The sequence below is a fragment of the Perognathus longimembris genome, chromosome 3, assembly GCF_023159225.1.
Source record: "Perognathus longimembris pacificus isolate PPM17 chromosome 3, ASM2315922v1, whole genome shotgun sequence".
In the NCBI taxonomy this organism is placed as follows: domain Eukaryota; kingdom Metazoa; phylum Chordata; class Mammalia; order Rodentia; family Heteromyidae; genus Perognathus; species Perognathus longimembris.
Window position 1 is genome coordinate 46376837 of NC_063163.1, and position 288358 is coordinate 46665194.

The 288358-nt window shown below is 41.6% G+C and overlaps 6 protein-coding genes, 1 non-coding gene and 1 pseudogene across 10 annotated transcripts; 3 read left to right on the forward strand and 5 right to left on the reverse strand.

Moving 5' to 3' along the window:
* Positions 1-22977: 22977 nt before the first annotated feature.
* On the reverse strand, positions 22978-69081 carry LOC125347594 (copper-transporting ATPase 2-like). Its single transcript, XM_048340596.1, has 21 exons — positions 68848-69081; positions 57728-58958; positions 52918-53178; positions 49703-49866; positions 47477-47638; positions 45624-45700; positions 44354-44528; positions 42716-42949; positions 41968-42059; positions 40134-40261; positions 39882-40036; positions 39565-39699; positions 36057-36251; positions 34099-34281; positions 32172-32340; positions 29974-30117; positions 28301-28443; positions 26836-27039; positions 26639-26756; positions 25062-25164; positions 22978-23257 (listed from the first exon to the last, which is right to left on the reverse strand). The coding sequence occupies exons 1-21, from the start codon at positions 69079-69081 to the stop codon at positions 22978-22980; spliced, it is 4587 nt and encodes a 1528-aa protein (XP_048196553.1).
* A 19604-nt stretch (positions 69082-88685) lies between these two features.
* Nek5 (NIMA related kinase 5) lies at positions 88686-148642 on the reverse strand. Its single transcript, XM_048341442.1, has 24 exons — positions 148599-148642; positions 146525-146656; positions 145080-145176; positions 139044-139141; positions 135197-135280; positions 135031-135101; positions 133467-133553; positions 128779-128833; positions 125790-125990; positions 125636-125717; positions 122632-122765; positions 120010-120191; positions 118441-118507; positions 115728-115844; positions 114573-114659; positions 113261-113353; positions 109960-110040; positions 109658-109726; positions 107089-107221; positions 105554-105578; positions 105402-105502; positions 100800-100934; positions 98170-98278; positions 88686-89924 (listed from the first exon to the last, which is right to left on the reverse strand). Exons 2-24 carry the CDS (start codon positions 146639-146641, stop codon positions 89702-89704), a joined length of 2448 nt encoding a protein of 815 aa, XP_048197399.1. The 5' UTR covers positions 146642-146656; positions 148599-148642; the 3' UTR covers positions 88686-89701.
* Positions 148643-153915: 5273 nt separating this feature from the next.
* On the reverse strand, positions 153916-174307 carry Nek3 (NIMA related kinase 3). 3 transcript variants are annotated; one of them, XM_048341445.1, is made up of 16 exons: positions 174255-174307; positions 172778-172950; positions 171397-171490; positions 171209-171306; positions 170269-170352; positions 168216-168283; positions 168040-168126; positions 166880-166934; positions 165411-165611; positions 163771-163837; positions 161316-161365; positions 158753-158855; positions 158081-158230; positions 156973-157107; positions 154913-155036; positions 153916-154313 (listed from the first exon to the last, which is right to left on the reverse strand). In XM_048341445.1, exons 2-16 carry the CDS (start codon positions 172940-172942, stop codon positions 154229-154231), a joined length of 1566 nt encoding a protein of 521 aa, XP_048197402.1. In that variant the 5' UTR covers positions 172943-172950; positions 174255-174307; the 3' UTR covers positions 153916-154228. The 3 variants fall into 3 exon arrangements, with proteins under 3 accessions (XP_048197402.1, XP_048197401.1, XP_048197400.1); XM_048341444.1 differs by lacking the exon at positions 174255-174307 and having other exon boundaries at positions 161316-161362; positions 172778-172987; XM_048341443.1 differs by lacking the exon at positions 174255-174307 and having other exon boundaries at positions 172778-172987.
* A 3209-nt stretch (positions 174308-177516) lies between these two features.
* Positions 177517-195711, reverse strand: Ckap2 (cytoskeleton associated protein 2). Its single transcript, XM_048341447.1, has 9 exons — positions 195568-195711; positions 194219-194300; positions 191023-191101; positions 190040-190908; positions 189187-189388; positions 187409-187579; positions 184573-184642; positions 179791-180040; positions 177517-178965 (listed from the first exon to the last, which is right to left on the reverse strand). Exons 1-9 carry the CDS (start codon positions 195635-195637, stop codon positions 178698-178700), a joined length of 2061 nt encoding a protein of 686 aa, XP_048197404.1. The 5' UTR covers positions 195638-195711; the 3' UTR covers positions 177517-178697.
* Positions 191205-191282, reverse strand: LOC125349778. Its single transcript, XR_007210590.1, has one exon. It is a non-coding gene; the product is annotated as a small Cajal body-specific RNA 18 (non-coding RNA).
* Positions 195712-199166: 3455 nt separating the features above from the next.
* Positions 199167-229472, forward strand: Vps36 (vacuolar protein sorting 36 homolog). Its single transcript, XM_048341450.1, has 14 exons — positions 199167-199319; positions 208201-208269; positions 209321-209391; positions 212263-212377; positions 213956-214045; positions 214601-214687; positions 220835-220867; positions 220974-221051; positions 221966-222100; positions 223666-223731; positions 225558-225622; positions 226289-226373; positions 227270-227346; positions 227429-229472. Exons 1-14 carry the CDS (start codon positions 199224-199226, stop codon positions 227520-227522), a joined length of 1161 nt encoding a protein of 386 aa, XP_048197407.1. The 5' UTR covers positions 199167-199223; the 3' UTR covers positions 227523-229472.
* A 4813-nt stretch (positions 229473-234285) lies between these two features.
* On the forward strand, positions 234286-261738 carry Thsd1 (thrombospondin type 1 domain containing 1). 2 transcript variants are annotated; one of them, XM_048341448.1, is made up of 5 exons: positions 234286-234446; positions 238151-238290; positions 242752-243717; positions 256546-256707; positions 259943-261736. In XM_048341448.1, the coding sequence occupies exons 2-5, from the start codon at positions 238233-238235 to the stop codon at positions 261340-261342; spliced, it is 2586 nt and encodes an 861-aa protein (XP_048197405.1). In that variant the 5' UTR covers positions 234286-234446; positions 238151-238232; the 3' UTR covers positions 261343-261736. The 2 variants fall into 2 exon arrangements, with proteins under 2 accessions (XP_048197405.1, XP_048197406.1); XM_048341449.1 differs by lacking the exon at positions 256546-256707 and having other exon boundaries at positions 259943-261738.
* Positions 261739-280604: 18866 nt separating this feature from the next.
* LOC125347885 lies at positions 280605-280881 on the forward strand (annotated as a pseudogene).
* Positions 280882-288358: the final 7477 nt, after the last annotated feature.

A 288358-nucleotide genomic window follows, 5' to 3' on the forward strand; every position in this document is an offset into this window, starting at 1 on the left:
AGCTTCTTTTGATGAAGGCTAGCCCTCCACTACTGCCACAGTGCCACTTCTGGCTTTTTCTGTTTATGTGGTACTGAAGAATTGAACTCAGAGCTTCATGCATGCTAAGCAAGCACTCTACCACTAGTCCACGTTCCCAGCCCTTCTTTTTGTTTTGTTTGTTTATCTGTCTTTGGGAGGGTAAAGAGGGCCACAGAAATGTTGAGACAAAGCATAAACATGCAGCAGTGGTACTCACTGTGTGGGAAGTAAACTATGCAACTTGTGGGTGATGGGGAAGAGAAATTGAGAGACAGTGAGGGAAGGGGTTACATTGTTCAAAACAAAATGTCCTTATTACCCTCAGGCCTCATTGTGCAACGGTAGCGCATCTGACTCCAAAATGTCCTCATTACCTGACATATAACTGTAACTCCTCTGTATATCACCTTTATAATAACAATAGAAATGCTCAAAAAAGGAGGAAGAGATGTTTGGATAACAAAATCACCCCTATGGAAAGTGTCTTGGCAGATGGGAGGTTTGGCCTCAGGAAGTAGCTCTCTGTCTCCCTCTGTCATCATTACTACTTTCCTTGCCTCATTACCACAGAACTACACCCTCAACCCAACTGCCTCATTTATCAGCCTGTCCAGCTCACCCCCAAGGCCAGGAAACAGACAGCTAGGGACAATGCCAACTCCTTTAGCCTGTAGAAATAACTCCATCCTAACCCAGCTCACCTATGTCACCCATTTCCTCCCATGGAACCCACATGAAAGATCTCTGTCCAGGTTTTGCCCTTGGTGCCCAGGCCTCCAGATTGACCTTGGGACTTCCTCCTCTGGCCCATTGTGAGATAGAAGGAAGACCCTCCCGGCTGACAGGAGGCATAGCAAGTCACCTTCTGGAGAACGTTTTGCTAATTGAAATACCCACACATCACTTCCCACCTTATCACTTCCTTGTTTTCATGTTTGTCACTTCCCAGAGTAAAGCCTGTCAGGAAGCTTAATAGATAAAATACAGATTTTCTTAGGGGCCTTTTTATTTTTATTACTGTTTTGGAGATATTTATGGTATGTACTCCTCCTAGTTGAGGTAGGTCCAGCTTTTCAGATAAATGTCTCCAGGAGAGGGCTGAGTGGCTTCCCTCCTAGGAAGACCCATTCATCCCATGTCCAACTGGAGCAGCTGGCCTCCTTCCCAGAAGACCCAAGGCATTGAGAAGCTGAATGCTGGCCCCCAGGGGGCGCCCCTGCCCATCCAGCTACTCATGCCACCCTTTAATCCCTTTCTGAGACACTGTGATTCCAGAGCAGACAAGATTCACCAAAAGGACTATAAAGGAGAGATCCCAGGAGCCCACAGGGAGACTATGGTTTCAGGGCCTACTTCTTACTCTCTTACACTGAGAAGTCTTTACTCTACCTCCTCTTCCTCCTCCACTTTATCATCTCATCGCCTTTCTCCTCTTCCTCATCTGGGAAGCAGGTAGATAAGACTTCACATGTCATAAGGTGATCTTTCCAACAGTAATGGGGCCCCACAAGGGAGAGGACCACAATGTAATGGGGCCCGAGGTGGGAGGAATCCCCCATCCCTGCAAGTCCACCACTCAGAGACAGTCTCAAGTAAAAAGATGGATTTATTGGGGAAGTAAAAAGAATACTGATCAGCCTGGGCCATGGCCCAGACTCGGGAGCCGGGACCGCAAATGTAAAAAGTAGGCTGGCTGGCCAGGGCCAAAGCGCAGACTCAGGAGCTGTTACCATGTGCCCTTGGCCATGCTCGGAGTCGGGTTATAAAGGCAAACACCATATGGTCAAGCCTGCCACACTCAGGTGGCCCATGAGGTTACAACACTTACAGAGCATGCCAGGACACAAGCAGGTGGCCAATGGAGTTACAATCTGCCCCACAGCAACTGTTTGAACCAACCTATCATTCTAGTTAGAATTGGCGCTTGGATTTGGCGGGGCTCACAGGATGCAGGCGGATACACCTACTCATGGGAGGGCACAAGTTTAACCTTGAGTGTTCCACTACTCAGGTGGTCAAGCAGTTTACACAATCTTATCACAGTGTAGGGGAACTTCCCTGGATATGGCGGGGGAGATCTTAGTGAAGATGGAGTTGGCTTCTGCTCTCTTTAACTAATCTGAGATTGAGTCAATCTGACACCCCTCAACCGCCAATGATGGCTCTGGCCAGATCTGACCTCCATATTACAGTCAGGTCATTACCACTGATGTTGAAGCTGAAAACACACACACACACACACACACACACACACAAATACACACACACAGAGAAAGAGAGAGAGAAGGGGAAAGAGAGAGAGAGAGAATTGAAGGAAAAGACAGAAGAAGGGTAAGAAGTTGAGAGCTTTCTTACAGGAGCCAAACTGGTTGAAAGCAAAGTAAGAAGGAGTTCCACCAGAGAGAGAATTATGAGCAGAAAAAGGGGATACATGAGAGAGAAGTGGAAGGCTTATTTATTTATTAAAACAGGTGCTCACTAAGCCTAGGCTGGCCTGGAACGCATGATCTCCCTTTTGCTTATTAGGTTCTGGGACTGTGGGTTGTGCCACTTCCCTCACCTTATGCATGCTCTTTGTACCACTGTCTGGGGCTACTAAGCACACAGGCCCCGGCAGCATGGCCAGCATGGCCTCCCACAGGCCTCGAGTGCCTGGGCCACAGTCCAGGCTCCCAGTGCCCCCTCCACAGAGCTGCCCTCCCGCAGGCGCATTTCTGGGAAAGAAACAAAAAGATATTTTAGTAAAAGCTATGAGGAGATAGTAAAGAGGATTTCCATATACCAAACTATGTGTGCTTTAAAAAAAAACAAACCCGTGTTTTGCACATCATTACTTTCTCCAAATTTATCCTGTCAATATCTCCTATTTACTTCCCCAAGACCTTTCCAAGAAGCCTCTCCATCCTTCTCTGTGCTGTGCTCTGTGTGTGTGTGTGTGTGTGTGTGTGTGCGTGTGTGTGTGTGTGTGTGTGTGTCTGTCCTGGGTCTTAAACTCAGAGTCTGGGCATTCTTCCTTAGCTTTTTGATTCAAGATTAGTGCTCTACCACTTGAGCTATATTTCCACTTCTGAATTTTTTTTTTTTTTGGCTGATTAATTGGAGATGAGTCTCATGGACTTTTCTCCCTGGCTTCGCTTTGAACCATGATTCTCAGATCTCAGTCTCCTGAGTAGTTAGGATTATAGGGGTGAGCCACTGGCCCCTGGCTCTCTGTGCCCTTGATTGTGGGTCTCCCCTAGAGAAGCCTGCTTTCCCGCCCTCACCCTGGTGTATAAGCAACTGAAGGACAAGGACAGTATCTACAGTGTCATATAGCTCACACTTATTCCATGCTCCTTGAATGGACAAATGAGTATTAGAACAAATGAAGCCGAGAAAAAGTTGGGAATGCATCATGTCAAACTGATGGATATGACATTTAGAAGGGCTCTCAGAACTACAGAATTCACTCTTGTGAGCCAGGATATGTGGACATTTGGTGTCCAGTAAACAAGAGGAATCCAAGGAAGGGTATTCCTGTGTCCTCTCCTCCTCTGCTGGACACCAAATTAAATGTGTTTTTTTTTTTTGCATTCCAAGAGCTGTATGTGCTCATCCTGTGTGGAGCTCATGTTGCATACAGAATATAGCTATAGTCATGGGGTTTAGGATAAAAGCTCCTCCCTGGCATGGGTAGCTCTTGACTAAAATCCTAGCTACTCAGAAGGCTGAGATCTGATGATCACAGTTTGGAGCAAGTCCTGGCAAGAAAGTACATGAGACTCTTACCTCCAGTTAACCACCAAACAGCCAGAAGAGGAGCTGTGGCTCCTGTGGTAGAGAGCCAACCTTGATTGAAAAAACTCAGGGACAGTGCCCCAGCACTGAGTTCAAGCCATAGGACCAGTGCATGTGGGAATGGGCATACACACACACACACACACACACACACACACACACACACACACACACACACACACACAGAGCTCCTCCCTCTGCTCTTAGATTTCTACCTTCTCTCCAAGGAAGTGGTCAGGAGCTTCAATCCATTGCAAAAAAAAAAAAAAAAAAAAAAAAAAAACCATTCTAATGAGACACACTGTATCCTAAACAAATTACACAGGCACAAAGAGAACCAGTTTACTCTTATGTATGTCATTTTGAAATTTACCAGTAGGTTTAAAAAAAAACTGCTGGCACCAAAGGAATGGGAAGGGTGCTCCAAAGGGGGGCAATTGAGTACAATGAACCTCTTGGAATGACTGTAATTATATTGTCTCCCGCTGTCTAAGCAGTGACAGCATGTGCTTAGTGAGTTCTTCCCTGGGGAACAGGTACCATGGTCCTCTTACTTTATTTTTTCTTCCTGGATTTGCAACTGCTTTCAGCTTAAATATAACCCAAACCATGGGACCCTACAGATCTGGGGGCAGGACCTGTTAAGTCTGCAGCCATTAGGATGCATGTCTTTCTGCAGATGCTAATGACCAGGAGGCCCCCAGAGGACCAGGAAACATGACCTGCCCTGGGTCTGCAGGATAAATACCTGAAGGTACTCCAAAGAAACACTGCCATCTGTGCTCTAAGTACTACAAAATCACTGCAGCATGTTATCCTGGGCTGGCCTGCAATGATTGGTGAGTACAGCCAGGATTTGGGGGTAGGTTTGGGAGGAATGGAGCAGGGAGAGAAGGCCAGACGCTGGCTGTCAGCCTGATGCACAGCTGCAAACACTGAGAGACAGACAGGCAAAGCTGACATCTGTCAGGGATCAATTAACTTTCATCAACCCTGAGCCTCTGCTCCACTCTCAGTGGGTTTGAGTTGTTCCCAATCCCTGCATTCTAATGCAGTGTTTTCCACAAACACGTGGTGGAATGGAAGCAGGAGGACAGGAGGGAAGTAGGACAGAAGAAGCAGTTGCTGGAGTCTCAAGGTCAGCTTAGCCCTGCAACAATGACCATTCTCATGGGGTTGTGGACCAAGGTCAACCACATACCAGCTAGTACCATGTAACTCTTTCTTCTTTCTCTCTTTTCCTTTTTCTTTCTTTCTCTTTCTTTCTTTCTCTCTTTTTTTCTTCCTTCCTCCCTTCCTTTTTCCTTCCTTCCTTCCTCCCTTCCTTCCTTCCCTCCTTCCTTCCTTCCTTTTATTTCCTTTGCTCCTTTGTTCCTTCGTTCCTTCCTTTTTGGCTGGGGCTTAAACTCAAGGGCCTTTCACTTGCTCAATTGGTGCCCTACCACTTGAATCATGCCAGAAGCTGATTCTTTCTCTGATTATTTTGGAGATGGAGTCTCAACTCCATCTTTACTGCTCAGGCTGGCTTTGAATTACAATTCTCCAGATCTCAGCCTCCTGAGTAGCTACAATTACACATATAAACAAGCAGATACCTGATGTATAACTTGTTTTGTAACACGTTTATTCTAGGAGGTGAACCATACGAAGCCCTTTTATTGCGTTCACAAACCAATGTTCAGTAACACTAAGAAGAGCATGATGGAGAAGGCTAGGCAAGCCAAGGTCAGCGAGGATGCTGTGCTATCCCAGGCCAACCCCAGGATAGGGCCCCAGGGCCTCTGGGAAAGGATGTACAACACTGTCACCACACATACAGGGCTGGCATGGACATTCCTCTTGGGAATCCAGGGCTGGCCCCTTTGATTCCCCAGTGACACTACCTGTCACTGGATAAGGGGAAGGCCAGAGCCATGAGTTTACTGACAGATTCTCCCACCTGAGGAAGTCTCGTGACCAACCTGAATGGCAATGTTCTGTCTATAAAATGGAAGCATGCCCACTTGTGGTGGATGGGGACTTAGGGATGGTCTATAGAACCTCTTCATTGGTAGGAAGAGCCCCATAAAAAAATAGGGTAAGAAACAAGGCACTAGTGGCTCACATCTCTAATACTAGCTACTTAAGAGGCTGAGAGCTGAAGATCAGTGTTCCAAGCCAGACCCTGTGAGACTGTTATCTCCAAGTAACCACCAAAAATCCAGAAACAAAACTGTGGCTCAAGTGGCAGAGTGCTAGCCTTGAGAAAAAAAAAAAATCAGGGACAGTACCCAGAACCTGAGTTCAAGCCCCAAGACTGGCACCAAAAAAAAAAAAATAACAAAGCAAACAAACAAAAAAAAACTTCGTCAAAATTTAAAATGTGATAAAGAGAAAATTGCATAGGAAAAAGGTCTTTAAACTTTTTCTCAATGCACATGTCTCCAGGATTGAAGTGGAGGATAGGAGGGTTGTTAGTGAGATAGAGCTCATTCATCAGGAAACAATTACAACAACCTAGCTGCATTGTTCACAGGACCCTGTCACTCAGGGGGTGGTGCACCCAGTACAGATGCACTGCACCCGGGCTGGGAATATGGCCTATTGGTAAAGTGCTTGCCTCGTATACATGAAGGCCTGGGTTCGATTCCTCAGCACCACATATATAGAAAAAAGCCGAAAGTGAAGCTTTGGCTCAAGAGGTAGAGTACTAGCCTTGAGCAAAAAGAAGCCAGGGACAGTGCTCAGGCCCTGAGTTCAAGCTCCAGGACTGGCAAAAACAAAACAAAACAGATGCACTGCACCTGGCTGGCCAGCCACATCTGCCAAATCAGCCTGCACCACTCCACCCTCCACAGTAAAGGTGTGTGCCAGAGCTGGAGAGCCCTCCCCTGTCGGGACCCCTTTCACCCTCGCACGTATCCCGCCCCGTCCCGCTGGGCTGAAAGCTGGAGTGTGGCCCAATGTGCAAACCTAGGCGGTGTGTAGTCTCAAGACGCCCCCCCTCCCTTCACACACTTAAAGAATGACACGGGAGTCACACGGGCTGTCTCAGGGTAAGCTTCTGGAACTTCCACTGATTTTACTCAGGGGAGGGGTTTATATAATAGTAATGGCGGCAGGAAGGGGAGGGACTAACTGCATACTAGCGATAGGCTGATAAGCTGCCCATCATAGTGATGTCACAGAACTTCCTCTATGGGCGGTCATCACATCCCATAGGACCGCCCCTTGGGCCTGGCCCGGCGCCATTATGATATCCACATGTGGCTGAGGCAGAAGGCGGGACTGGTTTGCTACTTCTTCCAGTTCTGGACCCAGAAGGGGGTAGGAGTGGCTAACAGCCATGCAGCCCCAGGTCGGGAGAAGAGGCAGGCCTCTCCGGACTGCCCCTTAAAGGTATAGCCAGAGCCCAACACTCCCCCGCTCCCCACCATGAGGCCAACTTTGGGATTCTAGCTCTGAATCCTTTCTAGACAACTTAGTCATGGCTTCTTTGGTTATCCACCTATTTTCTTAGGAAAAGATTGCTGCATTGCTCATCAACAAACCATTTATTATGTATAGTCAACTACTTGCAATTTTATACCTCTTTACAGGACATACTCAGGAACTTTTTGGTTCCATATTTTCCAGGAAATGGGCTAATAACACTCAACTTATTTTATTTAGCCCAATTCAAAATACATTGGTAGATTTTAATGTCTTTAAAGTTTTATGCTGGGAAGGTGATGTATAGAAGGATTACAGTTACATAAGTCAGGTAATGAGTACATTTCATTTTGTAATTAATTGTCAAAGTGATGTACAGAGGGGTTATAGTTTTGTATGTAAGGAAGTCAGTACATTTCTTATCAAACTTGTTACCTCCCACCTCATTTTTCTCTAACCTTACCCCCTCCTTAGTTCCGTCCCGGCCCCCAGAGTTGTACAATTGGTTTAGAGCATGTTGTCTTGTAAGTATTGCTATTGCATTAGTTCACCTTTTACCCTCTGTCTCTCCATTTTGATGTTCCCTTTCCCTTCTCTAGTTCCAATAAACATACATACAATGCCCAGAAACCAGTAACAGTGACATCATGGGCAAAACCCTGGGGAAGAAAGATAAAAGAAAAAGGTATAATTTCACATGGTACATTGAAAATAACAACAACAATGATGAACCACTTATTTCCATAACTTGAAGTTCATTTTGTTTAGCATCATCTTATGTGTTCACAGATATGTAGCTATTGAGCTATTGTGATCTTCTGCTAGGTTTATCCTAGATGTTTACTAATTATTTCCAGTGAGGGAAACCATAGAGTCTATGTTTCTTTGGGTCTGGCTCACTTCACTTAGTATGATGTTTTTCCAAGTCTTTCCATTTCCTTGTGAATGGGGCAAAGCCATTCTTTCTGATAGAAGCATAGAATACCATTGTGTATATGTACCACATTTTCTTTATCCATTCATCTACTGAGGGGCATCTGGGTTGGTTCCATATTTTAGTGATATGGCCAAGAGACACATGAAGAAGTGCTCAACATCACTGGCCATAAAAGAAATGCAAGTCAAAACAACGATGAGATTCCACCTCACCCCAGTAAGAATTGCCATTATCAAGACAACTAATAACAACAGATGCTGGCAGGGATATGGCCAAAAGGGAACTCCTACACTGTTGGTGGTAGTGTAAACTTGTTCAACCACTCTGGAAAGCAGTGTGGAGATTCCTGAAACAACTAAACATAGATCTCCCCTATGACCCAGCAGCCCCACATTTGGGCACCTACCCAAAGGATTACAGTCAAGACCACACTAAAGCTACCAGCACAAACTATGTCCATCACAACACAATTTACTATCACTAAAATATGGAACCAACCTACATATCTTTTTGAACAGTGTTGCCTCTTCCCTCATGTTCTCCCAATTTTTCCCTCCCGACCCCTCTCCCCCCAAGTTGTATAGTTCATTTTCAATGTAGTGTCTAGCGCATATCACTGATGCATTTGTTCACCCTTTGTCGCAGCATTTCTGTGCTCCTTATACCCTCCCCCAAACAGATAAACTTACATACAGAACTCAAAAACAGCAACAAAGGAGAAAAAGCAAAACAAAAAAAAATTAAAATAACAAAAAATCCCTTGTTTCCAGTTTTTGGAATTCATTTCAATAAACATCTTTTTATATGATCATATGCAATTGAGCCTTTGTGACACTTTGCTACGCATAACCTCCTTTGGTCTCTGTGTGAATGTTTATCTAGGCTGAGAGGAGAAGTGATAGGGCTTTAAGCTTATTTAATTTGGGGTTTGCTCTTAAAGAAAAAATGAACATGAAACAACACATACAAATTTAGATATAAAAGAGGTAGTTTAGAATACAAAAGAGTTCGCAATAAATTACTACAAACCCCACAAACAACAAATAATCCAGAAAAAAATAATTTTTTTAATTGTCTAAGGCATTTCTATTATACTTTTACCCTATATTTTGGAGCTCTGATTATCCCTTCCTAGATCAGTTTTATGCAAAACAATTCAGCATTTCCTCTAGCACAGTTGTGGAAATGGAAATGTTTTCATTAATGACAGAACAGCCAGTTCATGTGTAGACCTAGTGGTTATATTTAGTACTGCTATTGATTTGTGTCCTAAAAGTAGAGTATCTGCTATTAAAGTGTGTTTCTTGCAATTGCCATTAGCCAAGAAAACAGTGCTTGGTATGCTTATAATTACATAGGTTGCATTTAGTGTGTTCCTGATAGGAGCGACTCTCTTATCAACTCTGTTAGCAATGTTACATGTCTGCTAATGGGGAGAGTTCCCCCACAGAGAAGCCTCCAGCTCCCTGCACTTTCAAACTGGTCTCCACTATCCATATGCCCTATGATAATGGAGCTGCAACATGAGATCAGTTGGAAAGGCAGCAGTGCCCATTGTCCTGGGAGTCCTGACTGAGTTAATTGGAGGCCAGTATATATGATGAAAAATTACATAAACATTGCATTTGATACAAAGAGAGTATATGCCCAACTCGACATCTCCAATCCCCCAAACCACTATGGTTATCTGATATAACCTGACACAAAGGAACATGGTCCATGCTGGTAGAGACATCAAAGCAGTAAGGGAAAGTCATCCTAACCAATTAGAAAAATGATAACAGTACAAAACTTACAAAGCATGTGACTGTGAGAACACACTGCCAGTGACGGTGATGTCCCAGGGCCTGGCAAGGGCTCGTTGAGCAGAGGGCCTGGAGGGCAAAGCTTCTTTAGCTTTTTGGTGAACCACTCTATAATCTTGTCTCTCCTCCATGAAGGAGCTGAAGGAACAGCATTCTAAGTGCTATAGGCACACAAAAGGGCTTATAGAAACATAAGATGGTACCTAATGGATACTTAAAGTTTAATTAATGGTATTAATTAATAAAGTTTAATTAATGGTACTTATTTTGTTAGTACTAGGGTTTGAACTCAGGGCCTCATGCTTACTAGGCAGGCACTCTATCACTGAGCCATGACTCCAGAGAAGTATGATCAATGATGTTTCTCCATGTTAAACACATTTACATGGAGCCAGGGCTTATCCTGGACAAAGCACTTTGGGCTCCACAAGAAACAAGCGCAGTTCCTCATCCCTAGATGTGCATCCAGAGTGGGCTGAATCCCTGGGGTACCAATGACCACGAGTCTCTAGGGGAAACGTTTGGTTAGGTGCCCAAGGCATCTTTAAGTCTGATCTTTTGTGTGTGTGTATCAGTAATGGGGTTTGCATTCAAGGCCTGGGCACTGTCCAGTAGCTTTTTCTTCACTCAAGGCTAGCACTCTTACACTTACACTCTTACACTTGAGCTCTGCTTCCAGCTTTTTGTTAGCTAACTGGAGATAAGAGTCTTACGGACTTTCCTGCCCAAGCTAGCACTGAACCTCAATCCTCAGTTCTCAGCCTTCTGAGTAGTTAGGATTATAGGTGTGAACCACCAGCTCCTGGTTGCATCATGTCTAGCTGATCCTCAAGTTCTAGGAAACTGAATGACTCAGCCAGGTGATTCAAACTGAAGTCTATCTCATTTCAAACCCAGCTTTTATTCACTCTATCATGCTGAGCAGGACAAGTATGCGCCACTTAACACATACAGGCTTTACGCCTGGATTACACACATATTGCCTATGTGACGATACATATATTCTGCTGTTATGATTGTTTGCTCTCTCCTAGTTTTTCCCTCCCGTCCCCACTCACAAGATGTATAGTTCATTTTCAACATAGTATTACTGCTGCATTTGAGGGAAGCACTCTTGCCACTAGGCCATATTCCCAGTCCTACTGCTGCATTTGTTCCCTCTTTTAAAAAAGAGCATGAATGTGCAGGTACCGGTGGCACATGCCTGTAATCCTAGCTACTCAGGAGGGGCTGAGATATGAGGGGAAAGAAAGGGCATGATGGTGATTTATGCATCCCAGCACACCCCCTCCCAGTCCCCTAATGCAATTCCCCATGTTTTGTAACATTCTTCCCAAAGGGGGTAAATGTTACTGGAACTCAGTGGGGCAACCATTCTTTCTCCTTCTGAAATTCTTTTGTGAAGCCTCAACATCTGTGGCCTTCTTCTTTCTAAACCAATGCCAGCAAGTGGGGACAGGCAAAAAGCAAAGTTCATCAATCTCTGATACTAGGTTGGGATCAACTGGAGTAAAAGGAAAATGTGTGCCAGAAAGGATATTCAGAGAAGGAAGGAGAGGGAAATGTGTTACAAGGTTAGGACCTTCAGAGACCTCAAGTCATGAGTCCTAATCCTCTTTCCACCCCTGCCTGCTTTGCCCAGGAACCTGATACACCTGAGCCAACCCAGGCAGCCATTTCCTGTGAGATGCTAGAGGAACCTACAGTCTCCTGGGCACTAGTATCTCCAGAGACCCCTGTAGAATAAGGCTCGCAGGGCTTCCGGGCTGTGAGGAAAGGCTCTATAGTAAGAACTATTCCATTTGCTAAGTGTGTGTGTCAGAGGAGTTACCTAACATGTCCACTTGCCTGTGCTGTCAACCACAAGGCTTCCTGGAGGTGAGGAAAGTGCCTGGCCTGTACCAGGTATTGGATAAACCACACTATCCATCACACTCTCGTGCAGTGCCTGGTCTCTTTGTCCACAAAGAGTCTCAAGTTCTACCAACTCAGTACCTTCTAATAATTTCACCCAATTTCCTGCCACCTCTAGGTGTGTGATGACTTCATTTTTGTTTGTGGAGAAGTAGCTCCATTGTACTTTTTCTTGTTCACTCTGCCCTTTTGGTGACTTGCCCTATCCATTGTGCTTCCATCCTTAGATGTGTCAACTGAGCCTCCAAATATTGATGTCTTTGCATCCTAAAAATAATGCCCTTGTCCTGGCCACGTGCAAATGCCATCTCCCTTCTTCTTTTATAACCATCAAATCTCTCAAAGTGATGCACTGCAATTCTCTCAAAAGTCCCCCCCCCCCACTACCCCAGGACCTCTTGTTGCTGTTTTAGCCATGTCTCAGGGCTGACACTTTTTCCTGTTCCATGTGGCCTCAGATGGGCTCTGTCTGGAACTTTCATGGCAGCTCTTGGTCCTCTGCTCTCAATTCATCTGCAACACTGTAAGCTCTGACATTTCTTTCCTTAAAAATCTTTATCTGGCTGGGCACTAATAGCTCACGCCTATAATCCTAGCTACTCAGGAGGCTGAGATCAGAGGAGTGTGATGCAAAGGCAGCCCAGCAGGTAAGTCCATGGGACTCCTATAGCTCCAATTAACTAGCAAAAGCAAAACCAAAAACTGGAAGAAGAGCTGTGACCCAAGTGGTAGAGCCCAAACCTTGCACAGAAAAGCTAAAGAACAGCTCTCAGACCCTGAGTTCAAGTCCTCATACTGGCCTGCAAGTGCATGTATACACACACACACACACACACACACACACACACACACTCCTGTAACAATGTATATGTGTCCACTGGGTGATCTAGTATGCTCATTCTGATCATTGCCACGTATTTTCTCATGTGACACACCACAGTTATCTATCCATTTTCCTAATGACAGACCTCTTGGCTGCTTCCTGGACAAACAGTGCTTCGATGACCATCCTTCAAAGGGTCTCCTTGTGTGCACCAGTGTGAGCATGTCACTCTCCTCCATAGAGCTCTTACCAATGGCCCTTGGACACTTACAGCCTGTGTTTGCTTTTTTGAACCTTCTGCTTGGTTCCACGCAGAGAACATTCCTTTTCTCTATGCTATTTGCACACCGTGCCCAGCTCTAGTGGATTAATAGGAAGGAAAGAGGAAGGAATAGCTTTTATCACCAGGGTCAGGATCAAAAGACCAGGTGGCAAGTGGGATTGTTCTGTGGAAATCCAGGTATAAAGTTAGAATTGAGGAATGCATGAGGCATTTTAATAGTGACTTACCTGCCAGAGACAAAAAATGTACTCCCAAGGTGCTTTTTACTGCTGCTGGTATTTCGCATTAGGCCTGAAGCAGGTGCTTGGTAAAAGCCAGTCAGGCAAATTAGTATAGTTTTTCAGATGAAGGGAAATGACTTGTCTTTTGTCAGCTGATATGACACAGATAAAAGACAAGACTTTCATTCCTCCTTGGCTCCAGGTTGTTTGGCTTGGTTGCCTTTGATTGGAATTCTGATACTTGGCAAGCCACCATTCTGCCATGCCAGGATGTAGAGAAAGATGGACAGACATATGAAATGGGAGCGAGGATGGGACAGGAAGGAGTGGTTTAGAGTTCTGATTGTTTACAGATACGATCTGGAACTAGGAAGGAGGCAAATGTTATCACCTGTGATCAGTAAAGTCTCAAAAGGCTGGGAGATGAGCCGTGGTGACTCATTTGCTACTCACTGCAGAGAAGACATTAGAATGCGTATCCAGGCAAGTTTGCCTCTTTCCTTTTTCTTCCTTTCTTTGCTATGTGCTGGTTCTGGGGCTTGAACTCAGGGCCTAGGCACTGCCCCTTAACATTTTCCCTCCTCAAGAAGTGGAGCCACACCCCTACTTCTTGCGTTTTTATTGGTTCATTGGAGATGAGTCTCACAGACTGCTCAGGCCAGCTTTGAACTATGATCCTCAGATCTCAGCCTCCTGTAGCTAGGATTCCTGGCATGAGCCACCAGCACCCAGAATGTTTGCCTCTTGATCATCAACTTGGTTCTCTGGTGAATTGAGACTCCATCCCCAGAATCATCTGGGCTGGAAATTATGTCCTCAAAACTCCTGGACTCTAGGAGGCACCTGAGAGCTTCTAGGAAACCAGGACCCGATGATGATGATGCAAGAGCATGAAAGAGCCTCATGTTCCCAGCCTGGAAAGTTTGTGCCTCTGATACTTTCGTGTTTAAGTTTAGCATCATTCCTGAGAGTCTGCTTCTAGGTAAGGAGTCAGCAGGCTGGGTGCCCTGGTCCCCAGGCTGCGCCTTTCTTAGGCTCACTGCCTGGCACCACTCTAGAGCTTTGCCCTTCCTTGCACATCCACACAAGCACACATGAGCCAGCAACAGCTCTCCGCACACCAGGCCAGGAACAGAGCTTTGGGAAGCTCACTTTCCCAGGGCAATGTAGCATGGAGAACAACATTCTCTCCTACTTCCAAGTCATCAGAATTTAAGGCACTTTCTCCAACCAATACATCATCCTTTCTTTTCACCTACTAAGCTGTGGGTGGGGGTGGGGGTGGAGGATCCAAAGCATTTTGTTTCTAGACTCAACCCAACATGTGCTTTCTAGTTCACTCTTCCTCACCAAAACCCCTCCTTTGTGTGTGTGTGTGTGTGTGTGTGTGTGTGTGTGTGAGTGTTTGTGTGTGTGTGTGTGTGTGTTATAAGCAGGGATGTCTTTGCCTGATCCTGCATACTTTTCACTCTCATTCCTACATCTGGGCTGTGTTCAGAGAACAAGATTTGTGTGGTTATTCTCCGGTCCCCTGTCACTCCTCTCTCCAGGCAATGCTGTCTCCACAGGATGGAGATGAACCAGCCAGAGGGGCAGGGTGGGTAGCATACCAGCTGACCCCATACAGACCAGCCAACCACAAGAGCTGTCACTTGAGAAAAGAGGTGCAGAGCTGAATGTTGAGAGTCCAGGTATTGCCCTTTCTGGGAAGATTCACTGGATAGCAACTTCCTAGTGCTGGCATCGCTGGCTACAATAAAGAAAGCCACCACCATCATTCAGTCAGGACAAAACCCAGTACCCCCAAAGCCTTGCTCTGCTCACTTCCCAGTCACCAAGGGATCCCTCAGGAGATCCATTTTGCAGGGCAATGGAGATGATTCACTAATTCTTCTATACTATCACAGTGAGGGCATGATGGGAGAAAGCAATTGCTTTACAGGTGAAATCATTCTCCCATAGGCCCTGGGGCAAGAGGAATGGATGGCAGATGAGACCAAACCAAATCAGGGGCCTCCATCATTAACTGTGTGTGCAGAGTAGGGAGCAAGTACACACAGGGCAAAGGGAGATCCTAAAAAGGGACAAGAGAGCTAGAGCAAGTGACAGCAAAGGCGCAGGTAGCATGAAAACATCATCTAAAAATCTGAACTAGGGGTGATTAGAGCACACCTATAATCCTAACACCCAGGAGGTTGAGGCAGGAGGATCCAGAGTTTGAGGCCATAGTGAGACCTCCATCTTAACTGCCCTCCCCACAAATCAGCTAGAGCTGGGTGGAGCTTCAAGTGTCTATTATGTTTTGTATTTTCCAGGAAATCTCTAAAGACCCCAAGTCAGTGTGTCCAAAGAGAGAGGTTGCAGTAGGAGCATCTTTTATATACCCAGAATAAGAAATGTTAACATTTAGATTTTAAGCTCATGTGGGTTTTAGCCTTAGTTCTGATTATCAAATAGAAAGGAGAAAAGATTTTCAAACACCTTCATTCACCGCCGCCAAAAAAATAAAAAATCCCCTCATATATCCCCTAGTGAACTAAAGGCAGATTATTCTGTGACTTAAACTCACAGGATGTCATGGCCTACTCATTCCTGTGACAGAAATACCAGATCATGTGATGGAAATATATTTAGCCCCTAAAGCTGGGTCATCAGCAATAGCATAGCAAGATTGTTTTATTTTAACAAAAAACCAGTACAATCTTTGAGAAACCATACCTGAAGACATAATTCTCTCTTGGAGTAAGGGAAAGGCATCAAAAAAGGTCAGTGGCAATGATCCGGTTTCTGACTATAATGCCAGGTGAGTTGGATGAAACAAGGTCTTCCCTGCAAAATGAAGGCTGGAACAGTACATTTAAAAGAAGTCACTTTTGTCAGGTGCCAGTTGCTCACACCTGTAATCCTAGCTACTCAGGAGGCTAAGAGGTGAAGATCATGGTTCAAAGCCAGCCAGGCAGAAAAGTTCATGAGTGTCTTACCTCCAGTTAACCAGTAAAATGCCAGAAGTGGAGGTGTGGCTTAAGTGGGAAAGCTTTAACCCTGTGTGGAAAATGCCAAGTAAGAGTGCCATGCCCTGAGTTCAAGGCTCAATACCAGCATATGCATACATGTACGTGCTCTCTCTCTTTCATACACACACGCACGCGCGCGCACATATACACACATACAGAGTCATTTTCTTCAGTGGCATTTCATGTTGACTTGCACCCTTTGCCCTTGTCTTCTCAATTCCCACCATTCAGTCAATAAATACCAAGCACTCACATCCTCTTTCAGGACACTCCAGATCTCCCCTAACCAACTTCACCCAGGTCCCTTCTTGGGACATCACAGCAGCCTCAGTCTAACAAAGACTGCCTTTCACAAGGGGTCTACTGGGTGCCACGCATTGCGCTAGGCACTTTACACAAGTAAATCCAAAGAACCTTCCCATGCCAATGAAGGAGCTCCATTTTTATACTGATTTGAAATCTGAGTAAGGCAGTGACTTCCTCAACGGGAAAAACCAAATTTTTTCACTGTTGTTTTGTTTTGTCATACTGTGGTTTTGAACTCAGGGTCTCATGCTTGCTAGGCAGATACTTTACCATTTGAGTTGTGACAAATTATAAGGGGTGTGTGTGTGTGTGTGTGTGTGTGTGTGTGTGTGTGTGTGTGTATTACTGGGGTTTGAACTCAGTAGAGCCGGGTTTTGAACTCAGATCTATCCAATTCCAGGAACAGTGATTCTAACGTTCTGTGCATTTCATGGATTCTCATTGGAATGTCCTTCTTTGAAAGCAGAGTATGTCATGCTATAGGTCACACAACAGGACCCTGGTGAAACAAGACAACCAGGGGTCCAGACTGAGGTAGAGCAGCAAATGGACCAAGGCTGTTCTTAGGTGAATTTCTACCAACAGTTCATACCATCTGAGGACCCCACTTTGGGGGTTAGGGAAGGCTTTGTGGTCCAGCCGCCTCAGCATGTATTGGCCCTAGGTTCAAGCTACAGAACATGGGGTGAAAAATAAACCTTTAAATAGCACCACCTCCTCCTCCAGCTCAGCCACAGAATATACAAAGACAGCCTTTACCTCCTCAGGGGAAAGAAAAAAGACTGGGTTGTTTTGTCTTCCTAGAATACATGGTTCCTAACACCAGCAGCTAACCCCTGCTGAGCACTGAGGATGTGGCAGGCACAATTGAGTGGCTTTATCCAGATGACCTTATCAAATGCTCACAGCAAGGGTGAGACAGGAACTATTATTATCCCCATTTCTAGAGATGAGACACAGAAGTGCTCAATCACACTTGGCTATTTTTCAAATGCCAAAAGTAAGATGATCTGAAGAAAACAGGACCACATACTGTGGCTTGTTGAGAGGATCTGAGACCATCAGCCACTTGGTATGTGGTGAAGGTTTCTTCACTGTCCTAAGTCAGGACAGTGAAAAGAGCAGTTGTCAGCTAACACATGAGCAAGGAGAGGTTCAGATAAGCCCTCCTTGGGGACAAGTAGGCCTGGTGGCCTCAGGAAGGATCCGTCTTCAGGCCACTGGCGAACCAGCCCTGGAAATGACATTGCTTATGTCTGGGGTTGGGGTTTAGTCCTAGGATTCAAAGCAAACATGAGAATGTTAGAACTTGGGAATTTGGAGCCATCCAAAACATGGTTAAAATTCTTTTCGAACTTTACAATGAACCAAATTTGCAAGGACCTACGAGGAGACTCAGATACACATGAGGATAGATGAGGGCAGTGACTATGGAGTCATTTTGTACTCAGAATCCTGGCTGCAAGAGCAGATACTGAATATATTGCAGGTCAGAAGCACCCAGGTGCCAGATATTAGCTCAAGCTGCTTGCTTGCTCCCTCCCTCCTCCATGTTTTCATTAGGATGACACTTACTTCATTTTCCAAATGCTTACAAAGAAATGCTAAGGAGACTCTGGACTCCTGCTGCACACTGGGATGTTGGTTTGGTCAGAGAGACATCTGGTGGTGTTGGAGATAAGTGCATGAAGACAATCCTCACCTAAGGAAAGTATGGATTCACCTTGGAGGGAAGGTTTTCTCCACAGGGAGCACAATAGATGGTAGGCTCTGGGGCCAGAGCAAAGAGGATTTGAATACACCAGTTGTCTTCAAGAGAGCCAGCTCAACCACCCTGATGCCTGGTTTCCCATCAGTGAAAATGGGAAGTGATGGTAAGTGCTCTTAAAGTCATGTTGAGGACTAGAGACACAACACTGGGGACAGAATCTGTAGTGCACCAGGGCCTGCTGGTATCTGTTTTTGCCTGACACTCCTGAGACCCAGATCAGCGACCCGGAAGGTCATTCCTGAGGCCCTCTGAATCACCTCTGAGGTCAATGGCTACAGTTTGGTCTAGAGGGTGAATAAGAAGCAGTAAGGCATTGGGTGCTGGTGGCTAATACCTGTAATCCTAGTTACTCAGGAGGCTGAGGATCCTGGGTCAAAGCCAGGCCAGGCAGGAAAGTTAGTGAGACTCTTATCTCCAACTGACCACCAGAGAACCTGAAGTGGAGCTATGTCTCAAAGTAGTGGAGCGTTAGCCTTGAAGCAGAAGAGCTCAGGGAACAGTGCCCAGGCCTTGAGTTCAAGCTCCACAACTGCCAAAGCTCAATCAATCAAATCAACAACAAAAACAAGTAGTAAGGCTTTGCTTTCTCAGTATCCTGATGCAATCCACTCACAAAGGACACTCATTCACAGAAATCATTCATCAAGTTTTCCTCCATATGCCTGGGTGAATTATGCCAGCCTTTCCTGCCTACTTTCTACATTTTACATAGTTTGTTTGGCACAGGGCCTCAAACCCAGAGCTTCACGCATGCCAGGCAAATGTTCTACCACTGAGCACACCCTCAGTCCGTTATATTTATGTTAAGAGATGTAATATTTATTTCCGTTTTGGAGAAAGAAAAAAAAATGTCGAATTTCCATCAATTCTTGTTTGCATTTTAGTCCTTGGATGATGTTACATTTCTGTGTTTTCATCATTTTGAATAGAATAAAGGAGATGCTAGGATTTCCCAGGATTACTTAACATTTCCACATTCTGTCCTGCAATTTCGGCACTTATTGTCCTCACACAAAGGAGAAGGGCAGACAAGTAGACATCTCCCTCTGCAATGAGTGCTTATGACCCTACCCAATGTGAGAGTGAAAATGAAGAAAGAGGAGTGGCCTTTCCCTGCCAGCCCACAACACTCCCCAGCACCAAATTAGCTTTCCCACATGTTCACAGCAAGGAAAGGAAAAGGAGGGATAGAGAATGGGCAGAGGCCACTGTTTACCGGATTTCTTGATGTACTTGCTCTCATGGAAGATGTGACCAAAGGGAGGGTTGTGCTACAATTTATTTGTTTTGGGGGGTGATGATGGGGATAGGACCCAGGGCCTTGAACATGCTAGGCAAGCACTTTACCATGAAGCTAAACTTCCAGTCCACTGAAATGACCTTTTAAAAGCATCCTCCCAACCCTCTGTAATCAAGTAATCGTTTATCTAATTAAATTATGTGATGGGCTGACTTTGGTTTCAGCTTTCGATTTCCTTAAAATGAATGAAGGTCACCTTTATTAATTTTGATTCCTTAATAAAATAGAATAATTTAGAAATCAACTTTGTGAAATGTCAATTTCCAAATACAATTATAAAAACAACTAGAGCAGTTATTTACTTATTAAAAAGCTAGTCCTAATTCTTCACTGTCCTTTTTTAGTGTGTATGTTGGTAGTGGAGTATGAATTTAGGGCATCTTTTTACCCAAAGCTGGCACTCTACCACTTGGGCCACACATTTACTTCTGACATCTTTGCTGGTTATTTGGAGAAAAGCGTTTGTCTACCTGGATTAACTTTTAACCCCAATCCTCAGATCTCAGCCTCCTGAGTAGCTAGGATTATAGGTGTACCCCAATAGCACCCAGCCTTCACTAAGCTCTGACTGACTGAGAATATATCAGGGCTGCACAGATGCTATGATTTGGACTGGTGATAAGGAATCCTGTCAGGAAAGTTTTGTCTTTAAAGTTGAGTTCTTCCTAAAGTAGTGCTCCCTCTCTAGAATGAGAAAAATAAGTAACAATAGAACATTCTAACCCTGGACTGCATGAAAGGCTTCAAGGCATGTGAGGCCACAAAACACACCTGCACATAGGAGTATCCAGCTCTGCTGTCTAACTGAGCCCAAGGTAATTCAACGGAGGAATGCGGATGTCAGGATGTAGATATTGGTGATCAGGTTCTCAAAATTTGGTAAGGACTATGTCATCGGCATACTTTCAGAAAACACTGCATTTGCCCACTCTTACAAGTGTCCTTGTTTGGGAGACAAATTATCCTGCCATCTTCATTTAGGTGTGAGTTCACTTTTGGCCTCCTAGAGGCCCTAAAGCCTATAGAACTTTCCCAGCAGAGCCCCGTGTTCCAGATTTTCCTATTTACCTATCCCACTCTTTAAGGGTCAAAGCACCTAAAACACATCCTTCTGATTACTTGTGTGGAGATAAGTGATCTAGAGAAGTACATGAGGGTATAGAGTGTTGGCTTGGCACAGTGGGGCGGCCACTTGGACAGGGACTGCCTCTCAGCTCTCCCACATGCCACTGAGGCCGGCCATCTGCAGCATCAGGAGGGCTCAGCCAGTGGTAGGCGGGGTCATATCAACATGGCTCTGGCCATCTTCCTCCAACGGCATTCCATATCCTCCAACGGCATTGGCCAAGCCAGATCCTGGCAGAAGTTTTCAGTGGAGACAGGCCACATGGGCTGGACAGCTGCACACACAGACACCGTCAGCCACAGGCAGACTTGAGGATAAATAAAATGAAACTTTATTCTTCCAGTTCATGGAAAGTCTTTTGAAGTAGGAACTACTATCTGACAAAAAACATTCCTGACACTCTAGGAAACTGAAATGGAATACTAAAATTGAAAGACACAAGGTACAAAGACAAATGACTACCAAAGCAATACTTGCAAAACTGTTTGGTGTAAATGAACTGAACAACTCTTGTGGGGGAAAGGGAAAGGTTGAGGTGGGAGGGGAATGAGGGAGGAGGTAACAAACAGTACAAGAAATGTATCCAATGCCTAACATATAAAACTGTAACCTCTCTGTACATCAGTTTGGAAATAAAAAATAAATAAAACAAACAAACAAAAAAGTGATGCTATGGCCCTAGGAGTTTAAAAACATTTACAATTAGCTTCTGTACAAAATGATTAGGCTAGATTCAAAACAAGAATAAAAAAGGGTGGAATGGGGAGAGAGCGTATGAAGTGGCTGGTAGAGAAAGGCAGGAAAACTGACAAGAATAAAAACAAGAAAACGCTGAACTTGGATTTTAGAAGCTAAAACCCAGCACAAACTATATTATGTGTAAAAAATGGAAGTAACTACCATAGTGAAGATGAAAAGATCTGGTGCTACGATGTACTCTAAGTTGATACAACTAATACACCACCTGGAAGATTTGCTCTTCCAGGAGTGAAGACCTTTATGTAGTCAATCTTGTCAGGTAAACTGACACTTAAGGCAGCAGCCGAGCGCAGAAAAGCCTTCAGAGCTACCAACCGAACATGCATTGGCTGTGTGATTCTGGGCACCAAACTCAGCATCTCTGAGCCTGTTCCTTATTTCTGAAATGTATACAATAGTAGCAACCTTGCTATTTGTGGGGAAAGGGTGGGGCTACAGGAAACTAGCAAATAAGTGAACACAATAAATAACTAAAATTATTTTGTGTGTGAGGTCGGGGTTTTAACTTAGGGTTAAATGATTCTGGTCTGCTCCCAGGGTTCCATCACTCATAACCCACTTAGTTTAAAACACGGCATGTCTGCCTTCTGATGACAGTCAATCATGAAGCCACAGACTTTCCCTAGAGAACTGTGGCCACTCTTCCCTGAGATGCCCACTTAATATGCAGAAGGATCTAGAAGAACTAGATCCTCCTCTGATGAGCCAGTTCCCTCCAGGCACACAATGTCAGGGCACCTGTGATTGGCAGGCTCTGCTGAATTGCACTAAGTGACAAGGAGGTTATTACAGGCACACCCCTCCCACGGGACACCTGCCTCAGGAACACGCAGGATACTGTGGGTCGTGAGCTGCAGCAGGAACACTCATGACCCTCTGAGTCACCAGAATTGAAACTCCACAGGAAGCTGCAGCGTGTGTGACCGCAGTGGCTCTTAGCTGTAAAGAACTTTCCTCAGCATGCAGGGGGGTGTGGCAGGTCTTATCCCAGGTGCTGGCTAGAGAGCAGACTGGAGCTACCAGTGCAAGGCATTTGGAGGCGTCCAAGGAGGGAGCCCTGCTCTGAGGATGGACAGGAACATGTCCACTGTCAAGGATGCTAAATATGCAGGACAGAAAAGGGAGACACGATGCCAGCAAGTACGCTTGAGGTAAACTGTAGTCTCAGACCCATGCAGCTCATGGGTGTTGTCAAAATGAGCTCCATAGTGAGGTGGAGGGGAGGCCTCTGGAGGGGCCCAGCTAGGTTCTGGTCCAGATTGCTCCTCATTTCACAGGTAGAAATCCCTGCAAGCTGTGCAAAGATCACTGACTGGCTCTCCTTTTCTCTAGTCCCAGAGAGGTGTGGATTTGCCCATGATGGTGGCACAGTAATGACAGGGGGTTCTTGGCACGGCCAAATGCCACAATAGGTGCTGGCAGGACATCCAGCAAATGGGAATCCCAACGCTCTGGTCCCCTTTAACCATCCTACTGTTGCCTGTAGGGGCGGTGCCAACCCAGTGAAGCCTACAACATCCCTTGGGAGGAGCCTGGCACCTGGCTTTCAGATGCATTGCACCTGTTCCCGCTGTCTTCTGTGGCAGTGCCATGCCTAGATGGCCTGTCAGACGTCAGGGAGGACAGAGACACCTGGCTGATGTAGCTGACTTGATCCCACGCCGTGGCCTTGGGGGAGTCCCGCCGTCGGTCATCCATGCCCACGTGCACGCTGACCTGAGATGCACTCAGGGGCTTCATGCGGCCGTGGGCCTGCGCCTCGTACCGCTCCACGTCAGGCTTCCTATAGCTGGAAGGCACGAGAATCTCAGCTCTCCAAACATAAGGCTCTTTTTTTCCTCCCTTATAAGTATGTTGACAGCTTTGCATGAAAGACAGTGCCATGCAGAATCAAAAACCTTACAGATTTTCAAGGTGAAGAACCTAAACCCAAGCTGAGCACTGGTGGCTCAATATTACAGAATGCTCCATGATTAGTATGTAATCCCAGCTACTCAGGAGGCTGAGATATGAGGATCATGGTTTGAAGCCAGCCTAAGCAGAAAAGTCCATGGGACTCTTATCTCCAACAAACCACCAAAAAGCACAACTGGAGCTGTGGGTTAGGTAGTAGAATGCTAATCTTGAGGGGGGAAAAAAAAAGCTCAGAGATAGTACCTAGCCTGTGTTCAAGACTAGAACCAGTATAACCCTGCCACCTGCCCCCGCAAAAAAAGCCCACAAAACTCCAGTATCTAGGTAAATTTCATCTGATCCAAAACTTCCTACACAGGATAGCAGGCTGCCATTTGTTAAGTTACTGCTAACTAGCTAAATGAATATCTCTCCCCCACTTTCACTGCAGTGCAGGCCCAAGGACAGAATCCAGGGCTTGAGCATGCTAGGCAAGCACTCTGTTAGTAAGTTATATATCCCTAGCCCCTGGACATCTCATTTTTGTTGTTTTTTTTTTTCTTTTTATGTGTCTGTGCCAGTCCTGGGGCTTGGCCTCAGTGCCAAGTGTTGTCACTGAGCTTCTTTAAGCCTAGCATTCAACACTTGAGTCACAGCTCCATTTCCAGATTTGGGGTGGGTAATTGGAGATAAGAATCTTATGGACTTTCCTGACCTGGGCTGGCTTCAAGCCATGATCCTCAAATCTCAGCCTCCTGAATAGCTAAGATCACAGGCTTGAGCCACTAGCACCCAGCTTGAAAGTCTGATTTATTTGTTCATTCATTCATTTATTTCTTGCCAGGCCTGGGGCTGGAACTCAGGGCCTGAGCACTGTCATTAAGCTTCTTTTGTACCACCTCTGCCTTTTTCTGTTTATGTGGTATTGAGCAATCGAACCCAGGGCTTCATGCATGCTAGGCAAGCACTCTACCACGAAGCCACATTACCAGCCCAAGTATCTTTTTAAAAAGAAAAAGTGGGGCTAGGATGTAGCTCAGTGGCAAAATGCTTGCCTAGCAAGTGCAATGTCCTGGATTCAATCCCCAGTCCAAAAGAAAGAAAGAAAGAAAGAAAGAAAGAAAGAAAGAAAGAAAGAAGAAAGAAAGAAAGAAAGAAAGAAAGAAAGAAAGAAAGAAAGAGAAAGAAAGAAGAAAGAAAGAAAAGAAAAGAAAGAAAGAAAGAAGGAAAGAAAGAAAAAAGAAAGAAAGAAAGAAGGAAAGAAAGAAAGAAAGAAAGGAAAGAGGAAAGAAAGAAAGAAGGGAGGAAGGGAGGGAGGGAGGGAAGGAAGGAAGGAAGGAAGGAAGGAAGGAAAGGAAGGAAGGAAGGAAGGAAGGAAGGAAACCACAACCAGTTTTTTTTAAAGGAAAAGTGATAACACATAGGGATTCTTTGTCTACAAGATATCCACATGAGCAGTCCAATAAGTGATGACTATGTAGGTGTTCAATTGCTTGCTGTGGTACTGACAATAGAACAGAAATCCACTTGGACTGCCTCTTTGGTATTGGCCTTGGATACGTGATCTAGGATGGAGACTGCACGAGTGTCTCAGATACAAAGTGCACACAGGCCAAAGTAGAGAGAAAAAGCCCTGTGGAGTGCTTGCATAAGGTGAAAAGGCTGCAGAGCACTCTGTCACTGTCCCGCCCAGAACTCACCATTTGAGCAGCAGGGAGGAGAGCACCACAGACACAGAGGAGGCCGCCATGGCTGCCGAGCCCATCCATGGCTGCAGCACAATGCCAATGGGCATGAAGACTCCTGTCAAAGGGAGGAGATACACTCACCTGGCAGCCCAGGGAGAATCAGGACTCCACCTCAATTGCTCCTTTGAGCTGTTTCTCAGCGGGTTCCCCCTTAGGCACTCAGAAGAATCCCAGCAGCTTCTGGGACAAGACCTTCCTAGGAAGCTGGCAGGGACCCAGGTCTGCTCAAAACTGTGTACAGATGGCATCCCCTGATTCAGAGATGGGGAGGCACCATGACAGGGAAGAGGGAGAGCAGCAGAGGTGCAGGAGCCAGTGTCCTGGAGACTCAGTCTCACAGAGGATAAACTGTGTTGATGGTCACAGCCTGTATCCAGACTCTTTTCTATAGATCATATAGGGGCTTCTTAAAAAGGAAATGGGGGCCAGGTCCCAGACAGAACCGGAACCTTGGGCTGGGTACAGAGGTACAGACACAGAAGGGAGGGTTCCTCAGTTGGCTGTTGGCACAGGACACCAGTTTGACTCTCCAAGATAGACCTTAACAACCTTGAGACGAAATCATCAATCAGACACAAAGGGGAACTGAGATAGGAAAGTCATGTGTAAGAGCTTCAGGTCTCATCTAGACACGAATGGCTCACAGCTGTAATCCTATCTACTTAGGAGAGACTAAGATCTGAAGACCCCAGGTTGAAGTCAGTTCAAGTAGGAAAGTCCATGAGACTCACATCCAATTAACCAGAAAAAAGCTGGAAGTGGAGCTGTAACTCAAGTGGTAGAACACTGGTCTTGAGTGAAAAAGCTAAGGAACAGCACCCAGACCCTGAGTGCAAGCCATAGTATTAGAGAGAAAGAGAAAAATAATGAAAAAATAACTTCAGGTCTCTTCAGCCCATGCAAAAGCACTGTCTTGCTTGGTTTCCTTTTTTTTTTTTTCTAGTACTAGCGTTTGAACTCAGGACTTCACACTTGTTCAACTTTCCTGCACATCTAGTGCTCTACACTTGAGTTATGCCTCAAGTGACTTGAGCTGGCTTTTTGCTAGTTATTTTGGAGATGTTTTTGAGCCATTATCTTTTTTACCTCAGTCTCCTGACTAGCTGGGATTAAAGGCATGAGCCACAAGTGGCTGGCTAGGATTTGTTCTTAAGACAAGTTCTGAGAGATAATCATTGTGTCTAGCATATATCTGTAATAGTCCCTAAAGCTAAATACTGGTTATTTTTCAGATGGCTATGTTTTAATAAGTTGCTCCAACAACAAGGCCACTCTAAATAAATGGACAATCGTCTTGACCAGCTTTTTAGTTCAGGCCAAAGTGAACCAGGCTTTGGGGGCCTCCAAGAATTTTCTCATTAGCTATTCTAGATGTATAAAGCAGGATTGAACACCAACCTTTCCACATGCATCTGACAAGCCAGCGAGTACAGCAGGAAACTAGGTGGTTCTGTAAGAATCTCGCAGAGGATCTGGCCACAGAGGAGCCAAAGGTGGCGCTCAGAGCAAGGGAGACCTGCCTCACCTACCTGCAGCAACGGGAATCCCGACCATGTTATAAATCAGTGCCAGCACCAGATTGACTCGGATCCTCCGGACAGTCCTCTTGGAGAGGTGGATGCTGGCTACCACATCCAGCAGGTCATTCTGAAGGAGAGGGGCACACTGAGTAGGGCGCCTTCCCTCCGCCCTCCCCATTCTCATGACTGGAAGCAGCAGAGCTCACTCTGATAAGGACGACATCAGCTGCTTCGATGGCAACATCCGTGCCAGTCCCAATGGCAATGCCCACGTCTGCCTGAGCCAGAGCTGGGGAGTCGTTCACCCCATCTCCCACCATGGCAACTTTCTTCCCTTTGTTCTGGAGCTCCTGGACCTTGGCCACCTTGTGAGAAGGCAGCACCTCAGCAAAGACTTTGTTGATGCCAACCTAAAAGGAAGGAAATCAATACCCAGGTTGGGAAAAAGCTATCAAACAACAGAGTAGCAGAAAGCCCATGATCCCTTATCCTTTTTCCTTCAGTCCCCAAGTCATCTGTCATGTTGTCAATCAGACCTGCAGACTGGAGAGTGCAGGGCAAGTGAATCCTGCTCCACCTCAACATGGCTTAAATCTATCCACCACCACCCCACCCTCCGACTGTCCCCAGAACAATCCCCTGGAGGCTTCTTCAGCTGCGTGTTCAGAAGAGCAACCATCTGGTCAACATACTGTCCTACTTCAGCCCTCTGATGGATGCTTCCCACCTCCACATGCCTAAGCTGTTAAGGTCCACCTTCCATGAGCCCCTGGGTCTGGCTTTTGCCTACTGGTCCACACTTGGCACTGCACTGTCCAGCAATCTGCAGACACTAGGAAGCACTGTGCCATTCTACATCCCCAACAGAGGAAAAACTCAGTTTTCTTTCCAATCTTCCATCTCTACTATCACTGGCTCTTCATCTCTTCTGACTCTGGCTCAAGCAGACTCCATGCTTGAGGAAGGTGCTCCTTGCTAACCGCACTTCTGCAAAAGGCTTGAGCACTTAGTGCTGGGTCACTGATCCAACTTTCTCACAAGACTGTAGGCTGGTCAAAGGCAGACCCCTCTTCACTCCTCTGTGTAGCCCCAGTGGCTGACATTGTGCTTCATAATTGCTCAATGAATGAAGAAGCTGTACTCCAGGAGGAGTGGAGAAGATAATCAGCAAGCTCCTCATTAGCAAGATAAGATTAATGGACCAGGTGGTACTGCAGTTTCCCTTATGAGAAGCAATGAACTTTCACAAGCACACAGCCATGTACATTTGAATGGACATGGGGTATGGTGAAAGTATCATTTTTGAAGTTCATACTACAGTTATTGCTGTGGGTAGCTGAGAGTGTCCAGTCGCTACCTAGCAGTAGTGTCCTCATGGCCAACTCTGAACCAAAGGACACAGGAGAATGGTCCAAAATTAAGTCATTCATCCAAGAACAGAAATGAGCCCTCAAAACTCCCTTATCATAAAGTTTACATAGTTTTAATTTTAGTTCTCAAGCCAAGGTCTTCTTAGGAAATGCTTAGAGAACATTGGAATTGCTTTTCCCAGGGAAGTAGAGAAGGGGAAAGAGCAGATGTCAGGCTTAGCACAGATACACTGGTGCTTATTTCTTTTCTGCTTTTGTGAGCTTAACACAGTTGATAATTTCAAAAAGAAGATGCCTGTACCTGGGTGGCAATGGCTCTGGCTGTCTTCCGATTATCTCCTGTGATGAGAACCACGTCCACACCCATGCTTTTCAGGGTGTGCACGGCCAGGGCAGCCTCTGATTTGACAGCATCTGCAATGGCGATCATCCCACAGAGCACACCTGGAGCAAACACACCGCACACAATCAACAACAGTGTGAGACTAAATGGCCCTCGACAAGCATGACATCAGAACTCATAAGGCTGTCATCATATAAGGTTACATGCAAAAAACAAAGCACCAAAGTATAACATATTATGACATGACGTATTTGGGCACGCACACCTTTCTTTCTTCCTTCCTTCCTTCCTTCCTTCCTTCCTTCCTTCCTTCCTTCCTTCCTTCCTTCCTTCCTTCCTTCCTTTTCTTCTTTCATCTTCCCATACGTACATGACTGTTAAGAATATCAGAATACTCACAGTAGCTTAATGAGGGTAGGAATATGGGTGATGAGTGATCTCATTTTCTTCTTCTTTATACCCCTTGGAATTTCCCACAGGTTATATATATTGCTTTGCAAAGTGCTTGTTGTATAATAACTCAATATACTTTTGCTATTAAAATATGAGCAAAATAGGGCTAGGGATATGGCCTAGTGGCAAGAGAGTTGCCTCCTATACATGAGGGCCTAGGTTCGATTCCCCAGCACCACATATACAGAAAACGGCCAGAAGTGGCGCTGTGGCTCAAGTGGCAGAGTGCTAGCCTTGAGCAAAAGGAAGCCAGGGACAGTGCTCAGGCCCTGAGTCCAAGGCCCAGGACTGGCCAAAAAAAAAAAAAAAAAAAAAAAAGCAAAATAACAAATTTAACAGAGGTTAAAGTAATAGACATCCAACAAAGACATCTTTCCTCTCTCATTTTTTTCCTCCTGATAAGGTTAAACACAGAAGCAGGAGAGCTGTGGGGAGATGTGCCAATGGGAAGAGAGTAACAGGTTTATAACAGGGCACAGAGCCTGTACTTGTGCAGATTTTGGCTTGAAGACCTATAGGGACTGGGGTGGGGGAGAGGTTTATGATGACTTAGGAGAATGGAAAAAACAGGGGATTGGAGAGGAAGAATAATCTGGCTGAAGTACGCAGAACATAATGTTGTAAATGTTTTCTTATTTGTGTGTAGTTTTATTTCTATTAGCAGAAACTAACATGAAGTGAACAATCCCATCTATGAAGCACACAACCCCAGATGTACTGGATGTTAAGACAAGTGGGGTCCTAAGATGCTCTGAGTCCACCCATGGGTGTGTTCAGACAGTGGACAGCAGCAGAAGCCTCATTATTTAAAGGTTGGGAAGAAGGTTCCTACCTAGTCTGTAGTGATGACTGTGGATGATATGAACTGGCAGCTTGAACAGAAGCAAAGATGATGATAAATGCAGTTTAGAATTTCAATAGCAGAAGACAAACACAAGAGTAGACCTGGATCTGGGTCAAGATGGAGATGGTGAGAAAGAAAGGCCCTACGATAGGAATGAAGTGAAAAGACAAGACAATCTTCTGAAAAAGAGATTTACATGAACAGAGTTAGAAACTTAGCTAAAAAAAAAAGGAAGAAAAAGAAAAGGAGGACCAAGAAAGATGGAAAATAAAGAGGAGGCCTCTTTGCCTGAACTGTGCTCTTGTGGGAGTAGAAGGCTTGGGCAGAAAGCTACCGTCAATAGCCACTAGGATGGCCGTCTGTCCTTTCATCTCATGACCCATCATGGCATCACTGATGTCACTGGAGATGGTTAAGCCATTGCGCCTCATCCATTCGCGGTTTCCAATCAGCACAGAGAAGGTCTGGGGAACTGCATCTATTCAAAAGAGACTTGTTATTCCTGAACAGCGCAGCTTCATGGTGAACGGACAAGAGGGAACCCTTTTAGCAGCACTGAAACTGCTCTGAGACTCTACAACCTGGTAAGCCCTATTGCAATGCCACCCTTTAGGAACTGCCAGGGGAAATTCCATTAATGCGTAGAAGACTTAGGTGTCAATCAAAATGGAGCATTAGTAATACATGGTATGTGCATAAAAATGAGGTAAAAGTACATACTAAACATCAAGTACTGTCCTTATATTCCTTTAGTATTATCTGCTGATTCTTTTTCTACATGGATTAAAGGCAGATAGGTTTCAGACCAGAACAAACCAAGCACTTTCTAGATTCTTTACTGTTTGGTTTAAATGACACAAGGAGGACCAGCAAATAATCAAGATAAATCTGTTTTATCATGTTTTAAAATAATGCCCCCAGAAAGAGTGGATGAGTATTTTATCTGAAACATTCTAATAACTGTGCCGCTACCTAAGGCACGGCTGCATGAAGCAGCTCCTAGGTGCTCTAATGAAATGGTCACCCTAGGGTTTTAATTGCTAGAAAGTGGCAGGTAAAGCTGGTGGCTCACACCTATAATCTTAGCTACTTACAAGAGCTGAGGAGACTCTGTTTTTTGTTTTTGTTTTTTTTCTATTTCTTTATTGTCAAAGTGATGTACAGAGGAGTTAACAGTTTCATACGTAAGGCAGTGAGTACATTTCTTATCCAACTTGTTACGTCCTCCTCATTTATTTCCCCATGTTCCCTTGCCCCCCCTGAGACTCTAATCTCTAATTAAACACCAAAATGCCAGAAGTGGAGCTGTGGCACAAATGGAGAGTGCCAACCTTAAGCAAAAAAGAAAGAAACAGCTCAGGGACAGTGCCCAGGCTCTGAGTTCAAGCTCCAGGACAAGCACCCCCTTGTTCCCCACCTCCTCCCCCCCAAAAAAGGAGAACAAGAAAAGAAAGTGGCAGTTGTTTCCTAACAATATCCCCTAAATCAAGATTTAACTATCAACATACTTAAAAAAAAAACACTAGGCAAGGGGGTTTTAGGTCCTGGGCGCTCCACGTCAGCTTGAAGTGACAGTTGACAACTGATCTTAGAGTAAGAAAAGCAGCTGCCACTCTGAGGAGTGTCCCTTCTTGGTTTGGGCAGCCCATTTCAACTGATTCTCTGACTTTCTGTCAGAGCTGTAAATGCTATACATCCCATTAGAATTTCCTATATGGGAAAGAAAGAAGAAGAACAAAGGTAGACTTCATCTATCTACTTTTGTAGTTTATGAGAAGCCAAACTAATTTGGGGTAACAAAGTGAAGACCCAAAAATATAGATCAGTGAGGCAACACTATGATCTATATCATAATCAACTTGACTTGCTTTATTTATTTATTTTGGCCATTCCAAGGGCTTGAACTTACAGCTTGAGTGCTGTTCCTGTACTTGTTTGTGTTTAAGGTTAGTGTTCCACCACATGAGCCACAGAGCCACTTCTGGTTTTTTCTGAGTAGTTTATTGGAGATAAGAGTCTCACAGACTTTTCTGCCAGAGCTGGCTTCAAATCGCAGTCCTCAGATCTCAGGCTCCCAAGTAGCTAGGATTATAGGCATAAGCCACCGGTGCTTTGCAACCTGCCATAATTTTATGTATTTGATTTTAAATGCATCAAGTTGGGAATGGTGGCATATCCCTACAGTCACAGCTACCCAGGAGGCTGAGGTAGGAGGATCACTTGAATTCATAAGTCCACTTGAACCCTGTCCAACACAAGGGCAGCCTAGACAACATAGCATGCCCATCTCAAAACAACACACACACACACACTAGAAATTCAGACTTATTAAAGCATGCAAGAGAGAACCTATGGGCTTTCTGGGGAAGGAAGGCACAGAAAGCCCAGCCATGAGCCATCTATCTCCATAGCAGGGGAAATCCCAGCCAGTGGGGCCTGGCACAGGCTTCTGTGGTTTGGCTCGCCTCCACTTTGACCCAGCTGGTCCCAGCCACCTACAGAACCATCCTCAGAGACAAAGGCCAAGAGTACCTTTTCCTGCAGGAAGGCTGCCCTCTCCCTTCAGATGACCTTCTGGTTCACTCAGCTGGCGCTCACTGTGGGCCAGGATGCCTTCCACGTTGCTGACTTTGCAGCCGATCCCACAGCCTGGCACTGCCTGGAAGTCTGTGCAGTAGCCCAAGGTCTCTGTTCCAAGTTCCTGTGATAGCAGAGGGGCAGCAGAGGGAGCAGTGGCCAGACAGTGGCAGACCAGAGACCAGGTGAGGGCAAGGAAGAAGGATCAAAGTGGAATAGAAGGTAAGGGTTAGTACTCTTCTCTCCCTGAATACAATTCTTACAGTTATCACGTGAGACCAGGCTGCCCAGTCTAAATCCTCCCTCGAGTGGATGCCTCATGACAGTGGACAGGCTGAAGACGAGCAAGAAGAAACACAATTCACTCCAGACTCCACAAATGAAAGAAAGGTATCTCTATGGTATAAAGAATGTACCTATAATCATAGAAAATGACATTTATCGAAATGAACTCCAAGATACGGAAACAAGGGGTTTCTTTGTTATTTTGCTCTCTTTCCCCTCCATGGGTGCTGTTTTTTATTTCTGTACCTGTTGTCTTGTATGTAAGTCTGTATGGGGGAGTATAAAGGGGAGCACAGAAATGGTGGAACAAAGGGCAAACAAATGCATCAGTGACACTCACTAGACACTATAAAATTGAACTATACAATTTGTGGTGGGGGATGGGAGAGAGAAACTGGGAGAACATGGGGGAAGAGAGGTGACACTGTTCAAAAAGAAATGCTCTCATGACCTAACTTGCGTAACTGTACCCCCTCTATACATCACTTTTACAATAACAACAAAAAAGAATTCATAGGAACAATGGAAGAAGTAATGGTGGTCTGGAAGCTATTAGGGTATAACGCCCCAGAGCCAGGTAGGAGGGCAGAGGAGGGGAGAGGAAGGCAGTGGGACAGGAAATAAGGGCAGCCAGGGGTGCCCTTTCTCTTGACCATCAGAAGCTTCGGTGTGATATGTTGGGTGCTGACCCCATGAAATATGAAATGGGGCTTCTGGAACACACCCTGCCTAGAAGAGTTGTCAAAGCCGCTTCACAGTATCCTCCTCACCCCTCGACTGTGATGGTACCAGGACCTGATGGCACAGCTTGTGACATCAGATTGTAATGTGCACAATCATTAGTGCAGTGTTCTGGCACATTCTGTTGCTTCTGTATTCAACTGTTCTGAGGGGGAGAATAAATATAATGCTGCCCTGTGATCTATAACAAGAATCCTTGGGCATTCCGCTCATCTCTTCTGGCTCCTCCCTTGCTGCCCATTCTGTGTGTGTGCCCCCTCCACTCAGCTCCCAAAGGATGAAGCTTTTATATCACCTGTCTCCTCTGTCTCAACTTTCAGTTCTAAGAGGACAGAGGACACATCTCAATCATTTCATCCTGAGGGGCCGGGGATATGGCCTAGTGGCAAGAGTGCCTGCCTCATATACATGAGGCCCTGGGTTCGATTCCCCAGCACCACATATACAGAAAATGGCCAGAAGTGGCGCTGTGGCTCAAGTGGCAGAGTGCTAGCCTTGAGCAAAAAGAAGCCAGGGACAGTGCTCAGGCCCTGAGTCCAAGCCCCAGGACCGGCCAAAAAAAAACCAAAACAAAAAAAACAAAAAACAAAAAACAAAACAAAACAAAAAAACAACAATCAATCATTTCATCCTGACCCACTGCCACACATGCTCAGCCAATGACTATGACATTGAACTGCCTTTGTGCCGACCTGGAACTGTGACAGGGTCAATCCTGAGCTTTGACAACCAAAAGCAAGGCCTCTGCCAGGAAGCTAGGAAAGAGAGCAGGAGTGTGGCAAGGAGAGGAGGAGGATGCTGAGGGAAGGCCAAGGGCAAGGAGAGGGACAGTGGGACAATGTTAGGGTGTACATACTTCTTTGCAGTATTTGGTGACTGCCACGCCCAAGGGATGTTCACTGCTGGCCTCTGCAGTGCCCACCACAGCCAGAACCTTCCTGAGGGGCAGTGTAGCCACATCTGAGAGCAACAGGAATCGCATGACTCTGGGGATCCCATGAGTAATGGTGCCAGTTTTGTCAAACATCACAGTGTTTATCTGCCAAAAACCAGCCACATCTCAGCAAACAAAACAGATGTAAAGAGCTTTCACAGTGCCCATGATTATGAGGCAAAAACTATACCCAATCTGGCAGGCAGGGAGCAACCCGCATTATCATTCCTTAACCTGGTATTCTAGGGGTAATACTTGCTACTGTGAAGAAACTGTGTCCTATCTGCCCCATGAAGATGGCCGCATTGTGGCTCACATGTGAGCAGATGGAGCTGACAAAAACCCTTGGCTGTATTGGCAATGGTGTAGCACGGTTTCCAGGATGATACTTGTCCAGACTTTCTTCACAAGAAGGTCAAGTGTGAGGCTCAGGGGTCTTCCTATTCTTTCTCCTGTTGTCCAACCAGCCCAGCACTATTTATTGTCAATTGTCTAGCTTCAAGAGCCTACCTAGAATAAAGCCCTCATGCTCCAAGTTCCAGAGAAAAAGAGATTCTTCCAGTTATCACAACTGGAAACCTATTGCACAGCACTGATGGCAGCTTTGTGCTAGTCCCCTCCTCACATTTGTGCTCAGACAGTCTGAAGGAAACATTCTATGGCATCTGCACTTCTGCAGCTGAGCCGAGCCCCCAGAGTGAAGAGTGCAGTCCCTGGACCACATAAGTCCCTCAGTCCTATTCAAGGATGGCACGTTGTTCTGCTCACAGCATGACCCAGAAGCTTAGTTCTCAGCAAGGAGCAAGTGACAGATGCAGTGTTTGAATTCCAGTGCTCAGGGATGGCCTCTGTCTTCAGCAATGTCAAAGGTTCTCTAATGATCTCTGCCTCCTTCAAGCCATCCCCACTGCAGCTGGAGAAACCTACTCAGTATGGAGCCCCGTGGCTATAGGAGAGTATGCTACCCTGCCATGGCTCCCCTCCTCAGAGTGGAGGTTAGAATCCTTCACCAAACCTTGATCTTCATAAACGGGTCCCTTCCCCAACACATGCATGAACACACACACACACACACACACACACACACACACACACACACACACACACACTTCATGTTCTCTTTGATTTTCTCCTTGTTCATTTATTTATTCAATATGCCAGTCCTGGGCTGGAGGCTAGGGACACAACAGAGACAAAAGCTTCTTTCCTGATCTTATAAAGAATAGTGGGGACAATGTCCCCACAGTGGAGCAGCATGACCTCCCCAGAGCTTCTCCATCTACTGTTCCACTGCGGGGACATTCTCCCCACTATCCTTTGTGTGGCTAGCTCTTGTTCAACGCTCAAGTCTCAGATTCTACCTTTTCTGACCACTTTTACCATATCATGGCCCCTTAATGTCCCCAGTCATCCAGCAGTCTCACAGTGCTGGACCTGTCATTTACCTATCAGTCCCCATCTCTCCCACCCCACTGTAAGTTCTTTGGAAGCTAGGAAGCATGAGTTTTCCAGCCACTGACTGGCCCTCATATGGAAGTGGTGGGCAAACACTAAACAAATACTAGATGTGAAACCAGAGGCTGAGATAGTGGGCAAAGATGGGGCCTCGCTATGTAAACCAGACTGCAGACACACATGTTCTTCCTGCATCAACCTCCTGACTGCTTGGAGTACAGGCATATGACATCATACCCAGCAAAAAGAGAGATTCTTCATGTATTCTTCATGTATGTTGCCACTCACTATTCCAACTGAAAGCTTGCAGGACTCTGATACAGATCTCACAATGGGGCAAATAAGAAAGAGCAAATAGATCATATTTTCATTAGGACTCTAAAACATACTAGCCAAGACCCCCAACAAGAGTGGGGAGGACCCACCTTGTGTGCCATCTCTAGAGGCTTGCCTCCCTTGATGAGAATCCCATACCGGGCAGCCACTCCAGTGCCTACCATGACTGCCGTGGGTGTAGCCAGCCCCAGGGAGCATGGGCAGGCAATGCACAGCACGGTGATTGATGTCTGGAAGGCAAATCGGATGATCACCTCAGTCTGTGAGATATGCTTGTTGGGGTTCTAAAGAGGAAAAGGACATGTAGGAGAGAGTTCAGTGAGGAACCTCCAGGAATTCTTACCTTTAAAGAGCTTTTCAATGGACCACTGGGATCTGAGCGAGCATAGCAAGCTGCTTTTAGGAGGCACAGCCATATTCTGTACTGCTTCAGCATTACAGAATTAGTTCCCCTCACTGTGGCACAGCCTAGTTTCTCGACCTGATCCTGCAGGCTTCCTCTAACTCTCAGAACACTAGTAGAGAGTCAGGTAACAATTCCTGCCTTGCTTTCAAGTTGGGTCATGAAGATCATATCATAACTCTGGTGCTAACTTTGCTTCTCTGTGTCTGTTTCTCTTCATATAAAATGGAGATGTTAACGCTCAGCTCACAGGTTATTATAAGAATTGAATGAGAGCCAGGCACTGGTGGCTCACAACTATAGTCATAAATACTAAGGAGGCTGCCATTTGAGCATCAAGATTTGGAAGCTAGAACACACAGACAAATCTGTGATACTCATATATATATATGGATCAAGTAGTAAAGTGAGTAGGAAAGCTAAGGGCAGTACCCAGGCCCTGAGTTCAAGCCCCAGTAACATCATACACATATTTAAAAACTCCTGAATTAGGCAATATATGTAAACACTAATGTATACATATACAAACTATAACACCAGGCGTATGACAGGCATCTAGGAAATAACAACTATTATTTTATCATTACTTTGCCATCATAATTATGAAAGCTTAAAAAATTATGAGTCTCAAAAGCACATTATAAAAAAGCATGGAAAAACTACAATGAAACTCTTTTGTACAATTAATATATGCTAATTTGAAACAAAAGGCTTCTAACACATTTTTCTTAAAATCATAATCACAGGTGGACAATGGTGGCTCATGCCTGTAATCCTAGCTTCTCAGGAGGCTGAGATCTGAGGATCACAGTTCAAAGCCAGCTTGGGCAGGAAAGTCCATGAGATTCTTATCTGCAATTAACTACCAGAAGACAAGAAGTGGCATATTGGCTCAAAGTGGTAGAGCACTAGCCTTGAGATGAAGAGCTCAGGGACAGCGCTCAGGCCCAGAGATCAAGCCCCATGGCTGACAAAAAAAGAGAAGAAGATAATCACACAAATGGGTAAAGATAAAGGGCATTTATGACTGTGTCTCATTTTTGCAATGATAGAAACAGGAAACAACCAAGAAGGAATTTGTTAAATCAGCTGTAGACACAATCTTGGATTGCTGATGATTGTTAGCATCATTGATATAGGAAGAGACCAGAAACACGTCAGTTTACAAGGGCAAGCACTGTGATTTGATTCCTGCTAAATTTCCACCTGTATCTGCACCTAGCCTTCTAATAATATTCAAAGGATGTTCATCAAAGTCAAAAGATGGCTATTTTGAGGGATGGGGCATGGAGTCATCTTATCTTTTTCTCTGTGTTTTTCATTAGTGTTTTCTTTGTAAACCCCAAACAAACAAAATCTGGGTCACCTCTGCAGATCTGGTTTGGTTTGGATTTGTTTTTTGAGATAGGGTCTCACTATGTGGCCAACGCTGGCCCAGAACTAGAAATTCTTTGGCTTCTGCCTCTTGATCTTAGTGTGTTTTTCAAAGTGGATGTGGTAGCTACAGAGTATAATTAACACACTGCACTTACTTCATTAGAGTAAAATGAGTGTTTGCTAAATTGAGAAGATAAACCATAATCTCTTTACCTTCTACTTTGTCCTTTGGCACAATTAATATATACTATATCCTAACCTTTGATTTTCTAAGACAGGATTTCAAAATAAGGATCATTTACTTTCTACAGTCGTACTGATCAGAATACCACCTGGCATTCTGATGACTCTGGGTGGATTACTAGAAAATAACTTGAACCTTTCCCAACAAATGACATTGATACAGCTCAGTGATGACAGCATTGGAAAGGAGCATGCAGAACCTCATTTGTCAGCAACCTCCCTGATTTTGCAGAGAAAAACAAAAGAAGCCAAAATAAGATGGAAAAGCATGGAACAGTAGCAAGCCATATATTCCAACTTGTATAGGATTGAGCTGCCCACTGTCACATGTCAATAAACTGTTCTTCCACAAAGCACAATTTTGAGGCAGTTAGGTAAGTAGCCACCAGAAAATTCTAGAAATACATCCACAGGTTACTCTTTGTGTTGTTCAACTGAAGGCCTTGTGCTTGGTAGGTTAGGTAAGTACTCTCCAGCTAGAACCATGCCTCCAGGCCCACAGGGTACTCCTATAAAAGCCATATTCACATTCACAGTTTCTTACTCGGTGGCTCTAAGGTAAAATGAGCATTAGGATGAATGAAGTAAGAGATTCTACTCATGAGGCAGTTACCTAGTACTGCCTCTGTGGGGCAAGAGCTTTTCACATGCATCAAGTCTTCTCAATTCAGCACTGAAGCCATCTTTGTTTTGGGGACCTGTCCTGTGCCTCCCAGAACTTAGAGCAGCATTCTGGTTAGTGCCCTGTTCATGAAAATCACAAATGTCTTCTGATATTAGATGACCCTGAGGATCACCAATGTACGCAGTTCTAGTTTCTCAAGTAGATAATTTTTTTTTAAGATTTACTGAACTGCACATATTCTTTTTGTGAAGTTTGATGACATAGCATTTCCTAAGATAATGTTCTTCATTTTTTAAAATGAAAATGTATAGTTTGGCCAGTGCCACTGGTTGATGCCTGTAATCCTAGCTACTCGGGAGACTGATATTTGAGGATTAAAGTTTGAAGCCAGCCAGGAAAGAAAAGTCCATGAGACTCTTACCTCCCATTTCCAACCAAAATTGTGGAAAGTGACACTATAGCTCAAGTGGTAGAGTGATACCTTTAAGCAAAATTTTTTAAAAGCCCAGGGATAGTAGCAAGTCCATGAGTTCAAGTCAAGGACTGACACCAAAAAAAGTACAGCTCACTGTTTCACATATAATGTTGAATAAGTATTTAATTATTATTATGCTTGGTCTATAGTAACATTAACACTGAAAAGTATTATTGCTTTGGAAAGTAAAACATGTCATAATTTCAAAAATGGTGTAGGACGTTACACCTGAGAGACAGCTGATGACTCTGAAAATCTGAGCAGAAAGCAAAAGATAACTTTAGTAAAAATCTGGATGAGAAGAGAAGCAGAGTATCCCACCCAGACTTATATATTCCTTTCAATAAGTGAAGGAGGCAAGTAAAATGAAATGGATAAAATTAATGCCCAATGATCTAAGACACAAAAGAAAGAATTGATGGCACTAGATAACTTCAGATAAAACAACCACACTGCCCCAGGCATTCAACTTACAGGGAAGTATTTCTGAACAACACCGAAATCGACAAAACCGATTATGATCCATACCACCAACGTCAAAGTTGAAATGATGATGATAAATGGGACAAAATATCCACTAAAGCGGTCAGCCAGTTGCTGAATGGGTGCCTATGAAGACAAAACATCAAGATCATGGGAAATTAGGAGGGTGAAGACATAAAGCACCTCACACATGGATAAGGGGCTGGGCCCCAGCTCTCTCATCACCTCATTTACTGGCCAGTGCTATTCAATACTGAAGTTAACTTCTCAAATGAGGGACTACACTGTGTGGTACGTTTCATCATTACCTTGGACATCTGAGCCTCTTCTACCAACTTCACAATCTGAGCCAATGTGGTTTCATTGCCCACATGGGTGGCTCTAATGAGCACAGAGCCATGTGCATTTATAGACCCAGCAATCACCACGCTTCCAGGGTTCTTGGTGACAGGCATAGCCTCTCCTAGAAGTGGAGAAGAGACAATGGTCACTTGGTCAGCCCTATTCAGCTTCACATAGCCTAATGACTGCTGAAGAAAACATGGAACAAGCCACCTAACCTGTGATGAGGGACTCATCAGCCATGGTATTGCCTTCCAGAACTTTCCCATCCACTGGGAACTTGCCCCCAGGCACAACCTTGATGATGTCACCTCGATGCACCAGCTCCATGGGCACTTGCTCCTCTCTGCAACAGATGCTACCCAGGTCATACACAGCAACTCCCAGAAACTCCCCTCCTGTGTGTCACCAGGTCAGCTTCTAGACCATGGAACAAGACACATTATACAGCTGCCCTCTGTATCTGAGGGTTCTACACCCACAGAGGCAAGCCAACTTCACACCAAAAAAATTAAAGTGAAGGGCTGGGTTAGATAGCTCAGTGGTGAGTGCTAGTCTGGCATGCATCAAGCCCAGGACACATCACCATCAACAACAACACATACTTAAACTCAGGATAAAAACCTACATCTGTTCTACAGTTATTCTTATCATTACTCTTTGAACAACAAAATATAGCAATTATTTACATAGCATTTACATTGCAGTAGGTATTGTAAGTTACCTAGTCATGATTTGCAGTACATAAGAATATATAGACTACATGCAAGTATGACTCCATTTTACATCTGGGACATGGGCGTGGGGAGGTTTTAGTCTCTGTACAGGTCCAAGAATCAGTCTCTATTGACCCCAAAGGATGACTATTGCATTTGCTTTACTCAGAGCAACAAATGCAGGCAGAACTGAGTCTCCCTGGCTTGTTGAGGAATGCAAATTGTATCCTAAGGGGATAAAAGAAGAACCACTGTCAGCCTTTCTACCACTGAGAAATACAGGTACGTGTGTACCTCCAGAAAGGTCCTACTTGAGGTGACATCCAGAAGCAGACAAGCTGGAAGCAGAAGGCTGATAGAGAGGGAGGTGAACAGCATAGGGCAATGGAGATAGTAGCAGCTCTGGAGATAGAGAAGTGAAGATCAAGAGGCTGGAGGTCAGGTGTGTGTGGGCAAGGGAAGTGAAGGAGCAGGAAGAGGTCCACTGGGAGCTGTGTGGTGACAGAGAGGCCAGGGGATGACAGGCAGGCTGGGAGCCCTCTGGTTCTCCCCGTATGTGGATCCTGAGATCTGTAGGGAAGTTTAAGAATGGACTCCACACAGCTGGTACTGGAAGATATGGAGAGATGACATGTCCCAGTGAGCCGGGAACAGAATACAGTCCAGCACTGTAACACTGAGGTCAGCCTCATTGAAGGGGAAGCAAGGAGGAATCCCACACAAAAGACAAAGAAGCAGCAGCAGCAAACGATTTCAGACAGCCATGTAGTCAGACCTATAAGTGCTCCACCTCCCAAGAAAAGACAGGTGTCCTGGCAGAAGGACAGAGGGACAGAGTGGCCTGAGCCTTTAAAAGGAAGCATCTGGTACAGAACACTTGGACAGTCTGCATGGTGGGAGAAGGACCTATCTCCACAGCAGACTAGGGATATTTGCCAACATGCCTGGCTTCTAGCAGTAAGGATACTAATAATTATCTTTGGCATAAGATAGTCTTACAAAGAAGATAAACACTACTTCTATTTTGTACTTTTTTAGATTGATGCCCTCTATATCTGGATCTTCCACATCTTACAAGGAAGATTGTCCCCAGTTCTTGGGGAGTCCTCCTCATCAAACACCAAGCTTCTTCTCCTGACTCCAGTAATACCAGCTGTCTATACCTCTCGCTCACCACTTAGCATCCTCCTTCAGGCCTTTCCTGCAGTATGTTGTGGATTGAGAGTGTCCTCACCCACCCTTGCAAGATTCAAAGCAATGTCTCCACACAGTGGGTTCCTGCTGCACCCATGGGAACATAAACCAATCTCTAGCTCTGCTGATAAGCACAACTTACCTGATGATTAAGTTGTCCTCGCCAAGGGTCACAACTGTGGCTTCTGTGGCTTGGAGAGACATGAGTTTGGCAAGGGCTTCTGAAGTTTTGCTCTAAGAAATACGCAAAGTATAACAAGAGAGCTACTGTTGGAGCCTAAGCTGATACCCACAAACATGCTCAAAAGTGCCAGTGTGGAAGACCAGACCTGGAAAGAAACCAACACAGCCATACCACACAACCAAGGCTCTGTGGGAACGGGTGTGACCAGGCAGCTATGCTGTCACTCGCACACTGAGTGTGCAAAGCCTGAGCTACCAATGCAGGTGCTGCAATTCCATTTCAGTTGGGTAACAACTGAGTCTCTCTTGTAGCCTCAACAGAATTTATTCCAGGGCCTGAGTCCTGCTTTTATATAGGCTCCATTACAATGTTAGGCACAGTGCAGGCCTGAAAAATGATCTGCCCCTGAGGCAGAGGTGTCGGCCCAACACAAATGAGTCTGCTCTCAGGACTAAGAGACCTTGAAGGTCAGAGTTCTTTCCATTGCACAATACACCTGTTCAAAAGTTTCATAATTAACCAGATTAGCTGGGATTTCAGAAGTAGCAACCAATTTGGAGCTTAGTGACCATACCACCTAAATACATGGAGGTTTCAGATTGCTTTAATTCTAAATCAGGTAAAATGAGTTATTCTCCATGAAGGGCTCAGATTGACTGAGGTTTGTATTACTGAAGGATCCATTTGGTTCTTACACATTACATACCTTTGCCATGTGTTCCAGCCAGCGGCCCAGGGCGATGAACAGGAAGAGCAAGGGAGGAGTGTCAAAGAAGGTCACAGGGCTCTTCTCAGCTTTCTCTGCAACTGCAACCACCAGGATGATGAGGGAGTAGACGTAGGCGATGGTTGTGGCCAGTACGATGAGTACATCCATGTTGGCTGACTTGTGTCTCAGAGCTCTGTAGGCCTGAACATAGAAGTACCACCCACCGAAGAACTAGAAGCCAAGCACAGTGAAAACTTGTCAATTAGCAAGAGGCAGATTTCCTCACACATATCCCCTCTGGATAGCAAACATATTAGGTTCCTGTGTAAATCATAAATTACTTTGGCCATAACGACTTGATATTGAGAAAACTTTATTTTCTATTTTGAGACAGTGTTTGATTATATAGTCCAGGCTTGCTTTGAACATGAGACCTCCTGCCTCGGGCTCCCTATGAAAACTTACTTTATGATTTAGAGGACTAATGGCCATAGAAATGTGCAATGGAGGGTATAAAAAGACTTCTAAAATTCAGAAAACATGACATAAATGTTCACTGATAAGAGAATGGTAAACATGGTAAAAAGAATAATAGTTCATTTATACTACAACTAAATCTAATACAGTCCTGAAATGAGATTAATGCAATCTCAAAAGAGAAGGCATTGTATCTGTGAATCACTGGCACAGACTAAATGAAAAAGCCAATATACATTAGTATTCTCACATGATCCTGTCTCCATTAACAAACACAAGTTTATGTCAGGTTAACAAATATGCATTCATGCACACACAAGTGTGTGTCTGCCCAACAAAAATGGAACCAGGAAAGATGCATGCTTCCTTTCTAATTGTGCACGGAAACACTAGGGAACAGGATTGGGCCAATATTTTGCAATGGATAGAACTGGTTACAGTAAGTGTAAAGCACATTTGCAATTGATAGAAAGAAAAACCAACTTCAGACTGAAAATGCTGGCCCCCAACTAATCCTAATATTCCAACATTAACTTAAGGGGTTTAGTTTTATATTCCAAGATATACTCAGAGTTTGCTTCAGAAACATGTTTGGGGTCTTAACCTCACCACTGCAGCAGATGTCTTTACCAAGCTGGTGTCTGTTAAATGCTTAATTTACTAAAGATAAGAGCCAAATCTTTGCTGTACAAGATAGAACATTTAAGAAAAGGATGAGCTACAGGGGCATCTGGCTACTGCTGCTAATGTTAAAGGTAACTTAAACAGGAAACACATTTTGGACATGGGGCCTGGAGATGTAGCTCATGGCATAGCACTTGCCTGGTATGTATGAGATCCTGGGATCTATTGTCAGCACCATTAGAAAGGGAAGAAGGCAGTGGAGCAAAGGGAAGAAGTTAGGGACATAAGGCTTTACCAGTCTTGCAAGGAAGGGGTTGATATCCTAGGGAGCTTTGAATCCTGCAATCAAGTGTGAAAACAGACAGCAAAACCAAGCTCCACATCACCTGCTAGTCACAAGTTAGAAATGTAAGCAGCATCTGTCTGGAGGTGGGGCAGGAAGGCTGCCAACTAAATGACTGTGATCAGCAGAAGAGTTCAGAAATGAGCCATGCATAGAGGGCAGAGCTTTTCACCGGCTTTCTAAATACATACCTGGACAAAAGTACACAAGACGAAGAAGACAAGGTTGAGAATGGAAAGTCCTGGGATGATGTTGTGGTCCAGGGCCATGGCTTCATGAGGATCCTTGCTGGGTATTAACATATAGATCATTAAGCCCATGACGGGGATGCCAAACACCAGGCTGCACAGGAAAGACTTCTTCCATCTAGAAGGAAAACACAACCACATGGATGATTACGAGACACTAGGCACCAGGAGTCAGGCAGGTCCCATCCTGAGGGCTTCATTTAAGGATTGGCTTTGTCACATATCTAAGGCAAAAAGCCAAGGGATAAAACAAAAGTAAGGCTCTCTACCACACTGCCATCCGAGGGACAGTCTAAAGGTCCACACATCATTGTAAGGATGGTCAGGAAACACTGAGGCCTAGCCCTGCCTTCACTAGCTGATGTGTGACCTCCGATCTTTAGGAGAGGCAACTGGGGCCCAGAAATGGAGAATCCAGCCCTAAAGAGGTCAGGCCTTCATCTATAGCTGCTTACTACTCATTTTTCAAAAACTACTTTTACAGACCCCTAAGAACAACCAGATCAAAGCAGTATTTATTAGTATAAGCTAACTTGTGGTATCTTTATATTTGAGTTTTTGAGACAGAGTCTCATTATGTAGCCCAGACTGGTCATGAACTTGTAATCTTCTGCCTTAGCCTCCTAAGTGTTGGCATTACAGAAGTTGACCATATGTCAATGGTCATGTTCGACTTTCAAACAAATATTTAAGACTGAGTGAGAATAGAGAGGCTATTGAGCACGCAAGTCTGAAATCTCATGTTAGCTGTAGCACCCATGACATTCCAACCATACAACTGCCATGCAAATAAAGTCTGAGAATACAATAGGAGAAAAAAAGCGAAACTTTCCTCCCTTGATTCTTCCCTTTCAATTTAAACACTGTGCATTTATTAGCTGTTTAGAATTAAATGAAACCTAAAAGAACTCCACTCCACACACATACACTAGCTGCATTTGAATTCTCACTAACTTTCATGCAATGACTGCCACACTGGGCAATCCAGTCCCAGCACGCTGCTATCCACAGACAACACTGTTTCAGAGGGGTGACACACAGAGTAAAGGCAGCTGATACAGGCAGAAGGAACCATGGGAAACCAGGGGCAGCAGGGGCATGGATAAGCATGAAAGTATTTGCATAAGATAAGCCACACAGTTTGCATAACATAAGCCACAGGGAAGATGGACACTTAGAGGAGTATTGCACTTCATCTGTTTGTTCTACCTACTGCTTTATTTCCAGCTTGTGGTCCAAGTGATGGGCGTTGGGCCTTCTCTGTACCAGGGAAGCATGAAAGCCAATTTCCTTGTGATTAAAAGAAGGGTGGGGGAAAAGGATGTTATACTTGTTAAAGCATGCAGCAGCAGCAACAACCAGTTCCAGCTCTGCAAATAGGAAGTGCATTTCAAAGCACCACCAGAGACTCTAGTGGCTCTCCTCTCACAAACCCTTAACCCACTCTGGCCAATAAGCTCAACACCATCTATGCTGTGAGACTATATTCCAGCCCAAAGAGATGGAGCCCAGTGGTAACTCCTGTCCCTACAGTCAATTAAGATAACAGGTCCTGGTAAGTTAACTTTGCCAAGCCCCAAAGCTGATCTGGTTGACTCCTAATTTTTAAGTTAAGAAATCCCATATCTTTGTAATCTGTTTCTTTCATCCACATGGGAGGAAAGCAAAGGTCAGAGAAAGCAAAGGTCAAAGAAGTTACCTATTTTGTCCAAAAGAGCAGTGTTATTGAGAAGAACTAAGTCCCTGGTGCTCTATCTAAATAAACACAGGGAAAATTCTCAGCAGGAAAGTCTCCTTAGCACAATACAGAATCAACAGGGGCCCCAGAATGCTGGGCCTGGGGTTTTCACATAGAAATGGAAGTAATGATGGGAGGAAAAAAACAACCAAGACATGTAAGAATCTTTCACCAACTAATTATAGCAGGAAAGGCTACCTGCAGGATATAAGGATGGAGGCCAGGCAATATGCTGATAATCTCATGTAAGGTCAGAGGGCAAGGGTGGTGGTTTGAGGGTGGGGGCTTCACCAAGGTACAAGCTGGGTAGAGTCTGCTGAGGGTATTAGAAACCAGAAATGATAATAGACACATCTGCTGCACTCCCCTTCGCTCCCTGCCTGGCCTCTGTTTCCCATTTACCACATGAGTGTGTGTCTCAGCCTCACCCATGCCCTGACTCCTGCTCTTGGAACCACTGCATCTGGGTAGGAGTGCCATTCTGTACCTGAGAGCCAGGCACCTCTGTCTTTGCTGATGAAGCAGCTATGTGGCCAGCTTCTGTGGGGAAGGAACATCACAACAGCACTGCCCTGTTTAGAGCTAGGTTCAGCAACAAACAGGCAGTAGCTCTCTTTAAGCCCACATACACTGTGGTGAGAAAATGAGGAAGAGCATGGCATGAAGCCTGATGTAGGATATTTTATTTCCTAAGGAGTTATTCTCACTAAGCCTCAATTAGCCATACCATACCATTAGCTATTACAAATTAACCTTGTTTAGCTTGATTGGCTTAACCCACTTCAATCACCACTTCAATCACTCTTTCATGGTGTGCTGCCACCTTGACCTTAAAAAGGGACACAGGTCTTATGAACAAACTGAGAGAAGAAGGAGGTAGGGCAGGCATTATATTGTAATACCAGAGAAAAAATGAGCAAGCTTTTCTAAAGAAACAGGCCTAGTAGAGAGGTGAACAGGGAGATCATTCTGTCCAATGCTAATATCCCTTCTGTATATAGATAGCTAGCAAAGGCATAAACGATCTTTGTAAATTGGCAGTGGCCAAGTTAGCCCTGCATACCAGGTATCCTGATGAAACAGATGCTTCTCAGCAAACATCTGAAACTAAAAACAATAAATGTCTGCTCGCCTCATCCTTTTCTTACTCATTGGCTAATATACTCCCTCAGAGTACTGGGTACTTAACTTACCTCCTCGGGTTAATTCCAAACGACTAACTTTTGTCACTGATTCAACTTAAGTGATCCTTGGTTTTGTTTTTCTGTTTAATGATATGTTCTCATTTTCCCACAAAGATAATGATCATTGTTTCATGAATGAATTACCTCAATGAGTTTTACAATATCCCGTGGACCGGTGATTTCAGGATCAAACTTCACATGGGCTTTGCTAGTGGCCAGGGCCACGGAGGCATAGGTAATGCCATTTGTCCTGGTGAGCTTGGATTCTATGTTGTGGACACAGGAAGCGCAGGTCATTCCTGTGATCTGAAAGATAGGACAGGAGCCACAGGCTCATGACTGAGAGGAGCCCTTCAGAGTCATATCAGGCAGAGTTGAGTGATAGCCACAATCCTTCCTCCTCTAAAACACATCCCCAGAGACTGTTCTGACCCACTGTGGTCTGCAACATGAAGCAGCTCTTCAGAGACTAGATGATTGAACATCTCTGCAATAAGAGGGCCAGAATTCTAACTGCAGTCTACATCACCTCTGCCACACCATTCTGTGTAGACTGATAGAAGGCAAAGGGCTTACAAAGGGCTTGTATTTGTGACCCATCTGCCACTCCTGGAATACAAGCTAGTCAAATCCAGAGATTCCCTCACTCGAGATGCACACTCAGTATTCCCCAGAATACTAACTAAATACAGAAGGTATTTAGCTCAATGATAGAGGGTTTGCATAGCATGTGTAGATGCCCTGGGATTGGCCCTGCAACAAATCAATCAATACAGAAGTTCACATACAATGTCTATGACAATGTAGTGACAATATAACTATTGCTACATAGTTTTCAAAAAGAAAATTCTCATCTTTGTCAAAAGTAATTTTTGCTTTTGATAACCAGGCTTGAACTCCAAGATTAAAAGCCCAGAACTGGTGCTCTACCACTTGAATCATACCTTCAATCCAGCCTTTTTGCTAATTGCAGATAGAATCTTGTAGATTTTTCTGCCCAGGCTGGCTTTGAACTGAATATCCAGATCTCAGCCTTCTGAGTGGACAGGATTATAGGCATGAGACACTGGTGCTCAGCTTTCAATAATATCCTTGATTTGGGTTTTCCATATGATAATCTGAGTAGGCCAAGGTGTTCATGTGTAGCCCTGGAGGTTAGCGAGGACCCTAACCTCTCCTGCAGGACAACATCCATACCTCAGCAAGTATGAACTCTGCCCCATCAGAGGGTTTGTTCACTGAGAATCTCATTTGCCAGGAGCTGAATGTGCCATTTATGTCCTCAGTACTTTTTTTTTTTTTTTTTGCCAGTCCTAGGCTTTGGACTCAGGACCTGAGCACTGTCCCTGGCTTCTCTTTGCTCAAGGCTAGCACTCTGCCACTTGAGCCACAGCGCCACTTCTGGCCATTTTCTATATATGTGGTACTGGGGAATCGAACCCAGGGCTTCATGTATACAAGTCAAGCACTCTTGCCACTAGGCCATATTCCCAGCCTGTCCTCAGTACTTTTTCCTAAAAAAAAAAAATATATATATATATATATTATATATATTCACCATTAATGGTAGTAACTAAATACATCAAGAAGCAAGGGACCCGTTTACCTCAGTAAAACAACATTGCTCAATTCTTTGGGGGTTTCTTCTAAGCCTTTCTTTGTTGATACAAAAACAAGTTTGTACAGAAGTGCTTTCAACAAAGCATACTATAAATATCAGGATTACCCATTGTTTTCAATGACTTGTTGACTACAAGTTGAAATAGAGGCAAAGAACAGCCACTCCTCCCAAACACAGTTGGGAGCAAGCATACCTTAGGCGTTCACTTCAGACTGAATGCTTTAGTTTACTTTGGCCACTAATTAATTATCTTTTGAACCCATATGCTTTCAAGCCCTCTCTATTTCTGTGTGGTTTGTGTGACAGAGGACAGAACTCAGGAGCTTGTACATGTTAAACTAGTGCTCTACACTGAGCCACAACTCTAATCTAGCCATCATTCAATGGCTCTAGCTACCTCCACGAACTTGCCTATTGTGTCTAGAAACATCTACAGACAGCTGAGATTCTCTTCAGGCATCAAGGATAGTGATCTCACTCAACCTTCCGCAGTTCCGCCATGCTTAGCAGAGCCCCCTCCCCACTTCTCTGTTCCCTACCTCCTGTGCCTTGACATTTCTTCCTCCTGATCCTGAGTGTATTTTGTAAGAGGGCCTGCTAGGACTCTAACACAAGTGACTTTCCTTTACAAAACAAACAAGGCAAAACACCAAAAAAACAAAAAACCCAAACCCAGCAACCACCAGAAAATATCCTAGATGGGAAAACTCAGTCATAAGAACGACTGCTGTCACAGCCTTCATACTTACAATCATCTCGATGTCACCATCGGAACTGATGTTGTCCTCCATGACTGTGGCATTAAAGCCCAGGTCCTGGATGAGCTGAGCTACTGTGGGTGGCTGGATGACCTCCGGATTGTACTTGACCTCTGCCTTTCCCGACATCAAGGCAACCAATACAGAGACAATACCTGGAACCATCAGGTCATGTCTGTGACGACATGGTCAACATAGTCTAACACATAAAACGTCTCTCCAGAGCTTCTACAGCCATAGCTCTCACACCTTGTTGTACAGGAGGATCATCTGGAGAACTTGGAACAGCCTTGATATCTGAACAGCTTTGATATCTATGCCAGATATCAAAGAAAGCAAAGAAGGGTCTCTCACAATAGGCACCAGACATGTTTTTAAAAGCCATGTTTTAAAAGAAAGCTGGATGAAAGTGGCTTATGCCTAGAATGCTAGCTACTTAGGAGACAAGGTCTACAACTATGTTACCTCTGTTATGGAAAGGATGTGCTTTGCTTTTTCTCTCCTAACACTGGCATATAAGAAATAAATATTTCTTCATTTCTAATATTAGTTTTTGAACAATGGAAAAGTAACCCCAAGTAAGGCCCAGAGGACCATGGTTTAAAGCCAGGCAAGGCAGAAAAGTCTAAGAAACTCCACCTTCAATAATCAGCAAAAGGCCAGCCTAGAAGTGTAGCTCAAGTGATAGAATACTACCCATAAGCAGCCAAGCTAAGTGAGTACAGGGCCCTGAGTTCAAGGTTTGCTGCTTGAAGAGGAAAAAAAGTCTTCTTGGTCAAGTTGAGATCCCCCATACTAGGATAAAATGCTCCTCAAACATGTATAGGGGCCAGGCATGGTGGGTCATGTCGGTAATTCCAGTTACTTGAAAAAGTGGTGATATGTTTATCATACCAGCTATGAGGGAGGACTGGTAGAAGAATGTCCATCTAAGGCTAGTCTCAGGCAGAAATGCAAGACCCTATCTAAAATATTATTAAAGTAAAACAAGTAAGTTGGAGGCCCTGAATTAACACCTCAGAATAACCAAGAAAAGGGGAGGAGGGCCATTTGAGTCATCTGTGGGTCTTGCTAGCATAGATTGTGACTCAGTGCCCTTGAAATGGGGTCTGAGATTCTGCATGTCTACGCCAATAATGCCAAAGCTCTGGTAATACCCATGTCTATACACAATCAAAGTGAGGGACAAGGTCTACAACTATGTTACCTCTGCTATGGAAAGGATGTGGGTTTTTTTTCTCTCCTAACACTAGCATATAAGAAATAAATATTTCTTCATTTCTAATATTAGGTTTTGAACAATGGAAAATTAACCCCAAGTAAGGTATGGCTGGCTCATTCCGGTATTTCTAGCTACTCAGGAAGCTTGATTGAGATTTGAAGGTTGCAGTTCAAAGCCAGCCCAAGCAGGAAAGTCTGTGAGACCCTTATTTTCAGTTAACCTCCAAAAGCCATAAATGGAGCTGTGGTTCATGTGGTAGAGTGCAAAAAAGCTCAGGGACAGTGCTAAGGCCCTGAGTTCAACCTCAGGAATGGCATTAAAAAAAGAAAAGTAACCCTAGAAACCATCTTTTTTTTTTTTTTTTTTTTTTGGCTGGTCCTGGGCCTTGGACTCAGGGCCTGAGCACTGTCCCTGGCTTCTTTTTGCTCAAGGCTAGCACTCTGCCACTTGAGCCACAGCGCCACTTCTGGCCATTTTCTGTATACGTGGTGCTGGGGAATCGAACCTAGGGCTTCATGTATGGGAGGCAAGCACTCTTGCCACTAGGCCATATCCCCAGCCCCACCTAGAAACCATTTTACTAGCAATTCTGTGTGGTCAGTTTGAGGGATAAAAAGAGCCACATATAAGTAGATAAAAGGAATGAGGTGCATTTGAAAATCTAGTATAAGGGATCAAAATGAAAAGCTGAAGTCAGGAACAGAAACACAGGCTATGAAATTCTAGACTTCATGAGTAGCAGCCAGTCCACGAGGACAAGACCTCCTGTAACACTGAGATCTGAGACCAGAAAGCTTTAAGTATAATGAACAGGAAGCTAAAAAACATGGCAGCCTAACTGAGGGTTAAGAGCAGAGGAATCGGAACAGAAAGCTCCACAGATCCACTGGGTAAATGAGAGTTATGATTAAAGCATTTACAAACATGCAAGGAGGATAGGACAGGATTTTAGCTATATTTCTGAGCTTGAGACAATATTAGAAATGTAGTTAGGTGGACAAAACAGTCATTTCTATAAAACTGTATGGCTTGTGGGGACAATAGGACAGATAAAATATGTGAAACTGGAACTTGGACACAAAATGCAAATTATTCATTCATTGTATAAAGGATTAATGAGATGAGGATAGGGAATGTTGAATACTAGGACAAGGTAGTTGAGAAGAATAACCATAGAATGTACCATGAGTTTTAAATTAGATTTTCCATGGAAAACTTACTCACAGTCTTTACTTATGCAACTTATTCAACTTAATAAAACGTGTGTGTGTGTGTGTGTGTGTGTGTGTGTATGTGTCTGTGTCTGCGTCTGTGGTGGTAGTCCTGGGGCTTGTACTCAGGGCCTGGATGGTGTCCCTGAGCTTCTTTTGCTCAAGGCTAGACTCTACCAGTTGAGCCACAGCTCAATTTATTGCAGATAGAATCTCATGGGCTTTCCTGCCCGCGCTGGCGTCAAATGGCAATCCTCATATCTCAGCCTTCTGAATAGCTAGGATTACAGGCATGAGTCACTGATGCCTAGCCCAAATGACTTAAAATAACAGAACACCAACTGCCAAGAATACTGGACAAACATCTCTACTATCTTCTCTGTGTGTGTGTATGTGTGTATGTATGTGTGTGTGTGTGCACTGCATGCATACATGCATGTGCATGTGTTCATGTTCCTGTCCTAGGGCTTGAGCACAGGGCCTGAGCACTGTCCTTTAGCTTTCTCACTCAAGGCTGGCACTTTGCCACTTGAGTCATGGTTCTATTTCTGGTTTTTGGTGGTTAATTGGAGGTAAGAGTCTCATTTGCTTTCCTGCCTGGGCTAGCTTGGAACTACCATCCTCAGGTCTCAGTTTCCTGAGTACCTAGGATTACACACCAGTGCCCTATACTACCTTATGATGAACTTGCCAGATTTTTAGAACTACTAAGAAACAGTCAATACTGCCTACATACAGCATTCCCAAGTTCAGTGTGGGTGAAGATCTCTTACCCGCTTCTTTTTGAAGATTCCTTTCTATGTTGGACACACAGGATGCGCAGGTCATGCCTTTGATTTGTAAAAAGCACTTCTGTGGGGCTGCTGCCATGGTGGGTGGTGGGGTGTCTAATGAGCAGCCAGGACTGCTGTTTTGAGAAAACTCCCTGGTCTGGGGAGCCACTTCTGGCACAGGCACAGGTGTGCTGCTTGTCATTGGCAGCATGGAATTCCCAACCCTGTGATTTCCAGAAAGATGGGTGGTAGCATCACTCTCTATAACAAAATGGCAGAAATCATTCAGATTAGAAGAATGTAGTAATTTTGTTTTTCAAAATAGGAAAATTCAAGTATGAAGTTACTGGAGAGGTGACCAGAGACAAAGAGGCATAATTACAGATCCAGGAAAGCACATCAATTCTTCAAAGGTAACTGTTCTGAGTAGGTAAACATTGTAATTAGATGATGATGGTGGTAATAGTGGTAGTGATGGTGATGGTGATGATAATGGTAATGACTTACTAGGTACTCTGCAAAGCACTTTACATATATAACCTTCGCCAATCTTTAATACAGCTTTGTATGTTAAATACCATTATCCCTATATATAGATGAAGAAATGAATCACGAGAAATTAATGTATCGCAAAGTAATAAAGTGAGTTTAAGTAGGCTTGCTTAACTCCAGGCTTGGAACTGTGGCTAGTACTTCCTTATTAGTAGAGGTCTGACTCCCTCTCCATGAGAACTACACCTTTGGGCTGGGAATATGGCCTAGTGGTAAAGTGCTCGTCTCATTTACATAAAGCCCTGGGTTTGATTCCTCAACACCACATATATAGAAAAAGCCAGAAGTGGTGCTGTGGCTCAAGTGTCAGAGTGCTAGCCTTGAGCAAAAAGAAGCCAGGACAGTGCTCAGGCCCTAAGCTCAAGCCCCAGGACTGGTAACAAAAATAAAACCAAACAGAGAACTACACCTTTATTGAAATATTTGTCTTTGTCCTGTTGTTTACACAAGTTCTCTATGTAGTCAAGACATGATTACTTTGTCAATTATATGCATTGCTAATATCTCCTCCCTGTCTTGTGGTTTGTGTTATCACCTTTGTAATAGTGTCTGTTGGTAAATAACATATCCTGATTATTAATAAAATCCAAATTTAATCTTTCTTTTTGAGATACTTTTTTTTTTGTCTTTTCTTTTTTGGTATTGGGGATTGAACCCAGGAAGTTGCCACTGAGCTATATCCCAGCCCAATCTTTCTTTTTAATAGTACTTTTTAGGGAGTTGAGAATATGGCCTAGTGGCAAGAGTGCCTGCCTCATATACATGAAGCCCACAGTTCAATTCCCCAACACCACATATATAGAAAACGGACAGAAGTGGCACTGTGGCTCAAGTGTCAGAGTGCTAGCCTTGAGCAAAAAGAAGCCAGGGACAGTACTCAGGCCATGAGTCCAAGGCCCAGGACTGGCAATAAATAAATAAATAAATAAATAAATAAATAAATAAATAAATAGTGCGTTTTATGCTTTCTTAATAGATGTCTATCTCAACATCACAAAAGTATTTATGACCTTTACTTCTAGAAGATCTAGTGTTTTTACAGACTTTCCTATTCAAGTCTCTGATACACTTAAACTATTTTTTGTGTAAGTAACAGTTATGACCCAACAATTATGATCCAAATCCATTGACTGAAAAGACCATCTTTTTCAAGTACCAGTGGTATCTTTGCCATAAATCAGCTGATCTTTTTTGTCTATCTTTGTGCTAATACCACAGTATTTTTTGTCAAGTCTTAACTTTCTTAGAATAAATAAAATGCACAAAGAGTACTACTCTGCATCTTGAATTATATCAGACTAACTACCCTACTGTTACTGTAACAAATTACCACAAACTTAGTGGCTTGAAGAGCACATATACAGAACTCCTGGCAGTACTGCCTTTTGAGCAGCTAAAAGGCAGCTTGCATTTTCAGGTTCATATAGCACACCCCTATCTTCAAAGGTAGAAATCCCACATCTTCCTTCCATCTTTTAGCATCCAGGAAAGGTACCCCAGTTTTAGTAACTGATGGGATATGACTGGGCCCACTGGGAAATTTTTTGTAAAACCACAGATGAACAATACAGAAAGGTGGCAATGACTTTTACTGCCAACATGGTGACTAACATTTTCCATGATTCCTAACATTTTCTTAATGAACTTTACATATTAACTGAAAACTACATGTAATCATTTGAGGATATTTTACAGTGTGTGTGTGTGTGTGTGTGTGTGTGTGTGTGTGTGTGTGTGTACACTAGTACTGGAGCTTATTTTCAGAGCCTCATATTTTCATTGGGCTTTGCCTTTTGTGCCTGAGCTGGCTTTGAACCTTGATAATCTGGTTTCAACCTTCTGAGTACCTAGGACTACAGGCATGAGCCACTAGCATCTGGGTAGTCATAAAGGATGCTCACCAGTATCCTAATGGCTTATCCTGAATTAAAGTTGCCAGGTAAAATACAGGGCAGTCAAATTTAGATTTCAGATGGACAACAAATAATCTTCAGGGCAAGTTTATATGCAATGCTCTATATTAATATTAAAGAAAGCATTCACTGTTTACATCAAATTCAAATCCAACTGGGTATTCTACATTTTTATTTGCTAAATTTGAAACCCTAAGTACCTTTTGGGTCTCAATAAATACAGTTCTCCACATTCTGCCCAACAAAAATTACTTCTTTTCTTTCTAGGTTTACTCAGCCAATTAATTTAATATGTAGTTCAATGTCATGTCCTTGTTTGCTGCCAAAAGGCTGAGGGTGCTGTTGTTGAAAGACTATACTTGAGACCAAATAGCAGGTACCAACTCTGCGATATTTCTTCTTCTGAGTTCAAAATCTACTGTTCTTATTTTCAAAATAAAAAAAAAAGACTTCTTCCCAAAAGGTAATGGGGGGGGGGGGCACTAAAACAACTCCTTCCTAAAACTTGGTACCAAGGACAAAGAATGTGGCCACGCCCCTCCACATGGCTAACCTATTCCCTCCAATGGTGGGTATGCTGTCTTCAGAGGGTAAGAGGAAAGTATCACAAGACAGCAAACTTTTTCAAGGACACCAACTCTATGTCAGTGGCCATCAGAAACAGGACATGGAAAACCAAAGTGCTGCCAGCCCTCGGCACTGCCAGATAGGCTTTGTCTGGGTACCATAGCACAGCAGTTGTCCCTCTTTGGGCTGTTTCCCCAGCAGCAAGGACTTCTAACCAAAGGCTTAGGCTGCCTCCTTCTTGACCATTCTACAGATTCAAGGGACACACAGGGCCTAGATCTGAAAGCTAAATGGATAAAACACAACCATCCACAGTTTTCCTTCATCAAGTGAGCCCCTCTAGCTATAGTACCAATTATTTGGGAGACTGAGGCAGGAGCTTCACTTGAGCACAGATGTTTGAGGTCAGTTTATGCAACATGATGAGATCCTGTCTCAAAAAAGAAAGTACTCTTCCCCTCTTCATCTTTAGCCTCTGTCCCCTCTCTACCTCTGCCTAACCTAAGCTACTGATGGCCTCTACCACACAGCCGGACTCTCATTTTCTCATGAAGGCTGGTGCCCCCAGTGTCTTCTCCCTAGTTCACCCTGAGACATACTTCCCACCTTTGACTTGGAAGCCCTTCTCCTCCAGTCTCTCACTGGAGAATTCCCCTCCCCAGCTTCCACACTCAATTCTGAATCTCTAGCCCCACAGTCCACATCTGGGAGGGCTCATCCAGGTTTCTGCATCTCCTCCAGAGACTCTGCCATCATGTACAGCCCTCCTGCTGACCACAGGCTTGGTAGTTCTAATCTCTGACTTCTTGCCACTGAGACCAGAACTGAGACCTGCCTCCTGTCCTCTGCTTAGGTCACTCTGCATTCCCCTAGAGCTTCTAGGCCAGGCCACTGTCCAGACTGCACAAGTTTTCTCTACTTTTTGTTCCACCCCTTCCCTCCCTTTACCTCTCACTTCACAGTGTTCTGGAAAAACCAAGCCTGGCTCATGCAGGACTTGACCTGCTGCACAACAATGGTTTTTTCCTCTCTGCTTTGCATCACAACAACAAAAGCTCTTAAGACAGAATGTCTTCTCCATTCACAATCCTATAACTAGCACAGGTCTTGGTTCAGGGCAGGCAGAAAGGGTTCAGATGATGTTGTATCACAGGACTCTCAAGGAAAATGGAAAAGAGAACACAAGCCAGTGAATCAAGAGGAAAGAGCAGGCTGGCTGCTTCCTGGGAAATTCTGCCTGGTGGCATGCCATCACGGAAAGGAGGTCTCCGCTTGTGACACTATTCCTCCCAGCCTTCTTCCCTTACAGCCACAAAGGGGACAAAAGAAGTCATTCTTAAAACCTACCTTTAACCCTCCCTTTGAAGAGAATGGTCTCCCAGTACTGAGACTGCGTTTCTGGTGCATTAATTATTTTTTTTTGTGTAGCAGAACTATCATCAGAGAAAATAATAATGGTCACTTTGGCAAGAGAGGGACTTGGTGTTACCAGTGCTCTAATTCAGAACACAGAATCAGAATTCTCTCTCACAAAGCAGCCCAAATGCAAGGACTTTAGTACGTAAGTGTCAGCTACCTGAGAAGCAGCAGTCAGAAATTCCATTTCCTCTACCCTGATGATTTTAACAAGTGAGGACAGGTTACAGAGCTTTGTTACCTGTCACCATGTAAGGCACAAGCAGGGCTCACCTGTGCAACCACCCAGGTACTCTGTTATAATAACAAACACCAAGAGACAACCCCAGGACATGCTTCCAACATGAATATCACCTACATACCAGCCATCACTGATGCTTCAAATCCCATGTCTTCTACAGCAGCTCGGAGTTCTTCTGGATTTATTATCGAAGGATCATAAAGAATAGTTCCACTTCCTTCATCCAGAGAGACGGATATTTGCTGCACCCCTTCCCGCTGAGAAACCATGCCTTCGATGGACTGTACACAGGACATACAGGTCATTCCGGTGATGGCGAGCACCACGGTACTACATGCGCCTTGCACCTGGTTTCTCTGCAGGTTGTCAGGAGAAGAAAAACTGGAAAGCCTTCTCTCTGGCTCACCCCCTTCTGCTCCATTTGGAAGAGAAACTTGGAAGTTCCCAGGTGGAAGTGCCTCAATGGACCTCTTCAGGGACAAGGGGGTGATCTGAGAAGGGTCATACTGTATTTGGGCACTTTTGTTCTCCAAGGACACTTGGATATTTTGAACCCCTGAGAGTTGGCCTATATTTCCTTCAATATTCAAAACACAAGATTTACAGTGCATTCCATTGATTCCAAGTTGGAGAGTGGCCACATGGCTTCCTTGGTCTCCCAAGGCCTCAGAGTTATGGAAATTCTGCTTAGCAAGAGCTGACAGCCACTTTGGGTTAGTGCTTTCTAGCAGGCCAATATCAATCAGTCCCAGGCTTAAGGGAACCATTTTGTTCGTGATAGCAGCTTCAAATCCCATGTCACTGACATGGTCCCTGAGGTCTTCGGGTTGGATGAGATAAGGCTGGTAAGTGATGACTGCCTCTTGGTTGCCAAGGGAGACCTTAACTCTCACTACTCCTTGCAGTTTCCCGATCTTACTTTCAATGGAGCTGACACAGGACTGGCAGGTCATGCCCTCTACTCGGAGCTTGACCACTGCCTCCTGGGCTGGAGAGGACCTGGAGGGCCAGGAGGCAGCCTTTCTTTCTGTAACACTGACCTCGAAGCCCATGTCCCTGATGTGATGGCAAATCTGTTGCAGGCTCATGACAACTGGCACATATGTCACTGATGCACACCCTTGTTCTAGCAAAACCTTAATGCTCACGATGCCTTTCAGACTAGAAATCCTGCTCTCAATGGACTTGACACATGACCGGCAAGTCATGCCCAGAATGCTGATCGTGCTGGTCGTGATCAGAGATGAGCCAGTGCCATCCAAACTCCCTTCATAGCCAACATTGTCAAAGGCAAAATTCTGCTTCATTCCTTGCTCCCAGGGACGAGCAGGTGAAGAAAGTTTAGGCAAGATCTAAAAGGAAAAGAAAAAACATTACTGATCCTTCTGATATTTCCTATACGATCTGATCCGGTCTTCACTTAGCACAGAGAAAGTGGAAAAAAATACCTTTGGTATTAAAACTTCTCAAGGGCAGAGAACATAAAATAGAGAGGAAAAGAAAATGTGAGACATTATTTAGCAAATGAATGGGCTCCTGTGGCTTCTCTTTAGCTTTGACATCCTATGATTCTGAGACTAGAAAGCTGTCTGCCAGCTCATGCCATGCTTTCCTGGCTAGAAGAAAGGGGAGGTTGCTGGAGTAAAGAGGAAAGCAAGATGCAACTTGGTGCTGCCTTGTGACAGAGGCAGACAGCAATGACCCACAATGGGACGCCACAAGAAACCTGGAGAGCCTCAGAGATCCAGTTGATAGATACCTGCATCCCCACAGATCTCTGTCCTTCCAACTCAAATTTTGAAGGTCCCGCTGAAATACATATTCCAGAACAAGTATTTAAGGTAACACCTTAAATATGCTTAGCTTTATAGCAGCCTGTGGTTTTCTTAACAAAAGTCAAATGTATTTCATAACCATTGGTCACAGGCCTCCCAGGACCTGAAGAGCTGGAATTTGCAAGTGGACTACATACCTATGAAGATATGAAGTAAACTGAGGCAAAATGAACACTAGTGGCTAACTCAGAAGGGCAGGAGTAAGAACAGGAATTGAGTCTTGGCTCCCACTGTCACTGCCCTGGGTATTCAGGAATCTTGTTATTACCTAAAACAAGCATGTCACCAAATCAAATGGTCCTATGTATGTGTTAATCTTGGTATTTACAGAAACTAGGGTGTCACATTTGCTAGGCATATGCCATCTTGAGCTATATCAGGCCTATACCTATCTTCTCAATCTACCACATTACAAGCAATATTTCCTGATTTCTACACAGAATGATGTAGCTGCAAAAATTCCACTAACAAGATAAAAGCTTTCCTTCCACAGGATCCCAATCTTCCATTCTCTTAGACAGTTTTTACGTCAGTACAAAAGATTATATGTGAGCCAGCCAACAATGTCTCAGGCTTGTAATCCTTGCTTCTCCAGAGGCTGAGATCTGAGGACTGAGATTCAAAACCAGGTATGGCAGACAAATTTGAACCATTCTCATCCCCAACTAACCAGCAAAAATCTGGAACTGGAGATGTAGGAAAGTGCCAACCATGAAGAAAAGAGACAAGCAAAAGTGAAAGGCCCTTGGAAGTGGTGGTATGGCTCAAAGTGGTAGAGCACTAGCCTTGAATAAAAGCTCAGGGATAGCGCCCAGGCCCTAAGTTCAAGCCCCATAACTGACAACAATAACAAAAAAGTGCAAGGCCCTGAGTTCAAGCCGCAGTACAAGTACACACACACACACACACACACACACACACACACACACACACACAAAGATCATTTAAAAAGTTAAATTTAACATGAGCACAAAGGAGATTCAGAACAGGAGCTTGCTTACAGTTGGTATTAAGCAAATACTTATTGAAATGGACTGAAGCCTCCAAAACTCAAGCCCTAGGAAAGTTGTTTTCTTTTTTTTCTTGCCAGTCCTGGGGCTTGAACTCAGCGCCTGGTAACTGTCCATGAGCTTCTTTTGCTCAAGACTAGCACTCTACCACTTGAGCCATAGCACCACCTCTGGCTTTTAATGTTGATGTGGTAACTGAGGAATTGAACCCAGGGCTTCATGTATATTAGGCAAGCACTCTACCACTAAGCCGCATTCCCAGCCCCAGGAAACCCTTTTGTATGCAGATTATCTCAGATGCTTGTTACAGTAACAAAAAAGCTGACTAACACAGATTTTTTTTTGTCCTTTGCATAATGTAGCCCCTAGTATGACCATAACACTGAATTTTGATCCAATTGGGAGCTTTCTAAGCATGTTTTATATTCAATATTTTTTCTCCTACCAACTGCCACTTGCAATTATTTGAGTAAAATGGCATTCCATACCAGGCTCCTTTCAGTCTGACCCAAAAATTCTTCAAGGGTCCCCCCTACTGCCATTCCCTAACCCTTCCCCTCTAATATAATCATTTATAGGCTCAGTACCTGTTACTTGGGCCTAGAACTCCTTTCTTTCTCAAACTCTCCATTCTATGCAGTGTTCATCTCTTCTCTGAAGATTTCCCAACTGTCTCATTGGCTCCATTTCAAGAGTTAGGCAACCTTCTTTTATTATTATTTTTTTTTTGGCCAGTCCTGGGGCGTGGACTCAGGGCCTGAGCACTGTCCCTGGCTTCTCTTTGCTCAAGGCTAGCACTCTGCCACTTGAGCCACAGCGCCACTTCTGGCCATTTTCTGTATATGTGGTGCAGGGCCTCATGTATACAAGGCAAGCACTCTTGCCACTAGGCCATATCCCCAGCCCTTAGGCAACCTTCTGTTATGTCTTTGTACTAAGAACATTTTTCTATGGACTTTTCTCTTCCTGTCTTTATTTGTCTGTCTCTTTACCAGACTGTTGCTCTTACATACTCATCCTTAGACTCTTTGCCTCGGTAGAGTTCCTAGCTAATCAAACTCAGTATATGTAATTAACCTAATGAGGGAATAAATGTGTATGACATTTAAAAAAATAACATTTTGCTGGGTGCTGAACTCTCATGCATATAATCCTAGGTACTCAGGGGGCTGAGATTTGAGGATCACAGTTCAAAGCTGGGCCAGGTAGGGAAGTCCATGAAATGCTCATTTCCAATTAACCAGCAAAAAGTCAGAAGTCAGAGTTGTGGTTCAAGTGGTAAAACATTAGCCTAGAGCACACATGCGTGTATGCGCACACACATGCACACACAAACACAAACTAATTTTACTGGGCTGGGAATATGGCCTAGTGGCAAGAGAGCCTGCCTCGTATACATGAAGCCCTGGGTTCAATTCCCCATTACCACATATATGGAAAACGGCCAGAAGTGGCGCTGTGGCTCAAGTGGCAGAGTGCTAGCCTTGAGCAAAAGGAAGCCAGGGACAGTGCTCAGGCCGAGTCCAAGGCCCAGGACTGGCAAAACAAAACAAAACAAAACTAATTTTACTGAAAATGTACCAACAGTGAAGGGGAAACTAAATCTATCTAATGGCATTCATTTTCATAGAATATCTTGATAAAAAAGTACCTTCTGATAAGACAAAACCTTAACTACCTAGTTAACTACCTACTCTGTTGGAAAAAGAAATCACTAATGATTTACTACCCAACTTCTATATCTTGGCTGTAGCTCCGTTTCTAACTTACTAAACCCTAGGACATAGTGCTGTTGCCTCTTAATCTCTGAATTGTCAGTTTTGTTTTCCTGCCAAGAGGATTTGCAGAAGTGTTAGAGGCTATTTGTCTGTGACAAACAATACTGACTTTTCTAGACAATCAGGAAGGACAGGCAGTTATGGGAGACAACACTTTGCAAACAACACATTATTATTAAACCCTTGACGATCTGCTGCCTTTGGATCAATCTCTTAACAGTTATGGTGTATCTGAGTCTCTTTAATGCATAGATGTGTTGTGCATATGCTTTGAACTCAGTTATTTAATTAAGACAGTCCTTAATTAAGGAAAAGCCCTCATACTGAGTTTATATAAAATGAACACAGGTTTAGATTTAAGAGCTCATCAAATAATCTCAAGGTTGGCCAGCAGCCCAAGATGGCAACTGTGTTTGCAGGGAAAGATAGCTAATGTCCTAGTTTGGTATTTTTCTGCAGTCCAAACATCTGAATAAGGAAAATCCTTTGCTAGTCTTTGAATCTTTACTACACTATTAGTATAACAGACATTGGCACTAGAAGTAGGATGGGAAACAGGAGATCCCAGAGGGAAATCCAACAACGATGGTTCTTTATATGTCTGGTACTCAAGTCTTGGCTTCATCCCTTTTAGTACCTGTCACCTCAGAAAACCTACATCAGAATATCAATACTCTGCTTAAGTCAAGAAGGCAGGATGATGTGGAACACACAGTAGTCCCTGGCCATCCTGAGCAGGTTATGTGAGTCACAGCCTTGCTCAGCCTTACCTCAGAGATAATAATTCTGAGGGTCATGGATTCCAGAAGGAGGGGAAAAGGTAAGAAGGAGAGGGAATGGGTAGGGAGGGAAGTGAAGGAAAGAGTAAGGGGAAAGGGAAAGTCAGGGCAGGGAATAAAGAAGGAGAGAAAAAGAAAAGATCTTACTCAAACCACCTTGACCAGACAGGTGGATGCCCATTGCTAAAACCCCCAGTGAGGTACAATCAATGTGTTAAACCTCTAGGTATACAAAGATACAAGGACACATAGCTATGTGTTCACTCCTACAATTAAGGTTATCTTTAGGTGAATCATAAAACTCTGCTTTGTAATATATCTGTAGGTATTTTCTAATGTTTAACTCTTTTTTTTTTTTTTTGGCCAGTCCTGGGCCTTGGACTCAGGGCCTGAGCACTGTCCCTGGCTTCCTTTTGCTCAAGGCTAGCACTCTGCCACTTGAGCCACAGCGCCGCTTCTGGCCGTTTTCTGTATATGTGGTGCTGGGGAATCGAACCTAGGGCCTCGTGTATCCGAGGCAGGCACTCTTGCCACTAGGCTATATCCCCAGCCCTAATGTTTAACTCTTAAATAAGCAAAATAAGTACTACTCTGTGTGTGTATATGTTGTGTGAGTATGTGTCTGTGTGTGTATATGTTGTGTGTGTGTTGTGCAAGGCCTCACACAAAACTAGGCAAGTGCTCTACCACTGAGCTATACCATACTTCCTAAGGGTTACTTTTACAATATTAATATGCTTTTACAGTTTAATATTGTTTCACAAAGGTCCAAAAAGATCTTGCAATGAGGAGTATTTAAATTTACTGCTTCAAAATTTCAGGCTTGCTGTGTCAGGCACACTTGTAACCCTAGCATTCAAGAGGCTGAGTGAAGTAGGGCAATTGTGAGTTTGAGGTCAGCACGGGCTACCTAGCATGACCGTGTCTCAAAAAACAAAAACACAGACCTTCATTGCAATATCTATGATGACCCACTACAGCAACACCATCTGAACAAGGCAGAATATTAACACTTATTGAGAGAGCAGATGCAGCCTGTGTGACAACCCTTGCTGAAAACACTAAATGAGAAAAACCAATGGCAAATCAAATGAACAAGCCTGAATACATACAGGCATACAGCATGTGTTCTTTTCAACACACAGCAAAATAGAATCCCGGACTTTCAGTGGACTTGTCTCCAAGGGGCAGTTCTTGTTATCTCAGAATGCTTGCTGCCAGTCTCCTGCCACTGCTCTGAACTCTTTAAACTTTTATCAGCCTACAGCACTTTCTGCTTCAAAATCTTCTTTGATAATCTCTAAACAAAGAGTGTTTGCTCCTCTCAAACAAGGAAGTTTTACAAGGCCAGTCGCTATCAAGCATTGGAAATAGCCTGGAAGTTTTGTTTTGTTTTTAATTCAGATGAAATAGACTAATTCAAAACCACAGAGTCCTAACCCCTTGTGTCATTCCCCAAAATCATGATAGTAAGATCATGGTGTGACAGATGTAAATGGTACGTAATCATCCGCACTGGTTAGGAGACATGTCAACAATAATTATGCGAGTTTGATTCAGATAAATGTATCATTCAGGATTATTCTTTTTTGATAGATTACAAATATATGATTGTCAGATCTGATAAAACAGTGCAGCTAGTATTTATTTTTTTATATAATAATTGCAGTAGAATAGTAAAGGATTGTAGTGCTTTCTACCTAGATCCACAAGTTACTTTCTAGAAATGGTAAAGTATGGTAAAGCATTTGCCTAGTATGTACAAGGCCCTGGGCTTAATCCTAGGACCACAAAAAAATAAAAAACAAAAATAGCATGGTTAATTAAAACGCTAAGTCCAGAACCTGACAGTTACACATAAAGCAAATATATTCCTCTACCGGACTTAGCTATATAGAAATCTAATACTTCTAACAATACTTCTATATAAATACATTATGGGCATTTGTTACTAAGATATCCTTGGAAAAAGAGATATGATTGGCTAAAGGCAGCCATTTTTTTAAATTAATAAAACACAAATTTTAATGAGATACCATGTTTTACCCACTGCCTTATAGAAAATTTTCAAGTTTGATGATAACTTTTCAAGTTCGGTACTTTCCTTTTTGGAAAGCAATTACAAAATGTCTATCAAAATATTAAATACTCATTACCTTTACCTCAGAGCATTCCCACTGAAATTATATAACCATTATATTGATAAAAAATTACATGAGAATGTTCATTGCTACATTTCAAATGATGAAAATTTGAAACTATCTGAAGATTCTTCTATAAAGAAGTGGCAATAGACTATCCAACAGAGAATTATGTAGTAATTTTTTAAATAAATGAATTTACATGAAAAGATACTCACATCGGATCAAAAAGGGTAGAGAACAGAGACAGATTTTAGGGGTGTACACATATGATCCCAGCACTCCAGAGGCTAAGGCAGGAGGATCATGAGTTTGAAGCCAACCTGGGCTCTAAATATGGTCTTATTTTTCTAAGGAAGGAAAAATAAACAAACTTATATACTGTGTTACTCATCTTTTTATCCAATCATACTGTTAGTAAATAAAACAAAAGAATCTGCACCTGTAATCCTAGCTATCTGGGATTCTGAGGTCATGAGGACCATGATTTGAGGCCAGCCAGGGCAAAAAGCTCAACAGACCCTATCTTATCAAGTAAAGAGCTGGGCGTGGTTCAAGCTTGGCATCCCAGGTATGCAGGAAACATAAGTAGGAGGATCACAATTCAGGCTGGAAAAGCTAAAAACAAAATCCTATTAAAAAAATAAGTAATGCGGGGGGCTGGGGATATGGCCTAGTGTCAAGAGTGCCTGCTTCATATACATGAGGCCCTGGGTTCGATTCCCCAGCACCACATATACAGAAAATGGCCAGAAGTGGCGCTGTGACTCAAGTGGCAGAGTGCTAGCCTTGAGGAAAAAGAAACCAGGGACAGTGCTCAGGCCTTGAGTCCAAGCCCCAGGACTGGCCAAAAAAAAAAAATAAAAAAAAAAAAATAAGTAATGCGGGCTGGGGATAAGGCCTAGTAGCAAGAGAGCTTGCCTCATATACATGAGGCCCTGGGTTCAATTCCCCAGCACCACACATACAGAAAACGACCAGAAGTGGCGCTGTGGCTCAAGTGGCAGAGTGCTAGCCTTGAGCAAAAGGAAGCCAGGGACAGTGCTCAGGCCCTGAGTTCAAGGCCCAGGACTGGCCAAAATAAATAAATAAATAAATAAATAAATAAATAATGCAAAAAAGAACTGGAAACTAGGCTCTAGGGGTAGACTACCTACCTGCAAAATACAAGCCCTGAGTTCAAACTCCAGTACTGACCAAAGAAAAGGCACCTAATCATATGTTTTCTAGAAAAGAAAATTAAATGCTAGTGATGCTTCCTGTTATTAATTTTCTTGCCTATGAAGAAACTACAGGAGTTTCGGAATTTTCCACTTTGCCATACCAAAAAACTTGGTGCTTTTTTTTTCCATGCTGAGGGAGGAGGTCAAACACAAAGCCTCCAAAACACATTTTTAAGATTTTAAAATAAATACCTCAAAGCATAATTACATTCTGGTTGCAGGCCTAAAAGCACAATGCAGAATCTTTTAAATAAAAAAAAAGTTTCTATCATCAATATCCAATTACTGTAAATTTAACATTTAAACTTCTTGCATAGTACCTTTCAAAAAATCCTTTTCACAAATTTCCTTTATTTAAATTTTTTAAAATCAATTATAAGGCTTGACCTCAGCTTCTTTGCTCAAGTCCAGCACTCCACCACTTTGAGCCACAGTGCCATTTCCAGTTTTCTGGTGGTTAACCAGAGATAAGAGTCTCAAGGACTATTCTGCTCAGGCTGGCTTTGAACAATAATCCTCAGATATCAGCCTCCTGAGTAACTAGGATTACAGGTATGAGCCACCAGTGTCTTAAAAACAAACAACAACAACAAAATACCAATGAACATCAGAGAAAATCTTATAGAAGGCAAAGTACTTATGAAAACGCTGCCTCCAACTAGAGGAATGTCTTCAAAACTACTTTTAAATGTCTTTTGTTTTGTTTTTGTGCTACTAGAATTTCAACTCAGGGTCTCAAGTTTGCTAGGCAGGCCCTCTAGAGCTAAATCATGCCTCCAGCCCTGATTTTTGATGGTTATTTTTGAGGTTAGGGTCTTGTTTCCTGTCAGTGTATATGCCTAGGGGCAATCCAACTGTTAAGCTTTCCTGTAACTGGGATATCAAATATGTACTGTTATTTCTTTTGAAATAACAGGCTCTCTCTTTTTGAGAAAACAGCTCTCTTTTGAGACAGGGTCTCTAGAGCTATTCTGACCAGGGCTGGCCCTCAAACCATGATTCTCCCAGTCTTAACCTTCCAAGTAGCTAGTGCCATGCTAGTAGCATATGCCATTGGCATCTAACAAAATTACTTTTTTACATCTGACTATGTAAGTGGCTGGGAATATGGCCTAGTGGTAGAGCACTCGCTTAGTGTACATGAAGCCCTGGGTTCCATTCCTCAGCAACACATATATAGATAAAAGCCAGAGGTGGCACTGTGGCTCAAGTGGTGCTAGCCTTGAGCAAAAAAAAGCCAGGGACAGTGCTCAGGACCTGAATCCATGCCCCAGGACTGGCAACAAAAACAAAACAAAACAAATAAACATCTGACCATGTAAGGGAAAAGATACCACCCAGACCACTAACCAGTGCCACTGGGAAATATTACTAAAAGACACCCTTTATACAAAACATCATACTGCCCTACTTTTGAATGCAAGTAACCTTTTGTTGAATAAAAGTTACATTTATTTGCTTAAGAAAGTCAGCTTTGTGTTATACCAACATTTTCAAAGTATTAACAAACAAGAAACCAACATAAAAGAAATCAACGCAAGATGAGTGCTGGTAGCTTACACCTGTAATCCTGAATCTGTCTGAAGATCATGGTGCAGAGCCAACCAGACAGGAAAGTCCAGGAGACTCTTATCTCCAATTAATTACTCAAAACAACAACAACAACAACAACAACACACACACACACACACACACACACACACACACACACACAAAACAGCTGGAAGTGGAGCTCTGGCTCAAGTGGTAGAGTGCTAGCCTTAAGCAAAAAGAAGCTCAAGGACAGTGCCCAGGCCTTGAGTTCAAGCCTCAGGACTGGCACAAAACATAAAATAAATTAAAGCAGAGACTGAGAATATTGTTCAATGGTAGAACACCTGTCCGGCATGTTCCAGGTCATTGGTTTGATCCCCAGCATCACAAAAACATAATATAAATCTAAAAAGGGGCCCAGCACCCATGTAATCTTAGCTACTCAGATGGCTGAGATCTGAAAACTCAGTTCAAAGCCAGCCAGGGCAGGAAAGTCCATGAGACTCTTATCTCCAATTAACTACCCAAAGGCTGAAAGTGAGTTTGTGGCTAAAGTAGAAGAGTGATGGCTTTGAGCACAAAAGCTCAGAGACAGCATCTGGGTCCTGAGTTCAAGCCCCAGAATAGACACCAAAATTAATTAATTAATATACTTTAATTAATTAAATAAAAGAGGAGTCTCATTTCTGTCCAACTTGCATATCAGAAAATTTGTGCTCCACTGGTTTACAAAATATCCTGAAAATATGAAGCCGCAAGACCTAAACATCACCCCTCCCCCCTACCTTATAGAATTAATCACCCTGACTCCTGGATAGTGTGATAAATGTACTCACCCAGATCTTTCCCCAGTCCCTCACATGGAGACCCACAGAAGCCTCCCCTGTTATATACTGGTCTCAGCCCTTGGTGGCTTCTCAGTCCCTCTGCAATTGCACTGACCTGCTGGGAATTCATTTCCTGGGATCCATTCAAGACTCTCAGTGGAAATTCTCCCTCTTTTGGCTGGGGAGAGCTCTTCTCTGAAGACACTGGTATGGCCAAGCCCCTGACCCCAGATTTCCTCTGGAAGGACCACTGCTTGTAGACAGACAGCAGAGTCACCTGTGGATCATTCAGAGTTGCCAGGAAGGTTGGCTCGAGGCTCCGGGGCCCCTTGTCTTCAGCTTTCTCCATCACCACGTCCATGGTCACGATCACAGTCACAGTCACGCCTTCCCTCCCCACTAAGGCACTTGAAACTTCAGCAGACTCTGGTTGTGCTAGCAGGAAATACTTTGAAAGTATCCTCCTTGATAAGGTGCCCTGTGCAAGTGAGCTGGTGAGTCTTCAATCTGGCAGGCAGCTCCAGGAACTTAGACAGACTGCACACCACTGTGTACCTATTTGCTTTGTTTATCTACACTGACCCACCAATCGCAGCCTCTCACTCAGCACATTACAGGCAGCACTGTGGCCCTCTGCACACGGCCCGGCCCCGCCTGTGTCCAAACATGTGTCCATGAACCTAGCACCTAATCATCTCCCAGAACTCCACATCTCTCCTTTGGGTCCTGGACACTGCTAGAAATTTGGCTAAGAGGCAAGGCAGATAGGCTTCTTTCCTTTGATTACCAAACTGCAAGGGTGTTCTTGGAATGACTTCAGCGGGCTCCTCCATAGCTCCGATGCTGGCTGGGTGCAGAGTACTGGGTAAGAGAAGTATTTCCTAGGCAACATGACTTGCATTTCCAAGAAGGTGTAAGAAAGCTCCAGTTTCCCACTGCTTTGTTTTCCCCTGGCCCAACGGCTTGACTTCAGGAAGGGCTGACTGCACAAACTTACTTCTAACAAGGCTCATTCGTCTTTTATACATGGCACAAGGGCCAGGAACTAATCCACAATTCAGGCTTCTCAGGCTACCTGCTGTTCCAGGGGAGGATTAGTCTGAGGAGACACACAACAGTGGGTAATCCAGGCAGTTGCCTGCTCTGTCAGGCAGAACAGCCTCCCTCTGACCCCCACCCCATCCTTTCAGCCATTCAGACCTCATCTCCGGCCCCCCCACCCTCCAGGGGAGGAACAGCTCCTCCAGCCACTAATGCTGGCAGCACCTACTGCTGCCAGTGTGTGTGTGAGTCAAGTTGGGGGTAGAACAGTCCCTCTGTGCCCCTCTAATGCTCCCCTAAACCAAATGTACTACTTCAGGCTCACTGGGACAAGTGTCCAATGGGGACATTTAGAATCCATGCCCTCTGCTCAGGGCATCAGGGGCACTGTGAATTCTCCTGCCTTATGAATTTCCCACAATGACCCACCTTACCATTAAAATAGTTGTCATTACCCCCAAAAACTTGGGAGCTAGAGCTCAGCCATTTGGGTAGGGGTACAGCTCAGTGGTGGAGCACCTGCTCAGCATGCTCTATGCTCTGAGTTCCATCCCAACATAGAAATTAAAAAAAAAAAAGTGGTAGGATAGATAGGCAGGAGACAGGGAAATTAAATTATTTTTAATGGCTATAAAAAAGGCTAGATTAGAAGTTGAAAGCAGGCTGGGAATGTGGCTTAGTGGTAGCCTAGCAGGCCTAGTGCTTGTCTAGTATGCATGAAGCCCTAGGTTTGATGCCTTAGTACCAAGTACCACCTAAACAGAAAAAGCCAGAAGTGGTGCCGTGGCTCAAGTGTTAGAGGGCTAGCCTTGTGCAAAAGAAGCTCAGGAACAGTGTCTAGGCCCAGAGTTCACTGAAAAACGCACACACACACACACACACACACACACATACACACACACACAAAACAGTTAAGCCTCTCTCTGTTTAAATAACTAGAGAGATCTAGAAGGTCTACTTTTGACTTCTCTCTCTTTTTTTTTTTTGGTCTTTTAAAAATTGTTATTATAAAGATGATATACAGAGATGTTATATATCATTAGTAAATGTTTGGGGTTTGCCATGGAAAGCCTTCATGCATTTACCAGTGACAACTCATAAACAAGAGGTCTGCTCTCTTTAATGAAAGGAAGTCCCACCACTGGTCCACTCACAAAGCCCTTCAAGACTCCATTGATCTTTTTGCACATGGAGGCAGAATGGCCGCACACACTCTAGATTCTATCTTCAATCACATATTTTAAAAATGATAGCATTTTTTAAATTGAAAATCCTCACCGGTAGTATCTGCCTTCTGCTGCCTTTCAAAATGTGAGTTACTGAGCTGGGTGCCAGTGGTGGCTCATGCCTATAGTCCTGGCTACTCAGGAGGCTGAGATATAGTTCAAAAGAGTTCAAAGATATCCTGGGCAGGAAAGTCCTTAGGACTCTTATCTCCAATTAGCCACCAAAGAATGGGAACTAGAACTATGGCTCAAATGATACAGCAGCAGCCCTGTGTGAAAAAGCTAAGGGACAGATAGCTCATGCCTGTGATCTTAGCTATTCAGGAGGCTGAGATCTAAGGATTGTAATATTTAGGTCAGATCTGGCCAGCGCCATCTTTGGCTGTTGAGGGGTGTCCGATTGACTCTATCTCAGTCAAAGAGAGCAGAAGCTGCAACCAACTTCACTAAGCACTCCCCTGCCCCTGAGCCTCAGGGTTGGGAGCGTGCCCTGTCTGCTCTGAATCCAGGGAAGTTCCCCTTCACTAAGATGAGATTGTGTAAACTGCTTGACCACCAGAGGTGTGGAAGGTTCAAGGAATGTTCAAGGTTAAACCTGTGCCCTCCCATGAGTAGGCGTATCCACCTGCATCATGTGAGCCCCACCAAATCCATGCACCAATTCTAACTAAAATGAAAGGTTGGTTCAAACAGTTACTATGAGACAGACTGTAACTCCATTGGCCAACTGAGTGTGGCAGGTTTGACTATGTGATGTTTGCCTTTATAACCAAGTCTGTGGGGGCTAGGGATATGGCCTAGTGGCAAGAGAGCTTGCCTCGTATACATGAGGCCCCCGGGTTCGATTCCCCAGCACCACATATACAGAAAACAGCCAGAAGTGGCGCTGTGACTCAAGTGGCAGAGTGCTAGCCTTGAGCAAAAGGAAGCCAGGGACAGTGCTCAGGCCCTGAGTCCAAGGCTCAGGACTGGCCAAAAAAAATAAATAAATAACCAAGTCTGTGCTGCGACCTTGGCTGGTCTGTTCACTTTTTACTTCCCCAATAAATCCATCCTTTTATCATCTTTTTGCTGGAGACTGAGTGGTGGACTCTAGGAGGAACCAGAAATACCCTCCCCTTGGTGGGGAGGGGTGACTCCATTACAAGGAACATGTTTCAAAAACAACAAAGTCCATGAGACTGTTATTTCCAATTAACCACCAAAAAAGAAAAAAAGCTGGAAGTAGAGCTGTGGCTCAAGTGGTAGAGCTCTAGCTTTGAACAAAAAAAGATCAAGGACAGCATCCAGGCCTTGAGTTCAAGCCGAGAACAACAAAAACAAAAAAAGCTAAGGAGCAGTATGTAGGCCATGACTTCCATCCCAGTACTGGCATAAAAAATATAAAAATTTTATCAAAAAAAAATAAAAAAACTTTTAAAATATGAGTTATTCAACATTTTAAACTTGTCCGTGGGGGCTGGGGATATGGCCTAGTGGCTAGAGTGCCTGCCTCATATTCATGAGGCCCTGGGTTCAATTCCCCAGCACCACATATACAGAAAATGGCCAGAAGTGGCGCTGTGGCTCAAGTGGCAGAGTGCTAGCCTTGAGCAAAAAGAAGCCAGGGACAGGGCTCAGGCCCTGAGTCCAAGCCCCAGGACTGGCCAAAAAAATAAATAAATAAATAAATAATAATAATAAATAAAAAATAATAAAAAATAAACTTGTCTGTGGTGATATGGGATGAATATAGATGCTTCCGCACTTTAGCAATGAAATCGGCTCAACCTGACTGCAGCCATCTTGAATCATAACCACAACCATTGTCCCTGACTGTCTAACACTGGCCAATTGTCCAGAAATAGTTCTCCCTCCGGCCCCCAATACTACAAACAGAAAATTAAGAGACAAAACCATTAGTGTGGTATGTGAAGCATTTCAACTGACCCCTGTTTGAGGAATGTGCTAACTTTTCTGATATCACCATGAGAAAAACCAGGTATAGTCCAACTTGAATGAAGTAACTTTTGTCCGTGTGTGTGCGCGCGCGCATGCACGTGTGTATGTGTGTGTGTGATACCTGGGGTTGAACCAAGACCTTCACATATGTAGGCAGGCACTCATCCACTGACCTAGCCCCCCCCCCCCCCGCACCAGCTCCTATCTTAAAAGAATCCTTATTCTCATTCAAAATGCAGGGACCCACTGGTTTTGCTCCCACACATAACTACACTTTTGTAACTCTTCAATGAATTGCACACTGTTCAATCCTGGGTTTGTCTTCCAGGTTCACTAGTTTTTGTTGTTGTTGTTGTTTTTAATATCAATGGCTAACAAGAAAACGTATACTTACATCTTACATCCCAATGTTTTTACCATCATGATCTATGGAAAATTTAAATGCTTTTCTGTCTAAACTACTTCTCCTGGTGGTTGCTCTGACATGGAACACAGCCAGAATAGTGTACTAGGGCCAGGTGAGAAAGGACAGGAAGGCTGAACGTTGTCCTGTAGATAGTGGAGAATCATCAGGATTCTCTCTCTCTCTCCCTCTCCCTCCATCTCTTCCATCCTTCCCTTTCTCAGGGCTGGGGTTAGAACCCAGGGCTTTAGGCCTGCTCAAAAAGTGTTCCACCATTAAGCTGTATACCCCAGACCCATCAGGAGTCTTCAAGTAGAGGACCTACAGCATTATAATGTATTTGTGATCCAGAAATACAGTTCCAGCTGGAAGGAGAATGAAGACTCAGAAGGTCGGGGGGGGGGGGGCATTATAGTGTTTATAGGTGGCAGAAGAAATAATTAGCCATGTGGATTAAACAAATGAAGAGGCCTGTCTGGCTCTGTGCCCAGTGGATCACAGCAAGCAATACAAATGGGACCTGAAGATGATAGTGACATATCTGATTTGACAGACTGGGCACATGGTGACAAGAGAACCAAGATGAGAAGGAACAATGGGAAGAAAGCAGGTCTGGAGATGAAAACAGTAAATTGTCTTTGTACATAAGGAATCTAAGAGATCTGCAGGATAGCCATGTGCTATTTTCCTGGTCTTCATTCTTGAACCTTGCCCCTTAAATCTAACCTAGTCTTCATATCTCCACAACTCCCACCTAATCCTCCTGCTCCTTTAGACTGACTGGATAGAATCAATGGTACTAGAGCATTAAATGAGGACCTGGAAGCTGTCCTGAGTTCTTTTGCTCAAGGCTAGCACTCTACCACTTGAGCCACAGCTCTACTTCTGGCTATTTGTGGTTATTTGGAGATAAGAGTCTCAGAATTTTCCTGCCTGAGCTTGCTTCAAACTGTGATCCTCAGATCTCAGCCTCATGAGTAGCTACAACTACAGTCATGAGACACCAGCACCCAGCATTTTGCTAAGCAGTTCATCCTTGCCTTCTTCTACTCTCATTTCGTGAACTCCCAGTCTTTTCCATGTGTTCTTGTTTGTTTTTGTAGCTTTCCTCAGTTCATCAAGGCCTAGCAGGTGCTCAGCCCATGGAACACAGGGTCTTGCCCACAGATTTAATCAAGGTTTTGGCATGCTAAAAGTGAGAAAGACAATCCCTAAAGTGAGTATGTAACAAATGGTAAAGTTTGTATGTAATCAAATTGGCTATAATAAATAGGGTCAGAATTGGGGCTTCGGTGTAAAACTATGTTTTTATCTGTCGCATTTGTTATGAGTTTTTATGGTATTGCGGGCACAATACCAATCTATCCCTACCTATTCTCAGTCAGAATCAGACTAAGCAAGGAGAACCACGATTGGTTCTCGAGTTACCTATCAGAAGGGGGGAAATGAAGTGCCAGACTTTGAAGTCAGGCCCCACTTTATCACGCGAACCCCACTTTACCACGTGAACCTGAAAATAAGCAGGCCCTGTGAGCAAACCCAGGACAAGCTTATTAGGGCGAGCCGGTCGAGAACTCTTAACGACTGGGAATGCTTAATTCTAACCGCCCCTAGAATACCTCGAGCCCTGAGCCAATCAGATTTGTACCCGTAATCTGGCTTGCTTAAACACCTGATTGCTGTAACTTTGTCTTTTGCCTTTATAAGCTCTGTATAATCGCAGCTCGATGCTGCCTCCTAACCTCCGCTGTGTCGGTGGGTAGGACGAGGCCCGGGCCACGGCCCCGCTTGAATAAAGTCTTGCCTTGCTATTGCATTTCGGAACGTCTGAGTCTCAGTGGTCTTCTTGGTGGTGGTCTTGCGACTTGGCACAACACATCCTTGCCTTCTTCTACTCTCATTTCGTGAACTCCCAGTCTTTTCCGTTTTCTTGTTTGTTTTTGTAGCCTTCCTCAGTTCATCAAGGCCTAGCAGGTGCTCAGCCAATGGAACACAAGGGTCTTGCCCACAGATTTAATCCAGTGAACAGTTGCCAAATGTTAGCATGTCTATTTAAACAACTACGTTTAACTATCTTTAAATAAATGAGTTGAGTCACATAGATTAGAACATGTTTTCTACCCAGAAATTCTGCTTCTCTGTCCCCGTCAGGCCAATGCAAGGGGAAAATCCATTATTCCCTCACACATACCTTCTAGAAGGCAGGTCTTCAAGTGTCTCCTTGCACTATATTATTTTGCTTCTCGTAAGTACAAAGTTCACAAGCCATTTTCCCAAATAAAATTCATCTTGTTTGCCTCCTACCCACCTTTCCAATCTTTGTGAATCATTCTTGCACAAAAAAAAGAAAGAAAATTGCTTTGGTGTCCTAAACAATTCTTTTGCAATCTGAGAAGCCTGCGCCCAAAGGCAGATGGGCAGCTCAGGTTTCTAAGAACCTCCAGGACAAAGTGCCCTGCTTGGAGGAGGGGCATCTGACGAACACATTTCAGTGTTCACAAAGATTATCTACATAACCCAGCTCCAGGTTCAAGGTGGGCTGAGCTTCCCAGAAAGCCCCTAGGGCAGGTCAGGCCAGCCCTTCCCAGATAGTAGGAGTCAGGATCCAGTGACAGGACAGGATGGCAGAAGCTGACACTAAGCTGCATGCTGGAAGCTTCCCACACAGTACATGCAGCCAAATGTTAAATGTGTGCAGAGCAGAAGATTCAACCAGGGCCTAAGACACACTCTGCATTAAGAGATAAGAGCAACAGTGTGTAACATTAAAAACTGTGAAAAACCATTTAAGCCCTAGGTGCCCAGGTTGGGTTCACCAAAGCCCCCTCGGTTCATACCACTGCCTAAAGAAGCTGGTGATTTCCCAGACCAATACTGTAGCTCAGCAAGGCTTGGAAGACAGAAACAAAGCACTGGCAAGCTCACTGAAGAGAGTATTCTCAAAGGCAAAGAGGATGTTTCAGTTTCACAATTTATTATGTGCATGCACCTTCAATTTCTTGGTTGCCCTCATCACCTGGTGCCCACATGAAAAACTCCACCACTGTATTCTTTCTTTAAGTTCCAATGCTCTCCCTTCCCATGGTTATCTGTTCACAGCTGACAAATAATGAGTTAAAACAATGAGCAAGCAGCTGACTAGGCACCAGTTCTTACTTCTAGCCTACAGAGGTCTCTTGGTACCACTTGGTAATCCAACTACTCTCTGCATTCCTCCCTCCCTGGACACTCAAGCTATATCTCGGCCCTGCTCCAGTGGACTCTAGTACCAGCCCTTGCCCCACTCCCAGCCCAGGACCCAATTCCTGATGCACTGAAACAGAAGCAGCTAAAGCCTGGGACCATTCCTCTGTGCCCAGGGCAATCCGTCTTTGCCTCCGCCATTGGCCACTTCATGTCCCACCGTCCTGGGTTTCCTCTTACCCTGCCCTAACAGCTTCTATTTAGTGTCTCTCCCTAGAGCTTCCTACTGTCCAAACCTGTAAGTGCTACAGTGGCCTGGCTAAACCCTTGCAATCTCCTCCTTCTGAACCCACTTCCTAGGGATATCATCCAGGCCTATGGAGACACTACCTTTCTTAGTCTTATGAGGCTGCTGTAACAATGCACCTTAGAGGAGGTGATGGGAATTAGAAACAACTTGCCACTAGGCCTCACTATAATAAGCCTGAGGGGGATTTCCCTCATCTCAGATGGACCTAAGTTTCAGGCTCCAGTGACACACTCCCAGGTGAACCAATCAGCAACAGTCTCAACTTTCTCCAACAGCCTCAGCCTTCTCCTTTGTTCATGCCCTTTAAACTCCATGGCCTGCACTAGTAGCTTTCTCTCTCTCTCCCTCTTTTCCTTCCCTCCCTCATCTCTGGACCATAGCTAGAATGCTGAGAGGCCCTCTTAGGATTTCTCTAATAAAACCTGCCTTTCATAAAGGTCATGATATTCCCAAAATTCGAGACCCCCCCAAAGACTACCGAGAAGCCAATTCCAATGCAAAAGCAAAGAGTCATTTATTAGCAAGCTCAAGCTCAGACCTATGCCCACAAGGACACAGCCATCACAGCCAAGATGGACGAAGGTCCTGAGCACCGATTACACCTATGAACTTTAGTAAAGTTAGAGTGAGTAGGTGTTTTTTGTCCTTGATCAGCTGAGGCTTTTGTCACTTAACCTCAAGACTGCTAGTCAATGTATGTCAATGTATGCAAAAGACATCTGGCCTCAGCCTTCTCCTGCAATTGACCTGGGACTGTTAGTCGGGGCACTGCAAGGGGCTTTTGGCATCAGTCCCCTCCTGCTATGTACAGATTAGTTACTTATTGGAGCAGTAACTTGTCAGGGCTCTGCATTTTGTCACTGAGGTGGGGGAAGCTCCTAGAGCATTGGCCCTTACCTAGTAACAGAACTTTGTTAGTAGATAATCACATCTATGAGAAATATATTCCAGTACACAGCACAATTATCAAACAAGGCAGTGAAGCATCTTACAAACAATGGCTAAAGCATTCTAACTTTAACTGACCTCTGGTCAAATGAAGTCTCTCTGGCTACCTTGATTATTTTAGACTACATTTTGTTCAGGCTTCACACTGACATGTTCTGCAGTTATTCCAGGAAGCTTCAGGGCCCAGTCAGGCCCAAGCTACAATATAGAGGTGCAACAGCTGCTCAGGCTCCTCAGTCACTCCCATCTTGATTCTCATTGTCTGCTCAAACCTTAAACACTTTCCTTCTACTAGGTAATTCATGAACCACAGAAATGGACTTCTTACAGTTGTGGAGGCAGGGATGTCTAGGATTAAAATGCCAGAAGATAAGGATTTGCTGAGGTAAATGCTCTCTGCTTTCATGCAGGGAGTTGCCTAGTTGTCCCCTCAAATGGCTGAAGAGCAAAGGGGCTCCATTAAGCTTCTTTCCTAAATACATCGAACCCATTAGGTCAGTTTTCAGGGCCTAACCACCTCCTAAAAGTGTTCAATTTAAATTGCAGAGCAACTTGAGGTGGCATATTCACATGCTAGCACTGCCTACAGACAACAACCCCCAACTCTGCACTAAAGGAATGCATCTTAGGGTCACGCTCTCCCTTACTCCCTTGGATGTTTACTATCAACTCCTGATATTCTGCCTCTTTCCTCCCCATCCCACACACATAGCCTTCCTCAACTTAATACCTCAAAACTCCTTCCTTTGACTTGCTCAGGAAAAAAAAAATATTGGATCTTGCTTGGCACTGGTGGCTCACACCTATAATGCTAGCTACTCAGGAGGCTGAGATCTGAAGAGTGAGGTTCAAAGCAGGATAGTCCCCATGAGACTCTTATATCCAGTTAACCACTCAAAAACTGGGAATGGAGCTTGAAGTGGGAGAATGCTAGCCTGAGCAAAAGACCTCAGGATACTTCCCAGGCCCTGAGTTCAGGCCCCAAAGCCATCAAAAATCTCAGATCCATCCCTGCTAACCAACCATGCCTTCTGTCCTACCATGTGAAAATGTTCAGCAAATCCTGCCAGTCACATCATCAAAAGGCATCCAATATCCAACCACTTCTACCCAGGGCCAACTCTCCAGCACATCTTAACATCTCAGTTGCCTTCTTCCATTGTTGTTATTATTATTATTATTATTATTATTATTATTATTATTATTATTATTCCTCCTCCTCCTCCTTCTTCCTCTTCTTCTTCATCATTATCATCATCACCTGGTTGTACTGGGGTTTAAATATGGAGCCTGCTGCTTGATGGGCAGGTACTCTTACCACTTAAGCTTCATCTCCAGACATTGTTTTTTTGCTTTAGTCATTTTTCAGATAGGGTTTTCTGGGAGGTTTTGCTTGTACTGGCTTCAGACCTTGATCCTCCTATCTATTCTTCCCTCATAGCTGGGATTACTAGTGTGAACTACACGTATAGCTTAGCTGTTGAGATGAGGATCTCACAATTATTTTGCCTGGGCTGGCCTTAAGTCACAATCCTCCCATTGCTGTTCCCTCATCAGTGACTTCCTCCAGATGGCCCTATTTAAGCTTCAAGTGTTCCCACTATCTGCCTCTCATTCTCGCCTTATTTTTCTCTAGAGCAGTCAATCTTCACCTTCTACAATCCTCCATATTTTACTGATGTGTGACTGTGTCCCAAGTGCAGGAATCCTTTGTCTGTTTTTTCATTTCCTTGCTGTATTCTCAGCACTACAACAGTGCTTGAGGCTTAGAGGTTTTCAACACTTGCAGAATAAGTGAATGGCAGAGAATGTGAGATGAAAACACCTTATATATATTTACTTGCTGAAAAAATTCAGACAAACATTGAACTTAAGAAGGTGTCACCTCCTTCCTCCTCCTTTACTGGTTGCTTTATCCCTCCAAGTCTGGAGTCTCTGCTCACATCATTTCTTGGGTCTCAGACAGTGACCTAACAGAGTAGAATGAGCAGAAAGGCTACAGAAAGAGTTCATGGCCTGCCATAAAGGGCTACTATTCCTGACTTCCAACAACTTGTCAAATGCCCTACTGATACCAGACATCCTAAGAAATAGATAGTTGGAATTGTTTTGGCTTTGTTTTGGCTTTTGTATATGTGTGCTAGTCCTGAGGCTTGAACTCAGGGTCTGGGCACTGTCCCTGAACTTTTTTTTTTTTTTTTTTTGGCCAGTCCTGGGCCTTGGACTCAGGGCCTGAGCACTGTCCCTGGCTTCTTCCCGCTCAAGGCTAGCACTCTGCCACTTGAGCCACAGCGCCGCTTCTGGCCGTTTTCTGTATATGTGGTGCTGGGGAATCGAACCTAGGGCCTCGTGTATCCGAGGCAGGCACTCTTGCCACTAGGCTATATCCCCAGCCCTGTCCCTGAACTTTTGTGCTCAAGGCTACCACTTGAGCCACAGCTCCACTGCCAGCTTTTTGGTGGGTAACTGGAGGAGATAAGACTTTTGTGCTCTGGCTGGCTTGGAACTGTAATCCTCAGACCTCAGCCTTTTGAATAGCTAGGAATATATGCGAGAAGCACCGGAACCTGGCAATAGCTAGAATTTCATGCAATAAAATCCTCCAGACTTTACTAACAGCCAATAATGCTTTGGAGTTTATGTTTCATACAGTCAACCAGAACACAATACTAATTGATACAAGAGTCAAATGCACTGTCAGGGTAGGAAATACTAGCATGAAGTATGAGCTTTATGGACTGGTAAAAAATTAGTCCATGAAAGGTCCTAAAGACTTAGCACATGAAGAAACATTTATTTAAGAAAATATACTGAAATTTAATGAGAAGAATGAAATATGACATATCCTCTCACCTTTATATTCCCAAATCAGTGAGCTGACAAGTACATTTCAGACAGGTACAGCCTGAAATCCCTACCCCCTAGTTCCCAGTTAGAGGTTCTCTCTGTTTTTCTCATCCTGTTTGACATGGGATCTAGTTCCAGATCAATGCCACTAAGAGGTGAGGGCTCCCTCGTTCTACCTATCACTCACTGCTCTTACAGAACAAAGGTTCCACCTTGGACCCAGTACACTAAGATCTCTAGGGCCCCATTGCCCCCAGCCCTGGTTCATAAGGAAGTGGTTTCATACCAGGAAACTTATCAGAAGTGAGGCCAGAACTGAGGCCCAAAGCTCTCCCCTCCCCTCTCCTTAGGATCCTGGGCTCCTAATGCCCACAGACTCCCTCCACCCAGGCCACTCAGAAATTCTGCCTACAGGGTAAAACCAGGTAGGTAAAGAGATATTTCTAATCTCTCCCTAAGGTACTGGGTTCATTTGCAATAAATGTTGACTTGTTCAGAATATCAGGTGACTTCTTCATAGAAACTGATCCTGAAATTTCTATAGACCCAGAATAAGCAAGATAATCTTGAAAAGAAACAATACAGGAGAATTCAGTTTACTCAATTTCAAAACTTAGTACAAAGCAATGATGACAGTAATGGTAATATCTTAAAATAGATTGATTTAAAAATAGCAAATAGATCTTAAAATAGGTGATCTTTTTTTCAGGGCTAGGGATCTCAAGCATGCTAGGGCAGCACTTTGCCACCAGTGAGCCATACCCCCCAGCGCCCAAGTAAGACTAACACCTAGTAGAGCAAATATTAAATCTTTTTTTTTTTCCTGAGTCCTGGAATAAACCCACAAACTCTATACATTCTGAATACATGTCTTACCCCTAAGCTACACTCCCTGCCAAAAATTAAGTTGTAAGGCTTGAGGAGAACCTTTGACTTCATGTCTACCTCCAGGCACACTGGGGCTGGAGTGTGCTTTACTGGGCCTGAACCACACAGTACCTCTCCACAGCTTAGTTCCGGAGTGCCAGGGTCAGCCCCACCTCCACAGCTCCACCTAGAGGTTTCTCCACCTCGGGGCTCTCTGTGATGGCCCTGAAGCCATCCTTTGATCTAGATAGAGGTATCATGAGACCAGTACTCTTACATTCAGCACACCTGTCATGAGCACCACAGGAATAGTGCCCAATTTCCAGCCTAGACCCTTCCAAAGTGGCAGGGGGAGTCACACTTGAGCACTGAGCTCCCTTAAGCTAGTGCTGGCATGTCCAAGAAGCATTACACTGGAATACAGGTAGAGATTTTAGGTGGCCATGGGTAGCCAACCCCAAGATCTCAAGGGTTCCCTGGACTCCTAACTCTGGAACATTCTGCCCTCAAGGCCAGGGCTCAGGAGACCTATAGAGGGAGTGGCAGCCTCGAGGATCTTTGAAATGACTTCAAGATCTTTCTACAACAACCTGGAGTTGCATCTGGCTTCCTCCCACCCAGGCTAATCTCATCAAATATTTATTGGCCCCATTGTTAGTGTTTTCACCCAAGCACACCTTTTTATTCTTCTCAGTCCTGGCAAGCTGAGAATTTTCCATTGAAGTTCTGTTCCCTCTTCTAGATTTTTACTAGAAGCAATCAAGAGAAACTATCAACACCCTACACACATTGTGTAAGAATTTGTTCAGCCAGACCTCTTAACTCATAGTTCCACCTACCACAAAACATCTGTGTAAGAAGTACCTAAAGCTGCTTTTGCTGAGTCCATAAATTAAAGAGAAACAGGATATAGAAGGCAGCACCAGCCTTCATTTTGTACCTGTGTGCTTTGATCTAAGCCATTCTTTCCTGCAGTCACTTTGCAATCACTTTGGGCTCCAGGAAGGATGATATTTACTGATAAGCAGCTTGTGACACTAGTCAAACAGCCACCTAGACAGGCATTCCTTCCCCACCCTCCTTTCATGTGAGTTTTGAACTCAGGGCCTTCAGCTTGCTCCACAGGCACTCTACCACTTTAGCTACACTCCCAGCCTTCTTATCATCTATGGCAAGTGGCAAAACACTTCAAAGGAAGAGAACAGCCAAAAGTTTGAGACAGACCACCCACCAAGTAACAGGACTAAATTGTTCCCATGTCCTCCAAGTAAAGAAGGGATCATTTCTCTGGAACCTCCCCCAGAGACAGACTGAGATAAATGTGAACCAGGCCATTCCCAGGGACTGGGAATGTTTAATCATTATGCATGCACACCTCTCTCCCTCTTCCCAAATTCTTTGTTTAAAAAACTTAAAAAACCCAAGTCCACACCCCATAGGCTTCTGAAGACTTAGTGAAGTGCTATCTTCCCCCTGTTGCTTTATTTGCCATATAGGAGCAAGTGGCTGGACCCGGCACGTTTCCTAGGACATAGAGGCAGTTCACCTAAGTTCTTTGCCCCACTGTAATAAGGATGGCCTTCTTCCAGTCTCCAATATGTATTTCTTACTTGTCTTTATCTACCAAGAACTGAATTATGACCATTGGTAATATATGAGAAGATTCAGGCTCTGTCTACCCTCTTTATCTTCCCAGCCCTCACCCTAAACACTGTTTATAGCAATCTCAGCCTTTTCTCCTCCATATTCTTCCAGTGTCCACGTAGGCCCTTATTACACTTGTTATTGTTGTAGGGAGTACAGCTGATTCCATCTTGATTAGGGAAACATAGTGGGAAATGTTGGGGGGAGTAGAGCTGACTCCATCTTGATTATTAAGTCAACCTGACCCCAAAATTCTGCTTCTGTAAATGGCTTGCTTGGTTTGCTATTTGCTCTACCCCCTGCATCAACCTCCTACATCTGTGCCAGGCTTGCTTAACTTGTTTATTGCTTGCTGTACCCCTTGTGTCAGCTCCCTACATCTGTGCTAGGCTTTTACCCAATTTGAGGACTGCTCAGGGTCACAGTGGAAGCTCCGGAGTCTGCACTGTGTTCCTTGCTGGTCAGACCGCTTTTCACTGTCCCAGTTTCAGCTCCTGAGTCTTTGCTGCATCCCTGGCCGGTCAGTTTGCTTTTTGTTTCCCCAGTAAACACAACTTTTTGCTTGAGAATGTCTGGGAGTGATGGACTATTGGAGGGATGGGGAATCCCCTCCCTTGAACCCCATAACAGTTATATTCAGAGTGCCTGTTGTACTTATTGTATCTCTCAGCACCAATCTTAGTCTATTTGTACAATTATCACAAAGTAACAAGGAATGGGTAAGTTATAAACAATAGAATTTTATTTCTCACAGATCTGGGAGGTAGGAGGTTCAAGGCCAAGACACCAGCAGGTCCGTCAGCCTAGTAAGGGCTGCTCTCTGGTAAGATGGAACTTTGTTGCTGTGTCCTCCCTAGAGTAGGAATCATATCCTCACTGGTAAAAAGGAAAGAAGGGAGAGAAAGGGGGAAAACACTCTCCATCAGTAGGCTTTGTCTATTTATTTAGTTATTTGCTTAGTTTTGGCTATACTTAAGATCTCATGCTTTGCTTTTTGGATACAGTCTTGGGAGTTTTTCTCAGAGCCTGTCTTAGACCACACTCTATGCTATCCTTTCCTCTCAGTAGCTGGGATTACACACACACACCAACATGTTCCACTTATTGGTTGTAATAGGGTGTTGGGAACTTCTTGTGTAGACTGGGGAGGGGAGAGTGAGGCAGGCAGGAAGGAAGGAGGGGAGACAGAGAATAAAGAGAAAGAGCAAGCAGTTGGGCAGAGGACATGACATTGAATAATGTTCTTATTTTGGATTCAGTGAGGTATGGGGTATTTCCTATATTGTTTAAAATCATATGGGTGTTTTATATATTTCATTTATAGCCAAAAATTTACATCATAATGAAGGAAAATCTAAAAGTTGTCCTTCAAACAGAGGAATGAAAACAAGTCAGCACAGTCTATTCTTTCTAGAAGACTAAGGAAGAAGGAAAAGAAAAAAAAAAAGCCCTTAAGAACAAAAGTAAAGTGATTGGCTTCAAAGGTTGACATAGGGAAAGACTAGAAGCAAATAAAGGCTACATAGGTAGAGAGGAAGGGGTCAAAGATACTGACAGAGGGCATGACCTTGAAGAGAAGGCTGGCTTGCCTGTCTTCTGATTCTAGAGTGATGGAGATAAAAGCAGGTTATACGTACAATAGTACATGCCTATAATCCCAGCACTGCAGAGCTGTGAGGATTGTGAGTTCTAAGCCAACCTGGATTTCAGAGTGAGCCTTATTTCAAAAAGATAAACACAAGCCTAAACGAGCCTAAATTAGATAGATCTAAAATAAATGTGAGGTATAAATAAAATTAGGGTGAAAATAGGTAAAGTTGGGCAGAAAGTTGGAGAAAGCACACCTAATGGAGTTGATTTCCTTGATGTAATTAGTGAGGTCATCTATGGAGAAAAATGAGAGTCTGAGTAAAGCACTCCCACAAGAGCTGGGATTTTATAGCTTGTAGATTCGGAAGGAAGGATGGATGGAAGGAAGAAAAGAAGGAAGCAAATGAGGGAGGGAGCCAGGGAGGGAGGAAGTGATGGAGGGAGGAAGTGATGGAGGGAGGGAGTCAGGGAGGGAGGTAGGAAGGGAGGAAAGAAGAGAAAGAGGAAGGGAAGGGGAGAGAAGGGGGGAGGGAAGGAAGGGAAGGAAGGCAGACAAACACAAGAATGGCCAGGAAAAGCTGTACTTGTTAGTTTTAATCATAATAACAGGTAGTATAATCAAGAGTCAAGTGACTCTGGGAGGTAGTATGTCCCTGAGAAAGCCATACAGGCCTGGATAGAACTCAATCTTAGATCTGCCTCTTATTAGCAAGACACTCAAGGCCTCTAATTTCCCCATTTTTAAAGTGATGAATTCTAATCTCAGGTTCTATGGCTTCCCCCTCCTCCCACTGCTCAAGCTCCTTTGCCTCTTTTTTTTTATTCCTCAAACACTAAGGACACCCTTTCTGTACTGTTTCTAGTCTCACTACTTCTGACCCCTAAAATTATGAGCTTTCTTACTATCAACCAATTTTCCCACTTTGCAGACAACTGGGTTCCCAGCAACTCAATTCAGTTGTCACTATCTTAAGTTAGCACAGATCACACAAGATAAAGGCTCAGTCCCACCAGACTCCCCCAGCTGTGGACACCAGTCCCCAAGGACTCCTGAACTTCAGAATGACTATCCATCTAGAGGATTCCTTCAACCTCAGAATGGATAATTTGCTAGCCTGGATCATAGAACTCAGGAAAGCACTTGATCTATTACCAGATTTTTGTTTGGGGTTTTGTTCTGGTACTGGGCCTTAAACTGAGGGCATCTCACTATTCTTTACGTTTTTCTCTAAAGGCTGACACTCTACCACTCGAGCCACATCTGAAGTTCTGACATCTTTGCTGGTTAATTGGAGACAAGAGTCTCTGAGCTTGGCTGACCTTGAACTGAGATCTTCAGATCTCAGCTTCCTGAGTAGTTAGGATTACAGGCATCAGCCACCAGCACCTAGCTACCAGTTCTTTATTAAGGATACACACAGGGCAAGGAGTAAGAGACAGGTGCACAGAGCTGCCATGCCCTTCAAGGCAAGCCACCCTGCCAGAGCCTCAATGTGTCTACCACCTGGAAGTGTTCCAAGCCCATCATTTGAGGTTTTTATGGTTCCATTCTGTAGGCATGATTGATTCATCAGCCATTGGTGAGTAACTCAACTATAGTCCCTAGCAACTTTCTAGAGGTTGGAGGATAGGGCTGAAAGTTCTAACTCCTTAATAATGTGATTCCTCAGACATTTAGACTGAGATCTACATTCTAGGGACTCATCAAGGGCCATCTCAGTAGCAGAACTTAGGTATTCTGAAAGCCTGTTATGAACAACAGAATACTCTTATCACTACTACAACCACTCAGGAAATGCCAAATGTGTGTGTGTGAGAGAGAGAGAGAGAGAGAGAGAGAGAAAGAGAGAGAGAGAGAGAGGGAGAGAGGGAGAGAGAGAGAGGAGAGAGAGAGTTCTTGCAGGATGTAGGAGTGGGGAATGTCAACTACTCTATTGAACTCAACATACTAAGTGTTCGATAAATTTTGCTGAATGGAGGCAGAGGTACATGAAGAAAAGAGGAGTATAAAAAGATGTCTTTTTCATGCAAAATATTCTATTTTTAAAAGACTGCATTACAAAAAAAAATTTAAAGAAAACTTGGCCGGACTTAGATAGGCCACCGTCTGGATCTGCCACCAAACTATAAGAACTTCCTGCATCGAATCACACAGCAGCTTCCGGCTCTTTACCTGGCAGGCATCAGACCCCTTACAAGTGTAAAGGGGAATGGGAAAGTGCTGGGTTTTCAATGGTTCCTCAATACCAGTGGTGCTTTCCTCCCCAGCCAGGAGCTCAGTCCCGAGCACCTGTGCCCAGCACACCTGCCGGTGGGGCAGAAAGCCCTCTGGGTATGGGTGACCCATAGTGTTGTGGCAACTTATGTCCCAATTGGCCTTGGACTGAGGGCCTGAGCACTGTCTCTGGCTTCTTTTTGCTCAAGGTTAGCACTCTGCCACTTGAACCACAGTGCCACTTCTGGCCATTTTCTATATATGTGGTGCTGAGGAATCGAACCCAGGGCTTCATGTATAAGAGGCAAGCACTCTTGCCACTAGGCCATATTCCCAGCCCCCTAGTGCTTCTTTGTATCACAGCACATTTGGATGGGTCTCCTACATCCAGAACAGCTCCAATCTAATTAATCAACCTAATTCATTCAAGAGAACATCAAGAAAGCTGTTTTTCTGGCTTGGGATCAAAAGAACTAGCCTCACATTTTGTATGACCAAAACCATCTGTTGTTAGATGGCCTTTGAAAGGAGCACTGGATGGCTTGAGGCAAGTACAAGGTCCTGAGTCCAAACCTTAGGATCTCAAAAAAAAGAAATGAGTACGGGACTTCAAGTCAGCAGCATAGGTGGACCTGATATTCACTTTATCCTTTACAAACATCTGATCTTCTGAAACTAAATCTGCTCCTTAATCTTTCTGAATCTTCATGTGATGGGGAGATGTTAATGTCCACCTTCATTGAATTTTAGAGTAATGGCACTGAGATGGAGTGTGTGAAACTACTTTGAACATTCCAAACATTAGAGTAAAAGCTTCTGAAATCTTGTCTTTACTAATGACTATGTGTGTGTGTGCGCCGATAACAGCTACAAAGACTTACAGCTTTCAGCAAGTTCTACATGTATCCTTGTACAGTGAATTGACCCCTCTTCAGCAGTCTGATTTATAGCTGAGTTAAGGACAGTGGACTCATTAAGTGTTACACAGTTGTTTAATAACAGCATCAGGATTATAATGTGGTGTTTTGGTTCTGGGCCTGCTGCTCTTTCTTATTCTCTGGCTAGTCTTTGAGGTCAGATCTCTGCTATAGCCCACTCCACCTACACATCTATACAAAGAAAATGGTGTGACTAAAGAGGAAGAAATTGAAATGAACAAGTAGATGTAGTGACAGAAGAAGATTGCTTAAAACACACTTACAGGTTCTTTGTTGTTTTTCAAAAAATTGACTCATGGATCATAAATCATTGTATTGTAAAATACGATTTGCATATATGTTTATTTCCAATGTTCCTAATGTGGTACTTACATGTATTTTAGTTTGTTTACTGAATTACTGTTACTGTGAAAAATGTTGCAACAGTATGTCTCTTTAAGAACATCTAGGTGACTACTGATTTTGCTAAGACTTAACTTTTCAGTGGTCCAACTATACCAACAGCAATGAAAGTTCACATTCCTTATGTAGTTAACGTTATACTTTAACTGTAAAGTACATGTTACATGGTCTTCGTACAGAAATCTATCTTTGTGCTATAATCTCTTCCTAAAGTCTCCCAATTCTACTCCTATAGTTCCACATGCCAAGAAATGTGGAGGGAGTGGGTACTGGTATCGAGGATTGTACTCAGGGCCTTGTGCACCTGCTTGGCTTTTTTGCTCCACTTCTGGCTTTTTTCCTGGTTAATTGGGGATAAATGGCATACAGGGTTTTTCTGACCAGACTGGCTTTGAGCAGCAATCCTCGGAGCTCAGCCTCCCAAATACTAGAATTACAAACTTGAGCCACTAGCACCTGGCAAGAATACTTAAAAAAAATTTTTTTTAAGAAAGAAGGAAGAAAAAGCATAGAGGGGAATGGGACTCTGTCTTGTTTGTGGTGCCTAAGAATTGATAGATTTTGTAGACTTTCTTAAAATTATGCTTTGGGGGTATGGCATTTTCTTTAACGGTACTTCGGATTAGATCTAAGGCCTCATGTTTGCTAAGCATACATTCTACCCTTAGCTACCTCCCCTGCCCCTAAGTCTTTATTTTTCATAATTCCCACAGTATTTTATAAGCTCATATTATAGGCAAAATTATGAAATAAAGACAAGTGTTATCAGTGCTTTCAGAATGTTGTTTAATTATGGAAATATACCTTAGTACCAGGACTTTGATATGAATGAATAAATGAGAATGTGTCTGTGCTGAATCTGTCAATGAGTGCAACAGGAAAGTTACTTCTGTTACATAACTACAAGAAGATATTGCAAGTTTCTAGGAGCCTATTGGTCTCTGTCATTTACCTGATCTCTCTCGCTGCTCCTGGTTGACTCTCTTTCCCCTACCTTAAATCTAAAGCTATCCTCCTTAAGGGAGTTCTGTTATCTAACTTGAAAGAAAAATCAAGTCCTAGAAATGATCACTGAAAAACTCTTACAAACAAATGTTTTTCTTTTACTTGTACCTAAAGAGGTACTATAAGGAATAGGTACTTCTTATTCTTAATAAGAAAACGTATGTGGGAGCTGGGTGCAGTGTGCATGTCTGTAATCCCAGTTATCTGGAGGTAGAGACAGAAGGATCCCAAGTTCAAGGCCAACCTAAGCTTATAGTGAATTCTAGCCCACCCTGAGTGACATAGCAAGACATTGCCTTAAAAACAAAGAATCAAAGAAACATAACAAAATGCCACAAATTACACTGATCCCAGTACATTAAAAAAATCCCAGTAATTACACTTGTACATTTTGATTGATTGTTAGTCCTTAGTCACCATCTGTAAAACAAACTGATGGATTGTTAACCACCTCTGAGACCTCATTTGATTCTTTAGATGTTGTTGTGCTTATCCTTTCTTTTTCTTCTGACTTTTCAGCATCTTTAGAGAAGATGGAAGCCTTTTCCTTTACTTCTTCTTTGGAAGAAGCAAAATTTTCTAGGGATTCTACTACTTCATTTCTCAACTCATCTTCAGATTCTTCAAAATTTCTGAAATAACAGTAAAAATCTGTGTTATGTTATGAAATCAGTGATAAGAAAACTTGCTTCCCTATTCATTTCCTCTCCTTACTTGAGCGACACAAAAGTTGCATTTCACCAGGTGTTTATGGCTCATTCCGGTAATCCTAGCTATGCAGGAGACCTGAGGATCACAGCTCAAAACCAGCGCTGGCAGGAAAGTACATGAGAGAGACAGAGAATGTGTGTGTGTGGTGTGTGGTGTGTATATGTGCATGCGTGTGCCAGTTCTGAGGCCTGAAGTAAGGGCCAAGGTACTGTCCCTGAGCTTCTTTTGTTCAAGGCTAGTACTGTACCACTTGAGCCATAGTTCTCCTCCTGGCTTTTTGATGCTTAATTGGACATAAGAGTCTTAGACTTTTCTGTCTGGGCTGGCTTCGAACCTCTATCCTCAGATCTCAGCCTTCTGGGTAACTAGGATTACAAGCATCAGCCACTGGTTCATGGCTCTGTGAGACTTATCTCCAAGTAAACCACCCCAAAACCAGAAGTGGAGGTGTGGTTCAAATGATTGGTAGAACACCAGACTTGAACGGAAAAGGCCAGTGTGACAGCACAAGGCCCTGAGTTCAAACCCTCAATACTAGCACTCACAAAAGTTCCATACTCAAGTGATAAATGATTAATAGTCTGGCTTTTCTATACACTTAGCAACCAATGTTGGGAGAAACATTTCTCTGTTTAGTTGGACTCACGTTTCAACCTTTATATTAAGTATTACTAATCATCTACACTCAATTAGAGCAAAGGAAAAGCCAGGCACCAGTGGCTCACATTGATAATCCCAGCTACTGAGAAGGCTGAGATGTGAGGATCAAGACTGAAAGCCAGTGCAAACAGTCAAGTCCATAAGTTAACCTCTGAAAAATCAGAAGTGAAGCTCAGTTTCAAAGTGCAAACTAAAGCAATGGAAATCTTAGAGGTAGAGAATAATAGGATGGTGGTTGCCAGAGAGGGGGAGACAACAAAGGAAAATGGGAATGCTCCATCAGAAAATACAAAGCTGCAGTTAAAGAAGCGGAATACCTGCTAAAAGTCTCTTAAGTGTCTCATCACAAATAAATAAACAAAGAGTAACTGAGGATGTATGAATGCATGCAAATAAATTATGTTGGGTTAGACATTCCATAATGTATACATGTTCCCAGATATATTGTGTGTATATTAACAATTTATAATCACAGATGTCAACTGCCATACTTAATCCACAAATATATTATTACTATTAATATCCCATCCAAGTTTCTCATGACACTGAGGAAGAATGTAAAGGTGACTATGTTGAACAAAGGAAAGTAACAGCTAAGATCATTTTGAAGGAAAATATGGACTCTATGAGAATGCGTAGGCTGTAGCTCTACCACATATCAAATGGAATGATAAAGCCATAGTAATTAGAAAAGTAATAATGCAAATATACAAAATAATGCCAGGAGAGGAATGGAGATCCCGGAGTGAACCTATGCTGATAGGAAAATATAGAGGGAGAAAGATGGTGCCGACAGAATAGGGAGGCACCCGACTCGCTCCAACTGAATAGCGAGCTGGGAACTCCAACACCCAACACCCCATCAAGAACCCAGCAAAACCAGCAGCCAGAAGCAGTGGAGAAACGCAGGAAAACAAAAAGGAGCAAAGAAGAAGAACTGAAAACCTACACAGAGCCGGAGAATCTCCGGGGCACCCTCCCCCCACCAGCCAACCCTGGCCCAAACAGGGCCAGGCTGGGAAAGGGGAACCCGGCGATCGGCAGACAGGCTGCCAGGAGCACAGAACTCATATAGCGGGAGACCCCACGGACACAAGGCAGGGTGCGGACCAAGACACACACCGGCAGCGACGAGAAGTTCGGGTCCACACCGGGTTCGGACAAGGGAACCCAGCGCGGCAGAAAGAGGGAACGGGGGAAGCCACCACGACACTTCGCCAACCCCTGAAGGACCAACGGCTGCGCAGGACACACACACAAAGCAGCAAAAGTGAGTCCCCCATTATCCCCTCCCCCAACGGGAGACCAGCTATCAGAGACCCAAGCCCGACAAAGAAGCTAGATCTCCCTCCCTCCCCCTCCCCACTCCCGAGGGAACAAAGAACCCCCAAATCAGGCGGGAAGCTCCCATCAGGCGCTGGGAAGTCAGTTTAGCAGGGGAAGGGCTGAGCAGCCCCAAGGCCCCACAGGTTCCTGAACTGGCAGAACCGGCCCCGCCCCCTTCCCAACAGGGGCTGGGGGACGGCTGGTTGTGCAAACCCCACCTGAGGCGCCTGGAGCTCACAGACTCTTACAACTAAAATCACAGGCGCTGGTGGGCAATACCAGCCCAGCAGGGTCACCTGAGCCTGATCACGTCCCCCTCTCGCAGCGGAGGCGAGGTCTGAGGGTGCCAAGCCACACCCGGACAGTCCATCCCACTGGGCCCCACACATACCGCCCCCCCCAACGGACTTGCAGGAGGGCGCAAGCACAACCCAACAACCCGGGGCTTGCTCTGGGAGGCATATCCCGCTAAAGTGCCTGTTGTAGTGGACGCACAGCACACAGGAGGGCGGGGGCCCCGGCGACAGCGCCCACTCTGGTAGGTGTACCCTGCACTGGTGGGCGGGGCCACAGCAGCAGCACCTGCTGCCGTAGACACGCCTACACACAAGGGAGGGAAGACCAACACAGATCTCCAGATGTGCAAATCACAAAGAAACATAACTCAGTTCATCAAAGGGCAAGCCAACTCGCCAGCTCCAAAAAGCAGCACGACTGAAGAGGAGATGGAGACTAAAAAAGCAAATGAGGCCATGTTAACAGGAATGATCGAAAGCGTCAGAAATGAAATCAGAAAACAATTCCAGGAGTTTAGAGCAGAAATCTGGAAGGATACCCAGGAAGCCAAGAAAGAAATGGAAGCAAAAATGGATACAATGCAAGCCTCCTTTAAAGAAAATCTCCACATCCTGAGAATTGAAATACATGAAAAAATAGATTTAAAATACAACTCTTTAAAGGAAGAAATTTCCACGATCAGAGCTGATCTGACAACCATAAATAGCTCTCTGACCATAAATTCCGCAATTGAAACCATAACACAAAGAGTGGACCACATAGAATCCAGAATCTCTCACCTGGACGATGAAGCACCTGACAACAACCAGAAAATGACCACACTCCAAGAAAAGGTGAAGCTTCAGGGAAGACTAATCCAGGAACTAATGGACAAAGACAAGAGATATAATCTGTGCATAATTGGAATAGAAGAAGGAGCCGAATACCAGAACAGAGGGCTTAATCATGTTCTCAATAAAGTTATTGCAGAAAACTTCCCCAATCTCACAGGAGACCCCATCCAGGTAACCGAAGCCTATAGGACACCTGGCAGGCCAGACCCCAGGAAAGCCACACCAAGGCACATAATATTCAAGACTACAGACCTCAAGATTAAAGAGCAAATTCTGAATTCAGCCAAAGCAAAGAAGGAAACTTTCTTCAATGGGAAGAGGATTCGAATAACATCCGACTTATCCACACAAACTTACCAAGCTCGAAACGAGTGGAAGAACACCATCCAAGTACTTCAGAATAACAATTTACAACCTCGGATCAAATATCCAGCGAAATTGCAGTTCACATTCGAAGGGAAAACCAGATCTTTCCACACCAAAGAGGAGTTAAAGGAGTATGTGAATAAAAAACCAGCCCTACAGCGAATATTAAGAGAGGAACCCCACCCAACAGAGATCATAAAAGACTCACAGACAGAATCAGAAAGAAACTTCAATAGCCAAAGTCCAGCAGAAAGACCAGCTCACTAAAGACAAGAAAAAAAAAAAAAGAGGAAAAAGAGCCCAACAAGAAAATGGAAGGAGAAAAAACACCCTTATCCTTGATCTCTTTAAATATAAATGGTTTAAACTCCCCGATAAAGAGGAGCAGACTGGCAGAATGGATTCGCAAACAAAAAGTTGACATCTGCTGCCTACAAGAGACCCACCTTACAGCAAGGGACAAAAACAGGCTTTGAATGAAAGGATGGAGCAAGATCTACCAAGCAAATGCACCCACCAAAATGGCAGGTGTAGCCATTCTGATCTCAGACAAGCTGGACTTCTCATTAAAGTCAACTCAAAAAGACAAAGAAGGACACTACATATTAATACAAGGAAAAATCCAGAATCAAGAAATCACGGTGATAAATGTATACTCACCGAACAAAAGAGGCCCTACATATGTCAAGCAAATTCTCACAGAATTACAGAGCAAGATAGACGCACACACAATCATAGTGGGTGACTTTAATACTCCTCTCTCTCCAAGAGACAGATCCAACACCCAGAGGATTAGTAAGGGAGCTGAGGACCTAAATAACACCATTTCCCAAATGGATCTAACAGACCTATATAGAACCTTCCACCCTACAGAGACCCAATACACCTTCTTTTCAGCAGCCCATGGATCATATTCCAAAATAGACCACGTCATAGCCCACACAAAGAACCTCAGCAAATACAAAAGTATTGACATCATCCCATGTATTATATCTGATCACAGTGGATTAAAGGTAACTCTCAACAACAAAGGATACCACAGAGCCTATACACACTCTTGGAGGCTAAACCCCACGCTGCTATCCAACACTTGGGCCACAGACCAAATTAAAGATGAAATCAACGAATTCATAAGCCACAATGACAAAGAAAACACATCTCAAAGAAACCTATAGGACACAGCTAAGGCCGTACTGAGGGGCAAGATCATTGCACTCAGCACCCACATTAAAAGAATGGAAGCAGAGCAGGTGAATAACCTCACGATGAAACTAAAACAACTGGAGAAACAAGAAATGACAAAATCTAGGGCTGGGGATATGGCCTAGTGGCAAGAGTGCCTGCCTCGGATACACGAGGCCCTAGGTTCGATTCCCCAGCACCACATATACAGAAAACCGCCAGAAGCAGTGCTGTGGCTCAAGCGGCAGAGTGCTAGCCTTGAGCGAGAAGAAGCCAGGGACAGTGCTCAGGCCCTGAGTCCAAGGCCCAGGACTGGAAAAAAAAAAAAAAAAGAAATGACAGAATCTAAAACGACTAGGAGGGGAGAGATCACAAAGATTAAAGAAGAGATAAATCTGATTGAAAATAGAAAGACCATTCAACAAATAAACAAGACTAAAAGCTGTTTCTTTGAGAAAATATACAAAATTGACAGACCCCTTGCAAGACTTACAAAAAAAAGAAGAGAAGAGACTCATATACGTAAAATCAGGGACTCCACCGGAAAAATTATAACAAGTACACATGATATTCAAACAATCATAAGGAGCTATTTCCAAAACCTCTACTCAGCAAAAAACAATAATTTTACAGAAATGGATCAATTCTTAGAGAAGTACAAACTGCCCAAACGGAACCAAGAAGAAATTAATCAACTAAATAAACCAATAACTTACGGTGAGATACAGGAGGTAATCAAGAACCTCCCTACTAAGAAGAGCCCAGGCCCAGATGGATTCACCAATGAATTCTACAAAACCTTTAGTGAGGAGCTAATACCAATACTCCTCAAACTCTTCCACGAAATAGAAACAGAGGGAGAAATCCCAAGCTCATTCTACGAAGCTAATATCATACTCATTCCCAAACCAGGCAAAGATCCAACAAAAAAAGAGAACTACAGACCAATATCACTAATGAACACAGACGCAAAGATCCTCAATAAAATATTAGCTAACAGGATCCAGAAACTGATCAAGAAAATCATACATCATGACCAAGTGGGCTTCATCCCTCAGTCACAAGGATGGTTCAACATCCGTAAATCAATCAACGTAATTCACCACATAAACAGATCTAAAATTAAGAATTTCATTGTTATCTCAGTCGATGCCCAAAAAGCCTTTGACAAAATACAACATCCATACCTATTAAAAGCTTTGGAGAGAACAGGAATAGATGGAACATTCCTCAAAACAATAAAAGCCATATACAACAGACCAACTGCTAATATCATATTAAATGGAGAGAAACTTAAATCATTCCCCCTAAACTCAGGAACAAGACAAGGATGCCCACTCTCCCCACTTCTGTTCAACATAGTGCTGGAATCCCTAGCCATAGCAATAAGGCAAGAGGAGGACATCAAAGGGATCTACATCGGCAAGGAAGAAATCAAGTTATCCCTATTCACAGACGACATGATTTTATATCTGAAGGACCCAAAAAACTCAGTACCCAAACTCCTACACCTAATAAACCAATTTGGCAAAGTAGCAGGATATAAAATCAACCCACAAATGTCAGCAGCTTTTCTGTACACCAGCAATAGACAAACAGAAAAGGAAATTATGGAAACAATTCCATTTACAGTAGCCAAAAACAGAATAAAGTACCTAGGGATCAACTTAACCAAGGACGTGACGGACCTATTCAATGAAAACTACAAAAATCTAATAAGGGAAATCAAAAAAGACACAAGGAGATGGAAAGACCTCCCATGCTCATGGGTAGGCAGAATCAATATAGTGAAAATGGCCATATTCCCCAATTTGTTATACAAATTCAATGCAATACCTATCAAAATCCCAGCCACATTCTTCACTGAAATAGAGAAACCAATCCACAAATTCATATGAAACAGCAAAAAACCTAGAATAGCCAAAGCAATTCTAGGCAAAAAAAATAGTGCAGGAGGTATCACAATACCAGACTTCAAGCTCTACTACAAAGCCATCATAACAAAAACAGCATGGTATTGGTATAAAAACAGATCGGAAGACCAATGGATTAGAATTGAAGACCCAGAAATAAAACCGCACTCTTACAGCCAACTGATATTCGACAAAGGAGCTAAAGACATACAGTGGAATAAACATAGCCTCTTCAACTACTGGTGCTGGGAGAACTGGGCAACCATATGCAGAAAACTCAAAGTAGACCCAAGCCTATCACCATGCACCAAGATCAACTCAAAATGGATCAAGGACCTCAATATCAGACCTGAATCCTTGAAACTATTGAAAGACAGAATAGGAAAGACGCTAGAACTTATAGGCACAGGAAGGAACTTCCTGAATAGAGTCCCAGGGGCACAACAAATATGGGAAACACTCGACAAATGGGACTACTTCAAATTAAAAAGTTTCTGCACAGCTAAGGTCATAGCCACCAAAATAGAAAGACAGCCAACGATATGGGAAAGGATCTTTACCAGCACAGCAACAGACAAAGGCCTGATATCTGTCATCTACAGAGAACTCAAAAAACTAAGCCCCTCCAAGCCCAATAAACCTATTAGGAAATGGGCAAAGGAGCTAAAGAGAGACTTCACAAGAGAAGATATAAAAATGGCAAAGAAACACATGAGGAAATGCTCAACAACCCTGCTAATAAAGGAAATGCAAATAAAAACAACCCTGAGATACCACCTCACCCCAGTTAGAATGGCCTATACTCTGAACTCAGGAAACAACAAATGCTGGAGGGGCTGTGGGGAAAGAGGAACCCTTCTCCATTGTTGGTGGGAGTACATATTAGTACAACCACTTTGGAAAACAGTATGGAGGTTTCTCAAAAAGCTCAATATAGACCTAGCCTATGACCCAGCCATACCACTCCTAGGCATCTATCCTAAACAGCAAAACCCAAGATATCAAAAAGACATTTGTACTTCCATGTTTATTGCGGCACAATTCACAATAGCCAAAATATGGAAACAACCCAGATGCCCCTCCACAGACGAATGGATCCAAAAAATATGGTACTTATACACAATGGAATACTACATAGCGATTAGGAATGGTGAAATATTGTTATTCGCAGGGAAATGGTCAGAACTCGAACAAATAATGTTGAGTGAGACAAGCCTAGAACACAGAAAACAAAGGGGCATGATCTCCCTGATATATGACTGTTAACAAAGGGAGACGGAGAGACAGTACAGACCAAGTCTGTGAATACTGTATATGTTCTTGATACATTGTATATTGCATATATGTCTACCTGACCTAGACAAGGGATAGAAAAACAGGTTGTAAGATATCACAAGAAATGTACACACTGCCCTGCTATGTAACTGCACCCTTTTTGCACAACACCTTGTAAAAAAATTTATGTTCAATTAATAAAAAAAAAAGAAAATATAATCACCTTAGCTAGGTTTCAACCACCTTCCACCCCATAACAGCAGTTTCAGTGTTGCCCAGTGCTCCATTTAGACACCTGCTAGTGAATTACTTACGTATCATCACCATCAGATCCTGCTTCCAGTTGTTCCTTGTCTACTTCAATGCCAGAGGTCATTTCCACCTCCTCTTCATCTTTAGGAAGACATTGTTTCAAGGTCCCTACTGTTAAAGAAATGACAAAGTGAGAATAAAGCCACCCTACCCAGACATCTGATAACCAATATATGCCAAAATTCCTACAGTGAATCACAACTAGGATGGCAAAACATTCCATTCATCTCCACCAAAACGGTAATACTGGTGTCTCATGTCTGTAAACCTAGCTACACAGCTAATGAGATATGAGGATCATGGTTCAAACTTGGCCCATGCATGAAAGTTGTGAGAGTCTTATCTCCTATTAACCACCAAAAAAAGCCAGAAGTGGGTCTGTGACTCAAGTGGTAGAATACTAGCCTTAGCAGAAAAGCTCAGAGACAGTGCTCAGGTTCTGAGTTCAAGCCCCAGGACTGACACATACACACACACACACACACACACACACACACACACACCTGAGTTTACAAATGAGGCGATAAGAGATAAGATTGGTTAGACTGATTATCTTACTGAGAGAATCAGAGCCAGAATTCACATCACATCTGAGTACAATTTCTAGTCTTAACCATTATTTATTGCTGCCTACTAATATGCTACATAGAAACCAGGAGTATAACTTAGTGTTAGTGTGTATGTATAGTAAGTGCTTGGTCCTAGGTTCAATCTTCCACACCAAAGCAGTAAATACACATAAATCCACACTACATATATAACATGCATGTTCTTATGTTATAAAACTTTATATATTGCAAACCTTTTAGGCATTATGTCTTACAGAACAAATTTATATCATTATAGTATGAAAGCCCTACAAAAATACAGGTATAGGGAATTATATTTATGTCTCAATAGGAAAGAAATCACTTCAGAATAAATGTAAATTTAGGTTTTTTTTTGTTGTTGTTTTGTTTTTTGCCAGTCCTGGGCCTTGGACTCAGGGGCTGAGCACTGTCCCTGGCTTCCTTTTGCTCAAGGCTAGCACTCTGCCACTTGAGCCACAGCGCCACTTCTGGCCGTTTTCCATATATGTGGTACTGGGGAATTGAACCCAGGGCTTCATGTATACGAGGCAGACTCTCTTGCCACTAGGCCATATTCCCAGCCCAAATGTAAGTTTAAACAAAGAGGAAATAAATTATATATTAGGCATTTTGAATGTATGCTTATAGTCCCAGATACTCTGGAGGCTGAGGTATGATAATTTGAGCCTAGGAGTTTTAAGTCCAGTGTAGGCAACATAGCAAAGATCTAGAGAAAAACAAAAGCACAATCTTGCTCAAAGTTGAAGATAAACTGTTGGGATGCATTTTTTCTTTTTTGTTGTTGTTGCCAGTCCTGGGCCTTGAACTCAGGACCTGAGCACTGTCCCTGGCTTCTTTTTGCTCAAGGCTAGCACTTTGCCACTTGAGCAACAGTGCCACTTCTGGCCATTTTCTATATATGTGGTGCTGGGGAATCGAACCCAGGGCTTCATGTATAAGAGGCAAGCACTCTTGCCACTAGGCAATATTCCCAGCCCCTGGGATGCATTTTTATTGCCTATAGGGGAGTAGTTTGAGTCCATTGACTATCAAACAATGAACTGATTCAGCTAAGTGCTAAGCCATACTAGATTATCATCTGCAAAGCTGCTAGTCCTTTTTATCCATTATCAGTTGTTTATATTCAAGAAAATGAGTCCAATGTCACTTGTTAGTAGCATTTGGTACAGGTCTAAACAAAGCAAGTCAAAATTTCTGAAATGGTAGACAGTTGTCTCTCCAGACTAACAGTATTACATTTTCAAAGCTTGGACAAAATTCATCAGGAGCTGGTGGTATTGATAAAAAATAAACTACAGTTATGGGTTCCAAGCACTGAAAACTTTAAAGTCCAACTAAAATATGTATAAGAATGCCATAGCAGAGCGGAGCACTGGTGGCTCATGAGATTTTGAGGATCGGGTTGCAAAGTCAGCAAAGTCAGGAATGTCCATGAGACTCTTATCTCCAATTAAAAATGTAAAAAAAAAATCCAGAAGTGGAGCTGTGGCTCAAGTAGTAGAGCCACTACTAGCCTTGAGCACAATAGGTCGAGGATGGTGCCCAGGCCCTGAGTTCAAGTCCCAGGACCAGCAAAAAAAATCTCATAGCAGCATTATTTCCAGTAGCCCACAGATGGGAACAACCCAAATGCCCTTATGAAGTACTAAGTAGCAAAGCCATCTGAGAGAGGAGAAGGGAAGGAGAGGAAGGAGGAAGAAGAGGAGGAGGGAAGCCAGGTGTGATATGTACCTGCAATCCCAGCAAATCAGAAGAATTCTAATGCTACTTAACCTAGGCAATATAATGAGACCTTGACTCAGAGAGAGAGAAAAGAAGAGGAACGTAGTTCTGACCTTTGTTACAATGTGAATGTACCTTGAAAACATTACAGGAAGTAAAGGGAGCAGAGACAAAAACTACACATGTTCCATGTATATAGAATGTCTAAAATAAGCAAATCAAGACTATTGATTGCCAGGCACCCATTGTGACTATGAGTGAGTAGAGGATTTCTTTTCTAAGGTTATTAATGTGTGCTAGAGATAAACAAACTATTATACCAGGTTCTTCTTCACTGGAAGGAAATGAGCTACTCAGGTGTGCTGCTGCCAAAATAGCCATCAAAGTTCCTGGTGCTTCATGTTGCCATTGCTTCCTGTTTTCTGGACCACCTTCCATCACAATCACTTGACCATCTGAAGAGGAAACTCTGTTATTACAAGTTTGACAAGAAATGTACTTACTACCTTACATATGTAACTGTAATCCCTCAGTACATTACCTTGACAATAAAATTAAACTTTAAAAAGTGATTTAGTGGTTCATGTCTGTAATCCTAGCTATTTAGGAAGTTGAGATCTGAGGATTGCTGTTCAAAGCCAGGCCAGGAATGGCAAAAAAAAAAGTAAGAATGCTTCTTCTTTTGAATTTTCATGAAATCACATTATATGGGAACCTTAGAGGCAATCACATCTCATCTGACGAATAAAGAAACTGAAGTAACAGAACATTGATGAGGTATATTGGGAGAGGCCTGCGATCTCAGCTACTTGGGAGGCAGAGATTGGGAGAATCACAGTTTAAGTTAGAGAGACTCCAACAAATAAGCTGAGCACGGTGGCATAGGCCTGGAACCCCAGCCTCGGAAAAAACATAATAGGAGAATTGAGGTCCAGGCCACCACTGGCAAAAATTTAAGAACCTATTTGAAAAATAACCACAACAAAAAGAAAGTTGTTGTTGTTGTTGTTGTTGTTGTTGTTGTGTGTGTGTGTGTGTGTGTGTGTGTATGACTTAAGTGGGAGACAGCCTGCCTGGCAAGCATGAGGCCCTGAGTTCAAATCCTAGTACCAATGAAAGCTTTAAAAAGTGAAACTAATTTTTAAACTAAATTTTAAAAATAGCTGATGGGAAGAAATGTCTTAGGTTTTTTTCATATTTGTTTTTATTTAGTTGTACAGGAGTTGCTGTTTAACAAAGTAGTTTCTGAATATGATGCATCTTGATCAATTCCACCCCTTTCAACATTCTTACCCTTCTCTCCCCAACCCACCCTTTCCCTCCCTCCTTTCAATTTTGTAGGGTACACATTGCATCCTCTATTGCATCCTTCCTCTCTTCTCTTCATTGGTTTACCCATCTCTCCTTGGCCCTACCACACTTCCTGATGTTTATTGTTGAATTCTGATTTTGCCTTTCCAAGCAATTTCACTATTTGAGTTCTCCATTGAATCTACCATATTTCAGTTCATGCATTTGTATACAGTTGCCTAGCACTCAACATATTTACTTATAAGTTTATAAGCTAATTCTAGCTTCCACATATAAGAGAAAACATGCATGCTTTGTCTCTTTGGGAGTGAAGAAGAATTGTGTTGTGCTAAAAACTTCTATTTTAATTTGAAATATCATTTTAAGTTAGGTATCCCCCCCAATTGTCTTCTTGAATTATGAGTCAAGTCACATACTTACACTAGTGACTTCAGTAATATACACTCATCCCTTATAATCAAGAAGGAATGATTCCAGGACCCCCAAGGATATCAAATTCTGTGGGTGCTCAAGTCTATTACAGATAGTAGAATAATATTTGCATATAACTCAAACTTATTCTCCTAGTCTCTAATACAGTGTAAATGACATGAATCGTTGGTAGGCTGAATTGTTTATGGAATAAATATTAGAGGCTTTTGTTTTAGTTTTTGTTTTGCTGTGTGTGTGTGTGTGTGTGTGTGTGTGTGTAACTGTGCGTGCGCACGCGTGCCCACACCAGTAATGGGGCTGGAACTCAGGACCTAGGTTCTGTCCCTTAGCTTTTTCTGATCAAGGCTGGAGTTCTACCACTAGGGTCACAGCTCTACTTCGGGCTTTTTGCTAGTTAACTAGAGATAGAAGTCTCATGGACTTTCTTGCCCAGACTAGCTTTGAACCTCAAATCATCAAATCTTGCCATCCTGAGTAGCTAAAATTATAGGCACGAGCCTCTATTGCCCAGCCTTTATTCATTTTTTGAAAAGTATTTTCTGTTGGGTGCCAGTGGCTCAACCTGTAATCCTAGATACAGGAGGCTGAAATCAGAGGATCAACATTTGAAGCCAGCCTGTGCAGGTAAGTCCATGTGACTTATCTCCAATAAACTACCCCCAAAAAGTCAGAACCAGAGCTCTTGCTCACATGATAGAGAGCTAGCTTTGAGCAAAAGAAGCTCAGAAATAGCACCCAAGCCCTGAGTTCAGAAACAAAACAATATTTTCCATCTGTCATTGGTTGAATACAAGGACATGGAGGGCTGGTATTGAATCTTCTAAGTAAATAAGCAAATAAATAAACAAATAAATAGCATATTGGCCTAGAAAGTAATTATATGTATCTTTACACTTAATTCTTGAAACCTTGGGAAAACTAATCTTTTCATTCCAACTTTAGTTATGAAATATATGACTCTTTCTTTCTTTCTTTTTTTTTTTTTTTGGCCAGTCCTGGGGCTTGGACTCAGGGCCTGAGCACTGTCCCTGGCTTCTTCTTTGCTCAAGGCTAACACTCTACCACTTGAGCCACAGCGCCACTTCTGGCCATTTTCTGTATATGTGGTGCTGGGGAATCGAACCCAGGGCCTCATGTATACGAGGCAAGCACTCTTGCCACTAGGCCATATCCCCAGCCCCCTCATTCCAACTTTAGTTATGAAATATATGACTCTCCACAAATTTGCAAGGAAATTATTAAGCTGGCATTGGAGGGCATATCTAATCAATTGCCTTTCCTTGGACTTCATTTTATTCACTTGTGTTCTTTATTTTGTGTTGATAGTAGGGCTTGAATTGAGGCCCTCTCTCTTTTGCTTGACTCAAGGCTCTGGACCATTTGAGCCATCCCTTTAGTTCTAGCTTTTTTCTGGTTAACTGAAGATAAAGAGTCTCATGGACAATCCTGTCTGGCTTCCAACCCCAATCTTCAAATCTCAACCTCCTGAGTGGCTTAGATTCCAAGCATGAGCTACCAGTGCCTAGCTTTCCCACCACTTTCAAAAAGAAGTAGCATCCTGGATTTTTCTTCCTTTACTTTTGCCTGGCAAGCATGGTCAGTTCTTTGGGATAATTATCAGGCAAGTCTCTCCAGGGGATGGAGGAGAAAACAAAACCCTTTTCCAGTTGTTTGGAATAAAATCTGTAGAGAGTGGACTGAAAATAAGCTCTTTTTCAGAGACTCTTATCTCCAAGTAACCACCAAAAAAGCCAAAGGAGGAGCTGTGGCTCAGGTGGTAGAGCACTAGCTAGCCTTGAGCACAAAAGCTCAGGGACACTGCCCAGGCTGAGTTCAAGTCCCAGGATTCACACAGCCACACAAACTATACTACAATTGTGTAAAATATAACTTTGGAGATAGTCTGAGAAAAGATACATAGGGCCTTTCTAATTATTTTTGCCACTTCCTATGGAACCTATGATTACTTCAAAATAAAATAATTTCAAGAAAAAGTTTATAGTAATTTAACAATCTAAAAATTAATGTTAACAATACAGAACAAGGTTCCAGTGACTTACATCTATAGCTACACAAGAAACTGAAATTTGAAGACAGAGGTTCAAAGCTAGCCATGTAAACAAATCTGAGGGACTCTTACCTCTAATAATTAACAAGCAAAAAGTAGACATGTGGCTCCGGTGGTAGAGTTCAAATCCCAGTGCCAGCAACAAAAAATGTTAAAATATCACAGGGCACCAGTGTAATTCTAGCATCTTGGGAGGTTGGGATATGAGGATCACGGTTCAAAGCCAGCCAAGGCAGAAAAGTCCCTAAGAAACTTTCATCTCCAATTAATTAACCATTCAAAAACCCAAAGTGGGAGCTGTGGCTGGAAGTAGTAGAGCACCACTAGCCTTAAGCAAGAAAGCTCAGGGACAGCACCCAGGCCCTGAGTTCAAGCCCTACAGCCGACAACAATATATATCTCCAATGTATTTCACACATAAAAGTTAGATACCTAACACTTTAACTAATTATTTCTAGTCATACAAACTGGAACAAACCTCACAAAAGGTTTTCTCTCTCTCTCTCTCTCTCTCCTCTCTCTCTCTCCTCTCTCTCTCTCTCTCTCCTCTCTCTCTCTCTCTCTCTCTCTCTCTCTCTCTCCCCCCCCCCCGGGTCCCTCCTCCCTCTTCCCTCCCTCCCCTCCCCTCCTTTTGTTTTGTTTCCTGTGGTGCTGGCTGTAGAGCACAGTGCCTGGCACATACCAAGCAAGGGCTCTCCTATGGGGCTTCAGCTCCAGTTCTGCTTATTGTTTTGATGCCATTTCAACACATATGTCCCAGAATCTGTTCTATGAACAAGGTCTCTATAAACTGAAAAAAAAAAAAAGACATGGCTCAACTCCCAGAAGCAAGCCAAGCAGTGGGCCAAGTACTTGTCCACAGTAACCAAGGCCCTCCAACTGTCCTTAGGGCAAACATCTCCACCCTTCTCATTTCTGCCCAAACAGCTTCAATCCCACCTTTTATAAACATATCAGCCTACAATATGTTACCCCTTACCCCAACTTCCTTGACAGTTTTTAAAAAATTTCAAAAGGGAAATCTATCCTAACAGAATGAGCTCTGATAACACAATTGCTAGGCCCCCCTGGTCTTCCTTGGTGCCGATTGAAATAAACTGAGCACACTCACCATCAGGCATGGTGGGGCAGGCAGTGCTGACATCCGCTGCTGCCATCATTTGCAGCAGAGTCTCAGGTGCTCTGGATTCCCACTGCCTCCTGTTTTTGCAGCTGTGGCAGCCTGTGGGCAGCACTCTGTGTCTAAGAGAGTCACTCGTTAACTCCAAAGCAGCCAGGGTGTGACTAGCTGCATCAAACCAAGTGCTCAGGAACCAAGACAGTGTAATATCAGAGCTTAGGAAACCACAAACAGGGTAGTTAAAAGTTGTTGCACTTTTACTGTGGAAATTTGATTATCTGACAAAATTTACTGACCATGAAGGAAATATTAGTGACATGAATAAGACACATTCATTAAATCATGTGGGAGAACTCTTAATCACTTTCCTTAGAACACACACACCTTTTCTCTCTTTCTCTTGTTTTTGTGCTGGGGCCTGAACTCAGGGCCTGGGTGCTGTACGTTAGCTGTTTAATTCAAGGCTGGTGCTCAACCACTTAAGCCACAGCTCCACTTCTGGCTTTCTGGTGGTTAACTGGAGATAAAAACTTCAAGGACTTTCCTGCCTAGGTTGGCTTTGAGCCATGACCCTCAGATGTCAGCTAGCAGGTGCCCAGCTGTTTTTCTCTTTTATTTGGGGGTTGTTTTTTTTTGTTTGTTTGTTTTTTTTTTTTTTTTTTGCTTACTGGTGTTTGCTCAGAACCTTGCATTTACTTGGCAGGCACTACCACTGAGCCCCGCCACAGCTCTTTGAACATGTTTCATGCCTCCTTTCCTTTGCTTGTGACACTCCTTTGGTATGGAGGAGGGCAGTGCCCAGTTGCATGCTTGAGCTCTCTTACCATCAAGCACAATATGCAGCACAGGGGAGCCTCAGTCAAATGCCTTATTAACTTTAGTAACCATGTCTCCAGAAAGATATAAGGCAAAAAGTACTCTAGGAAGGGAAAATGGGCCAGGCAGGTGGGTAAATACTCGCTTACTAAAGAGGAAGATGGGTGCTCCTGCAGGCTGCATGAACCCCATTATGGTGATAGGAAAGAAAGAAAGCTAGGGTGGGAAAAGTGGATCCCTTCAGGACCAGCCATTCAGTATTAATTGTGAGACCATATAGAATGGACTTTACACTCCAGAAATTATATGACTATTATTCTTGTTTTATTAGTAATGACAGTTACTATTGTTATGGCTATTGTGTTATATACTTGTTATAATGCTAGTCCTTATAATTTTGTAGTTATTATAATTATTATTGTTTGGTTTATTATTATTGTTGTTATTATTATTATTATAGCAACCAGGTAAAGAATAAAGAGGAGACACTAAAGAAAGGGTGAACCCTCTAGGGAATAGGGCAATACAATGGAGAAGCACAGAGAAAATGAAGGGAACACCCTTTGTTAAAACACATCACATGGCATTGTGTCCTCTGTACCATATCTCCTCTGTGTCATCTGGTGAGATTATTGTTCATACAATAGCCAGTGTGGCTATTACTACTTGGAAGAGGAGGTAACTTGGAGAAGTTGATTTTATGATCAGAAAGCACCGCAGGCATTCAAGCTCCTACCATCTCTGTCACCATGCTGCCAAAGGAGCAGCAGGGATGAGCAGGAAGAGACCCAGGAGCCAAGTGGAACATTCGAAACAGACATCTAATGAAATGGCTCCTGCTCATTCACAGCTGTCAAGGAACACATACCAGTTTCTGGGCCACAGAGCTCTTCAAAGGCTCTGTCTGTGTAATCTTCTTGCTCCTTCACATGTCTGTATTCCTTCAACTTCATGCCATCCTCGAAGGTCAAAGTGTCATTTAGTGCAACCATTGCCTAAAGCAGTTTCACAGTGTTTTGTGAGAAATAAACCTTGGGAAGGGGCTACAATTCTTTTTTTTTCTAGTATTACTTTTTTTTTCCAGTCCTGGGCCTTGAACTCAGGGCCTGAGCACTGTCCCTGGCTTCTTTTTGCTCAAGGCTAGCATTCTGCCACTTGAGCCATTGCGCCACTTCTGGCCTTTTTCTATATATGTGGTACTGAGGAATTGAACCCAGGGCTTCATGTATATGAGGGAAGCACTGTTGACACGAGGTCATATCCCAAGCCCTTTTCTAGTATTACTAAGTTGCATGTTAAATATTCAATATATGACTATTAAACAGTTGTACAGGCATGTATGTGTGTGTGTGTGTGTGTGTGCTAGTGCTGAACTCAGGGCCTTTTACTCAAGGCTGGCACTCTACCACTTGAGCCACAGTTCCAGATTAGCTTTTGGCTTAATTGGAACTAAGAATCTCAAGGATCTTCCTGCCTGGGCTGGTATTGAACCATGATCTTCAGATCTCACTTCCTGCACTAGGATTACAGACATGAGCCAAAAGCACCTGACATCAAAGTCTTAGAGTTCTAAAAGGTGAACTCTTTTGGATAAGAGAGAAAAAGCAGTGTTTTCATTTTTTCTCTTTGTCATCAGTGACAAACCTTGGTTACAGGGCAACTTCATGTTAGCCACACTCTAAATCCAATATTATTCTATTGCAGTAGCAGCTTAGAGAATTCTCAAAGCTTCTCATTTACTCTTTGCTTGCAGTATGTAGCATAACATTCTTTATTGGTACAGGCTCTCCCTATGTTCCCCAAGCTGGTCTCAAACTCCTGGACAAAGCCATGCTCCTGCCTCAGCCTCTCACAGAGCTGAAACCACAGGCAGACAGCTATACCCAACTCAAGATTCTTGTTAGGTCTGTGAAACTAATACTCCATAATCAGTACTAAACAGCAATCCCTTCCTCCCTCCCTCCCTCCCTCCTTCTTTCTTTCTTCCTTTCTTCCTTTCGTCCTTTCTTCCTTTCTTCCTTCCTTCCTTTCTTTCTCTGTTTTTCTTTCTCTCCTTTCTTTTTCTCTCTCTTTATTGTACCAGTACTAGAGCTTGAATTCAGGGCCTAGGCACTGTCTCTAAGCTTTTTGGCTCAATCTGGCACTCTACCACTTGAGCCACAGCTCCAATTTTCTCTTTTTGATGGTTAGCTGGAGATAAGACATTCACAGACTTTCCTGCCAGGTTTGAACCATGATCCTCAGATCTCAGCCTCCTGAATAGCTATAAATACAGGAATGAACCACTAGCAACCAGCTTAAAACCACCATTTCTGTTTCAAGAATATCCAGGCAAAGAATAGATCATAGATGTGTCCCCTCCCAGCCCTGCTTGCTCAGATTCCACAGCTCTGGGGCACTAACACTGGGTAGAAGTAAGCCCTGACTATCACTATTCAATAAAGCTTTATGTGGAAAATGCTGTTTAAAATATGAAAAAATGGCATAAAAACATCCAGGAGTTTCTTGTTTGTTTTTGGTACTGAGGATTTTGAACTCAACTCCTTGTGTATGCTGAGCACATGTTCTACCACTGAGTGACAGCTCAGCTCTGAAAATTTTCATTTAACAGAGAACATGAAGGTGGTGGGGTGTTGCTCACTGGGAGATCACTTGCCTGGCCTTCCATAGATAAGGTATTAGGTTTAATCCTCAGCACCACTAAAACATATTATGTATCTGATATGATTATTTATTTATACTTATCTTTTAATCTAAAAGGTGAATTCAGTGAAGAGGAAATAAAAAACCAAATCATCTATCTTTTATATTTGTTAATTGAGTATAAAAAATGAGGTTGAATCAAACAATATAATTAGGATGGGATCTGCAAGTACATTTGCATTTGCTACTCAAGTAAGGAGAATCCAAACACATATGTGAGATTTACCCAAAGACATGTTTAAAGTTATCAGTAACTAAGACTTAAAATAATCCATTGGGATTTCAAAAAAAAAAAAGAATAGGGGAGAGGGACTAAAAAGTGTTTGGACCATGTGCTGGTAGTTAAGGCCTGTAATACTAATTACTCAAGAGGCAGACATCTGAGCATCAAGGTTTGGAACCAGCCCAGGCAGGATAATCTAAGAGACTATTATCTCTACTTTACCAGTAAAAAGCTGGAAGAGGAAGTGTGGCTCAAATCATAGAGTGCCAGCTTTAGTGAAAAAGCCGAGCAAGAACAGAAAGCCCTGAGTTCAAGCCCTAGTGCCTACACATACACACACTCACACACACACACACACACACACACACACACACACACACATGCTCATACATGAGCATTTGGAAAGCTCAATTGAATACCCAATACCCTTCTAGGACCTCAGGAGTCTGCAGAACAATGCCATGAAACTTTTCTCACAGGAGAAATGTATAATTTTATGACGTACCTCATCCTCCTGAAAGGTGTTTTCACCAGAAACACACTTGTCTAAGGGAATTTCAAACTTTACCCCACTCTAAAAGACAACAACAAGAATAAAAATATTCATTTAGCAGTTCAATAGAAGCTTTACAGTTATAATTCCTTGGGTCAATTTATTTTGATACCACTACTGCAAATCATTAATGTAATCACTAAATAGGGTTATTCTACAAAATAGAAGATAAATTAGGTAGGCAACCCAGACCCTAAGGGATAGACCCACAGTCAGCCTTCTAATATGAAATCAAAAGAAAAAATGTTTATTACCTTAGCTTTATATTTCTGTTCCGAAATTTTACTTTCCTTTGTCTTCTGAAGCCTAATTTGTTTTAAGACTCTTTCAATGTCCTGGAATTTAAAATAAAAACACATTTCTATCACTTAATCAATTATACTTTCCAGTTTCTGAATGCACAGCACTTGGTATTTCTATGATTTGATCTTTAGATTGAATTGGGTGATTGATTTTAGAACAAAAGCATGCCTTTGTTAAGGAAAGTCAATCATTCATCAAAAACTTAGACATAGCACTCAACAAACAGGTATTTGTGGATTTATCACAGGCATTTCAATGGGTAAAAATTCTATAGTGTGACAAAGCACTCCTTATTCTAGTACAGTCCATTCCAACCCAATCCAGTTCAAGAATATAATTTTGTAGGGCTAGGAATTGAACTCAGGATGTCATGCATACTAGGCAAGCACTCTACTGCTGATCTGTATCCTGGCCCAAGAATGTAATTTTGACAACAGAATCTTTCCCTTAAGAGGCTTAGTAACTCAATCAAGAACGTAAGAAAAGTCCCCAACGCATGACAATATAAAGGGTGGGCTGTAACACTTGGCAGGCAATTTAAAGGAGGAAGACAAGAAGACTATGCAATGGATAAGAAGATTTGAAAGGCCAGGTTGAGAGGCGAGCCATGTGCTGAGGTTTCTTAGGTTAAGCCTATCTTGGGCTCTTCCTGAAGCAGGATAGTAGTAACAAGTCAATAAATCAATGACAAAATTCCAAGAAATATTAAATGACAAAAGAAGATAAAATAAGGTGATAGGATGAAAACTAAGGACCTGGTAAAAATAAAGTGAGGGAAAAGGTACATGGCTTTTGATTTCATACCAGGAAGGATATTGGGCCTTGGATATTGGGTCTGGAGAAAACATTACTGCAAAGGGAAAAGCCCCCAAATCTCAGATCTCTTCTAACTCAACATGTCCAAAAACTTGTTTTGTTTTTTTTTTTAAATTAGCCTTGGAGCTTGAACTCAGGGCCTGGGCACTGTCCCTGAGTTCTTTTGTTCAAGGCTAGTGCTCTACCATGTTGAGCAACAGCACTCTCAGTTTTCTGGAGGTGAACTGGAGGTAAGAGTCTCGTGGACTTTCTTGCCCTGGCTAGCTTTGAACCACAGGATTTTAGGTGTGAGCAGCTGGGGTCCAGCTCCTTTTTTTAAAAAAAATTGTTATTATAAGGGTGATGGACTGAGCAGTTACAGTTATGGAAGTCAGATAATGAGAACATTTTTTGTTGTATTTTACTCTTTTTAAAAATTATTTTAAATTGTTATTATAAGGGTGATATACAGATGGGTTACAGTTATATAAGTCAGGTAAAGAGTACATTTCTTTTTAGACAATGTCACTTCTTCCCTCATTCTCTCCCAGAAAAACGGAACTCGATTGCCCTTGTGCCCCACAAGGACTGAGTGATACAGATGTCTGCTTCTGGTCAGGGACCAGGAGTGACTACCCCACCAGAAATGAGCGCAGTGACATGTACAATATGGACATGATAGTCTTTAACCTATTAGACATCTAGAAGGAAAAATGGGATGTTTGAGAAACAAAAAACAAGTGAGATGAGCCCTTCAAATCTAGCCTATGTGGGGAGAGTTCTCAGGCTCTGGTGGGGAATCCATGCCCCAGGCTGAGCAGGGCAGACCCCTGAGTTGATAAGGCGAGGCTGAGAACCTGGTGATATAGGCTGATAGAGTTGGAAGGACAGAGTCCCAGAGAGGAGAAAGCTACAGAGAGATGGTGAGGGAGGGAAGAAAGGAGAGAGGAAGGGAGGAAGAAGGTGGGGGGGGGGGGGTTGGAATCCGAGCTGTCAAACAACGCTCGTGGAAATGGGACATGGTACTACTGTCACCAGACACAGGTGAGGGTTTGTGAGGTTTTCCTTTGAAAGTAGGGACTCCTCACTTAGGGTCTTAACTTCAATCGCAGATTAAGAATTTCTGGACAAGTCACGAAGATAAGAAAACTTGGCAAAGCTTTATTGAGTAAGTAAGCAAGTAGACAAGCAGACAAAAACCAGACAAACAGGGGCAGGGGCACACACTAACAGTGTGGGTGCTGCCAAAGGGAGATAGAGAGAGACCCCCCACACACAGCTTCTTGGCTGTTAGGGGCATTTATATGATAAAGCCTGAGGGTGAGGGGTCTTTTATCTTTGCTCTAATTACTCGTGGTGTTACATTCTGAGTTTCTGGATGTTTTGCATCCTGTCATAAAACAGATCCTTATCCTTGAGATAAAGAAGGCACTCTGTAATCCGCATTTTGGGTAGGAGGTGGCTTAAATTTGGAGGAAGCAATTTTCTCAGGAAAGCATGCATCCTGTCAGACAAGTGTTAATTTCTTGGGATAAGGAATGCATTCCTCAGAAAGAAATGCATCCTGCTGTCTCTCTTTGAAGCAAAGATGGCACTTCTGTGTCTTCTAAATACCAAATTTCTGAGTTGCTTTCAATAGGCCTCATTTTCCTCAAGTTAGCCTGTCTCACTCTCACTCTCCAAACTCATGGAGCAATTTCTTAAGGAGTTAAATACACACACCGAGCATGGTGATGTGCTCCTGTGGTCTCAGCTACTGAGGTGGCTGAGGCAGAAGGCTCATAAGTTCAAGGCTAGCCAGGGCAACACAGTGAAAAACAAAGATGCTCAGGATGTAGCTCAGGATAGAGCACTTGCCTAGCATTTGTGAGGTCCTGATTCAAGCTCAGGATTACAAAGAAAAAAAAGAAAAATTGAGCATTAACCTACTATATGATCCAGCTAATCCAGTCCAAAGAGTTTATTCAAAAGACAAGAAAGAAGCCCATGCCTACATGAATATTTGTACATAAATGTTCACAGCAGCTTTGTAATAGGCAAAGGCTGGAAACAACCCACACACCCATCCACAGGTAAACAGACAAGCAAATGCTGATACATCTATAGACTTGCATGCATCCAGCCCTAGTGAGAAACAACCAACAATTCATGTGTGTAATATGGATAAGACAAAAGAGAGTACTGTGTGATTCATTTACATATTGCAAATGAATCTAGAAAATGCAAACTCAGCAGCTGTGGCAGGAAGCAATTCTGTGGTTGCCTAGGGAAGATTGGGGTGGGGGGGGAGGGGGACACAGAAAAAGAAAAGAGGAATGAGTAAAAGGACTGGCGCTTTATAAAAAGGACTTCACATGATGGATTGGCTCTATCACGTTGCACAGGGAGAGGTGAGAAGCACCAGGCTAGAGCAGCCCCACTGGGAAGCAGCCATCTGGCAGCCATCCCTACCTGCACTGGAGCAGGAGCTTCTTCCTCAGGTGCATCCTGGGACACTGGCAGGGTACTCTTCTTCACCAAATAGGTTTTCTGACTGATTTTTGAGTTCACCTTTAATACAGATAGTACACGGTCAATGAAAATGGTTCTGTGTGAATTCTGGAAACTACTTTCTGTCCCTTTACCAGAGCCCAGTAAGAACATTCTAGCCTGCTATTGCAAACAGGATCACTGGGAGCAGCTGCAGTCTTCCCCCAACTGCTTTATTTCTTTTTCTTTTCTGCCTCATAATCCCAGACAACAGCTCTACCATGGAGCCAAATCCAGCACAAGAGCTCTATTTGTGGTTCTGAGACTGTCTTGGTATTCTTCAAATGCTTTTTTCATAGCCTTTATAGAAATATCTGTTGTGTAGCCTTGGCCAAGCATGTATGAAGTCCTGGGCTAGAACCTCAACATAGGAAAAAGGAAGCAACAAGGCAGGATAGATTAACCATGGTGAGGAGTTAACCAGCCAGTTCAGAAACAATGTATTTAGAAACAGAAGCACTATCTTTCTTGCTTCTAAGTTCACTGTTTCTGAATATCAAAGATAAACATTGGGTTTATGACAGGATGCATTATTTTCTGGAAGGGATGTCCAAACATAAAGATCAAAGTCTCAAAGAGTGGGTCAGTCCAGAGCCCAAGTAATAAAAGGGTAATACCAGAGTGATTCAGAGCAAAGATACATGCTTTTCTTGAATAACTTTAAGTCAGACCTTGCCTTCATATAAATACCCCTGATGTCAAAGAGCTCTGTGTCTCTCCCTCTGAGCAACCATACTTCATCTGTTAGTGTGCTTCTTTCTTACTACTTGTCTATTTTCCTGCTTACTCAGCAAAGTTGTGCCAAGTTTTCTTGCCATTATGACTTGTCCAGAAGTAGGAGTCTAAGTGGAAAATACTCACTTCTAAAGGGCAACTTCACAAACCTTCACTGGAAACTCATGACAGGAAGAAGGAAAGGAATAGAAGAAGGGAAAGAAAGGAGAATGAAGGAGAAAAAGAAAGAAAAAAAAAGGAAGGAGGGAGGGAGGTGTGAAGGAAGGAGGGAGGAAAGGAAGGTCTTCAACTCATCTTTCTTGGGCTCAGAATTCCCATCTGAGACCCACTTGCATGTAAGGCTGTCAGTGCATTTGGCTCCCAGCATGAACCACATCCTGCTCTGGGGAGGACCTTCCCCAGGCTGAGGGTCCTACACATCTGGTAATCTCATGAAAATCCACTATCTACTCATTTAGTCAACTCTAAACTGGAAGCACATTTCCTTCTAGATGAGTGAATTTACCTCTAGCTCTCTCCCCATCTTCTTCCTAATTTCCTTCATGTCACTGTGATACTGTTGGCGTATTTCTTCCAGCTGCTTCCAATACTCCTGGAAAGCAAAGCCATCTTAAAAGCATTAACATTTGTGAACAACATAAAACAGTTTCTATACTGTTTTTAAAAAGTATGTGACATAAGATAAGCATTTAAGATGTGTTATTCTCAAATACAATAATCTGCCATGTTAGGGCCATGGATGGCTTTTCACACACTGTGAAAGATACATGGGCTTGGGGTACAGCTCATATGCTCATTCAGGACCCCAAATGCACTTACACTGAGTTACATATGCCATGTTGATTTCTAATTATGTTGTAGGTTGAAGTTCTCTCCCTATAAAGATAGGTGGAAGCTGAAACGGTGGCGCACACCTCCAGTCCCAACTACGCAGAAGGCTAAGGCAGGAAGATCTCCTCAGCTTGGTTGTTTAAAGCTTAGCCTGGGCAGCATAGGGTGACCTCATCTCAAAAACAAAATGAAACACAACAACAACAACAACAAAAACCTCTGCTGAAGTCCTGCTTTCTGGTACCTCAGAACATGGCCTGAGGGGCATTGCAGAGATGACTAGCTAAAATGCAGTCATGTTGGAGCAGCATGCCCCCCTCTGAAAATGACCAGGTGAAGACCGAAAAGCCACCGCGAGACAAAAAAGCAGATGTTGGAATGACGCAAGCAACTGCAAACCAAGGAATGCCAAAAACTGCCAAGAAATCACCAGAAGCTAGGAAGAGGCACAAAGCTCCCCTCTAACTGAGATGGGGGCTGCGGAGAGTGTGGAATGTCAACACTTTGATTTTGTACTCCCAGCTTCTACAACTGTGAGATAATACAATTTCTGTTGTTTTAAGCCAGCATCCAGCTTGCTCTACATGGACAGCACAGCCCTGGGAACACAAGTCTTAAATAACTTAATGATAGACAGCTACTTTAGTGACCCAAGGAAAACACATTATGATTAACTGGTGGTGTAAACCGGGAGAAAGTGAAATTTTGGCTTTGTCCCCTGAAACACCCAGTATTTGCAGCAGTGCCACCTGCAGGCACACTGTGGAAGAGACAGCAAAAGGACCAACAAGTGCACACAAGCAAGCTCTAGGATTAAACTGTTTTTAACCTGGTCCTTCACTTCCTTTTTCCTAAATTGTAGCTCCTGGAACCCAGTCTCGTCTCCATGATTTCTTAGCTCTTGCCTCTGGTTGTGATTTGGCTCAGCAGAAGAAGGACGAAGACCCTATTGATTGAATGGAATAATGTGTAAGATACACTTGCATTTGGGAAACAGCTTCTAAGTTACCTTGATGTCTTCCTATAGCAAGAATTATATCACCAAACACTCTCAGCAGTTTGGTGAGTTTTCTTAGAGTAAATAGTAGAATTTTCTTATTTCCCTTTTCCTTTTTTTATTTTTGTGGTAGTACTAAAGTTTGAATTCAGAGTCTTGTGTTTCCTAGGCAGGCACTCTATCATTTGAATCACACTTTTCATGCCCCCCCCCCTTTTTTTTTTGGCCAGTCCTGGGCCTTGGACTCAGGGCCTGAGCACTGTCCCTGGCTTCCTTTTTGCTCAAAGCTCGCACTCTGCCACTTGCGCCACAGCGCCACTTCTGGCCGTTTTCTGTATATGTGGTGTTGGGGAATCGAACCCAGGGCCTCATGTATACGAGGCAAGCTCTCTCGCCACTAGGCCATATCCCCAGCCCCTCCCCCCTTTTTTTTTAATGCTGGTCTTGGGGCTTGAACTATGTGGGCCTAGGCACTGCCCTTGAGCTTCTTTTGCTCAAGGTAAGTGCTCTACCACTTGAGCCACAGCACCACTTCTGGCTCTTTTGAGATGTTTGTTGGAGACAGGAGTTTCATGGAGTTTCCTGCCCAGGCTGGCTTTGAACCATGATCCTCAGATTTCAGCCTCTTGAGTAGCTAGAATTATAGGCGTGAACCACCGGCATCCAGTTACCTTTCATCTTCTTTTGCTTTAGGTTATATTTTAGATATGGTTTTGCTTGAGTTAGTTTGGGCCATAATCCTCCAACCAACAATCTTCCTCTCATGGTTGTAATGACAGAAGTGTACTACCATGTTCATTCAATAACATTTGTTGAGGTGGAAGCTTACTGATTTCTTGCCTTGGGTAGCCTCAGACACCTTCCATAAGGCTGAGATTACCCAGGTGTAAGCTATCTCACCCAGTAGAAGTTTCCTAATTTAAATACTAAACAATTTTTAATTCTCCGTGAATGCTGTTTAGTCTCAGCAATTATTACTTTATGTTATTGTGTGAGATGCTAGATTCATTTTCTGACTTGGTAAACTGTAATTCTAAAATTAAAGCTTCATGAAAGTTTAACAACCTCAGACCATGAGATGAAGAAGTAGAGGAATCCAAAATAATAGTGATACAAATGGAATGCATGTGCAACCTCTCTCCGTCCCAGAATTTTGACATCATACTTAAGGGTAAAGGTTAATTTTCAATTCAAATAAGGTATGTTAGTAAAAATCAGGTAGAAGTATTTAAAAATAAAATAAAAATAAGCTAGGCACCAGTGGTTCTTACTGTAACCCAAGCTACACAGGAGGATGACATCAAGAGGATGACAGTTCGGAGCCAGCTTGGGTAGAAAACTATGAAAGACTTCATCTCCAAATTAGCCAGCAAAAAAGCAGGCTAGGATGTTGCTCAAGTGGTAGAGTGCTAGCCAAGCAAGCCGGAAGCCCTGACTATAAACTCTGGTATTAGCAAAATAATAAAAATTAATAATATAAAATAAATCATAAAATAGGATCAACGCAGAAAGGAAATCTGAAGCTCATCTACTCTAAAACCATTATTTATAGAAAAAGAAATTAAAACTGAAGGTTGTACAAACTGTTTGAGGGGACACAGCAAGTTAGAGCCAGAGATGAAACCAAGCTTCCATACTTCAAGTCAAGCTTGTTGCTACCCTTCTTCAACTATTACAAAACAAACAAAAACCACCTGAAAACTGCTAACCGCTGATAGTCAACACCTGTAATCCTAGCTACTCAAGAAGCTGAGATCTAAGAATCCCAGTTTGAAGCCAACCCAGGAAGGAAAGTCCATAAAACTCTTATCTCCAGCTAACTACTAAGAAAGCTGGTAGTGGAGCTGTGGCTCAAGTGGTAGAGTACTAGCCTTGAGCACAAAGCTCAGGGATAATGCCCAACCCTTGAGTTCAAGCCCCCATCCCCCCATACACACTCCCAAAACAGAACTCCTGGAGCTGGGAATATGGCCTAGTGGCAAGAGTGCTTGCCTCTTATACATGAAGGCCTGAGTTCGATTCCCCAGCACCACATATATAGAAAAAGGAGAAAAAGGCCAGAAGTGGCACTGTGGCTCAAGTGACAGAGTGCTAGCCTTGAGCAAAGAGAAGCCAGGGACAGTGCTCAGGCCCTGAGTCCAAGTGTCAGGACTGGCAAAACAAAACAAAAACCAGAACTGCCAAGTACTGGTGGCTCACACCTGTAATCCTTGCTACTCAGAAAGCTGAGATCTGAGGATAAAGTTTTGAAGCAAGCAGACAAACCCTAGAGACTCTATCTCCAATTGGCCATTAAAAAAAACCACAGTACAAAGGTGGTTCAAGTGGTAAAGTGTCAGCTGTGAGTGAAAAACACTGAGCAAAAGCACAAGGCTTTGAGCTCAAACCCCAGTACAAACACAAAAACAAAGTTAAATTGAGAATTGGTAGATGGGTGGGCTCACCCTTTTAGTGGAATGGACTTGAACTTAAAAAGGATTCTAAATATCTGTGAACAGAGAAAACTATTAGGCAGATTGGCTTCCAGCCTCAGCATTTCACTCACCAATTGCTTTTCCACTTTCAACTTATATTGCTGAGCTTCGAATTTCCTCTGAAGGTAATCGGAAGGCCTTGAGAAATAAGAATATTGGGCATGAGTAAAATTCTTTGGGTGCTGGGGAGTAAAGAGTGGGGCTAGGGACTCGGGCACACTGTAGCCCTCACCATGCATGGCCCTGGAATAGAAATCTGCCCAATAGGACAAGTGAATTTTCAGCTTAGTTAGGGATTTATGATTCACTTCTGACTTGAATTTTCCAAAGTCAAGAAGTAGTTCAAAGTTACAGTGAGTTTATATCAGGAAAGAAAGTTTTTGGAATGAACTGAGGGTGCAGAGGAGGATGAACAGAAAATAGCGCAATGTGATGGGTTTTCAGGACATGATTGTTCCAGCCTATGTCACACAGCCAGGCTCAGCTTTCCTCGAGCTCTGTGTGGTGGCAACTCTACAGTTCCTCGCTCATGGCTTCACAGCAGTCCTCTCCTCCCTGCACAAAACCATGAGCCACTTGGAAGTAGGATCTAGCCCACTTCCTTTATGCTGGCACATAATGCTTCATGAACAAAGAGATGATGCTTCCACTGCCTCTCAAAGTGCTGTCTTGTCAAACTATTCTCAAGTTCATGCCTTATCTATCCTATTTCTCTCCTTTTTTCCCTTTAAGATAGGATCTCTGTGTCACCCAAGCCTCTAGCTTGAAATCCTCCTAATTCAACTTCCGAAGTACTAGGACTATAGGAATGTACCACCAGATCTGGCTAGATCTGTTTTTCTTTTTTTAAGCATACTTGAGGTCCTGAGACAGGACCTCTCCGTAGTTTTGGCTAAAAGTATAAACAAATTCATATATATATATATATATGTATATATATATGTATATATATATACATATATATATATATCATGTCTCCCCCCTACTTCCTTCTCCTCTCTGTCTGTCTCTGTCTCTGTCTCTGTCTCTCTCTGTCTGTCTGTCTCTCTCTCTCTCTCATCTTTTTCTCCTCAAGGCTAACATTGTACCACTTAAACTACAGCTCCATTCCCAGCTTTTTGATAGTTAACTGGAAATAAGAGTCTCACAGATTTTCCTGTTCAAGCTAGCTTTGAATTGCAATCTTCAGATCTCAGCCTCCTGAGTAGCTAAGACTATAGATGTGAGCCAGTGGCACCCAGCATTTCCTTTTCTCTTAATGCAGACAAGCATTTGGATCTTGAGCCAAGCTTTATGGCTGGGAATTCCAGTAACAAGAAGAAATAAAAATTAATATTAAAGGATTAGGAATCTTGCCTATAGTTAAATAGCTCCAGGAATAAGGAAATATTTTATATTAAATTTGAGATGGAAGGGAAGCACAAGGTTTAAAGTGGAGATTTTTGGAAGTTCTCCCTCAATTATTTGTTTTAGGAGAATTTGGGAAGACTGGAATAAAGTATGTTGACAAATGATGTTGAGTCCAGGAGTTCAAGACCAGCCTGGGCAACACAGCAAGACTTTATCTCAGAACAAACAAAGGAGGTTGGTGTCTAAAGCTATTTTCAGAAGATCAAAGACTAGGTTGACCACAGCATTACCACGGAGCGGGGGATGCACTGTTGCTTTCTTCCTGGTTAGACTCCTTGGGTCCAGAATCTTTTTGAGGGACACAGTGATAGTTTGGTTCATGGACTCTCTTCCTCAGCAGGTCAAGTTGAGCATAATAAAAGTCATAGTGTCCACAAACCGCAGCAACTTTGGGCCTTTCCATCATTTTTATCTAGCAGATTAAAGAAAAAGAAGAGGAATAATTTTTTTAAAAATACATAATGTGAATCTACCATTGACAAATATTTTTGGTGGTACTGAGGTTTGAAGTTGGAGTCTCTCTCTCTCTACTTGAGCCATGACTTTAGGTCTGTTTTTTCCTGCTAGGATTTCATACTTTAAAATTTAAAGTAAGAACAGCTTCCTTGGGATTTTCCCTGAAGTCCAAGTTGGTAATGGGGTGGTTCCTATGCAGATATATTTACATCTGCTTTAGTAGAACTTATTTAGATTATTAGCAAAGATATTAAGTGGTTGACAGTCCTTCTAACTTATTCCACTCTCAAATCTTTCAGCTGATTTTTCTTCTACAGATACAATATATTTTTCTGAATCACAGCAAACTTTTCTCATTTCTTTAGTAGAATTAGTCACATTTTCCAAATCAAAAGCAGTAATCTAGACAATAATTCCAAAAATCTGTTTATTGTATATACATTTATCTGAATTGGGGAAGGGACATCAAAATGGTGAGACAAAGGATAAAGAGTGACCAATGCAACAACAATACTCACAAGACAATATGTTGGAAATGAACTGTACAACTAGGGGTAGGGGAGAACTGGGGGGAGGGAAGGTGGCAGAAAAACAAGGGAGGAGGTCACAAGTCCGACAAGAAATGTACTTGATACCTTATGTATATAACTGTGCATCACCTTGACAATAAAATTAAATTAAAAAATCTATTTCTATACCAACATGCTTTCAACATGTCAGGTAAACATATAGTAAATGGACTTCCAAATGGCCTTCTAATTATACAATGAGCCTTTCTTAAAAATGTAATGCTTTAACCGTGTATACTGGTATTAGAACTAGGAAATTGAAAGGGAATACCAAAATCGAGAGACACAGGGCAAAAAAAGACAAACAACTACAAAAGCAATACTTGCAAAACTGTTTGGTGTAAATGAACTGAACAACTCATGGTGGGGGAAGGGAAAGGGGAGGGAGAATGAGGGACGAGGTAACAAACAGTATAAGAAATGTATCCAATGCCTAATGTATGAAACTGTAATCTCCCTGTAATTCAGTTTGATAATAAATACTTAAAATTAAAAAATTTAAAAAAAGAAGTAGAAAAAAAATGTAATTCATTGGGCCAGGCACCAGTGGCTCATGCCTATAATCCTAGCTACTCGGGAGGCTGAGATCTGAAGACTGCTGTTCAAAGCCAACCAGGAAAAGAAAAGTCTATGAGATGCTTGTCTCCAATTAAGCTCCAAAAATGCTGGAAGTGAGCTATGGGTCAAGTGGTAGGTTGCTAACCTTGAGTACAAAAGCTCAGGGAACTGTTCCCAGGCCCTAAGTTCAAGCCCCAGGACCAGTGACAGAAAAAACAGTTGGGGTGGGGGGAGCAGTCTTTGGATATTACTTAGTAGTAGAGCACCTGTCTAACATGTGTGAAGCCTGAACTCAATCCCAGCAACACTACAATAACAAAGTAACCAATTGATCATTTACCAGAAGCATTTCATTAGTGTGAGCTAACAGATTCAACATCCCACTGAAATGAATTCAATTAGCTAAGCACAAAGAATCTAGAAAAAGGCCAATTATTATATAAAAATTAAAAAATACAAGCTAATAACTAACATAGGAGAGCAATACTTTTATACTCAAATACTTTTATAACTCAAATGATATGTAGCAATTTAAGAGTACAAAGTACAATATGGGGTGTTGGCTTATTTTGTTTGAAACAGATTCTTAATATGTAGCCTAGGCTGACTTGGAACTCTCAATCCTCCTGCCTCAACCTTTTGAATGCTGGGATTAAAGACATGCAGGCCCATGCCTGCACTAATGCAGTGTTTCCTGTCATTGCATTACTCCCTCATTCTGTAGAGAAATGCTTTTTATTATATGTACAAAACAACTAGACAATTTTCAAGTATATAAAAAAAACTTAGCCAGACACCAGTGGCTCATGCCTATCATCTTAGCTTCTCAGGAGGCTGAAATCTGAGGATCACTGTTTAAAGCCAGTCCAGGCAGGAAAGTCTGTGAGACTTTTATCTCTAATCAACCACTAGGAAGCCATAAGTGGCACTGTAGCTCAAGGTGGTAGATGCTGTATCTCAAAGTGGTAGAGCACTAGCCTTGAGCAAGAAAAGCTCAGGGACAGCTCCCAGGCCATGGGGCTTTGAACCCAAAACAACAAAAAGAGAAAACTTAGAAAATACAGCACCTTAAGAAAAAGTAGCAACTAAAATGAAGTAACAAATGTTCACTTTCATGCATCTCACTGAAGAATGATTTAATATGCCTACAAAACTTATAGACTCCAAATTAATTAGCTTATACTAATTAGTTGGCAATGAACATATGTTGTCAGGTCTACAAGAGCACACTGCAGATAGGAAAGCAGAGAGAGGCTTATCTTGACTTACGCATAATGGTTTCTGGGCTCCAGGTGGGGGTCTCCACTCATTTCTATGTAATACATCCTTCTTTTTAGCTGGCACTGATATTTTTGATCGCGGTGGACACTTTCCCTGGAATTTCACTTTCTGTATCTTAGAATCTTATTAAACCAAAATAAAACAACTTCAGTTAAAACACTAATATTGACACCTGAAAGAATATTAACATAATCTGCAATGCCAGGCATCTGTGGCTCACACCTGTAATCCCAGCTACTCAGGAGGCTGAGATCTGAGGATCATGGTGCAAAGTGAGCCTGGACAGACAAATCTGACATACTTTTTTTTTTTTTTTGCCAGTCCTGTGGCTTGAACTCAGAGCCTAAGCACTGTCCCTGGGTTCTTTGGCTTCTTTTTGCTCAAGGCTAGCACTCTACCATTGGAGCCACAGTGCCACTTCCGGCTTTTTCTGCTTATATGGTACTGAGGAATCGACCCCAGGGCTTCCTGAATGCTAGGCAAGCACTCTACCACTAAGCCACATTCCCAGCCCCTGACAGACTCTTATTGCCAATTAACCTGCAAAAACTTGAATGGAGGTGTGGCTCAAATGGTAGATCACCTGTCTTGAATGAAAGAACTAAGCAAGAGTTTGAGGCACTGAGTTTGGGCGCTCTGAGTTCAAGCTCTAGTCAATACAGGCACAAAAACAAAGAAGCAAACACACTCATAACACAGTAGCCAGAAATATTTTGCAACCAGAATGAAATTCCACTCTCTTTGAAATGCCCTCTCTTTGAATAGAAGAAAAGATTTTGTCCAGGGCTCCTTTACATATTGTTAGCAATAAATAACATGACAATATTTTTTTTGGCAGTACTGGGGTTCAAAATCAGGGTTTCAAACTTGCTAGACATGAGCCTTACCCTTTAACCACACCTCCAGCACTAACATAACTTTTTGTTAAAGGAGGAATTAATATCGATATTAACAGAAACAAAAAAACATAGGACAATGCTAGGTATTAATAGAGTCATAAGAGCTTGGGTTCTAAAGTAACACCATCCTTTTTATGTGTGCCAGTACTAGGACTTGAACTCAAGACCTCACATTCTTGCTTGGCTTTATTCACTCAAGGCTGGTACTCTACTACTTGAGCCACATCTCCACTTCGGACTCTTTTTTTTGCTGGTTAGTTGGAGATAAGAGTCTCACTGACTTTTCTGCCCAGGCTGGCTTGGAACCTTAGTCCTCAGATCTCAGTCTCCTAATTAGTTAGGATATGGGCATGAGCTACCAACTTCCCGCAGGTAAAACTATTCTTGTTTCCTTATTGCTTAAAATGTAGGTAGGGGCTGGAAATGTGGCTTGATTTGCATGCATGAAGCCCTGGGTTTGATTCCTCAGTGCCACATAAACAGAAAAAGCCAGAAGTGCTGCTATGGCTCAAGTGGTAGAGTGCTAGCCTTGAGCAAATGAAGCTCAGGGACAGTGCTCAGGCACTAAGTTCAAGCCCCAGGAATGGCAAAAGAAAAAGAAGTGTAGGCAGGCTTTCTCACATGTTTATCCCCGTCAAAATTTGTTCCTATTTTCCTATCTCTCCCACACCAACAGTGTGGGTAATGTACTTCCTTTCTTACTCTACTCACCTGCTTTCTAAGCATTTCAGTCCAGATTGATACATAATAGTGTCACATCAAATCTGGCAAAGAGGCTTATTCATTTTTCCTTTATAACTTTCCCTCCACTTTTCTTTCTCTAACATGATGGATGACATTTCACTAGCACAGATTCCTTGGAGAAATTTGCTGCTACTGATCCTGTAAGCCCAAGCATTTGGTTATGACTAAACCCTACTGGTCTTATTGCCACTCGGGTGGAATTAGCTTCTCATTCTTAACATGTGCTCCTGTCTTACATTCACATTGCACTTCATCACTTCTGCAGATTCCTGGCATCTGACTAATATCGTTCTCTAGATTTACAACTGCCATAAAACATCACCTGCTTCATTCAAGTCCCAATGCAATAGTCCTTACATTGCTTTCAAATAGTTCTAAGACACTAACCAGATCCAAGAGATTTCTCAATTACCAGTCCAACCTGTCTATTTCAGAAAGAAGCTTCATCTCAACTTCCTATGTGTGAGCCTTCTTCCAAGAAATAAGCTTTGATTTAGCCTCCCCAAGCATTTCTACCTACTTGTGGCTTTGTGACGATTTCCTGAGTAATGAAAAGACAGGTAAGTCTCCCAGCTCACCCCGGGCTACCTTTAATCTCAGGCATGTCCCCTAGTGGCCACATGAGCAGATAGTTTTTCTCCTGCTTACACTGCTTGTGTTTTCTCACTTTCCAATTCAATAGATTTAATGAAATTTCTTGGCCAGTGTTGCCAGCCATATATTGGACCTTTCTGTGTGAGACATGCATAATAAGTTCTTTCTTAATTTTTATAGCAGTTAATGTGTTGACTTTGTCATAAGCTTTGAGACAGGCACATCTGACATGATGGGATGAAAACCTTGTCATCATGCTTATGAACGGTATACAAACGAATCATAACTGCTTTTCTTTTCTCTTGTCCTCTTTTCTTCTTCATTTCCTCCCTCCCTTCCTTTTTCTCTCCTCATTTTTCCTCCACTTCCTTCCTTTCTTTCTTCCTTCTCTCTTTATCTCTCTCCCTTTCTTCCTTTCTTCCCTCCCTCCACCCCTCTCCCTTCCTTCCTTCCCTTCCTCATGCTGAGGATTTAACCCAAGGACGCATCTATGCTAGGCAAGTGTTCTACTATTGAGCTACATTCCCAGTTCCTACAAAATATTTTTTTTCTTTTAGTTAGGATCTTGCTATGTAGCCCAGGCTGGCCTCAAATGATGATTGATCCTCCTGCCTCAGACTCCCAAATGATGGGATTATAGGCATAGCCACCACATTTAACAAAGATTTGTCATTGGTTTTTGTGCACTCTACCACTTAGCCTTGCCTCTCAAGTTCAATGGATGTTCTTTGACTAAATAGTCAAAACATTCTTACCCTGGATCATCTTCCCAGAAGGCCGAGAGGCTAACGATCTTGCTCTGTACAGGAGCATGTGGCTGAATTCTTCTCGAATAATCTAAAACCAAACATACATATGAAGGACCTGCCAATGAAAACTTCTATCAAACATAGTCACTCCAAAACTCACCTCGGGAGTCAAGTATTTAGCAATAAGAATCTCTAAAAAGGGCTTTTTCAAAATGGAATTAACAGATGGCCGATCTCGAGGAGACACCTTAAAGAGCTGAGGTACCAAGGACCGTAGGTCATGAGAAAACCTTGGTGATATTGGGGCAAACTGTGCTTGGCAAATCTTCAGGACCAGCTGGTGTAAGTTGGTACCTTCAAACTGAAAGGACAAGAATAAGGCACCACATTGGAGAAATGGTAAAACACTGCTATTAAATGCTCCAAGAAGAAAATACGCCTTATCAATTTATGACTGCTGTGTGTGCACATGCGTGTGTGCGTGCATGCATGCATATATGCGTGCATGTGCGCACGTCTGTACTGGGGATTGAACTCAGGGTCTGAACACTGTCCCTTAGCTTTTTTGCTCAAAGTTAGCACTCTACCACTTTAGCCACAGCTCCATTTCTACCTTTTTGGTGGTTTATTGGAGACAAGAGTTTCACAGACTTTCCAATCCAGGTTGGCCTTGAACCAGGATCCTTAGAACTCAGCTTCCTGAGTAACTAGGATTACAGGTGTGAAGCATTGGTCCCTGGCATATTAATACTATTATTATTATTTGTGGTATTGGAGTCAACACAGGCCTTGTACATGTAAGGACTGACCTGAGAACCTGAGTGACTAAATATAGTAAGTTTTAGTGTTAAGATTATAACAGCTTCTAAACCCTGGAGATGACTCCATGCTAGAGGGCTGCCACCCCCACCTGTGAAACTAGTTTCTTGTAGTTTTACATTTAAAAATATAGGGAGCCCTTGTTCCCCTCTGTACCTAGGTAGCAACCATGGTAACAGACAGTAAAAGATGATCATAGTCATAGACTATAGAAATCACCATAATAGTAGTTATAGAAATGCCATGGTAACTGTTGGGTTGGTTTACTTATGATTGAGTATTGGATTGTTCTAAGCCCGCTCATGCTTGCTTAGTGGTAATGGGAAAACATGGTAGCAATTGTTGAAATAAAGCTGATACTAGGTCAGCCTGACCGCAAAATTCTGCTTCTGTAAACGGCTTGCTTAACCCATTTGTGACTTACTCTACCCCCTGCATTAACCCCCTGCATCAGTGCTATGTGACCACCTGCTGTCTGCTCCTGATATGGAGGCCAGTTTCCAATATCAAAGCCAAAATAGGTAACTGTAAGGTTAGATAGCTAATCAGGAAAACCCCCACTGGAATTTCCCTTGTGTGAGCCAATGGTGTTAAAGGGTAGCTGTTGGCAATGGGAGCTTTGCAGTTTGCAGGGTTTTTTTTTTTTTTTTTGCTTTAAAAGTGCCTGTGAGATCAGGGAGGTGTTGCTCTCCAAAGAGAGGGCCCTAGTCAGCTAGTGATCTCAATGCTTGACTCAAAATAAACTTTGCTATATTTTCTCATTGGGTCAATCTTGTTCCTTTGATCACGGGCCCCAAGTGTACATCCTAGGCAAGTGCTCAACCACTATGCTACACCCCCCTCCCAGCCTGAGTCTTTTTAAGCTCTACAAGGTTGTTATCAACTAATCTTTCCTAAGTAGAACCTGCAGGAAGTCACTCATATTATGTCATGTTAAGTGAAATAGCTGTTTTAGTTTTAGGTGTTTTGTTTACTTTTGGTGCTGGCTGTGGAATCTGGGGTGTTGCTCATGCTAAGTGTGTTCTTTCTCCAGCCCTAGTTTGAATTTAACTAATCGTATTTTCATTAGCTTTTTTAGTCATTATAAAAATAATATCTACTCACATTTAAAACCAGGAAGGTATAGGAGGTTACACTCAGGAAAACATGTTTCATGTCACCATTCAGAGTACTTTCTTCAACTGAAAGCATACTAATAGGACATTTTATTTCTTTTCAAAAGTTAATAGAACAAGGCACTGGTGGCTCGTACCTGTAACTCCAGCTACTCAGAAAACTAAAATCTGAGGATCATGGTCCTAAGCCAACCTGGAGCAGAAAAGTATCTGAGACTCTTCTCTTCAATTAACCACCCAAAAGCCAGAAATGTGGGTATAGCTCAAGTGGTAGAGTGCAAGTCAAGTAAGAATGCAAGGCCCTGAGTTCAAGCTTCAGTACAGACACATACACACAAAAAAATTAACAATATAAACCGATGGCTTATTCTGTAAATCCAGAGGTTTTGTGTGTGCCAGGCCAATGGTGTCTATGCGGCCATGCTTCTATAAGAATCGTGGGTACTGGGTACCTAATGAGCATTCCTTATAGATAACATTTCATACTTAACTTGTTGCTGGAGGATTCAGCACATCCTTGGGGGAGCGGGGAAGGGAGACACTGCAAAGCTTGTGCTCATGTCCTATTCTGCTCCATGTACCTTTTCCTCTGCTTAAAATATATATGCATGTATATGTGTGCACATATCATAATTATTACATGTATAGCTATATTACTTTATATTAGAGTATTTGGATATCTTTCTATGTCAGTACAAGGAATTTTAGTATTCTTTATTTTAATTAATTAATTAAGCCAGTACTAGGGCTTGAACTCAAGGGCCTCTTATTCCGATTTCTTGCTCATGGCTGGCACGCTATCACTTGAGCTACACCTGCAGCTCAGCTTTTTCTGGCTAATTGGAGATGAAGTCTTGAGGACTTTTCTGCCTGCCTAGCTTTGAACCACTGTCCTCCATGTTTCAGGCTCATAAGTAGCTAGGACTATTTAGTCAAGGATACCTATCTTAGTTTTATCATCCCTTTTGACTACTTATCCATATTCTTTCTCTTTTTGAGACAGGGTTGTTCTATGTTTCCCTGACTTGTCTCAAACTCAAACTCCTGGGCTCAAGTTGAAGCCTCAGACTTCTAAATAGCCAGGACTATAGGCATATTCCACAATATTCAGCTATCCACACAATTTTTAGTAATCAAAATATTTTTCTCTAAGAAGTTAGTTTTGCTAAAGTGATTTCAATAATTCAAGGTTAATCTGATAATTAACATACTTACAGGATGCTTGAGTGTGCATAGCTCATATAAAACACAGCCAAGAGACCAAATATCCCTAGGGAAGAGAAGAGTTCATGTGCCAAGAAAATATCCAAAGTTCTTAGTAAACACTTTTAGTCTTCCAATGCCTTATCTATGTGTAGCTGTATTTTGTATACGAGGCAAGCTCTTTTTTTGTTGTTTGTTTTTGTTTTTTTGGCCAGTCCTGGGCCTTGGACTCAGGGCCTGAGCACTGTCCCTGGCTTCTTTTTGCTCAAGGCTAGCACTTTGCCACTTGAGCCACAGCACCACTTCTGGCCGTTTTCTGTATATGTGGTGCTGGGGAATCGAACCCAGGGCCTCATGTATAGGAGGTAAGCTCTCTTGCCACTAGGCCATATCCCCAGCCCTGTAGCTGTATTTTGTGTAGGTGGATGAGTTCTCAAAAATGTTTTCAGGCAGAGCACTGGTGGCTCACATCTGTAATCCTAGCTACTCAGAAGGCTGAGATCTGAGGATATCAGTTCAAAGCCAGCCCAAGCAGAAACGTCTCAGTGACCACCAGAAAACTGGAAGTGGAGCTGTGGCTCAAAGTGATAGAGCACTGAGGAAAAAAACAAAAAAACTAAGGGACAGTGCCCAGGCCCTGAGTTCAAGCCCCACAACTGACAAAAATAATGCTTTCAGAAACATAATCAATTCTAAAATAATAAGTAAAATAAAATAATATGTATTTTTTTCAGAATGCTTACAGTTAGAAGGTATTCAAACATAGCTATGGTCCAAAGCCAATGTGTATATGATGGAATTTGAAACAATACAGAGGGAGAAGGCAGGACCTCAACATGAATTCCTATTGACTCAAAAGATAAAATATAGTTGGTTTTCTTTTCTTCATAAAAGTTGATATATATTAATTGTACAAAAAGGAGTCATGATATTTCTACACATGTGTATATTTTGATCAAATGTATTCTCTCTCTTAGTCTTTATTATCTCTACTCCTACCCATCCCCTTTTTATAGTTGTTGTAGTTTTTAATGGAGTTCATGATGCTATTTCTGTGTATTCGTATATACATAGAAAATACTCCAATTATTACCCCTCTCCTCAAGGTTCCCTCTAACATATAATATTCATGACATGTTACTAATGTTTTTAGGCTTAGATTCTATATAGAAAGTTAGCCTTTTGAACTTGGTTAATCTCATTCAACAAGATGATCTCCAGTTCCACGTTTTCCTGCAAATGACATAATTATGCTTTCCTTTAAAGCTGAATAATACTCTATTGTGAAAAATGTGGCTGATTTTCAAATGTATATTCTATTTCAGGCCCTTGACAGACCAAATTTATAGTAAGTGATGAATACAGTATCTGGTTCTCAATAAATGTTGAAACATGTACTTACATGACTCCAGCTTTACTCTTTATAGACTTTGTATTATTTTTGGGAGGGTGGTGCTAGGAATTGAACCTAGGTCTTTGAATATTTTGGCCAAGTACTCTACCACTGATTTACATCCTGAACCCCTTGTAGTGAGTTATTGACACATGATTGGTTAAAGGAATTATTTTACAGAACAAAACATAATTAAATCTAACAGACAAAAACTATAATGAGATGTTGAGATCAGAGGTAGAGAGCTGGGTGCTGGTGGCTCATGTCTGTAATCCCAGCTACTCAAGGGGCTAGGATCTGAGGAGCACAGTTCAAAGCCATCTTGGGCAGGAAAGTTTTTGAGACTCAACTCCAGTTTACCACCAGAAAACTGGAAGTGGAGTTTGGCTCAAAGTTGTGCCTTGAGAAGAAGAGCTCAGGGACAGCACCCAGGCCCTGAGTTGAAGCTTTACAACCAACAAAGAGAGAGAGAGAGAGAGCAAGAGAGAAAGAGAGAGGCAGACAGACAGAATTAGCTAGGAGTGTAGCTCAGTGGTAGAATACATGTTTACTATTCCAGAAATTCTGGGTTTGTCTATAGCACCAAAATACATGATGGAGAGAAAGGGAGTGAGAAAGAGACAGACTAATAGCCCCAAGCTGGAGGCACTAAGTTTTGTGTGTTTCTCTTACTGTAAAAAAAAAAAAAAAAATAACTGTCTAGCTGCCAAAGATCCTGTCCTCGAAACAGGAAAGAAGGAAGGAAAGGAGGGAGGGAGGGAGGGAGGGAGGAAGAAGAGAAAGAGAGAAATGAAGAGTGGGAGGGAGGGGTTGGGGATATGGCCTAGTGGCAAGAGTGCCTGCTTCATATACATGAGGCCCTGGGTTCGATTCCCCAGCACCACATATATAGAAAATGGCCAGAAGTGGCGCTGTGGCTCAAGTGGCAGAGTGCTAGCCTTGAGCAAAAAGAAGCCAGGGACAGTGCTCAGGCCCTGAGTCCAAGCCCCAGGACTGGCCAAAAAAAAAAAAAAAAAAGAGTGGGAGGGAAGGGAAGGGAGGAGGGAGAAAGGGAGGGAAGGAAGGATACATAGAGGGAGAGAGAGAGAGAGACACTAACAGTAGATGGAGATGAATACTGGATTGGTTGAAACAAATCAGAACCACTTTCTAGAGTTTCTGAAAACTCACTGGCCATTCTCACACATGAATTTTGTGTTTCATGGGTCTTCTATAGGCCCCAAACTTCTTTTCTGCTTCCAGAGTGCTGTGTAGTGGCTAGTGTAGTGTACTGTGCCTTCAGTCACATGGGGGCGGGAGGGGGCTACGTGTTTATCCTACGTGGTGAGCACTTTACCATAGAGAAGCATGGTATGGTTTGCTGGTCAAACAGACCAGTGGCTCCTTAATTGATTATTGCTAAGATCTTCCAATCCTCAGAAACATCTGATCTGCACATTTTGAAGTCTTTCTAATGTTGAAGTTGCGCGTGCATGCCATTACTAGGGCTTGATCCCAGGTGCTGTCCCTTAGCATTTTTTGTTCAAAGCTGATACTCTAACACTTGAGCTACAGCACCACTTCTGGCTTTTGGTGGTTAACTGAGGATAGGAGTCTCACAGACTTTCCTGCCTGGGCTGGCTTTGCACATTAATCCTTAGATCTCAGTTTTCTGAGCAGCTAGAATTACAGGCATGAAGCCCCAGTACCTGTTGACTCAAATTTTTAAAGAGCAGTGCAAAGAAAGAAAACAATGCTATGGGCCCAGCGCTTTTAACCCACTGTCCCCTGCCTACTTTGCATCCAGCATCCAGCATCACTCCACTGGTGTTACCATGAACCAGACTCTATGGGACCAAGAGAGGTCCAAATGTGAATGACTGTAGTATAACTCAGTGGCACAGTGCATAAAGTCAGGGCTCTGGGCTCAATCCTCAACACCAAACGAAAATGTCTTATTTTATTATGCAAAGCAATCTCTATTGGTCTTTATGTTAATCTCTACCATCTGGGCTTTGCCATCTATCTCTTTCAAGAAACAGTAAAATATCCATTGGTATTTTCCTAAACAAATGACATAACTAATTCTGAAAGGGAACTCAGTCTTGTCCAACTGTACCTAGACTTGAAAAATAAAATTTGTTTCTCTCTTTGCCAGTTCTGGGGCTTGGGACTCAGGGCCTGAGCTTCTTTTTGCTCAAAGCTAGCACTCTACACTTTGAGCCACAGTGCCACTTCCGGCCTTTTCTTTTTTTTTTTTTTTTGGCCAGTCCTGGGCCTTGGACTCAGGGCCCGAGCACCGTCCCTGGCTTCTTCCCACTCAAGGCTAGCACTCTGCCACTTGAGCCACAGCGCCGCTTCTGGCCGTTTTCTGTATATGTGGTGCTGGGGAATTGAACCTAGGGCCTCGTGTATCCGAGGCAGGCACTCTTGCCACTAGGCTATATCCCCAGCCCACTTCTGGCCTTTTCTATATATGTGGTGCTGAGGAATTGAACCCTAAGCCACATTCCCAGCCCTGTTTGCTTCTCTTACCCAGAGGTAAGAGACTTCATCTCTTATTGCTGAATGTAGTAGCAAATGACAGTTACGATTTAGTTTAAAGATGTAAATTGTAAAAAAAAGAAAAAGAAAATATGTAAATTGTAAGTTTAATGTATCAGTGTCATTTTATGTATTTATTTTTGGAAGTAGGAATTGAGCTCGGGTCCTCTTACCTCTTGAGCCACGCCCCCAGTTTTGTTTTGAATTTGTTTTTCAGATAGAGCCTCATTAAATTTTCCCTGGATAAGCATTGTGATCCTCCAATTTCCATCTTCTAAGTAGCTAAGATTACAGGAGTAGACCAGGTGATCTGACACATTAGACTTACTTTTGTACTTAAAATCAGGTAATACTTCATTTCCATATGATAAGATGAGATAAAAACACATTAAGTTGAAAAACAGGGCTGAGGTTTAGAGGCAAACCTCAGTCATACTTTGTATAAATGGGGTCTTGAGTTGGATCCCTAGCATTACAAAACAAAACCTCTGGGAAAAGAAAATACCAAGAGGGACTTCTCAATGGTATTCTTTATTTCACTTGTATATTGAAATGAAAAGGATTTGTTCTGAACAAACTTTGAAAGCCTCAAAGAACAGTGGCCACAGTTAGTGACTAGTGTCCCCCTTCACACATGGAAAAATACAATTTCAAAAGTAGTAGGAAAAAAAGAGAGAGGAGATAGGAGAGAAGAGATTAGCACTTCAGTTTCTGAAGCCATAACACAGTAGTTCTGACCCCCAACTAGACTATACCGACACTTTCAAACTAGTCAGCAACTCACGTTTTATTGTTGTATGGTTTATTCTGACAGATCTCTGGGGACAGGTAGTAAGGTGTTCCAACACAAGTTCGAGCAAGTTCCATGGAGCTAGCAAGTTACATAGAACAACAAGATAGTATGCTTTATTATTGGAGAATAATTTCAGATGAAAAAAAAGTGTAAGTTAAATTTTCAGCCCTGCAAAATAATGAAAATAATATACTTTATGTCTTAACTCCACAAAAAGAATCAATTGTTAAAATCTCTGCTATATATGCCAGGTGTATAGTAAGCCATGCCTGTAATCCCAGCATTCTGGTAGCTAAGGCATGATGCTGTCAAGTGCGATGACAGCCTGAGATACATAGGACGACCCTGTCTCAAAAACAAGCCAACAAATGGGCAGTGAAGACCCTCTCAATGTAGAAAGACTCCTTTCTTTACAACTATCAAAGGAATGCGATCTTATGATCCAAAACTTGACAAACATGAAAAGGAAAAGGACTAGGGGTATAGCTCATTGATAAAGAACCTACCTAACATGTGCAAACACAAAAATGAATGTAGAAAAAAATAGTCATCCATGGTCAAGATACCAAGGTATCTTCAAAATCATGACTATTTTTAACAACATTATATATTGAGGCCCATAGTTATGCCATATTTTAGTAAATTTAACCATTTCTCAGATCAATATCAAATTATTCCCTTGGGACAAATTTCCAGAAATAAGACATTTGATTGAATTTTTTCTCTTCTTCTTCTCCTTCTCCTTCTCTTTCTTCTTCTTTTTCTTCCACTTCTTCCACTTCTTCTTCTTTGTCTTCCTCTTTTTTTTGTTTGTTTTTTTACCAGTCCTGGGCCTTGGACTCAGGGCCTGAGCACTGTCCCTGGCTTCTTTTTGCTCAAGGCTAGCACTCTGCCACTTGAACCACAGCGCCACTTCTGGCCATTTTCTATATATGTTGTGCTGGGGAATCAAACCCAGGGCTTCATGTAAATGAGGAAAGCACTCTTTCCCACTAAGCCATATTCCCAGCCTTTTTTTTTTTTTTGCCAGTACTAGGGCCTGAGTTTATTTGTTCAAGACTAGCATTCTACCACTTGAGCCACATCTTCACTTCTGTTTTTTTGCTGGTGAATTGGAGATAAGAGTCTCAGGGACTTTTCTGCCTGGGGTAGGCTTTGAACCTCAACCCTCAGATCTCAGCCTCCCAAGTAGCTAGGATGATAGGCATGAAACAATGGTGCCTGGCCTAAAATTGTTTTCCAAAGCAGTTGCACCAGTGAATTCTGTGGTAAGTATAAACCTGCCCATTCTACTAAATTCTCACAAACTTTGGACATATTCCAACAATAGCTCATGTTACACAGACTTCTATCATGTTACACATCACCCTTATTCTATTATGCCACAATTTATCTTGGAAATTTAAAACACAGACATATGAATGAATTCATGCATTTATACAGTCCCCCAAAATAAGGTAGACAATCAAGCTTTTGATAGCTTCTTCATTCATGATACCTCAAAATGCATACTTTGTTTTAAATAGGAAGAAAAATGATTGTTGGAAGTACTTACTTATTCAAGACTCTTGCTATACCGAAGTCCCCAAGCTTTGCAACCATTCCATTCTTGCTAAGAAAAATGTTCTAAAATTGAAGAGAAAATTTTAGATTGCTTGAGATAGTTTGTGAGAGAGGGAAAAAAGATTTGTTCAGTCTTAGTCCTTGCTCTGAGGCGTTACCTGAGCTTTTATGTCCCTGTGTAATATTCTTCTGTCATGAATGTGCTTTAGTCCTAGGGAAATCTGCACGAACCAACCCAGGATCTGTAGAGGAAACAGAAGTCAGTTTGCTAGCCACCAAAATGTCTTCATAAAACCAGACAAAAAGGAGAGAAATGTTGTGTGTATTTATGAGAATGAAGCTAATAAGTATACTTTAGATTGTTTTTTAATACAATTTTATTGTTATTATTAAGGTGTTATACCAAAGGGTTACCTTTTCATAAGTCAGGTAATAAGTACATTTCTTTTTGGATGATGTCATCCTTTCCTTTACTTTCCTCCAGTTCTCCCCCTCCTGTCCCTGTCCCCAGATTGCATGGTTCATTTCCACACAGTGTCTACTGAACACCAAGACTGCATTTGTTCATCCCTCCTCCCTCTATTTCTGTATCCTCCTCCCACCCCTCTTCTAAAGACAAAAGGCAACAATAACAAAAAATACCCTCAAAAGTAAAAACAAATGACACCTCCAACAACAACAACAACAACAGTGAGAAACCACATTTCCTTCATTTTATAGATAGAAAAATAGAGGTACAGAAAGCAATAGAAAATTATTTATATAAAAGAGGATTCAGATGCAGAAAAAGACAGACTGAAGCAAGGAATACAGGATGCCTTTTAGACTTTTTTCCCCCTGGTTCCACTACTGAGGTTGAATCAAGGCCTAGGCTTTGTCCCTGAGTTTTTTCTGCTCAAGTCTGGTGCTCTACCACTTGAGCCACAACTCTTCTTCCTGCTTTTTGGTGGTTAACTGGAAAAAAAGGGTCTCAAGGACTTTTCCTGCTCAGGTTGGCTTTAAGCCATTATCCTCAGATCTTAGCCTCCCAAGTAGCTAGGATTACAGGCAGAGCCACCAGTGCCCTGCTTGATTTTCTTTATTCTTATTTAACATGCAGTTGCAAACATTCTGCTTGTCTACTATTCTTTCAGCCCCTGATAATACTTTGGATTTTCCTTCTCAATGGATGGAGAATGCCAAGGGCAGGAGGAGAAAAGAGAAAGATGTTATTATTTAAACCAACAAATAGTTAATGTTGTGATGGGGGACATAGGTCAATGGTATAGCAAGTATAAGGTCTTGAGTTCTATTCCAGCACTGAAAAAATTCAAAAGTTCATTTTGCTTTTTTTCTTCTTTTTTGAGGTGCTAGGGAGTACCAACTTTTTTCTTTGTTATGATCTTATTTTATCTTATTTGGCTATAAGCTTCTTTATTAAAATATGTTCTATCTTATGGAGATTCATTTAAACTACTCTAACATGCACAGTTCTTTGTCTGACAAATTATACAGGAAGAGGAGAATAATGGAAAAAACGGGCTATATTCCAGACATTAAGATTCAGTTGTCATTTTACTTCTTTCTCAACAAAAGAAAATAGAATTCAAAATTTTGTCATGGAAAGTAGTTTTTAATAAAATGTGGTAAAATAATATCTAGACAAGAGAAAGGAAGGTTTCTATAAATATGAGTAGAGTTTAATATAGAATGCAAATGAGCATAGGAAAAATGCTTGATTAAATTTGCAGAGGTTAGAGGTAGTGATTCTTTAATCATTCATACAATCAAAATATTCAGCTTCAACTCCAGAAGGAAATTATACAGGCATGATGTTCTTAAATGCAAAATAGAACAAAGATATATATATATATATATATATATATATATATATATATATATATATATATACACATCCTAAAAGAAAGAGGGTGGGCCATTCCTGTGTGCTGCTTGGGGCAATTGCCTTACCCATCAATCATGCAGGCTCTAATTGGATTCCTCTCCACTCACACATACCTGTGTCCTTTACAGTACAACTCTCAAGAGGGCTCCAAAGAAGGACTGGAGTATGAGAGAAAAAAATATTTTGTGCAGAGAAAAAAAAGGGAAATGGAGATAATTATCCCCTCTCTATCCTCTTCCCTCCACCCCTCAAAAGCTTTTATTTTGTTTTTGCAGTACTAGGGATTGAATTAGAGCCTTTCTTTTCCTTCTTTCTTTCTTTTTTTTATTGCCAGTCCTGGGGCTTGGACTCAGGGCCTGAGCACTGTCCCTGGCTTCTTTTTGCTCAAGGCTGTAGCACTCTGCCACTTGAGCCACAGCACCACTTTTGGCTGTTTCTATATATGTAATGCTGAGGAATCAAACCCAGGGCTTCGTGTATACGAGGCAAGCACTCTTGCCACTAGGCCATATTACCAACCCCAAATTAGAGCCTTTCATGTGTTTGGAAAAACACCCTGCCACTAAGCTACCTTCCCAGCTCCTCTCTCCCTCTTAATAACCAATGAAACTGGGGTTTGGGAAGTAGCCTAATAGGAACACACTTGCCTGACATGCTTAAAGCCTAAAAATAAATAAATAAATTAATTAATTAATTAATAATAATAATGATGATAGAGGAGGAGGGAGAAGAGGAAGAGGAGAAAGAAGAAAAGGAGAAGACACAATGAAACTGTTAAATGTGCTGGAACACATCTCTAATCCCAACACTCAAGAGAATTATGGAGGAAGGTTAAGAATTTAAGACCAGTCTGGGGGACAGGGTGAGATCAGTCTCAAAGCAAGAACAATAAAAAGTACCCATGAAATTAAACAAACATTGCTAAAAGAATCATATATTCTCCTTAACAAAGTAGGAAGAGATAGAGAGAGAGAGAGAGAGAGAGAGAGAGAGAGAGAGAGAGAGAGAGAGAGAGATTTTTTGGTGCTGGTACTGGAGCTTGAACTGGGCCTGGGTACTGTCACTTCACCGTTTTTGCTCAAGGCTAACACTCTACCACTTGAGCCACAGCACCACTTCTGGTCTTTTGCTGGTTAACTAAAGATAAGAATTCCACTGACTTTTCTGTCTGAACTGGCTTCTAACCACAATCCTCAGATCCAGCCTCCTGAGTAGCTAGAAATATAACTGTGAGCCACTGGCCCTAGCAGGAAGCTATTTTTAAACACAGTACAATGGAAAACAAAAAAGAATGAAGCTATAAATGTCATATTTAAAATGGCCAATGTTGGCTGGGGGCCTGTGGCTCATGCCTTTAATCTTAGTTACTCAGGAGGCTGAGATCTGAGGATCACTACTGGTTTTGAACAGCTGGCTTTGAAGCATCTCAGTAGGAGTCTCAGTGAGATTCATTTCCACTAAACTACAAAAAAGCAGGAAGGAGAGCTGTGGCTCAAGTGATAGAATGCTAGCCTTGAGCACAAAAAGCTCAGGGACAGTCCCCAGGTCCTGAGTTCAAGGTGCATGCGCGCGCGCACACACACACACACACACACACACACACACAATGACCAAGATTGGCCAGGTGCCAGTAGCTCACACTGCAATCCTAGTTATCCAGAGTCTGAGACCCAAGGATCATAGTTCAAAGCCAGCCCGGGTAGGAAAGTCCATGATATATTCTTACCTCCAATAAACGACAAAAAAAAAAAAATCCAGACATGAAGCTATGGTTCAAATAGCAGAGCATTAGCTTTGAGCAAAAAGCAGCTCAGGCCCTGAGTTCAAGCCCTAGGATCAGTAAGCAAGTAAGTAAACAAACAAACAAGTTGGCCAAGACACATCACATTTTTTCCCTAGATCTAGGCATCAATGTTAGATGCATTTGATATGAGATTATTCGAAAAGATTGTCTTTTCTCAAGCAAACAGTCTCAAAGAGAGATTCTACTTCAGCTCTGCTGCAAATATGTTTTGGACTAAAAAATACTGGTCCAGTATTTTACGGCTTGAATTTCTCTACCCAAATCATGCTTCATATGAATCGTCTCCTGCCTATGATATCAAATCAGAGTGTTTTACCTGCTCTTCACTAAACAAGACTCCACGCTGTCTGTGGATCCTGCTCATGAGATCTCCCCCATCGCAGTATTCCATCACAATGAACAGCCTGCTGTGCTCTGGAAGAAAGAACAGGCATCATTCCTCCCAAATTCCAGAAGGTAGAGAATAGAATAGAAAAATGCAATGGAGAACAGTACAAAACACTGGTGTGACATAAGATGGGCTGAGTTTTCATTTTAGTTCACTACTTCCTTTTTGTTGATTTGTCTTGAACTTTTGATCCTCCGACCTCAGTCTCCCTTTGAGTGTTGGGGGTTACAGGCATGCATCTCCACACCCAGCCACCACTTACATTTCTCTCGCTCTCTTTCTCTCTTTTCCTCCCTCCCTACCTCCCTCTCTCCGTCTTTCTTTCTTTCTTTCTTTCTTTCTTTCTTTCTTTCTTTCTTTCTTTCTTTCTTTCTTTCTTTCTTTCTTTCTTCCATCCCTCCCTTGTTTGTCTCTTTCTTTCTTTCTCTCTCTCTCTCTTTCTTTATTTCTTTCATTCGTTTGTTTTTGATACTGGGGTTTGAACTCAAGGCCTCACTGTTGCGGAGCAGATGCTAAGCCTTTGAGCCACACCCCCAGCCCTCTACCACTTAGACTCAGTGATTATGGATAAGTTCATTTCTTGGCACTTTCTTAACTCATCTGTAAAACAGAAATAACAGAAATTTCCTTTTAAGATTGTTGAAGTTAAGTGAGCTAACTCATGCCAGATGTTTAGAACACCTACATTTAATGTGAACTCAATAAAGGTTAACTATTGCTGAGCGCAGTGGCTCAAGCCTGTATTACTAGCTGCTCGGGAGATAGAAATTGTGGAATTGCAGTGCTGAGGCCAACCCAGGCATAGTAACTCCTGAGATTATTTTAATGGCTTGTCTCTGTGGATCACAACAGGTATGGGGAAGCGTGATGGCTGGGTATGGTAGCGTTGCACCTATCATCTCCCAGTAACACAGGGAAACACAAGTAGGATGATCATATGCAGCCAAGGCTACTCTGTTCATAAGCAAGACTTTACCTTTAAAATAAACAAGGATAAAGGAGCTGGAGATGTGAATCAAATAGTTAGGGCATGCACCTAGCAAGTGTAAAAGAGCTCTTTCAATGCATATAAAATAAAATTCATGGTCAAGGATGTAGTTCAATGCTGGAAATTTGCCTATTATTTGCGAGGCCCTGGATTCAAATCATAAGCTAAGAAGTACTGTATTATAGTTTAACTGAGTGCATTTTCTCTTCTAATTGGGAATAAAGTACATTTCATAGCCAATAACATATTAGATTTGATTAAATGCACTAGCTTTTGTTATTACCAGCATTGTATAAAATAAAGGCATTTGAGGAATAGGAACATCTGCTACTATTTCCCTCTAGCCCACTATACTCTACTCCACACTGACTTCAACCAGGGTTCTACTGAAGGTCTGTGATTCCACTTTACTTACTAGCTTGTTTCTGTTTCGTGGATGCTGGCAAAAGAAATGAGACTCCTGGATCAAGGACAAAGGAGATTGCTCCTCTTGATGAAAAAGAAGCCAGAGCTTCAAGTTAACACCTGTCCTTTGTGTCCTTGAAATCCCATGAAGGCCACAACCAATAAACTCACATAGACACTGCCCCATGAAATAAGTGAAAGACTGAGCTGGGGGAAACATTCATCTTTTCAGTGAGCAGTAGACATGCTTGCTTTCTGTCTTTGAGGAGATGTCAACTCATCTTTCAAAGTCCATCACTGTAAATATTCCTGAGAAATAGTCCAAGGAGACATTAGTCAAGGGTTTAGCATCCCCAACAAAACATAAATAGATGCTCAGTGTTTATACCAAATCTTCTCCCCTGGTAGTCCTCCTGGATGGTCCATTAACACATAAGGCTTTCGCTTACCCTCATGCCTTCACAGTAGTTGTTCCTTAGCCTAGAAAATTCTTTTCAAGACATCAGCAGGGCTCTCTCCCTCTCTCCTCCAACCTTTGCTACAATGTCACCTTCATAATAAAACCTACCCTGGCCACCCTATTTAAAATTGCACCCAAACCTGCCTCAACACACTTCTATTTTTGAGCATGAACCTCTTAATACTGTGTGAGTGTGTATGTGTGCACGTGTGCACACATATGCACTGGTACCAGAGTTGAACACATGGCCTCATACCCTCACATAGCTTTTTTGCTGATGGCTGGCACTCTGCCACTCAAGCAAAGCTTCCAGTCCAGCTGTTTTACTGGTTAATTAAAAATACAGTCTCCCCAACTTCTGCCTGAGCTGGCTTTGCATCTCAGTTATCAAATCTCAGCCTCCAGAGTAGCTATGTTTACAGGCATGAACCACTTGTGCCTGGCTCACTTACTTGTTTAAACATACTAAGTAGGGGTATGAGGGACAAGGTAACAAACAGTACAAGAAATGTATCCAATGCCTAACGTATGAAACTGTAACCTCTCTGTACATCAGTTTGATAATAAAAATTTGAAAAAAAAATAAACATACTAAGTAATGTGCTTATTAATGTTTAATTCCTTTTCTGTCTCTATCCATTCTCCTCCACTCTAGACTGTAAGCTCCACACATGGAAAGGGAAGATTTCTAACACATGCATAACTTTCTCCCATTAAGTGAGAGCAGCAGCCACAAACATGATGGGATATCACTCCTCCTGACATTGTTATTGGGTCAGAAAAAAAGATGTGGGCAGGTAGCTAGGGTAGAGGTCCCTCATGTGACATGGTGTCTCACTCATTAGGTGGCATAAGTCCATACCCAGGGCATGAGTAGCCATCTGGCCAATGAGGAAGGCACACCATGGGCTCAAGGGCCAGGAGTGTGACCAGCTCCCTGATTGGCCCAAAAGTTCCATAAAGACCTTGGACAGGCTTACAGGGGACAACCCTCTTTCGGGAATCCCCCCCCCACCTTTGGGGAAGTTTTCTCTTTTATATAAACAAACTTCAGTATTCCATACTTGGCTCTCACCTTTCATTGTCAGTAAATTTTATTCTTTGAATTCCTGGAGACAAAAGACCTCAAACTACATTTGACCTGAATTTATGTCATTGTGTTATATAGGTAAGGGATTTTGCTAATGTCATTAAAATTACTAATCAGCTGACTTGGGTTAAACCAAAAAGATTCTCCAGGTGGGCCTGATCCAACCACATGAGGCATTTAAATCTGAGACAAGAGGTTAGACACAGAGGAAGTAAAAGATTCCCAATTCTATTAAGGGGGCCATACCGCAGGGCCCACAAGTTCACCTCTCTGCACAGAGACACCCTGTAGTTAATAGCTAGGAAGAAAGTAAGGACCAAAGTCCTACAACTTCAAGTGAATGGATTCTGTCATCAACCTAAATAAGCTGGGAAAGGGTAGTGAACCACAGTCAGGTAGCAAACAACACAGCTTCAGAGAGACAGCAGAGAATTCAGCCAAGCCGATGCTGGACTTTAGACTGATGGTCTATAGAAATTAGGAGACAATACTGGGAAATTGTACAGGGATTGTTCCTGGTTTGGGACAGAACTCAAAAATCTATGCTATATTTAGCACATCAGAGATATTTAATACACATTTATTGATGGAATTGAAGCAGAATTCACTTAGCCTTCAGGAAATATCATTTCATGCTTCTTATTTTTCCTATGTTGCTTCAATCCCATTAAAACAAAAAAAACCCCTCATATTTTCATAGCCATACATTAAAGCCATGGTTCTTGTGGTCAGAGAACCTGATTCAGTCAGCAAGTCTGTATTGACATGGTCTCAGTCAGGTGCATCTAAGAGCACTGAGGTTTTTTGAAAAGCCTGTGTATCAAGTACCAACAATCTGGTAAGTAAACTCAAAAGCATCACAATAGCTAGTTTTCCTAAAGTCAAGAGTGCTTAACTTGGTGGCTGGGAATATAGCCTAGTGGTAGAGTGCTTGCCTTGCACACATGAAGCCCTGGGTTCGATTCCTCAGCACCACATATATATAGAAAAAGCTGTACGCAGTGCTGTGGCTAAAGTTGGTAGAGTGCTAGCCTGAGCAAAAAGAAGCCAGGGACAGTGCTCAGGCCCTGAGTTCAAGCCCCAGGACTGGCAAAAAAAAAAAAGAGAGAGAGTGCTGTACTTAATAACAACAACAACAGAGATCTATCATAGGACAAGTTGTGAAACTTATAATACTTTTAAACTAAAAATTGACCATAGTTGTGGAACAGGACTGAGTGTGCTCAAAAGTCCATCTTGCGTGGCATAATGACACACTTCAGGGTTTTGAAGTGGCTCAGTCCATTCACTCAGAAAATAGAGAAGACACCGGTGCCACCTACTGAGGATCACAGAGTGAACAGATGACACACAGTTCCTAAACTTATTAACTTTACTGTCTGCATTTCTTATGTGTGTGGTGCAGAGAATCATACCCAGGGCTTCTCACATAAAGGGTATGTGTTCTTCCACTGAGCCTCAGCCCCTAAGGAATTCAATGTCAAACAAATCTGTAATTATATATAAACATATATAAATATATATATTTATTATATATAATGTATAAATATTATACATGATTTATAACATATAGGATATATAATATATGCTATGTATTATATTATACATAATATACTTATTATAAACTTTGTAGGTCTGGAATAATACAATATAAATTTACACAAATATAATTATATTATCTATAATTATATATAAACAAATCTTTAGTTACATATAGAAATAAGTAGATGTTCCTAAGTAGGAAAGTGTTGAAGAAGGTAGTTTGAATTGAAAGAAAGGCAGGAGGATGAGATTTAGCTAGACAGTCACAATAATACCCCCAAAAATAAATGAGGAAAGGACAGTCTTATGATGTTGTTAGGAATCAATGAAGGTGAAGGTCCACTGATAAGGGGCACTTTATTAAGTTAGTTGCCTTTTGAGTTGTTCAAGGCTCAGTGGCAGACAGAAATTTTGAATATTATTTTCTGCTGCTATATATCTAGTACCTAGAATGATGTCTCAGAAAGCAGTCAATAAATATATGAATGAGGGGTCTCTGTCTCTGTCTCTCTCTCTCTGTCTTCCCTCTCTTCCCTTTAGGATGGAGAACAGCTTCATTCAGATGTGCAGAGGAGACTTACCCAAAGTTTTTCCCTTCTGTTTTGTCAGTTTGTGTGGTTGTGCACTGAGTATTTGCTGTCTCCATAAGAGGATTATTCATATTGCTACAAGTAAAGCCTCATGTAAAAAGCATATTCCCCCCCCCCCCATACACCCTACTGAGGTAGATAGTGTCTTGGGCTATATCTTCCTCCCCTCTCACAAAACAGCATCCTCTGTGTGTGGGTTTTCCATTCTGTCTGAACTCCAGACTTCAGACCCAGGTCTATTGACAGCCAGTACATGATGGGAATGGGAAATAGGTATGCATTTTTGTAGGCCACTGACATTTGGGAGTTGCTACTGCTTCAAATATTATACACTAATCACTGACAATTTGAGTGAAAATTAAGAGGATGGGGAAGAACTTAACAGATAAAAGATGTTTATAAAAACTCACTAAATGTGGCTCACTCCTAGCTACTTAGGAGGAGGCTGAGATCTAAGGATTTCAGTTTGAAGCCAGCCTAGGCAGGAAAGTCTGTAAGACTCTTATCTCCGATTAACCACCAAAAAGCTAGAATTGGAGCTGAGGCTTAAGTTGTAGATCACTAGCTTGAGCAAAAAAAAAAAAAAAAAAAAAAAAAAAAAAAAAATGCCCAGGGACAGCACTTATGCTCCAAGTTCAAGCCAGAGACAGCACCTATGCTCCAAGTTCAAGCCCCAGGACTGGAAAAACAAACAAACAAACAAACAGAACAAAACAAAAAAACTTACTAGATTGAAGATAAAGACATTGTCTCTGATTATCATTTAAATAACTTGGGAAATTTGAGATCATTTACAAAAATTAATTTGTACACAACTCTCAGGAACTCTCATATATATCAGCATGTCTATACTCTATTGGAATACTTGGTCAATGTTAGAAAATCTCACCTTGAAATGAGCTGAAGAAAGTCACTATGTTGGGATGTTTCATCTTGGCCAGAAGACTCACTTCTTTTGTTGAAGCTTCTCTTTCTTCCATGGGCATCTGAATTATATCAAGACACAGTGAATTTTGGTAAAGATAACTTGCTTCTAGGACTCTGCTTCCTGCTTACTCCCATGTAAAATTTCCCAAGATGACTTCTAAAACTGATCTAAAACTAGGCAGGAAATGACACTTTATATAAGACATGAACATCCCAAGACTTTGGTAAGGGGATGGTGTGGGAACTGGAACCAATCCCCCATAGAGATTTCCGGATGACTGTAAGTCAACATCCTGTGATTTGGGGTGTGTGTGTGTGTGTGTGTGTGTGTGTGTGTGTTTTGAACTCAGGGCCTGAGCACTATCCCTTAGCTTTTTGTTCAAGGCTAATTTTCTACCACTTGAGCCACAGCTCTATTTCCAGCTTTTCAGTGGCTAATTGGTGATAAGAGTCTCAGACTTTTCTGCTCAGGCTAGGTTCGATCTGTGATCCTTAGATCTCAGTTATTTTTTAAATTTATTTATTAATTAAACAAAAACTTTTTGATAAGGTATTGTGAAAAAGGGTACAGTTACATAGTAGGGCAGTGTGTACATTTCTTGTGATATCTTACACCCTGTTTTTCTTTCCCTTCCCTAGGTCAGGCAGACATATACAATACCCAATGTACCAAGAACATATACAGTAGCCACGTGGCCTACGCCAAAGAAAATTCGCCTAGGACTTTAAATGTAATGTCAACATTAGACAATATGGCGACAGTAATCTTATAAGAACGTACATACATAGCTTTTGAGCTGTTGTATTCCACTGAGAGGTCAATTTTTGACCTTTATATGTTGAGTAGTTGTTTGGTTTTAGTTACATAATGTTGGGTCGCTGACCCAATCCTGTGGGAAATACCATTTGACAAGCAGTTTTTGGTTTCACAGACCTGGTCTCTACTGCCTCTCCGTCACCCCATCTTAACAGTCATATATCAGGGAGATCATGCCCCTTTGTTTTCTGTGTCCTAGGCTTGTCTTGCTCAACATTATTTGTCCAAGCTCTGACCATTTCCCTTCGAATAACAATATTTCATCATTCCTAATTGCTATGTAATATTCCATTGTGTATAGGTACCATATTTTTTTAATCCATTCATCTGTGGAGGGGCATCTGGGTTGTTTCCATATTTTGTCTATTGTGAATTGTGCCACGATAAACATGGAAGTACAAATGTCTTTTTGATATGTTGGGACCTGTTGTCCAGGATACATGGCTAGGAGTGGTATGGCTGGGTCATAGGGTAGGTCTATATTGAGCTTTTTGAGATCTCAGTTATTATAAAAAGTGGTTTTTAAAATAAATTAAAAGCCAGATAAACAGTAACAGAAAAATTAACAACAATTTGAACTTAACTTTTACCTTTGCAAAGTTGACTTCTTTTATGACACAGTGATTGCTATTCAATTTCTCTTTAGCCAAGTATGCTTTTCCAAAGGCACCTTCCCCAATGACCTTAATCAGTTCAAACTTGTCCATGATCTCCAGAGGTTTCTGCAATAAGAATAATGAAATTAATGTAAACTGGTTCAGCCACTCTGGCAAGCAGTATGGAGATTCCTCAGAAGGCTCAATATAGAACTCCCCTATGACCCAGCAGCCCCACTGTTGGGTATCTATCCAAAAGCCCACAAACAAAATCACAGTAATGCCACCAGCACAACAATGTTCATCGCAGCACAATTTGTCATAGCGAGAAGCTGGAACCAACCCAGATGCCCCTCCATAGATGAATGGATCAGGAAAATGTGGTACATTTACACAATGGAATTTTATGCCTCTATCAGAAAGAATGACATTGTTCCATTTGTAAGGAAATGGAAGGACTTGGAAAAAGTTATACTAAGTGAAGTGAGCCAGACCCAAAGAAACATGGACTCTATGGCCTCCCTTATTGGGAATAATTAGTACAGGTTTAGGCAAGCCATAGCAGAGCATCACAAGGCCCAATAGCTATACCCTTAGAAACACATAAGATGATGCTAATTGAAATGAACTCCATGTTATGGAAACAAGTGATATATCACAGTTGTAACCACTTTCAACGTCCTATGTGTATGTGTAGTTTCTATTATAGATAATGTTTTGTATCACCTTCCTATGTTTGTACCTACACTATCTCTGTAATCTTATCTGAGTATATTGGAAAGCATGTTTACTGGTATTGGAAGTAGGAAATTCAAAGAGAATACCAAATTCGAGAGACACAGGGTAAAAAAAGAGAAATAACTACAAAAGCAATACTTGCAAAACTGTTTGGTGTAAGTGAACTGAACACCAGGGGGGAGGAGGGAAAGGGGGGGAGGGAGGGGGGCATGAGGGACAAGGCAACAAACAGTACAAGAAATATATCCAATGCCCAACGTATGATACTGTAACCTCTCTGTACGTCAGTTTGATAATAAAAATTTGAGAAAAAAAAAAGAATAATGAAATTAGACCTCATCCTTCACGATGGTCTCAAGTAAAAAGAATCTATGACAGATATGTAAAGGAACTCATTTGCAAGAACTTTTCCTTCAGGCTTTTCTAAGACAAGCAAATAATTTTGATGTGACTCAGCCAATATGGGAAAAGAGCTTGTTGGTGGGCTTTTTGGCCAACTTTGATACACTTTAGCATTATGACCTTGGGGAAATCATTTAACCTCGAAATTTTTCATTTTTCTAATTTCCAAAAATGGAAAAACTGTTGTGCGGCAAGTGTGTTCCGTGAAAGAAAGCTATACCTCCTCTAAAGAAGAGGAAGAAACTTCCTCAGGCCATCACAGTCCAGTGGGTCCTTACTGCCCCCTAGGGGGAGGCTTGGAAATTTACTCGGGGTTTATGAAGCTCTGCCTAGACCATTATTATCCCGCGGCCCGCAAGCTTGAAAAGTCTCTCTCTTCATTTAATATGTGTGGAAGAATTCATTCAGAATTATCTGTGGCTAGGTCTATTTTGCATCTAGATCCGAAGTATTTGGTGCACACGCTTAGCCCTGAATTTCCTCGGAATGCCGCCACGTGCAATGCCAAGCACTTGGAAACCCATACTTTAATTGTAAGTGGTTTTCCTTCCTTCTGGGCTTTAAGCGGCTGCGTAAAGGGAGTGCGAATGGCTGAGCACCGGGTTCTGAGGGAGGTGTGTGCAGGCAATCCGGGCTCCCGGTGAGCCTCCCGCCTGGGAAGAAATCCTCTCTGTGGGCAGGGTGGGGATGGGAGTGGGAGTGGGGATAGGGAGGTGGAAAGCCGAGGGCCCGTGCTGAAGCCTGGGCCCGGGAGCTCAGCGTCCTGCGCGTTGCCATGGAGACCGGGGCTGCCGCGGCGGCTGCGCGCTGCCCCAGCGTGCGGGGCTCCTCCAGCCCCGAGCGGGTCCCGATTCCCCTAGCTGCTCCGCTCCGGGAGCCTGGGGGGGTAAGCTCGGAGAAGGACTAAGCACATCCTGCCGCAGCATACCTGCTTCTCCGGCTTCTCAGGGCGAGCGTAGCGTCCCGTAACGATCCCGGCTCCGGGGAGGCTGAGTCTCCCGGCCCGGGGCGGAGCCGGGTCCGGGAGCGGGGCGGGAGCTACGCGGGGGCTGATCGGAGACGCGACGGCACTGGTCGGTGGCTTCGAGGAGCAATCACAGGCCCCGGAGCCGAGAACAGGAGGATTGAGCGCTCACTTCCTCTTGCCTGGAGTTGGCACCTACTTTGCGTATCACGCAACGAGAACATTGTATCCGGTGGGATCACCCTGCACCTCACGTAGGCTTTCTGTTATTTACAACATGCAAGTGAGCCAAACTGGGCGGGAAGCAAGTTTGTTTGGTAGATGATGATGATGATGATGGTGGTGGTGGTGGTGGTGGTGGTGGTGGTGGTGGTGGTGGTGGTGGTGGTGGTGGTGGTGATTTAGTATAGTGAGGCTGAGGATGAAATTCATAGGCCTTGTGCAAAGTCTCAAATGACTCTGAGAGGTGTGAGACTGGGACCTTGGCTGTAGCTGGCAGCAAAAAAAAAAAGTATATCTCTAAGAGTCAGAAAATATATTACCTTTTGCTTCTTGAAATCACATCTCCATTCCAATTAAGGATGTGCTTTCCTGACAGTATTTTATCCCAACTGTAATCTTTCTCACATTTGAAAGTTTTATTGATCATCCGGTCATGTGCTCTGTAAGAAGCAATAAATGGAAACGAATATTTTCTATTGGTAGGATCGTAAATTGTTTTTTGTTTCTCCAGTCCTGGACCTTGAACTCTGTGCCAGGCAGTGCCCCCTGAGCTTCTTTGGCTGAAGGCTAGTCCTCTAACCCTTGAGCCACAGCACCATTTCCAGCTTTTTCTGTTAATTTGATTGGAGATAAGCCTCTCAAGGATTTTCCTACCTGGGCTGGCTTCATACTGCGACCCTCAGATCTTAGCCTCTTTAGTAGCTAAGATTACAAGTGTGAGCCACTGCACCCAGCATAAATTTTCTTTCTGGGTTGAAATATTAATATTGCTAATGGCATGTAATTAATCAAAGTGAAAATATATCTGAACACTGTCTTTTTTTTTTTTTTTTTTTTTTGGCCAGTCCTGGGCCTTGGACTCAGGGCCTGAGCACTGTCCCTGGCTTCTTCCCGCTCAAGGCTAGCACTCTGCCACTTGAGCCACAGCGCTGCTTCTGGCCGTTTTCTGTATATGTGGTGCTGGGGAATCGAACCTAGGGCCTCGTGTATCCGAGGCAGGCACTCTTGCCACTAGGCTATATCCCCAGCCCTGAACACTGTCTTTTAATAAACATAAAAATAAAATTATTCCAAGCATTAGTGGCTTACACCTGTAATCCTAGCTACTCAGGAGGTTAACGTTTGAGGATTACAGTTCAATGCCAGCTCAGGCAGGAAAGTCTCTGAGACTCTTATCTCCAATTAACCATCAAAAAGCTGGAAGTGGAGCTGTGGCTCAGGTGGTAGGCTAGCCTTGAGCAAAAAAGAGCTCAGAGACAACACCCAGGCCCTGAGGTCAAGCACTCAGATCACACACACAACAAATATAATTTGCAGCTGGGTGCCCGTGGCTCATGCCCGTAATCCCAGCTATGCAAGAGGCTGAGAGCTGAGGATTGCAATTCAAAGCCATCCCAGGCAGGAAAGACCATGAGACTCTTATCTTCAATTAACCATCAGAAAACCAGAAGTAGCACTGTGCACTGTGGCTCAAGTGATAGAGTGCTAGCCTTGAGCTGAAGAGCTCAGGGACAGCGCCCACGCACAGAGTCCAAGCCCCAACACACACACACACACATATATACATATATAATTATATATTATATGCAATACATGATATAATTATAATATATATACATAATTTCATTATTTAAAGACCTGAGTGAGATCCCTTGGTTTTCTAAATTGTTAGTTCTAGTAGTCATAAACAAATGCTAACTTGTTTCTAAAATGGACAAGATTCAACATTTATATCTTCCAGTTTTTCCTCCCCTTTCTTTCTTCTCTTCCTCTTTTTCCCCTCATTTCTCTTTTATCTTTCTTTGTTTCTATTCTTTCTCTTTGGTTGCTTCTATTCTTTCTTTCTTCCATTTGTTTATTAGTTTGTTCCTTTTTTGTGTGTGTATGCCTGGGGCTTGATCTCAGGGTCTGGGCACTGTGTCTCAGCTTTTTTGATCAAGGCTAGTACTCTACTACTTTAGCCACAGCTCCACTTCTAGCTTGTGTGTATTGTATGTGTGTGTGTGGGGGGGGGTGTCATTGGAGATCAGAGTCTCATGGACTTTACTGGCCTGGCTGGCCTCAAATGGTGATCCTCAGATCTCAGCCTCCTGAGTAACTAGGATTATGGATGTGAGCCACCAGTCTGGCCTCTTTCTGGTTTTTGAGATAAACAGGGCCTTACTATTTATCTCAAGCTTACCTTAAACTTGCCTCCTGACTTCTGTGATTACAAATATGAACCATCACACTTTCTCTTTCTGTTTTTAAAAGCCACAAGGGCTGACAAATTTCATCCAATTAAGTTAATAGGAATGGAAGCTTTTTAAAAAGTGCCTGTCACATTTTGTCTACTTATATGTTTAGAATCACAATCTCCATCAGCAGGTAGTTCCATTAGTCTCCTGATTTTTTTTTTCTTTTGCCAGTCCAGGGCTTTGACTCAGGGCCTGGGCACTGTCCCTGGCTTCTTTTTGCTCAAGGCTAGCACGCTACCACTTGAGCCACAGCACCACTTCCAGCTTTTTCTGTGTATGTGGTGGTGAGGAATTGAACCCAGAGCTTCATGCATGCTAGGCAAGCACTTTACCACTAAGCCACATTCTCAGCCCCTCTTCTGAAAGTTTGTTAAAAGAAAAACACCTTGTACTCATGAATAATTTTTTTTTGAGAGGGGCAAATTCTAGGAATTAAACTCAGGGCCTCTTGATTTTTAAAACTTATTCATAATTCATATACATATATGTGTACATATATATATATAACTCATATACATGCCTAATTTCATGTTCCCTTTATTTGATGATTGGAAATGTTTACACACTGGGGTAATGTTAAGATTCAAGAAAACTAGAGGTATAGAAATTTTGTATATATGGAAATTGACTATCCTGGAACACTTAAGAACTTCCATACCTTCCTTTCCATGAAGAATCTTCAAGAAAGTAGTGAGCTAATCTTCAAAGGGCTAACCTAAGTAATTTTGGAAAATGGCATTTGGATGGCAACTGTGAAGTAGACAATAGGAATACTAATAAACTTCGTACCATAGTTGATCATTTGTGTGTAGGTGTGTGTGTGTGTGTGTGTGTGTGTGTGTGTGTGTGTATGCATACTAGGGTTTGCTTGGGGCTTTGCTTAATGTTTTGCTTAAGTCTGGCACTCTACCACTTCAACTGTACCTCCATTGCCAGCTTTTTGCTGGTTAACTGGAGATAAGAGTATCTTGGATTTGTCTGCTAGGGCTGGATTTGAACCCAATCCTCAGTTATCAGCCTCCTGAGTAGCTAAGATTATAGGCATGAGCCATTTATACCCAGCCTATTGGTAAATTTAGAGATATGAGTTAATGATTTGGAAACTGACTTAACTGAATAACTTAGTGCACGGTACATGTTCATTCAAGTTTCTCACCATCAGGGAGAAAAGATTCTGAAAAGCAAGGGAGAGAGGCTAGAATGAAAGTTGAGGTCGTAGATTAATTAGAGGCCTTAGTGTGAGCCCATGCTTAGTTTAGTATACACACAGATGGGAGACACAGGTGTGGATATATAGCTTAGTAGCCATGGTGAGAGCCCAGAGCAGTGATATGCTAGTAGCAACAAGCATACTCAGCACCCAGATCTTGTTTCCTGAACCAATGAATGAACCAGGATATCTTGGAGAAATGGCTAATTGTGGGGATGGGGCAAAGGAGGCCCAGGATGATCCAGGATTGTCTTTTCACAGTGCCAGGAAGTGAGGAAAAGTGGGAGCATGCCAAAGGGACACAAGAGCCAAACTGAAACAACTTCCAAGGACTATAAGCAAAACCAAGCCGTGAAACACATGGCTCAGTATTGAATTGCACACTGCCCTGACAGAGGTGGAGCTTACTTCCCATCTGCTGGAGCAGGGGCTGAATGTAGTGACACATAGTGAAGAAAGCATGGATATGGGAAGTTAGTAAGTACAGTGGAGAGTCTAACAAGTACTGCCTTAACCCAGTGATCAAGGTGAACTGCATCTGCAGTGAGTCACAGTATTGCCCTGGATATCCTGATATGTGTGATGAAAAGACAGCTTCACTCATGTGCCTTCCCCAAGCCTATAACTTCAGTCAAATCAGGGGGAAAACATCTGGCATACCCAAACTGAGGGCAATCTACTAAATGCCTAACTGGCATTCCTCCAAAGTGTGAAGTTCTTCAAAACCAAGGAAAGAGTGAGAAACCAGAGAGCACTAATGATGACATGCTTAATGTAAACAAAGTGTACGCATGGAGGAGGGGGTTGTCTATACCACCTTTTTTTTTTTTTTCTTTTTTGGGCCAGTCCTGGGGCTTGGACTCAGGGCCTGAGCACTGTCCCTGGCTTCTTTTTGCTCAAGGCTAGCACTCTGCCACTTGAGCCACAGCGCCCCTTATGGCCATTTTCTGTATATGTGGTGCTAGGGAATTGAACCCAGGGCCTCATGTATACGAGGCAAGCACTCTTGCCATTAGGCCATATCCCCAGCCCCTATACCACCTTTTTTACATAATTGTTAAGTTGTTTAAAAAAAGATATGCATGTTCTGGATTTCAGCAGTTCCTTGTATTTTCCCTACTGTATTCACCCCCCCTACCCCCCCCAACTCTTCTCTTTAGCATTGTTCCCAATGCTGGATCAGGAAAAGCCTATTTCTTCAGTAAAATACTCCCACCTCATTAAAGTGTTACAATATTAAATGAGGTAATTCATGACAGGACCTAGCACGTGTGTGTCATGGAGACCCATACATGTTGGGATCCCCTTCCATATTCAGCCCACAAGGTTTCTGATACATGTTGTGTCTACTTTTGGCTATATACTTTGCCATGCACAAGACTCACATCTCTGACAAGATCTAGACTCTTCCCTTTCCAAGGCTGATCCTTTCTTGCCTGCTAGTAGCTGGTGTAGATCACTGGAAAGGATCTTAAAACTACTGGGTTTTAACAAACAGTACAAGAAATGTATCCAATGCCTAATGTATGAAACTGTAACCTTTCTGTACATCAGTTTGACAATAAAAATTTTTTTAAAAACTACTGGGTTTTATTTTTTATTTTACAAATTATTGTGTTATCATTGACTATGTTTAGATCATCCAACCTAAGAAATGTAAAAAAAAGATTACATAGGAATAATTACAAATCATTGCAATGGTGAATAAACAACATACGGGCTTCTGTAACTGTTTACAGTCAGCATCCCTATGAGGTAGCTCTTATTTGTGGTTGAAAAAGATTAAGGCTCAAGGAATCAAAGTCATTTTCTATAATCACACAACTAATTAGAGGTAAAGATCCTAATTAGTTAAACAAGTTAGTGGTAAACATTCAATCTATGTTCTTTCATCTCCCCCATGTGACCGGCACATTCCCTTGACATTATCCATCACACAGGTCCTGCCATCCAGCTCGCTGCTTCAGCTCAGATACCCAGTCGGAGTTGTCATCATCTTCCTCAAAATCCCTGCGAAAAAATCAGTTTGGATAGTAAGTCCCATGTCCTGGGCACGGCATGAACTTGGTGATGGATTCCAAACAGAGAACACTGCCATAACAAGAAAGTTTTGAAAAATGAGTTCTGTAAGGCAACTGAATAGAAAAAAATTGATAGTCCTTTAAAAAAATCATTTATTTCACTGCTTCTAATTCTTTTTCTTAATGTAAAATCCAATATACTAAAAAATACATGGTGGCATATGCCTGTAAGCCCAAGACAGAAGCAGTAGGACAGTGAGTTCAGTTGCGTACGTGTTCAGTTGCATACGTAGTAAGCAAGTGTCTCAAAAACAAACACACATAAGCAAACAAACAAACATAAAAATGAGCCTGAGTTGAAATATTTCATGCAGGGCTCACCTAGGAATTCTATAATAAAATTGTATTACTCATGGCCTAAGATGAAAACATATACTCATTTATGATAAAAAGTCATAGGGCAAGGTCCTATTATAGTATAATATGGTATGAATGTCCATACACACATATACAGACAGACGGACAGACGGACACACACACACACACACACACACACACACACACAAGCTTTCTAGATAGATAACATACGTGTCCGCTTCATCGAGCCTGGGTTCAAGTCTCTCTGGATCCAAAATGACAGAATCATAATCTCCATCAACATTGTCTGATACTTCTTCTCCAGACAAAGGGCCTTTCAAGAATTCTTCCGAACCTTCAGGGGAGCAGTAACAGTAAGCATGCCAATTACTTATTGTGAGACAGTCTCTTTATGTTGTTCAGTCTGGTCTTGAACTCCTGGATAAGTCCCACTTTACCCTCTCAAGGGCTACAACTACTACCAATCTCATAGCACCTTGTTAAATTAAGCCAATTCAAGCATGAAAAGGCCCAGGGAGCATCAATATGTGGAAATAAACCACAAAGAATTAACACAAAAAAATCTTCAAATATAAAAACCTGGATTACAGCCTGGTAAAAGGTAAAACAATTCAAAAAAGTGTTAGGGTGTGGTTGAGTTATAGAGTGCTTTCCTATCATGAATAGGGCTCTGAGTTTAATCTACAATAACACACACACACACATACACATATGCATACATACACACACCACCACCACCACAAACAACAACAACAAAAAGAAAATAAACAAAAGCCCCACCGTATATAAAAACATCAAAAGCTACTTGTGGAGATTGGATTACAGTTATTTTTTCCCCCTTTTAGTTTTCCCTTCCCTAGTTTTCACAACAGACAGAAGAAAAGAAAGAAAATTGAAGGTAGGCCATATGTATGCTTGCTTGATTGCATTCATTCATTTTACAGTATTGGGCATCAAACCTAGGGCCTCTACCTCTGAGATACACCCACATCTCATGTATAATTTTTTTTTTTTTTGGCCAGTCCTGGGCCTTGAACTCAGGGCCTGAGCACTGTCCCTGGCTTCTTCCCGCCCAAGGCTAGCACTCTGCCACTTGAGCCACAGCGCCGCTTCTGGCCGTTTTCTGTATATGTGGTGCTGGGGAATCGAACCTAGGGCCTCGTGTATCCGAGGCAGGCACTCTTGCCACTAGGCTATATCCCCAGCCCCTCATGTATAATTTTTTAAAAAACTTTCCAGATAGTGATTACATTTAGATTTTTTGTTTATAACACAAACACCTAACATAAAATATAAACTAAGACCTTATAAAAATTATCAAGAGGAGGGCTGGGGATATGGCCTAGTGGCAAGAGAGCTTGCCTCAAATACATGAGGCCCTGGGTTCGATTCCCCAGCACCACATATACAGAAAATGGCCAGAAGTGGCGCTGTGGCTCAAGTGGCAAAGTGCTAGCCTTGAGCAAAAGGAAGCCAGGGACAGTGCTCAGGCCCTGAGTCCAAGGCCCAGGACTAGCCAAAAAAAACAAAAACAAACAAAAATTATCAAGAGGAATGATGCATCTTCTAAACAGTGAATTCCTTAATATAATAAAGACTTCAGACTTCATTTTTGGACCAGAAACAAAATGCAAGAACTTGAATTGCTAACTCAGAACTTGTAGCCAAATATCCCACAGAGCTACAAGTCTCTATATGTTATTCTCCCAGAAAATGAATTCCTTATCATTCAGGGCAGAAAATGTGTTTTACTCTTTTTCCTTACAGTGCCGAAGCCAGAGCTTTGTGCATGCTGAGCAACAGAATTCTGCTATGAGCTATACTTCAAGTGCCTTCCCTCCCACTTTAAAAAATATCTTAAACTATGCTAGCTACTCAATAAAAATTGGCCAAATAAACAAATACAACTAAATCTGTTGCAACAAATTAAAATAAGCATTCTAATAAGCAAATAAGTAAAGTAGTTCTACAGGAATCTTTTAAAATTATAGTTTAAGATTAGCTAGAAAAAACTCAAGAACACCTAAAATATAATTTTAAAGTCACAGGTATCTGAGAAGGTAAATTGGGGAGTTAATTCATAGGTATAGCTAAGATTTGCAAGGTGGAAAGAATTTGGGAGACCAATTGTACCTCACTGTAAATGTGGTTAACCTTACTATATTACACACTTAAAAGTGATCAAGAGGGTCAATTTTACATGATGTATATTTGACCATACTTAAAAAATAATCAAGCATTTCTATGAAGATATAATAGACAAAAATTACCTGGTTTATATATCGTGTACGTTTGGAAGGCCAAGCTGAGATCAGCACCTTTAAGGATGTTCAACACGGTGTCAGGGGTCTCTCTGAGCCACTGCTTACGGCTATTACTTTCACTGTACTTTATTACAGAACCCCCTGGTTGCAAAAAGGTAAAAATCAGTGCCAAATAAAAGAAAATTTCTAGCATCTACCTTTCAGATCATTTTTTAAGGTTTATTCTCTCTCTCTCTCTCTCTCTCTCTCTCTCTCTCTCTCTCTCTCTCTCTCTCTCTCTCTCTCTCACTCTGGCTCTCGCTCTCTCTCTGCCCCATGCAATCTTACTGCCTCAGCCTCTCTAATGTTAGGACTACAGGATTGTACCACCATATCCAGCTTTATACTTGACTTTCACTAAAATCTATTTCATTGGCCTTTACGAGCACCTTTGATGTGACATCAAATGTCCTTCAGAGTGATAAAAACAACAACAACAAAACAGGCCAGACATGGATGGCTCACCTCTGTAATCCTATCTACTCAGGAGGTTGAAATCTGAAGACCAAGGTTCAAAGCCAGCCTGGAGAGGAAAGTCTGTGAGACTCTAATCTCCAATCAACCACCAGAAAACCAGAAGTAGCACAGTGGCTCAAAGTGGTAGAGTACTAGCCTTGAGCAAAAAAGCTCAAGGACAGTGGCCAGGCCTTGAGTTCAAGCCCCATGACCAACAAAAATAACCACAACAAAAAAAGTCTAGCATAGTGAATAACTATTAGAATATGTTCCATAATAAAATGGTAGTATTCAATCTGACTAGTTGATCTTCTGTATCCACATGTTCCACATCTGTGGATTTTAAATTTAATTTTAAAATTAAATCTTCCCTGAACACATACTGCCTTTTTTCCTATGATCATTTCTTAAACTAAACAATTTATTCATTAATGCTCATTAATGCAACATGTACATTTTATTAGGTATTACCAGTAAAGTTGGGATTTAAAGTATACAAGGGGATGTGGAGGGGTTGTGTAAAAATACCATGTATGCCATTTTAGTTCAGGAATTTGAGCATCTGTGAATTTTAATATCTACAGCCCCAAGATAACAAGTGAAATGACTATATACTAACCTATGCTTTCCTCTGCAGGTAAACTGGAGGTAAGGATGGATGCATTTTCTAAAGCTGCAAGAGCTGTATTCGGCTCCTTCCTCTCCCAATGTCTCCTGTGAGGACTTGGTGAACTACTTTTCTCCAGATGGTGTGGCTGATTGCCTGGGTCTAAAACATGATAATGTCACACCACATGTGATTATTTATCTCAACAGTAGACGCCTTTCTTTTCACTTTCAAACCCAGATCTAACAACAGCGTTCTAAATAGAGTCCAAAATAAGATAATTCAAAATGAAAGATCAACCCCAAATGAATCACAAATTTAAAAATATGCAAATAATTACATATTACACGATGCACAACACACATAATATACACACAGTTTGCTGTACAGTTTGTGGTCAGCAAATACCACTTTTCCTAATGTCTTTCACTGATAAATACTATTGTTTATCTTTTGTTTTGGAAGTTCTGGGAACTGACTCTGAAATCTAAACGTGCTAAATATGTGCTCTACCACTGGGCTACACTTCCTAGCTCTAACTTCCCCATCATTTTTGTGGGTAAATCAAAGATCAAATATTCCTCTAACACTTAATAAATTATTGTATGGGCAAATACACACATGTGTGCTTGCTAATGATTCCTCCCAAGACCCAACTCCCCATATAAGTAATGAATAACTTACCTTCCTTCTCCCTGGTTAGTCTCCTCAAAGCACATTCAGCTGAACTTTTATGAGTACTTTCTAAATCAGTATGGCTACTCCTCCTACTTTGTTCTTCTTCTTGCTTAAAAAAATATGAATACTGATTAAATAATGCTTGAAATGCTGTAGAACATGAAACAAATATTTAGCTATTTTAATTTTAAATAAGAGCTAATGAGTTAGCATGAATAGTCACAGAACCTCAAGTGCATGTACATTAATAGTAACATATATACATGCATATTAACTACATATCCACATACATGTACGTATAGTACATGTATATTCATAAGCATTAATACTGAGTGTTACAAATGCAAAGAAGATACAGAAAATGATAGATATTAATAGGTTTTTATTGAGGAAAATATATTGAAAATTTTCTGTATGGTTTGCTGTATAAAGCTAATACCAAAATGACGTATTTTATAAGGTGGCTATTAGTGGGGCTTGGAAAACAATACTCTAAAGGAATAGCACTTTGATGCCAGGTGCTAGTGGCTCATGCCTATAATCCTAACTACTCAGGAGCTATAAGGATCATGGTTCAAAGCTAGGCTTAGCAGGAAAGTTCATGAGACTCTTAAATCCAATTAACTACCAAAAGGCTGGAAGTAGAGCTAAGGCTCTAGCCTTGAGCGAAAAATAACTCCAGAGATAGCACCCAGGCTCTAAGTTCAAAACCATGACAAAGAATATAACATAAACATAACATAACACACAAAGATCATAAACATAAAAAGGAAAATATTTTGGAGAGAAGCAAACAGTGGGAAGTGGGAGTGAAAAAGGAGAGGAAGCAGAATCAAAGCACATTGTACGCACAAAGAAAAACACCAAACTAGAGATCAAACATTATTCAGCTAGAAAAGGGGATGAATTTCTGTATACGCTATAACATGGATGAGTCTTAAAAACCTTACATAATGAAGTAATCCAGACACAAAAGAATCCCATATATGTGAAATACAGGGAGACAGAGTAGACTAGAGGCTACCAGGGGTGGGGTTAGGTTTAGAGTTAGATAAATGAGGAATTATTGTTTAAGAGATAAGAGTTTGGAGGTAGTAAAAAAAAATTGGAAAGCCAAGTGCCATAGATCATATTTGTAATTCTAGCTACTTGGAAAGCTGAGCCCAACCAGAAAGTTCATGAGAGCCCTATCTCAAGTAATAGATGAGAACAATAGATGAGGACAGACTTGTCATCAAAGGAAGAGTAAAGAGGATTCCAGCCCTCCAGCAAAAAGGATGACCCTATCTAAAAAATATGGAAAGCCAAAGAGTTGGGGGCATGGCTCAAGTGATAGAGAGCCTGCCTGGCAAGTACAAAGCTCTGAACCCACATCATAGTACTACCAAACTGAAACAAAACACAAAGTTGGGAATAGATAGTAATAATGGTTGGCCAGTCTTAAAAATACCAATTAACATTAGTACACATCAACGAAAGTGGCATATTTTACCCCAATAAAGAAAAAAGCCAAGCCAGGTGCTAGTGGCTCACACCTGTGATCCTAATTACCTGAGAGGCTGAGATATGAGGATTGTGATTCAAGGCCAGCCCAGGTAGTAAAATCCATGTGACTCTTATGTCCAATTAACCACCAGAAAACTGGAAGTTGGCACTGTGGCGCAAAGTGGTAAAGCACAACCCTTGAGAAAAAAAAGCTCAGAGATAGAGATAGCACCTAGGTCCTGAGTTCAAGCCCCATGGTAGACAAAAAAAAAAAAAAAAAGAGGGAAAAGTCAGCCACTGGTGGCTCATGCCTGTAGTATTCACTATTCAGGAGGCTGAGATCTGAGGATTGTGGTTTGAAGCCAACCTGGCCAGGAAAGTCTGTGAGAATCTTATCTCCAATTAACTGAGTGGTGCTATGGCTCAAAGTGGTAGGGTCTGGGAATATGGCCTAGTGGTAAAGTGTTCCTCTCGTAAACATGAAGCCCTGGGTTCGATTCCTCAGCACCACATATATAAAAAAAAGCCAGAAATGGCGCTATGGCTCAAGTGGTAGAGTGCTAGCCTTGAGCCAAAAGAAGCCAGGGACAGTGCTCAGGCCCTAAGTTCAAGCCCCAGGACTGGCAAAAAACAAACAAAAAAGTGGTAGAGCTCTAGCCTTGAGCCAAAAAGCTCAGGGACAGCACCCAGGCCTTGAGTTCAAGCTCCACAACCAGAAAAAAAAGGCCAGGCTAAAACAAGATTTTCATGACTGAAGGCAGGACAAAGTTCCTTTACATTTATATTTCTTTTTTAAAAAAATGTTTTATTGTTATAAAGGTTACAGTTATATAAGACAGGTAAAGACTGAATTTCTTATTGGACACTGTCACCCCTTCCCTTGCTCCCTTTACAAACAACACAGATGATGACCTGATGAGATTCAGCAGACAGGACAACAGCCACTCACCGCTTCACATGCTGAATGATGAGGAATTTGATTAAAAGGACCAGGCCAGAGTCTTCCAAACATCTCATGGGCACCTAAAGAAACCTCGTCTCCTCCAGAGGCATATTTTATAAATTTAATTTCTAAGCAACTTACCATCATGCTTGCTTCATTTCCCAAAGCCGTCCTGAGTCTACTGGAGTCTGCTTAAAAAGAAAGAGAAAAGAAAAAGAGAAAGCACTGGAAGGCCCACGTCATTAACTTTCTGGTATGATTTGAAGAAAGTCTGAGAGACAAAAGAGGTCTAAAAGAGGCATGGGCCTGGATAGGGATATCAAGCTTTCATCATGTGGTAACAGTTGGAACAGCAATGTCAAGAATGTTTCTGCTACATTAGTCCTTTTCAGTTTATTTTATTATCTTCAGGTAGTTGTGTTTCAGTTCACCATGTCAGTTATTAAGTACAATGTGCTACATTCTTCCTAATGCTAAATTCTGACACACTGCTGTTTACTTAATCCATTTAGCACTACGCAATAATAGACTCTGTGTACTTGAAATTCTCGATTCCCATTAGCACACTAGCCAGTGGCATCTGTAGTCCGCACAGCTGTGGAAACAGGTGGGACAAATCTCTCTCTCAAGAAGGGATCCCTGCATGCTTATCAGGCACAGGGAAGTGGCAGGAGTGGCAGAAGAATTCTGGCCATTGGTCCCTTTGGGAGAAATGGCTCCTGCGTCATTTTTCTTTGGCAGAGCTCTGCAGTTCATGCCCCTAATACATCCAGCAGTTAAAAACTTACTATAGCTGTTCATCTATAATGACAGGCCCTGAGAGCACAAGAGTAAGCACGATTCACACGGGTCCTATCTTCCTGTTTACTGCATTGTCCAAGACTGACAGACCACATGGAGATGCCACTGGACAAAGGGTGCCAATATGGTGGCATTTCACCAACTTTTTTATTCCTTTCTCTGAGAAATAGTGAGACTGTACTCTCACCAACTACCTCCGAACTTTTCTTTCTCTTGTCTTGGCTAGTGTTTCCTACTACCTGAGATGTGAACAAAAGCTACAAAATAATACTGAAAGTAAAACCAACACCAATTCAAACTAGTAAAACAAGGTATCTGGCTACCTCTTAAGTAATGGAGAAAAAAGTTGGATTCTAAGACTGAAGGGTTTACACCAATGATATTGTAACATATATATTGTAGATTTTGTCCATAGTTTCTGGCTTATAACTCCTATAGCATTTTTTGTTTTCTAACTGACTACAAGTAACATTTGTTTTGATTATTTGGCCTTTTGTCTTATTCCTGCAGCAGCCTTAGAATAAAGCAATAAAGGTAAATGATGGTAATCCTAGGGCATTATAGACCTCAGAAAACAAATTTTCTTTCTCTCTTTCTGATCTTCTCCATCTTCCTTTCAACAGGTTCCTTGTTTATCTCAGGGTTGGCCACAGAAACTGCAATTTCTCTTCTCCAAAGTAGTCACCAAAACTAAAAATATATTCTACATCTTCTCCCACCTTTCTGCCTTGGATTTCCACACAGAAATTCTTTGACCGACCTCCCTCCCTTATGTTATTGTGTAGTAGTAGAGAAGAAGACCCTGTGTGTGAAGGAGGCCTGCCCCCCGACCAGGAGGATGGAATATACATAGAGAGGCCCAGCAGGATCTGAACAGCAGCACTGGCTGGGTTCCCCAACTCAATCTATTACTATCAGATCAGATCGGATCAGGACTGTTACTAGTAAGGATACTTATTCTTGTTATTAGTGAGAATAATTATTAGTAAGAGTGGTTGACCATGATTTGATCATGCCTATGCAACAAGGGCTCCACAAAAACTCAAAAGGAGATAGGAGAACTTCTAGATCCCTGGCTGTGTGGAGGCTCACAGGAAGGTGATAAAAAAAACTCACCCAGGAGGGTGGTACAATGCAGCTCCACAGGGACAGAGCTCTGAGGGTCCAAATTGTTCCAGACTCCGCTCTGTGGGTTTCTTTATCTGACTGAAGAGACCTTTAAAATAACCTTTACATGAGCAGGTAAAGCCAAGTGTTTCCTATAGGGTTTCTGTAAGCTACTCTATTAATTCCAAAAGAAGGAATCATGGTAACCCCAATTTGTAGTTGGTCAGAAGTTCTGGAGGTCAGACTTGCAACTGTGGTCTAATTTGAGTCAATTTGTACAAGCCTACTTTTGGAAATTTAGTTTATACATGGTCTGGGCAAACTTAGGGACACACTTTTCCATGAAATGAGTGTTATATTTTCATAGATTCCTACCTCGATCTACAGAAAGTCTCCTACCTAACTTATAACAAGCTATAGTAAATATGGTGCTATTATGAGAAGATCTAGCACATTCAGGATGCCATGGCCAAATAATAAAGCACTAATATGACAAATTCCATCACTAACCTATCCAAACTAGGTTCTTTAGTTGATTCCAGAAAGCTCAAATACAGATAATTATGTCTAAAGTAACACAAAAGAAATTTTGGTTTGAAGAATATATCTAATCACTTCTAATAGCTTGAAAAAATCACTTCTGTCTTTTCTTTGTTTACTATTTTTTTAACAGAACTTAAACGCTTACCCTTTTTCCTTGGTGTATGATGCTTGCATATTTCATCTAGTATCTGTTCTCCATATTCTGTAATGATCTGAAATTTAACATGGAGAGCTGGGAGACACTTTTCTTTAGACATTGCCATGATACCATTTAACTACCAAAATTCTTCAGCATCTTATTTTTTTTATTTTTTATTTTTTTGCCAGTCCTGGGCCTTGGACTCAGGGCCTGAGCACTGTCCCTGGCTTCTCTTTGCTCAAGACTAGCACTCTGCCACTTGAGCCACAGTGCCACTTCTGGCCATTTTCTATATATGTGGTGCTGGGGAACCGAACCCAGGGCTTCATGTATACGAGTCAAGCACTCTTGCCACTAGGCCATATTCCCAGCCCTTCAGCATCCTATTTAACTCTGCATCTTTTACCTTATTTTAAGATGAAACATAAAAATACCACTTAAAGAAACATTTAAAGGAGTTGAGTACAATCCAAGCTATTTGGGAATCTGAGGCAGGATTCTGAATTTGAATCTAACTTAGTAGAAACCTGTTCTCAAAACAACAAAATCAGGCATTTGGCTCAGACCTATAATCCTAGTTACTCCAGAGGCTGAGATCTGAGGATCTTGGTTCCAAGTCAGCCTATGTAGGAAAGTCCATGAATCTCTTATCTCCAATTAGCCAGCAAAAAGCTGGAAATAAAGTCATGGTTCAAGTGGTAGAGCACTAGTCTTGAGCAAAAAAGGTCAGGAACAATGCCCAGGCCCTGAGTTCAAGCCAGAAAACAAAAACAAAAACAACCAGAGTACCAGCCTTGAGCAGAAAAGCCAAGTGAGAGAGCAAGGTCCTGAATTCAAGCCTTACTACTAGCACATACAGGCCTACCCTTCCACCTCTGAAAACATAAAAAAAAATCCAGCCAGGTGCTAGTAGCTCACACCTATAATCCTAGTTACTTAGGATGCTGAGACCCAAAGGATTGAGGTTTGATGACATCTTAGGTAGAAAAGTTCTTAAAACTCTATCTTCAAAATAAGCAGCAAAAAGCCAGGCTGTAAATATGGCTCAAGTAGTAGAGTGCAAGCTGAGAAAACAAGGACAAGTTACAAGGCCCTGAGTTAAATAAAACCGAGCAAACAGCACGTATTATAGAGACAAGAAAGTGCAGTGTGTACTTAGCATGCTTGAAGTCCTGAGTTTGATTCCCAGAACCAAAAGAAAAAGAAAAAAAGTAAACTAAATAAATGAAAGCACATATAGATAGAAAGACAAATATAGATGTTTATGTATCTAGAAAAAAATTGGGGAATTACACAAAGAAGAGAGAAGTATTTGAATTTACTCCTGAATAGTTAGAATTTTTTTTTTCCTGTGGTGCCAGTCCTGAGGCTTGAACTCAGACCTGGGCATTGCCCCTGAGCTTTTTATTTTTAGCTCAAGGCTAGCACTCTACCACTTGAGCCATATCTCCACCTCAGCATTTTTTTGGTAGCTAACTGGAAATAAGAGTGTCATGGAGGGGCTGGCCTAGGCTGGCTTTGAACCATGATCATCAGATCTTAGCCTCTTGAGTGGCTAGGTTTCTAAAAGTGAGCCACTGGTGCCCAGCTTAATTAGACTTTTAACAGTAACAGTGAGTCCATATTCCTGAAAGTTGGCATCATACCTCAGCAGGTAAGCATGTCTGGATCAACCCAGCTAAGCTGCGCCTGGAGAGCAGTGTGGTAGCTGAAGGGCGCTGGGAAGGGTTTCGCTTAAACATCTGCTTGATGAGATACTGCAGCTCATAGGAATAGTGAGATGGCAGTGGACGGATGGACCCTTGGCATATTTTAAGGATAAGAGTCTTCCAACTATTTGCCTGAAACTGAAAAGTTAAAACAAAGAATTTTAAGCTGGGCACCAGTGGTTCACACCTGTAATCCTAGCTACTCAGGAGGCTGAGATCTGAGGATCACGGTTTGAAGCCTGGGCAGGAAAGTCCCTGAGACTCTTATCTCCAATTAACTCCCAGAAAACGGGTAATGGTGCTGTGGCTCAAAGTGGTATAGTGCTAGCCTTGATTGATGAAGCCCAGGCCCTGAGTTCAAGCCCCAAGACAGACCAAAAAAAAAAAAGTATGCATGGCTAATAAGTACATTAAAAAGTTCCACATTTTTAGCTGTAAGGTAAATGCAAATCAAAACTACACTGACATTCCAGTTCACTCCAGTCAGAAGAACTATCATCAAGAAAACAACAAAGGTTGGAAGGACCTGGTGAGAAGAAACCCTTATACACTGTTGGCAGTAATATAAATCAGTATAGTCACTATGGAAATTAGTGTGGTGCTTCTCAAAAAACTAATAGTAGAACTAGCACATGAGCCAGCTATACCAATGCTAGGTATGTACCCAAAGCAATCAAAGTCAGGATACAATAGAGCTGCCTGCACACACATGTTCATAGTATCACCAGTCACAATAGCCAAGTTATGGTATCAACCTAGGTGCTCATCAATGGCTGACTAGACGAAGACAATGCAGTACACATATAAAATAGAGTATTATTCAACTATAAAATAGAACAAAATCATGTAATTTTCAGGAAATGTATTGAATTGGAGATGATCAAGTGAAATAAACTAGACTCAGAAAGACAGATAATCATGCTTTCTCTCGTATGTAAAATCTAAATTTCAAAAAGTGTTCTTGAAAGTAGAGGGGGGTCTTTTGGGGAAGAGGAAAGGAATCAGTGAGAAGGAAGAGGGAGAATAAAATAAGGGGGTACTAGAGGAATAGATACATTTATATACATGTATGAACATGTCATAAGGAAATCCATTACAGTATACAATTAACATATGCTAATAAAAATCATCAACAGAGAAAATTTTGTTACATGTATTTAACAACAAAGAATACCAAAAAGAAAGAAAAGCTACACACAGAACTGCAGAAACAAAACAATAATGAACATTTCCTATTATTACATTGCTATTATTACATCGTTGTCTCAAGGCAGAGATAACAGCAAATGAAGTGTTTATAATGAATTTGTTGTGGGAGGAAAACAGCCTATTGGGATTGGCCAGTTTCTGAGGGCTCAGCAAGATACAACCACATACTGCTATTTCTTTGTGTACACCATACTTACGGGATGTTTAAGGGTACACAGCTCATACAGAATGCATCCCAAGGACCAGATGTCACTGGAGGAGTAAAAAAACAACAAAATGAATAGGCTATGAGTTATATAAGCATTTTCTAACAATGAAAAATTTAAAGCATATCCTACCTTTAGTAAGTATCACAAGTAATTCTTAGGTATTAAGATAAAACATAGTGTCATTTGGTTCTAGAGCATATATATTAAAAGTCATATTGAGAAAACTCTGTTCCGCAAAATCTACCACTGCAAATCAAGATGGATTAGTAACACTTCAGAGCTGAATTTGAGAATTCAGTAGCAAGAAGGAATCTGAGTAGACTCAGATTATCATAGTTGGAAGGACTCTGAACATACTGGGGGCAGCTCCCATCAGACTGTCCTGCACATAGCACTGGCCCTTGTCTATATCTGATGGACAGTAGTAATCTGCTCCCTCCTAGTGGATAATGTACTTCCTTGTTTGTTTATTCATTCACTCATTCATTTTGTACTGGTCCTGAGGCTTGAACTCAGGCCTAGGTGTTGTCCCCACTTGAGCCATAGCTCTATTTCTGAATCATTTGGTGGTTAATTGGAGATATAAGTCTCACTGACTTTCCTGCCTGGGCTAGCTTCCAACTGTGTCCTCAAACCTCAGCCCCCCAAGTAGCTAGGACTTACAGGTGTGAGCTACAGGAGCCTGGTTATGCACTGCTTTATTATAAGCTAAATGGTGCCTATCAGGACTTTTTCCCACCCACTATATTCCAAAACAAAGAGAATAAGACAGCACAATCTTCCACAAAATAGCTCTTCAAAACCAGGGGAGTTCCATAGTGGGCTCCACATACTACTTCTTTGTGTTAACTCTACTAGATACTCTCCCAGACTTTTTCCTCTCTGATACTCTCAGTTTAACTTTTTATCAACTGCATCCTTTAGCCTTTGTCTGAAATTGCAAACCTACAGAAAAGTTGAAAATGTGTACCTAACCTGACCTAAATAAAGTCTGTGACCATCATTTGCGGTGATTATGTGCTATCTCCCTTTTCTCTGTGTATCTGTAGATACCAGATATATGTCATTTGTATCTCCTACCATAACACTGTTATTTATATATCCATCAGGCTATAAAACCCATCACCAGTCAACCTCATACCACTTACCTTTTATTATTATAAGGCGAGTTTTCCCAAATTTCTGGAGGCACATAATAGGGTGTTCCCACATATGTACAAGCGAATGCCATAGGACTAAAATCACAAGAAGGCACAGAATGATTACAGAATACTCCTGAATACAGGTGTTCTGTTTCTGTTGCTACAATAAAAGAGATACATACTTGGAGAGAAGACGGGCAGATCCAAAATCTCCCAATTTCACTTTTCCATTTTGGGTGAGGAAGACATTCTGCATAAAAAAAGAAAAACCACATATCATTCAAACAAAACTCTAAAGATGCCTTCAAAGCCTGCCCCTGATGGTTAGAAATGCTTACAGCTATGCATGTCTCTGTAGAGAACTCAGAATGGCTACTCTGAATCTAACGCACATGGTTCAGATTTCATCCGTGGATCTGATCAACAGACTGGGAACCTATGCCAGGATGAAATGGCAGGCCCAGGTGTTGACCATTTTCTATATGAGAACATACAGACGTTGTCAGTGAGCATTAAGAAGTCCAGTGATAAGCTGGGAACCAGTGGCTCGCATCTGTAAGCTTAGCTACCAAGGAAGCTAAGTTCTGAAGATTGTGGTTTGAGCCAGTGCAAGCAGACAAATTTGAGAGACTTGTCTCTAATTAACCAGCAAGAAGCTACAAGTGAGAGCTGTGGCTCAAGTAATATAACAATAGCTGAGCAAGAAAGCCAAGTGAGAGTACTGAGGCTCTGAGTTCAAGCCCAGTACTGGTGGGAAAAAAATAATAATAAAAGATTCAGGAATGTACTAACATACCACAAAGTAATTTCAATGACTTTTTCACATAGAATATAAATATTAGGCCAAAGAACACAAAGTTTCACTTAGGATAAGTAAGTTGCAAAGATCTATTGTACAGTCCAGTGACTATAGTTCCTATATGGTATTATTGACAATGACAAAGAGTAATTTTACTTATTGATTTATGTATTTACTTGACTTGAACTTAGTGCCTTACACATGTTGAATTGGAACTCTTACCATTGGATTACACTCCCAGTTCAAGAGTAGACCTTAAATGTTCTAACCACAAAATGGTACATGAAGTTATAGATACAACTGACATGATTTGATCATTATACAAAATATATAAATATGTATCAAACCACTGCATTTGACACTATAAGTACATTTAATTTTTGTCAATTTCATCATAAATCTGAGGGGAAATTTTTTTTATCTTTAAGTAATTGTACAAAAGAGGTGCCATGTAACAAAACAGCTTATGAATATAATGCATCTTGATTAATGTCACCCCCTTCAACATTCATCATTCCCCTTCTATCCAGCCCTCCCTTACTTTTTGTAATTTTGTGGTATATACAATGAATTCTTGACTACAATAACCTTCTCCTCCCCCCTCATTGCCTGTAGCCCCATCCCCCTTGCATGTACCCATTTCCTGATATTGTTTATGTTGGGTTCTGACCTAGTCTTTCTAAGATTACACTATTTGAGCTCTGCATAGAGTCTATTATACTTCAGTTAATTCATTTGTAACCAGTTAGGTACCACCCAATGTGTTTACTTATAGGTACATAGTGTTTATTTATAGGTACATGCTATCTACCACGAACAAGGGAAATCATGCAACCTTTGCTTCTCTAGGTCTGACTTACTTCACTTAATATAATTTTTTTCCCATGCCTTTCAAATACCAAGGAATAAAAAATAAAACTTAATTGTAGGGGCTGGGGATATAGCCTAGTGGCAAGAGTGCCTGCCTCGGATACACGAGGCCCTAGGTTCGATTCCCCAGCACCACATATACAGAAAACGGCCAGAAGCGACGCTGTGGCTCAAGTGGCAGAGTGCTAGCCTTGAGCGGGAAGAAGCCAGGGACAGTGCTCAGGCCCTGAGTCCAAGGCCCAGGACTGGCCAAAAAAAAAAAAAAAAAAAAAAACTTAATTGTAACAAGGCGTTAGCAGCTGACATTTCTTATCCCACTACTTGGGAGGCTGAGATAGGAAAGAATGCAGTTCAAGACTGTCTTCAGGCAGGAGATTCAGGAGAACATAACATGACAGAAGGAGATGATTATGGTGTACCTGTTATCCCAGCAGGTTATGCTATGGAAGAAAACATAAATAGGAGAAACACAGTCCAGCATGACTTGGACAAAAAGAAAAAGGAAAAAAACCCAACAGAATCATTTTGGATCCTTTTTCTGGGCCCCCAAAATGTGTTTTACTCACTTTGGATTTGATATCCCTGTGCAGCACACGTTTCTTATGAATGTGATTTACTCCAAGGCACATTTGTGTAAACCAATTAAGGATCTGTAAGAAAAAAATAGGCAACATCTGTAAAAATGCAATATCTGGTTTATGTTCACCAGAACTAACTATAGACCTTCCTTAACCAGGTTTAACCTGTGCATTCAGAACTCATGAAAAATAAATGGAAAAAAACTATGATGCCCATGTTCATTCATATTATGTGTGAACCAAACAGATACTTACATGAAATTTCCATTATATTTTTCTTTTATTTAATGAATAAAATATTTTCAAATGCACATATAAATGTAGTTCACTATAAAGTGAACCATATGAGTTACATGGCCTGTGGCTCATGCAGTAACTCAGGAGGCTGAGCTCTGAGAACTGTGGTTCAAAACCAGCCCAAGAAGAAAAGTCTATGAGACTCTCATCTCCAATATATTACTAAAATAAAAGACAGAAATGGAGCTGTAGAACAAATACTAGTCTTGAGCAAAAGAAGCCCAGGAACAGTACCCAAGAGTTCAAGCCCAATACTGGCAAAAAAAAAAAAAAAAAGAAAAAGAAAAAGAAAAGAAAAACATGAGTATGTCAGGTATGGTAGCACATACCTGGAAGCTATTTATTTAAATATTTTCCTTGGCTAATTTGCCAAAAAATAGTATGTATTGAGGCTCAGAAAACAATATCCCAAAGTAAGGGGCCTTAGCATGCTGAACGCTGTGAGCTACAGGAAAGGGACTTAGAAACAAGACCATTCAGACTTTTCTCCTGTCTCTTCTCCAGTTTCCTCTCTTTCCCAAAGCAGGCCACAGTAATCACAGATCCCCATGCTTTCATTTTACATTATACAGTATTTATGGGAAACATTGCTTCTGATCTTTGTGAGAAACATATTAAGTCGATGTCTTACCATATCTTCAGGAAATAGCTTTCCTTTTTGCTGTTTAATCTTCTGCATTAGATCCCCTCCCTCACAATATTCCATCACAATATACAGATGTCCTTCAGCTAAAAGAAATACAAGACTCAGTAGGAGAGACAGAGAGAGACTATAAATCAAATTAAGAAGTAGTCATATTTGGGAAAGTTCATATTTACCTTCAAATGATTCTCGAAATGCCACAATATTGGGGTGTTTCATTTTGGCTAACAGAATAGCCTCCTTCCTAGAATTCTGTGTACCAGAGAAAGACTGGGGAAAACGTTCAAACAAGAGTAATTTAATAACAAGTTCTAAAAATCTACCCCACACTGCTATTCAATATAGTTTGTACAAGTCTTCAGTGTTGCATACAGGTTTGTAAAACTGTACTTTGACTCCAAAAGAAAGTATATAAGATTATTCAACTATGCCTATTCTTTTCTGCATGCTTGTGCTCATTCCTTCATAGTTTTATGCTGTTTCTCCATTTCCTATACTTAGAGAATATAAACTAGTTTTAATATTTGCATAAGCATCATTTGACTTGGAAAGCCAGTATGCCGCTGAAAATAGTGTATCCTACAAACCAGGGATTTTGTGTGTTTAAGGTCAGGATTTCTTTAACAGCCCCTGGCCCAGAAAAAAAGAAAACCAGAGGACATACAAAAGCAATAATGAAAAATAAGTTTCCCAAACTAATTATCCTTAATTTGTGAGAGATGGAATCTTGAGACTTAGCTTATAATCATGAAACTGCCATAGGCCTGGAAGAATAGTATAATTTAGTGGGAGAGTACTTGCCTAGCATTTGCAATGTTCTGGCTTAGAGCCACCGCAAAAGAAAGAAGGAAAGAATAAAGGGAGGAAGGAAGGGAGAAAAAGAGGGAGGAAAGGATGGAGAGAAAGAAGGAAAGGGAGAAAGGAAAATGAAGGCAAGAAGGAAGGTAGGCAGGGAGGGTAGGAAACTGACTTTAGCACTTTAGCTGAGACCAGCAATATCAACAACTGAGGAACATGTTAAACATGTAAATTATAATGCCTACTCAAGTTTGCTATCCAAAGGCAGTAGGAAAAATGCTTCTCACTCTGGAAACTTTATTAGAGTTTAAAAAAATCTTGATCAAAGTATTAAGTAATCTCCACAATATGGAATCTCTCATAGAAAAACTAACACATCAATAATTAGCACACCGCGAATTAAGGCCTATAAACTATTTCACAAAGTACATTTTCTTGTAACTGAAGGTTTGCATTTTTTGTTCTTCACTAGATATATACGTCTTTGACCAATAATGTTGCACCTGGGTTGCATGTGGCAAATATTTCCTATACTGCTAGGCATATGAAATAAGAAATTACTACCAACTAACACACTGAGGTTAAAAAACAACAACTGCATATATTGACGATTTTTCACTTTCATTAATTACACCATCCTAATAACTCTATAAAATACATCAAGCCCTTAAAAAACTAATAAACTGATGATAGATGTCACAGAAAGAAGGAATGGCATGTTAACCCCCAAGAATATGAGGTGCAATCATTAGCAGTCACCTTGGGAAGCCTTATTTCCTTCATGGCAAACATCTGACTGCTGCTTTCCTGTCGAACCAAAAGGGCCCTTCCAAAGGAGCCCTCACCGAGCATTCTCAGGACTCTGTAGTCATTCATGTTGGGGGGCTGCAGCTGGGCAGCTGGCTCCACTCCCAAAGTCCCCATCCGTTCTCCTGAGCACATTGAACAGAAACATGGGTCAGCTTCCTGGTGTTCATTTTGTAAACTCTTTAAGTTCGTTGTTCTAAGGAATGGCACCATGGGAATCTACCCCTGTCATATACCAGTTTAGTCAATTTGTTTGTGTATATATGCATGTGACACTGTATATTTTTACATGTCTTTAAGTCTAACTTTTACATAGGATAGAAACCAGGTACCTTTTGTCTCTCTGAGCCTGACTTACTTCACTTAATTTTTTTTCCAGATCCATCCATTTCTCTGCAAACAACATAATATTCTTTCTGATGGATGAGTAAAATTCCATGATATATACATATATACATGTCAGTTTATGATTATAATGTATCCTGATCAACATCATCATGTCATCCCTTCCACCATTCTCTCCCATCCCTCCTAAAGCAACCTACCCCACAAGTTAACCTGGTGCCATTTTCACCTATGTACACTAAATAATAAGAATGTATTTGCACACTCTTCCTCTATTTGTCTGCCCTCCCTCCTTTTTATCTACATATTACATACATAGGCCAAATACACACAGGTAAAGATATACATCAAATACATATGTATAAATGTATATATGTTTATGTGTATATATAATATACAATTACATTTGGTCCTTTCTGCCACATTTATTCCTAACCCACCCCCCTTCCTCAGTATTACAACCAATAATATGTAGGCCTGAATAAAATTTGGCAAAAGTAGATGGCATGTCCGTATATATTTATATACAGAATATACATATTACACATAATATGTACACATGTAGGCAAGTGATAAATATGTGTAATATTTCGTATATAATATATACAAGTGTCTATTCTGTATTCAGCATATATTAAAATTACACACACACACACACACAGCATATATAAAGTGCTTTGCAATTGTCCCCATCACAAGTGAGACACAGATTCGGCAGGGGTGCGCACGGTAATGCATCTTGGAGAGTAGGCCCTCCGCTTCCCCTGCACTTGAACACCAGCTCCGCTCCGCACAGCCAGGGCAGTTCGAGCAGACCCCCGCGCGCTCCCGCACGCAGCCACACCCCCTGCGCCGCTCGGAGCCGCACCCAACGGAAGGTTCACGAGTGAGAGCAAAGGGCGAGCGGGCGGGCCCCCGCTCGGGCCCCAAAGCAAAGCGGAGCCGGAGCCCGGCCGAACGTCCGCCACGCTTGTCCCATTCACCCCACACCGGTGCGCGCCACCCCGAGTCCCAGGCTCCCACCGGAACGCCCTCTCCCCACCACGGCCCCGAGGCGGGGAGCTGGGCGCTGGCCTCTCCTCACCTTACTCCCGGACGCCCGGTTCCGCTCCACCACCGCTGGCACCGGGGCTCTTCCGTGGGGCGGGCCCACAGGGGTCGTCTCTCTGGTTGTCGGTTAACGGAAGCTGCCAGGCTGAGGCGGGAGGCACTGTTTCTCTGAGTGGCTGGGCTTATGAAGATCACGTTTTAAAGCTGTTGTTCTTAGGCTGCATACGGTGCTAATAATATTGAGACTAAGCGGCCCCCTCGTAGTTGTGTCCAGTTTAAGAAAGCAGCCCAGGTATCGATGTTTCATGGAGACAACGTCACTTCTAGCACTTATTAGCTTGGGCAAGTGTGGAAGGCAAAAATTCACGTCCACTCTCCTTCGCCCCTGCAAATGGCTACTCCCTTGAAACCTCTGCATTGGTTCCTTTCCATAGCAAAGGGATATTAAGATTGCAGTTACCAAGCACGGTGACACACACCAGTAATGCCAGCATCCTGAGGCTGGGACAGGAGGATCTCAAGTTTGAGACCAGTCTGGGTTGTATAGCAAGAAGCTGTCAAAAAAAGAAAGAAAGAAAGATTACAACTGGTATTACAATTTGTACAATAAATAAAAGACAAGACTGAAATGCTCCCAAAATATTAAGTTGAAAGGACATAATTTTTGCCAGGCTTCAATCATATCTGTCTGCCTCAGAGTTTTGGACCCCATGCTGATGAACATACCTTTTCATAGCATATAAAACCCCCTTAGGCCCAAACCCACTATATATTGTAAATTTCATGCGGAGTCAATAGTTACTATTCCAATCATATTGGTAGCCAGCCACTAGGGTCTTCTTGAAGCTAATCCTCTCTCCGGTATTTTTTCCTTCCACTGTGAACAGCTTTAGTATATTCCTCAAATTAAATGTGACAATTTGTCACTTTACCAGGGTCTCCTTCTAAAGAGCAGACTTATCCTTGAATTCATAACGCTGCTGCTGCAGCCTCCAAGAGCTAGAATTATAGGTATGTTCCTATGCCTGACCAATCTAAATTCTTTACACCTGGTCTCACCTATTTCCTCATTTATGTATTTCACTTTTCAATTTTGAAATCTCTACTACTGTGTACATGTTTAAGCCTACTTGAATAGGCATATTGCATGGAACTCTAATTAACCCAAATAAACTGCTTCTTCACTAATACATATGTGCCAGTCCCTCTCATAGGGCAACAGGCTGACATAAAATAGGGCGCTAGAAGTTGGAAGGGGTGGTGCAGTTGTTGTGATAAGTCCTGGAGGTCCAGGTTTTTGTCCCTAGGGCTACATAAAAAACCAAAGAGGCTGGAGGGAAGGATGAAGAAAGGGGAGGAGAGATGGACCAAGCTTACTGAGCAGCTCAGGTAATACCAACTCAGTTGTGTCATCTCTAGTGATGAGAGGTTTGGATAAATCCAAAATTCCAAATATTAGCTAAGACAAGTACACTGAGACAAGAAAGTTAAATGTACTGATTTAAAGATGGTTGAAGTGGGTCGTCTTGAGTTTTCTATCTAGGCTGGACCCACCATGGAGCCTACCCTATGGAGCCACTTGGTATGTGTGACTATTAGGCAATGTTTTTGTTTTTGAGGTGGGACCTATTTTGTCTATGTAGCACATGCTGCCCTTGACTCCTGATCTCCTCAGTCTCCCAAGTAGCTGGAGTTACGGACCCATGCCGCCACATCTGGCTTATTAAGCACTTTTTTTTTGTTGTTCTGAAAATGGGTTCTGAAAATAGGGTTAGGTGTACAGTGCTTAGAACGCAAGTGCTAGGAAAGCACTCCATGTACCAAACCACACCCCAGCCCTTTTAAAAGGTGAATAGTATGAATGGAAATTGCTGTTAAGTGTAAAATACACAGGATTTCAGAGACTTAACATGCACACAAAAAAATGTAAAATATCTCTAATAATCTCTAAACTATTTTAGACTTTGTTGGATATATTTTATTATGAAAATTGTACCTGTTTCTTACTTTTCAAACCGTAGCTGTTGGAATATTTTAAATGACACAGGTAGTTTGCAGTCTGTTCTTGGTGCTGATTTAGAAGGTTACAATGGGGAAAGAGTGTTTAAGGTCTAAATAACTGTAAGATGTCCAAAGGAGACTGCTCTTGATTTTATCCAAGTCCGTGCTATGGCCTAGAAATCAGTTGCTGAACCAGGAGGCAAAATTCATTGGGCGGAAGGAGCTGACAGAGAAATCATTAAATAGCATTATAAAGAAGAGAACCAATAGTAATCTTTCCTTTCAAGGCTTCTCAGCCTCAGCATTGTTGACATTTAGGGATATATCATTCATCACTGCAGTATGCATGCCTGTGTGTGTGTGTGTGTGTGTGTGTGTGTGTGTGTTGTGTATTATAGGATGTTTAACAGTATCTCTGGTCTCTCTCTACTAGATTCCAGTGGTACCAACTACCCCCACCTTGACTACCAAAAATGCTTCCAGACTGTGCCCAGGGCAGAAGGAGTAGCATGAACTGTTTGTGATTGAGAACCATCAGTCTAGCTGTATGCTCTGAACTTCAGATGAAGGTGGGGAATGACAATGTACTCAGTGGTAGAGCACAGCCTTAGCATGAAGCCCTTCAACCTCCCCACACAAGAAAGAAAGAAGAGAGAAAGAGAGAGACACACAGGAGGCAGGGAGGGGGGAGGGAGGGAAGGAAGGAAATCTTACAATGCATTTCAAAGGCTAAATTCAAATTCACTCACTTTAATTAAATGGCATTTCACAAAATGTTTTTTGTGGTGCTGAGGATTAAACCCAGGACCTTTTATACACTAACCAAATGGCATACCACTGAGCCACATTCTCAGCTCCCATATATTATTAAATCAGTGTCATTGTATCTGAGAATGTAGCTAAGTGGTTCAAGTCACAGCACCCAAAAATAACCAAGAAGCAAAAGAGAACAAAACAAAAAAAGGACACTGGAATATCATTACATAGGTATTTTTATTGTATATGTATATATCGACTACACTGTTAAAAATAATAAAATCCTTTTCACAAGAACATAAGGTAGTAAATAAAGTTATTACACAAATGAAGTGAATATAAGGAATCATATTACAGTTACTGATATCATCTTTACAACTCACCTATTTGAAACTATAGAATTGTTAGAGAATGTTTATCATTTTAATATTAGTTTGGGGCTTTATAAAACAAATTTTATTGGTGGTATTTTCATGTGGGTAGCAGAAAATGGTAACAATCATGTCTCAAACAGACAGTATTTAGCAGTAACACTTTTAATATTATGATGAAGAAAACAACTTTTTTTAAACAACTCAATTTCAATATAGTTCCATTTAGCTTTAAATGAAGCCAAATAGAAGTTAAAATTTTGACATTCAATGTAGTCAAGATTCAAAAGGAATGACTAGACTTTGAAACTTTCTTACACAAGGTACACTCTCTTAGAAATGTGTAGCTAACTTTTCTTTGAGGCCTCAGTTGTGATGAAAAGATGGAGGTCAAGAGGCTACAGATGCTTACTCACCGCCACAGGTGCACTCTCATCATAGATGCACATTCACTGCCTCAGATACACACTCACTGCAACAGAGGCACATTCACTGCCAGATATATGGCGTCACAGATGAGTATTCACTGCTAGATGCACACTCGCTGCCACAGATGTCTGCTCACAGTTGCACACTAACTGCCACAAGAGGCACACTGTCACAGATGCATGCCACAAGATGCTCACTGCCACAGATGTACACACACTGCCAAAGATGCACACTCACTCCCACTGATACAAAGTGACAGTGCAGAACCTCGGGCAGTTCAAGGGACGCAACAGAGCACAACAGTCTAGGTAATGTGAGTCTGGTGGGAAAATAAGCTAAACCTTTTGTCTTAATGTTTGAAAGGATTGGTTCTACATATTACAATGTTTTACTTTGGGGTTTTTTTTGGGTTTTTTTTTTAGTGTTAGGGACTGAGCTCAGAGCCCAAGACATGCTAGCTAGGCACATACTCCACCAACTGGGCTCCAATCTGTCTCAATTTTCACTTCCATATTAAAGATAGGCCAAAAAAAAAAAAGCAGTTGGTATTGTATTTAGACAGGTGTACCAAGCTTTTAAAACATGACAATAATACACATTTTATCTCAAATATCTCACTTTCTGATGATGTACCATTACTTATATTTAATAAAGTAAAGAAGCTAACATTTTACTTAAGGAACACAGCAAACAAGCTGACAAATGGACCTATATTAAAGAAAACCTCACTCATGAGACTGACAACATAGGATAGCTTTGCAACATCAGAAGGGCAACTCCTTTATTCCTTTGTTAATATGAATATTAATAAAGGAAATCATTGCTATGAATACTTAGAATAAAGGCAGTTGATTAACTCCAGACCAAAGGGAACCACAAATTACAAAAGCTATTCCAGGAAAACCAAAACCTCTCATTCTTCATGGAAGCTTTAGCTCATCTGTGGTACCATCAGTCTCAGAGAACATAGGAAACAGTGCTGTATTGGGACGACATACAAAAGCATCAGTTTCACCCCCTAACTCTGACAACTGTTCTAGTGAAGACACACAAGGATAGTGGTCTTTTAACATATCTGGCAATTTAGAAGTCTTTTCTTGAAGGCGTCTGGAACGTCTCACTGGTGTTAGAAACTTTAGATCTTTAAATGCAGAATTTGTTTCATCAAGTTGCATCTTCTTTTTTATACTGAAATACAAAAAATGATTCTTTAAATTCAAAAACATGGCAACAGTTTTGCTTTGTACTTCGGTGCTATTTTTCATACTTTAACTTGTATGTCATAGGCATGTGGCTGTTTGTCTTAGCGAAGGGGTACAAGGTACTGAATGCTCCTTGAAGTGAGGAACATATGCTTTCCTCTTAATTTGTTGTCACAACTAGCACATAATACATTTGAGGACCCGCAGAATCCCTTAATTCCTCAGCTTCAAAACCAACTGTTATTAATTAACAATATAGAGATGAAAGTAGAACAGCACAATTTTCTTTTGCACAATGGCAATATTTAGCGAAAAGAAAAACCAATAAAGTATTTAAAATGTGAAATTTCCCAATGATATTCCATTTATTTGAAAAATTTCCTATAATTAACAAATAGTAGTTCTAATCTGAAGCTATGTACAGTGTGGGAGCTACATTCTAGAGACCCCACGATAAGTGAAAATTCATGAAGTAGCATGTTAGATAGTCGTCCCTTGCTACATCATGGTTCACTTATTGCTACTTCTCTTATTTTCGTTTATTGCAGGGATCTCTGGAACATAGCCTCCCACGGTAAGTGAGGGATCACTATTTATGTATTTTTTTAAAACTCGCAATACAGTGAAGCCACAATAACTGAACCATGATATAGCAAGGGATGGATGATTGTAAAGACTTAAAAATATATTTTAAAGCAAGCCCCAGCTTGCTTAAGGCCCTGAATTTGTTCCCTAGCACAAATTAAAAACAATTAAAAAAAACTTTTCTTTCAGCATAAAAACGAAATCACATTAAATTTTAAAAGTTTACCTTTGCAAGTATGGTGTTGTAGATATATTATATTTAATTAAGCAACTTGCTCCTGTTTCTGTTTCAGGGGCTGCAACATCATCAGTTGTATCTTTTGTTTTGTGGTCTTGCTCTTTCTCATAATCTTTACATAGCACATCTCTATTATTCTTCCCTTCCGAATTTTCTGGCTCTAGATCAACAACTTTATCTTCAATGTAGATTTCTTGGATTTGTTCACTGGGTACACCAGTCTCCTTGGTATTTTCTCCTATAGAAACACACTTATAGATTTAAGCTTTAGGCCAAATATTCAAAATGAAAGAACCACATTTATATTTCCTAACTATTACTTTTCCTGAGTAAATACTGCTAACAACTATCTAACCAATATGTACTATCTCCAGTGTATAGAAATTAACAGACAAATGTAAGAATTAAGTCACCCCTCTCTTGAAGGTTATATTCCATGAAAGAGAAATGACTGAAAACAATACATAAAATGAGATCAATGATATAAATGAAGTAAAAACAAACAGTTATTGGAACCCATAAAAAGGAACTAAATGCTTATGGCACAGGGAAATGGTTAGGGAAAACTTCATAAGTGACATCTAGACTGGGTCTTGAAAACTGAGCATCTGACCAACCCAAGGAAGATAATCTTGTAGTGAAATATGAAATAAATTCATCTGTTAAGATAGTAATAAGCCACTATACTTAGAATATAGGGTAAAGAACAAGATGGGAGTGTGGAGAGGTAGTGAAGAGTTCAGAGAGGTAGGAATTGGACTATAATGAACTCTGCATGAAAAAAATGCATTGTAAATATACAATAAAATTTGGTTCATATACAGAATTGTCTAGAATGACAAGGAGTAACACATGATGGCAAGAAGATGTAGCCATTACAATTGTCTAAGCAAGTTAGTAGAGGTTAGGATAGAAGGCCCAATGTGAGAAATATTTGAGTCATGAATGCATGTCTGTGCCTGAATAGGGATGCATGTGGAGGAGCACCCCCTTCTAAAATTTCTTGGAGTCATTACTGCCAGAGGAGCGCTCACCTTTCCTCTTTTCCCCTGTTCTTTCTGTGATCTCCCTTACTCCTTCCTTCTGCCCTTCCTGTCTCCCTTCCTTCCGACAAAAGAATGATAAGAAGGGGCAAATAGTAAGAAAAGACAGAGTTCAAATTCTTGAGACAGAAAATATCATTAACTTGAAAAGACCTCTAATCTAATCATTAGGAAAAGCATTCAAAGTTTTTATTAAGAGATATTTTAGTTAATCATGTTGTTATGTCCTTTCTTGTGAGTAGAAGTTGAAGTAGGAAAAGAGGAAATACAGATCCATTAATTCAGCAAATACTTAAGTGTGTGATACATAGCAGGCATTGGATCAGCACTGAGGTTTCAATGGTCAAGAAAATTAGATACTGTCTTTGTCCAGAGTTTACAGTTTAGAAGATTAATAAGTAATCAAGTGCATCAATTATTGCACAGAAAAAAAAACCAAGGAGCATAAGGAAGGTACATTAATCTAGGTTGGGTACGGTTGAGGAGAAAGTGTAAAAAATAGGTATGGAGGGTTAAGATGGAATAAGTTCTTCTAGAAAAGAAATTAAGGAATATGGAGGATGGGGAGGACAAGAAAGAAGCTTCAAACAACTGAGTGATTTGGCCTTTTGGTTGCAGTGAGCAGAATGGACTGGAAAAAAGCAACAAGCAGAGTAGCAGAAACTAAGGAGACAACTGCTGTGGTCCAGATAAAACCTGGAGATAATTGTGACCATGGTAGTCAGAGGAAGAATAGAGAAGTGAATAGATTTAAAGAGATCTGTAGGTAGTTAAAACTGAGTTTGGTTGGGGAAGAACAGACGAGAAAGAAGGAGTAAAAAAATCACTCCGAGAGTTTGCTTGGGGCAACCAAACCAGCCTGGGCAACATAGTAAAACCCTGGAATTCATTAAAATGGGACCTAAAGAAAGATCAAGCTTAAGAAAAAAATGACACTGGGTGCTGGTGGCTCATGCCTATAATCCTAGCTACTCAAGAGGCTGATACCTGAGGATCACAGTTTAAAGCCAGCCTGGACAGAATTGTCCCGGAGGCTCTTATCTCCAATAAGCTACTCAGAAAAAAAGGCAAGTGGCACTGTGGGTCAAGCCATAGAGCAGCAGCCTTGAGCACAGAGAGGCTCAGGGGCAGAGCCCAGGCCTTGTGTTCAAGCCTCAGGAGCGGCAAAGGGAAAAAAAAAAGATGTTTAACTTTCAATGTGTGGATCTGAAGTATCTGCAGGACATCTAAACTGTGTCTCTATTATTACTTGTTTTATATTTCCCGCTTATGCTGTTGCTTACAATTAGCTCTGATTTGTAAAAGTCATTTTGTATTTGGGTCTTTCATAGCAGGAGATTTATCACTTAAGCCATATCTACAGCCAATTTTTCAGAAAACTAAAAATAATAATTACTTTTTTTCATCTTAAGACTAACAGATAACCTGCTTGCTAGAAAATATTAACTAGTATTAGTCTTTTAAGGAAAAAAAAGACACTGAATCAGATTTAAACACTAGCTTTATCCTTCCACAAATCTCTAGAGCCAGTGAGAATTATAAGGAAAGAGATTCCATTTTTCATGCAAGTTTATTTCCATTTTGCTGGTTTTTAGTGATTCAGAAACAAGATTGGGTTTTCAAAGTTTTCCTTCCTTTTTTTTGGGGGGGGGGGGCCAGTCCTGGGCCTTGGACTCAGGGCCTGAGCACTGTCCCTGGCTTCCTTTTTGCTCAAGGCTAGCACTCTGCCACTTGAGCCACAGCGCCACTTCTGGCCGTTTTCTAGATATGTGATGCTGGAGAATCGAACCCAGGGCTTCATGTATACGAGGGGAGCTCTCTTACCACTAGGCCATATCCCCAGCCCGTTTTCCTTCCTTTTATTTATACTAGTAGTCTTCCCTAGGTTTTCTTCTATACCACTTCTTCTCAAGTCCTTCCTTACTTATTCATAATATTAAATCACAGTCCATATTTTCTCCTAGGCCATATAAACAAGCCTCATAAATTGAAGTTTTCCCTGTTGAACTAATTGTATTGCCAATATAAGCACTATCTTCTGAAATACAGCGTCATGTTAATATCATTAGCATGTTACCCCAATGATGGTTTAAACATTAAAAAAAAAATCTTAAATGTAAGCAAAAACTTATGTACCGAAATCTAAACTTTTGGTATGGTTTCTGATTTTATTTGAAGGTTAGCCTTGACCGGGATTGCTCAATTTTAAATTGTCTTTGTGTACTAAAATACAAGTATTGCTATGGAAAGCAATTTGGCAATATATATCACTAGCCTTAAAAAGTTAAATTTAGACAAGTACAATTGTGAACAGCTATAGTCCCAGCTACTCAAGAGGCTAAGGCAGGAAAATTACTTCATCCCAAGAGTTTTTGAGCAGCCAGGGCAACATAGTAAGACCCTGTCTCTCAAAGAAAAAAAGCAAAACTAGTTTAACTATTTAATCTTGTCTAATCAGAGAAAATAACCAAACACACTCAGATAGCATAGAAATCCACTCAAATATTTGCTGACTGGAGAATAATGTTATAGTAAATAACAGAAATACTTTTTCTAAACAAAGCACAAAAATTAGCTTGCATTCTATATAGTAATTTATTCTCCTAGTGAGCTAATTAACATTAATGCCTAAAATTTAATGAAATTGCAATATATAGGATACTTTATACAACTATTTCCTACATCAACAACTGTTCTGAAAATCCCCATTTTACAGATAAAGGGGTTAACTATTAGAATTACAGGTGTGAGTATTTTTTACTGAGCTTTTCCAGTGCAGGAGTCAATAAGTGAAAGTCTTGAGATGCCCAACCAAACTACCTCACTTTATTTTTTTGTTTTGCATCACTGGAGACTGAATGCATAATCTTGAAGATGCTAAGCAAGGGCTCTACCACTGATTTATATTACCTGCCCTAAACGGCTGCCTTTCTTTTCTTTGTACTGGTCCTGGGGCTGGAACTCAGCCTGTGTGCTGTCCCTAAGCTTCTTATGCTCAAGGCTAGCACTCTATCATTTGAGACACAGACTTACTTTCCACTTTTTTAGAGTAATTTATTGGAGCTACAAGTCTCACAGACTTTCCTACCTGGGTTGGCTTTGAACTGTGATCCTGAGCTCAACCTCCTGAGCAGCTAGGATTACAGGTGTGAGCCACTGGTGCCTGGCTAGATTGCCCCATATTTAAGGCAGAGAGAAGTAACTTTTTGTACATAGTCAATAAACCGGGATCATATTTCCTCAATAAAAATTCATTCTTTTGGTTTTTTTTGGTTGGCAATACTGGGGATCAAACTCAGGGCCCTGCATTTGATAGGTTAGCCTAGCACTTTACCACTTGAGCCATAGACTCCAGCTAAAATATCTTTATAATATAAAAATTCATTTCCTCTCATAATCTTGATATTTTTAAAGTTAAATAAAGTAAATAAAAGAAAAACTAATTCAAAAAATAAATTTACTGGGGGCTGGGGATATAGCCTAGTGGCAAGAGTGCCTGCCTCGGATACACGAGGCCCTAGGTTCGATTCCCCAGCACCACATATACAGAAAACGGCCAGAAGCGGCGCTGTGGCTCAAGTGGCAGAGTGCTAGCCTTGAGCGGGAAGAAGCCAGGGACAGTGCTCAGGCCCTGAGTCCAAGGCCCAGGACTGGCCAAAAAAATAAATAAATAAATAAATTTACTAAAATCATAATTCAGTTGAAAGAAACAAAACAAAACACTTACCCAAATTAGCTTTTTCTTGACTCTTCATTGTTAAGATATCTACAATTTCATGTCGCATCTCTTCAATAGGCTTAATGTATTTTAATGAAGAAAGTAGATTTGTATTTTATATTCTTAGAAAATAGCTTATTTAAGTAGAAAATATTAGGCTGGTGATTAAGATTTCACACACATATATGTGTGTACACACATACTTTCTTTTTTTTTTTTTTTAATAAGTAGTACTGGGGTTTGGACTCGTGCCTGTGCTTGTTAGGTAAGCACTCTTATCACTCAAACCATGCTCCTAGCCCTTTTTGCTTTTGTTATTTTTCACATAGGACCTAATTTTTTGCCTTGGCCCTGAAGGACCCTCAATCTTCCTACTTATGCTTCCTATATAGCTGGGTACATGCCAACATAACCAACTTTTTTTTTTAGTTGAGAGAGGGTCTTATAAGCTTTTTTTGTTCAAGCTGGCCTCAAACCACTATCATCCCAATCTCAGCCTCCTGAGCAGCTAGGATTACAGGCACAAGCCACTACACTAGGTTTAAAAATTTATATTTTGAAATAAGACACTAGGTTTTGTTTTTTGAGACAAGCTCTTGCTATGTGGCTCAGGCTGGCCTATGACTAGAAATCTTCAAACTGTTGGCCTCAACTTTCTAAGTGCTGGGATTATGGACATGTACCATCATGCTTGGTTCAAGGCAGTGGTTCCTTTGACCATGTATCAGAGAGCATTTATTTCTAGTTGAAAAAGTTATTTGTTTTTCCAACTTATGGGATAAAAACACATTTAAATAATGGGAAATTCATATTTAAAATAATCTCCCTCAAGTTTTAAGTCTTGGGTGATTATTGCTGCTTACTTGATATGAATGAAAATAATGATAGCAAATTAACATTATTATTACCTACTCAAAAGCAGATTCTATTTTGGAGGGAAAAAGAAATTAAACTGACGGTTTCATGTTTGGTAGGTAGGCCCTCTGTCACTTGAGCCATGCCAATCCTTTTGGCTTTACTTATATTTTTCAGATTAGGTCTTATGCATTTGCCTGGGCTGGCCTTGGACCAAAATCCTACCATCTTTGCTGCCCAAACAGTTGGAATTATTGACATGTATCACCATACCTCTCTTGTTTTTGAGGTGAGGTCTTGCTACCTTTTGCCTGAGCTGGCCTCAAATTTTGATGCTACTTTCTTCTTTTATCTCCTAAGTAGTTAGAATTATAAGCAGGCACCATCACATTCTGCTATATTAAGACTGGCAGCTCATTTTCTCTTACATTTAAGTTCTGGTTATATTTTGTTTCACATATCAATAAAAAAAAGTCTCCAGATAGCTTAAGATTGGCTACCTCAACATATCTCATTGGTTTAAAAATTTATTGTTTTCCAGATATCACAGACACTGCTTTCTTTGAGCTCTGGTGTATACTACAATAGTCAAGAATATTATATAAAACAGAAGTTTTGGCTTAAAATTTTAGTTCCAGAACCTAGTCCTGCTTTCAATTTTCTTGGATAGCAGAATGCATTCTCCTTTCAATTTTCTTGGATAATTTTAATTCTTATTTTCCGATTCTGCTCTGGTATCACATCTTTCTTTTTACTGCTTTCTCTGAATCTTGGCTCCAGTTTTATCTCCTTGCTATACTACCATAAAGTGCTTGATGTACTGTCATTCTTACTATACAGTAAGGCCCTAACATCCTCTGCCAACTAAAGTCTACCTAATATCATTAAGCTTCAGGGAAGAGTTTTACACATGGAATCCATCCAGACATTACCTATTGATTTTCCCCAGCAACCTAGGACCAGGTGCAAGATAGTATTTGATTTTTTTTTTATTAGGTAAAAGATCAATTAGCATTTGTACAGTTTCTCTGGGACTAAAGCTAACCAATCTTTCTTAAGAAAGCCTACAAAAGGATAGTTCTAAAAATATGTAAGCAATTTTCAAGAATGCATTTCTGAGATATTTGTTTTAAAGAAAGTGTGTTTTACTAACATTTATCCATACAACAAAACCAAATCCCAACCAAACACAAAACTCTCAAGAAATGACACTTTTTTTTTTTTTTTTTTGGTCAGTCCTGGGGCTTGAACTCAGGGCCTGAGCACTGACCCTGTCATCTTTTTGCTCAAGGCTAGCACTCTACTACCCAGGGCTTCATGTATGCTAGGGAAGCACTATACTACTAAGCTACATTCCCAGCCCAGAAATGACATAGTCTATACACAGAGCTTTGTTTATCATCAAAGAAGTAAAATGAATGGTACCCAACCATCACAGTGGCAATAATGGTAGATGCAATAGTTTATCATCTTCTTTTCTTTCTGTATGAGTAAGACCAAATTTGTATAGTGTATAAATAAGATTGTATATACATGTATCCCTTCTTCTCCCAAAAGTCATTAGGGCTTGATGACATTTTGAAAGTTAGTTTGATTCAATTTGTTTTATGTTCAATAAGTATTGAAAATTCAGTCTCTCAGTAAATTTCACAACTAGGCAATGAATAAAAAGACATTTTATACTAAAATATCTATCACAGAAAATTTATTAAAATTTCATTTCCACTTATATCTGTTATGTAAGGTCTGATTATTTCTAGTAAATAAATGAAACATTTAGAAGGCTAACCTGTGTACAATGTAATTCTGTGGACTTTATTTATTGTTGGTGCTGGAGATTGAACCCAGAGCCTTCAGGCTCTACTACTGAGCTATACACTAGGTTCCCTTAAGGCCTTTAATAGCCATTACTACTAAATACCTAACCAGATATTGTCAAGGTATATTGTGATATGTTCTAAAAATAAAGGTCAATAAATTTCAATCTCACCTGAGCCCCTGCCAGAATGGCCTTCTCATAGATTGAGATAATATTTTCAATAGGACTTGTGACTGGTTCAATGCGTATAAGACATATCCAATATTTAACAAGTGTTTTGGCATCTGGAATATTTTTAATTAGGTCATTCAGTGTGCTCATTATTTCTTCTTTGGGGTATCCCTAAAATAGCAAAAGGTACAGTATATGGTACGTTTTAAATATGAACAATCAATAGTGGTGCTATAAGCAGTATCAATGAGTGACAAAAGGCAGGAAAGTCATTAGGAAATTATTCATAAAAATATTCTCTAACCTTTCTAACTTCAACTTATGCTCAGTGACTAAAAAGAAGCATACATGTTAAGAATGAAGTAGCAAAAGATAAAATATTAGATGAGATATATATTAATAAAAATTAACCAACACTTTCCTTAGTTACAATATTTATTGTATAGATTGTGGGATTCTGTTTGTTAATATTTTAGAATTTTTGTACCTAGTAAATGTTTATAAGAACAGCCTTTCCCCATTTAAATGTCTTATAGTGTAAGTTTATGTAAGAGTTCGTCCATTTTATCAAAACAAAAAAAGCTTAACTAGATAAAAGTAAGTACAGAATCAGGGTTTTCCTGCCTGTAACTTTCATTGGTGCTCTGAAGCACAAAGATTAAAAGATGCTCAATAAAAAGAAAAGTAAGATTTGAAATCCTATCCCATATTCAGTCTTGCTTATGGACTTTAGACATTGGTGGATATCCAAAACAAGATTAAAGAGTAAACAAAAAATAAAATATTCTGGAGTTGATAATATTTGCAGAGGATTTGTGTCTAAATAACAAAAATTCAGTCATAAATTCAAGACCAAGAATGTTGGCTTAAATTAATGGGATTTTGTTTGAGAATATTTTTGCTGACGTGAATTGAATCTGTGCTAGTAATTCACGTAGCAAAGATTTTTTTTTTTTTTTTTTTTGCAGGTAAGAGGCAGTACTGGTTTGAACTCAGGGCCTTGCATGCACTTAGCTTGCTTGCTTGCTCAGCTGGCACTCTACCACTTGAGTTACACCTTAAGCCTGGCTTTTTGCTGGGTATTTTAGAGAAGGAGTTTAGACTTTTCTCCCAGGACTGTCTCTGAACTGCAATCTTCCAGATGTCAGCTTTCTAAGTAGCGAGGATTATAGGCTAGTTAGAGCCACAAATACGTAGCTGGTACTGGGGCTTCAATTCAGGGACTGGTGCTCTGGCTTGGCTTTTTCATTCAAGGCCGGAGCTCTAACACTTGAGCCACACCTTCATACCTCCACTTCTTGCTTTTTGCTGGTTAACTGGAAGTAAGAGTCTCACAGACTTTTCTGCCTGGGCTTGCGTCAAACCTTAATTATGAGATCTCAGCATCCTGAATAGCTAGGAGTAATCATTATTTTTAATAAAAATGTGTTATTAGACTTTAGCTAAGTATGAGTGGAGAAAATAACTTGTAAATATGTTTAACAAATGCAAGAAACAAATATCTGAAGGAAAAGGAAATATTATTCCAGCTTCCCAGACATTAATATCTTATTAGAATATAATATTTATAATGAAAACAAACCCCTATTAACCTCTTGATAAATTTATGGAAACAGTGCAAAATAGATTAAAGGCTTGTGCCATAACACTATTAAATCAATATATCAATGACATTAATTGGCCAAAACCAATGACAATATAACTTGGCAAGATAGTATGTTTATGAAGATAATTTGTAAGCCATAAATGACTGTACAATTATAAAATAAAAACTCTACCTTATTAATCAGGCTCAGGCATTCAGAAAATGTTTTGTTCACTTTTTCAGTAAATAATCTCTGTTCATCTTCTTCTGCCATTGTAGTCCAAAAAGACGCAACTGGTTTTTCCTTTTGTCCTTCAGGCTCAAGCTGGGTAATTGAGTTAGGAGGCCTTTTCAGCACTCTTCCTTTGTTGGCTCTCCACTCACTCAGACGAGCTCTACAGTCAGAAGCATTAGATTACTTTGTGTGTGTGTGTGTGTGTGTGTGTGTGTGTGTGTGTGTGTGTGTGTGTTGCCAGTCTTGGGGCTTGAACTCAGGGCCTGAGCACTGTCCTTGGCTTCTTATTGCTCAAGGCTAGCACTCTGCCACTTGAGCCACAGCGCCACTTCTGGCCGTTTTCTATATATGTGGTGCTGGGGAAACAAACCCAGGGCTTCATGTATATGAGGCAAGCTCTCTTGCCACTAGGCCATATTCCCAGCCAGGCATTGATTACTTTGACATTGATGTTGAAAGTACCAAACTGAGGAAGCTTAAAATAATTTGAATCTGATAAGTTTTCTAAACTAGTGAAGAAATCTTACATCTAGCAAGATGGATGGTATATTCAAAGACTCCAAGAATGCATTTTTAAGCAGACAAGTTATATTTCCTAATTAGTTAAACAGTTAATCTAGATTACCAAAAAGCAACATCTCAACTACATAAAGCATGGTCATTTTCAAGCCATATTGTCTCAGGACATACATATGACTGTGTATGTCAGAAAAGAATTCATTAAAGAATCTAGTGCATTCAAGGAAAATACATGTCAGATCCACAAATGGCACTTAATTAAAAATTAAGACAAAAAATCCTATGTACTCACTTTCTCTCTTCTGCAGTTTCTTTGGGCGGAGCAGATTTATCAACAGTTGCCTTTGCTATTATAGTATGTCTGCGGTGGTCAATGGTTTTTGACTTTTCTATTAGCTTGGTATTGAAAGATGGAGCAGGTCTGGCTACATTTTCAGAGGCTGTGTTTCTTGATAGTGCCTTACATCTTTTTATATCCTGAGGAGAACCTGTTTTTACAGAAGATAGAACTGGTTTTGATTGTAGTGATTCTTTTTTAGGAGGCCCTTTTCGGATTGTAACACTGGCAGAGGTTCTGCTGGTGCCTTGCTTCACAATGTCATGGGTGCTACTTTGGAGACTTCTAATAGAAGGCCGCACAAGTTGTGTATGCTGAGATGTAGAGCTGACAGATTTAGTGCTCAGAGATTGAGTGGTAGTAGTCTTATTGGAGACTTTATCACTTCTCACTGTCACACTGCTGGTGTTCACAAGTTCAGGCTTTGTGGCTTTAGAGAAAGTAGATGAAAGTTTCTTTGTTGTTGCAGAAGTCTCATCTTTGACTTGAAGAGGTTTTCTAAATGAATTAATCTTAGACTGGACAATTTGGCCACGATAACATCCAAGCACTGGTTTCTTAGGCATGTTAGCATCTTGTTTTGGTTTGTCTACAGTTACTTGTTTGTGCTTATTACTGTTTTTAAAATGAAATGCCTGACTTAATGTCATAGTTTGACTTAGAGGATTATCTTTAATTGGTAACAACTTTTGATTATCCTCAAAATTATGTGTTTCAATTGTTGTAGTTGAATTTGTTAATTCTTTAGGTTTTAAAGTAACAAAATGGTTTTCCACTGGGTTATGTTTATCCTCCATAATTCTTTTGATATTTTCTTTGTCATCCTAAGAGAATCATTTAAAATAAATCAGTATTTGAGAACTCATTTCTTTCTGAAAGAATATAGGACAGGGAAAGAGGAAAAGGACCAGTTTATGAGGACTACGTCAATATCTTACCATTTTTGCCTTAAGTTTCAGAACTTTTGTCTCTTCTTGAATGTGGTCCTCAGGTATCATCACTCTCTGACCTCCAGAACTAAAAGATAAATTAAAAATAAATTGATCTTACACTAAGGTTTCTTTTTAGGATAGGAAGGCGGGGGTATATTAATATTAACAACTAATTTCCCTTTTTCATCTGGCTTCACTCTGTTGTCAGTACTCTCCATCATGTTAGTTTCTAGAACTCAGAGCAGTAGTCATGTCATCACTAGCAGTCAGAGCTCACAGTTACAGTAACAAGGGCCTCCCTAAAACCTTCCTTCAACCTAGACTTACTTTTCATCCCTCCCTCATGTCCTTGGCTTCAGGTTCCCCTGGCCTCAGTCCACATTGCCACATCTTTACAAATCCTCATAGACTCAGGCAAGCAGCCTAGCCCACATGGGGCCTGATCACAGAAAGAGAATATTGTAGGCTCATCCAGGGGTGCAACAGGGACGTGAGAGCATTTTGCCCTTCTAATCTTTCTGCATTCAATTTTCAAGCCTATAAAGTTGTCTATAAAGTATGTTTGTCTATGTTAAGCTAAGGACCAACTTAAGGCATTGTGCATGCTAAGCACATGCAGCAAGACCTGAGTTGAGATTCATTTGTCCTAAGAGCTTTAATTATTGAGTGTGATTTAGTAGTATAAAGAAGGCTGAGAAAATTAAAAACATTTTCTTAAGTCTTAATACCATCTCCCATAGAATGTGTTATCCTAAACTCCTTTTTACTCCTTTTATGTACTATAGGCTGATGATCTTTTAACAAGTGACTGCAATAATTTTGTGTAAAATTGTCAATTAGACAAGCCACTGATTCTAAATCAAAGTCTCAAGTTCAGAGATTATGTTAAAATGTGAGACAAAATTACTTTTAACAAAACTTTTCATTGGTAACAACCAGAATTTGATTAGCCTCAAAATTATGTGCTTCAATTACTATAGTTAATATTGTTAATTTATTAAAAGCTTTTGCCTTGAGCAAAAAGAAGCCAGGGACAGTGCTCAGGCCTTGAGTTCAAGCCCCAAGACTGCCCCCCCCCCAAAAAAAATGAGTTCAGCTGTGTGCTGGTGGCTCACATTTGTAATCTTAGCTACTTAAGAGGCTGAGATCTAAGGATCGCAGTTCAAAATCAACGGGGGCAGAAAAGTTCCCCCTGAGACTCTTATCTCCTCCAGTTAACTGCTCAGAAAAATGGCACTGTGCCTCAAAGAAGTAGAGTGCTAGCCTTGAGCAAAAGAGTTCAGGGGCAGAACCCATAGTGTGAATTCAAGCCCCATGACTAAAGGGAAAAAGAAAAGTTCAAACATTTAAATGATGTGCACAATAGACTATATGCTGGGAATGAAAATTAAAATAACAAATTAATAATTCAAATGGTCAACAACAGTTCTTTGGATTTTGTAAGTAGTCAATGTAGCAGAAAAAAGGATGAGAAAACGATGATTCATTTCTAACTACTCTTGTATTATTTGTTAAAAATCATTTGAGGGAGGAGGTAACAATGGATAAGAAATGTACTCACTGCCTTACATATGAAACTGTAACCCTCTGCATTTTACTTTGACAATAAAGAAAAAAAATAAAAGCTTTTGAAAGAATATAATTTTTATGTATTTCACTAATCTTATTCACGTTGCCTTTCACATTCTATTTGCTCAGTCAGGCTGGAAAAAGGGCAGGATTTTGTTATGGCTTGTACTTTTTTTGGTATACTTTTTTTTTTTTTCCTGGAGAACTATTGATTAATGCATTCATCATCTTTTTTCAAAGTTCTGGACAAGTGGGGAAAATGGGAGCACTGACCATAAGATATATAGATATATATATACACATATATGAATATGGTTTTATTACTAAGGAGTTATACAGAAGAGTTACAATTCTGTAAGTCATTTTAAATTCATAGTCCATTTTAAATAATAATTGCTGAAGCAAAAGAACCTGAGAGAATGTGTTCAGTGGCAAAATCCAGAGTCAGGGGACCTTTTGACTTTCAGATTCATACACTTCTGTAATGTGTGTATTTTTCCCACAACCAAGTACTAAACAAAATAATTAACAAGATAATACAAAAGTATTTCTATAGAAAGCTGAAACAAAAAATAAAAAAACAAAACAAAGACATAGCCTAATATATCTGAGAGGGCCACCTGCTCTCTCTAAATAAAAACTCTCCTCATACATTGAGTAAAAGCCCTGCTAAGATTCTGGGAATGTAGGTGAGTGGTGGTGTTTGTAGTCGACATACATAAAACTCTGGTTGAATCCATAGCACCAAAACCAACCCCCAAACCAAGCCAAACCAAGCCAAAACAAAAGCCTTGTAAATTCTAGAAAGAGGAACTCTTAGCAGGGTCTAATGGCACACATTACCCCAATACAAGGAGACGAAGCAGAAGGATTCTGGGTTTCTAAAAAAAGGCTGACTTGCACAGTATAGCTTATCTTACAAGATCTCGCCATATATACACATATTGCATCAACAGTGATTCCGTAAAGACTGCGAATTTATATAGAAGTTATGATCTAATACATCATGCAATAAAGTAGCTACTAACACATATAACTAGTCCAAGATGATAGGCTGAAAGTATGACATACCAGAAGACACTGCACCAAAAAAGATGTAAAGTATCTCGTGTGTGTGTGTGTGTGTGTGTGTGTGTGTGTGTGTGTGTTGCTGGAGATTAAATCCAGAGCTTTTCCAAGCTAGGCCAACATGCTACCACTGAGCTACATCTCAGCCCCTCTTAGTACTTTTCATATCACATCAACCTCAGAAATATAACTGTATTAAATAAAATGTTATCAAAATTTATTTTCATCTTTTAAAAACTTAAATGCAGTAACAGAAAAATGTGACAACTACAGATATAGCATACATTAGGTTTTGTTGGACAGTTCTAATTTTTTATGTGTTTATGTGTATATGAACTCAGGGGCTGGGTGTTGTCTCAGCTTTTATGCTCAAATCTGCACTCTCTCACTTGAACCACAGTTCTACTTCCAGCTTTTTCCTGGCGTCTCACTGACTTTCCTGTTTGGGCTGTCTCTGATCCTTGATTCACAGATCTCAGCCTTCTGTACAGCTAAGACTACAGTCATGAACCATCTGTACCCTGCTCAAATATAATTTCCTTAACTGAAATAAACTTGACCTTACCTGGATATTTTATTTTCCTGTTTGTATGAAAACATTGTTTTTCGTCTTAACAAATGTTCTGCAAGTTTCTGTCTTCTTTGCTCTAATAAAAGGAAAGAGCAATAGTCAACATTAGTTAAAACATCAAATGACAGCAAATAAATGTGGCTGACTAAATGATTTCACTTCCAAAAGTATTCTTTTCTTCTATAAAACAGAAAAATTTCCAGTTCAGTACTGCCTTTGAGAAATCATTCCATAAAAAGTTCCTGAGACCATTTATTACATAATGATATTCTCAGGCCTGGTGGCTCAGCCTGTAATCCTAGCTACTCAGGTGGCTACTCTCAGAACCTAGCTAGCTGGGAATCTGCACCCCGCAAGCAAATTAATGACATTATTATTTTCAACTAGTCAGCAAAAACCTGGAACGGGATGCATGGATAAAGTGTAGGAGAGGAGCCATTGGGTGAAAACGCAGGACGGGGGGAGAGAGAGGGGGAGGGGGAAGAGGGAAAGGAAGAGGGAGAGGGGGAGAGAGAGAGAGAGAGAGAGAGAGAGAGAGAGAGAGAGAGAGAGAAAGGGAGAGAGAGGGAGAGAGAGAGGAAGAGAGGGAGAGGGAGAGGGAGAGAGAGTGAGAAGAGAAAAGAAGAGAAGAGAAGAGAAGAGATAGAAAGAGGTGGGGAGGGAGAGGTACCCAGAGTTCAAGCCTGGTCCTGACACAAACACACAAAGAATCGCATTATCCATTTCATGTCAAAAATTTGGAGAACATCATTTCGACCCATGACCAGGGGAAGCCAAGTTTTTAGGAAAAGCTAATGGTAGAAATGAGATACTTTCGAATTCTGACTAATTGGGTTGGGTGAGAATCTTTGTTTCTCAGGTATAGAACAACCATACTATTTCTGCAAATTCTCTGGTTTTAGGTTTCAAAAAGTCAAAAGAAAAAAAAATTTTTCCCACTGAAAACGTCCGATCAGGCAACGCCCCCTCCCCGCCCCACCCTTCTCGCCGCCAGAAATTCCCGGGGGAAACCCAAAAGCCGCCGGTCTCCGCGCAGGCGCAGTGGGTCAGGGCGCTCACAGCCCCGCCCCCGCGGATCCCGGCCCACAACGCGGCTGGAGCGCCGGAGCCACGCAAACGCCTTTAGTAAACGGATTTCCTCGCTCAGTGGACTCGTCTCCGTGGCGGCGCCACCGCAGTCACTGGGCCCGCACACCACCATCACCACCACGGAGCGGACTCCATGACTTCCACACGCTCGGTCGCACCCGGGGCGCATACGGGGCGGGTCGAGGGGACGGAGGGTCAACCGACTGAGGGCAGCGTCCCCTCACCCCGTCCGCCCGTCGCTCCCGCCACCGCACCTCGGAACGCAGACTGGGCTCTTTGAGTAGCAGGCAGCTGCAAATGCTGGGGTACCGTCGGGGTCGTCATTGCAGCCTGAAGACCCCGAATGCGCCGGCCTCGGTCCGGAGCGGTCCCCACGCGCCACGTCCCGCCGCCACCGCCGCCTCCGCCGCCTCCGCCGCCTCCGCCGCCTCCGCCGCCTCCGCCGCCTCCGCCGCCTCCGCCGCCTCCGCCGCCTCCGCCGCCTCCGCCGCCTCACTCGGCGTAAGCCGCGGGCTCGGCCCTTTGACATCGCCGCCACCACCGCCCATTGGTGCCGGCGTGAATTGAACGCACCAATGGGAGCCGAGGAGGCGGGGCTTGCGCTGTAGTTGGGCGGGGCAGGGCTGGAGCCTGCAGGGTTCAGTTAGGGCTGTGTCTGCGGCTTTCAAACTCCGGGGAAGAACGCTGTTTCCCGCACGCGCGACGTGGGAGGAGGGCCTTGGCGAGTCGCCAGGTCGCGGCAGCTGGGTTGGTCGGAAAAGACGGCATCGTGGAGGAGATGGCGCTGGATTCCCGTGACTAGAACACTTAATTGGGAAATATCACTGGATTGTAAGCCTCCTAACTCTGAAACCGGTCGCCGCCCTCATCAATCCAGTTCCAAGGATGAGAGGGTCGCCAGCTTGAATGTCCACGTTTGCACTGAAATTGAGACCTACCTTCTCATGCGTTCCCCTACCCTTTCCTCCAGAAAGGGTCTTGCTATATACCCTAGGCTAGTCTCACACTCAGGCTTACCCAGTGCTGGCTGGGGTTGCAGGTGTGCAACACATTTGGCCCTTTATGTTACATAATTATTACGAACAGAGAAGAGAAAGGAATAAAACGAGGCTAGCTCTTCCTCCCTGCAAGGTTGCATATCATTCTCCTGGGAAGGTCATGCACTTGTTAGGTATTTTGTATGTTTGCTCATTTAAGTGTGTGCTACCATAATCAGTCCTATCACTTAGCTAAAGTCCATATAAACATCCAGCCCATGCAATATAACTACATAATTCCGAGCCAGCAGGTTTTAGGGGCACGTGTGGAGAGCATGGACTGTCTTTCAGGTCTAAAGATTGGGACTTACAGTTAGGCTGCGTTTGGACTCCATCCGGTTTGAAGTGTGGGAGGAAGGCAGGAAGATGTGATTTTTGTCTTCTGCTGCTGAATGTGAAGGCCTTAGCAGGTAGCACTTATTGCAGCCATTTTACTTACTTTTATCTGCTTTTTTTCCTCCAGATAGTACTTGTGTTTGTACTCCCACTTGGCTTTTCCACTCAAGGCTGGTGCTCTAGCACTTGAGTCATGCCTTTAGCTTAGCTTTTTTGTTGGCTAATTGGAAATGGAGGTTTGAGGACTACTTTGCCCAGGCTGGCTTCAAACTGCCTCAGCCTCCTGAGCAACTAACAGGAGGTTTTTAAAGACATCTTGCTAATAAGAACTTGGTTTGGGTACTTTTTTTGGTCCCTTTTTACTTGATGAAACATTCGGTGTTCAGGATAACTATGCCAAAGTTGGGAGAAGCAACAATGTCATGCCTTAGTCTCTTCGCCTTAGTGCCAGGCCTGTCCAACAGAAGAGAAAAAAGTGGCTTTTCTTATTGGTAGCACTGGAGGAGGAGTGGAATCCTTAGACCCATAATAGGTTGCTCAATAAGGTTTTCAGAATACTTATCAAATAAATGAGTAGGCTGAGAACCCAGTGGCCTTGATATAATTGAGAGGTTCTCAATTTATGAATACAATTATTTGTAGGATCCTGGGGAAAAATATCTTGCCAAGTGAGACCCTAATAGGTTGATATGCATTAGTGTAGGGTATCTCACGGATACATATAGACCAAAGCCATCCTAAACCACTCAAGAAACAGCTTACTGGAAGTGGGAGGCAATAATGAAGATTCAAGGATACTGTAGAGTGCAAAAAATGATATAATAGAAGAAAATACTAAAAACAAAATGAGGGCCAGTTCTAGCTCATTGGTAGAGTGCTTGTATAATATGTGCAAGGCTTCAGGTTTGATCCAGAGACAAAGAAGGAGAGACAGAGAGACAGAGATAGAGACTCAAGTCTGTAATCCTAGCAATTTAGGAGGTGGATATTGGGAGGGTTACAGTTCAAGGCTGGCCTGGGCAAAAAGTTATCAAAGCCTGTTTCAATCAATAAAAATCTTGGCATAAACTGGTAAAAAATAAATCCCCAATATGTAGTAGGCTCTAACATAGGTTGCTCATTTATGATGCAAAATATATAAATAAAATAAAAGGGCAAGCAGCCATGGATAGTTTGCATAGGCCAGTCAATAGGTAATCATAGATCTGTATTGACATGTTCTCTGTAGCAGATTCATATAATAGTATAAATATTACACATATAAACATGATAAATATGAACTCAATATTGAAATCAATATAGAATCGATATGAGGTATCAATATGATATATCATGTTTATTAATACTGAGGATACTTAAATAAAAATAATCTTAAGAAAGAAAACAGATGAGCTTAAGGTACCATGTTCCGTGAGGGAGAATAATTCATTGAGGCACAATTTAAGGTGGGATGGGGCTTTATTTATTTACAAAGAGATTTTATTTACAACCTAAAACCTGGAACCAGAGGAGCCCTCCCCTCCAAATGCTAGCCTGCAACTGCCTTGTCCTGGGTTAGTTACCCAGAACCCAGACCTGAGACCTGTCTTGACCTGAACTCCAAACCTCCATACCTTAATCTCCAACCACCCCAGCCTCCAAATCTCCAAACCTCCAGAGGAGCAAACTTCCTTTTTGTAGGCCTTGCCTCTCCTCAAGCTTTAATCCTCAAGCCTCCCCACAGGCTTTAGGCTTCTCTGCCAGTCGGACTCCTCCTCAGGCCTTAGGCCTCGGACGCTCGCTCAGGCATAAGGCTGAGGTTGGCCCTGCTCCTCTCACCCAGCCGGCCTGGTTCGGCTCCGCTCAGCTTCCCTCTCTACCTCTTTCCTCTGCCTGCTCTTCTCTTCTCCCTCCCCCTCCTTTCTCTTCTCTCCACGTAGGCAGCCTATATATACACTCCGGGCTCTCAAGCCCCGCCCCCTCGAATCACCAGAACAATTTGGAGTGCCACCTTGGCTGTCTGGGGGGCGGGACTTCCTAGGCTGCCCCTACCTTACTCCAGAAGCAGCTTAACGCCACGCCCTCTCCTACATCCTGGCCCGTGACACCGTGCAGGGGCAGGATTTCCCTACCCCACGGGTTATTACAGTACTAGCTAGCATGCTGACTACAGGTGTCCAAAAGCAATTCTTGTCATAAATTCTCCTTTGAAAAATCACAGCTATTATTTTCAGCCTTTAACCACCATGGCCACGTGTCGGGCACTGAGTGACTAGGAAACGGTCACGGATTTCAGGCATCACGTACCATAAGGATGCCCAAGCGTTTGGGTTCAGCCAGGGTTCTGGAAGGCCAGCTGTGGGAGGACCGCCAGGGGGCGCTCTCCGCATGTCCCCCTCCCCTTCTTCCTCCCTCTTCGCCCCGCCCTCCTCCCGCCCCCCTCACGGCCGGCCTCTGTCCCGCCCGCCGCCAGGGGGCGCCGCAGGCTGCCCAACGCGCGGCTCGCGGCCCGGGAGCGCCGGCGCGGGCGAGCGGCGGAGGCCGGCCGGGCGGCGGCCATGGACCGCTTCGTGTGGACCAGCGGCCTCCTGGAGATCAACGAGACCCTAGTGATCCAGCAGCGCGGCGTGCGCATCTACGACGGCGAGGAGAAGGTAGGGTGGCGGTCCCCGCTGGGCTTCGGGGTGCGGGGCGCAGGCTGGGTTCCCCCCTCCTCTCCACCCCGCCGGCCGCGGCCTGGGGCGCTCGCTCGGGCGCCTCCCCTCGAGCCATCCGCGCCCAACTTTGGAGTGGTTTCCGGTGGGCACGGCCGCCGCCCCTCGCCCGGCCCCTCCGGCCCCCGCGGGCGTCTTTAGGGTTGCTCCGCCCCGGTGCACCCCGAAAGCCCCCGAGGTGCTCTGCTGGCGGCTGGCAGGGAGCCCTAATAACACCGGGTGTTGGGCGTCAATCTTGGGGACAACCCAGTTCCGCCCTGTCAGGAACTAGGAGTACGCGTCCCCCAGCCCCGATGTTCAGATCTGCCTTGGGCCGAGGAGGGGGTGAAGGGTTGTTGGGAATGATTTCCTGGGTCTTCCCCGGTGCCTTGCCTTTCTTGTTTGGTTTGTTGTTGGTTGTTTTGTCATTACTTTTGGAGTTTGGGGATTACGTTTTACAAAGTGATCTATGCCTCGCCTTGTAAATCAGGCATCAATCTCAGGAAGGACCTGGCTCGCAATCTGAGAAGTGTGGAAGTACGTTATTTTGTGGATAGTGGAAGCTACAGTACTTTCCTTGGCTGCTATGGCTAAATTGCAGTTAGAAAAAAACAAACATTTAAGGCGTTAACACACAAGTTAACACTCGGTGACCCTGACGTTTCAGTCTCCAGAAGTTTTCATCTACTGCCTGGCCTTCTTAACCTTTTAAATGGAACTTCCTTCTGCACGCACTTGGGTATGCTTTCCTTGACCCGTGGCTTTTCTGGTCGAGCTTGCTAGAACTGGTTGTGCTTCTATGATTGCAAGTAACTGGGGACCTGCGTCTCCTGATTTCAGGAGGATATTTTCGTGGACAGTTAACAGCTGTGATTGCGTGTGGACGTCTTTTCTTTAAATAATTTGCTTTGACTTCATTTACTCACTGCTTTGACACTTTTATTAGCTTAAACTCAGGTTGAGTCCTACTTTTTTTATTTGATTATATTTTTTTAGACCTGGTTTCCAGGACCAGGCTAGCCTTAAATCCTCCTACCTTAACTTCCCCAGTGCTGGGATTACAGGTATGTGTCAACACACCTGGCCTTGCATCTTTTTATTTTTTATTTTTTGCCAGTCCTGGGCCTTGGACTCAGGGGCCTGAGCACTGTCCCTGGCTTCTTTTTGCTCAAGGCTAGCACTCTGCCACTTGAGCCGCAGCGCCACTTCTGGCCATTTTCTGTATATGTGGTGCTGGGGAATCTAACCGAGGGCTTCATGTATACAAGGCAAGCACTCTTGCCACTAGGCCATATCCGCAGCCCCCCTTGCATCTTTTTATTGGAGGGACAAACTATATTTATTTACTTTGCTTCCTTACCGAGTTTGTATCTTCAGAACTATTTTAAGTGGGAAAATTAATCAACCTCCCTGGTGAGGTCTGATTCTGCCCCTGCTTTAAGAAAATTAATGAAAGAAGAGGCCTCAGAGACTCCCCCAATGCCATTCCTCTGGGGAGCACCTGGAAGTTATGTCCTTGCAGAGAGCCCCAGTCTGTTGTTTTGGGGACACCCATATACAAATTAGGAGTACCTTTGCTGGCCATGTGGTTATGATATACTTCCCACAATATAAAAATGACAAACATGAGTACCTGTATGTGGAAAACTGTTGTTGAACCAGAAAATTCTCATTTTTCCTTTGAAGATTTTGTGTCTTGTTGCAGACAGCAGAAAAGTTTCATAGGAAAAAAATCTGTCTGCTGGTCCTTTTGTAACCTTTCAATGAATCCAAGTCAGAGGAAAACATAATTAATCCCTAACTTCCTGCACCAAGCACATTACCAGAAAGTTTAGGACACCTAAACAACCTCAGTCTTTGTGTTTGGCAAGAGAATAATTCAGGCAAGGCATAGAGATAAGTAAAGGTGGTAGAAAAGTTTATTAGAAAAGAAATAATAGGTAAAAAGCATGTGGTGTAGACCTGCCTTGGGAAGACAAGTCTTTCAGCCAATCTCTGCTATCTTGACTATCTTCTTAGTGTAGAGTTTAGCCTTGGGTTAAAGGAAGAATTAGTTGGCTCCCTGATTGGTGGGCCTCCTTTCTGTTTCCTGCTAGGTTGTGATGCCAGGGATGTACTGTCCCAACCTTATTTCCTCGTTTTCTGTCCTTTCTTCCTCATTCTTCCTGCCCCCCATTTCATTGGCAGGTTTGGGTTCATCAGCTTATCCTGCCATCTACAAGCTGTATCGACCATAATTCCCTGTTTGGCTGCTGTTCAGCTATCATTTTGATGTAGTCAAGAACTCTTAACTCTTTTAAAGCTGGGAGCTATTAGGGTTGGTGTCTTAACAGTAAAGTAACCCTCCAATGTGAGCTTCCCTACCCCTGTGCTACAGACGAGGCCCACTCTGTCACTTGTCGAGTTGTCTGGAACTGCTTGGTTCCTGGTGTGACTCAGGGCCAGACTGACTTGTAGGGCACAGTACTGAGCCCTGATTCCTCCATTTGCTGGAAAGTTCTAGAAGGTTCTGGTGCTGAAGACTAAGCAGCTATTCATCAATCTCCAGATGCAGTCAGGTTAGACCCCAATTCAGAATGAATCCTTCAGTGGCTTCCTCAGCCTTGGAACTGGGGTCCAGACTGCTAGGTCCTCATAGCTATGCATGTAGCATACCCTGGTGAGCATGCTCAAACGTCACTTGCATGCTTCTGGAGGGCAGAATGTGTGCCTTAGGCATCCTTGTGTCTTCTAGCTCACTGTGAGTGTGAAACCCATTCTAAAAAATCAGAGCCAGGCATGCTAACTCAAATCTGTAATTCTAGCTGCTTGAGTGGTGGAGATCAGGGAATTGAGGTTCAAAACCAGGCCCAGCATAGAAGTATGAGAGATTTCATCTCAACCCATGTCTGGGCACAGTGGCATATTTCTGAAACACAATGGCTGGACACATTAATGTGCACCTATCATTCCCAGTGACACAGGGAGGCACAATTAGGAGGATCAAAGCCTAGGCATAAAATGAGACCCTACCTTATAAATAAATGAACAAGATAACAAGGGACTAGATAAGTGGCTCAAGTATAAGGAAGAAAGGGAGGGAGGAAGGAAGGGAGGGAGGGAAGGAAGAAAGAGAAAGGGAGGGAGGGAGGGAGGGAAAGCAAGAAAATTTAAAACTACCAGTGTACACACACACACACACACACACACACACACACACACACACACACACACACAGCTTCTCACAGGTAAAAGACTATTTTGCTGAAAGAGAAAATAACAGCTACAGTGACTTGCCTGAGCTCCTCAGTTAGCAGGCGAGGCATCCTTTAAATCCCTACTGATGAGCCTGCACTTGTTTTACTGTATAGTAGTCCCCAGTGCTAGACTCTTTATGTGATGTTCATATAGTTGATCCTCCTAATACCTACGGAAATGGAGACCCACAGTTGATAATTGTGCAAATTGGAGCTGCACTAGGTCATCCAACCAGTCACTGAGGAGTTAGAATTCCAAGCCAGGTGCAGCAAACTGCGCCTCTGGTGAATCAGTGTGTGCTGGCTTGTTTATACAGGCAGTTTTTGTGGGCTCAGTATATGTGGATAATGTCATGTTTTCATAAGCAGTGTAGACAGGTCATTTGTTTCAATTCATGGAGGCTTCTTCTGTAGCCTCAGCTCATTAAAAAAAAAAAAAAAACAATGCAAGGAGATTAGTATGTAAAGTGGTGAGTTGGCAGTGCATACCAGAGAATTTACAAGGTGTTTATTCTCTTTCAGCTCACGATTTCACTTCTGGGAATTTAATCTTGGGAGCTAATCAGGAAGGCATAAGAATATGGTATGAGGGGACTGGGAATATGGCCTAGTGGTAGAGTGCTTGCCTTGTGTACATGAAGCCCTGGGCACCACATATATAGAAAAAGTCGGAAGTGGCTCTGTGGCTCAAATGGTAGAGTGCTAGCCTTGAGCAAAAAGAAGCCAGGGACAGTGCTCAAGCCTTGAGTTCAAGCCCCAAGACTGGCAAAAAATAACATACACACACACACACACACACACACACACATATATGTATATATATATGTGTATATATATGGTGTGAGGATGTCCATCTCAGTGGTACAGGTGCCATATTATCATATATAGGAAAAATTGGGAGCAATTGGAATGTCTACTACAGCACTCCCTACTTGCTAACCATAGCTTGCTGAGCAAAGAGTTACCATACCATAAATAGCATGGCCTCACTCTCAAAGATTACACATACATCTATGTGGACCCTCTGACTGGTAGGGTTATGAGTGATTTCCTTTTCTTCTTAGACTTTTCTTTAAAAATGTCCTAGAGTTTTCTATAATGAGTTATGTCATACTTTTATAACAAAACTATGGGTTTATTATTTTTTTTTAAAGGAAAGAAGGAAGAAAGAGGGTAAGAGCTTGGACAACTGCCTAAGTCTGATTAACTTTTAAGCCGTTGAAAAGACTCTGGTTCTGAGTAGTAGAAGCACACCAGCTCAAACTTGCCTACCATGTTTAGGTCATAATCCACTGGAAGCCATGACGAGAACTATTACCCAATTTCTTCTCTTGGAGCAGCAACATTTTACATCTGCTCATTGCTAAATGGCATGGCCATAGAATGTTCCTGGCTTTGAGCTTTTAAATTCTGATCCTTGTCCTTGGATTTCAGTAGGATAAAACACAAAGGTTCTTAATCAAAACTATTAATTTCCAAATGCCCCATCATGCACTCTCAAGTTAATACAATATCAGCTTTTGGAAAGAGGAAATCTTATTCATTGACCAAAAAAAAAAAAGTGGTTTAGAAAAATACCTTAGACTCAGTTATTTGGTTTTGCATAATTAAGATTAGCTAAGGTATTTGATTGAATTGTGGGTGCCCAGGCTTTTCTTTTGCTTAGAGGGTAACATGGAACCCATAAAGGCTTGTGTCTGTGTCAGTGGGTGTAGAATTTCCTTCCTAGAATGTACTTAAAGCCAGGCACTGGTGACTCACATGGGTAACCCTAGCTCCTCAGGAGGTCTGAGCCTTGCAAAAATGCTGGGTGAAAAGAGCCTGGAGCTTGTTTGGCTTGCTTGTGTGGGTGGTACTCTGCCACTGAGTCACACCTCCAGCTTTGCATTTGGGTTATTTTAACCATGATATCTAGTGAACTTTTCTGCTCAATGTCTGAAGAACTATTACAGATGTGAACGAGCCACCTGCACCTAGCATAGAGAAACACTTTTGATACATGTTGCTTTGTGAACTTAATTTAACAAAAATTAATGTACATTTTTGAGTTATCTGAAATTATATATGCCAATGATAAATTTCTTTTTATTAGGCAAAGTTGTTATATAGGAAAGCCAAAAGGAAAAAATAACTTGAAATAATCAGTAATCTCCCTCTCCATAAATAAGTACTTTGAGCATATTTTGTATGATGATGTATGTTTGTATATAATCATCTATACTGTGTTGAAACGACTTTTTCTGTCTTATAAAATATTACGAATCTCTTGTAATATTGTCAGTCACATATTCTTCTAGTAGGAAATGTATTAAGAGAAAGATTATGATTATTTCTTTTTAAGAATGATATATAGAATGCTGTAATTGCTTATTGGAAAACATTATTTTAAACTCAGGAAAATTCCATGAATATTTGTTAAAAAAAAAAAAAAGGAACCCTCATTAAATGCTTTCTTGGAGTTTTGTGAGGTAGCCTTATAAATGGGAGCAGCTTTTTAACCTTTGAAACAACCAAATAGTCCTAAGTATCCAAACAATTCTTAGGGCACAACAAACTCTACTTTCTAGTAAGGATAGTGATTAGAAGCTTCCAATATGTTTCTCTTGATTTTAACAGGAATGAAGGAATTTATGTTTTGTGTTCGACTTCTGATTCTACATCTAAAATGGACTTATTTATCTACCTTTCAGTAACAAACTATGAAGATTAAAGAGTTGAACATTTGTGTGTGTGTGTGTGTGTGTGAGAGAGAGAGAGACAGACAGAGAGACAGAAAGACAGAGAGACAGAGTGTTACAATTAAACAAACACATTTTGTACATTTTTCAGTAGGTGACACAGTCCCAATAGCCTGAACAGTATGCTTGGGTCAGCTCAGGCTGCTGTACCAATCAATGCCTCACACCCAGCTGCTTAAGCAATAGGGAGTTGTTCTGGAGGTTGAAATTCCTTTACCAAGGACTGGGGTCTTTGTGGGTCCTCTTCGAGATGTGTGCACAACCACTGCCATGCTGTGTGCACACAACCTTTCCGGTGTTCCTGTGTCTCTGTGTGTAGAGGGAGCCTCACCTGGTGACCTCTTCTCAACATGAGCACCTCCCATAGGCCTCACCTCCAAATTCCATCACACTGGGTATGGGCACCATAGAGGGTATGAGGCACAAACATTTAGATTCATTCTAGAACTATTAGACATCCTTCTCCCATCTTTACCCTTGGGTCCCCAGTTCTCTCTTATGCTCTGGAGTGTATCCCTCCAGAGTCATATATATTTGTGTAAAATGTATTGTTTTTTCCTCTTTAACATGTAAATGTTGTGGCTCCTTCCTGTAATCCTGTTTACATGATTGAGATCTGAGAATCATGATTCAAAGCCAGCCAGGGAAGCAAATCCAAGATGCATATCTCCAGTGAAGCATCAAAAAGCCAGAACTGGAGCATGGCTTAAGGGATAGCTCTAACTGTGAGAGAAAAAGCTGAGCAAGTGTATGAGGCCCCGAGTTCAAGTGCCACACTTGGCGTGAGTGCGCGTGCGTTCGCGCGCACACACACACAAGTCAATATTGGGCTAGGAGGTAGGTCAGTGGTAGAGCACTTGCCTAGCCTGCCTGGGGCCCTGGGTTAATCCTCAGGCGCTCTCCTCCCCACACATATACACACATGGATGTGTGCAGTATACTACACTTACTATCCAAACTTGCGTTTTCTCAAAAGTCTAAAGAATGTATTTCATTGATTCTATCTCTTTAAAATTTTAATGAGTTTGAAATCAGGGTGAGTTTTGGAAGTAATGTTATAATTAGTGTGGGACACTGTGAGTATATGAGGAAGCTGTATACCTTTTTTAAAATGAATGCCTATAGTCCATTTATGCAGGAGTACACTTCCCTATTGGTGCACATGTGAATTGTTTCTTATTTATTTCTTTTGCACACAGAATAGGGTGGTCTAGTACTATATCATCTTGCAGGTGTGAATTCATTGTGCAATAAATCCCCATAGTACAAAATCTCCTTAAATTAATGGATGTTTGTATTTGTAATTTTGATGTTAAATATTATGATATATTAACAATCTCCTCCCCCATATAGGCTGTGCTATTTACAAATGTATGAGAATGTTGTCAGCACACTGTCATCAAAGTTTTGAGGCAAGCACTCTTACCACTAGGCCATATTCCCAGCCCTGTCATCAATGTTTTGGACCTCTGTCATTTTATCTCTTGATGTGCCCTTCATTTACATTTATCATTCTATCTGATTATACATCATTCAATATGCTCCTAAGTCATTTGTATTCCTTTTCTAGTGGGTGTCGTGCTATTTTCTCACTGTTTTTCAAGTGTTCTTTAGCTGTAGTAAGGAAATTAGCCCTTTGTCTCCAATGTGAGTTATAGTTGTTTTTACCAGCCTATTTATCTTTTGTTTTTGTTGACAATAGTTTTTGCCATCAAGAATATATGTTTATGCATCTATATGTAGTTGAGTTTTTATGTAAACTTAATGCATTTAATGCCTTTTTTTTCATTCTGGGGGGCGGGGGGAGGAGTGTGTGTGTGTGTGTGTGTGCGCGCGCCAGTTTTAGGCTTGAAGTTAGGGCCTGGGCACTGTCCTTGAGCTTTTTGCTCAACTCCATTTCTGGCTTTTTGATAATTAATTGTAGATGAGAGTTTCATAGACTTTCCAGTCCAGACTGGCTTTGAACCTCAGTGCTGAGATCTCAGTATCTAGAGTAGCTAGGATTATAAAGGTGAGCCACTAGCACCTGGCCTAATGCCTTTCTTAAGAAGACGTTTCCACATTGAGATTATTTTTAAAATCTTCTCATTTTTTCATTGTATTTTTTCTTGTTGTCCCCTCTTAACTGTTTGATCCATTAAGAATTCAGTCCCATACACTGTGTTAAATACTAATCTTTCTACTTGAAAGCTTAGTTCCCTCAGTTGTTAAGTCTCTATCCCCATCTTTTCTTGTATAAGTTGTGTATGTTTCTGGATTTTCCTGCTTAAACATTTAGAAAATTGTGCAAGTTTTCACACAAACCCAGTCTTGGTGTAAAATATCCTAGTCAATTTGATAGAGTAATGAAGGTCCCTTTGCTTCACTTCCTCCCATCACCTCACTCTTATTTATAAATCATCTTTATAAGGTTCACTGTGTGTTCCTTTTGGACCTTTTGGTATGACTTTTGTAGAGGTGTGTATGTGTATGTGTGTGTGTGTAAATTTTACACATGTGCTTGATTGCTTGAGGTTTAAATATGATACAAATCCAACCCCCAGCCTCCGACCCCCGCCCACTGACCCTGCAGCATCTGGTGTTAGCCTGTATGGTTGGTTCTACCTGGTCATTCTTAAATCTCTGCTGAGTCCCTTACAGTGAATGTTTCATTCACTGACTGTTTAGATCCTTTCCAATTTCTCTGTAATTCTACCATGGCAATCTATATAGCTTACACCTTACAAGGTATGTACCGTTAGTTCCTGATAAACCTCATTCTAAAATGCTTATGCAGTTAACTTCATACTGTATGATGAATGAGAAAGAAAATTTGGACAATACTAAGTAACACATGATTGATATTTTATCACAATCTTATCTTTCTAGATAAAATTTGATGCTGGGACTCTTCTGCTTAGTACACACCGACTGATTTGGAGAGATCAGAAAAATCATGTAAGGCACAGCATCTGCTCTGGTTTTATGTTTTGTTTTCTTTTATTTTATTGGGCCTTGAGCATCCTAAATTCATACTTTACCATCAAGTTAAAGCCTTAACCTTATTCTAGTTTTTAAATCACTGATGTTTTATTTACGTATGTGCTCATTTAGACATTTGCCCTTGCTTGGTAAAGGTATGTGGACACAGTCCATATTTCTTTGTCAATAGTGTGTTCCATGTGGTCTCAGATGCAATTAAAGAGAGTAGTTACGGTGTTATCCCTCATTCAACTCAGAAAAGGTCGCTACTGGATGGAGAATTCTGGTGACTTCTGTACTACTCCATGCCTAAATGTTATAGGAGTAATCCTCTCACCAGTTGTTAGAGGTCCTTAAAAAAATGCATCTGTCCACAGAACAACCCGCTTTCTAGTCTTATCAATGAGTATCAGGAGATATGTCTGCCAGATGGTTTCCCTAGACACTGGGGAGAGCTGCCTTCATGTTACTCAGAAAAAAGGAGAACTCCTCACTCCCATCGCCAGTGTCTAGAGAGAATGACCTATGTGTATGTAAAGCTAATATGGTCATTTCAAGTGCCTACTTAGCATGTGTGAAATCCTAACTTCAAGCCCTAGGACTGAAAAAAAAAAAAAGAAAGAGAAAAGAAGAAATTAGTTACAGTTGCATTTATTTAGACAGGGTCTTAAAATTCTAGGTTGCCCTTGAACCATCATCTTTCTGTCTCAACCCCCTGATTTCTAGGGTGACAGGTGTGTGTGCCACCACCACACTGGCTTTTAAACCTGATATGTTCTCCTATGCAGCAAACTGACATGACAACATTGGTTTTATTTCACTTTTCTGTAAGTTTATTTAAGAAGTTGGAAGTATAGCTCAGAAGTAGCCCCAGGATGAGCTTGCAAAAAAAAATTAAGCAGTAAGAGCATGTTTTAAAAAAAATTGTTTTAGTTATCAAGTACCTTAGAGGTTCATGGCATGCTAATGCTCTAGACAAGGATTTCCAATGGTATTATAGTTCTCCTCTTGTATTGTTTCTTCCTAGGAATGCTGTATGGCCATTCCTTTGTCCCAAATTGTGTTTATTGAAGAACAGGCAGCTGGAATTGGGAAGAGGTAAGTTCTATGTGTTGTAGCTTTTATTTACAAAAAGTATTTACTCTCATACTATTGGTCATGTTAAAATAACCTTTAGAATCATTCTATGAAAAAAAAAAGAATCATTCTATGACTACAGTGCTAAAGTTCTCTGTAATTACCCTTGGATATTAATCAATGAACAGGTATAGGTTAAAAATATTCAGAATATTTATTTTTCAATTTGTGTGTATGTGTGTGTATATGTGTTTAAATATCTCTATTAGGAGAAATTCAATATGTCAAGACAACTTTCTTTAGTATTCTCTTTAGTTCCCAGTCCCTTCAACTCCTCCCCAAATATTATCATTTTTGCATTGATTTAAAGGTATTTTTTCACTTTTTAACTTCTGGGTTCAAGATGCTTTTTTTATTTTGTTAGTTTTTAATTGGATGAAATGTGATAAGTGAATGAGTTAATATAAATATGGAAAAATTGACATGACTTTTAAATTTAGGAACTCATAATCTTCATTTTTTTACCCTAATCTTGTGGGAGTTGTTTCCTTGTTGCTGTTTTTTCGTGTGTGTGTGTGTGTCTCCTAGGACTTGAACTCAGGGCTTGGGCACTGTTCCTGAGCTTTTTTGCTCAAGGTTAGTGCTCTACCTACTTGATCCATAGCTCTACTTTCTGTTTCCTTGGTGATTAATTGGAGATAAGAGTCTCATGGACTTTCCTGCCTGGTTTGGCATGAACCATGGTCTTTATATATCATCCTTCTGAGTAGCTAGGATTATAGCTGTGAGCCACTGGTGGCATGGTCGTTTGTTTGTTTGGTTTTGGGTGTTGTTTTTTTTTTTCATTTTTTTAAAACTTTAAATTATTGGTTTTCGGGCTGGGAATATGGCCTAGTGGCAAGAGTGCTTGCCTCATATACATGAAGCCCTGGGTTCGATTCCCGAGCACCACATATATAGAAAACGGCCAGAAGTGGCGCCGTGGCTCAAGTGGCAGAGTGCTAGCCTTGAGCAAAAAGAAGCCAGGGACAGTGCTCAGGCCCTGAGTCTAAGGCCCAGGACTGGCAAAAAAATAAAAATAAAAATCATTGGTTTTCCTTTTCAAGACCTGACAGCAGGACCAAGGGTTTTTAGTTTTATATATGGTTCAGTCATCTTATAAAATAGTGAGAGCTGACATGAGACATACCAACACCCTGCTTTCAGTTTATTTTCCAGATGTCTAACATTTCTGCCTTGAACTGACCTCTGACTATGATCCTACTACCTCTGTTTTCTATATTGCTGGTAGTGCATGTACCACCATCCCTAGCCCTTCATTGTTATTTTAACTATAAAAAATAGTGAGAGCTTTGTTGCTATACTTGATGTATCCCAAACCATCCTAGAGTTCTGCTCACATAGTTTATTAAAGATATTACTCAAAGATGTTCACCATCAAACAATAGTGAAGAGTCTGTACAAAACTGGTACCAGTTCACTAACCAAAACATGCTTTCTACCAACAAGGCCTAACTTATGGTGTTTTAATTTCACAGCAGTTTTGACAACAAATAGGTCCAAACAAAAAGGAAATCATCCAATATGTACACCTGTAGTGTGATGAGAAAGAAAAGCCTTTAGTGTTTGGAGTGTAGCTCAGTAATAGAGTAGCAAGTACTTTTTAAAGTTGGTATCCAGGAAATTTTGACTGGGATTTTTTAGTTTCCCTAATCTTTATAGAAGATTGTTTGTTGAGCAGGTTTAGAAAAAGGGAGGAAAACAGACTTATAAAGCTGAACAAATATGATGGTATTTTTAATAGCATAGAAGATAACCAAAGTCATAAAGATAAAAAGTAGCTCATGCCCCTAAGGCAGCAGCACTTTGAGAGTTGTTTTCCTTATTGATTGAGCAGCATTTTCCAACAAATGACATTGTAGAATGTTAGTTTTGGATGGGATTTTAATAAAATATCAGCTGGCCAGTTTTACAGATTGTTTTCATGTTTTGTTTCAAATGAGTAAGGTAGTGTGCTTTGGCAGAAATCATAGCCCCCTTCCCCCCCCCCCCCCCCCCCCGCCAGTGAACCCCTGGGGATAGCTCTGTAGGTGGAAAACCCTAATCAAGAACTGCTCAAAAACTTGCAGATTTATTTCAAGCTTATTTTCTAAAGACATACTTTAACTTGAAACTTTTTGGTTCATAGCTTGTAAGTATTAAGGAGGAATAGTTTTGAATGCTTCATTGATTCTGACAATATAATTTTTTTATGTCAGTCCTGGGGCTTGAACTGAAGGCCTTGGCACTGTCCCTGAGCCTTATTCAAAGATAGTACTCTATCACTTGAGCCACAGCTCCACATCTGGCCCCTTTTGGGGTTTAATTGCAGTTAAGAGTCTCACAGACCTTACTGCTCAGGCTAGCTTCCAACCGTGATCATTAGATCTCAGCCTTCTGAGTAGCTAGGGTTATAGGTATGAGCCACTGGCACACAGCTTGATTCTGAATTAATACAAACTTTAAAATGATCGCTTTCAGGCAACTCCTTTTTATACATGAATTTAAATGATTTGAAATATATTATTAATTATAAAAGTAGAATAAGTCTTTTTTTGTTTGTTGGTTTTTGTTATTGTTGTTTTGTGCTAGCCCTGCAGCCTGAACTCAGGTACTGTTCCTGAGCATTTTTGCTTAATGCTAGTGCTCTACCACTTGAGCCATAACTCTACTCTCAGCTTTTTTAGTGATTAGTTGGAAATAAGAGTCTCATGGGCTTTCCTGCTCAAGCTGGCTTTGAACTGTGATCCTCAGATCCCAGCTTCCTAAATAGGCTAGGCACGAACCACCAGTGCCTGGCTGAATAAGTTATTTTTAAAAATCAATTAAATGTATTATACTTGTTCTTTTCAGTGCCAAAATTGTGGTTCATCTGCATCCAGCTCCTCCTAACAAAGAACCTGGCCCTTTCCAGAGTAGTAGGAATTCCTACATTAAACTCTCCTTCAAAGAACATGGCCAGATTGAGGTAAGTTTCCATCTCAATAAGATTAGACTAGGGCTGGGGACATGGCCTAGTGGCAAGAGTGCTTGCCTTGTATACATGAGGCCCTGGGTTCGATTCCCCAGCACCACATATACAGAAAACAGCCAGAAGTGGTGCTGTGGCTCAAGTGGCAGAGTGCTAGCCTTGAGCAAAAAGAAGCCAGGGACAGTGCTCAGGCCCTGAGTTCAAGGCCCAGGACTGGCCAAAAAAATAAATAAGATTAGACTAGAAATGTGTTTAGCTTTTTGTTTGTTAATATGGTACAAGATTATATTATACAATAAAAAACATACCAGGTTTCATCACTTTTTACATATACTCATTTGATGTCTTAAGCCTAATCAGAGAGCAGAGGGTATGTGTTTTAGATTGTAGGGCGGACAAAGCAGGAGGTTATGGTTCAAAGGAGGGGCATATAGGTTGGCTTGCTACTGAGCTAGCTATCAGTAAGTAGTTTGGTTCAAGGAACGGAGCATAATGATGAACTGAAGTATCTGAAAGCTCATGAGCCTGAAATCAAGCAACCTTATCTTGATTTGCTCCATACAAATTTAATCACATGAATACTGAGGCTTTAGTCCAATAGTTCATATATTCTGATTAATAAGTCACTGTACAAATATTCTTTAGACATCCAGCGGTGTCTTTATTGAACACTAATATCACCAATATTTACTGTCTACCTATAGCACCCATCATGTGCTTTTCACACAATTGTTACGGTAGGCAGATATGTGACTAGACAAAGTCATTGTCACTGTGCTTAAAAATTGATTTTTACTAGGTGCTGGTGGCTCACACCTATAATTCAAGCTACTCAGGATGCTGAGATATAAGGATTGTGGGTTGAAGGCAGCTAGTGCAGAAAAGTCTGTCAGATTTTTCTATCTCATATTAATCAGCAAAAAGCTGGAAGTAGAACTGTGGCTAAAATGGCACAGCACCAGCCTTGAGTGACAAAGCTAAGGATAGTGCCTGGACTTGGAGTTCAAGCCCCAGTACTGGTAGTGGTACCAAAAGAAATTTTGATTTATTTTTCCCAAGTGTGTTTTGTCCCTATTTTGGCTTCACATTTTAACTAAACAAATTATTCTGTGCTTCCTTCATGGAAAATGGCTGTATGTGCCTCATGATTTAACTAAACAAATTATTCTGTGCTTCCTGCATGGAAAATGGTGTTTTTTTTTTTCCCTGTCCCTGTGCTTGTTTCAGTATAGATGGGAAACAGTTTCTGTGTGCAAGATTGTTTAAAATAAGTCTGTTCATTTCATTGTCACTCATGTCTTTGTTGAGAATAGCCCACTTTACGTAGAAGGTCATTTCCTTTTTTATTTTTTATTTTTTGCTTTGTGCTTTCTGAAGTTGGTCCAAGAACACAACTTCCTTTGATTTCCTTTGATGTGTCTGGGAATCCTAGGCTTTTTGCAAATGACTAAGCAGACTTTTATGCTAAAGAAATGTCAACTGATAATTTATTGGAGGATACCATAGCCTGACTGCCTTACTAAAGTGTGTGTGTGTGTGTGTGTGTGTGTGTGTGTGTGTGTGTGTGTCTGACAGTTTTACAGACGTTTATCAGAGGAAATGACCCAGAGAAGATGGGAAAATATGCCAGTTCCCCAGTCATTACAAACCAACAGAGGACCCCAGGTATGTCATAGCTGATATACTCCTTTCAATTCTGCACTTACATCTTACATTTTCCTGAAGAAAATCACCCTGTGATTATAGAACTTGCTGAAAGCAAAATCATGATGTTCTGATAAAAAATTAATTTTCATAGCACTTAGTCTGGCCAGGAACCATAGACAGCACTCACATGTGAGAAAAAGCTTGGTTAGTAGCTACCAAATACTAAAATTTTAGGTACAACAATTTTTTGTACATTTGTCACTCTGTTAAATATGTAATGGCTTGCCAAAGAACACAGATGAATAGGAATTTATGTCTAACATATGGAGTGAATATGACATTTATTATGTATTCATTCAGTTTTTCTTTACTGATTTGAGATCATTATCTATAGCCGGAAGCAGACACATGTTTTGAAAGGAAGCTAGATGTAGTTAATTGTATGATTGTTTCTTTGGTTCTTTGTGGGTCCTCTCCCTCCATTGAAAACAGTGTGGTTAACAAAAGATTTTGTTTCCTTCCCATTTTGTGTGTTTCATGTTCTACCTTTCCTCCCCCCCCCCCCCCCCACAGCCAGGAAGAGTAAGAGCTGTGGGAATTGTAGGCATTGAGAGGAAACTGGAAGAAAAAAGAAAAGAAACAGACAAAAATATTTCTGAGGTAATTTTTTTAAAGTTTAGTTTTTTTAGTTTAGTTACTGAATGACAGCAAAGTAATTTAGCTGATGACTAGCTTCAAATAAGAGAGTCCCAGTCACTGAAACAAATCCAAGACTAAGGCAACTCTTTAAGTTCTGGTTGGCCATAGTTCTCTAACTATGTATATTTATTCTTGACTACAGTTGTGACTAATTCTGTTATCTCTGCAATTTGGAATATGTTTCATTTGTCCCAAGCTCCAGCATCTCTTCTTCCTTTGTAGATCTACCTTAGGTGGACATAATTTAACCAAAACATATTTTTAAAATTCATTTGTAGTCATGCACTGGTGGCTCACACTTATAGTCGTAGCTACTCAGGAGGCTGAGATCTGAGGATCTCAGTTCAAAGCTAGGCTAGGCAGGAAAGTCAGTTAGAGGTATGGCTCAGGTGGCAGGGTGCCTGCCAGTGAGTATAAAACATCAGGTATTGAGTTAGAGTCCCAGTCTTGGAGCAGAAAAAAGAAGTTATCACAGAATGTTCTGTAGTTTTAATGATGTAGAGTACTTTTAATGAATTCTAAGTTTTTTATATAATTATTTTGGAAACTGAGTTAATTTAGTTGAAATAAGTGTTATCTATGGCTACTGTCTGTGGGCAGCCACCACACAGTTTTATATTGATGATGACTTGGGGACCAGACACATGCAGTAAAAGTGGTTCAAATCAGCCTGTTGCTTCTACTGAGTCAACCCTGAACAAATATGCTGTAGTGTTTCTGAACTTCATCATAAATGAGGAATTGAAGTTAATTCTACTTAAGAAAGAACTCTAATTGGAAAAGCCAGACTCACACTTATAATCCTAGCTACTTAAGGGCTGAAATATGAGGATCATGGTTTGAAGCTGGCAGAAAAGTCTGTGAAACTCTATCTCCACCTAGTCAAAAATGCTAAACTGGAGGTCAGAGTGTGGCCCTAGTGGTAGAGAGAAAGCAAGCAAAGCTGACTTAGAGTGTGTGGTTCTGAGTTCAAGCCTCAGTACCAGAACAACAACAAAAAAAAGCCAGTTATAATTAGATTCTACAATTAATACAGCTAAACATGTCACTGCTGCTTTAGTTAGCTTTCTGTTACAATCTCTGTAACAATATGCCTGAGATAACTTATAAAGAGGAAAGCTTGTTTTAGTTCATAGTTTTGGAGGTTTGGTCCATGGCTCCATTGCTTTGATCTAAAGTAAATAATTGTCAAATACCTATTCTGGTTACTAATTAAAATATAGATTACTATTGAGGAATCAAGGATGTTTGACCTATTAAGTGTCCATGGTATAGGCTTTGTTAGTCCCATAGTTATGATAAAGTTTTGCACATTCTTTGGCCCTCCCTGTGTATTTGCTGCAAATTTTCAGCTATATCCAGAGGCTTGATCACATTCATGTTTGTCAAGACTCTTGGTGATGCTGTGTATTTTTAGGAGGCCCATCACTTTTTGTCATATTAGTAGCAGTTAATGTGCAAGATCATAGCTGGTTGTAAATGGTGACAGTCTGTTTATTGTTCATGTATCAGTTGGGATACTTTCTTAAAGCTAGATTATTGCTATGTGTCCCAGGCTAGCCTAGATTTAGTCTCCTGAGCTCTGGGACTACAGGCATGACTCACCATGCCAAACTTGTAATATTTTTTCTACTTTTCTAGTTTATCTACTTGTAGCTTCTCCCATTTTTATAGTTTATATATAGTGAAGGCAGGATTGTATTTTTTCCTTCATCATCAATCATCCTGCAAAGTTGACTAGGCTAATCAGGGCTTGTTTTCATTTGATATAACATCATGAATTTTGATGTAGTAATAGGTTTCAGCCAGTTGCAATTATTTATTGTATCTAAGCTCAGACTGTCCTGTGCTCTCCCAATGAGCACCTTCTCAAGTTGGCACTGAGGGCTTTTGACAAGACCTATCTGGTGTTGTCTCTGTCTGAATGGTGATGTGCCAGGACAGTCTCACACATTTCCCATTCTATGTCTGGATTCAGTAGTTAACTGAGAAGCTGTTTTAAGTGGGAAATGGCATTTCCAAACTACAATCGGTATCCATAAGAAGGGTTGATCTTTAAAGTAGACAGGGTTAGGGTTTTGTTGTTGTGTACAATATGTTTAGGCCACCAGTCCTTAGGCTGATCTCCCCACCAGTCACTTTGGAATCTGAAACTTATTTTCTTTGGGAAAGGCCTCAGGAAAAGAAGATGCCTTGTATCTGGCAGATCTGTGTTTGTAGTTTCAGAATTTTTGAAATTTCAAGGATGCTTTTCTGTATCACCCTTCTCAAGACCTTCTTCTGGGACTGTTTATTAAGCTGTATGGTACAGCTTTACTGCCGGTCTTTATTATTTGTAATTTTCTTTCAAATGCCTTTTATCTCTTAATTCCTTTTTTTTCTTTAGAAAATGTTCTCCCATTTTACTTTACTCTCAAGTTACGGTTTGTTGTGTTTTTTCACTCTTGTGTGATGTCTAGTGCAGACTTCATTTCCAAAGCAATTTTTCTTCTAATCCTATCCTGAATCTTATCACCTTCTTTCTGACTTAGATTGTCCTCTCATAGCTAATACCACCTTAACATCTTGTAGCACATGTTGATCTCCTCCATAACATGCCTTTCTGACATGTTTTCATTGTACAGCGCTATTCTGCTCCTCATTGTCTTTATTCTTATAACTGAGTGAGGTTAGACTTTGACATTTTGTTGTGGTCCATTTTCACATGGAATTAATAGCTCTAAACTTTCAGAGTGTGAGATAAAGTTCAGGGCAGCTTTCTTTTTTTTTTAAGTATAATTTTATTGTTATTAAGATGTTGCACAGAGGGCTGGGGATATAGCCTAGTGGCAAGAGTGCCTGCCTCGGATACACGAGGCCCTAGGTTCGATTCCCCAGCACCACATATACAGAAAACGGCCAGAAGCGGCGCTGTGGCTCAAGTGGCAGAGTGCTAGCCTTGAGCGGGAAGAAGCCAGGGACAGTGCTCAGGCCCTGAGTCCAAGGCCCAGGACTGGCCAAAAAAAAAAAAAAAAAAAAAAAAGATGTTGCACAGAGGGGTTACTGTTTCATAAGTTAGATAATTAGTACATTTCTTTTTGGACAATGTCACGCCTTCCTTTGCTTTTCCCCACTTTCCTTCTCCCATTTCTATCCACAAGTTGCATAGTTCATTAACACATAGTGTCTACTGAGTACCAGTCAGGGAAATTTTCTTGTTCCCTCAGCCTACCCACTCCTCAGCTGTTGCTATGTACGGTGAGAAATTTTACTGCCTCCTCAGCCTATTTCTATCCCTTGTTTTTACCTGGACCTTTTTTTCTTCCTATTATTACTGTGTTGTTCAATTGTGACTCTGCTCTTGGAAATAGCTCCCCTGTGTGATCTTGTCCTAGAAGAGAAGCCAGTGGACCAGTTTCAAGAATTCATAGGCTAGTTCATCATCTTCTGTCTCTCCTGAGGACTGTGGTCTCACTTATAGTTGAAGTGAGTGACCCCTCCCACTTTGAGGCCCTGCCCTCCCACTGACCTTCTTCACTTTCCCAGGGTTACCTGTTGTCTTCTTAGGGTTCTCCTGCTCAGATATGATGGTCTCAATGCTGTGTCTCTTCTTTTTCCTGCGTGAACATCATGCAGGCCTCCCACCTGATTGTGTCTTAAACTTTCTGTCAATATCATGGCACTTCATTTAGTAGTATATATTACCTATAGGTTTTGGACTTTCAGATCTGGTTGTCTTGACCACTATTGTGTTGGGATTTGAAAAGACTCAAAACCTGTGCTGCCAGTTTCCCATGAAATTCAGACCTTTTAGCATGGGAAGGATTCTTTTTATCCAGGGAAGAACTGGCTCAGGGCAAGTGCAGGGAATGAGCACTGAGGTCTTCTGATGGGAGGCAGGTGCAGAGTGTGCTATGCCATCATTATCCTCACTATCCTCAAATGCGACACTGGCCTTCCTCAGCAGCTCCATCATCATCCTCTCTGTGTTCACACTTATAGGACAGTGAATCACCTTGCATTATTTGTATTCCTTTAAAAAAATTACCATACTATACATGAGCACTGTTCCCAGTCATGCAGACCACTGCTTTATTTAATCCTTGCTCTTTCCTCTGCTGGGCCCTGCATCAGATTCCTGGACCCTGTGGTGATATGCTAGGCACAGGCAGGCCAATGGGCATTAATGACATCATGAGAAATGCCTTTAAGGAGAAAGTTACAGGCTGCAGCAGAACACCTAACAGAGCCTCTACCTCCTGCTGGGTGTCAGGGAAGCCCATAAGCAGGAGTATGGACTTCAAGGCCCAAAAGATGAGTAGATGTTAGCAATTATCAGCAGGATAAGAGGAAATCAGCTAGAGGGAGCAGGATAGACCAAAGTGCAGAATAAAGAATATTAAAACTGAAAATTCAAGCATGTTTGTAGTTACTGAGACTAATAAAGTAATGACTGCAGGTCATTGAGAAGTGGTGCTGTAAGTTAGTGTAAGAGGGTATTATTTTTTTTTTTTTGAATGTTGGGGTAGAATTTGATTGTGATAGAGAGATAGAAGGTTGTATAAAGTAGTGTGTATCTGCCTCTATCTGGCTTTAACTTTGGTTGTGGATAGTTTTTCTACTTGTGTTCTAATGGTTAGCTAAGTCCAAATTTTAGAGTAATGATAGAAATCAAAGTCAGGGAGCTTGTTTGTCCTTTCTAATTACTTAACAGTACTTATAATTTTATAGACAATTCATCTAAGGAAGTTCTTGTATCTACTTTCTATTGACTATAAACAGTAAAGGTTAATACATGTATTCTATGTGGATTCCCTGTTTTGGTGTTTCTTTCTATGAAAATATAATACACTAAATAGTGATTTTCCATATCACATTTTATCTTACTAATTTTCATTATACCTATGAAGCCAGTCTGCTAATAATAAAAATCAAAGTGTGCCAAGTAAAAATCTTAAGTGTGCAAAATGTGCCTGTGTGTTTTACTTTGGGGAACTGGGTTGGCATGTGAGCATGAGAATAGCCTCTCATTTAAATACTAGTTGACTTAGTTTCAGAGCTGGTGCCTGGAGCTTCTCACAAAGGGCTTCCTGCATCTGTGGCTGCTGCTGATAAGAATCCAGTGTTTGAGCCTTTTGTTTATCTGAGGAAATTCCTGTTAGGTGTGTGCACATTCCCCTTTGTTTCCAGTGTTAGCCTTACTCAGTTCACTATAAGAATCTTACACACACTCTATTCTTTTAGGAAAGACCTTTTGCAGATGGGGACACTTCCCCACAGATGGGCTCAAGCTGATCAGAGCCACTCTTGTATACATCCAACCACTTTTTCAGTTAAGGACAAGCAACTTCATTGATTTAGTACCTGTGCACATCAATTAGACAAGAGACTCAACATTAGCAGTATTTTTTTTTTTAGTAACTTGCAGTAATTTACTAGTCTGTTTAGGTTTGAAAAGGCCATTGAAGTAGAATTTGCTGTAATGAGTTAAACAACTGATAGATTTTTACTTGGATAGTTTTGGTGATATTCAAATACTTTTATGTCACTTATGTACCATATTCTAAGCTACAGATCTAAAGGGTGGGTTTAGTAGAGGCTAAGGTCCTAGTTCAGTCTAGTCACACCTGCTATAGAATCTAAATTATTGTGTCCACAAAAATTTCCTGCAGCTGTGTTTTGCCACTTGCAGCCAGGAAGCTTTGCAATGCCTTTGATTCTTGATCTCCCATTAGGAAAAACCAATGACAGATCCCCCTCTTCTACCTCCTACAATGCTGAGGAGTAAACCCAGGGTCATACCCCCAGTTTCTGTGTCAAAGAGCAGCAAATAGTGTTTTTGTGAACTATTATTGACATTATCTCTTACTTGTTTAACCAATAAAAAAACTATTTCCTCTTAGAAAATTTGAAATGTTTTTGTTGCAGTTTGTGTTGGAAATTTTATGGTTTCCTAGCTATAATGGATTTTAAAAATAAGGTAGACTAAGGTATGTAAGTATTAGTGAATTGATATTGGTAAGAAAATTTCATAAATCTGTATCATAGGGGAGAAAACAGTGTTTTGTTGTTTTTAAATATTTTAATTCATTAGGTAGATTTCAACAAAAATTTAATTTCTCATTTCAGGCCTTTGAAGACCTTAGCAAGCTAATGATCAAGGTATGTATTACCCTAGAAATACATAAGTCACCATCAGCTTTGAAAATAGAGTTTATTTGAAGATATTTTGGCAATATAATCTCTTTTTACTCTTCTCTTTTGACAGGCTAAAGAAATGGTGGAGTTATCAAAATCAATTGCTAATAAAATTAAAGAGAAGCAAGGTGATGTCACAGAAGATGAGGTAAAGATGTTTTTAAAGGCATGAGACCCAAATTACAATAATACAATGATATTTTTATGGTTTAGCTGTTGGCTTTCTTTATTTTCTTTCTGCTTTTAGGGGACACCTTTGTGGCTTGAGCCCAGGGCCATCCTCCCACTGAGCTACTTCTGCTACCCCTTCCTCAGTTCTTTCTCTCTCTCTCTCTCCCCCTTCTCTTCACTCTTTCTCTCTGTCTCCTTCCTTCCCTCTCCTTCTTTCTTTTTCTTTCTCTGTTTTAAAGTAAATAGAGCAAGTTTATTAGAAGGAAAGCCACGAAAGGAAGTAGTAGACATGGAACTATGGGACTCTCCTTCTAAAGATGGGTCTAAAGAGGAATCTTCTGCTTTCTTAGTGTTTTTTTTTTTTCTTTTAGAACTTGAAGGTATGTGAAAGCAAGGAAAAAGTAGACCATAGAAATTTTGTTAGTTCTAATGGTATTCAAGGTTATTTCAATGCTTTTATGTTTTAGACAATAGGAAACAGACATACTGAAATGTTTAAAAGGAGCATTTGGTATATATCCTTAAATTTCATGTCTGTTTCATTGAATTTGTCTATAATCTGAACACATCTATTTTTCCTTTCTAAGTTTTCAGCTGTGTCATCTGGTTAGTATTAAATATAGCATGATGATTACCTAAATCATTTCTCATACCAAACTCATGAAGTAAATGGTTTGGGGATCAAGATAGAAAAATGAAGAATGGTTTGATTTTTGCAAGGAACTACTAAGAAAGGGATTCACATAATTCACAGAATAGAAATTCAGTAAAGAAATAGGTTTATAGAAAAACAATGGGACAGAATTGAATTTATAATGTAAGAATTTCAGACACTGGGGTTAACAGATTATTCTGCACAGTCTTCTAATGCATTTTCCCACCTTCCTATAGACCATCAGGTTTAAGTCCTACTTGCTGAGCATGGGGATAGCCAACCCAGTCACCAGAGAAACCTACGGCTCAGGCACACAGTACCACATGCAGCTGGCCAAACAGTTGGCTGGAATATTGCAGTCACCTCTAGAGGTAAAGCCAAACCTCAGTGTCCTTTAAAAACTGCATTGAATCATTTCCATGTCATCAGAAATCTTAGTAGCATAATTCTTTCATGATGTGGTTACTATTAGCCTATATTACTTATCTCTCAGGAATATTAAATTAGCTCAGCCTACTAATTAATTGTTCTTTGTCATCTTCTAAATTACTTGCAATCTCCATTTCAGATTCCTATCTATCCAAATCTTATTTGATAGGAATATTTTTGAAAGTTTTTTCATTTATTATCTACATATATATGTGTGTTTGTGTGTGTATGTGTGTGTGTGTGTGTGTGTGTGTGTTTAGATCTATCTGATAGGAAGTTTTTTTGTTTTTTTTCTGAGTCAAACTACAGTTTGACTTCAGGGGCCTCAAGCATGCTGGTCAGCACTCTACCATTTGAGCCATGTACATTGGTTATTTTTGAGATGGGGTCTCACTTTATGCCTAGGCCATCCTAGGCCAAGAGCCTTTTATTTGTGCTTCTTGGTATCATTGGGGTGTCAAATACGTGCCACTGCACTCAACCATTAGTTGAGATGGAGTCTTTTCAACCTCTTTGTGCCCAGGCTGGCTTTTCATCATGATCTCCTGATCACCCTAGCTGGCCTCTCCAGTAGCTAGGATTATAGGCTTGCTTGAGCCATCCAGGCTGCCTGATGACTGATGACTGATGACTTTCTGATTTTCAAAAAAAAAAAAAAAAGTCCTCTAACTACTCAGGAGACTGAGACCTGAGAATCAAAGTTCTGAGCTAGCCTGGGCAGACAAATCTCCAATTAACCAGCGAAAATCCCAAACTGGAGGTGTGGTTCAAGCGATAGAACACCAGCCTTGAGGGAAAAAGCCAACTGAGAGCAAGAAGACCTGAGTTCAAGCCTCAGTATTGGCGTGCGCATGCGTGCATGCATGTGCGCATACACACACATGCATATACACATATATATGTATTCATATATATATATATATAGTGTTTCGTGTTTTATGTATTAGTAATTTTTTTATTCTAGTTTAACAATTTTTAGGTGATAAGGTTTGTTTGCCAGTCCTGGGGCTTAAACTCAGGGCCTAAGTGCTGGCCCGGAGCTTCTTTAGTTCAAGGCTAGAGCTCTACTTCTTGAGCCATAGTTCCACCTCCAGCTTTTTTGGTAATTTATTGAAGATAAGAGTCTCTATTAATTTTTTATATATCTAAAGTGGATTTTTAAAAATAATGTGGATATGTTACTTACATAATTCTGCTATTAGTAAATTGATATTTGTAAGAAAATTTCTTAAATCTGTGTCAGAGGGGGATAGCTGAAATAAGTTAAAGCACTGAAGCATTCCTTTATAACATGGCATAGAGGCCCTCTTTTCATTTAGACAAATGCTGAAATAATACAAATGCTGAATTAAACATGCCGGGGTATCTTGGATGCCTACGTACAAGTATATTTGAAAAAGCTTGATTGAAACTGTTCTGATTTGTGACTTCACCTCAGTTATGATTTCTGTTACAAAAGCTGACTGATGCTAATTCTGATTCTTACCTTTCTCTCCCATTTGAACAGGAACGAGGGGGAATAATGTCACTCACAGAGGTGTACTGTCTAGTAAACCGAGCGCGAGGAATGGAAGTAAGAACATGTTTCCATGCTCTTCCAGCTAAGTATGGTCTTTCTTGATAGAATACAAATCCCCCTTCAGCAGCCACAGTCTAGAGAAAGGTTGTGAATATAAAGCTATTTTGAGAAGCGTTGTGGTGAATGGGAAGAATCCTGCTGGGGGATCTTGGAGGGAGAGTCTGTTCCTGGTTTTGCCAGTGATTTGCTGAATGGCCTCTAGTAGCTCACGTAACCTCTCTGGGACTCAGTTTTCTCTCCTGTAAGATAAGGGCTCACTCACATTGATACCTTCAGCACTGCTGTTCTGTGTAGTATTGCAATGGATGAGGCTGCACAACACCCTTCTCCTCCATAGCTATCACTTTAGAATTCATGCAGCCACACTCACACTGCTATGAAGGCAGCTCTGAGGGCAAGCCGCCCTGTTCCTCTGGCTGAGTACCAGCAGAGACTTTTCTGCCCTTCTCCTCACCCTGTTACTTTAGATAGTCTTGGCCTCCGAGGCTCTGTCCAGAGGTCAGGGGTTACCTCCGTGGAACAATTTCTCCGTGTCTTTCTAGCCATCACTCCAGTCTCATGAGTGCAGCTTCTGTTCTGTTCTGTTCTGTGTTTTATTTGCTAGTCATTGCAGCCATCTGTGAGTACTTTTACGGTCTGCCTGGCAACTGCACTGCTATCACACTACCACTCAGTGTGGTAGCTATTCTTGGGGATCAGGGAATAACTCAACCAAAGCCACACCCAGACACAGAGGATTAACAGCGATTTAAACTCAGGTCTGGTTGGCCCTGGAGCCATCCTGTGTGACTCAAAGCTGTGTTTGTTCTTCCCCATCCTCCACTGTGAAGACTAGGGCTCGACCATCCAAGAGTATCCCTACTAGCTACATCTGCCCATGTGGACTTAGTCCACAGTCAGGAAGTGTTAAATGAACCAGGTACCTGTGGCTTATGCCTGTAATCCTAGCTACTCAGGAGGCTGAGATCTGAGGATCACAATGTGAAGCCATCCCAGGCAGGAAAGTCCATGAGACTCGTATCTCCAATAAACTACCAAAAAGCTGGAAGTGGAGATGTAGCTCAAGTGGTAGAACACTAGCCTTAAGCAGAAAGAAGCCCAGGGTCAAGCCCCAGGACTGGCACAAAAAAAAAAAAAGAAAAGAAATGTTAAATGGCAGTATCTCGTGTGTGTGTGTGTGTGTGTGTGTGTGTGTGTGTGTGTGTACATGCACGCATGGTAGGGATAAAACCCAAGCTTGATGCATGCTAGGCAAGCGTTATACTACTAAGCTATTCTCCCAGATCCCCATTTTTGCTTTTTTTGTGACCAAGAGAAAATGTAACGTTATATACAGGGCCTGAATTATATTTGTTAGATAGCACTGTGTGTGTGTGTGTGTGTGTGTGCGCGCGCGCACGTGTGCGTGCGCGTGTGTGTGCGTACTACTACTGGGGATTGAACTCAGGATCTGTACCCTCACTTGGCTTTTTTAAGACTGGCACTCTACCACTTGAGCCACACTTCTTCCATCTTTTTGCTTGTAAATTGGAGATAAGAGTCTTTTGGATTTGTCTACACAGTTTGGCTTTGACCTCAGTCCTCAGATCTCAACCTCCTGAGGAGCTAGGATTACAGGCATGAGTCACCAACACCTGGCTTAGATAGCACTGCTTTAATGAATTAGTCTGCCCTTTCATTAACCCTTTTTTGCCTTATAATGATTCTCATCTAAAATACTTGGTGATATGAAGAGTTTTTATTTCTTATTCTTTTCATGACAATTATGTAGCATAACTCTATTACTTTACAATTTAAACTGGATGTCTTTTCCCCATTAGTTGCTCTCTCCAGAAGACTTGGTGAATGCCTGTAAGATGCTAGAAGCATTGAAATTACCTCTCAGGTAAGGAAGGATTTTGCACCAAGGAGTTCAGAAACCTCAGCTAGGTTTACCACCCAGCACAGCAAGCCAAAATGTTCTTAAAATTACAAGAAATGTACCCAAGGCCTAACGTTTGAAACTGTAACCTCATCACTTTGACAATAAATAAGAAAAAAAGTTTAAAAAATCATACTATTAAAAAAAATAAAAACTACATTGTCTGTGAGTCAGCTAACACATCTTCTGTTCTCCTGGCTTTCAGCCTATCAGGGCTGGGCATGTCCTAAGGAGCTCCTAGTCAGACTCTGTGATTTGGGAGAAGAAGATAAGTAGGTGGGCTCCTCCCAGGAGGCCAGAATAACTAGCCCTCTTCCTGTAGATAATTTGTGTTAGTCTCTGCAGAGTCACAAGTGCAGGCTTAAGCTGTGAATTGTATGTTTATTATCCTCAGGCTAAGAAAACTCTATAGTCAGGTGTATTTTATTAGCATGCAGATTACAGTTCATAACTTTATTATCTGTTAGTTCATGGGCTGTGGTCATTGTTTTAAATGTTCTATGATTAATGCTGTCCTCAGGCTTGGACATAAAACAAAGTAAGAAGTGTTTGCTCCTCCTTAGTGGTAGACCATCCCAGATAATTTATGACCTTGTTCTTGCATCTCTGTTTTTTTGTTTTTTTTTTCAGGCTCCGAGTTTTTGATAGTGGTGTGATGGTAATTGAGCTTCAGTCCCACAAGGAAGAGGAAATGGTGGCCTCAGCCCTGGAGACAGTATGTGAACCCAGTTTCCTTTAGTCATTAGGGCTTGCTATGAAGACCCAAAGGCTTAGCAACTTGAAAAGCAGGATTTCCTCTTGAATTTTACTTTACTGAAACATAATTATTTCACAGACTCAATTAAAAGTGGTTTATTGCTGTGTGCCAATAGCTCACACTTTGTAATCCTAGCTACCGAAGATGCTGAAATCTGAGGATAATGGCTCATGGTTCAAAGCTAGCCCAGATAGGACTGAGAGTCTTATTTCCAATTAAGCACCCAAAAAAGCCAGGAATTGAGCTATGGCTCAAGCGGTAGAGTGCTAGCTTTGAGCAAAAAAGCTCAGGGATAGTGCTTAGGTCCTGCATGTGTGCATGGCGCGCACACACACACAAAAATGAAGTGGTTTATTGCTCAATGATATAGTTCACTTAACCAAAGTCATATATTGAAAACTTTGTGACAATTCTTGATTGTCTTAACCTCTTAGGAGGAGGAGAGTTAGAATTAGCGTTGCTTCTCTGTTGAAGCTCAGGGTTGAGAACAGAGTTTTCACATCAGTACAAGACCCAGCTGTTCCTGTGTAGCTTCTTTACCGAAGTATGCAATAGGTACTCCGTTAGAATTTTGTTGTATTTCTCTTCAGAATATCCAATAGCTCATTCTAGCCTCCAGTACAGTGCCCTGTTACATTAAAAATGCTATAAAAGGCTCCAAGTTAATATGTACCCTCTGTTTTATTTGTTCTGGGTCCATCAACCTCATAAAAATAAGCATTGGTTAATATTTGCTTCTTTCTATAATGATTGTCTACTTTTAGTAAAGAAATACAGTTTCCTATGTGGATTCTGCCTAAGATTCATGCCTCAGTGTAAGAAAGTAATCACGTTTCCTGCTGTGCTATGATTAGGTTTCAGAAAAGGGATCCCTAACATCAGAGGAGTTTGCTAAGCTCGTGGGCATGTCTGTCCTCCTGGCCAAAGAAAGGTATGATTACCATTGCCCTTCATGACACCTTGTATTTGTGTTCTGAATGGACAGGTAATCGTGAGTTTTTCTTTATTCCCAGGTTGCTTCTTGCTGAGAAGATGGGCCATCTTTGCCGAGATGATTCAGTTGAAGGCTTGCGCTTTTATCCAAATTTATTCATGACACAGAGCTAAGGATTTTGTACTTGAAATACTTCTTGGCCCTACATCTGTTTCATATAGAGGTGTTGTGACATTAAGCAAAGAGATAAACCCTGATCAAACTGAGAATTTGTTAGAATTCTACAGTATCATGTAAAACTCTTTTCATCTCTCTAAATATTATGGAAACTATTATAGGAAACTACAGAAAAGTGAATGTCAGTATGGATTTAAAATCATGCTATGATTATTCAGAACCTTCTGAGTTTAAGTTGAAACACAGGGGGTTTAAAATTGATCCCCAAAGGGGAAACCACTTTATAAAGAAGGGAATTTAAGTCCTTGGGGAAAGAAAAAGAGAGGTTGCATGTTTGGGCAGATTAGATTGTTTATTTCCATGTGATTAAGATTCACTGAATGGTAAACATTTCCCTCTGTGTGTGATGTGCCCATGGGGGGTAGGTGTCATGGAGGAAGTCATAGCAATAGTGTCATTGAAGGACCTGACAACACTGGAACCAAATACCAAACTGCAGAATGCCACCGAGGCTCTTCCGAAGGGCTTTCAAAGCAGCCGTAACACACCAAATAAAACACCTTTGAAAACAGAGAGGTCCAGAGGTGTGGCTCTAATACTTGCCTAGCATGCAGGAGGCTTGGGTTTTGTTCCCAGCATTTGAGGGGTAGGGGAAGAAAAAGAGAAAATCTTATCTGACATATCTATATACTGCAACTAATTTCCCTTTATTTTTTTAAGTGATGATTTTTCATGGCTGGCACTTAAAGAATGCAACTGTGTCACTTTGCTTGGAAAATGCTGTGAATTTAGAAAGCGAATTAAAGAGCTGTACGGACTTGCCCAGAGTTATGATTACAGATCTGAGAGGGAGATGGCATAGGAATCTCCTAAGCTTATTGTGCCAGTGAAGGGCAGAGGAAACCTTGAACCTCACAGGAACTTCAGTGCTCTTTGACCTGGAAGTCTAGAATGGGAAGTAGAAAGTTAGGAGCTAACATGTCTCCTCTTCCCTTCCGTAAGGGATCTCAGCACTGAACTTTAAAAAATATTTCTGTGGTATTCAGCAATATGTTTTTCTTTTTTATCCTACACATTATAATTTGTATGGAGGAACTATCTCGTAAAAAAGTATTTCTGATTACAAAAACTGGTGACTATTGCCTATAGATCACTTGAATTTTAAAGTAGACAGCTGGTCTCCATTTGTTACTATGCTACAATGTACAGCATATTGGTATTACCTCAAACTCAGGGACCCCACAGGACAAAAGGAGATTCCCCCCCTTCCTGAGATTGAAGTAGAAGGGTACTCATGGATTAGGCCACACCTCTGGAAGAGCTAGCATTTGTACTGGAAGAACCACTGGGGGAGACAGGCTTAGTTCCACACTCTGGGATTTCTAGTACATTTATAATGGGTGATGCGGAAGCCACTACCAAAGGCCGCAGATGCCCTCTGGGGAAGCCAGGATCCTCAGCCACTGACCCAGGGACCTCACCTCTTGATTCCTCCCTGGGAAGTGGCTGTCACTGCTTTGTATCCTATAGTTTCATGGGAATGCTGTGATCAAGGCAGCTTGCTTTAGTCTTCATTTTCAAAACTGTCACTGGCTTTTCATTGTGGTGACACATCCCCTAATTACCTCATTGCTCAGCCTCAGGTTTATTTAGGGGGGTAATTCAGTGTCTGATCACCCAAGTCTTTTAAGGGTTAGTTTGACTGTTGCGTAAGTTTATTTGTGTGTCTTGCCTTTCTCTGGGCTGCTTTCTCTGTCCTGTCTCATGGTTCTGGCAGACTCAGTACAAACACAGGTAAACACATTCATGTACACTTGACATACGATGTCTCACCTGGCCAAGGTTCTTAAAAATCAATAAAGATAGTTGTATAAAAGATTGCAATAGTTGCAAGAAAGGTTATTGGAGATGCTAGATCTAGTTCTCTAATGGTTTGGACTCATTTCTCCAGTCTCTGTAATTCAGTGTGTTTAAGTGTGACAAATTAGATTACTGAGTAATCTAAGTTGTATAAAGTGAATTTAAGAGGAAGAAAAGTACCATTCAAATATACTTTGTAATTATCACATTAAAATAGTTATGACTGCTTCTATATTATTAAGTGGGCATTCTTTGCTGTTTCCCAGATTTCTATGTATATTTTTGTGTTTTGTCAAATGAGCTGTTTGTTTTTGTCCTTTTTGTAGAAGTTATGTTTAAATACAACCAATCAGGCCCTAAGTGCAAAAAAAAAAAAAAAATTCTACCTTGGTGCTTATTGCTCTGTAATCATTGTTTCTGTTTCCTGAACTCTGCTGTAAGAAGCATCCATCTTTTTGTAGCTTTATGCTAATGGGATATTTATAGTCACTGTCAAGAAAACTTTTTTTTTTTACAATGTATAAAGTGAAGGTTGTTTTCCAGATTAAATAATTGGTCTTCATGTGTATAAAGTAAAATTATTGTGAAGTTTTAAAGTGATCTTACTTTGGTATTCTTTCTTAATACTCTGAAAAATACATCATACAAAGTCAATATATTCATAATTTTTCTTTTAGATTTTTACAATTAAACATTGCTTAAAAATATTTGTGACTTTGGGCTTGTCACAGTTTTAGTTATCTTTGAAAATAGAGAATGAGTCACAAACTATTCTTTTCTTCTTCCTCTTGTAAATGCACTCTGGGCTGACCTTCTGTGACCACAAGAGTATGTACCTGTCCCTTGTCTCTTATTCCACTTCCAGACTATGCTGGGTGGAGCGTGGGTTCATTGCATCACCACCTGCATACTCAAGTACCTAAAAAGGTTCTATTTTGCCCAACAACCTCAGAGTCTTCACTTCAGTACAGTGGAGTCACAACTTGAAAGGTGATTAGGTTTTAAAGATTTTTGCCTAAGAACAAAATCAAGCATGCTCAAAATGATCCTCAAAAAAAAAAATAATCCCTTAAATTGCCTATAAAGTTCTCATTACAGTTTTAGTCTGAATCTATGTGCTGTGATATGTAGATAAAAATATATTGTGCATATAGTAAATACAATATATAAATAAAAATCAACACTAAGCTTTGTAGCATTAATGATACTGTTTTAAAATGTCCTCCTCTTTGCCAGTAGTGGTGGTTGGCTTTATGTAATCTGTTGCCAATTCCATTGTTAGGATAGATCTAGAGTGTAAGCTCCACAAGGGCAGAGATTTGTAATTGGTTTGACCGTGGATATATTCCCCAGGCCTAGAACAGAATCTGGCACATCATTCAATAAATATGTACTGAATGAACAAACTTTGATGGAAATATCCATTTATGATTTGGCTGTATCCTACTTTAGCTCCCATCCAATTCAATGAAACCATGTTCTGGAATACATAGGCTCTGTGGGAACTGGGGGCACTCAGCAGCGGGGATGATACGTAGGTGAATAAGATGTATCCCTCTGCCTTAAAAAGAGGTAGCTTTCTTGGGGAACTGCACATGTAAGCAACTCTCACCAAAGGTAAAATGAGGTAAGTACCATGGAGGGGCAGAGGCACCATGTGAGGAGGACATAGAAAGGAGCCCTCAGCTCTGATGGCGGGCTTTGGCGTCTTTGTGAGAGAGGAAGAACTGGTAAGCTAGACTCACAAAGCAGAGAGATTGCCAGTGAGAGGAAGGGGCAGGGTCACAGGAACAGCCTGAGGTGTGCCCCTTCCTGTTCCTGGACATGTTTCTCTTGTCTGCCCAGACTTCCTTTCGTTGCTTATTCACACTCACCCACAGTAAGTCAGATCATACTTTGTTCAATCCTACCTGGTCTCAAAAACATCTTGTTTCCCAACATTTACAGCTGTACTCTTTCTAAATTCCAGCAACATTACTGTCTGTAACATAGACTTGCTTATGTTTTGTCCTGTTCTCTTAATTCTTGCCTTGACACCAGGCAAGTAGAGACTTTGATTCCTCTTAAGTTTATAAATGATCCTATACCATTTATTTTGAATCTTCACAGTCCTAGGTCAGAGGCCTCATAGTAGGTTCCTGTTACCGAACAGCGTGACTTTGGGTGATTGCGCTTTCTAGAGTTTACAGCAACCCCAAATCTATGTCTTTTATCCTATTCCCTAGAGGCCTTCAGCCAGACTCATCACAGCAGAACCTGTCTGATATGTGCATCGTCTTTCTTAAACTCCAACACATGGACCGTCTTTACCATGTGCAGAAGCACTGCTGAAAAGTAAAGGCTGCACTCATGTAAGCTTGTTTTTACAAGCTGTTATTACAGTGGGTCATCTGTCTTATATCCTGATATGAAATCATGAGTCAGTCATAGCTTTCATCCCCCAGCCTTACTTAGGGAAAGTAAGATCTCTCTCTCTCTCTCTTTCTCTCTCTCTCTCTTGAGTGCATGCATTGCACACATTTTGCACAGATCACTAGGCCAGTGGTTGACCAAGAATGAGAGTTCATTGTATCTTGGGAACCTGTTTTGTGTATTTTTGTGTCAGACTGGGGCTTGAACTTGGCCTCATGCTCTTGCTTGGCCTTTCACTCAAGACTAGTGCTGTAACACTTGAGCCACACTTCCACTTCTGAGAAGCAGTTTTTGTTCAATATTGACAAGACCCCCTTTTAAGAAAGTTTTTTCCTAACCCCTTTTTATGTGACCTTCAGAAAAGACGAAATTATACTTTTGTCTAATAAAGACAATAATATAGTTCAGCAAAAATATTAAGACAAAATGACCAAGCATTCCAATAAAATATTTTTAAAATGATGAAATATGGGTAGAGCCACTTATGCCTAGATTTAGGTGCTCCCAGCTTTGAGAAGTAGCAAAAAGCCACTCCAAAAACCTTTTGAAAGGTTAATATATAGCAAGTTACCTTATGTGTGGTTCACCTTATCACAAAACTTCACTGTAGTGAAGTGACTTATAGTAGTGTGTGACTTTTATAGTAAGAAAAGGAGGAGTTAAGTCACTGGCCCAGAGTTCTGGATGGGGCAGGGCTGAACAGTAGGCTTTGTCTCAATGTTAATGAATGCATATTAGATGAGACCATCTTACTGATGTGAAACAATAGTAACCCTAAAGCTTTCTTTGAGACTTAGATTGGATGGATTTAACTAGTCCTGCTAATATTAACTATTGGATGAGAAGAGTACTTAGAGAATTTAATACCTCTTCTAACAAGTCAGTGAATAATGAAGTGATAGATTCAAGGATCTCTGCATGGCCTCCTTTTAAATAAATGCTTTGAAAATCAAAGTGAGGACTGGGAGTATGGCTTATGGTAGAGTGCTTGCCTTGCATGCATGAAGCCCTGGGTTCCATTCCTCAGCAGCACATAAACAGAAAAGGCCAGAATTGGCCCTGTAGCTCAAGAGGTAGAGTGCTAGCTTTGAACAAAAAGGAAGCCAGGGACAGTGCTCAGGCCCTGAGTCCATGCCCCAGGACTGACAAAAAATAAATAAGTAAAAAATCAAAGTGAAACAGTGAAATTCACAGAGGTTAAGTGAGACAAGCCCATTCAGCTTCCTAACCAACAGAACACAAGTGTGGACCTCTCCCTCAAGCATTTCCTGGTGCCTCTTTTCAAGCCCAGGTTTTCCTGGGGCTTGGTCTAAATGAATGGTAATAGTTTCATCATTAGTTTTGTCTGTTAAATATTTTTGGTTTTTTTAATTTGTTTTTGTAAAACAAGTGACATACTAGACATTACCAGCAACAAGCACAGTTGTAAACATGAAACCCATACTCTAAAAAAACAAACTGCTGCAGGTGGCTCACACCTGTCACTCTGACTACTCAGCTGAGATCTGAGGATCATGGTTCAAGGCCAGCCAAGGCAGAGAAGTCCACTAGTCTAGTGGACTCCAATTAACCAGTAAAAAGCCAAAGGTGGAGGTGTGGCTCATGGCAGAGCACCAGCCTTGAGCAAAAAATGAGAGCACAAGGCCTTAAGTTCAAGCCCCAGCATGGACATGAAAGACAAGTTCAAGCCCCAGCATGGACATGAAAGACAACTTCAACATGAGGGTTATTTTGTTGTTGCTTTTTCGGTATTCAATTTGTGTTTGTGTGTGCGTGTGTGTGTGTGTGTGTGTGTGTGTGCGCGCGTGCACGCGCGCGCCAGCCCTAGGGCTCAAACTCAAAACATGGGCACTGTCGCTGAGTCTTTTTTGCTCAAGGCAAGCGTCACCACTCGAGCCACAGCTCCACTTCTGGCTTTTTGCTGGGTCATTGGAGATAACAGTCTCACAGAGTCTCACAGACTTTCCTGCCTGGGCTGGCTGCCACCCATGATCCTCAGATCTCAGCCTCCTTCTCAGATCTCAGCTTCCTTCATAGTTAGGATTTCAGGGGTGAGCCAGGGACACCTGGAGGTATTTAGTTACTTTTTTATTTAATTAGCCAAGTCTGGCTGTAGGGGAAGAAGAGCGCAGACGCCCTTGGATGGCTTTGTGAGAAAGCTGGTGCATCATGCTTGGAAGAAAATGAACCCGCTGGGAGAAGAGTGAAGACTGGAGACTGCTAACTTACCGTGAAGGCCTCGGGGGTCGGCTGGGGGCTGGGGGCTGGGGGTTGTGGGTGCGCGCGGGGCTCGGCCTGCGCCGGCGGTGCCCCCTCCTCCGGGGCTCGCACGCTTCCTGCGGGTTTCCTGTCCAGCAGTGGGCAAGCTGGAGGCGGGCAGGAAAGCTTGCACGGCCCCGTAGGGGCGGGGGCGGGGGCGGACCTCACCCGGTCCGGAATGACCCCCGCCCTCCCTCCCGGTGCCTGCTGCCTCACGGCGTCGTCCGGGGCAGGCTGCGGGAAGGGCGCACCGCGGGGCCAGGGCGCGCAGTCCCGGGACGCGCGATGCTCGGCGGCGCGCTGCCTCCAAGCCCTTGACACTCCCCCGCTCCCCGCCCGATCCACTTCGCCTCTTCGCCAGGCCCGGACCCGCCGCACCCCGAGTCCAGGTAAGAAGAGCTTTGGGCAGCTGGGTGCTTGCAACCCGGCGGACACTCCGGTGCCGCGGGGACCCTCGGAGGCTGCTCTGGGGTCCGCAAGTGCCCCAAGACCCTGTCACCTCCCACAGCCCGAAAGCGAGAGCGCTCAGGTAGACTGCGCGGCGTCCCCTCCGGTCCCCCTCCTTGCACAGCCTCCACCCCCTCGACGTAATTCTTAAAAAGTCGGTCTCACCTCCCGGTAGTTTTTAACCAGGCTCTGCCTTGGGGGGGCGGTGAGAGGTGGGGGTGGGGTGGGGGTGGGGCAGGGTTGTGGGGGTTGAGTCCAAATTCTTGGGATCCTCAATAAAGTCAATCGCAGCCTGGGATACTAACGGTTGCAAAAAAAAAAAAAAAAAAATCAATAAATCAAAAGTTTCTTAACCCAAAGAAATAATTTTCTAGCTTACAAACACCAGGAGATAAGGCTTTTAGGCTGACCACTTGCCGGCACGAAGGATTTCCCAGGGAAACTGCATCCCAACCCCCGGGGTCCTGGCTGCATGGACTCCCCCCCCCCCCGAATATATAATGGAGGCCTGCTTCCACGAAGGGCTTTGGGATCGAGATTTCTTTTCATAAGATCCTTTGTGGGGGAGATAGACTCAAGATCGTGTGCACATTTGTTAGAGGGACAAGCTCACTTTGCTTCTGGTGTTTATGCCTTGTGGCAAGTCATGGGTCCCCTGTATTTTCTTTTGGGGCAGTGTTAAAGGGGGATAGGGTAGTCACTGGGAATCTTCACAAGTCTTCTTATCCTCTTAGCAGATACTTATGAAACTTGTCTATAAATGTATATGAATGCCATGTACTGTTCCCCCCCCCCTCCCGCCCAGTGCTAAGGCCTCATGCCTGCTAGGCAAGCAGTCTACTACTGAGCTTTTAAAACTCAGCCCCTGTCCAACTAGTTTCAAATGTGTTGAAAATATCCATCTTATTTTCTTAAAATGATTCTCAACCCAACTGGTCATGGAATTGGGAGCACACGTTGAACGGTAATAAGTAATCGGGGTAGAAAAAAATTAGAGACATATGATTATGATCAGAATCTTTATTATTATGTACAGGTAGGCTAGTTTATTTTATAATTCCATCTCTGTTCAGCTCTAAATATAGATTCTCACACAAGTCTATGTTTAACTGGTCATTTTCCTAAGCAGAAAAATATAATCATAAATCAGTTATGATTAAAGGCCTTTTAAAAAAAATGACTATCATGGAGAAGGGAGCAATTTGGGAAATGCCAATTCAGCTTTTGGGATGTCATTTCTTAGTTTGGTTACTGCATATCAGTGACTTAGAGGCAGCTCCTGAGATGGGAAGACGTTTTTTCTGGTTTGTTTTGTTTATGAGATGGGGTCTCATAATTTTGCTCAAGCTGATCTCAAAGTTCCTGAGCCCAAATAATTCTCCTGTCTCAGCTGCCGGAGCTGAAATTCCAAGGCATGGGGCCCTGTCTTAGCTAGGCTCAAGGCTTCCCCTTCCTGAAGGCATTGACACTCTTCAGGTCTCTCTCCATTCTCCCCTCTCTCCTCTCCCTTCTTCCCCCTCTCTTCCCTTTCCCCTCTTCTTAGTCCCCCTCTCCTCTCCATTCTCCCTCCCCTGCCCTTCACCTCCCCTCCTTCTACCTTCCCCTTCCTCTTTTCCTCCTTCCCCTACTTCCTTATCCCTCTCTCCCTTTCTCTATTTTGGTCCAGAAACCAGGAGTCTAACTTGGTACCTGTCGCTCTGGCACATTGGCTAACTCTTTGCCACCTGAGGGGTGCCTCCAACCCTATCTTTGGGTTTTCAATCTGGGTTGAGGGAAAAGAATGGAGTAGAATCGTGACTAGTTCCACCAAACTAGAGTTTTTTGGGGGGGAGTGGGGGTGGGGGGTAGAAGAGAGGAGGGAGTCCTAGTCATTTGCATAATATCAGTTCCCTTTCTGGAAGTGCAGTATTTCCTTTGTTGAACTCAGTGATACTTTATAAAGATATTTTCCTTCGGGGATGCTTTCTTTAAAAAATTTTTTATTGTAAAGGTGATGTACAGAGGGGTTACCATTACATAAGTCAGATATTGAATACATTCCTTTTTGGGCAGTGTCACCTCTTCCTTCATTTTCTCCCAGTCTTTTTTCCTTCCCGACCCACCTCTCCCCAAGTTGTATAATTCATTTCCAAAATAGTGTCTATGAGTATCAATGTCGGCTTAGTTTACCCTTTGTCCCACCAGTTCTGTGCTTCCCTTTCCCTGCTCCAAATCAGATAAACTTACATTCAAGACAAAAGATGCAGAAATAAAAAACAATGACAAAAGTGGGGGGAACCCACAAAAAAGTAAAATAAAAACCATTGATTTCAATTTCTTGGAGTTCATTTTGATAAGCATCATTTTATATGATTATATGCACATAGCTATTGAGCTCCTGTGATGTTCTCCTAAGAATATCCTCTTTTGTACTCACTGTGTGAATGTTTAAAGTCCGGTTTAATTTATCATGTCCAAGTGTAATTTATGGAAAGACTTGGAAACATTTATATTAAGTGATTTTGAATTCTTACTGAAAGAAAGCTAATAGAGACACACCATTTTCCTTTCTATTGAATTTGCCTTGTACCAGTCAGTTTTTTTTCACTTTTGTTCTTCGTTAATTTCTTAGCTGCAGGGGTATAACATATTTTGGAGAATATATACATATATATGTGCTTGTCTATTAAAAAGATATTAACTATGGGGCTAGTGATGTGTAGCTCAGTGTACTTTCTTAGTATATATTAAACTTTAGGTTCAAGCCCACATGTGCACACACACACACACACACACACACACACACACATACACACAGTAACTATGTAAGAAGACTAGAAACACTAACAAAGAATATAGTCATAGTTCTAGTATGAAAAAACTGACCTCAGATGACCTACCTTTTATTATATATTCTAGTACTCTAGTATCCGTACCAAAGTCAGTGCCTTTTCCTACAAATAATTCCCTGCCCTCCTAGGTGGTCTGGGACAATTGCTGTATGAATCATCCATCTCCTGATGCATATCAGCAACAGGTATTAGAAGACTGACCGAAGAAGAGAATTGTGATTTATCTGTTTTTCCCCTTAGACTACCCCAAATAAAGGACATTGGAACCATATGGATTCCGCATTTAAGTGTAGTATGCTGGTTATCTTTTTCAAAGGTTTGATCATTTGGATATACCTACTAGGAATCAAGAAACAATGCAACCCAGATGTTTTGCCTGTTGTGCAGTGTTAATGGCCTGCTTGTAGAAAAAGAATGGGGAGGAACTGGGCATATATAGCCTAGATGTTAAATGAAAGAGTAGGAAGTGCCAAGCATATAAATAATGTGAAGTAATAATATGTAGATTAGCTATGAGCTTTGATAAAATTAAGCTAGTAACAGACTTCCCATGTAAGAATGTGCTGCAAAGCTAAAAAGTTTTGGTGTTGCAAAGATCATCTTGATGCTGGGTATACTAAATAGTTGTGGCAGGTGAGCTATGTCATGGCACCAGACAGCCTTATACCATTATAGGTCATCACCCTAAGCGAATTTAGTGTTCTCCCTAATTTCCTTTTATAATCTCAGAAGTTTGACTTCTTAGAATGACCACTGTTTTTGATTCCATGAATTCCATTGATTGGAATGGTCATATTCTGAACCTCTAATTTCAGGAGTTTTGGGGCAAAGAAAAACACCATTTGGATGTGAAAAAGGACATGAGGAGACTAAAGACTTGGGATTTTGCTGATCAGAATGAAACCAATCTTGAAGGACTTTTCAAATCTGTTATTGGTGGTACTCTGTGACTACGGTGAGAATTGTACATATAATTTAATGCTATGAGTATCCAGAAAGAAAAGTGAATTTGAGATTTATAAATGCACTTGTGATGCTTCTGCACCGGGGAAGCAAGGAAGTATCAACAGTACAGCACCTTTTAAACTCTCTCCTTGCAACCTTGGATTATCTGAAAGTGACCTAGGAGTTCTGCATGATTAATTCCAACTGCACCTTAAATACACTTCCAGCTCTTTAGAAAATACTACACTACCATTTTAACAAATTAGAGACAAACATATTACCTGAAGTTCCTTTCGACTTATTTCTGAGTAATTCAGTATTACATCACTTCACACATACCCCATAGACACTTTTTTTCTTTTAAATTTGGGGGTTCTATATAAGCTTCCTCTTGACAATGGAGTACCTTCAGAATCAGTCTGAATGTAAGTCCTTGCAAGTGTGTACTTTGAGACATGTTTCTTAGCCTCTTAGCAATAACATGGACTCCTCAGGGTTGTTATGATAAAATATAGTCAAGAATGCAGAACATTTTAAATGATTGCATATATGGTAGGTGGCTAAAGTTAGTTCTCTTCATTCAGTTTGTTTCAAGCTTACTTTTCAAGTTTTATTTGGCTTCTGAGCCGATATGATCACCAATATGGCATAATCTTCACTATCCTTGATGATTTCTAAATATTTCACAGACATTTAAGCAACTGAAGGGATGAATGGAAACTGAGGGCTGGGATGTAGCTCATTGGCAAAGCCCTTGCCTAGCAGGTGCAACATCCTGGGTTCAATCCCCAGTAACAAAAAAAGAAAAGACCAAAAAAAAAAAATACAGTTAAAAAAAAACAAAAGAGTGGAAAATGACTTCAAATTTGATACTGAAAATGTAATCCCAGAGGCAGAGACTTCCTGGCTTGTGTAACATTAGTGGCACAGACAGTTATACAAACTAGACTTTTCTCTGTTTTTCATAAAGCATATTTAAACATGAAAACACTTGATTTAAGGAAAGCCAATGTAGGATTCACTTGTTTTACAGTCAATTATTCTTTCTTAAAAACAGATTACTCTACCAGGCACCTGTGGCTCATACCTCTGATCTTAGCTACTCAGGAGGCTGAGATCTGAGGATCGTGGTTCAAAGCCAGTCTGGGAAATAAAGTTTGGGAGACTCTTATCTTCATTTAACCACCAGGAAACTGGAAATGGAGCTGTACCCAGGCCCTGAATTCAAACCCAGAGCCTGACAAAAAAAAACAAAACACCACCCCCCCACAAAACAAAACAACAAAAACAGATTTCACTGCATATAATAGCTTCTTACAAGAAAATTGTGTGTCTTTGGTTACCTGATGATAAATAAACAGCAAAATTCTAACTTAAGCAAACTATGTAAGGATATTTGTTATTAAAAGCAAAATACTTAGCTGTGTATGGCGATATAATTCCAGTGTTATTAGGAGGCTAAGATAGAACAATCACAAGTTCAAGGTCATCCTGTGCTGCTATGATAGTTCTAGGTCAGCCTGAGCTATATAGTGAGCTCCTAGATCCAAAACCAAAAAATTAAAAATTAAAAAAAAATCTTCCCCTGCCAAAAAGAGAAAACAGAAAACAAAAATGAACAGCATAAACCACTAATGGAAACAAAGGTATTTTCATAAATCTGTGATGTTTTCCTTTTATCTCCACTTAATATGAATCAAAATCAAAATGTATTATTACCAGTTAGGGTTTTTAAAGCCACATGCTTATATAGAGATACTTGTTTAAATTTTATTAAGAAATTAAGATTGGGAGAAATGAAAGAATAGAGAAGGTTATGTTGTTATTTGTCTCCTTGTATAGTTAAGATATAACAGTACTAAATTTTAGTTTTGAAGTTAGAGTGTTTTCTTGCCTGTAGGTACATTCCCATTTTTCTCAGGAGTTCATTACCAACTTCTCCTGTCAGTGTACTCCTCCCATCTGCTGCTTGGAGAAGCCAAACACTGTATATTTGGTCTCTTTTTCCAGCTAAGCATGTTGGAACCAAATGCTTCCATCAGATCAGTCTGATCAGCCTCATTGACAATTCTTATCCTTCAAAAGACTCTCCTGTTAACTAAGAGACGGTGGTCCTCTTCATTTTCAAATGCATTCCAGAACCATCCAGCTTGCTTCAGATTCAAATGAGTATGACCTTGCTCTCAGTTTTACCTCCGTGCTTGGCTCTGGTGATACTATTGGAATCTCGTTGACCACCACCAGTACACCAAAGGTACCAGGGCAGCTCTCTACCAGCATACCAGCTGCACTGGAATCAACCACCTCCCTCAATCTCCAGATAAAAGGGAATAGCACTCAACTGCTATTGTCCCTAAATTAATAAAGAAAATCAACTTAATCTTATTTTGATAAAGGTAATACTTTCGATCAAACATTCAATTCTATCTGAATGTGTATATTTTATTTCACTTCATCTCAAATAGAAGGTTGATAAAGTGATGAACTAATTTTAAAAATAATCAACTCTGGGGCTGGGGATATAGCCTAGTGGCAAGAGTGCCTGCCTCGGATACCCGAGGCCCTAGGTTCGATTCCCCAGCACCACATATACAGAAAACGGCCAGAAGCGGCGCTATGGCTCAAGTGGCAGAGTGCTAGCCTTGAGCGGGAAGAAGCCAGGGACAGTGCTTAGGCCCTGAGTCCAAGGCCCAGGACTGGCCAAAAAAAAAAAAAAAAATCAACTCTGTGCCAGTATACTTATACTCTAATTTTAATAATCACTAATGAAATACTATTTTAAAAGTAAGACTACAACCCTATGCAAAAATCACATGAGATCACTGGGACATGTAATATATAATAGGTATGCATTGTATGTAGATGAGGAATATATATGTATATATAGAGAGAATAGTAAATTCATAATTATACAAGTTGTTTTTCAAACCAAAAGGGCATTGCAGTTTCTTAAATCTAGAAACTTTTTTATTTTCACCCAGCAATGGCCCAGTTCATTGTTGGATTGCCAAATTCTGCCTCCTTTGATATGTGTTTGGATGGTGTTCAAAATGGAAACAAGGATTCTTGTGTGTCTGTGTTCTTTGTACTGTTCACTTCAGCTGCTCTGCTGGGTCCCTTTCTAAAAGAATATGATTGATCCTAACTGAATGATACTTGGGAGGCTAGTAGTCATCTGTCCTTACTGGGCCAATACCAGTTGCTATAATATCATTAATGTTGCCAAGGACAAGCCTGGTTATTTTATAAATGTTTGTTCTATTCCTTGGGTGACCCACGAAGAATGAAATGGCTACATTTCTTACACATTTAAGGATTTCTTCACATTAAATACTGGCAAAAACTCACAAGTCTTGAATCTAAAAACTTTGAAGTCAATTTAAAGTTCTATATTTAAAACAGTCAGTTTGTTTTATGTCATTTATATCAAGCAGTGCTAATTTCAATATCTACCCATTATCCCTAAATACCTAAACTCTGAGAATTGTCAACTATTACTCTAGTTTCAAATATTTTCTTTGAATTTGCATGTTCAATGTTATGAATTCAGGGAGCTTACCACTAATTTGGAATATTAGTTTATTATTTTGTGCCAGTAATGGGGCTTGAACTCAGGGCCTTGTACTCTTTTTTTTTTTTTGCCAGTCCTGGGGCTTGGACTCAGGGCCTAAGTACTGTCCCTGGCTTCCTTTGGCTCAAGGTGGCACTCTACCACTTGAGCCACAGCGCCACTTCTGACCTTTTCTGTATATGTGGTACTGAGGAATCGCGCCTAGGGCTTCATGTATGTGAGGCAAGCACTAGGCTAATTCCCAGCCCCAGATGCTTGCACTGTTGTTTGGCTTTTTTTTTTTTTGGCTCAAGGTTGGCACAGTACCTCTTGAGCTACACTTGCATTTCTGGCTTTTTTTTTTTTTTTTAACCAGTCCTGTGGCTTGAGCTCAGGCCCTGGGCACTTGAGTTTCTTTTACTCAAGACTAGCATTCTACCACTTCTACTTGTCCACGTACGGTGTCACTTCCTGCTTTTTCTGTTTACGTGGTACTAAGGAATTGAACCCAGTGTTTCATGCATGCTAGGCAAACACTCTACCACTATGCCACCTTCCCAGCCTATTTTTTTTTGCTTTTTGCTGTTTAAATGGAGATGCGTCATAGAGATTTTCCTACCTGGGCTGGCTTTGAACCATGATCCTCTGATCTCTGCTTCTTAAGTAGCTAGGATTTCAGACATGAGCCATCAGTGCCCAGCTTACTTTGGTATTTTAAACCTCCTGAAAGTTGCTGAGAAAACAGAGCCCCTTAGAAAGGAATGAGCTCAAGTCCCAGCTCCCAGGAGCTATGTGTCATTTCACATTTTACATCATCCCTGGCTCTGTTCCAACTTTGATCTAAAATGCTATCTTCATTAATGTCACTTATAGTTGCTCAAATGCACCCTTTGTAAACCAATTTTGGCCATTTTCTTTCAGTCCTTGGAGAAGCTGAATATATCCTCTTGGGAGAACCCAGCCATGTAGCGCTAAGCAACAACACAGTATCAGTGGATTTCCAGTACTTTGATGGTGCTAATGGCACACTGAGGAATGTGTCTGTTTTGCTATTAGAGGCCAACACCAACCAGACTCTAACCACCAAGTACCTCCTAACCAACCAATCTCAGGGAACACTTGAGTTTGAATGCTTCTACTTTAAGGAAGCTGGGGACTACTGGTTCATGATGACTCCAGACACATCAGCCAACAGCACTTCAGTACCCTGGTGGGAGAAAAGTGCCTTTCTAAAGGTGGAGTGGCCTGTCTTTCACATAGAGTTGAACAGAACATCCAAATCAGCAGAAGGCACCTTCCAAGTGGGCTTGTTTACCAGTCAACCTCTGTGCCCATTTCCTGTGGACAAGCCTGACATGATAGTGGATGTCATCTTTACCAACAGCCTTCCTCAGGCAAGAACCAGTCCTGGGCAACCCCTGGAGATCAGAACCAGCAAAAGGACAGAGCTCACCCAAGGACAGTGGGTAGAGTTTGGCTGTGCACCTGTGGGGCCAGAAGCCTATGTTACGGTGATGCTGAAGCTGTTTGGCCAAGACTCAGTCCTTGCCTCCATAGGACCCATTGACTTGGCCCAGAAATTTGGATACAAACTTGTGATGGTGCCAGAACTCACATGTGAGTCCAAGGTGGAGGTGACGGTGGTGCCCCCACCATGCATCTTCGTCCAAGGAGTGGTTACTGTTTTCAAGGAGGCCCCCCGCCGGCCTGGAGAGAGGACCATTCAGCTGGCTGAAAACAGCCTGCCCCTGGGAGAGAGGAGGACAGTGTTCAACTGCACTTTGTTTGACATGGGGAAGAATAAATACTGCTTTCATTTTGGTGTTTCAAGGAGAAGCCGTTTCTCTGCCAAAGAGAAGGAGTGCATGCTAATTCAGAGAAATATAGGTTAGTATTGAGGGTTTTCCCCCAACATTCAAAAATCAGATCAGCCTATTTATTTTTGTTGTTATTTGTTTTCAAGATTATTATTTAGAATGTTGATGAACTAGATGATCATTTTAATGGTTCATTCTTTATAGCTGCCAATTGGCTTATCATTCTTATCTGAAAAATTAAGAGTACACTCTTCTTTCAGTATCCATTGGGGGCTGGTTCTAGAGTACATTTGCAGAGAACCTACACATACCCTCTTGTATAGTTTAAATCATCTTTAGGTTACTTTTAACACCTTATGTAATATACATTCTATGTAAATAGCTGTTCTCACTACATTGTTTGGAGAATAACAATAAGAAAAAAGTCTGTACATGTTCAGGTTAGATGCAGCTTTTGTGTGTGTGAGTATTTTCCATCCATAGTTAGTTAAGTCTTCAGATGTGGATTCTGGGGATGCAGAGCATGCAGGAAGGCAACTATCCTAGTAAAGAGGTCATTTAATCACTTTAGGTCTCAGTTTCACCCTTATTCAGATAGGCACAATAAAAGTATCTACCTTGGAGGATGAATGAAATAAATACAACCTTCATAGTACAGTGCCTGACTTATAGGAAATGCTTGTTGAACTATAGTTTTTTTTTTAAACATATTATCCTGTCAGGTGTCAGAAAGTCCATGACAGAAAAGACTGGAATTCAAAAGTGAATTTCAGATTATATTTAGTATTTGTGAGGTTGTTTGGTTTTTTTTTATTCTAGCTGAGCAAGTCTCTTCTCTTAGGTCATTCATTTTAGGAATGAAGCCATTTTACTGAGAAATCCAAGATCTCTAAGATGTCTTTAGATTTTATTCTGGGATCTATGTGTGGCTCAAGTGCCATCCACTCGATCTTTCTCCAACAGTTCCCTATTATTTTATTATTAAATTTTTATTGTTTTTATAAAGGGGGTGTGCAGAGGTGTTGCTGTTTCCTAAGTCAGGCAATCAGTACATTTCCTTCACTCTCTTCCAGTTTTATTCCATATTTAAATTTTTCATTTCATTCATTCATTTGCAGCCATGGGGATCAAACCCAGGGCCTCATGCCTAGTAAACCTACCACTGACCTCTACCCCCAGCCCACCCACTCCTATTCTACTCTTTGCTTTTTTCCCTTTTACCTGGGTGTAAGTCTGGTCTTAGCAAATGGTTTAATGTGGCAGAGCATGTGTAGTTTTCTTACCTGCTGTTCTTATCTTCATCCTTCAGAGCCCATGGCCTCCTGACTCACCAAGTTTCTAACTGTAACCGTGGAGCTACCTACTTCCTCTCCATAGATGTCCCTTCCCTTTAACTTTCCTCTCTTTCTTCCTTCAACTTGCCTACTTGCCTTTACTTTGCTTCCTGCCTACAGTCTGTGGCCCATCCTTGTATCTACCCTACTGCTGTTTTCAACATCTCTGCCCTGGCATCCTTTCCATGCCCCTGCACAGGTCACACCCTACTCATGCATGAATCCAGCCCTCTGTTGGCTGCCCATCAAGCTGCTGAGATTGCATAGCAAGATCCCAGTTGGGAAGACTGGTACTCACTGTGAGTGGTTCATGCCTCTGCCCTCAGCTGGGTCTCCATGCTGCCCAGCAGCACCTGGGTGGTTTGTACCCAGTTCTGCACAACATATCATTTATATTTCCTCCACTCTGCTCAGAACTCAACCATATGGTTATCTCTAAGAGTAGATTTTGTGGCTTGCCACACAGGGGAGCTTACTACTCAGGTGAGAACTTACTACCCTCTCACCAAAGATCTATAAGCCTATAGGTATTGGATCCATCCTATCCCCCTTCTTTCCTGTCACTATGGAAGAAGTTCCACTCCTTCCATATCAGGTCAACCTTCCCTTCCAGACCCTTTGGTCTTTTTAGGAAACTCCCATTTCATTATTCTCTCCAACTCTTATCTTTAACTGTCTCTTACAATAAATGCTCATTCTTGTCGGCTTTGAAGTACAATTTTATCTTTTTGTCAATTATAATTTTCTTATCTTAAAGCAACAAAACCTCCTAGACTCAACCTGATAAGTCACCCCAGACATCACTCTCGCTCTTCTTCACTTTATAACCTCCTCCTCTTCCTCGTCTTTCTCCTCCTTTTGTATTGTGTTCCAGCTTGAGATGAGGGCTTGTGTTCTTTCTTGATTTTTTCACTCATGGCTGGCACTCATCACTTAGGCCACACCTCTGGCCTTTTCCTGGTTAATTGGAGATAAAAGATGATCCTTAGATCTTAGCCTCTATAGATTGCAGGTGTGAGTGACCAGCACCCAGATTGTTCTCCCTCCCCCTCTCCCCACACTTAAAAAAAACTGTTAACGATTTTGGAATTTTTTTGTTGAGCTGGCATCCAACTTCACCTCCCTGTCTGCTACTTCTTTACCTCCTTGGCCTGCAAGTTCTCAACTCTGGAGGGTTAGTCATCTCTTTTCACACACTTGCTAAGAGAATGCTAACTTGATGCTGAATAGTTGGCATCCCTAAGATGCCTCCCAGCTATCTCCAGAGCAGCACAGCTGGAACTGGATTCATCATCTTACCTATTAAGCTGCTCCTCAGTATAGGACTCCACCATCTATGTCCTTGTTCAAACCAGAAACCCACGTCTTCCTCTTCCCCTCCTATTAAAAAAAATCATGTCACCAAGTCCTATAACTTCTGTTTCCTAAGTGTCTAACTCTCTCTACTTTTTCCTGGTTCCACATCATGACATTTGATTTAATTTCCCATCACACTTTACCTAGACTCTTGTAACAGATTCCTAACTAGTTCTTGGTCACCTACTTCATTCTCTCAGTACAACCAGAAAGATTGTTTAAATTCAGGTCTGCTGAAGCTATTCCTCTATTCCAAGCCGTTCAGTCTCATTACTTGGCATGGATAGGAACCTAAAAGATTTTCAATGCTCATCAGGCTGCCTGTTCTGCCCCAACCCAGTCTTCATCTCTCAGCTGGGGCTTGGACTCTTATCTTCTCCTAGTTGACATTAACCTACCTCCAAGTCTGCACTTGGGTGACTTTTTCTTTACCTCAGGATTCCACCATAAGCTCCTTCATTTTATGGCATCTGTCACGTCCTGATATTACTTGTTCAATGTCCTTTTCTCCATACACATCTCCCCCAATCCTTTGCACTTCTGAAAATCAGGGCAACTCATTTGATGTAAAATCCTACTTGCACCTATATTTAACCCACTTAAGATGCTTGCCACATTTAATAGGTATTTGGTATTTATTTATTTTATGCCAGTCTTGGGACTAGTCCAGGCTGAGGCACAGTCTCTAGCTTTTTCCTTTTTCCCTCAAGGATATCACGACTACTTGAGCTACAGCTCCACTTCTGCTTTTTGGTGGTTAATTTGAGATTAGTCTGTCCAGGCTGGCTTCCAACTTGTAATCCTCAGATCTCAGCCTCCTGAATAGCTAAGATTAGCAGCATGAACCACTGGTGCCTGGCAATTATTTATACCTAGTTTTTGAGATAGAGTCTCACTATATATCCCAGGCTGGTCTTGAATTCATTATCCTCCAGTCTCAGCTTCTTGGCTGCTGGGTGCACAGGTGGGTGCCACCACTCTCAGCTTTAAGATACATTTGCAAAGCATAAATTGAACTCAGGTCTGGCCCATTTCAGCTAGGCATTAGAAAAGGTTAAAGTGAACTGATTCAGACATCCAAGATTATCTTGGCTTTTCAAAAGAAGGTAAATATGTGTTCAAGGAAAAGAAAGTCTGACTGAAACTAATAGAAATGAACTAAGAGAAATCAAGGGACTCAGGCTATTTGATTAATGACAAGAGCACTTTCTTGTTTTGACAAGCATCCCATGGATGCTTTCACTCAATGCCTAATGCTGGATTTCCCCACAGAATCAGTCAGGGATGATACTGGAAAGAAGCAGGGTAGGGAGTGGTTGTCTGTGTGCCCAGTCTGAAGATGGTCAGGGGCTTCCTGGGGACAACCCCATGCCGCATCAGCTGCACAGAACTCTTACAGCTGAGTGTGCTCACAAGAGGAGCCAAACACAGATTCTCCATGTGGCAGATTGATACTGGTTCTGACTAAGAAGTAAAATTTATACTTGCAATAAGAACCTCAACGCCTTTCTCTGTTTTTAATACTACTAATCTGAAAATTGGAACCCTCCCAATATTCTACAATCTGAAAGATTTTATCACCAACATGAGGTTACAAGTGGAAAATTTCATACCTGACCTGTGTGAGCAAAGATTGCAATCAAAACATAAGCATTAACTGGGTATGAGAATGCACACCAATAACCCAGTTACTGGGGGGAGGGAAGCATATATATATATGTATATATATATACACATACATACATACACACATATATACATGTATGTATATGTGTGTATGATATTTATAGATATCGTATATATGTATACCTATGATACTAGATATATAAATAGAACATACTTCCAATATATACTATATATAGTGTATGGCTATATAGCATATAGTGTATATATAGTGTGTATGTATGATGTGTGTGTGTGTGTTTGTGTGTGTATACTGGATTGGAAGCATGGCTTAAGTGGTAGAGTTCTTGCAAAAACAAAATAAAATCCAGGAACACTAAAAATATTGTATAAAATTATAGGCTATTTATAGGATGTGTAATGAATTGCAGGTTTAGGCTTGAGTTCCATTCTCACATTACATCATGATGTATATGCAAATATTCTAAAACCTGGGATGCTTGATATTCCAAATACCAAAATAATCTCAAGCATTGTGGACAAATGCTCATGACTAAAGCTTATGACTAAAGTTTCAAAAGTTTATGACTGAACTAAATTCTCCTCTTTTTATTTAAATTTAAATTGACAGTGATAACCAGTAAAAAGAAAAAAAAAAAGCACATCTGTTTTGCCAGATAAAATCTTTCAGGGGGGGCTGGGGATATAGCCTAGTGGCAAGAGTGCCTGCCTCGGATACACGAGGCCCTAGGTTCAATTCCCCAGCACCACATATACAGAAAACGGCCAGAAGCGGCGCTGTGGCTCAACTGGCAGAGTGCTAGCCTTGAGCAAAAAGAAGCCAGGGACAGTGCTCAGGCCCTGAGTCCAAGGCCCAGGACTGGCCAAAAAAAAAAAAAAAAAAAAAATCTTTCAGGGGCCTACTATGAGCCACTGACTCAGTAAATGTGTGGGTTTTTTTTGAAAATGAAATAATGTGTTTTATATGTGTGTCTTTTCTCTAAAACATGTCTTTGGACCTAAATATACAGCACATTTTGGGTGTTGCCAAAAGTGACTATTCATGATCTTTGCATAGTGATTGCTTGGCAAAAGGCACTGGCCTGAGTGCTTTGGGAATATTAATATGTTTAGTTTTCATAATCCTGTAATATAGGTTCATGATGTCATTCAGATGAGGAATGTTATAGATGAGGAAATATAGCATAGAACATCTGGTTAAGTCATTCAACCAAAGTGTTTTGAGTGGCAAAGCCAGAATATAGAACCAAATAAACTATGGCTTGGTGATGCATTTCAGTGGTGGAGCGCTTGCCTCGCATGCACAGTGCCCTGGGTTCCATCCCCAGCACCACAAATCAATCAACGAATCACTCAGATACCTACATTGTATAGGATGCAAGTTTTCTTATATTGTCATTGTGCAATGCTTTCCACACAAACAGCGGTCAATTTCTATTAAACAATATAAAGCTTGTAGGTTGAAGAAGGGTTTCAACAACAACCCCCCCAAAGAAACAGAAAAAAAAAAAAGTTCTGCTGTTATCCTCCTGAACTCAGTTCCTCTTTGCTGCCCACTTATCCCACATAGCCATTTGGGAGTTTACTGGCACGAGTATGAGCATAATTTGCTCAATGTAAGTACAAAAAACATCTGAATGGCTTCTCCCAGATGCCTTTGCTTCTAGTGCTTCTAGCTACTCACTTGTGTGTGGAATTTTCTTATAAGCATGTTTTGTTTAGTTGTCTTGGTCTTTTGAGCAAAATGTCTTACAGATGTGAATATTTCATAGGCTGTAGTCCCTCAGAGTCTTGAAAGCTGAAACATTTTTTTCCTCATTCACATTCCAGACAGTTTTTTACTTCTTTAGAATGTATTTTTAACAGTCTAAGAAGGATTTAACCTAGCCGAACAGGTTTGCTGTGTAGTGTGTACACATGTATGGATGTCTAAGCAGGACTAAACATAATGGCCTTTCTTTCATGAAGAGAGACTATTTGGGGTATTGGTTATTTTGTTTTTCAAGAACTATAGATACCCAACAAATGACTGTTTGCCCATTATTTTCCTCTGAGGCTATTAGCAGAGATTTTCAGGGATCAAATGGTAAATTAAAAAAATTGTTTTGCAAAATTTGATCATTGCCTTATTTGAGTGATTTTCTGTTTAATTTGATTTAGAAATGAACATAAAAATTAACTTAAGTTTTTGGGTTTTCTATTGTTTAACCCATGACTCATGATTTTACTTTCAAGGATAAAGGTCACTTGATATTTTAAGTTAGATATTTTTTAAAACTCAAGATTCATGCTTTTTCTTTTGTTTTCCTTTCTGGTACTGGGGCTTGGGTGCAGTCCCTTAGCTTTTTCACCCAAGGCTGGTATTCTACCTCTTGAGCTTTATTTCTGGTTAAATGGAGATAAAAAGTCTCATGAACTTTCCTGCCTGGGCTGGCTTCAAACTAAGATCCTCAGATCTCAGCCACCTAAATAGCTTGGATCACAGGTATGAACCACTGACACAAGGCTACATTGATGCTCTTTGTTTTTCACTTTTTCCCCAGCCCTCTACCCCATACTCATGTTTATTTTCTTGGTCCCCATTAAGGGAGATTTTGATTTTAGGTTAGTGTCTGTACATTTACACAAATGTTTATATAAAGTCATAGGAAAGTGCAGGAAGAATAACAAGAGGATTCTAGCTGTTGTAATTCTTTTTTTGGTATGGTCTTAAACATAAGCACAAGAGGAGAAAATGTACATTGACTTAATTTTCTATTTAGATTCCCCAGTAGTGGGTTTCCCAGGAATTTTTTTCAAAAATAAATATAATATCCCAATATGTTAGCTGAGAGAGACTTTCCTCTGAGATTCTCAGAGCTTTTCAAGCACTTATGGGCTTCATGTCTGAGCAGCAAAGAAGTTCTGCAGACAAAGCCCACACATTGTTCTGATGTAGGAGGAGCTGCAGAGGAGCTGATCCCTGAGACACAGAACCAATATTGTGTTCAGTTGGACCTTTGCATGGAACATTATTACCACACCTCAGTTGATGTTGGTCCAGGATAATGCTCCCACTCTTGTGAACATCCTCAGAGACTTAATTGCTCTGAAGAACTCATATTCCATGACTCACTCCAGAGATTGCACCACTTGGCTATCCTGAGAACACATCTACTCTGCACATTTCCCTTTGGTGTTTGTAGTACTTTGTACTCCCTTGGCTGCACTCAAAGTTTTTTTTTCCATAAAAGATGTAGAGAAACTTCTGCAGAGCATGCTTTGGTTCCTAGGGTTGGTAGCACCTGGTAGGGCTTGGGACTTGGATGGGTATGGAAAGAGAAGGGACATGGGCTAGTTCTTTATGGGGAATGAAGCAATTTGTTTATTTGATAGTGATTGCATACTTGCTAAGAAGAGAAGTTGTCATTTATCAATAGTGTCAATAATGGCTGCTTTGGCTAGGGGGTGTGTAGCTCAGTGGTAGAGCACTTGCCTAGTATGCATGAGGTCCTACATTTGATGCCTAGCACCCAAACAAACAATAGCAAAGAAGGCTGTTTTGGTAGAGCTTTGTGTGTATTTTGATGTTCTGTTGTTGGTAGATCTACATGTAGCATTGTTAAAGCTCCTCACTAAATCACCTTCTTTAACACTTTATACTATTCTTCTTTATCTGTGTATCTTCTTTATCTGTGTATCTTCTGTATCTTTGGTTCTGCAGCCTGTTTTGATATTTTGATATTAATATGGCTACTCCAATTTTCTTTGAATGTTCACAAGGTCTATCTTCTTCTGGCTTTTTATCTATCTATCTATCTATCATCTATGTACTATTAGATGTAAAGTGATGTTTAAAAAAAACAGCATACAGTTCGGCTATTTGTGTGTGTGTGTGTGTGTGTGTACGTGTGTACCAGTACTGGGGCTTGAACTTGGTGCCACACACTTTCACTAGCCTTTTTCGGCACTCTGCCACTTGATCCATTCCTCCAGGTTTTTTTTTTTTTTGCTGGTTAATTGGAGATAAGAGTCTCTTGGATTTGTTTGCCTATACTGGCTTTGAATAGTGATCTCTCAGTGCTCAGCCTTCTGAGTAGCTAGGATTATGGGTGTGCATCACAGTGTCTGGGGTAAGTATTTTAAAATGCAAGATGATAATCGCTGCTTTTTTATTGGTATGCTTTAGGTTACTTATATTGGTCTAATTTTTATATGACTGAGATAAAGTCAATTGTTTTTCTGAATTTTAAAAAATTTCTTTATTGCCAAAGTGATGTACAGAGGGGTTACACGTGCATATGTAAGGCAGTGGGTACATTTCTTATCAGACTTGTTACTACCTCCTTCATTTTTCTCTCACTTTCCCCCTCCCCAATTCCCTTCCCCCCATGAGTTGTACAGTTGGTTTAAAGCATATAGTTTTGTAAGTATTGCTGTTGCATTAGTTTTCCTTTTACCGTTTGTCTCTCTATTTTGATATTACCCTTCCCTTCCTTAGTTTCAATAAACATATATACAGTACTCAGGGTACCAAAATCAGTAACAGCGACATCAGGGGTAAAACCATTGGAAAGAAAGACAGAAGACAATGGCATAATTTCATATGGTACGTTGAAAATAACAACAACAATGATAAACCACTTACCATAACGTGGAGTTCATTTTGCTTAGCATCATCTTATGTGTTCATATGTACATAGCTATTATGATCTTCTGCTAGGACTATTCTAGACATATACTAATTATTACCAATGAGGGAAACCATAGAGTCTATGTTTCTTTGACTCTGGTTCACTTCACTTAGTATGATTTTTTTTCCGTCTTTCCATTTCCTGATAATAGATGCCTAGAATTCCATTCTGTATATGTACCACAATTTCTTGATCCATTCATCTACTGAGGGGCATCTGGGTTGTTTCCATATTTTAGCTATGGCAAAATGTGCTGCGACGAACATAGTTGTGCTGGTGGCTTTAGTGTGGTCTTGCTTGTAATCTTCTGAGTAGATGCCCAAAAGCAGAGCTGCTAGGTCATAGTGGGCTCTATGCTTAGCCTTCTTAGAAACCTCCATACTGCTTTCCAGAATGGTTGAACAGGTTTCCACTCCCACCAACCATGTAATAAGGTTCCTTTTTGGCCACATCTCCTCCAGCAGCTGTTGTTATTGTTTTTCTTTTTAAAATTTTTAAAATTGTTTTTTTTTTTTTTTGCCAGTCCTGGGGCATGGACTCAGGGCCTGAGAACTGTCCCTGGCTTCTTTTTGCTCAAGGCTAGTGCTCTGCCGCTTGAGCCACAGCACCACTTCTGGCCGTTTTCTATATATGTGGTGCTGGGGAATCGAACCCAGTGCTTCATGTATACAAGGCAAACACTCTTTCCACTAGGCCATATTCCCAGCCCTAAAATTGTTTTAAAATTAAATTTTATTGACAATGAACAGAGGGGGTACAGTTACATGATAAGGTAGTGAGTACATTTCTTGTCATAGTTGTTTTTTTAATTAAATTTTATTGACAAACTGATGTATAGAGGGGGTACAGTTACATAATAAGGTAGTGAGTACATTTCTTGTCATATTTATTATACCCTCCCTCATTTTTCTTTCCCTTCCCTAGTTCAGGTAAGCATATATACAATATCCAGTGTACCAAAATCATATACAGTAACCACATGGGGTATGCCAAAGGAAGTTCACCTAGTACATTAAACATAATGACAACAATAAAATCCTCCTGTTTCCTTCTCTTGGAGTTCATTTTACTTGGCCTCATCTTATATAACCATATATATGTAGCTTTTGAGCTATTATGATCCTCTGTTAGGTCTATCTTAGACCTTTTTATGTTTGTTTAGTAATTGTTTGGTTTTAGATACATAATGTAAAGTCACTGACCCAAACATGTGGAAATGCCATTTGAAGTTTGTTATTTTACAGACCTGATCTCTACTGTCCCTCCCCACCCCCACTAACAATCATATATCAAGGAGACTATGCCCCTTTGTTCTGTAGGCTTGTCTCGCTCAACGTTATTTGTTCAAGATCTGACCATTTCCCTGTGAATACCATTATTTTATCATTTCTAATCACTATATAGTATTCCACTGTGTACAAATACCACATTTTTTGGGTCCATTGATCTGTAGTGGGCATCTGTGTTCTTTCCATATTTTGGCCATTGTGCAGCGATAAACATGGATGTGCAGATGTGTTTATGGTATCTTGGGACCTTTTGTTCAGGATAGATGCCTAGGAGTGGTATGGCTGGGTCATAGGGTATGTCTATGCTGAGCTGAGCTTTTTGAGGGACCTCCATACTGTTCTCCAAAGTGGTTGTAGTTATTGGCTTTCTTGATAATGGACATTCTTATTGGGGTGAGGTGGAATCTCAGTGTTGTTTTGATTTGCATTTCTTTTGTGGTCTTGTTTGGTTTGTTTTTCACAACTGGTATATCTAAGTGTTTTGGTTATCCTGCTTGACTGTTTAGAGCATCTTCAGTCTGTAATGTCTTTTGTTAATTTTGGATAGGTGTTAGACACTGTACTTCCAAATATTAATTTTGTTATATTTCCTTTTTTCTCTTGGAATTTCAGTTCCATGTATGAAAGACTATTTTATGTTGTTCTATATCCCTTTGGTCTTCTGGTTTTTTATTTTTATTTCTTAATTTATTCTTTTTCCTTTACTATTTTTGCCATAGTCGGTTATATCCTATTGTAGCAGAATGCTTGAGATGATAATTTATGGCACACAGACATTTATTTCTTATAGTTCTAGAAGCTGAAAAGTTTAAGATCAAGGGGCTTGCATCTCCAAGGGCCTTCTTGCTTTTTTATACCTCTCAGAAGGTGGAAGGGCAAAAGAATTTGTGTATGTAAGAGATATCAGCCAGCTTCAAATCCTTTTAGAGTTAGCACTAATCTAGGATAAGCACCGCAGTATCTAAACATTATTCACTGTATCTCAACACTGAGGTAGGTGTGGGAGTGATATCTTTATAACATACTCTTGGTGCAATATTCTGAACTCATAGTAGTATATGTGTTTTAGTTTGGGTGATTTCTATTTATGTTCGTATTCATTCATGTTTATTTCCTCAGCTATGTTGAACCTATTTTGGGCTTGTAGAAAGCATTCTTCATTTATTTCTGATATCATGAGTTTTTAAAAAATTTCCATACAACTCTGGTTTATGACTCTGGTGCAAATTTCTATATGTTCATAGGTCTTTTCCCAATCTCTTAGCACATCACAGTTATTTTAAATAATCTCTCTAGTCCTTTTAATATCTGGATCACATCTGAGTCTCGATCTGTTGATCTTTTTGTTTCTTGATAGTTTGTATTTCTTTGTCTTGATAGTCTGCATATCTCATAATCATTTGAAGTTGGAAATCTTGTTTGGAATTGTAGATACAGAGGAAATAGAATTTATGCCTGGAAATCAGTATGCTTCTATTTCCTCTAGATCTTTGATTTGTATAGTGTGTTACTATAATAAGGAATTGAGCCATGTTTGGGTACTTCCTGTTGCTGTGATTACCTTCAATGCATCATAGATTTCACGATTTTCTGAGTTACACTGGGTTTAGGATAGGCATTGCATTGCTAGATGTTTTTTTTCTTTCCTCCATGTTTTTTCTCTTCCACCTTCAGCTCTGGGCTTGAGCCTGTATGTCAGACAACCTTTCATCTCTTGCTCTTGCCTCTTCTCAGCCCTGATCTGCTGTTATTTTCACTTGGCACTTGCTAACCTGTAAGAGGAGGGCTTTCTTTTTTGCTCACTCAACCTCATCTCAGACAAGTTCTGTGTCTCTGAGTCTCAGAGATGAAGCCTTGTCAATGTTCTGTCACAATGGTAGAAGATCTCAAATTGTGTGAGCCCAGGATATCTTCAGCTCCAGCAGGCATTGGTCTCAATGAATGCTCTTAAGGTTGACAGATTACTGTCTTTTACTCAGTGGTTGAAGTTAATATTCTTAAGAGAGGGTAGGAGGAAGGATCTGCGTGAGGATTTATGCATTCTCTGCACTGATAGCTCTTTGCTCATTGGACTTGCACCATAAAGAGTCTTTGTCCAGACTTGTAATTGACCTCAACCCTTCAGGTGAGATCCCCAAAGAAGAGCCTGCATAGATACAAATTCCCCTTGCTATGTCTCTACTAGTGGAGTTGTATTCTCATGCTGGTCTGCGCTAGGCTTCTAGCAATTCACTACATTTTTAGCTGGATTCTTCTCACCAGTGTGTGGGTGGGTCCTGGAGTCTATCCTAGGTAAACAAATGTATTCCCTCTCTCATTGGAGGAGCTTGTGTTTCCTTATACTATAGGCTGGTGGTTGGTTGCCCTGTGACCTTAGCTCTCCCTGGTGGGTTCTAGACAAGCTAAGATTTTTATGGATCTTATAGCTTTTCTTTGTTTTAAAGTTATGAGTAGCACTCTTTTCAGTTTTCTACTTGTCTGGGAATGTTTTTACTTGTGGACTTTTAAAGACCTGAGATTTGAGTTTTGCTGTTTCATTTGTATGTTGTTAGGGTCATTCTCAAATGAGCTAGCACTGAGAGCATGACTTATGTCCTTGCAGAGACGTGGGGAGTATGGCAGCCTTGGAGTCAGTGTAGCACCACATGTGGAGATGGTGTCCGAGAGCGTCGGCGCGTGTGTCTCACTTCCTTCCCCTCCTCCAGACCGGGCTGCCCAGGAAAGTCCTCGGAGATCTCCCCATGCTCTCTGGAGGAGTGTGCTGGTAGGTATTTTAGCTCTCTCTGGGTGTCTTCCCTAATGGGAGAGAATATGGAAGTCAGGCCTGCCTGTGAACTACCTGACTGCATTTAGAAGTACCACCTTTTGGCTAAAACCACGGGCCCCTAGCTACACACTCAGCTAAGGTCTTTGCCTTAAAAGTTGCAGGTAAAGCATTTGCCTAGCATGTGCAAAGCTCTGAATTTGATCCACAGTACTGCCTTTTCTACAACACTATCCCCCAGATTGTGTGAGAAAGAGGAAACTGGGGTGCATCTGCTGTGAGTTTATGGGGGCATGGAGAGTGGCAGAAGAAGCTGGGGAGTATATGTTTCATGGCTTCTATTTTTTGGTGACCTACCAGAATTCTGGGGAAGCAGGTTGGCTAGACAGCTTGAGACCATGCTGAAACTGGAAGCAAGTATTTTAAGGGATGGAAGACAGACTTGCTTAGGGACCTATAGAAAGCTTTGGGGGTACTAGTGAAGAGGCTGGATGCCATGAAGGTACACAGGCTTCTATAGTCATGGGATTGTGTGTGTGTGTGTGTGTGTGTGTGTGCGCGCGCGCGCACACATGAGTATGTGCAGATGTTTGTATCAGACTTGAGCTCGGGCTTCGCACAAGCCCACTTCCAGTTCAGCATTTTTCTAGTTAATTGGAGATGGACTTCCAAGGACTTTTCTACCCAGGCTACATTCAAACCATGATCCTCCAAGTCTCAGCCTCGTGAGTAGTTAGGATTATAGTCATGAGCCACTGGTACTTGGCTGAGAGATTGGATTTGGGAAGCCTAATCACACTATGCAATCCAGGCTGGTCTCAAATCCACAATCTTCCTGCTTCAGTTTCCAGAGTAATGAGATTATAAGTTTGCACCATCATTCCTTCCTTTCTTCCTTCCACCCTCTCTCTCTTTCTTTTTTTTCTCTCTCTCTCTTTTTCTCTCTTTCTTGTCCTAGAGCTTGAACTCAGAGCCTGGGAGCTATCCCTGAGCTTTTGTGTTCACAACTAGCATTCTATCATTTGAGCCTCAGCTCCACTTCTGGCTTTTTGTTGGTTAATTGGAGATAAGAATCTCATGAATGCTCCTTCCTTTCATGGCTAGCTTTGAACCACAATCCTCAGATCTCGACCTTCTGAGTAGCTAGGATTATAGGTATGAGTCACAACACTTGTCTTTTTGTTTTGTTTTGTTTTCTTGAAAGTGTTTAGGGATTGGGTGTAATAGCTAAGAATTTGAGTTTACTCAGGAAGGATTTTTGCAGCAAAGCAAGAGAGGAGATACATAGCTCAGTATTAGAAGTTCTGAGAATTGAAGTATTGAATAGAAAATGGGTTCAGTGATAGATCATGGGGCAGAAGTGAGGCCAAGAGGCAGCAGGCAGATTGGAAGTAAAGAGAATGTTGGGGACTCATACATCTCAGCAAAGTTGAATGCACAATGAAGAACCACAAGTGCATGAGAGGGGCAGGCACAGCCAGAGTGGCCTGTAAAGGTTAATATTCCCAAATATGAGTTCTGAGGATTCTGTTCAGTGGTAGACTGTGTAATACGCACTACAAAAAAAGTATTTTTAGTAGAGAGGCACAATGGCAGACAATGAGAAAGACATACACACACACACACACACACGCACAGACATTGAAGCTGCTTGGATAGTCCTTGTAGACAAAGAGAAAGACATACACACACATATGAAAATGTATACACACATATGCACAGACACTAAGGCTGGGATGGTCCTTGCTCTAGGATGCTGTGGAAGGCTGGAACCTAGGTGCTAGGTGCTAGAGTGACAGATGGCTGTGAGGGGGTTAAGAGATGATGGTATTTGAGGAAGGGGAGGTGAAGGGTATCTCAGCAGCTGGCACAGGCATCAAAGGAACAGAAGTTTCATATAGAGGTAAAGGAATGCTGGTTGAACATAGTAGTCAGGAATGCGATGGAAGACATACTGTGTTGCTGATCCTGTTTCCTTATAGAGAAGTACATGTAACAGCTCCTACCTGAGGATTGAATAGGAAGGCCTCATGTAAAAGGCCAAGGATATGCTTTGTGGGAAGAATGGGGATAATGAGCAATCGAACTGAATGTCCTCTGAGTGTAGAGTACAGTAGAAAGGCACAGGAGTGGCAGGCAGAGGGGCAAGTAGAAGAGATGAGGCCTAGAGACAATGGTAGGACTATGGGAAAGAGGAAGACAGGTGTCTAGGAGGGCTTGGATGTTGCAGGGACCAAGGGGGGAAAAGGTGAGGTCAAGTAGCAGTAGTTGGCCTCAGGTTTCTAGAAGTTTCCAAAGCAGTACAAATGGAGGCTGGAGGTGACATCAGTGTCTTGATGAAGTTTTTAAGGACTATGGGACAAATCAACTTGAGAGAGTGAGGAAGATGAAGAAGACCAAAGCCACATGGAGGGTGAGAAAGGAGTGGACAGCTGAAAACGAGGAGAGAAGGTAGAGGCTTTGCTAGTCAGAAAGACAGTTTCTGGATGATAAAGGGGGAAGAAGTTGTATATTATATTTCCAATGGTCTTTCCTCAATCTGTTTCTTTAGTTATTTAGGTAGTCATACACTACCTAAATCATTTTGTGTTTTGAGTTTTCTACTTGGTAGGAATTGCCACCAGGTGCCTTACATGTGCATTTAACTACAGGAATCCACGTTCCCCTCATCAAAGCAAAAAGCCTTGATGTTTTCTACCCCTTACTTCCATGCAGGAAATGTGGAAAGAGTCTCGGCAGGAACTAGTAAGCACAGGAGCTTGTCTGTAGCGTTTCTGGCCAACCCCCCACCCCCCTTCTCCGGTCCCTTATTTTCCTCTTTACTGATGACTTTGTGTGTCTTCCTTTGTCATTAGAGATCCATTTGTCTGAGCAGAACTTCCAGCCCACATTTCTTTTCTTCCTTTCTTTAACTGCTTTGGTAATCAGAACAAGAAACTCAGTGATTTTTAAATCATGCAGAAGCCAGGCACTGGTGGCTCATGCCTGTAATCATAGCTACTCAGGTGGCTGAGATTTGAGGACCGTAGCTCAAAGCCAGCCCAGGTAGGGAGGTCTGTGAGACTCTTTATCTCCAATTTCTGGTGAGAAACCCAGAAGTGACACTGTGGCTTGAGCCAGAAAACTCAGGGACAGTGTCAGTGTCCTGAATTCAAGCCCCATGACTGACAATCTATCAATTACCATGGAGAGAAATGAACACAAGAGGCTAACTTTCTTTTCCATGTCTTTGTAGCTCTCCGGCCATCTAGTCCATCTTCTCTTCCACCCCAGGATCCAGTGAAGTCCAACAACATAGTGACAGTGACTGGGATATCCCTGTGCCTGTTCATCATCCTGGCCACGGTGCTCATCACACTTTGGAGGAGATTTGGCCAGTCTCCCAAGTGCAGCACCCCTGTTCGACACAACTCCATCCATTCCCCTGGCTTCCGGAAGAACTCAGATGAGGAGAACATCTGCGAGCTGAGCGAGCAGCGGGGGAGCTTTTCAGATGGGGGTGATGGGCCTGGGGGAAGCCCAGGAGACTTGGGTATACCTCTGACCTACAGGTGCAGTGGACAGGGGTCTCCTGAGGACGATGCTTCCGGCAGCGAGAGCTTCCAGTCCAATGCCCAGAAGATCATCCCCCCTCTCTTTAGCTATCGCCTGGCCCAGCAGCAATTGAAGGAGATGAAGAAGAAAGGTCTGACAGAAACCACCAAAGTGTATCATGTGTCACAGAGTCCCCTCACAGACACTGCCATTGATGCTGCCACCAGCCCCCCATTAGCCTTAGAAAGTCCTGAAGAAGCAGCAGCAGCAGCAGCAGCAGCAGCAACAAACAAGTTCAGGATCAAATCTCCGTTTCTGGATCCGCCTGGGGTGAGTGCTGGGGAAAGACCTCCCTCCAGGCTGGATTTCAGCATGTCCGCGGCCAGCTGTGCCATTAGCCCCAGCCAGACCCTGATCCGCAAGTCCCACATGAGACATACTGGGGGCAGAGGGGCCTCCTCTGACAGGAGCCACCCTAGGAATTCCCACTTCCGGAGGACAGCTAGTTTTCATGAAACCAAGCAGGCCCGGCCATTCCGGGAGAGGAGTATGTCCACTTTGACTCCACGACAGGTTCCTGGCTACAGCTCCAGGACAAGAACCTGGGACCAGGCTGAGGACAGGGCTAGGCCATCAAGTCGAGGCACTCATCTGCTTCCTGAGAAAGTGGAGCATTTCCAAGGCACAAGTGGGACCCGTGGTCTACTAAACCCAACTTCTAAACCCTACACTGTGGGGCAGCCCCTGAGGAAACCAGATCCCGGGGATCACCAGGCAGGATTAGTGATGGGAGTTGAGAGAATAGAGCCTCACAGAGCTCGAAGGGGACCATCCCCCAGTCACAGGAGTGTCTCAAGGAAGCAGTCCTCCCCCACCTCCCCCCAAGATCTCTACCAGAGGGTCAGTCCACTGAGCCCTTCTCAGTGCAGGAAAGACAGGTGTCAAAGTTTCCCAGCCCAGCCAGAGTTCGCCTTCTATGACAACACATCATTTGGCCTCACTGAGGCTGAGCAGAGGATGCTGGACCTTCCAGGGTATTTCGGGTCAAATGAAGAGGATGAAACCACAAGTACACTTAGTGTGGAGAAGCTGGTCATCTAGAGCAAGAATCTGCCTGTGTCTTCCCACACTTTTGCTCACATCAAGACATGGATTACTCCCGTTGTCCTATGACCCCTTTTATAGAACTGCTCACCCAGTAGAATGGTGTGTTAGGGAGGCAGTAGCGAGCATGTGTTTTGATACATGAGGAAGAAGTTATTTCTGCTAAGCATCTCCTTTTGTTATCTTGTTGTTCTTGGCTTATTACTCATGGATGTAATAAAATCTAAGCAAAAGCAGATAGGGCTTGGCCTGTCACGTCCCTATGAAAGATGACAAGACATGACCTATGAGGGTGATGTACATTAAACACCACACTGGCAGTTTCCAACTTGAAATAGAAATCTGGAAATCCCAGGACTGGAGTAAAGATAACTTGGTAGCACAATGATGAATTTTAATTGTTAAGTCACACATACATAAACATTTGATGCCTATCAGGACAAAATAGTTCATCTAATTATTCAGTGATGACCAACCAAACTACCTAGAAATAGTGATCTCATAAGATGTTCCAGAAGAACATTTGGCAAGAGTTGGGTGATACCTTAGGGTTGGTTTTTTTTTTTTTTGTGCAATGAAATGAATCCACATGCCTAGACTTGGCGAAATTGTATGAGTTAATTCTGCTTTAGAGAAATAACAAAAACCTGATTGCTTAGATGTTGAGCCAAATGAAGCCCTAGCCATCATTGTTCTGAGAAAGTAGAAAGTGGTTTAGAAAGGCAGATGTCATCTCCTGAGAAAGCACCTGCTGGAAAGTGGATAGTAGGTGCTCATTGGACCACCACCCAGCATCAGTGCTGATTGTGCTCCTGGACCAAATTGGCTGAAGTTTGAAGCTGGTGCATGCATATTTTCAAACATAACCATATTATGTTAATAAGAAAATGTGTGACTTAATCTCAGGTACCTAAAGGGCAAGTAGAATAGTTTGTGGGGTTTTTGGGGAGGTGGGGGTTGGGGGGAATCCTGGGACTTAAACTCAGGTCTTGGGCACTGTCCCTGACCTTTTTAGCTCAAAGCTAGTACCCTGCCACTTGAGCCACAGCTCTACTTGCAGCATTTTGGTAATTAATTGGAGACAAGACTCTCACAGACTTTTCTTGTCCAGGCTGGCTTCAAACCACAATCTTCAGATATCCTGAGTAACTAGGAATATAGTTCTGAGCCACCAGCATCTTGCAGTTTAAGTGTTTTCATCTGGAAGCGATTGTTAAAGAAAGAGAAGAAAGATTTTTCAGAAATTTAGAATCTCGTGTGTGTGTGTGTGTGTGTGTGTGTGTGTGTGTGTGTGTGCATGCGCCTGTGTGCTGTGTGCCTGCACGCTTGCCAGTACTATGGCTTCAAATCAAGGCCAAGGTGCTTCCCCTTAGCTTTTTTTGCTCAAGGCTGTTGTTATTCTACCACTTGAGCCACAGCTCCACTTCAGACTTTTTGCTTGATGACTGGAGATAAGAGTCACCTGAGTTTTTCTGCCTGGGCTGGCTTTGAACAGCCATCCTGAGGTCTCAGCCTCTTGAGTAATTAGGATTATAGTTGTTTTTTCAATCTTAATTTATCACACTTGAGGGCCATGGACTGAAACTTATATTGAACTACCATATTCTCTGTACTCTACCATCACAGTCTTTGCAAATCTTTGTCAGTAGCAGAAACTTCAGAAGGAAAAGCAACACTTTTGCTAGATCTTCCTTAAGGAGAGAAGCTTTCTGCTGCTCGCTGAAATATTAGTAGTTTTGCAACCTGCTTTGCTGGGAAACGGCTGAATAAAAGAAACTTAAGGGTGGTGCCCCTTCATTGGAAGTTTGCCACCAGGTACTGTGTGGTACCGTTGACCTGGTGACGAATTAGGTTAAGTCCCCTTAACCTGGTAACTAATGAGCATCCGTTCCCTTTTTTCCCCCCACGTGACCTCCCTAACCACCACACCCATCCTGCCTTTTAGCTAGTTTTCTCTTTAGAGTTTATCAGGATGTCAGCCTGCTAGTGAGGTTAGACATGGGGGGGAAAAATCACAAATGTCAATATTGCAGGTTCAAAAGATTTTTTTTTTGTATTTGTTGCATTGCCATTTCATTTGTGCCATTCTTAAAATGAACCTTGTTTTGGAAATGCTTTAGTAATAATATATAACTTCTCAGGAACAAGGGGGTGGGGGGAGGTAGATTGTTCAAAGCTGCCTGACAGCTAGTATGTACTAGAAAGCTTTGTTTTCTTCCAAGTTCATGGGCCTGTATGCCAACTTTTGTATACAGAGAGTAGTTGCACACTTGTTCCAGATAGAGGATTAACTTTCAGTGACACAAAGAGATCAAAACAGAGCCAAAACAGAGAAGTAGAAGTGAGAAGTTACCACTGTGAGCTGGTTATGGAAGCTCATGTCCATACCTCACCTATTCAAGAGGCAGCGATCTGGAGGCTACATTTCAAGCCTAGCCTAACTCAGCCAATACAGTGGCACCAGCCCGTTAGCCATGAGAAAATTATAAATAAGAGGATCATGGTCCAAGTGAGCAAAAAAAAGTGACCCTGGTTCTGAAAACAATGAAAGCAAAGATGTGACTCAAGTTGTAGGTTGCATAGCAAATGCAAATCCTGGGGGATTTCCAAGCTAATTTGGGCTGTGTAATAAATTCAAGGCCAGCCTGAGCTACATGGTAAACCTTGTCTCAAAACCAAAAAAAAAAAAAAAAAAAAAAATCACATGGATCCTACAGAGGAAGAATCTGAGAGCTCCAATGAAAGACTAATAGTAATTTGTGAAAGAACAAAGAAAACTGAATAAAAGAGCATGTTCCTAGAAGTATCACATTAAAAAATACTAGAGGTACAGAAGGGAGTCTTTGATTTTAAAGGACATCCTAGGGCTGGGGATATAGCCTAGTGGCAAGAGTGCCTGCCTCAGATACACACACGAGGCCCTAGGTTCGATTCCCCAGCACCACATATACAGAAAACGGCCAGAAGCGGCGCTGTGGCTCAAGTGGCAGAGTGCTAGCCTTGAGCGGGAAGAAGCCAGGGACAGTGCTCAGGCCCTGAGTCCAAGGCCCAGGACTGGCAAAAAAAAAAAAAAAAAAAAGGACATCCTAAAAATTCATGAGTGGCAATGGAAAAGGCTGTACATTGTTTTGAGGGTTTAGAACAAGTTGTATAGAGATTTGGAAAGCATTGTCAGTGTAGAGAAATCACAAGATACAAGAATTATGCTGGCAGAGGATTTCTCATCAGCAACACCAGAAGCAGAGAAGGGGAGGTTTGAAGTTCAGAGAGGAAATAATTCTCAAAGTGAGACACCTGTACTTGATCAAATTACTTGTGAGGGTAAATAATGACATTATTAGACATGCAAAGAAATCAGATAACTACTAAGAAGCCAAGCTTATTTTCCATACCTTTTTATATTATTATTTGCAGTGCTGGCTGGAGTGCTTTGTTCATGCTAGGCCAGTGCTCTAATCATTGAGCTATATCCCAAGTCCCATGCAACTTATTTTGTGTGTGTGTGTGTGTGTGTGTGTGTGTGTGTGTGTGTGTGTGTGTGTATGTGTGCTGGTCCTGGGGCTTTAACTCAGGTCTTGGGCACTGTACCTGAGCTTTTATGCTCAGTGCTTCAATGATAACACTCTACCACTTGAGCCACAGCTCCATATCTCCCTCTTTGGTGGCTAATTGGAGACAAAAGTCTCACAGAGTTTCCTACCCTGGCTGGCTTTGAACTGTGATCCTCAGATCTCATCCTCCTGTGTAGCTAAGATTATAGGCATGAGCCACTGACACCTGGCTTCTCATACAATTTTCTTTAATTTTGTTTATTATCTTTAGTTGTACAAAGGAGATGGCATTTAATGGAGAAGTGTATGAATACACTATATCTTGATCAATATCGCCTCTTTCAACATTCTCACTCCTCCCTCCCCTACCTGCCCTTTCCCTTACTCTTCTTAATTTTGTAGGGTATACATTGGATTCTTGTATTTTCTTCCTTTCTCCTCTTCATTTGTCTCAATTTTCTTGAATTATTTGATCATTTATTCCATCAGCAAAACAACAAAGTAATATGAGGAAGACAAAGGATTCAAGAAACTGCTTCTTGTGTGTTCCAGAATATCAGCTCTTTGGTGACTTAGCTATCAGTTCCTGTTTGAACAGCAATGAGACATCCAGGAAGGAAGCAGGTGTCATAGGATGTACTGTTGGAAGAGCTTGAGATTCATTGTAGACGAGGATGAGTAAACATAGGGAAAGACTCTAGAAATTGTTTTTTTAAGACTGTATAAGAAAGATATAGACAAATATAGATAAAATCAAAATATGATGTCAAAGGACTTCAGGAAAACACTAGGTGAAGCAAAAAGAAGAAAAGTAACCATGACTTTGAACAGCTGACCTTCAGAGGACAATTTGTCATGATACATTACTTGGTTCTGCTGTGGACCAAAGTTTATACAAATATATTAATGTTGCTTACTGATCCCCACCTATTAGGTTCAGCCCAAGTGAAAATGTAGAACATTTAAGTGTAGTTAGAGAAGAGAACATTAATGTGAACAGTCTTGGAAATCTAAGAATTAGAATACAGTTTTAGAAAAGTCGATGTCGATGGTAAGAGCACTTGCCCAGCAAGTACAAGGACTCAAGCCTCTGTACCTCCAACCAAAATGTTAGGAGGTAACAATAAAGACAGTCCAAGAGAAATAGGAGTCCAAATGTCATCCACTCACAAGACGAAGAATCAGAGGATGCTATTCGCACTTAATAGCATGAAAACCAAAAAGATTATGATTATTAATGTTGCAGAAGTGACTAATGGATAAAAATGTGTGTGTGTGTGTGTGTGTGTGTGTGTGTGTGTGTGTGTCCTGTAATTTGAAAGACATGACCAAAAAATTTGCTTTGATTCCATTTGAAGACTCGTGGGAACATTGATGGGTTGCTGTTTTTGCTTACCACTGTTCCACAGCAAGAGCCACAGTTGTCACATCATTAGAAATACTGAGTCTGAACACTTGGTTAAGATAATAGTTGCCAGATCTCAGCACTATGAAGTATATGCAATAAGAGACTTTTTTTTTTGGTACTGGTCCTGGAGGTTAAATTCAATGCCTAGGTGTTGTCCCCGAGGTGTTTTGCTAAAGGCTAGCCTTCTACTATTTGAGCCTCAGATCCATTTCACTTCCAGCTTTTTGACAGCTAATTGGAGATAAGAATCTCAGACTTAAGAATCTCACAGACTTTCCTGCCTAGGCTGGCTTTGAACCACAATCTTCAGACCTCAGCCTCCTGAGTAGCTAGGATCACAAGCATGAGCCACCCAGCTGGGACACATTTTTTTTTTTTTTTTGTCCAGTCCTGGGCCTTGGACTCAGGGCCTGAGCACTGTCCCTGGCTTCTTCCCGCTCAAGGCTAGCACTCTGCCACTTGAGCCACAGCGCCGCTTCTGGCCGTTTTCTGTATATGTGGTGCTGGGGAATCGAACCTAGGGCCTCATGTATCCGAGGCAGGCACTCTTGCCACTAGGCTATATCCCCAGCCCTGGGACACAATTTTTAAGGAGAAATTTCATGTGTCGTTAAAAGGCAGTAATTAATGTTCTTTTTGTTGTTGTTGTTGTTTTTTGCCAGTCCTGGGGCTTGAACTCAGGGCCTGAGCACTGTCCCTGACTTCTTTTTGCTCAAGGCTAGCACTCTGCCAGCTTGAACCACAGCAGCACTTCTGGCCATTTTCTATACATGTGGTGCTGGGAAATTGAACCCAGGGCTTCATGTATACAAGGCAAGCACTCTTGCCACTAGGCCATATTCCCAGCCCCGTAATTAATGTTCTGAAATAGCAGCTTAATCATACTTATACAATTAACAACTATCAGCTGGAGAATTTAACTTCTCAAAAGTTAAAGTGGACAGGACATAAGTGGTTATCTCATACCTGTCATCTTATCAACTCGGAAGTCTAAGAAAGGGAGGAGATCATCCTGGACAGGAAAGTTCATATGATTCCTTCTCAATTCCTACTGACATAGCCTGTCATCATTCCATACCACAAGGTAGGCTGAGATTGTCAGGATGGTGATGGTGAGAATTAGAAATCATCTATTTTTTTAACGCCTGGAAACGTAGTTGATGAGTCTTCTTACTGGCATGAGGAGAATTTGCTCCTATTGCCGGTGCATCTTAACCTCCCTGCCCCATTTTGTTTCCTTCTTTGAGAATCCCAAATGGCACCTCTCCCAGCTGCCTTGTCCCACCTATACTCTCTCCTATCCTTGTCTCTTGCTGCCCATCTTGCCCCACATGACACTTCTCCTGGGTCCCCAGATCCTGCAGCTAGCGCTACCATCCCTCTGTCTCTTAAGTTCTGTCACAAGTCATCAAGCAGCATTTTGTTATTATAAACTGACTTATATGCCCGACATATATGGGCATGTAAGCCCAAGTATGAACTTTAAAATTCAATAATATTTAGTTCATAATTACATGGTTGATCATCATTAAAAGTTGTCTGTTTCCAAGTTTTACTCTGCAGAATCACCTTAGAATATTTTTTCCTTAAAAATAAAGATATATATATACATATATATATATTCATTTTAGAACATTTGAAAGCTAGACACAATGGCTCCATTCCTCTTTAGACTTTATGGTTCACAAAGAAAGCCTATTTGGTCAGTGTTAAATGGCTGTCAGTCCTCATACTGCTAGAGAAATTCTCTTTGCTCCTTGAGTCCTGTGGAGAGAAACAACTTTGTATCCCTTCCCACCCTCCGCCAAGTTTGCTTCTGTGTCCTCTATCCTCTTCCTTCCTGAGGTGTCACTCTAGCCAGAAATCTGAAAGTCATCCCAAACTCCTCTCTCTTCCTCATTCTTCAGATCCACTCAATTCCAAGTCTCTTAGAGAAATCTCAAAAGCCAGTGCTAAGGATAAAGCCAGTGCTTTGCATTTTTGATTTTATTTCATTTTTCAAAATTGTATTCATAATTGAAAAGCTGAACTAATAGGAAAATAGCCAATAACATTCATCTATCACCAAACTGAAACATCTGTTAGTATTTGTTATAATTTATTGATTTATTAAACTATATCAAATTGTAATAGAAATGGTTTAATAGGAACGATTTCATGTAGTTCACTTCAATGTGTGTGTTGTGTGTGTGTTGTTGTTGTTGAACATGCTAAAGATATATTTTAGGCACTAGACCACCAATCTGGCTTTCTAGTTCAATGAATTTGACCAGTATGGATATCTACATCAGTAGGATAACAATGTTTACTTTTGTCACTGGCCTATTCCAGTTAGCATGATATCCTGAAGATTCATCCTTATTGTACTATTATCAGAACTTTTTTCCCTGCCCCTCCCTGTCCTTCCTCTCCCCCCCTTCCCTTTCCTTCCCCTCCCTTTCCCTCCTCTTCCCCTAATCTTTTCCTCCCTTCCCTCCCTACCTCTCCCTTTAACTTCCTCCTTTCCTTTCTCCCTCCCTTCCTTCCTTCTCTTCTTCCTTCTTCCTTCCTTCCCTACTTACTTACTTCCCACACTGGGTCCTGTGCTTGCTAGGCAATCGTTCTCTCCTTTGAACCACTCCTCTTGCTATAATTCATTTTGTCCTTATAATATAGAGTACCTAGATGTATGATCATAATATAGTGTTCAAAAATTAATTGAAGACTCTTGTCTCTGACTAACCAAATTTGGATAACTTATTTCAGTGTAGTTTTAACTTTAGAGTTTGCTTGTGTTCTCTCTATGTAAAATATGCCGATGGATAACAAGGAAAAAATTTCTAAAAAGTTATGTCTTACTTCTAGCCTAGTCCTTTTGACCTCTTCACAACATTCCTATCCCATACATTTCCAATTAATTTTTCCAGTATTTCTTTATGCAGAAGTAGTATGCATACAGATATGCATATACAAACTAGTTTATGGGGCTTAGGTTTTTTTTTTATTTTTTTTCCTCAAATTTTTATTATCAAACTGACGTACAGAGAGGTTACAGTATCATACGTTGGGCATTGGATACATTTCTTGTACTGTTTGTTGCCTTGTCCCTCATGCCCCCCTCCCTCCCCCCCTTTCCCTCCCCCCCCCCCAGGTGTTCAGTTCACTTACACCAAACAGTTTTGCAAGTATTGCTTTTGTAGTTATTTCTCTTTTTTTACCCTGTGTCTCTCGAATTTGGTATTCCCTTTGAATTTCCTACTTCCAATACCAGTAAACACGTTTTCCAATATACTCAGATAAGATTACAGAGATAGTGTAGGTACAAACATAGGAAGGTGATACAAAACATTATCAATAATAGAAACTACACATACACATAGGACGTTGAAAGTAGTTACAACTGTGATATATCACTTGTTTCCATAACATGGAGTTCATTTCAATTAGCATCATCTTATGTGTTTCTAAGGGTATAGCTATTGGGCCTTGTGATGCTCTGCTATGGCTTGCCTAAACCTGTACTAATTATTCCCAATAAGGGAGGCCATAGAGTCCATGTTTCTTTGGGTCTGGCTCACTTCACTTAGTATAATTTTTTCCAAGACCTTCCATTTCCTTACAAATGGAACAATGTCATTCTTTCAGATAGAAATATAAAATTCCATTGTGTAAATGTACCACATTTTCCTGATCCATTCATCTATGGAGGGGCATCTGGGTTGGTTCCAGCTTCTTGCTATGACAAATTGTGCTGCGATGAACATTGTTGTGCTGGTGGCATTACTGTGATTTTGTTTGTGGGCTTTTGGATAGATACCCAACAGTGGGGCTGCTGGGTCATAGGGGAGTTCTATATTGAGCCTTCTAAGGAATCTCCATACTGCTTGCCAGAGTGGCTGAACCAGTTTACATTCCCACCAACAATGAAGTAGGGTTCCCTTTTGGGCACATCCCCTCCAACAATTGTTATTATTAGTTTTCTTGATATATGACATTCTTGCTGGGGTGAGATGGAATCTCAGTGTTGTTTTGATTTGCATTTCCTTTATGGCCAGTGATGTAGAGCATTTTTTCATATGTCTCTTGGCCATTCTCATTTCCTCATCAGAGAAGTTTCTTTGTAAGTCTTTAGCCCACTTGATGAGGGGGCTATTGGTTCTTTGCAGTTTTGTTTTGGAAGAAGGTAATTTTTTTAGTTCTGCATATATTTTAGAGATGAGGCCTTTGTCTGTTGAATGTCCGGTAAAGATCTTCTCCCAGTCTGTGGGCTTTCTGTTTATCTTGAGAGCTATGTCCTTTGCCGTGCAGAAGCTCTGGAGTTTGATGCAGTCCCATTTGTCCAACCTTTCTTTGATTTGTAGCCTTTCAGGGTCTTTGTTAAGGAAGTTCTGTCCTGTGCCAAGGAGCCCAAGTGTTTCTCCTACTCCTTCCTTTAGTGTCTTCAGGGTGCCTGTTTTGATTTCAAGGTCTTTAATCCATTTGGAATTGATTTTGGTGCGGGGTGATATATAAGGATCTAGTTTTAGCTTGTTGCATGTGTTGAGCCAGTTTTGCCAGCACCACTTGTTAAAGAGGCTATCTTTCTTCCATACTATTGTTTTAGCTCCTTTATCAAAGATTAAGTAGGCATAGTTCTGTGGGTTTAATTCTGGGTCTTCAATTCTGTTCCATTGGTCTTCAGGCCTGTTCCGGTGCCAATACCAAGCTGTTTTTATTACTATAGCTTTATAATACAGCTTGAAGTTGGGTATTGTAATTCCTCCAGCACTGTTCTTTCTGCTTAGGAGTGTTTTTGCTATTCTAGGTCTTTTATTGTTCCATATGAATTTCTGGATTGCTTCCTCTATTTCATTAAAGAATGGTGTTGGGATATTAATGGGTATTGCATTGAATTTGTAGATAGCCTTTGGCAATATTGCCATTTTGATTATATTAATCCTCCCAATCCAGGAGCATGGGAGGTTTTTCCATTTTCTTAGTTCTGACTTAATTTCATTTTTCAAGCTTTTAAAGTTCACTTCAAAGAGGTCTTTCACTTCTTTGGTTAAGGTTATTCCTAGGTATTTTATGTTTTTAGGGGCTATTGCAAAAGGAGTTGCTTTCCTGATTTCAGCCTCGGTCTTCGGGTTGCTAGCATAGAGAAAGGCCGTTGATTTTTGAAGGTTTATTTTATATCCTGCAACTTTGCCAAAGTTTTGGATCAGCTCTAGTAGCTTGGGGGTAGAGTCTATGGGATTCTTTAGGTATAGGATCATGTCATTTTAAAAATTAATTTATCTCTTGTCAAAGTGATGTACAGAGGGGTTACAGTTTCATATGTAAGTACATTTCTTATCGAACTTGCTACCTCCTCCCTCATTCCTCTCCCTCGTTCCCCCTACTCATTCCCGGCCCCCTCCAATGACTTGTATAGTTGGATTGCAGGATATAGTTTTGTAAGTATAACTGTTACATTGGTTTGCCTTTTACCCTATATCTCTCCATTTTGATGTTCTCCTTACCTTCCCTAGTACCAATAAAGATATATGCAAGGGGCTGGGGATATAGCCTAGTGGCAAGAGTGCCTGCCTCGGATACACGAGGCCCTAGGTTCGATTCCCCAGCACCACATATACAGAAAACGGCCAGAAGCGGCGCTGTGGCTCAAGTGGCAGAGTGCTAGCCTTGAGTGGGAAGAAGCCAGGGACAGTGCTCAGGCCCTGAGTCCAAGGCCCAGGACTGGCCAAAAAAAAAGAAAAGATATATACAATACTCAGGGTACCAAACTCAGTAACAGGGACATTAGGGGTAAAACCCTGGGGAAGAAAGACAGAAGAAAATGGCGTAATTTCACATGGTACATTGAAAATAACAACAATGATGAACCACTTATTTCCATAAGTTGGAATTCATTTTGCTTAGCATCATCTTATGTGTTCATATGTACATAGCTATTGAGCTATTGTGATCTTCTGCTAGGACTATTCTAGACATGTACTAATTATTACCAATGAGGGAAACCATAGAGTCTATGTTTTTGGGGGTTTGGCTCACTTCACTGTATAATTTTTTCCAAGTCTTTCTATTTCCTCAGGAATTGGGCAGTGTCATTCTTTCTGATAGAGGCATAGAATTCCACTGTGCATATATACCACATTTTCTTGATCCATTCATCTAGTCAGGGGCATCTGAATTGGTTCCATATTTTAGCTATGGCAAATTGTGCCAGTGGTTTTGCTGTGATCTTGCTTGTAATCCTTTGGGTAAATGCCCAAAAGTGGGCTGATGGGTCATAGGGGAGCTCTATGTTTAGCCTTTTGAGGAACCTTCATATTGTTTTCCAGAGTGGTTGAACAAGTTTGCACTCCCACCAACAGTGTTATAGGGTTGCCTTTTGGCCACAACCTCTCCAGTATCTGTTATTAGTTTTCTTTTTGGCCAGTCCTGGGCCTTGGACTCCGGGCCTGAGCACTGTCCCTGGCTTCTTCCCGCTCAAGGCTAGCACTCCGCCACTTGAGCCACAGCGCCGCTTCTGGCCGTTTTCTGTATATGTGGTGCTGGGGAATCGAACCTAGGGCCTCGTGTATCTGAGGCAGGCACTCTTGCCACTAGGCTATATCCCCAGCCCTGTTATTAGTTTTCTTGATAAAGGACATTCTTACTGGAGTGGGGTGAAATCTCAATGTTGTTTTGATTTGCATTTCTTTTATGGCCAATGATGCAGAGCACTTCATGTGTCTCTTGGCCCTTCTCATTTCCTCTTTAGAGAAGTCTCTCTTTAAGTTTTAGCCCACTAATTAAGTGGGCAGTTGTTTCTTTGAGGATTTGTTTTGGCAGAATTTAATTTTTTGAGTTCTAAGTATATTTTAGATACAAGGCCCTTGTTGTATGGCCAGTGAAGATCTCCCAATCTGAGTGCTATTTATCTTACAAGCTATGTCCTTTGCCCTGAAGCTCTGCAGTTTGATGCAATCTATAGGACTTAATTTTGTTTCTATTCTTCCCCTCCCCTCCATTTCTTATAAAACAATCTGTTAATATCTTGTACCACTTAACTTTAAATGGATAAATTTTAAATTTGCTACTTTTAAAATCTGTAAATAAGACTCATAATAACTAACTCCCTATAAGCTTTAAAAAGTGCTTATTCTAAAAACAATTCATTTAGAGCACAAAAGCAGTGAAAGATCCATTGCACCATCAATGAGCATTTATCACCATTTTCCCTTTGTCATTCTTGTTCTTCCTTTCTGCTTGCTATTCACATAGAGCTGCCTGGAAGAATTTACAAGCCTGTATTCCCATCACATGTTGCTCATAAACCAGTCTCACATTCATCTCATTGTTTTCTAGTTATTTATTGCATTTTCCTCCAGAGTGTGTGAGAGCAGAAAGCAGTAGTCATAGATCCTATTCCTTTTTGTCCCTCAAAAGCAGCATGTTGTTGGGGAAGTTCATTGTCTTTAGAATCTTGGCTCTGCCACCTCCCAGCTGTGAGAGCTTGTGCTGCTTGCTTCCCCACAGTGGATCTGTTTTCTCATCTCTGAAGCAGAGCAATAATGTCCTCTTCCCAGCCATCTTTTGAACTCTTAGTGCTTCTTGACCACCATTTTGCTAAGTCATAAATACAGTTTCCCTACTAAGTGCTGTAGCAGAACAAATGAAAGCATTACAGAACTGCTCTTAGGAGTTTTATGCTCCTATCTAGGTTAAAAAATCCTACAGTAAGTTCAGACTAGATCTTAAGGGGCTAGCTCAATGGTAGAGCTTGTACTTAGCATGCTTGAGGCCCTGGGTTCCACTTAAATAAATAAACAAATGAAAAGGCAAGATTAAAAGGAGATTTTGCTTGTTTCACTTGTAAGGAACAGTGAAAAATGTTTTCTTCCTGGCAAATGGAAGGTACCAGTATATCCAAAGGCATAAGAAAGGACTCTGATGTCTTGGTAAGTCAAAACCCAATCTTTTCAGTCCATCAGGCCCTGAAAATGGGAGAAGCTGTCCTCAGCTTGTGATGCTCAGCGTAGGTGCTCTATAAACACTTGTTAGGTCATTGTATACCCTGCAGTTTTTACACTCCATCTGATCCAGCTTAAATGAGCAGCTCAACTTATTAATGCCTCCTGTTGTTAGCCTCAAGATATAAGCAGTACTGTGAGGTTGCTAGATGATGGAGTAGGAGAAATGTCAATCCTGAATAAACAACTTGGAGTTTGTCAAGAGAAATTGAGCAAGGACTTGCATCAAACAGCAAATAAAAAGACTGAACACCAGTTCAGGTCAATCTCACTCAGTGAGGCCCTACTGTCTGAATGCCTGTGCACAGACTCTAGACTACAGATGAATTTCAGACATCCTGCTTATGGTCAGAGTCTGTGCAGCTCCGTTCCCACAGCTCCTGTAACACTCCATCTTGCTTCTCTCATTCATACACCTTCTATATTCCTGAATGTCAGCATTTCCCGAGCCTCAGGTCCTCAGCTCCTCCCATTAGCCCCCAGATCCACCCATACCTAATGAGCCACTCCTACTCACTATTAAGACCTACCTACTTCCCCTTTACCCCTACAGAGAAGCTGCCACCTGGATAAGGTGCAGATGCCATTAGCTCCCTCGCCCATGGGAGCTATGACCCCACTAATAAACCTCCTTGTAAACCTTATTCTCCTGTCTGTAATTATTATCTCCGCACGGTCCCCTGGGATGGCTGGGACATATCCTTTCACTGAAGACAGCCACTCCTGGCTTGTAAGAAGAAACAAGGGAGAGACAATTGGATGTCAAAGGTGGTTTAAAGTTAGGATTTACTCTTACCAATTGGCTTAAGCAAGAATACAGGATAGATAAGCATGTTTCCTTAGCTTTTTTTTTTCTGCTACTACTTGTGAAAGATGAAAAAAGGATTCATGAAAAAGATTTTTCCAAAAGACCTTACAAATACGCACTTTTAAGAACCATTTACAGTTGGGTGCAGTAGATTACACCTGCAATCCTAAACCAGCCTAGATTTAAAAATTAAAAGTACATGAGATTCCATCTCAACAGGAAATCTGTGTATGTTAGTGTATACTTGTCATCCTAGATACAGCAGGAGTGTAACTAGGAAGATCACAGTTCTGGTCAGCCCAGGCAAAACAAGTGAGACTCTATCTCAAAATAACCAAACTAAAGAGGAATGGAGATAGCTCAAGTGGCAAAGCACCTTCCTAGTAAGCATAAAGCCGTGAATTCAACCCTCAGCACTGCAAAAAAAAAAAAAAAAAAAAAAAAGCTCACTTTTACATACATAGTTTAGGTGCATACTTGCCTGGTACCTCATGGATCCACAGTCGTGAGAGATGCAGATTCTCCAAGAAAACCCAACAGTCACTGGCACAGGGAGATTTCTGCGTCTGTACATCTTATCCTCATCTCCTGTCTGCTGGACGATGTGCATGACTTCCTAGTGTATTGGATGCCTTTTGAAAAGGCATAATCTATAAATGATCACTCTAAAGAAAGGCCTGTTTCAAGATAACAAGAACTAACATTTATTGAGTGCCTTCTATGCACTGACCTTATTTCCAGTGCTTTAAAGTATTAAATTAATTCTCACACCCACTCTATATTATGCCTGTTTTCTAGATGAAGAAAGTGAGGCAGAAAGAAGTCGTTACTTGCTTAAGGGTATAATCAGTAAATGGCTGAACTTGGATTTGAACCCAGCAAGTCCCACTCCAAGTTTCCCACGTTGTACATAAACCACATTGCAGCTATTTTCCTCTCATTTATTGGAGGAGGAGAGAGGAGGCATTAGGTTAGACATTAGCCTGTATCTAAAATCCAATGAAGCATTTCTGATAAAAAAAAAAAAAGAGAGACATTGGTGTAATCTTTATTGGTACTTTTTTTTTTTTTTTTTTTTTTTGGCCAGTCCTGGGCCTTGGACTCAGGGCCTGAGCACTGTCCCTGGCTTCCTTTTGCTCAAGGCTAGCACTCTGCCACTTGAGCCACAGTGCCACTTCTGGCCATTTTCTGTATGTGTGGTGCTGGGGAATCGAACCCAGGGCCTCATGTATACGAGGCAAGCTCTCTTGCCACTAGGCCATATCCCCAGCCCCTTTATTGGTACTTTTGACAGTCAACATTTTGTTGCTATTACACCCATAAAACAAATGTACAATTTCTTTGGAACAATCTGGAACTATAAAATATTTTTAAGTTGATTAGTTGGAGACAGGCTTTGTGGGTTAGGCAAACAAGGGTCCAGCCATGGGAAATACAGCTCTCAGCAGAGGATGAGCCACAGCTTTTCCATGCAGCCAGCATCTGCTTCTACTCCATCTTTGCCGAGGCCAGATGTTCTCATCCTCCTGGTTTATTTTCCAACTGGAACTTTACGTTCAGGCAAATAAGAGCAAAGCAATGTCTTCTGTAGATGAGACTTGAGCTGCTTGGAGCCATCCATGATGAAAAGATAAGCAAGGTAATGCTGTTGCTAGATTTGTTATGGTTTCAGTCCTCAACAGAGCATCCTCATCCATTTTGCATCTCAGAATATTTTTTTAAAATATTTAGTTTTCAACTGAAGAAGTAACATTACAAGCAAGGTATCTTCCACTGGGACAAAGGCCTGGAGGTTACGGTTTTTAAGAAAACAATTGCAGAATGTGAAACGTGCTCCATCCTAGGTGATAAAGTACCAAGCACTAAACTGGATTGAGGGGCATGCATATTTTGATTCTGGGGATGACAACATGGCTAAAGCAAAGATGAAGAACAAGCAACTGCCCTCTGCAGCCCTGGACTAGACGAAAGTCACGGGTGACCACATTCCTACTCCTCAGCAGAAACCATGCCTGGTCGCTAGCAAGCTGGCTGGTGGATTAAAAGAGCTGAGCTTTCTATTTATCTTGCAAGGTATGTCCTTTGCCATGCAGAAGCTCTGCAATTTGATGCAGTCCCATTTGTCCAACCTTTGTTTTGTTTCTGGGCCTTTGTTAAGAAAGTTTCAACTTGTGCCAAGGAGCCCTAGTATTTCTCCTATTCCTTCCTGTAATGTTTTCAGGGTATCTCCTTTTACCACAAAGTCTTTGATCTATTTGAAATTGATTATAATCCAGGGTGATATATGAAGATCTAGATTTAGTTTGTTACAGGTGTTTAACCAATTTTGCCAGCACCATTTGTTGAAGTGGCTTTCTTCCATCCTATTTTTTAAGCACCTTTATCAAAGAGTAAGCAACCATAGGTCTGTGGGCTCATTTCTGGGTCTTCAGTTCTGTTCCATGGTCCTCAGGCCTGTTCTTGTGCCAATACCAAGCTGATTTTTTTAAAAAAAAATTATTATTACTATTGCTTTGTAATAGAGTATGAAGTTTGGTGTTGATATTCCTCCAGCATTGTTCTTCCTTCTAAGGGTTGTTTTCGCTATTTGGGTTCTTTTATTGTTCCATATAAATCTTTGGATTGCTTCCTCTATTTCATTAAAGAATGGTGTTGGGATATTGATGGGTATTGCATTGGCTTTGTAGATAGCCTTTGGAATTGTCATTTTCTTGATGCTAATTCTCACAATCCAGGGACACGGGAGGTTTTTCCACTTCCTTAGTTCTGCTTTAATTTCCTTTTTCAGGTTTTTAAAGATTTCATCATACAGGTATTTCACTTCTTTGGTTAAAGTTATTCCTAGGTATTTTATTTTATTGAGACTGATTTCTTTTTTGAGGACTTGCTTTCCTGATTTATAGCTTGCAAGAAAGATAGAAAGCCCACAGATTGGGAGAAGATCTTCACTGGCCATACAACAGATAAGGACCTCATATCTAAAATATAACTAGAACTCAAAAAAAAATAAGTTCCCCCAAACCAAATCCTCAAAGAAACAACTTCCCCCTTAATAAGTGGGCTAAAAACTTAAAGAGAGACTTCTCTGGAGAGGAAATGAGAAGAGCCAAAGGCACATGAAGAAATGCTCAACATCACTGGCCATAAAAGAAATGCAAATCAAAACAACAATGAGATTCCACCTCACCCCATTAAGAACTTCCTTTATTAAGAAAACTAATAACAAGAGATGCCAGAGGGGATGTGGTCAAAAGGGAACCCAACTACACTGTTGGTGGGATTGTAAACCACTTGTTCAACCACTCTGGAAAGCAATATGAAGATTCCTCAAAAAGCTAAACATAGAACTATCCTATGACCCAGCAGCCCCACTTTTGGGCATTTATCCAAAAGAACACAAACAAGGCCATACTAAAGATACCAGCACAACCATGCTCATAGCAGCACTATATACCATAGCTAAAATATGGAACCCAGATGCCCCTCAGCAGATGGATGGATCAAGAAATTGTGGTATATATACACAATGGAATTCTATGCTTCTATCAGAAAGAATGACATTGCCTGATTCCTGAGGAAATGGAAAGCCTTGGAAGAAATTGTACTAAGTGAAGTGAGCCAATCCCAAAGAAACATAGACTCTATGGTTTCCCCACTGATAATAATTAATATATATCTAAGACATTTCTAGAAGATGATCACAATATCTCAATAGCTGTGTACAAATAATCACATGAGATGATGCTAAGGGAAATGAACTCCAAGTTATGGAAACAAGCAGTTTGTCATTTTTGTTATTATTATTATTTTTTTTTGGCCAGTCCTGGGCCTTGGACTCAGGGCCTGAGCACTGTCCCTGGCTTCTTCCCGCTCAAGGCTAGCACTCTGCCACTTGAGCCACAGCGCCGCTTCTGGCCGTTTTCTGTATATGTGGTGCTGGGGAATCGAACCTAGGGCCTCGTGTATCCGAGGCAGGCACTCTTGCCACTAGGCTATATCCCCAGCCCCATTTTTGTTATTTTTAACACACTATGTGAAATTATTTCTTTTTTCTTTTGTTTATCTTCCCTATGATTTAGCCCCTATCGTCACTATATTTGATTTTGGTAACTCTGGGTATTGTATATATGTTTGTCTGAATTAGGGAAGCGAAGGGAAACATCAAAATGATGAGGCAAAGGGTGAAAGGCAAACCAATACAACAGCAATACTTACAATACAATATCTTGTAAACTAACTGTACAACTCAGGGAGAGGGAGTTGGGGAAGAGGGAAGGTGGGAGAAAAATGAAAGAGGAGGTAAGGAGTTTGACAAAAAATGTACCCAGTGCTTTATATATGTTACAATCCCTCTAAACAACACATTGACAATAAATTCTTTTAAAAAGAGATGAACTGCAAAAAATATTAACTATCATTTTCAAATCTAGGTTTATACAGGGAAAAAAATCTTTCTAAAATGTTAAAGGAATCAAGAATGTTTTCACGAGGCACCTGTTCACAGTTGTAAAAATAACATTATGACCAGTATTTTTTTCTTGACCTCACTTAGGAAATGCCAGTTGATATTGGGGACATTATTAAGTAATGATTGTCAAAGTTAGGTAAATAAAAAGATGCTCATGAGAGTGAAAGGGGGAGGGGGGAGGGAGGAATGAGAGAGGAGGTAACAAACAGTACAAGAAATGTATCCAATGCCTAACGTATGAAACTGTAACCTCTCTGTACATCAGTTTGAAAATTAAAAAATGAAATAAATTAAAAAAAGATTCTGGAAAAAAATTAAAAGATGCTCATTAGAGAGTAGGGTCCTGTTATCAATGCAATATATGAAGTGACCTTTCACTGTATTGTAGTCCAGTCATATGGCCTTCTCTCAGATCTTTAAAATACATCATATTTTTTTTCCTCAATCCCTTTGCACGACTGTTTTCTCTCCTCTTTATTCTCTTCTATAAGTATTGTTACATTTTCTTTGTCTGTGGGCTAGTCTGAACATTCAAAGCCAGTAAATAATATTCAAGGATACTTTGTGTATACAGGCCATCACAAAGACAACGAGTATAATGGACTCATTAAAAAAATTCCACTCTAAGAGTGATAAAAACATATGTTCACAAAAAGGACTTGTACTTAAATATCCATAGCATTTTATTCATTATATCTCTAAGCTGGAAACAATCCAAATGCCATCAACAGAAAAATGAATAAACAAACTGTGCTGTATTTTTATATCAGTGCTCAGCAATAAGAAAAATAAGCCACTAACATGTGCAATAACTTAAACTTCTAAAGTGTTCTATCATACAAATGAAAGCAGACACAGGATTCATGTCATGATTCTATCTGTGTAAAGTACAAGAGCAAGCCAACTCATTGATTAAAATGGACTGCCTCTTGCCTCTTGGGATGTGTGGGGCACTGGCTTGAAAGGGCCACAGAGGACTTCCAGGTTGATGGAAATGCTCTCTAGCTTGCTTTGGTAGTAGTTAGAGAGGTGTAAGTAAGATTCCACCATGTTATACTGTGGCCAGGGCCAAAAGGTGCTGAAGGTCATGGTGCAGCCCATCAACCTCATCTTCACCTATTTATAAAAGATCTGGAATTCATGTGTGGCCCTATGGGCAAGTGAACAATTGGATAGAGGGCTGTACCACTGGTTTTGATGAATATATGAACCTCGTGTTAGATGATGAAGAAGAAATTGATTCCAAAACAAAGTCAAGAAAACAACTGGATCTGATCATGCTAAAAGAAGGTAACATTACTCTACTACAAAGCATCTCCAACTAGAAATGATTAATGAAGTGAGAAGTTATTAAGAATCTTATACAATTTTTATTTTAAGTGTTCTTTGCTGGCAATCTAAGAAAACAACCATTCATATTGTTCAATGAGCCCTGTTGGTGAGATGTTGTGTGCACAATTCTGAAGACCCCTGTGTTATTATCAGGTGACAATAAATACCATGGTATTGTTTTTCTTAAGCTCATTAAACTTTACATCAAAGGTCTGTGCATTATATTAGGTATGAAATACATCACAATTAAATAATGGTATAATCTTGTGTTTTTGTAATCTGGCTACTCAAAGGAGATTGGAGAATCATGCCCAATGGTGTAAAGCAAAAAACAAAAACAAAAACAAAACCCTCAACTTCTAACTTTATAATAAAAAGTGAACCAGCCAGAGCAAAGTATTAAAATCCATTGTATTGAAGAAGAGTATTGAGCAGAGCTTTGAATGGAGAAAACCAGGTGGAGTAGTAAAGATGGAATGGTAAAGTGGTGTAAAAAAACCCCCAAAAAACAACAGGCTGAATTTGAGGAATGTAATATGAAGGTCAGGCGTGGCCAGCGCCATCATTGGCTATTGGGGGGCATCAGGCTGGCTGCATCTCAGATTAGTTAAGGAGGGCAGAGGCTGGCTCCCAAGAGACAGGGATGGGCACATGCCCTATAGGTTACTAAACCTGTCAGTCAAGTGCTTGGGACTAGGAGTTTCCTGTGACCCAGCCCCTTGACCTGACCCGATTTAGGGCCAGGACAGCTCAGGCACCAATATGCCATGCTACATGCCTCCATGTTCGAGTCCTGTGTCCTGGCTCCTGGCTCATCTCACGTCCCCATGGCGTCCCAATTCAGCTCTCCATCGGAGCTGAATTGGTTTGTTGGTATCATTTTTGTTACTTAGAAATCTTCTGGAAGAGGGGCTGGGAATATGGCCTAGTGGCAAAAGTGCTTGCCTCGCATACATGAAGCCCTTGGTTCATTTCCCCAGCACCACATATATAGAAAATGGCCAGAAGTGGCGCTGTGGCTCAAGTGGTAGAGTGCTAGCCTTCAGCAAAAAGAAGCCAAGGACAGTGCTGGAGCCCTGAGTCCAAGGCCCAGGACTGGCAAAAAAAAAAAAAAGAAAAGAAAAAGAAAAAGAAAAAAAGAAATCTTCTGGAAGTAAGTTTCTGAGTCTCTGTCCTGTTTTGTGGTATATGTTTTTCTGAAACCTGGGACCGGTCCATCTGGAACTTCCCCAATAAATCCATCTTTCTGCTTTAAACTGTTTCTGCGTGGTGGACTCTTGGAGGGACAGGGAATCTCCCCCCTCAGACCCTGTAACATTGGTGCATGGGGGGCCCCCTTCCCTCAAACCCCATAACAGGGAGAATAATGAAAAGGAGTGATTAGATATCACTGTTTCTGCAGGGGTGTAGGGCCCACAGAAAAGTAAGAGAGTGGTGGAAAGAGATGTGCTGGAATGTCTATTATGGTCAGGAGAAATGAGTGTGCAATGTGTGGGAGTGTATCCAGGGAAATGATTCCTGCTAAGTGATTTGTTTTGTGACTGCCAAGCATTCCTGGGATACTCTTTCTAGTTGCTAGGATTAGTGGAGTGGCAAGTTTCAGCAATACTACAAAGTTTGGGGCTGGGGGGGGGGGGGAGAATAGACTGGGGAATGTCTTGGGGCATAAACTCAAGACTTAGGTGCTATCTTTGAGTATTTTTTTCCTGAAAGGCTAGTGCTCTACTACTTTGAGCCACAGCTCTACTTTCAGCTTTTTTGGTAATTAGAGATAAGAGTCTCACTGACTTTCCTGCCTAGGCTTGTTTCAAACCAAGATCCTCAGCTCTCAGCTTCCTCAGTAGCTAGGATTACACACATGAGCCACTGTCACCTGGCTTACAAATTTGTTTGTTTTTTTAATAGTGTCTTCCCCTCCCCATACCCCCTGGAGTCCTGGGGCTTGAACTGTGGGCCTGGGTGCTATCCCTGTTCTTTAAAGAAATTATTATAAATATGAGGTCCAGAGATGTACAGGTTACAGTTACTTAACTCAGGTAAAGAGTACATTTCTTTCTAGACACTGTCACCCCTTTCCTCACTTTCCCAATTTTTCCCTCCCATCCCCACTCAGAATTTGTGTAGCTCATTTTCAATGTAGTGTCTAGTGAATATCATTGTTGTGAATTATGAGACTGGGTCTATGCTTCCCCTAGATAGCTGGCCCTTGATTACCCCAGATGGTTTCCCTAGATGGTTTGCTTTTCTATTGGGTTTAATTATCCTCATTTAGTTTGCTTTGCTCATATATCACATTTTTGTTGGATTTGATTCCACATACCTGGTTTGGTTTGGGTCTATATGAGTGTTATGCTAGCTGCATTCAGGGCTGTTGGTTTTTGAGACAAAAGTCTACCAGCAGTCCTTTGGTTCTCCAATAACTACTCATAATTTGTCCACTTAAGTGGTGGCTTCCCTATTTCTCATGACTTTTTCCTTACAACGGATGCCTTTCTCCACCCCTAACCTCCTAGCCATATGAGCCCTGCTGCTCAAGAACAAGTGCTGTCCCTGCCCGAAAGGGCCAATCTACCAGTTTGCTGACAATAAACTTCACTGTCTGTGACTTGGTGTCCATGTGATCTTCTGGGCCAAAGCCTTCAGAACCTGGCTAATAGATATTTTTATGCTACTAAACGTTTTTCCCTTAAAAATTACCTTTAAATATTTGTACAATGGAGTTGCCATTTAAAGGAGCAGTTTATGAATAAAATATATCTTGATCAGTGTCACTGGGTCTTTCAACATTCTCATCTATTCATCCCCTACTTATTCTTTCCATCACTCTTCTCAATTTTGTAGGATGTACATTGGATTTGTGACTGTATCTTTCTTTTCTCCTCTTCATTTGTCCACTCCTTGATCCCACTCTACTCCTTTTGAGTACTGGCTTCCTGGCTTCCTTGTGTTTTATTTTTCTCAGTCTTGACTTTGTATTTCTAGGAAATTACACTATTTGAGTTCTCTCTTGACTCTAACATATTTTAGTTAATACATTTGTATACACTTGCATGCCACTCAACATATTTACTTATAAGTCAATAAGGCACTGATAAGTTTATAGCTTCTACATAGAGGGGGATACATGTATCGTTTGTCATTCTGGGCCTGATTTACTTCACTTAACATAATTTCTTTCCAGCTCTTACATGAAAAAGTGGGTCAACAACTCTGGCCATAAAAGACATGCAAATCAAAACAACACTGAGACTCCACCTCACCCTAGTTAGAATGGCCATTGTCAATAAAACAAATGATAACAGGTGCTGGTGGGGATGTGGCCTAAAGGGAACCTTACTACACTGTTGGTGGGAATGTAAACTTGTTCAACCACTCTGGTAAGCAGTACAGAGGTTTCTCTAATGACTAAACAGAACTTCTCTATAACCCACCAAACCCATTACTGGAAATTTACCCAAATGACCACAAACCAGCCTGTACTAAAGCCAGCACAATCATGTTCACTGCAACATTGTTTATCATAGCTAGGATATGGAATCAACCCAGATGCCCCTCAGTAGATAAATAGATCAAGGAAATGTGGTATATAGGGCTCGGAATGTGCTTAGTGGTGGAGTGCTTGCCTAACATGCATGAAGCCCTGGGTTCAATTCCTCAATAGCATATAAATGGAAAAAGCCAGAGGTGGCACTGTGGCTCATGTGGTAGAGTGCTAGCCTTGAGCAAACACTGCTAAGGGACAGTGCCCAGGCCCTGAAAGCCCCATGAGTTCAAAAAAAAAAAAAGAGGAAGGAAGGGAGGGAGGGAGGGAGGGGGAAGGAAAGAAGGGAGAGTAGGAGGAAGGAAGGAAGGAAAGAAGGAAGGAAGGGTGGTACAAATACACAATGGAATTCTATTCTTCCATTAGAAAGAATAGTATTACCCCATTCATAAGGAAATGGAAAGGCGTGGAAAGTTTTTTATTAAGTGAAGTAAGCCAGACCCAAAGACATAGAGGCTGCCTAGTTTCCCTCATTTGTAACAAATAGAATGTGTCTATAAATCTACAAGCAAATCCCATGGATAATAAAGGACAAACAATTACACGTGGGCATGATTAATGAAACAGTACTTTAAACATTTACACAGTGCGAACAAAGGAGGATATTTTGTGGAGAGGATCACAGGGCTTAGTAGCTACATGCATATCATCATATAAAATAATGCTTATTAAAATGAACTCCAAGAAATGGAAACAAGAGGTTTATTTTTATTGTACTGCTTGCAGTTATTTTCCTTCTTTTTTTCCTCACATTATTCCCTTTTGTCACTGTTTTTGTTTTCTTTACCCTTTGTCTGTACATAAGTTTATCTGCTTTGGGGAAAGGAAGGGGAAGCACAGAAACAGTGGGTAAAGGGTGAACCAATCCAGCAGTGATACTCACTAGACACTACTTGAAAATGAACTGTACAACTTGGGAGAGAGGAGAAAATGAGGGAGGGGATGACACTGTTCAAAAAGAACTGTACTCATTACCTGACTTACATAACCATAACACATCTGTACATCACCTTACAATAAAATTTAAAATAATAAATTTTCAGGTCTTCCAATTTCTTTACAAAAGGAACAATGACCTTCTTTCTAATGGATGAGTAAAGTTCCATTGTGTGTGTGTGTGTGTGTGTGTGTGTGTGTGTGTGTGTGTGTGTGTGTGTGTATGTTTAGCTGGTCCTAGGGCTTGAACTCAGGGCCTAGATAGATGCTATCCCTGAGCTTTTTTTTTCCTCAAGGCTAGTGCTCTACAGCTTGAGCTTTAGCTCCACTTTTGGCTTTTTTAGTGGTTAATAGGATAAGAGTCTCACATACTTTCCAACCTGGCTGGCTTCAAACCATGATACTCAAATCTCAGCCTTCTGAGTAGCTATGATTATAGGCATGAGCCACTAGCACCCATCCCATTGTGTGTATATTTAAAGCTAAATGAATACAATAATAACATTAGGGAAGCATCAAAACAAAAAAGTCTTGCTTAATCGCACACCTCTTTAACAAGTAATTTATTTTTGTTTTTTATTTTGGTCTAAAATTCCCTTTTTTTAAAGAAATACTTTAGGAAGTGGCGCTGTGGCTCAAGTGGTAGAGTGCTAGTTTTGAGTGCAAAAAAGCTCACGGACAGCACCCAAGCCCCGAGTTCAAGCTCCATGGACAAAAAAAGAAAGAAAGAAATACTTTAGGCTCAGTTGTTTCCTTCTTGCATAACCACTTCTGGCCTTGCTCAATCTGAGGATGATACTCCAGGCCTGTATCATTGGACAGTTGAATCCTAGACATGGACTCCTTCAAATACAACCTTGCAACTATTTCCAAATCTCCTGGTTTCAGCCACTGCTCATCAATGTTCCCTTTCTTTGCTTAGGTAAAGTAAGGCAAACATATGAGTAAGAAAGCCACTTCATGGTTCTTCATGGTGGAACTGAAGTATATCCATTCTGCTTCAATGTTTAGTAAGGAAACAGGCCCAGAAAGAGCACAGAGCCCTGTGTTAGAACCAAGACTTGAATCAAGATCTTACAAGTAAAACTTCATTTTAATTATGATCACTTATAGAAACATTACAAAAAATACTGCAGAGCTCAAGCAACTCTTCCTCCAGCTTTCTCCAGTGCCAAAAATTGCAAAATGACAATTTAAGTACCAGTACAGAAAATCTGTGCTGATAGAATAGTATTAAACTATAAACCTATCTTGGGTTTTGTTAGGTTTTTAAAGTAGGTAGCTGGTAAAGGAGAACGCCACGCGGTATTCAGGCAGGAGAGAAAAGTTTATTACCGAACTGCTGGCCTGTGGCCAAGATGATCCATGGCCGGAGAGAAGGGAGAGAGAGAGCGAGAGACCCCCACCCAGCCCTGCTTTATTTAGGGCAGGGGCAAGGGGTGTGGCCAGGTGGATTAGGAAGTGACCTCAGGGAAAGGGGAGGTAACTGCCTCCAGGTCTGCAGGTTACCCAGGTAACTGGGTGGAGACTTAATGAGGTGGGGGCATCTGCATGTAGCCCTCAGGGAGAGGACCTAACATTCCAGCCTTTTAATAGTAATGAAAAAGGACGAAGACTCTCTCTGGCTGCTTCCTGCTGGCAAGGGGCATTGGCATTAGGGGTAAAAGGCAGAAATGTGGCCTCTCCTGGAGAAGACGAGCAGCAGGGTCCCTTGGTGGTAGATGCCAGTCCTTGAATGAAGCCTGGAAGAAGTCTCATGAGGCAGGGGCTGGATAAAAAAAAATATTAAGGCAAAAGGAAGGGTCTAGGGCACAAAATTAAAAATTGGGTGACTTGGACAGTTCTTATACTCAGGTATGGACATTAGATGGACAAGCTACTATCTCTTGATCCCCCGGCTCTGATTAATTTTGAAAGGGCGAGACAAAGTGACTCCATTTAGGATGTGACATAATTCTCCTCTTACTCCTCTCCCTGATCCTTGTTCCCGGAACTGGCTGAGTCCCAGTGGTCTAGGTGCTTGTTGCTGGGATGGCTTGCCCCCGATGGCATTCACAGGATTTGAACTCAGGGCCTGGACACTGTCCCTGAGCACTTCTGCTCGAGGCTAGTACTCTACCACTTGAGCTCCACTTCTGGCATTTGGCTGGTAAGAGATAAGTCTCTTCAGCCATGCTTCCAGCCTGGCTCTTCGCTGGTTAGTTGGGAGATGGAGTTTGAGAGAGATTTTTAGCCCTGGCTGGCTTCGAACTGCAATCCAAGGAGTCTTTGCCACAAAAGCCCTTTTTGATTTCCAATCAAAACAGCAAGGAGACCAAGGGGACTAGAGCTTACCTGTACCTTGTCAAGAACTGACCAAATACTTGCCAGAATTCTGCAATGACAAAACTCAATAGATGTGATGAGTTTTAGCAGATATACAGCTAGATGGACATACTAACAAATGACGTTTACACAGACATACACACACTGTGCACATAGGTTTTACAGCATGCAAAAATGAATTTCAGCAGTAGAGTCTTTTGGAATTCCAATAGTAAATGACATTTTTTTTTTTGCCCAATATTTTAAAACCATGTGGTCAATGCTAGAGAAGAGAACTTTTAGATATCTTTGCTGACAAAGCACATTGGTGGTCAAGCCTCAGTTTCGGAGGTCTGTGAAACGAGGCAGCTTTGTGAGCAAGGCACACAACGATGGTACGACTTGGGAATTTTATAAAGTAAGCAAGTAAGCAGGAAGATGAGAGAGAGAGAGGGAGAAAAAGGAAGAGAAAGAGAGGAAAAGAGAAAGAGAGAGAGAGAGCCTGAATATAAGTGACTTCTAACCAATTACCATTGCAGTGGCAAAAACTGTATCTGAGCGAGTATTTCGAGCAGGCCTCATTGCACTGTCAAGAGGTGTGCTAGCAGTGCCCCGGCTCGGGTGTGACTGTGATGCAAAACCCAAAAAGCACGGGAGGGAGGCACCTGGTGAGTGAATGAGCTTACCGG

Excerpts from the sequence above, each read along its gene's own strand:
- LOC125347594 (XM_048340596.1), bottom strand. The coding sequence starts at position 69,081 with ATGGAGAAAGCTGAAGACAAGGGGCCCCGGAGCCTCGAGCCAACCTTC. Across the intron at positions 44,529-45,623 it reads CACAAGCTGGAAATAAAGCA|ATGGAAGAAGTCTTTCCTGT; the intron begins GTAGGTAGAACA and ends TTTTCCTTCTAG. Across the intron at positions 40,037-40,133 it reads TGATGAGTCCCTCATCACAG|GAGAGGCTATGCCTGTCACC; the intron begins GTTAGGTGGCTT and ends CTCCACTTCTAG.
- Nek5 (XM_048341442.1), bottom strand. The coding sequence starts at position 146,641 with ATGGACAAGTTTGAACTGATTAAGGTCATTGGGGAAGGTGCCTTTGGA. Across the intron at positions 133,554-135,030 it reads ATAGCAAGAGTCTTGAATAA|CTCCATGGAACTTGCTCGAA; the intron begins GTAAGTACTTCC and ends GTAACTTGCTAG. Across the intron at positions 89,925-98,169 it reads GGATCTGATGGTGATGATAC|AAATTTTGAAGAATCTGAAG; the intron begins GTAAGTAATTCA and ends CTGTTATTTCAG.
- Nek3 (XM_048341443.1), bottom strand. The coding sequence starts at position 172,960 with ATGTGCTCAGGAGAACGGATGGGGACTTTGGGAGTGGAGCCAGCTGCC. Across the intron at positions 158,856-161,315 it reads GAAATGAAGCAAGCATGATG|CAAGAAGAAGAACAAAGTAG; the intron begins GTAAGTTGCTTA and ends TATTTTTTTAAG. Across the intron at positions 155,037-156,972 it reads GTACACGATATATAAACCAG|GTTCGGAAGAATTCTTGAAA; the intron begins GTAATTTTTGTC and ends GCTCCCCTGAAG.
- Ckap2 (XM_048341447.1), bottom strand. The coding sequence starts at position 195,637 with ATGACGACCCCGACGGTACCCCAGCATTTGCAGCTGCCTGCTACTCAA. Across the intron at positions 189,389-190,039 it reads GAAACTGCAGAAGAGAGAAA|AGCTCGTCTGAGTGAGTGGA; the intron begins GTGAGTACATAG and ends TTCTGACTGTAG. Across the intron at positions 184,643-187,408 it reads CCATTCTGGCAGGGGCTCAG|CCTATTGAAGAGATGCGACA; the intron begins GTGAGATTGAAA and ends AAATACATTAAG.
- Vps36 (XM_048341450.1), top strand. The coding sequence starts at position 199,224 with ATGGACCGCTTCGTGTGGACCAGCGGCCTCCTGGAGATCAACGAGACC. Across the intron at positions 214,688-220,834 it reads CAGACAAAAATATTTCTGAG|GCCTTTGAAGACCTTAGCAA; the intron begins GTAATTTTTTTA and ends TTCTCATTTCAG. Across the intron at positions 225,623-226,288 it reads GCATTGAAATTACCTCTCAG|GCTCCGAGTTTTTGATAGTG; the intron begins GTAAGGAAGGAT and ends TTTTTTTTTCAG.
- Thsd1 (XM_048341448.1), top strand. The coding sequence starts at position 238,233 with ATGAAACCAATCTTGAAGGACTTTTCAAATCTGTTATTGGTGGTACTC. Across the intron at positions 238,291-242,751 it reads GGTGGTACTCTGTGACTACG|TCCTTGGAGAAGCTGAATAT; the intron begins GTGAGAATTGTA and ends ATTTTCTTTCAG. Across the intron at positions 243,718-256,545 it reads GCTAATTCAGAGAAATATAG|AGACGTGGGGAGTATGGCAG; the intron begins GTTAGTATTGAG and ends ATGTCCTTGCAG.